Source organism: Ornithodoros turicata, chromosome 5 (assembly GCF_037126465.1).
Source record: "Ornithodoros turicata isolate Travis chromosome 5, ASM3712646v1, whole genome shotgun sequence".
In the NCBI taxonomy this organism is placed as follows: domain Eukaryota; kingdom Metazoa; phylum Arthropoda; class Arachnida; order Ixodida; family Argasidae; genus Ornithodoros; species Ornithodoros turicata.
The window spans coordinates 56932871-57211062 of record NC_088205.1 but is presented as its reverse complement, the minus strand read 5'-3'; the positions used below and the strand labels follow the sequence as shown (position 1 = coordinate 57211062).

At 46.9% G+C, this 278192-nt stretch overlaps 2 protein-coding genes and 4 long non-coding RNA genes across 7 annotated transcripts; 4 read left to right on the top strand and 2 right to left on the bottom strand.

Annotated features, from left to right (window-relative positions):
• Positions 1 to 6799: 6799 nt before the first annotated feature.
• Positions 6800 to 7868, top strand: LOC135396068 (uncharacterized). The gene is made up of 3 exons (XR_010423282.1): positions 6800 to 7601; positions 7662 to 7733; positions 7794 to 7868. It is a non-coding gene; the product is annotated as an uncharacterized LOC135396068 (long non-coding RNA).
• A 501-nt stretch (positions 7869 to 8369) lies between these two features.
• Positions 8370 to 9759, bottom strand: LOC135396067 (uncharacterized). The gene is made up of 3 exons (XR_010423281.1): positions 9552 to 9759; positions 9287 to 9425; positions 8370 to 8478 (listed from the first exon to the last, which is right to left on the bottom strand). It is a non-coding gene; the product is annotated as an uncharacterized LOC135396067 (long non-coding RNA).
• A 60901-nt stretch (positions 9760 to 70660) lies between these two features.
• On the top strand, positions 70661 to 81769 carry LOC135396066 (uncharacterized). The gene is made up of 4 exons (XR_010423280.1): positions 70661 to 70702; positions 76266 to 76369; positions 78195 to 78285; positions 81717 to 81769. It is a non-coding gene; the product is annotated as an uncharacterized LOC135396066 (long non-coding RNA).
• Positions 81770 to 81846: 77 nt separating this feature from the next.
• Positions 81847 to 88756, top strand: LOC135396065 (uncharacterized). Its single transcript, XR_010423279.1, has 3 exons — positions 81847 to 81875; positions 85589 to 85736; positions 88623 to 88756. It is a non-coding gene; the product is annotated as an uncharacterized LOC135396065 (long non-coding RNA).
• Positions 88757 to 134903: 46147 nt separating this feature from the next.
• LOC135396064 (sister chromatid cohesion protein PDS5 homolog B-A-like) lies at positions 134904 to 266033 on the bottom strand. Of its 2 annotated transcripts, none has more exons than XM_064627108.1 (31): positions 265981 to 266033; positions 265708 to 265786; positions 254194 to 254400; positions 243665 to 243751; positions 239902 to 239999; positions 239149 to 239272; positions 236475 to 236546; positions 209607 to 209747; positions 205900 to 206015; positions 202286 to 202380; positions 202066 to 202211; positions 200836 to 200978; positions 199925 to 200038; positions 198899 to 198931; positions 185895 to 185998; positions 182058 to 182191; positions 174063 to 174287; positions 173528 to 173685; positions 162195 to 162318; positions 160692 to 160844; positions 160138 to 160209; positions 154142 to 154269; positions 150463 to 150586; positions 150118 to 150322; positions 146097 to 146211; positions 145430 to 145562; positions 144341 to 144460; positions 142731 to 142790; positions 141298 to 141400; positions 138957 to 139185; positions 134904 to 135234 (listed from the first exon to the last, which is right to left on the bottom strand). In XM_064627108.1, exons 1-31 carry the CDS (start codon positions 266019 to 266021, stop codon positions 135105 to 135107), a joined length of 3813 nt encoding a protein of 1270 aa, XP_064483178.1. In that variant the 5' UTR covers positions 266022 to 266033; the 3' UTR covers positions 134904 to 135104. The 2 variants fall into 2 exon arrangements, with proteins under 2 accessions (XP_064483178.1, XP_064483179.1); XM_064627109.1 differs by having other exon boundaries at positions 150463 to 150589; positions 202066 to 202208.
• Positions 266034 to 267172: 1139 nt separating this feature from the next.
• LOC135395879 (putative nuclease HARBI1) lies at positions 267173 to 269887 on the top strand. The gene is made up of 5 exons (XM_064626966.1): positions 267173 to 267481; positions 268191 to 268460; positions 268544 to 268656; positions 268750 to 268885; positions 269496 to 269887. The coding sequence occupies exons 1-5, from the start codon at positions 267295 to 267297 to the stop codon at positions 269885 to 269887; spliced, it is 1098 nt and encodes a 365-aa protein (XP_064483036.1). The 5' UTR covers positions 267173 to 267294.
• Positions 269888 to 278192: the final 8305 nt, after the last annotated feature.

The following is a 278192-nucleotide window of genomic DNA, read 5'->3' as shown; positions in this document are numbered from 1 at the left end:
AGTTATCTTGCCTTATTTCCGTTTTGCCATATCTTGGCCTCCCACTGCAAGCCTTGGACGGCTCCTTTTCCCTAGTCAAACAATGGACAACTGCATTGACGAAAATATTTGTTCCATGTCGCGAACGACCCGCCGCAATCAGTTATCTTGCCTTATTTCCGTTTTGCCATATCTTGGCCTCCCACTGCAAGCCTTGGACGGCTCCTTTTCCCTAGTCAAACAATGGACAACTGCATTGACGAAAATATTTGTTCCATGTCGCGAACGACCCGCCGCAATCAGTTATCTTGCCTTATTTCCGTTTTGACCATATCTTGGCCTCCCACTGCAAGCCTTGGACGGCTCCTTTTCCCTAGTCAAACAATGGACAACTGCATTGACGAAAATATTTGTTCCATGTCGCGAACGACCCGCCGCAATCAGTTATCTTGCCTTATTTCCGTTTTGCCATATCTTGGCCTCCCACTGCAAGCCTTGGACGGCTCCTTTTCCCTAGTCAAACAATGGACAACTGCATTGACGAAAATATTTGTTCCATGTCGCGAACGACCCGCCGCAATCAGTTATCTTGCCTTATTTCCGTTTTGCCATATCTTGGCCTCCCACTGCAAGCCTTGGACGGCTCCTTTTCCCTAGTCAAACAATGGACAACTGCATTGACGAAAATATTTGTTCCATGTCGCGAACGACCCGCCGCAATCAGTTATCTTGCCTTATTTCCGTTTTGTCATATCTTGGCCTCCCACTGCAAGCCTTGGACGGCTCCTTTTCCCTAGTCAAACAATGGACAACTGCATTGACGAAAATATTTGTTCCATGTCGCGAACGACCCGCCGCAATCAGTTATCTTGCCTTATTTCCGTTTTGCCATATCTTGGCCTCCCACTGCAAGCCTTGGACGGCTCCTTTTCCCTAGTCAAACAATGGACAACTGCATTGACGAAAATATTTGTTCCATGTCGCGAACGACCCGCCGCAATCAGTTATCTTGCCTTATTTCCGTTTTGCCATATCTTGGCCTCCCACTGCAAGCCTTGGACGGCTCCTTTTCCCTAGTCAAACAACCCCAAGAACACACTGTCATCCCAAGGCTATCCTAAGGTTGTCAGATGGGGACAGGAATGGCATCCCTAGGATGTCAAAATCTGATCCTCAGAATGTCATAATACTGCCCCTTTGGCATATGAGATGACGTCTCCGAGGCTGTCCCTCGCCCATCCTCAGTGATCAATTTAGGACAGTTTAAGTACACATGAAGAACAATGCTTTCCGACAATTCTCTGCTTTGATTTGTTTTATTTTGCGTTTTCTGGCACGCACTTCCGCCAAGTGCTTACACAAGTTGCACCAAATTGCAATGACACCAAAGTTATGGAAGCGTTTTTGTTGTTCCTGTGGGAAACAGAACCTTGTGAAGGACACTAAGTCGGAGAAATCCTCGCAAGGGTGGGACAAGCTTGCCCACTCAGAAACCCACTCCGAAAGGTACTTGAATTCTCTTTAGAAAAAAAATCTTCCCGGAAACAACACCGCAAGCGATGTTGCCCCGACGACCGTTTTACGGGCCGCGCATTCCAAGACACGGCCCACCCGGGGGCGGACCGCGTTATCAAGGCGCCCTTCTCGAAATATGAATTCTCGAATATGAAATATGAAACTTGAATTCTCTTCCGAAGCCGAAACAGATACGATTTGTTGCTTATAACCGCGTCCCTCCGTAAATACGGGAGTCCTACTAGCCTGCTACGCAAAACGAAGGGTGAGCTCTCCATGTTTCTTTCGATTACGCAAAGAAAAAATACTCAAAGCGAGGAATCGATTGAAGTATTAGGTTTGCCTCATTCCATAGTCTATGTTTCTTACTCACGTTGGTTTGAGACATTCAGGCAGGAACCTTGAACGTCAAAAGTAGTGTGACAGAATCGCGAGTTTCTGTTCTTTCCACGAGATATCGTTCATGTATCATAGACATATCTCTGGGGGAATGTTCGAGAATCATCTCGCCATTCGGCGACATCCGTTCGTCCTGTTCTGGAGGAATGCTTTCCGAATGGGACCATACTGCTGCAACAATTTCTCTTTCTTTAATGTTTATTTATTTATTTATTTATTTATTTATTTATTTATTTCGTGGTACGTTAAAGGCTATTGGGCACTACATAACGGACTGAATGTTGACTTGATTCAGGATCCCGTCGACCCCAGCGTCCTTCTAAAGCCTCCTGATTGGACTGTATTTTTTTAAGAAACCGTTTAGGTCATCCAGGAGAAACTTCGCCAATGTGGTCGCATCGCCGCACTGCACATTACTGCTTCTGTGCACGTCGTCCTCATGAGGTGAAGCAACCAGGCTGTCCAGCTATATCTCTGAACCACTTCTTAGCGATTCTTCTGAAAATAAGGTGTGGGAATAAAATCGCTCAGCTCGTCGCAGTTTTGTGCTCGTCTTCGACGAGATTCCTTGAGCTCTCAGGCTTCACGCCTTCCAGTCTCTGTTTCTCAGCATCATGAATTTCCTGTGAGCCCGCTTCAGACACAAGGGAGGCTGCTTCACTCTTTGGACTCTCGGGAAAGTCCGCCTTGACACTTCTGGAGGTTCTCCCACTGACGGAGAAATGTTCGGACACCGAGAACATGGTGTATCACCGTCACGCCTTGTCGAGTCCGACGTAAACCACTCGGAGGGGTTCATTCCGAGAATCGCGGGACACCCTCCCTAAAGTCGGCTACACCTGCATATCCCATAGGTGCAATGTATTGCACCAAGTTTTTCTCTTGCATCTCAATAAACCCAGTGTTACCAGAAAATGTCCATGTCTGGACTAACGAATGAGACCCCCTACGACATTTTGATAGCATAATGTCGCCTCTAGAACCACAGAATTTTTTGCACGACCAACTCAGCCTAATTCGCGTTTCTTCTACGGAGTAACGGCTGGCCGTACGTCTTTGCTTGCAAATATCTACGAAATGCTAAGCTCCCCAAGAAATGTCCACCATGGGACGTGAAGGTGAAAGATTCTACTTCAAACTGAGACGAAGGACGCCACCCAAAGTAGAGTCAATTTTTTGCCCAGGGCGTATAAAGTTCTCGGTCAATACGAGGCTTCTGTCTTCACATGAAAGTAATTGCTACAGTTTGAAGCCGTTCTGAGCGTTTATGTTCATAACAGTGTTGTAATCGCTGAATGTAGATTGTGGAGCATGCAGATGCGCTCGCATTTTTTGCGGGATATCACATATGGATTGCAAGTGCTGGCAGCTCGTGAAGAACGGAATGCTTTAGAATACTTTTGCGTCTTTATAAGGTATATTTGTTCACGGTGATCATATCGAAGCATATTTACAGTACACAGAATAACAACTTGACAACGAAGAAGACAAGGTAAGAAGGTAACGTAATATGCAGAGCATCCCGGGTGGATGAGAGTGCACGTGTCATGAACTGCTTTAGGCTGTTGTAAGCCTTAACGTTACTTTTGATGGCAGGTTCTTGTCAGATTTCTTGATAGGCTCTTCTCACGTTACATGCTAACTCGCTGTAATCCTGGCAGTTGCGCCTGGATGTTCCTGGCAAGGCAACACCGAAAGCAGTCTCCAGTTTACGGCCTTTCTGTCCATTTCTTCACGTACTTAGGAGTGTTCGCTCTGTGCACATGATCCACCGACTTCCTTCTTTACTTCAGCGGTGTGGCGTTAATGGCTTCAGATGTTATATACTCAATGATTTCTTCGACCACGTCGGGCTGGTGCACAAATGGCTCACCCTGTGAGCTTCCTTCAAATGTGGGCGACATATTGCTGCTTGCTGTGATTCAGCCACCTTTGCTGTGAAGTAGTTGAAGCAGCATCTGCACTGCTAGGCCATTTCTGCCTTCGGTTTGATAAGCTGGAACCACATTCTTTATGGCAGCTACGCCGATCTCCGAAGTAAAGACAAAGTTCTTTATCCGAAACACTTCTTTTGTGTGTATGAGGCGGTAGTCAGCGCAATACGCACGGTCAGCACTGTACAACGAAGAGGCCATTGAGGTAGGCGTGATGCCAGGACGACACAGTACAGTAATGCAGATGTCTTCACATACTCTGTATAAGGGCACTCCGTGCACTTCTGCAGTCGAGGATGATGCGAAACTTTGCGCAAGGTGTCTTCCGAGAGTTAATCCCACTAGGACCTTCCCATGATCGCAGCATGTCGAACCGAAGAACATATTGGACAGCGACGCCAGTAGGGCTGTAGGAACTCCACCTCCTCTACAAGTCTTTTAGTAAACGACAGCGGTGCTTTGCCTTGCAAATATGGACACACCGAAGCAGCCCTAAATACTTCACGCAATTAGATCACGCTCGTTAGGACAGTTAATCAGGTGGTGATGTAAGCTTAATCAATTAAGTTACTCAGAAAGTGGTAACACCTTCTTGAGACACAGGACGTATCTCTTTTTGAAGTACAGCCCTTCTATGTTTGTTTGCTTCTTCCTTTATTTGTTCTGATTATTTGCAGGCACGGTTGCGCCAAACTGAATGTCCTTCTCCAGCACTCACATGCTTTTGTTGAATACAACTGCAGCGTGAGAAAAGCTGCTTGGGGACGGGGTCCTGGTATCCAGTGCTGACTTTGTCATGCTTATTATGTGGAGCATGTTCCAAACAATGCAGCTCCACGTATGGTCTTCAAATTGCAACAGGACTATTTGGAGGTTGAAACAGTTGTGATTTTGTCATTTTGGCCCTCGTGCCCCAGTCTGTGAAACGCAAACAAAAAAGTCTAACACGATATGCTTTTGTAATGAAGATCACTGATGATGAGTAAAGAGAATATACGAGTTCAAGTTTATTCAATACTTTATATCATTCATTATATTATTCAACATTTTATGTCAAGCTTATACAACATCAAGTTTATTCAAGTTCAAGATTTATTTCTTGCACTTATGCGTTTCAGGATACAATGAACGTGCAGGGAGGTCGCAAAAGGCTACATTTATTGTTTTGTGACCTTGCTACAATGGCAATATATATTTTAGGAATGACAATGGTCAGGTACGCTCTCTAAATTTGTAGCACTCAATTTTAGGTTGGAATGAGCAATGAATAGCAACTTCCCCACTGATATTTTCTCATATATGCTAAATTTTAAATTTAATGTGATCGAATATGTGATAATATAATAATAATATATAAGAATATAATATGTGATAAATGAATGTGATCAACAGTAGATGTAAACAACATGAGTAGCCAGAGAAGTGCATTCTCAATAAATAATTGTCTTCTTATAGCGTATATGTGCATGCCTATTAACTGAAACAATTATCACAGTTCCCTGACAAGTTTTAATTTCTGAGAGTGTACTGTAGAAGCTGCTTAGATCTACAACAGTTCATACAAGGTATTATATACTGTGAATGCCTTTAAAAATCCCATGTGACACATATCCCTTTACTTTCTGGAGATGCTGTGGTAGTCAAAGTTTGCGGGCATTACGCAGGTTCTGCACCCATTTCTTGAGTATGTCGAGGCAGCTGTGAAGTAACCTGCATTGATGATGATTATTCCAACTTTTATGGTGCATCGACAACAAAGGAAATAATACATCAGAACACTGGTTTGGGTGCAACCAGTTAAAAATGAATATGTTGTTTAATAAATGCATTGGACAAATGTTAAAACAACAGTTTAAAACATGGTTTACAATCCCTGTATCTTCTAATAATTAAAAAGATTAAAAACTATTCTAAAAAGAATATGGGGAACTCTTCTAAAAAGAATTATAATCTCTAATTATTATATTGCTGGGTTAAGGAGCCTAAAGTGTAAGGTGTGTTTCTGATGTGAACATGTAAGAAAATATGCAAAACTGAGAGAGGCTAACCACAGTGCGTGCACTGAGGTTGTTCCTTCCTGTAAAGTAGAAACCAGTGGATGAGGAACGTGATACTTAACCTGTACACCCAGCCGTATCACACTGGGCAGCCCTCATGACGAAACCTGTATTGAGAGACCACTTTTGCCTTAAAACTCCTACAAATAGCACGACACGCTACAAATTATTACTATCGTAACAAGCTGACGATACAGCTCAGACACAAAGGCGTTATTCAAGTCGCGCCACACCACCGTTACGTAGGATTCTTTGTCACAAATCAAACCAAGCCACAAAACAATACCAATACATGGTAAAAATGTGACAATCGTGGTCTTATTATGACGTAATACCGAACTTGTGCGCGAAGGTAATTCAAAGAAATGAATGTGGCACTTGCTTCCGCAGAGAACACCGTGTACCATGCTAGCAATGCATGCAAAAAAGCGCTCGAGTGTTCGCACATATATTGACGACAACACTACCTGTGTAGTGTAACATGTTCTTTCAAGCATATTATGCACTCAAACTGTATTTGCCGCCGGGTAAAATGCAAGTGTGCTCGATTGAACGTCGGAAGAGCGATCAAGCAACCTGCATCCAGTGCTCCTTTTTGGCAAAGAAACACTTCATAATGGTCAAATAAATGTACAGAATGGACGCCTATTTATTCCTTGATGAAGAGTGACTCACCTGTATAAGTTTAGGCCCTGTAACCTTGCCAGTACGGTTGGTACGACCGTAATTGCAAGAAGTTGCCATGATCGCTGCGGCGGCTGTTGTGGACACCGTAAGATGGCGGCCGGTTTCTTCACGCTCGCGCTCCCTATCCGCGATCCAGCCTTTTACAATGGAGATCGGTTGGGACAAAGAAGAAGAAGTAGGGCGAATCGGTTTAAATCTCGTGAATGCACGTAGTCAGGTAAGCACATTTCTGTTCGCACATCCTGTTCTTTGCGATTTGAGCGTGGTGCACCGTATGCCTGGTTTTGTTCAACTTATGTGACACCCGTAAATCGTGGCTCGCGTTTGCTGTGAAGCGTCTCCCTAGTTCTGTGTGTACGCTGGCTCGTAGGGTGATCAAGGCGCTCTTGTTGTAATGTATCGTTGCGGAAGGTACCCTTGTGCTTTGAACACTCTGATGGGCTAGTTGACCACCGTAGAGGTGTACATGAAGCGAGCAGAATACCGGGCTGTCATGCATGCATGATGTATGTACACGGCGGCGAACTATGCAAAACTCGGATGTCACATTTTGGGACGTTACAAGAACACACCAGGGCGGTCGCCTCGAATCGATTTGCTCTCCGAAACCACGAAAGTATGCCACGTCCATTCGTGCTCGCGTCAGTTCACTACGAATATAGAGATAGTGTCACACATGAAGCAGCACATACGAGAGGGTCATGATCAGATGACCTTATGAACGCTGCCAGAAGTAGTTCCGTGCCGTCTCCGCGTTTTGTGTGCACCTTCTCGTTCTTCCTTTGAAAAAATAAAACAGTGACTCTAATTTCCTTTCTCTTTGAAGTGTTTTGATGCCAGAGGTTACTGATGGGTGCACATGGTTCCTTCGTATGTTCTTCCTTCGAAAAAATAAACGGTGAGTATAATTTCATGTCAATTGCTCGGCTCCCTGTAACAGTTTCCTTTCTCTTTGCAGTATTTTGATGCCAGAGCTGACTGATGGGTGCACATGGTTCCTTCGTATGTTCTTCCTTTGAAAAAATAAACTGTAAGTATAACTGCATGTCAATTGCCCTGCTCCCTGTAACAGTTTCCTTTCTCTTTGCAGTATTTTTATGCCAGAGCTGACTGATGGGTGCACATGGTGCCTTCGTATGTTCTTCCTTTGAAAAAATAAACGGTGAGTATAATCGCATGTCAATTTCCCGGTTCCCTGTAACAGTTTCCTTTCTCTTTGCAGTATTTTGATGCCAGAGCTGACTGATGGGTGCACATGGTTCCTTCGTATGTTCTTCCTTTGAAAAAATAAACGGTGAGTATAATTGCATGTCAATTGCCCGGCTCCCTGTAGCAGTTCCCTTTCTCTTTGCAGGGTTTTGATGCCAGAGGTGACTGGCGCATTTTCATCACTATATACATGGAAAATAAATCCCAATGTGACAAACATCACAATGTGCTGCGCATGGTCATTGCTTAAATTGCTCTCATTGCTCCGACTATATGTAGAAAAAAAAAAAGAGGGGCTCCAGGGACGGTCACAGCACGATAAGGGTATACGGCATATGCCAGTTAAAACTACTGGCCACTGCAGTTTTTTTAACGACCACAGCACAGTAATTCTACACGGCGTATCCCTGTTAAAATTACTGGCCAATGCAGTATTTTTTCACGGGCACAACTTATACGGGGCCACCGTAAAAAAAAACGGCCAATGTTTGACAGCCAACTTTCCTTGCATTTGCCCGTTTTTTTTTTACGGTGAAATTTTTTACAGTGCAGTGGAGATTTATTGTAGACCAGGCTGCTTGGTGGGGCGGATAGTGGGAGCGAATGATTGGAAGGGTGAAGGCCGTACTGCGGAAGGTACTTTGCCGGTCGTCCCTCAATTTAGAAGAGCTCGTCACGTGCCTGGTAGAGGCTGAGGCCTGAAATGATACCTGAAATGATAGGTCTGTCTGGGTGATTTTCCTTATGAACTTTGATCAGAAGGTAAATTGTCTTTTGTAAAATGTGTCAATTTAATTGTCTCCAATACATCCCGAAGCGCCGAAAAAGAACCGCTAAACAAACCAATTGTTGTCAACTCGTGTCTGATCCCCTATCAAGACACAAGCGAGCCTAACAGCGAAGCATTGACACCCGCGCATTTCCTCGTCGGGCGTAGTTTAGGCATGCACTCTGCCTAAGACTATAGACTGCCGTAGACTATAGTACATCGGCAACGCTTAATGGATAAATTTTGGAATAAATGGACCGAGAAAAAGCTGCTCGAACTACGTTCTGCCCATCGTTTCCCACACAAGCCTGGAAACTCAGTGAAACCGGGGGACGTTGTTATGCCACATGACAATGTACGCCCTAGGCTTTTTTGGAAGCTCGGTCGGGTAGAAAAGACATTCGTTGGGCGAGACGGCAACATTCGAGCCTGCGAGATTAAGCTCAGCAATGGAACTAGACTATATACGTCGACCAGTGCAGTTGCTCTACCCGATGGAAATGAGCCAATAGTCATCCGGGGGGGGGGGGGGGGAGGATGTTGTGAATGGTGGACTCGTATCGGAGTTTTGTTACGAAACGAAGAGAGGAACGAGGACGACGCTCATGCGGGCCGGTAGATGCACGCGAACTTGGGCGGACTGGAACATTATTTGTTTGTCTGTTGGGTAGTTGACACGTATTAAACGGTATTCGTAGTTTTTTTATGTGCGCTTGCTTGGCCTCTTCGTTACTAACCTTCGTAACGCAGCCGACTGCCACAGTAGCCACTTCACTCTCTTCATTCCACGTGTCGACACAACTGTAGACATTTCGTCTTCCTTCGTAGCAACCTTTACATCTCCCACCGGAAGTCGTTGGCAAGACTGGTTCTGGTCTACCGACAATATTAAAATGGCGCTCCGTCAAAAAAAAAAAAAAAAAAAGGGAAGCGTAAAATTGAAGTAAAGTAAAAGTACACGGAAACCAAAGATTTCCAAAGACCATGGCGCGACATACAAACCAGAGGCAACCAGAACACCCTGCTGCTTGAGGAAGACGAATCTCCGAACCCAAGTGGACAGACATGCTCCGTCCGACCACCTGATGATGCTGGCATTGGCCTGCCGACTTCGATTTCCCATCTTGCAGTAGTCGTCACGCCACCGTACCGTATTTTCAAGCTTGAGCGTAGCTTCTTCGTCCGGTACCTCGTTCTCTTCAACATCATCCTCGTCTCCCATCATTGCTACGTTGTCTTCGTCGCTACCTTTGTTCTTTGCCGGAGCATCCTCATAAAAGCAGATGTCGTTCAAGTCCTCGCTGAAGAGATCTTCGAGCTTGGTATCACTTCCACGCCCGAATACAATCCGCGATTCGTGGAAGATGCCTTGTTCTCGTCCCCTGAACCTAATACAGCTGATCCTGTGCTATCAAACCTGTTACGTTTCTGTGGACTGTATCCTGCAACATAGTAGATAGAATCTGAACTCCCTCTAGCGTTGAGTCCCCCACCGCCGACCTTACTTCGCTGCCAGAGCCATAGTCGAATTCTCTGTCAGATGGCTCGTCACTTTGATCTCAGACTCCCTCTTCGGACTCTCTTCTCAATGCGACTCGCTTTAAGCATCTGACTTGTCTTCATTTAACCTACGCACCTCAGTTTGCAATCCCGAGTCGCACGTGGACAGATGGAGAGAGGACAACAGGAAGGACTGGAGGGACAGGTGTGCGTGTGTGTTTCTTCGTTTCGCACGTCTCTCTTAGCCTTCTCTCTCCTCTCATTTCCCTTTTTCTTCTTTGTGCATTTCTGTTTTGTTTATCCCTTATATGTAGAATAACAAGCCCACACTCCATTTGACTGCCCCCCCCCCCCCTCCCCAGAGTGATGAGTTACATGAGTTGGAGAATTCGTATAATCCCCAGATAAGAATAGGCATTTTCTTATGTAGAGAATAGTTCAACATGTTTTTCGAAGAGACAAACGAAGTTAGATGGGTTACCAGAGGGAGGCCGATACACAGCATCAACACGAAAACTGTGTGTCATTGCAGCAGCAGAATTTCAATATCATCATTTAGCACGCACACATAATTCACTTTGGTAAATGTGATGCCTGACTTAAAACACAAGGCCCCTCCCCCCTCTTTAAGTAAGCCGGTAACTTACGCGGACATATCAATTAAAGGACCACTAAAGTGCAAAAATTCTCTCCGCGATATGAAAGATTCCGTCGTCATGACAATAATGCAAAAGGAACGAGATTCACCCGTTGCGTCGTTTGTAATTAAAACGTGAATCGAGGTGCCAATTTGGAGGTTCCTCTTTCCTTCCTCCGAATCGGCGCAAAATGTCAAGGGTACGTGACACCCAGCGCATCCAATTGTCGAAGGAAAGATATGCGGGAAGTGCCCCTTCCCGCATTCTTTGTCTAATCAACTCTGTACGTTCCGACTTGGCTGTGACGCGCAGGGATGCCCCTCGCCGGGGCGCATATCATACGCATATTCTGTAGTACCGCAAGCTTTCGCTAATACCGCCATACAAGGTAAGAATCAGCGCATCAATGTGATCAAAGACACAAATCATAGCCCAACCCTCGAAAAACAAAACTTTACGAAACGGAGGAGTCACAGCCACAACTGCGAGCGGAGCAGTATGGATCAGATTATAATCAGATTGCAGATGCGTGCGCAACGGATGCTAGAGCAGTGCTGGGAGGTTTATAATAGTGCCGTTATGTGATTAGAAAGCCCATCTCTTACATCGTGCGTTCCACAATGCTATTAAAGACAAAAAATACGGTTTTTAGTGAGACAATTCTTGAAAAAAAAATCCATCACACCTCACAAACAGCGCGCATCGCGAAATAGCGCGCGCTTGTTATTCTTCCTGCGTTGCATTGCGAGTGTTTTCGAAATACTGAGCATTGAGTACAGAATATACCTACTTCCAGTATCCCATGGCTCCAGACTTATGCGTAACGCGTTACTAGTAACTGCGTTACTTGGGTCAATTGCTTATTTGAGTAATATTTTGAGTAATCCGTTACTTTACTGCCAAAACAATTTTTCGAGTAATCAACTACTTTCTGAGTAATCAATTAATTAGTAATTGATTCCTTTTCGAGCAGTGATTAACTTATCTTTCAGATGGTCTGCCCCAAGTCAAGCCCCTCGTGCCGTCAGCCTTTGTTGGATCATTCTACTATAGCAAGCGGAGGTCATTGTAATAACTTCTGGAATTTCAGGCTCTCTCCTTAACCTCTTCCTACACCAGTGTGGTGGTACCTGAAGCCTTCGAGGTTTAGTGTGTCATGGGGAAGTTCCACACAATGCTCTTCCACAAACGGGTCAACGTCTGCCCGGGCGATAAATACTACAGGTTTTCCCGTCCATTTTAGTCCAAGTGCCATTTGAATTAGTCCAGGTGCCATCTGAGATAATCCGAGCGCCATTCAATTTAATCCGGGCGCCATCTGAAAAAATCCAGATGCCATGTAATTTAATCCGGGTGCCATCTGAAGTAATCCGTGGTGTTTTTAAGCACTATAACCTTGTACTCACACGAGGGACATCCCCGCAGAATATTCTACAGATATGTAGTGGAAGGAAAAGTAAAAAGCTGCTGACAGGACTAAAGGTACTGTAAAGCAGCACCGATCAAATGTCATTTAGGGTGGCTATTCGATAGTCCAAGCCACCAGGACAAAAACTGTGCAAGTTTCATTCCAATCGACGGTGCAGTTAATTAGAAAATTACAATTAAAGATTACGGGCAACACTGTACTAGGTATTCGAAATGAATCCGTACTTCTGACACATACGGCGACAACCACATTGCATGCGTATAACACTGGGCCCGACATAACAATCCACCACAATCCACCAAAAAATCCGCCCCTGCGATCCACACAACGATCCACATCTGAGGATAAACGGATAAGCGAACTGAAATGAAATGCTGAGCCGTTGAAAAAAATGTGTCAGACGTTCAAGAAGCCAGACAGCGTCGGGACTTGTTTGTTCACAGAGAGTTTGTTCGTTCGAAAGAGGCCGCGAACAAAAGGAGCGCGCAGGCGCACCAGAGAAGTAGGGAGAGCCCCCATCGAACAGCGGCCAGCACTGGGTTACTTCGCAAAAACAGGGGTTAACAGGTTAAACTGTTAACAGGGGTTTCAGAATGCATAGGTAAACAGGAAAACTAATAATATGGTTACTAAAATAACGAATTTCCAATGTCACAGTGTGTAATACCAATTTTCAGTGTCGCCCGCTGTACAGGGAGTTGTTTGACACCAGGCGTCGCACCGCTCCACTACGCCGCATCTTTCCTGGCAAATTAAAAATATTTATAGCGCGTTGTCGGTCGTATGGTTCCGCATATGGTATTTAGAAGCAACAAAGTCTCTAGTCGCATCACCGGCATATCATGCTTGTCTACTGCATTACAGTACCTTTAAATTCTGCTGCGTCTTATGTTGAGCATTCGCACGGCGCCGAGATATCGACTGTTAAAGCAGAGGCATAGCAGACGACACCATTGGTCATGTCGTCTGCTACAGAATATCTTCTGAGTGAGCTGCAGGATATTCCACACGGTTAAAAGAGCGCGAAAAGGCATGGCTCACATAGCAAACGACACCACTGGTGCTGTCGTCTGCTACAGAACGTCTTCTCACTGAGCTGCAAGATATTCCACGCGGTTAGAAGAGCACAAAATGCATGACTCACATAGCAGACGACACCGTTGGTCCTGTCGCCTTCTACGGAATATCTTGTGACTAAGCTGCGGGACGTGCGGGAGTGTGTGGAGGCGGGGTAGTTGGTGTACATTCATCGTGACTAAGCAGCACAAGGACGCAGACAAAGAAGGAAGACAGGACGACTGCTAACTCTCAACTTGCAGTTTTTACTAAACAAAACATGTTTATATACACAAGAGATGGGGGTGGAGGGGGGAGCCTGCTCCTAGCAACGTGACACCATCGGATTACACTGCAACGTGTTCCCGAGATAACTTATCTCCGCGGGGGAGAGGCTCAGTGACGGAGCGCTTACGCATTGACCACCGTCGTGTTTTGTAATGAAAAATGCCTCTACTATTTCCCTCGTTAGCTGCTCATTGTGTACTGATAGTACATCTATTCGCGTGAGGTCTGGTTTGCACCCACAGTCACGACAGTGCAAAACGAGGTGCCCGGATGGTGTTCTCTTAATGGATGCACCATGTTCTCGATGTTCTCGTTAAGACATCTTCCGGTTTGCCCTATATAAACGCGTCCGCACTGCAGTGGGATCCAGTAGACCACTCGTTGTTGGCATTCTACATGTGTACCTTGTATGTATACACCTTCTTTTGTGTATATAAACATGCTTTGTTTAGTAGAAACTGCCAGTTGAGAGTTAGCAGTCGTCCTGTCTTCCTTCTTTGTCCGCGTCCTTGTGCTGCTTAGTCACGAGGGATGTGCGGGATGTCTTTCCGTGCCCTTCAAACCGCACGGAATATTCTACGGCAGAGTCACAAGATATTCCTTCGCAGACGACAGGAACACTGGTGTCGTGTGCTATGAGCATCATGCCTTTTCGCGTTCTGCTAACCGCGCGGAATATCCTGCAGTTCAGTCAGAAGATATTCTGTAGCAGACGACAGCACCAGTGGTGTCGTCTGCAATGTGAGTGGTGGCTTTTCGCCCTCTTCTAACTGCGCGGAATATCCTGCAGTTCAGTCAGAAGATATTCTGTAGCAGACGACAGCACCAGTGGTGTCGTCTGCTATGCGTGTGGTGGCTTTTCGTGTTCTTCTAACCGCGTGGAATATCCTGCAGTTCAGTCAGAAGATATCCTGTAGCAGACGACAGCACCAGTTGTGTCGTCTGCTATGTGAGCCATGCCTTTTCGCGCTATTCTAACTGTGCGAAATATCCAGCAGTTCAGTCAGACCCCCCCCCCCCCCCAGGCACGCTAGGCGGTGCGGGCATGAGACTGTGCCGCCGGTTAGGTCAGAACGTCCTCAGTAAAGAGGGGTCCCCTTCTGGAAGCAACTGCGAAAAACCTCTCCCATATAGACGATTTCCAAATTTCGCCCCGGACCAGCGCCATCTATGGGCACGTAGCGGAAATTAGCCGCCGGCCGCCATTGTTGATGAGCGTCGCGACGCGCCAATATGGTCTTGCGCTGTATTTCCTTCGTGGCTCTTCTCACATTTCGCTTTTCTCGGTTAGTCATCACGCCCGTAAACTGTTGTGTGCCACTGTGCACGCAGCATGGCCGACTTGACAAGTCTGGACAAAAGGTAAGAGTGTTTTTTCCCTACAACCACGCTCTTTTTAATGCACTCATCCGTTATGCTTGGACTATGGAACTTGTTGCTGTTGAACTGTGACTGAACCGATTATTGTAATTTCCATTGTGCGTGCAGGTGACCTACCACCGATCTCCTAGAGATCCCGGGCTCCACAAGAAGTGGATCATTGCCATCAGGAGCGACGAAGGGACATTTTTTACCGTTTCCAATGCCACGAAGGTGTGCTCTCATCACTTCCTTGAAACGGACTTACTTGCGAACGTGGCAAACGGCTACCGGCACCTGCACCAATGTGCTGTGCCGTCTATTTTCCCATTCTGCAAAACGAAGGCACCAAGAAAGCCACCTTGTAAAAGGGAACCACCACCAGCTACACACCGGAAGCGAAGACGGCAGAATATTATAGACGAGGAAAACCTTGTTGAAGAAAATGCAGCACAGCGTGTTCAGGTATCTGAGCGGCAGTGTAATGAGGAATGTGACGTGCCAAGTGGTGGAGAACAAGTTGATCCGCATTGCAACGGTGATGATGACATGCCAACCGATGAAAACGTCACAGCAACACCGGATAGTAGTTGTGCATGTGGTGAAGTTATTCCTCAACTGAGACAAGGGCTTGCTGCAAGTAGGGCATCAGAAATGGCAACTAAAGTGGAACTTGAACGACTTCAAGAGCAGCTGAAAAGCCAAACCAAAACATCAACCTGCTTCGCTCTGAGCTTGCCATAGCACAGGCTGAAAACCAAGAGCTCGAACAGGTGACATACTTCGGAATTGCCAAGTTTAAGGACGACGACGACGACATTCAGTTCTAGGCTGTAGTTTAGTAACGATATGGTGAGCTATAGTATGGTGAGCTAGAACGCCATGCTAGATGGCTAGCTCACCATAGCTATAGTAACGATCCCACAGCGCACGGATGGGTGTAGATTTAGCATGAGTACGGTAAGGTCATTGTTGCCAGACGACACTTGTGAATAGGGACGTCCAGTGCATGTTACGAAATAATATCGGCTTTATGTCATTGTTGCCAGACGACACGCGTGAATACGGACCATACGGACATTAAAAGCAGGCTACGAAATGAATATCTGCTTTTGAAAGGCAGAACAGGGTTATTAGAAGAGTTAAAGCTCCTAGGGCCAACTGTAATGTAAAACAGAAAACTGCGTGCCAAGCAAGAACTTTGCTATGAGAAATAGGCGTATTTTGAGCGGAGATGTCTGGAATACAGCATTTAGTTTTGAAATGTTCACAAAAATACTGGAAATCGTTAGCAGAGGCACAAATGAATAAGAGGAAAAGTGATGTTTTACATGGGGAGTCTTAACGACATAGGGCACATTCTGTACGTTATTCTACGTTGAATGTTCACGCGTCACAAATGCCACGTCAAATTACACATACGTATACGTATATGTGTATATATATGAAATACATTAGGACTACAATATCCGTTAGTAGTAATGTAACAACCCAAGATTTACACAGAAAATCCACGGCAAGTATTGCACATTTTACTTTAAATTATTTTAAAATTACTTTAAATTTTTTTAAAAAATTTAAATTTTTAAAATTTGTAAATTTGGCAAAATCTGATTCAGTGCAATACTTGTCGTGGATTTTCAATGTAAAACTCGGGTTGTAGAAAATAAAAAACTAGATAGAAAGGAAGCAGACAGTGGGAAATGATTTATTTGAAAATCAACGACGCCATCTTGAAGAAATCACGCCGGTGCGGGCGACTGGAGCACGACGGTTGCAGAGGCAGGTGGCACGCTAGTTCCAAGGCATCGCACCAGATGGCGCCAGCATCGTAGCTCTATACGAGAAACACAGAGAACAAGAAAGTACTAGCGACACGTAAAAATGGCAACACTGCTCGACAAGTCTAACCATGCAAGAGCGCGGGGAAAAGGCCTAACCGCTACTGCTAAACAGCACGGAGAAAACACTACACATCGGGGGGAAAGGCTTAAGGCAATCGACAAGGCCTAACCACAGCGTCACAACACTACGCGGCTAACACATGGCGGGAACCACTAGCCACACGATGGTAAACGTGCGTCAACAGGCTTGGACACCGCTAAACAAGTCTAAACATTCGCGTACGGCGAGAAAAGGCTTAACACGAGCACGGTAAAACAACGCGCAAACATCGGCAAATCACTCACCTTTTTCCCCGCTGCGTCCGCTCTCGTCGACAGCCAGGGATCAAGTGACAACGGAGCGACCGGCCGCACGTCTTCTCCCTACGAGAGCCAGAGCTGGACTGTCTGAGGCGGCGCGCCGCGGCGCGGCAGCTACGCATGCGCTCCTAGCGCCCTCTGCTCCACCCGACCGCGCATGCGCGCGCGCGCGCTCCTAGCTTCCTCTGCGCCGCCCGCGGCTGTTTTCGGTTTCGGCTCTCTGCTGCCCGCGCTCTTAGCGGCGACGGGTGGCTTCAGAGTTTCGGTGTCACTCTCGTTTCTTTGCGCGCGCGTTTATCTGTATAAAGGCAGCGCGCACCGCGCTCGCGTCATCATTCTGTCCGATACGTGGAAAACGCCATGTGTGGTTTATTCTCCTGCGTTTCTCGTCGTCGCAAGGAAAAGACAAAACACGAAGAACTTCGCGAATTTATACGCGGCATCGTGGAGGAAGCCTTTCAAGTCCACCGCCTGGAATGGTTGCAAGCGCGTCAAGAAATGTGTCAGGACAAGATGAAGACGCTCGACCGCATCTTAGCGGCGGACAGACTGGCGAAAAAGAAGTCCAACTTTAGCCTGGATAATCTGTATTGGGAACGCAGTTCCGATGTAGAGGACGACGACGACGATGTGTAAATAAAAGCGATGCATTTCTCTTCGAGTCTCAGTCTCTTCTTTCTCTTCGTGAAACGTGTACGCACGCAACATGTCCTCCCCCCCCCCCCCCGAACCTTTTCGTTTCCATCATCCTTTTCGCTGTATCTTAAGCGGCCCCTCCATGTGCGGCAAATCTACTTTCGTTGCTAACGTGCTGAGGAACCTGAACGACGTGGTGGACAAGCCTCTGTCACAAATATTCTACATGCAGAAATATGCTTCGCCGAGCATGCAGGACGAATTCGGGGACTCCGTAAAATTTACCAAGGAGCTACCGCGAGAGTGGGACACGTCGCGCGCTACGCTGATCGTCGGCGACGATCACATGACCGACACCGGTTCCTTGAAGGAGGTGACCGATCTTTTCATTCGGGGTTCTCACCACGCCAACGCGTCGATCTTCTTACTCATTCAAAACATCTTTTTCGACAGTAGCCATTTTAGAACAATATCCTACAACGCCAGTTACGTCGTCCTGTGGCGCACTGTGCGCAGCGTGCACCAGATGGAACATTTCGGCCAACAGCTATTTGGCAGAAAAAGATTGGAGTATTTTCTGGCCGCATATAAACAAGCGATGTCGTCGCCCCACGCATATTTACTCGTGGATCTTCACAACTATACGCACGAGGATCACAGGTTGCGTAGCAATATCTTTCCGGGAGAACGTCAATATATCTACGCTCCGAAATGAATCTCCGCCCTCACCTCACTTTACTCAAAGTACTCTCCACTCTACCCCCTCCACGCCGCCGCGACGTCTTGAGACGTTCGTCCTCGTCCGACATGAAGCACCTCTCCGAAATTTGCCTCAATGTATTGAACGGAAAGGTGGCTCTAGCTCCAGATACGTTAGCGCGTTTGAAGAAGCGCAAACACTTTTTACGACGGCTCGCCTACAAAAAGATTCACAAGAATCCGCAATGTTTGAAGCGCTATCTGTCTCAGCAGCGAGGACAGGGCGTTCTTTCGTCGGTGGTTCCTCTCCTGCTTTCCGTCGTGTTGAACCTTTTCGCCAATGGCCAAGAGAATTAAAGTGACCACCTCCTCCTCCATCGGAAACATTCTTTCCTCGAAGGAGAGTGACGACGTCAAAGTGAAACTCATACTGCAAGCACTGTATCGCATACTCAAGCAGTACGGATTTGACCCCTACGACAATAAAAACAAGGCGTCCGACGCTACAAATGACTTTGACTATTCGCTCCTCTCTCCAGAGGTGGACGAAGAGGAAGCGGAAAGGGTCATCTCGGAATTAAAGAAGGTTCTTTCCTGGAATCGCGAGGGTTGTGTCTCCGTGTCGGGCAAGCCCATCAGACACTCCTCCGTTTACGAACTCGTCAATTAAGACGAGAAAGAAACCTTCCTGGTTCCCCAAAGTCTCGAAACTATTGTGCCTGATTTCTCTGCCCAAATCTCGCGAGCCTCAACAGCAGCAGCAGGCCTCCATTGCGTGGACGACTTATGGAGGGATATGAGAAACCAGAGGGTAGTTTGGGGGGTGTGGAACGCTATAGAAAAGCGCATCACTTGAGCAAAAAGAAGGCTCTCGCCATTCTCAGAAAGCTGGATGCCTACACACTACACCATCCGGTCAGAAGAAAGTTTAATAGGAGACGCATCATCGCACTCAAGATCAACGACGTGTGGCAAATGGACCTCGCCGATTTTTCAAAATACAAGAGATTCAACGGTGGCTACCGCTACATTCTCGTGGCAATCGATTCCCTCTCCCGCTTTCTGCGCACCCTCCCACTAAAGACGAAGCGCCCCGCCGAAATGAAAAGGGCCATGATAAGACTTTTTCGGGGAGGTAACGTACCTACACACATCTTTTGCGACAGAGGCGGGGAATTCTACAAGAAGACCGTCACGAAAGAAGGTACACATGTATTCGACCTTCTCTCCAGTAATCAAAGCATCGCTAGCAGAACGCGTCATACGCACTTTACGCGACAGAATATTCCGTTATTTTAGAGTAACGGGAAAATACCACTTCGTTTCTGCGCTTCCCAAGATCGTGCGCGACTACAACAACACCAAACACAGGACTTTGGGCATCAGCCCGTCCGAAGTCACGCCCGAAAATGAATTGGAGCTGTTCAATAAGATAAATGGGAAGCCCGTCGTACCCTCCGTGAAAAAGAAGCTCAAACTGGGGGATAAAGTGAGGGTCCTACTACACAGAAAAGGTTTTCATAAGAGCTCGGAAGGGAGTTGGTCGCCTCAGATTTTCACCGTCTCCCGCCTGAGAGACACCTCTCCTCCCGTCGTACACCTGGAAGATTACCGGGGTAAGGAAGTGGACGGATCTTTCTACCCGGAGGAGGTACTCGTCGTAACCCGAGACGCCAATCAGCCTTGGCCAGTAACGAAAGTGCTGAGAAAGAAGCAAGTGAACGGTCAGAGCTTCTCCTTGGTTCGCTGGTTCGGTTACGACAAAGAACACGACAGTTGGGTTCCGAGCAGCGACGTGGTCAAGATTGGAAAATGACGTCAGACATCTACGTCCACCTGCTCTCGAACGCCAGCATGGATAAGTTTCCCTCGAATAAACTCAATGCCTTCACGGTAGCTTTCGATAGTCCGCTTCAGCTCTCGAACCGCTATAAAGTCGGTCTGATGGATCTCAGCATAAGTAACGATTTTTTAAATATCGGGTACGAAAGGCAAGATGCGAAAATCGAGGTTTCTTTCGAGGACACGGTGGAAGCCGGCAGAACTTTTCGTGTCACCTCGGATCTCGAGAGGGATGTGGGAAAAGCCCTTTCGGAATTTAACGTTTCTTTCGCGTACAATAAATCGCGATACGACTTCGTCTTACCCGTCCACGTGAAAGCCGTGGAATTGGACCCTCGGCTCGCACAGGCGCTCGACGCCTCGCTAGCGTCCCGCGAAACAGGTCGTGCGGTGAAACCTCCCAAATTGAGCGAACGCGAAGCCACCTCCATCTTATTGGAGCACGCCGCACCCGTCGCTTTCGGCGACGTCACTCTGAATTCGGAAACCACGTCCCTACGGAACACACTCAACAAGTATTTCCAGACGCACAAGCTGGACGCCTCGCTAGAATTCACGGATAACATACACTCTCTGAAAACGCCGAAAGGGTTGTACGTACCGGACCCCTTTGTCAAGCTGCTACATCTCACACCCGTCGAGGGACACGGAGAAACGCTACGCGTCTCTCTCCCCGTAGCGCGCCAATTTTCTTTCACGATCAAGACGAAAATTCCTCGATCTTTGCAAGTACATCTGACTCCCGGCTATTATGCGACGCCGCAAGCACTTCTGGATGCGATTAACCAGCGCGTAGGCGTACGCGCTGCTTCGACGGAACCGAACAGAAATGTAAAATTCGGCTTTCCGCGCCCCCTGGCCGCGCTCCGTCATGACGTCAACGAAAGCAAAAATACAGACGCAACGGTCACCGCATTGTCTTACGAGTGACGTGATGATATTCGAGCCCCCTTCCATTCAATACGGCGTGGAAGATACTTCGTACCAACTCTTTTATCTTGTCAACGGAGTAAATAATTCCGTAATCGAATTTTCTATTCAAAATTTGCAAAGGGCACACTTGGATCTCTATGGCAGTTTCGTGTCTTTGACCGTGCGCATTGTTCGCGACGACGGGGAAGAAATGGACGAGAAAGATGTCGTTTTCCCAATAAACGACCTGTTGAGCGGCATGTTTAAGACGGTCACCGTTTATGCGAACAACAAGCTCGTCAGTTCCAACGAGTTGTACGCCTACAGGAGTATTTTGGACGTCGTGCTTCATTCCACGCCCATGGCTCAAGAAACAGTGCACGCGGCTGGACTTTATGTCGAGGACGACGAACATTTAAAGAACGATTACGACGTCTCGTCTCGCGGTCCGAAACAACGTTACGAAGCGATGAAGGATGGAAAATACTTTAACCTCGTCGGACAGATCAATGCCGACCTGTTTCAACAGCCGCGCCTGGTAGCACCTGCCGTCGAGATTCGCGTCGTTTTCCTCTTAAACAACGACGAATTTAAACTCATATCGGTCCCTAATGACAAGAAAACGTACAATTACGAGGTGGACATTAAAGAAATGACGTTACACTTGAAAAAGGTGACGCTGGCACCTTCCCTATTTTTGGAATACGAGCGGCGGCTTCAGACCACGCCAGCCATCTACGTGTTACGCGGATTGGAAACCAAGGTGCGGAGCTTGAGTGCCGGGAGCTTGGACGCTCACTTTGAAAACGTTTACCCCGAAAGGGTACCTTCCAAATTATGCGTCGCCCTGCTCGCCACGTCCGACTTTCTCGGCGACATCCAATCGAACCCCTACAAATTCCGCCATTACGACCTGTCTCATTCGATGCTCTCCGTGGACGGCCAGCAAGTGCGAGCCGAGTACGACTTTCAGAACGACCTCGTCAAAATTCCCTACTTTAACTTCTTGCAAGAACTGGGAGAGAAACATTTCAAGTATAGCTACGGGCGATTTAAAACGAACGGGTTCCTTTTGTACTTCAACTTGGACGTGGACAAGTGTTCTTCTCCTTCGCATTTGAACGAGTGGCGAAAAGGAAACGTTCGCCTGCAATTACGCTTCGCTAAAGCCCTTCCACACGCGGTCACCGTCCTCTTGATTTCCGAGTGTCCCAAGCTCATGTGCGTCGACAAGGACCGTACGGTCACCTTCCCATAAGAAAAGATGTCCGAGAGCGACATCTTGGAACTCGTGTCCCTGAACCCCCTCGCTTCCTCCATGCTAAGAGGCATTTGCGCTTCCGACGAAGCCTTCGTTTTACGCAAGCCCGGCTATTTAATCATCAATACGGAAGAGCGAAGAAGGCGCGGGCAGCACTGGGAGCTCTATCTGAAAAACTACGACGGGTCTGCCGTGTTTTTCGACAGCTACGGACTTCCCCCCGTCGAAGCAAACCTTCGAAGGACTTTACCTGTAGTGGACAAGTATAACGACAAGTGTATTCAATCACCCTTTTCGCCTTACTGCGGGCTTTTTTGTATCTACGTAGCCACGCGCATGTGGAAACGCTACAACTTGAAAAATTGTGTATCCATGTTTTCCTGTAACCTCGAAGAGAATGACGAAACAATAAAACGTCTCCTCGTGAGCGAACTCGTTTCGTAAAAATAGACTATTTATTTTTTCACGACATACACAAGACCCTTGCGAGACGATCTTCCAACGTGCTGACCCGACGCTCGTCGTCGCCGGTCTGCACCGTGACGTCGAGGGATGTGTGGAGAAGCCAGTAGCGACGGACGATAGGTCGGTTGAAACCCGCGTTGATGAGACACGGGTCGACTGTCTCTCCTCGTCTATACTTTTCCAACAGCTCGAGCTTGTAATCTACGAATCGCTTCATTTTCTTTGCAATCTTCCCACTGACGGTGAACAGACGTAAGGGTATCGTCTTGACAATCGAGCGAAAGTCTCCCTCGCAGCTATCGCCATGAATATAATCGCGTAATCGCAGCAAGTCCCGATACATTCGCGTTTGCACAAAGGTTGCAAACCTCTGCTCGGGCGTCATCATAACTGAGACGGAATGAGAGTAGACAACCTTTTTTATTTCTCGTTACACATGAATTAGGCTCCAGCTTTGGTTTTGTAGCCGGGAAGGCAGCCCAAATACGGACGAAGGCTCGAGTCTAACCAATGGCTGGTGTTTCTCGACCAGAGTCCACCGCAACGACAGGTGGTCAACTGATCGCCGATCCGCAAAAAGAAGGTCTTCGGAGGAGGCTTGAAGGTTAGGACCAGGGGTAGATCTCCCGTCAGTAGCCATTCGTAATCTGCAACGAAAAGAGCGTGAGAAACGCGTGTTTTCTTTTTAAATCTAAAACACACACGTACAATCTTCTTCAGTCACAGAGTGACACTGATGGTCCATCTTCTCCATCTTCCTTCAATAGTCGAAGTCCTTCGCAACGTACGTCCGGTACCGTCCGACAGCCGAGAAACGGGCGAATCAATCGGTCTGTCCAATGCTTTTGCTCTGAAAAAATGTGAACGATTATAGAACGTATAAAAAAAAATAACGAGGAAGCGTACCTTTGGACCACAATCCACCGCAATTGGTGCAGAAGAAGCGGGCGCTACCAATCTCCCGAAATATGTGAGGCGGAAAAAAACCGACTTCACGCGCAGCAAAAGTGTTGTACACTGGAAACGAAATTCTTCAAACATTTCGACGATGATGACGTCATGGGTATTACTTACGAGGATCTACCAAGCTGATCATGATGGCACGAGAATGACGATCGAACGTTCGCTTCGACATTTATAGTAAAGCTTTGCCTCTCAATCTCCATGACGTCATTGAACGTGTTTGGACATGTTAAGACGTGTTTGAACATGTTTGGACGTGTTCAGACACGGGCGGCGAACCGTCGAAGTCGCCCCTGGACACACTCGTTCCTCTCACCCTCTCTATGACGTCATTGAACGTGTCTGAACATGTCTGAACATGTTTGGACGTGTTTGAACATGTTGTGACGTGTGTAGACACGAACCCCGCAATACGAAAAACGTCACGCAGTACAAATTAGACTGGTGGCTAGTGTGTCGCGCCCAGTGTAGAAGGATCCTGGGTTCGAATCCCACACTGGGTCTTCTCGTCGTCATATACAAGTCGGCCCAGAGTGTTAGCTAGAAATTAGTGTAATGTTTTATTCAACGTCGATGGTATCATTGTCATATGCGATATCGCAAAAAGGCGCGAAAGACGGAAGGCGGGGTGGTCAAAGTACAGACGACACCGTCGCAATGCGAGGACTAGGAGGAGAGCGGTGTAGCGACTATAAAAGGTGCGCTGGTTCTACGACGATTGATCGAAAGCCCACAAGGGGCATCCATCCACGACGCGAGGCGTTTCGGGGAGCAAAATGTAAGTTGACCGTCTCTGCTGTGAGAGTGTATTCTATGTATGACATTGTTTTTCAGGAACCAATAGCCGCTGTCTCCGCATGACACTGAACACACACAGGGACTCATCCCATCCTCTCTCATCATCAATCTCAAGCGTTCCTCAACTGAAGGGAAAAGTGAGCATTGTTTCGTGAGGGGGAATCTCGTACTGATTTTGTTTGACCGCAGTGCCGCGCTGTCTCGTATGTCAGTACGACGCCATCGATGCCATGCTCGTGGCCGTAGAAAGAGAGCACGAAGCTAGAATAGAGAATCTTGGTAACAGCCCAGTCGTCCTTTCAGATGACGACGACAGAGTCAGTAGTCCTCCTTTCGTAATACCTGAAACGGACGACGACGACGACAACGACGAAGCCCTAGATGGGCACGACAATGCAGACGAATTGCTCATGTGGGAAGGGGATCAGTCCTATGCAGATTTCATTCCTCTGTCAGGTAGGGCTAGAGATGAATCACCAGGTGCAAGTCCAGAATTTCAAAACGAAGCTGAGCCTGTCCAGGGTCGTAGAATCATTGAATGGCGAGAACACGTCGTAGAGAATCATCCCTCCGTCACGGAGAGACGATTCCTTCCTTTTTTTGTCACAGACGAGGCATTCGACGGAACGGCTACTAGGTACACGCTTCTCTGCTCCCCGCACGACGACAACGTCGACGATTTGCGACTCTATCTACCAAGCATAGCTCCAGTAATCGCGCGCGTCCTCGAAGCTTATCCCATGCCTTTCAAATTTTGTCTGTGCTCGAAAGCGCTCATGGTTAAGGACGGAACCGATGGGTTGACTTCTCATCTCCTTCACGTGAACCTTCACATGAGAGTGGTTCATAACCACCAAGAAATCTAAGGCGCGATAAATGCTGCTATCGCAGAATCCTCGCAACGCGTTGAAAACTATGCGAGAGAAGGGTCTGGTTTCACCTCGAACGACGTCCAATGTGTCGACTTAAAACTAACGCGCTTAAAACCGAAGCGGATTGGGTGCACGATCGAGCTTCCCGAGCTGCTAAAAAGAAAACGAAAGACTCTCACAAACGTCAAACTTCCACCGAATCACGAAAACGAATGTTTCAAGTATAGCATAGCTGGCACTCTTGCATCAGTTAAAGAGGAATGCAAACCGTTATGTCAGATATCACAAATATATGAATCCGCGGAACCCGGAGACGCGCGTGACGTACTGGCCCCCCTGCTTCCCTGTCACTTACGAAGACATTACCCTGTGGGAGAGAAAAAACAAAATCTCCGTGTACATCTACGTGTTCGACGAGCAGACGAGTTCGATATCTACCGGACGGGTTCCCTGTACGCTCTATAAGGATAAAGTCTATCTGCTCGAGGTTAGGGAGCATTTCTATGGCATTAAAAAATTTAGCACTTTCATGGGACGTGGTGACTATTTTTATTGTGAGAAGTGTACGAGCGGCTATGGGACAAGACAGGCGTTGGAGCAGCACGAACGTCTGTGTCGAGACGTAGACGAAGTGATCCTCGAAATGCCAAAAGCGGGGGAGAGTGTCTCCTTCAACAAGATACAGTACACGCATCCCTACCCCTATTTCGCGGTGTTAGACACGGAGAGCGTCTTGGAAAAGGATGCACTTGTTAAGGACGCCGTGAGTGTGCACAGGATGAGTTCGTACAGCATCGTTGTAGTGCAGAGTTGTGACGGGAAAATAATGGGCGTAGATGGCTATTTGGGACCCAACGCGGCAGAAAAATGCTTGTTCACGCTCAAGGGATTTAGCGAACAAATCCATAGGCTGAACCGTCTTCCCTCACCGTTGGTCATGAGTGTGGAAGACCACTTTTGGCACGCGAGCGCTACGTGCCTGTCGAATTTTGTGGAATCGAATTTAACCGACACACACGGAAAGTGTCGCATCACGACCACACCCACTTCGTAGAGTCCGGTTCTTCGAATTTTGTCGCGACGCTGTGTGATACGTGTAATCTTACGTGTCGTAATACCAAAGAACTCGTCGTGTGCGTGCACAACCTGCAATACGATTTGAGCTCCCTTCTCCGATACATGCACGTTCTAAATATGGGTGAACCGTGGATCTTAGCTTCGAGTTCGGAAAAGATAAGAGGGTTCAATATTGGAGATCTCAATTTCCGCGATACCACGCAGTTTTTCAACCTGTCCTTGTCGAACCTGGTGGAAACTCTGCTCGCCAGCGGGGGCGAGAGCGCGTTTCATTGTACCCGTCAAATGTTTGGTGACCGTTTCCGACGCCTCCTCAAGAAGGGAATTTACTCGTACTAGAGCCCTGCACCATCCGCGGATGGAAGCGGATATCCGCGGATATCCGCAAGATACTTGCGGATTCGGATGAAAATTCCGCACCTTCTGCGGCGTGCGAATCGGATGCGGATGGCGCGAGGTCGGATGCGGATCGGATGCGGATACGAAGGCAGCGGATCGGTAGCGGATCGGATGCGGATATACCGCGTGCTGTAATTTATTTGTATTGCGCTGCGACAGCGAACGAATGCTCGGGTTCACCTCTGACCATGCACGGCCAAGACGGGAGAGAAGGCATTCTGGCGTCTCGAACCGCGCTAGCACCGACGAGGTAGTGTTCCACGCGTTACAGAAGGCTCTCCGTAACGCGTTTGTTGAAATGTTTACCTTTGCTGGTCGTCGTGAGTCCTTCCGTGACAGCATGGAGGCATCCGAAATTATACCAACATATGCTTCCGGCGGTCTTTACGCGTCCTTCGAAACGTGCGGATTTTGTGGATCGGATGCGGATGGTGCGCTTTGGTCAGCGGATCGGATGCGGATGTAAACTGTTGTGTGTGCTGCGGATGCGGATCGGATGTGGTAACGGTTGCGCGGATGCGGGTCGGATGCGGATGCCAAAAATGTCATCCGCGCAGGGCTCTAACCCGTACACCTTCGTCGACAGTTTCGAAGCGTACAATTTGCCCGCACTACCGCCAAAGGAAGCTTTCAAAAGTGACCTGAACGACCAAGAGATCACGGACGAGGACTATCAGTACGCCCTAGAGATTTTCGAATTGTTCGAATGCAAGGACCTGGGCGATTACACGCGTCTCTACGTTACGCTCGACACTTGTCAGCTCTGCGACGTCGTGCTGCATTTCAGGAGAATTGCGCAAGAAACGGATAGGATAGATATCTTACGCACCGTGTCCCTTGCCAGTTACGCGTGGAGCAGCGCTCTGAAGTTCACTAAAGTCAAGCTCGAGCTCATAAGTGATCAGGAGATGTACGAAACGATCAAGAAAGGAATCAGGGGAGGCATTTGTAACAGCTTCCATAGATACTGTCGGGCTAATCACGAGGAGTGCGACGATTACGATCCACAGCAAGAAAAGACTTTTATCCAGTACCTCGACGTGAATAGTTTGTACCCGTACGCGATGACTTTCCATCTCCCGACAGGTGGTTTTGAGTGGGTCGATCCTTCGAGGTGGAGCGAGATCGATTTTCTCAACATTCCTCACGATTCGGAAGTGGGTTACGTCTACGTGGTAGACTTGACATACCCCGAAGAACTGCACGCACTCACCAGGGATTTTCCCCTGGCACCCGAACACAGGTGTGTGAACGAGAACGAACTCTCCCCCTACCAGCGACACTTGAAAGACGCGTTGGCGCTGAACGCCCCTCCCGCAAAGAAACTCTTGCTGACGTGCTACGATAAAGAACGCTACATCGTTCATTATGCATTGCTCGCACTGTATGTGAGGTTGGGCATGAAAATAAAGCGTGTTCACAGCATTCTTTCGTTCAGCCAAGACAATTTTTTGCGAGCCTTCGTGCACAGAAACGTCACGTTGAGGAATGCCGCCACCACGAAATTCGAACGACTTTTGTACAAAACCATGTCCAACAGTACGTTCGGTAAGTCGATACAAAATGTGAGACGCATGAAAAGGTACGCTATAGCCTACGACAAAGAAAGCGCGCTCCGAAAAGCTAGCTCCGTCAGCAGTCAGCATTTTCACATTCTGAGTGACAAGTGCATCTTATACGAGATGCAGAATAGGAGGGTCAAATGCACGCACCCCCTTTACGTGGGCTTTGCCATTCTAGAGATATCCAAAGTCCGAATGTACAGCTTCATCTACGAGTCTCTCTTTTCTCGCTTGACGTGTCCCGTGCAATTGATCTATAGCGATACGGACAGCATAATTTTTTCTCTCACGTGTGAAAGCCTGGAACAACAGCTCATGAAGATTGAGAATGAGTTAGATCTGTCTTCCTATCCACCGGACCACCCGCTTTTCAACGACGAGCACGCGAACCAGATGGGGTACTTCAAAGACAAGACGGGAGGTGGTGTTATTCAGGAAGTCGTAGCCATCCGAGCGAAAATGTACAGCATTCTCTTGGCTGGGTCACACAAACAGATCGCGAGAGCGAAGGGAGTTAAGAAAGACGTGGTGAGGAAACATTTATTGCACGAAGTGTACCGAGATTCTCTGTTCAATGAAAAGACAGTCTCTCAGAAGCAGTGCACCATCCAGAGTATAAAGCAAACAATGTACACCATTTCGAGACTCAAGAAGAGCTTGGTCCCCTACGACGACAAGCGCTATCTCGTGGATGCCGTACACTCCTTCCCTTATGGAAGCTGCGAATACGGTAAGCTTTCCTAGTGTTTTGACGCGTATAGGATTACGATAGTGCTGTCTCTTTGTGCAGCATCGGAAAACCCGGAAGAGAGCCCGAGAGCGTCGTCGTCAGGGATCGAGTAACCCCGGAACAAAGAGCTGCACGCGCATGTAATCGAGAATAAAAGTTGTAGTCGAGATATGCTTCTCTCTCTCTCTCTCTCGCAGACAGGAGAAGCAGGGGTCATCGTGGCAGTGCGGTAGCGGAATGGGTGTACGAAAAGAATGACCATACCGTCATCGTACTGATACAGTGACCTGCGCAATGACGACGCTGCGATGAAGATTCCCCTTTTCTGACACGTCTGATCATCTCGTTCTGTTCGTTAGATCAGACAAGTCAGGGAGGGGGCAGGCATCAATCGTCCAACTCCTTTCTTTGTATTCAATAAACATGTTTCAGTGAAAGAAAAGACAGAGTCTCGTCAACGTTATTCGGACTGTTTAATGCGTTGCATGTCAATAACTAAGCGGTATTTTAATAAATCAATGACAAAGTTGGTGATGTAGACTGCTTGCAAATGTCGCTGCTTCCGTAGAGCGTGCTTAATATGAGCGATGGCACGAGCGAGAAGGTCCACGATGTCTGCAGCGATGTAGTTGAATTCTGCGTTGGACAAGCTCACAAATTCGCTCATTAGTCCCAGGGGTCCGTCCGGAACCGTTATGCAGACGTTCTTGTAACGGGCGTAAATTCGACGCACCATCTCCTGCAGCGGCCCCGGCGAGATCTCTCCTATATTGCCAAAGCCTACCATGTCTATCACGTAGCGAAAAGCAGTGATGACGAGCTCGTTGCGGAGACTTTCGCTGTTGAAACATTCTTTCTCCACTTCTTCCCAAGAAACGTGGGTGCGGGAACAATTTTGTAAAGAGTGGTAGCTGAACATATTCACGTAGTGATGACGCGAGCGCGGTGCGCGCTGCCTTTATACAGATAAACGCGCGCGCAAAGAAACGAGAGTGACACCGAAACTCTGAAGCCACCCGTCGCCGCTAGGAGCGCGCGCAGCAGAGAGCCGAAACCGAAAACAGCCGCGGGCGGCGCAGAGGAAGCTAGGAGCGCGCGCGCGCGCATGCGCGGTCGGGTGGAGCAGAGGGCGCTAGGAGCGCGCGCGCGCATGCGTAGCTGCCGCGCCGCGCCGCCTCAGACGGTCCAGCTCTGGCTCTCGTAGGGAGAAGACGTGCGGCCGGTCGCTCCGTCGTCACTTGATCCCTGGCTGTCGACGAGAGCGGACGCTCCGTCGCAGCGGTGTAAAAGGTGAGTGATTTGCCGATGTTTGCGCGTTGTTTTACCGTGCTCGTGTTAAGCCTTTTGTCGCCGTACGCGAATGTTTAGACTTGTTTAGCGGTGTCCAAGCCTGTTGACGCACGTTTATCATTGTGTGGCTAGTGGTTCCCGCCATGTGTTAGCCGCGTAGTGTTGTGACGCTGTGGTTAGGCCTTGTCGATTGCCTTAAGCCTTTCCCCCGATGTGTAGTGTTTTCTCCGTGCTGTTTAGCAGTAGCGGTTAGGCCTTTTCCCCGCGCTCTGGCATGGTTAGACTTGTCGAGCAGTGTTGCCATTTTTACGTGTCGCTAGTACTTTCTTGTTCTCTGTGTTTCTCGTATAGAGCTACGATGCTGGCGCCATCTGGTGTGATGCCTTGGAACTAGCGTGCCACCTGCCTCTGCAACCGTCGTGCTCCAGTCGCCCGCACCGGCGTGATTTCTTCAAGATGGCGTCGTTGATTTTCAAATAAATCATTTCCCACTGTCTGCTTCCTTTCTATCTAGTTTTTTATTTTCTACAACCCGAGTTTTAGATTGAAAATCCACGACAAGTATTGCACTGAGTCAAATTTTGCCAAATTAAAAAAATTTTTTAATTTAAATTTTTTAAAAAAATTTAAAGTAATTTTAAAATAATTTAAAGTGCAATACTTGCCGTGGATTTTCTGTGTAAATATTGGGTTGTTACATTACTACTTCCGTTGTGACTAGGTCAGCTGAATATGTATTCCATGTGCGGAGAGAGCCCATATATATACTTAGCATCCGTCATGACTGAGGTTAGGTTAGGTCTGGCGAATACGTATTCTATGTGTCGAGAGGGACCATATATACTGTGCATCCGTCGTGACTGATGTTAGGTTAGGTCTGGCAAATACGTATTCCATGTGTCGAGAGGGCCAATGTAGACTGTGCTTCCGTCGTGATTGAGGTTAGGTTAGGTCTTGCGAATATATATTCCATGTTTCGAGAGGGCCCATATATACTGTGCATACGTCGTGACTGAGGTTAGGTTAGGTCTGGCGCACACGTATTGCATGTGTCGGAAGGGCCCATGTAGACTGTGTGTCGGTCGTGACTGAGGTTAGGTTAGGTCTGGCGAATACGTACCATTCCATGTGTCGAGAAGGCTCATATATACTGTACATCCGTCGTGACTGAGGTTAGGTTATGTCTGGCGAATACGTATTCCATGTGTCGAGAGGGCCCGTGTAGACTGTGCTTCCGTCGTGACTGAGGTTAGGTTAGGTCTGGTGGACACATATTCCATGTGTCGAGAGGGCCCATATATACTGTGCATCCATCATGACTGAGGTTAGGTTAGATCTGGCGAATACGTATTCCATGTGTCTGGTTTCGTAATAGGTAGGTACTATGGCATAGCAGAAAGTACCATCAGATATAATTTATTGCAGTTAGGCTTTCGGGACATATAATACAAGGGGTTCAAAATTCTCACAAGTGCATATGTACAAGCTTTACAAGTTTCATGGGGTCTACATAGTGGTTTCTAAGTATGGCAGCAGTGTGTCAAAAAATAGTCCAACATTTCCTTCATGGTGGACCACTCGCTTTGGCTGAACTTCACCCGTTCAATCAGAATAAAATCCTGGCCGTAAACGACAAAGTCTCCCCAGCCTAGCCCTGATATGGCCATCTGTCCTATCAGCTGGGCATAGTACTGATGGTCTCGTTCTCACTTTGGGCGTTTTCATCCACCTCACAACAGAAATTGAGCCCTGGAAGGTTGCACGCTTGCTGATCGCGTAGCGAATACGGACATTTGATCTCTACCACGCCATACGAATCCTCCACTGGATCAAACACGATCCGGTCAGGAGAAGCACCAAGCCAAGGACAGGAGGGGTTGACTAGAAGCCCGCAGCTGCTGATGATCGCATCGTGGCCCATGTTGTGTAGAACCTCCTTGTACCTCTGTGCCGCAAGAGGTTCGTCGGATATTCCGTACCTGGGCACACAGCGAAATCTTGTCAGAAAATCTCAGTTCCATTATTATACTATTTCCGTTTGAAGTGTGCCGATACTACCTATGACACACAAAAGGTAGTGTGCAATTCCTGATTCCCAGGTTAAAAGGTTAAGAGAATAAATTCGTACTTGATTGCAGACACTTTCGAAAGGTCCCTTTGCCTTGTCAAGTTCTCCGGTCCCTTCAGAGACCACTCTTTCCGAATGAGAACAGTGCCAAACTGTGAAGATGTTGAACGATGCCTCCGCTCTTCGTGCCACGTGGGGCTTTCAGATTGTTGGCGCGTGTTTCTCTCGATAGCTTCTGCTGTCACACGTGTGGTGCATAGTTTCTGTAAAAAAAAAAAAAAAAGAAACTAAATGAAGTAAATTTTCCTATGCCTAGGCATGGTTATTGCAAAATGGCTAGCACAATACATATCAAAGTACATGCAAACAACGTTTCCTGCGTTTCCAACGTACATGCGTGACGTTTCCTCTAATCTCTCACGGGGTCAGCACGTTGAATATATAACCAATAACGCCACGCGCACTCTAGGGTACATTCGCCGCAACTTCAGACTCGCACCGCTCAACGTAAAACTAATACTCTACCGAACGCTAATTCTTCCTAAATTAGAGTATGCCGCTTCGGTGTGAGATCCAGGGCAACAATCACTCATTCACCAACTGGAAATGGTTCAGAACCGTGCTGCACGGTTATTCTCGGAAATTATAGTCGTACAGCCAGTGTCACTGCGATGAAATCAGCCCTTAACCTATCTTCCTTGACTGTTCGCCGCCAGTTTGCTCGACTCTGTCTGTTCCATAAGATATATTACTACAACGAAACGCTAAAACTCCATTTAATTGCACATCCATTATACGTCTCATCAAGGCTTGATCATCGCCAGAAAGTTAGTGTCCCATCCTGCACTACTAAAACGTGTTTTGACCCATTTTTACCTAAAACCTCACTGGAATGGAATCATCTCCCCGGTCATCTTACCTCCATCACTGACGGTAGACAGTTCAGAAAACTGATTCACGACCACTTGAATGCAGCGTAAGATTATTTAAGCTTTACATGTACTAATCTGATTGTCCACCAGTGATAGTATCTATGCTTGTGTTTTTGGTTCGTTGTGTTGTTGTTGTTTTTTTTATTATTATTTTTTTTGTATTCCACATTGTTTCTGCTTTGTTTCAAGCCCTCCCCTCTTTAATGCTGTAGCCCTGAGGGTAAATAAATAAATAAATAAATAAACGTTGTGATATGTTTAAAGGCCAAGTAAATAACAAAGAAATCCCTCGCAGCATCAGGTAGTTGTTGCAGCTGTTGCCATCTGAAGATATAGTGATAAACCTTTGACCCGCACAATATTCTTTGCCTCGAGCTCCAGTGGAGGATCCCATGTCGCTCCGGCCTGAAAGAAGGTGACTAGTGGAACTGGTCTTGCGGTGGCCCGGCGAGCTGGTTTGATTCCAGACACTTGAGCTAAAAACCATGGGTCAGAGTCGACTGCTGATAACTCATAACTGATGAGATTGAGGCTGGGCCAAATCTTGATCTCTTGTACTGCGCCTGAAGTGTTAGGAGAAGGCCCCTAGCAAATTCATTCGCAGAGTTCATCATCATCCACAGTCAGAGTCATCCACAAGAGTTCACTTTGCACTTGCTTGTTCATGTTCATCCCTTGGATGTGCACGACATTCCTTTGGTCTTGTCACTTTCGGCAGCACTTTACCGTCTTCTCTCACCTTCCCCCAGTCCACGGACTAAATAGAGCCACCTTTAATCTTATTACCATGGGGCACCCTCCACCGCTGTGGTAGATCAGTGCAGGACAGCTGATCAGGTGGCTCCGAATACCGTTTTGACTGGAGAAGCAACACAGTCCTCAGGACTCCTACATCGTGGTTGCAGGCGAGCTTTCCTGCAGGGCATTCGCAGATTCCGTCAACAACTCCAACCGCCTTGTCCAGCGCAAACATGATAGGATAGGCTCCTGCATTCTTCATCTTGCTCCTGAAGCACCCAGCCTTGATGAAGACAAGTCCACTATGTCGAGGAAGTTAGACGTTAACACAATATCATGTATGTACACTCCATCGCCCGAGCAGCCTCTCGAAAAAGTACACGGCGACCACCGCGCTTAGTCTTCCACATTTTCGCAAACAAGACATCGCAGGGGAAGGAACATGCTTGGTGTGTGGGGTGAAAGACTGACTGAGAAAAAGTGATCTCACCTTTTTTTGCATTTTTCTGTCCTCAGTGTTTTCAGGTCAACGTAGGCTTCAACGAAGAACTTCGGTCGTAGGTTCGCTCCTTGCCCGACCTACTCATGTAACAGTCCCGAATGAACTGTCGTGACAACGGGAGTATCCCGTAAGGTCCTTTTGCCATCCTATTATAGGAAAAACTACGGAACGCTGTGGACATTGCGCCAGCGTCATTCCCACTGAAGCAACGCCTTCCCGAGCTCTCATCAACAATGGCGGCAATCGAACAGGGTTGCTAGACTGATCCGACTTTGCACAGGGTTGGCGACCACATTTTGCAACGCGTCTATTATCGGATCCGGGCACGGAACGTGGGTCATTCTTACCGACAGCAAGGCATCATTAGATATGTTGTCGTCATCTCGCCCCAGCATTGTAAGCGATTTGCACACCATGACACTTGAAAAATTCAATGAACTCTTAGCCACTGGTTATAACATCACGTTTCAATGGGTCCCTGGCCACGTAGGCGTGTATGGAAATACCCGAGCAGACGCTGTAGCGAGACGCGCTGGGTCTGATGACACTTTGGCCCTTTGGCCGCTTTGGCTGACACTTTGGCCGCTTACAGCCTCCACATGCCGTCTACACATTCGCCGTCGGTGTGCCACATGATGCTCAGTAGTTCCGGGCCGAAACTACGACTTACATCCCATTCGTACGGTCTATCGGCCCATTGATGGAGTTCGTCATCACTTGCCACCAGTGATTTCCCCAGGGGGGTGCTTGGGGGGTGCCGAGCTTTCAAGGGGGGGGGGTATGCTTGGTGAAGGTTTCACTTGCGGAATTTTTCTTAGACACGGAAATAATCGTGGCACAATGCTGACATATCTGGACAGCTTTCCCGTTTTATTTGTACATGTTAATACGTTAGGAGACAGTACATTAGAATACAGATTCATTATGAACGGCATTTCAACATTAAGATGCATAATCACACGACCGACAAAGAAAAAGGCTTGCGCCTTGTCTCATGAATACCTAGCAACCAACGGTGAAAACCTTAGACAAAAAAAGCAGAATACCTCGCTTGATTAAGTTGGGCCCAAATGGTTCTTGATGATCCACACTGAGTTTGCGTGCCCGCACGCATTTTTGCTCGTATATGCGCGCAATATATGCATTGAACAGTCCCTTTCAAATGATTTTGAACAAATGCATGGTACGATCATCTGCATGTCTGTGGTCTTACAGCCCTAGTTTGACAGTACAGGATGTAATTCGCTGCGCCGGACTCACTACCAGAACGTGTTGGTGGCCAGCTGGCTGGGGTCACCTGAGAAATTTGAGGGGGGTGTTGCAAAAAAGCAGGAAGGGTGTACACCCCCCTGGGGGGAGTGTAGGGAAATCCCTGGTCGTAAAGAACCCAAGCAAATCGTGGCCAATGGCCAGAGGTTGGCAGGGGCCTGGCAGGCCTTTGGCCAACAGGTTCTTTGGCCAACAAAGTAAAATTTGAGGTTTGAGGGGAAAAAAAAAGTTTGGCACACCAAAGTTTGGGAAATGGTTGGATGCCATCTATGCTACAAACACGTTGGCCAGATTTCTGCCAATGTATTAATGCAATGTGAAGTTTTCAAAGGTGGTTTCAAAGGTTTCACGCATCGTGATGAATGCACTTGCTGTGGTTGGCAAACAATGTCGACATTGAGTGAAAAATATAAAATTAAATAAAATTCAGAAATACAGAGCAATGTCCAACACTGGGCAATGGCCATTGATTGGCAAGCAAATGTGTGGCAGCAGGTTGCTTAGCCAACAAAGCAACTTTTTCGATATATCAACCTTTTGCTAGTCAACGATTCGCAAAAGCTTGGCAACCATGTATGGTACGCATACCTTGGCCAAACTCATACCAATCCCTAAAATATATCCATTGGAGATAAAGCACCTCGTCAGCAGTTACTAAGATTCACTTGAAAGCAGGTGTTTCCAACGTTCGCATGTTGCTTTCTGTGCAAAGTATTTACGTGTAACACTTTTCAAGCAACCGAGTAAACGATCTGGTTTTACAGCTCCTCTCAGGTAATCACATTAGAGACGATAGTCTGAATTACAAACACAGTATTTCACATGAAAGCATGTCAGGAAAGTTGTTCGCTATAGTAGACTCTTTGCTGATGCACAGGTTAATTGCAAAGACGCATCCTCGTCACCGTTACAACCGTTTTACGCCCCAGTATACACTTGCTGAACGTGCCCCCCCCCCCACACACACACTTTGTATTTCAGTACATGTTTCATCCAGCTCGCTAATTGTGGCCATGTAGGATGCTGAGTTACCTATGCGAGGCAGGTTGGGTATACATCACTCACGCTGGCCACACAGCTAACGACGGGTGCCACTGGCGCGTAAATGCTTGTAGTCAGCTATTCACCTGGCTTTCCACGTCAAGAAATGTAAATTGCGCAAAAATATCAATAAAAAAGAAACCCGTATTTTGCATGTGCATCCAAACCTGGGGAAGATGCCTAGCCATTTTTTCTGGGGAAGATATTTGGGCAGTTGTTGGTCAACCAAATACTTGCCAAATGTTTGGCCCCTTTGGCAAAAGGAACAAATCTCATTATCAAACTCCCTGGCCTAGCTTAGGCCATTTATAGCAACTTTGGCTAGCCAAACTCAGCCCAACATTAACCCACATCTGGTATGCTCCTTGGGCAGACCTGTGTTTGGGCACACATTGGCCAACCAAACCTTTGGCCAAGGAACCAATCCCACACTGGTCCCATACTCTTTGGCCAAACTTGGAAAGTGTTTGGCCAGTTTGGTTAGCCATCCTTTTGCCAATGTTGGGCCATATTTGGCATGTTGCTTGGGAAGAACCCCTTCTCCACCGTCTACGACTCAATGTTGCCCGTACACCCTTACCTCTCTTTAAAATGGGTCGGCTAAATTCACCAAACTGCAATGTCTGTGGAGCGGAAGCTGATATCCCACACCAGCTCCTACATTGTCAACAGCATTTCCAACATAGGGACACCCTCCGTTGTTTTTCGTTGGCTTTTCTCCTTGGCCCCGTCTTGCACACCAACTAATGGGCTGTCACTACCGCTCTCCTTGGTTTTCTCCGAGTCTCAGGACCCGTGAACTGCATGTAACATTGTACAGTCGACCCCCGTTTATCCGGACTTCATTTATCCGGATCCCGCGGTATCCGGACAAAAGGCACGGGAACGGATTTTCCACCATGTAGTTTGTTCTCGTTTATCCGGACTTCAGCTTCCGGACTCGGACAAGAATTCCAGGGAACGAAAGTCGAAAATTCTTGTAATCCAGCTTCAGTTATCCGGACTACTGTGAGTAAGAGGAGAGGCTGACCTGAGGCGCACCTGCCTCGAGACGAGGGGCTGACCTGAGGAGAGGCATGACGGAGACCCCGCTTCGTCACCCTTTTCGCTGTTTTGGGGTTATTACCGTCACACGTCAGGGACCTACATTGCTCCGTAGGGGAGACAACCGTGCACGATGACCCCCTTTTCTATTTGTGCGCGTTGGGTCACGTTGACCAGTCGAGTCATTTGGAAATATCTCGAGCAACTGTCCGGTTCTAAAGGGGAAAACTCCAACCCGAGGGCCCGTTGAGCTGCGATCCCTGATGCAGAGACTCACTGCGACTGCCGTAGATGATGCTGCGGTTTCTGACTACGTTGACGTTGATAAGGATGATGACACGTGTGCAGCTATGACTGATGACGGTGTGATTGCTGCTGTTGCCTCCGATCATGTACAGCAAGACGGTGCCGATGACGCCAGTGAGAAACAAGGCTCGGACATTGACACTTTGAGACCGCACTGACATTCTTCGAGCAGCGCAACAGCGTGGCTCAACTCTATGCAATTAGCAAACGTTTGCAGGAATCGAGTGCCTACACTACCATGTAACAGCTGTCCTTGACGAGATTCCTGTGTTTTAATTAAACTTTGCTCTGTAGGACGTTTCTATTCGGTCGTTTCATTTATCCGGACGCCCCGGTATCCGGACGATTTCGCCCGGAACGGCACCGTCCGGATAAACGGGGGTCGACTGTTCTAGTGTTTATTTTCTTCTTTCTTTCTTTCCTTTTCCTTCTCTTCCCCCTTTTTCTTTTTCCTTCCTTCCTTTTCTTTTTCGTTTCTCCACGTTTTTTTTTTTTCTGAATAGCAAGCCGGCTCTTTGCCAATTATTATGTTTTTATACATGTATTGGTAAGGTGCAAGCGAACGATTATGTGTACAAGAGATAAACTGATGTTCTGAGGCTGGAACAACATAGAGGGGACAGATACACACAAAGCCTCAAATTGCCTAAGAAATCAACGATGAACGATGAAAGTCACTGAAAAGGTTAGCCAGCTGTAGGGATCGAACCCACATCTTCTGGATTGCCGGTCCAGGGCTCCAGGGTAGAGCCCTGGACCGGCAATCCAGAAGATGTGGGTTCGATCCCTACAGCTGGCTAACCTTTTCAGTGACTTTCATCTTTCATCGATTATGTGTAGTCAACGTTTGTCAAGCGAAAGAAATATCCGCGTTTATAAAATTCATGCTTTGTATTCCGTGTCTGTATCGCCTCACGTAGAGAAAAAGCTTCCTATGCAACACTACATTGTAGGCATCTATCTATGCATTGCATAATTGTTCCGAAGCTGCTGCGCCGGTGTGTCGTTGCACCACTTTCGCGGTAAAGCCAACCATCGTTGGCGTTCCAATTCAAAATTGGCCATAGTACAGTGAATGCCGTTGTATGGGACACATGCAGAACAATCCTGATGAAATAAAAAGCAAGCGTGATAAGTATCCGTTGCATCACCTTCTCCTTCTGCCGGCAGCAGACGCCGTCGGTCGTCAGAATCTGTGCCGGGAGGACAAGATATCCGGCTGCCTCCGACTGCCGCTCCGGAGATCAGAAAGTGGTGACGTAGCGAAGAGCGCAGGTCACGTGGCACCAGCGAGCGGTGCCGTTCCATGCCGCCTGAGCGTCAGCCGGCAGAAAACTGGCTCGACTCGTGGGAATACAGGGTTAGCATCGTGTCCAGTGACATCTGGCGAAGGACTGACGGTGGCACTTGCCTTTCTTTCTTTCTTCTTGTCTTTTTTTTTAAGTTGAGTCCCGGAATGCCGGGGGTGATCGAGGGCAGTGAGAGAGACCACGGGGGAAACCCGGGGGGGGGGGGGGGTTGTGGATATACTGGATATGTAGTGCATGTAGCGCACACTAAAATGCACTTCTCGCGAACACACAGTCCATCGTTATGCAGTTGCGTGCGGTCGGCACATTCATATCAACCACAATGCCCAAATCGAACGTCTCCTTCATCAAGTAGATAACCAACCCATTGTTGCCGTCCTCGACATTGATGTTAGTCTCCGGACACAATGAGCGGCACGACAGGCACAGTGCGCCTTACCTCGGGAAACTTTAGTTGCGTTTTAGGGGTTCACTGCAGGAGATTCCAAGTGAGGAAGAGTTTGATGTCGTCTTGTAAAACCTTTGGCGAGAAAGAGGAAACATTTGGCGACCTGGCCCGTGGGCCGGGCCGGGCTTTGCGTTTTTTATGCGGGACTGGCCCGGGCCGGGTACGGGCTTGACAACGCCGGCCATGGTCGTGCATGTACGCGAACATACTTCACGAGACTGGACAGCTGAATTTTCATGTCACTTTTTCTTCCATTCGGTATGGGATATCATGGTATTCTCATGTGAGAACTATCACATTTCTATGTGTGATCATGCTTATTTCGTGTAACGGGTCTGGATTTCACACGTGATCTAACATACACTTGGGCATAGATTGAGAAGATACCTGTCAAAGAGAACTCGTCATGAGTTAAGTTACCGTGTGAAAAATGTAACTAAGTTAATAACCAAGTTCTTCAGCCTGGAATGTAGCTCGCAGTTACTGACTTACCTAAAAAATGAACGACTTACTTCCAAGTTACTTCGGACACAAAATAGCATTACGCAGGTGCAGCGCGCGTGAGCAGTTGAGTTAGACATTGAGTTGCCTACGGAGGAGTTTGAGTTTGAGTATATATATATAAAAAAAAACACAGAAGATATTGAATTTGTCACCTGACGAATTCTGCTACTCCCACAAAGGAAATGAAATGAATGAAGAAAACTACGGAGGAGTGCAACAGGTTTAGATCGTTTTCGTGTATGTCCAACAATAGACCTCTCCCTGTTTGTAAACAAATGACGTTATAGTGTTCGACATTCGACAGCGCCACAAATTTGGTAGAGTTGAACTATGCTCGAAGACAGAGGTGAACAAGACGTCCGAAAGCCACAGTCTTGAGGGGCTACGATGGTCCCTGAAAGGGACGCGACCTTCTGTCCTGCTTTTCTTTCAATGGGGGGCAGCGAACAAGTGCCCGTTCGTGGAACCCAGCCCTCTGCTTCCGATTTGTTTCGGTTTCAGTCTGTCTACCTACGTCATGATGACGTGTCTCTGCATCTTACGCTTTGAGGCTACCTCATAACAAGCGACAAGCGGCGGAGACACGCTACAAGCGACAAAATCGACGTGTGCGCCCCCTGTCCAGCGGCAAAAAAGCTCTGTCGCCGCTTCAAAATTTTGCATCTACTGGAAGTAGATATTTGTCGCGTGTCGCCAGAAACTGTTGCCCGTCGTTTGCTGAAATCCGTCAGATCTGACGGCAGATGGAAAGGGCGTGGGTGAGGGGGGGAGGAGGACCGCGAAGAGGAGCTATTTACGCGGGAGGACTGAAATCGAAAGTAGATCGTTGTGAAACATGTTTGCTGCGCCGCCAGAGAGCCAGCCTGCAGGCGAATCTTTGGACGAAAGGGAGTTTTTGATCAACCTCGTCGAACGTAGGGAGCCTCTATGGAACAAGGCCCATCGTGAGCATAAAAACAGGAACATTAACCGTGCACTGTGGGCCGAAATAGCGGAGGCCATGCAGGCAGAAGGTGAGTGAAGATGATCTGCGAGTTACTTACAACTGTATGTATTGCTGGTGCACGAAACGGTACAACTTGAGCACTGCTTGTATATCCACGTACGACCTTTTTACCTTCATTGTATCTTCTTTGATTTCTTGATTTCTTTGCACGTGAAACAAAGAAAGTAAATGCCGCCAGATGTGGAAAGCACTTGTCGACCAATTCCGATGATGCCTTAAAGAGGCGAACAGACAGAAAAGTGGTGCTGGTGAGGCTGATATCGCATCATCATTGGCAGCGATCAAGTGGAAATACTTTCAACTGATGATGTTTGTGAAGCCCAGCGTTGAGCACAATGTGTAGGTAGCACCCAGCTTTGCTGCACATTGTAGCTAGACACAGGGTTTTTTCATTAAAACCTTGTTGCAAATTGATGAGACATTGAAATTTCTCGAGGCCACAGTTAACGAATTCAGATGAAAGTTTTGTGAGATTCAAACGGATGAGATTTTGCAGGTTCAATAACAACGGTTTGAAAATCCCTGTCTGTACCTCACGTTACATTCCAGATGTGACATGATCCCAGATGTTTTGGTTCATTGGCATGAATTTCATGTGGTGGACTTCCTGTAGGGGACACTGCAACATGGCCCAAAGGAAAACAGTGCCACAGTCTGCACCTGCAGTTTCTGTTGCCAGTGCTCAGGTTGCTGAGCAAGAAGACCCGGGCGACCTCAGCGCAGTATCTGTCACTGACACTGCAAACGACGAGACCAACCACGTCGCCAGTGAACCAAGTACCTCACGGGGCACGACGAGTACACTCTTAACTCCGTACCCTTTAGTAAAGGGTAAAAAATCGCAATATTTTACCCTCTATTTCAGAAGCTACCAGGTACCCTCTGAGCGACCCCTTTTATAAAAGTTACAAGGAAACCCACTAATTAGAGGTTACGGCCTTCAATCCAGCACCTGCCCGTAAAGGTTACGCCAACGTGCGGCTTTTTATACAGGATGTTCATTTTTATTCGCAACAGAGTAGCGCTCATTTGGCAGGTGGGGTATGTGAATTTTTGCTAATTAGTCGATCCGTAGTTACAAACACATGCGTCAGGAAATGTCGGAAATGTTTGTAACTACGGATGGGTTAATTTGCGAAAATCAACATAACCCATCTGTCAAATGAGCGCTGGTGTGACGCGAATAAAAACAAACACCCTGTGCGTGGGATATCGACAGACATTTACTGAACACACCAAGGTACCAAAATGAACCAGCAGAAAAGGAGATCTTGAACATATGTATATTACAAAAACAGAAGTCTGTCGAGAGGTGACACATTGTGCACAAGTGCGATTCTGATGTGAGGAGAAACCATGGTCGCTTTACCATGTATGTGGAAAAAAGAACTATGAGAAGCAATGCATAAAAGTGCGAGGAAGCTAGCGAGTCAAAACAACTGACCTATGTTTGCTAAGCTGAACACACCCAACGAAATGGAGAATTGCAGCAGAAAAAAATTTATTCCACATTCGTGTTGCAGAGGCGTGCGCAAATGGCAATACAGTATTACATAAAACGCACACAACCTTGAGGAATATGAGTGTACAGTAACGCAGGAGACACCACATTACTGCGTTATCAGCGTTGGAGGCGCTCTGGGACGAGTTTGTGAGGTATTGCATTGCGCTGGTGACGGTATGTGAACCTGCATGTGGGATCCTGGGAACAAAAGTTTGGGCAATGAGAGTAACATTTACGGAACCATTCAAATCCGTACAAAGCACAAGGTACAAATCAGCATAAATGCGGGAAGGCGTTCACTCCGCGATTGAGTCTTAGAATATCGTAAGAATACAACAAGTAGGAAGCTGCGAATTATATATCTCGATGCATATATCCGCAGCTCGCAAAATGCACGCCGGTGTATTGACTTGGCGACCAAGTAAGAGCAGAAAAGTAGCAAGCGTAAGTGGCGTTCATATGCAGGGCCGCAAAACGCTTGCCATAATCACAACAAACATGCGCTAAGAGCTCTTGCTATCAAAATAACGCACGTACCTAGCACAAAATGTACACTTACCCAGTGTATGAAGTGTGTGAATTAGGGCTGCGGTGGTGACGTTCGTTTTCGGTTATATATTCTTTGCAATCTTCGCACTCACTACACTTTCCCCTGAGAACACCGAAAATATCCTTGTTTGCTAGCGACATCTAGCTTTTCCGTTGTTCCTGACGATACTATGATAAACGCGAGGAAAACCACTGATTAAAACAGATTACACTTGTTAACGGACGGACGACGAGCGTTAAGCGTCTCAAGGAAACCGCTCTCTGTGTGGATAAACCTAGACCAGGCTCGGCCCTCGGCTACGCAGCGAAATCGGAAATCTTGGTGGTTGCGGCATTGACAATGGTTTTCCACCCTTTAGAAAGAAACATACTATCAGTATTCCAGACTGCGAACTTATAATCTGTGTTCATACAGCATTGATAACATGTAGTCGACGTATAGATGACGCTGAAACAGATAAAAAATAACAGCGTTGATTCGCAACTGTCGTCTCGAATGGGAGGCTGAAACGCGGCATTATGCTGAAAAACAGAAGGAAAACAAACGATAAGAAACTAACAAAGAAATTATCGTTGGAGATTTCGCTTAGAAGCTACAGTGTCGGAGTAGAGAGTACATTTATAAGTTACAACAAGCTGTTTTTGTTTTTTCCGAGATGTAACTTCTATTCGTGTTGTAAAGACATGACCTTGGCCGCTTTTAACCTCTAAATATACGTTACAGTGGTGTAACCTATAAGAAATCTCGAAATCTACGTCTATATAGAAGTTACATGTTTCTAAAAGTTACAATAGAAGGTACGGGTTTAAGAGTGTACCAACCCAAGGAAACAGAAATGGGGATTGTTTGACGAAACTGTGAAGATTTTGAGTACCAGCCTAGCAGATACTGAGAGTCGCCTGGCAGAACTTGTGGCTTGGAAACCAAGTCCGATGGCTGAACACATAGCGCAACGGCTTGAAAATGTGCCTAGCTGTAAAAGGAGCGTGTGTGAAATTAGGCTAATGCAGAAGCTACAGACCTACACGGAGGGCAAAGACTGTGATATTGTGGTGTATGACAATGGTAACTCCACTCTGACATAAAGTTATGCCAAGCGTTCATGAAGTCAAGTGTTTTAAGCCCAAGCAAACGAAGTAATGAGGCAACTGCTGAACCTTTCTATATTGCTTATATTTGCTGTCATCATAAGCAAGTGCTATTATAAATGTGCATATTTGAGAGCTCTTTTATACATACATACAGTGTGCTGCACTTAACAGTGCCCCCAATTTCTTTTTTTCAAAGTTTTCCAAGTTCAATTTAGATAGACAAATTAATGAGGTATAATTTGTTTAGTAGGTGCTGCTTGTGACTGCACCTCATTAATTGGGTTAATTTTCTTAACTGAGGTGGAAATAATTTTTAACGAGGAAGGGCAGTGCAGGACACCGTATGTATACACAGACAAATCAATCGCAGAAACTATCGTGTGAACAACACTGTTAACATAAATGGTAATACATTCAAAGGGGAATGCGAGATACAAGAGAAGTACGTACAGTAAACAGGGTGCCTACCAACCTGAAAAAAGGGAATTGTCAGGGGAATTTCAAAATGCCCTGGCAAATGTCAAAAGTCAGGGAAAGTTATAAAGCTGTTGGGGTAGCCTCGTCTTGTTTATGCATGCTAGAAGTTATGTGGGTCAGAGATCCCACTGCCAGGGAACCTGGCCTGCGTCGGTGCAGAAGTACTGTGTCAGCCGAAACCTAACTTCAGCTGCATCACGACAAAAGTTCCTTGCAAAGGATGTATGAACTGCTGTCAGTGCACCTGGTGGGTTGTACTGGCTGTCCACCCTCCACTGGCCTTCACTTGTGTTACCTGCTTCGTCAGTTGTATCCGCAAAACCTGTAGATTAGGAAGAAGGGACTGTCCGTAATATGTCGGTTGACCCATAGCAACATATGTAGGGCCTGGCTATTTTGAGTTACATTTTTTGCCAAAATGGGATGTATTCGGGTGATATTTGTTGTAACTTGTTGAACAGTAACGTCAGAGATTTCTCCTCCTCCGTCGTTTTTGCTGTTTTATTTTGATGTGTTCCTTGACTTCCGTTACACATGATGGCACACAAGCAACTTTACAGAGTAGGTTTTCGAATTGGTTTTCAGGTCAATTCTGATTAAACCCGGATTTTGCGAATTTCGTTTGAGGGGTAAATATTGGGCGCATTAGTGTAAAACCCAAAAAAGTCAGGCCCTGAACATATGTCACATTAATGCAACGCTTATTTCCCTTCGCCCCTGAGTGAAGCTGGTATTACCTGAAGGACAGTAAGAAGCAGCATCAGCTGGGTCCTCCTCAGTTAAAAGATAATTATGCAGCACGACAGCAACTTGTACTATGCTGCTGACGTTATCAGGGAGCAAGCAAATGGGTCGCCTAAATACTCTCCAACGAGCAGCCAGAATTCCGAATGCATTTTCAATGCATCGCCTGTGCAGAAAATGTTATGAAGTCAAAAAATGTCATCTGTAGATATCGTATGCATGGGACTAACCTTGCCCTGCTTAAACGGCAATTAAATATTCTTCGGGTCCTGTTGAGACCTGCTCCGGGGTATGGTCTCATAAAGTCAGGTCTTAACTGAAATGCCTCGTCGCCGACTAGCACGCAGGACGCCGTGACATCAGTTCCAGGCAACGTCACTGGTGGGGGAATGTCGAGCTGCCCATTCTCGAGTGAGAGACTAATGGGACAGTTCTTGAACACTCCCCCATCAGCATGAGAGCCATAGTCTCCAATGGAGACTGCAATGAATTTGTACGTGGCGTCACATATGGCCATCAGGTTGATTAAAAAGTCGTGCTGCGAAAAGTAAGAAATGCTTAGAAAACAGAGTTACAAGACATACGAAGAAAGGGACAGACAGAAATATTACCATTTCATTCACCTTGTTATAGAACATTGATCCACTAAGTGGTGGCGCCTGGATATTTACATGTTTGCCATCAACGGCTCCAATGCAGTTGGGGAATTGCCACCTAGTTGCAAAATCCCGTGCAGAGTTTTCCCACAATTGCCGTGTAGGTTACTACAAGAGCAGGCATAAGCAATTCCGTCAAAATGTGCAGCATGAATTAAGAGGGATCAGCATGATGCCTCTTGCAATCTGTGTTAGCTGAATCTGGGTAAACTGCATACAGGCATGTACACTGGCTGCGGAGTCTCCCACAGAGCATTGCAAGTCTCCAGGATGATGCGCCTCGCAGTCTCGAAACCAACGCGGAACAAAAAGGCCATCGACTTTACGCTGTCCCAGTAGCCGGGTACCTGCGCCATGGCCAGAGTTACAGATGTGCATAAATATACGCCGAATATCCGCAAGGAGCTCATGCCAGTCGACATACCTCAGTGTAATGGCGAGCCTTTGCTCTGGTGAAATTGCCTTCCGTCCCCACGGACATTTTGTCAGCTTCTCCCTCACGAGTCCTAACAGGTGGTTGAACATCTCAGGGGACATCCTCAGGAAGGTGTAGTGCAGCTCGGAACCGCTGGACTGCATTCTTCTCACCTTAATCATTGAATATGTTCGTAAGTTCGTGAATTTGATTGAAAACAGCAGCTAACCATCGTGTCATAGGCTCCTTCGGTCTCTCCGTTCCGCCACTCTTCTCGAACCCACCATCGCCGCGCAGACGGCTCGCTAGTCTTCCGCCACAAAAGCAGGTATATGAGCAACCGAAGAATCAGTTGCTTTCTTCTCAAAAGCATTATCTGCCGGTCGCGGAACCGTTTCACGGACAACGCGCGCGCTTTCGCCATTTCGGAGCAGCCGTCAAGAGAACCGCGCAAACTGCAGCGCCACCATCTGCGAGAAATCGGTGAAACCTAAAATTATACACATGAGCATATATGAGTATGGGAGCCGTAATTCGTTCCCGTTTACTTTTGTGATGTTCATAAACAAAAACTACTCGACTTTTGTATGTTTTATACTTGAGAATATATATTTGTATTCCGAAAACATCTTTCACGCACGTCCCTGTCGCCTCTCAAATGAGTCGGGGAATAGCAGACCCAGCTAGGGAGCCTCCATGCGCGTCCCCTTTTCAGGGAGGCGACAACTCCGTCGTCTGCTACGAGCGCCGGCATCTTGACTCCCACATCACATTGGGCGTCAGCGGCGGGGTTGCATTTGTCTCGATTTTTCGCGACAGGAAGAGGGTAAAAGCGGAATGAAGGATACTGGCGTAGCGAAACTGTCATATATGCTAGTAGAGCTGGTCATGGGTTGTAAAATATGTTGTTAATGCTTTGTAACGTTTGTCTAAACTCATCACTGCACCTGCACATGCAGTCGTGTCTCGACCAACGATTTACAATAGTAAACATGGGAATGTGTATAGACAACAGAAATATGTTAATTGCAAGCAGATTTTATTACAACATCTCATTCAATAAAATAGAACAGAAATAGAAAAAAATGGAAATTAGGTCGCAGTGGTGCCGTTTTGCTTGAAGACGACGTTGTTTTACCAACATGTGCTCCTGTCGCAAGTGCACCCTCAATCGCAGTTGTACAAATTTGTACACGATTACATGGTATAGTTCTTTGTGTTGGTCGCAAGCCGGATTATTGTCCACGTTATTATGAATAATAGTCGACACAGTCTTGAAAGGTGAGTGCATCGTATAAATGCGTTTCGAAGCAGATATCGCACTGAATGCCTCTTCACATTGCATTGTACGAAGAAATGTGCTACGCTGCACGGTACCCGAAATATACCGAAGACTCATTGAATCACGTACGTGTTCACGAAGCTCCATGAGCTTGTTGTGGCTTTCCGGAGACTTAACGTAATTTAATTTAATTCAACGTAAATGACCACTGAGCAATACCGGAATACACGGTGCACACTCTACGCTGCAAATGTGCTTGCTTACATCGCACACGTACGAGCTCCTTGTTGGTTCCCGTTCTGCTCTCTTTACCTGCGCGAGCCAAACATCTTTCCGCTTTTTTGATGCTGGGAAGCGATACAAACGCGCACCTTTCCGAGAGTGGTTGGCACACATGGGCACACAACACCCTGGCATTTTGCTGCACGACGTATCATGCGAGCAACGCGCATTGTAGACCTCCACGCACGCTGGTCTTTGTCCACCAACCGAATGTATTTGCTCAATCAAATAGGAACTGCTCAAACAAGAGCAAACGCTGGTTCGCGACCTAGCTCTTTAGCCGACAGATTAACGACCTCATACCAACAATACGGAGACGAACTGAGCCCTAGCAGTGGTTCTCAAAGAAATAGAGAAAAGAAAGAAGGAGCACTCTCATGCGTAAATTACAATGCAAAAGAACTGTGACCCGAACGTGGTACACGCAGAAAAAATGGGACGGAACACTGGTACCCGAGGAAATGACTCGTGGAACGACCGATTTCAGCAGTAGTAGAGGAAGTTCTGACATGCTTGTTGCACGCTGGATTTAAAATTCCGGAGGGATGTGCTGCGATATTTGTTCCCAAAACATACAATGACGCTAAGGTACAAAAGAAATGCAATCACTTGCGTGTACATGTGCCGGATGACCGCTCGAACGCGCAAAATGCACAGCAGGCAATGGTCAGCGCGTAGCAAGTTGGGAGTCAAAATGCGCGCTCCGCACGAGGGCGAGGAGGAAAGGCGGCATTGGCACGGTTAAAGGGTGTCTCCTCCCTGAAAAGCGGAGAAGCCGCAGCAACCCATGGAGGCTCCCTAGACCCAGCATCCGCGACAGCGGCAAAATCTGTAGCGTGTCGCTTGTCGCTTGTTATGGGGTCCCGCCTTTACTCCCCGTGGGCGCACAATGGTTCAGCTTCACTTCAATGGCAGCGGTTCTTACTTCCCGAATAAAATACTGTCATTGACTGAATATCACGTTTTATGGCAAAAAATGCCATGAAGGAACTGAAGAGAAAGCAAGGAAATATGTGGACGTGAGTGAAAAGCGAATTAAAAGTAACTTGGAACTTAACTTAAGTTACTTTGACAAAGTTACCTGAAAAAGAAACGAGTTCCTCTGAAAGTTACCACGGCGCAAAAGTACTGAGTTAAGTTACAAGTTACCAAAAAGAGGAACTTAGTTACAGTAACGAGTTGCTTGTAACGAGTTACCTCGAACTCTGCATTTGGGACGATTGGTGTGGCGGGCGCACTGAGAGTCCGGCACGAGGTTCAGTTAGGTTAGATGTTAGGACATATTTCGTTCCCCTGAGAGTTCGAGAAAGGGGAACCAACACCGGTGCATGCTCAATAGAGCGGAGATGAGTCTCTCTACGCTCTGTAAGCGCGCGGGGTCACCGCGCATGACGCAGGAGTGACGTTTCAAGGACGCCTTTGATTGGCTGTACGAAACATGTGCTCGCTCCTAAAAGGTAAACAATGCAGCGCTTAGCCGAAGCTGAACTGTAAAACAGCGAATACGGCTCTGATATCGACATCAAAAGCGTTTTTTTTTTTTTTTTCTGTGATGATTTTGGCTGTATGAACAAAGGTGAAAAGAAAGTTGAACGTAGGAAACGCGCTTAAGCGTGAATTCCTGTACGACTGTACGACTGTACTGGACGACTGTATTAGTTCGAATGCTCGTGTTTCATTCAGAGATCGTTCATACAACGTGAGGGTTACGCTGTCAATCTATGAACGGATCCAGTGTGCTTTGTGTGAATGTCCCAACGGAAATGAGAAATGTAGTCATACAGCACGCTACATTGCCGTTTGCTGCCATCAAGTACGTGTCAAAAGCTAACGTACCGCAACAGTAGAAACGTCGACCCAACAGTACCATACCACTAGAAATGAGGAGTGTATTTAAGTGTGTTTTTAAAAAGGCCAAATTTAATAATCGAACTCGAATACTTTTTCTGTACTTCTACGCATTTTCCATGTTACAATGAAAGCACTACTCTGTGCGTCACCCGGATGTCAAGCGAAATATTCCCTTTTGTCGCAGCAATGCATCATGTGTGTACAAATGCTTCAATGACCGAAACAAGCGGGACACCCATGTCCCTCTTGGGAAGGGGTAGCATACTGTGTCTCGGGTTTGGGCAGTTTGGGGGCACGCAGGAAGCGATGTGAGGTCCTGAATGGTATGCGGGGAAACTATCCAAACCCTATCAGACAGGACTGATGTCCGGCCCCGAAATGTGACTTCAAAGTATATAGAAAGTAACTCGTTACATTTAAAAGTCCTGAAGATGGTGCCTCGGTACTGCGGCGTCAAAGTAACGACTACAAACAACTCTGGTAGCTGTATCTTGCCAGTCGCGACGGTCGAGTGCCTTCTCCCACCGCCGACGTTCCCGTTTGTCTTTTGGAACAGGGAAGACAGATACTTCATCTAATTGTCCATAGCACGTATTTATCACAACACGAAATCAACAACACGTATTTACCATTTTGTCGCTTAAAAACGACGTAAAACACGACAAACGCGACAAACTGAAGCGTGAAAGCGACAGATCCGTCTTGTTTACCTTTTTCGCTGCTCGCACGTGGTGCAATGGGCTTCTCCACCAATAGGAGCTCGCCACATCACCGCGCGCGTCACTCCACTCTCTCCCCCTCCTCTTCTGCGCAGAAACTCACTTACAAAGCGTCTTGAACCGCAAGGTACGTACATATCACCCACGTGCAGCTGCGGGCTGCCTTCTCAAGCAAGGCAGCGGCAGCAAGCAAGCACCAAGCAGAGAGCAGCTTGCCGGCAGAGAAACACAGCCGCTCCGTTCGAGTGTACGTCCTCACTCTGCACCAGTTAGCCGCGTCCTTTTCCTCGCTGCGCTGTGGTCGTTAGTAAATCTAAATACGCGTCCTGGCCGACATTCAAGCGAAGAAGAGGAACATACTCCTCAACTAAAAGAAATGGAGCAGCAGGCCCCACATTCGGGCGTCACCACGCTCAAAAACGCGGCTATACTTCTACTCTACTCTACTCTCGGCCTCCGGGCCTCGAGAACACATAGAGCAGAGGCGGGCTGGGACCGGGCCTTGGCATGGAAGCAGTCGGGTACGGGCTGTAAATCTATAGAAGACGTCGGACCGGGAGCGGGCCGTAGCGCCTGAGCCGGGCACGGCCCTGAAAATTAGGCCCGTGCAGTGATCTACTCCCGCTACTCGCTTTGTTTTGATTGGCTGACGGCATTCGTTCGAACGCTCATTCGGCTACGGCTTGGCTACCAGCAGTGACCTGTGTCGCTAGTCCAGCGCCATCTGTACGCGAAAAAATCCGGGAGTCGGAGATTTACTTCACTCAAGACATCGCCGTGTCCCTGGAACAAGAAAAAAAACCTACACCTCTCTGCGCCAGAGAGGAGGAAACCAGAGTGACAGCGCGCGCGGGTGCGTAAGGGGAAAGCGACGCGAGAAGGCGGCAGCTGCGTCCGGGGCAGGAGAAGCAAATAGAAGCGCATATTAGGGGTGCATTCTTTACGATCCCCCCCTTTTTGTCTAGAAAGTGACATTCCTCTGCCCCATTTGACCTCGGCAGAACCATTCACGAAGACGTCGCCATTGGCCTGACATTGATAGCCAAGCAGGCCATGTGTACGATGAACTACACACTTGCGCGAAGGATTTAGCTACGGCACAAATTGTTATAAGGACAGAGGAGGCTGACGCAGACAGTATTCTACCAGATAATTGTTTATACTATTTGCGCGTGGCCAGCAGCTCACTAACTCATCTTCCTCCAGTCCCCGTTATCATGCCCATTTAAAATACAGAGGGTCACTCGAAGTTGAAAGCCAGATCCTCTGAGGGCAGGCGCAACGGTCGCTCTCGACGGAAACCGGAAGGAATGGCGTTCGGAGTTTCGCACGGACTAGCCCTATGCAAGTTATTGGCAGCTCTGTGTGCCAACCCTTTACAAAGATCGAAATGTGATAAATATGGCTGCGGACTATATGCCTTAGTCATCTGTGGCTTGCTTCTGTTATTATGGATGGTTCTCTCTAAGGACAAATGTCCATGGACCCATCTGTTCACATAAATATGCACGAACGTATCACAGAATTGCTCACATATACAATAATCGACATCGCTATAGTTTCGTTAGGCATCGACTTAAGACATCGAGAAGGCTTTTATTATGGATCCTATTTCCTTATACCAGAGCTTTTATCTGAAAGCCAAGTTGTGTTATTCCGTGTCTTACTTTATCTATGTGGAACGCGATAGCTCGTGGCATTGCATCTTTCTATCGCAGTAGGCCTTAATTTAAGGTTTATTTGCTCGAGGTACACGGGGCGTAAAACAACATATGTGAGATAAAGGCGAATCAGCTCCAGCTTTCCACATTATTATGTGCATGCCTAATGGGCCAACGGCATATATTGAGTTGACGGGTGCGGTGTCATATGTACCAGTGGTTTGAAGCGGTGGAGCAGGGAAGTGTCATTGCGTGCCAGGGTGAGCATACATATAGCCTTCGTATTACTGTTCAAATGCGTGGTAACTGTAGAATAATATTGGATGAAAATGTTAACAACAGCCGGAGTAGCAAAATGTTGTGTAAGCCATGAAAAATAAGTCAGCCGAAAGCAAACGGCCAAAAATGGATAATTAAATATAGGAGCTTTAAAATAATACTTAAAGACAAACTGCCAACCGGTAATTTGCTTGGAATAAACTGAGAAATTATGAACCGTACGGGGCATCAAATAAATCGTTTGCTAACTCCCCTTTGGATTGGTTTTGTATGTACTCTCCAAAGCGTGGAACCTCATCGGGGTGGTGTTCTGGAGCGTCCATTTGCTCCAGCTCACAAAATCTTCTTCACAAATGTGTTCCCTAAGCAGGATCTTTTCATCGTTGTTTTACAGCTATACGTAGGGTGATTGTTGTGTAGCTGAGCCCGAAGCCATATGTGAAGTTATGCAGTGAGTGTATTCCCCAAATCGACAAAGCGTATCTCCTTATAGTATCTCCTGAATACCTGTATGTGACTGGTGTGATGAGTGGGACATGAAACTGAACTCTGCAAGTGCTTTCTGAGAATGGCAAACAAAAAGTTTTCCAGTATTGATACGTACACCATTACCAAAAAAAATACGCGTATTTCGGGGCCACATTTGCATCTCGCCTGCGGTGGTCACGATCTATTTCCGTTATATTTTCCTCAGCCCTACGTAGTCTTCGGAATATAAAACGCAAGGTAAAGTACACCTCTTCTAACAGAAAACCTTTGGCTTATAATGCAAGTATTGTTTAGGATCCAGCCACTAAACGTATATGTTGGAGAATGTCCAAAGATTAAGCCTGTAAGTCGATAGCCGTGTTTACATGAATGCGACACAAGCGTATCGAATCGAGTCGAAACCGGAGAGAAGACGATACGCCACCGTTTACATGAATGCGCATCGAGCCCAGACCGGAGGTGGCACCACGCCGTGTCATATCGGAAAGTTAGAGGCACACTTCCGCAAATACTGCCGTTTCCGGTGTCCCGTTACCTTCGCACCGAACGCTGAAACGTCGAAAACGTAGCATCTACGTCCCATTTTCAAGCGTACTTCAGAATGAATTCTGCTCTACGGCTGCAAGCCCTGCTGCTTCTGTTAGTGTAGACTAACCTATACATATCCAAAACTGAGCGTGGCTGCGAACTCCCTAATATAATCATTTTGTGATCCCGACTAGGAGTAGCAGACGCCGCCGCTTCCCACGATCCGCTCTTGTTGCCTTGATGCGCATCGTCTGTTTACATGCACAGTCTGAATGCGCATCCACCGTCTCGATCCACCTCTGTTTAGCGAATTGAATACGATACGCTCTCCTAGCGAATTGACGCGTTTACATGGGTGGATTCGATTCGACAACTGGATACGATACGCTAGTGTCGTATTCATGTAAACGCGGCTAATGTACAAAGCCTAAGCCAAAGTACAAAGCCTGTTCAGCCACAGACGGTATCTTTATTGATAACAAGCATAGAAGACTTCAACATCAATGAACCTATACAATATTGACAATCTCACATTATGCAGCACCTCTGATAGGTTAATCCTTATGCATTGGACGACTAGAGGTCATACATCGTTAAATTTTAAGGAAGTGTGAAACGTTGAACACGTGAAACTATTAAACGTGTGAAACGATCTTCAACTTGTCGTTATCTTGTCGTCAACGATCTTGTCGTTATCCCATAACGTGCGTTAAACGCATCACTCCGGCAAGTGCTTCGCCACGTGCTCCTTCTCCAGCCTACCGAAGCGGCTTTGGAGCGCTCGAACTTGTCAAACTCGGTCGAACTCGGTCGCGCCATTTTTTTTTTCAAATTTTTTTGCGTCAAAACAACTGAAAATTTAAATTCCGTACTGGGTTTCTGTAGTACCGATGAACAAGTTTGAAGACTTCCAAAAAGTAACTGCCATGCATGGTGAATAATGTTTCGGGGGCACATGTGTTAGGTTCAGGGATGGGCATAAATACATTTTTTGAGTATTTAAATATAAATAAAAAATACTTTGTTGAAAGGGGTATTTAAGTACTCTCCATAAATAGTTTTCAACATGAGTATTTAGATACAAAATATAAATACAGTATTTAAATACCGTAGCTACAACCATAAATACTGTGAGGAAGATGTCATCTGGAATTACAGAAATGACGATGATCATAAGAACAAACCATCAAGGAACAATAGCATTTATTTGTTAGATTATCATGGCGATTTTAATATTAGAAATTTCTCGAAGACTGCTTCTTTTAGGCATTTTCTGTTCGGCCGTGCATTCAGATTCGCAAAGGAGAACAGCTTCTCCACAGGTGCCGATGAACACATGCTTGTATTAAATTTGACTCAGATGCATCGTAGAACAATGTAATCGGGTAGTCGCGACCGTTGTCCGCAACAACAGTGAAAAACTCGTCATCTAAAATGGTTTGTCGCATGCGCATGCTAGCGCAAACCCGGCATAATTGCCCCCCAAACTCTCCCTTCTTCCCGAAAGGTCAAATGCAGGGCAACTTTAAGATATGAGTCAGTATATTCTGTATTTAAGAGTATTTATAAAGTATTTGAAAGAATAAATACCCGGAAATTGGTATTTAAGTATAATTATGAATACATTTTTCAAGTCTGTATTTAAATGCAAAATATAAATACATGTATTTATATTTTAAATAGTACTTTAATTACTGCCCATCCCTGGTTAGGTTTCGTATTTTGTCACGCTTCTTCGTTTGATCTTGATGGTTGCTATAACCCCATCTGCTTGTGGCAGCAAAATAATTGGTCGGCAGCAACAAATAAGTAGGTAAAAAATAAGAGGTCGCCCTACTGATGCAACAAGGAGTAAAGCGATGGCAACCGTGGAACTGCTAGGAAAATGCGTTATTTTTAAATTGCGCGCAATGGTTTGCAGTTATGGGTCAAATGCAGGAGCAGAACTGCAATGAGTTATGATGTAATGCTAGAGAGGACAACTTGCTGTGGTGTTTGGCGTGAAGAAAATATTTTTTGGTAACTATTAGTACCTTAAATAGCACACATAACCATCTCGCAATGTAGTCGCCTGATGTGAAAGTGAAGGAACAGCGAGGCCGCAGTTGGTAACTGCGTTTACACGGATCGGTAAGTCGACTGAAAGCCCCACCGGACTAATCGTCAAGGTCGAATGATGAGGGTTTACATGACAGTCGACTGAGACTCCCAAAGTTGCAGACCACTCGACGGAAGCTTAGGGGAAGCTTCTGGATGTGTTTCAGTCGACAGCTGTCGTCTGAACTACCTCAGCCTAGCGACTTGTTTTCGTTGTGTTGACTTCTCTTTTAAGTCGATATACGACGTTTTACATGCAGAGAAGAAAAATCGACTTCTCTCGTCCAGTCGACTTTAGCCGCCTCCATGTAAACGCGCCTAATGAGTTAGAAGGTCGCAAACACGGCAACCGTCCACCTTCCGCCTACATATCATTTTTGGGGGTCATAAGCTAGCTTCCTGCGCGGGACACGTGGATGTCATGCGACTACTGAATTTTTTGGTTTTACAGCAGTCAGGAGGACCTGTGCTCGTACCACTCTAATACTATTGCATAAAAATAACTGCTGATATGCTCTACAGAATCGGAACCCTTCAGCGTGCCAAGTTCACAATCAACAAAGTCGATTGTCGTGCCATTGCCGGTAGCAGGCAGCTAGACTGAATGATGATTAAATCACACTATTTTTTTTTTCGCCGTAGATATCGAGAGCCATTGATTCTGAAACAATTATCTAATGATCACGTGAAACCTGATGACGACAGGCCTCTCTGGATTTACCGCAACGCGCTGACAATGGCCACCAACATGGAAAGTTCGAGAACGGCCATTTGTTCATGTTGGCAGGCCCACGCCAGGATGAAGCAAGACGTTGCCTCTCCTGCCTTGGCAGCCTCGCTCGCAAGATATAATAAAACGTAGCACTCGAATGCCCGCAGCTTCCTCCTGAGAACCTCATCTAGCAAACACGCCCTGCGCTATTCTCGTTTCCAGCGAAATCGACGCCACGCAGCGGGAGAAAGTTGAACTACCGATCCAGGTTCGCGAGCTCGCGCTGCCCTTTGTATCGTATTACCTCTCGGAGTCAGGCAGCAGAGGAGTCAGTTTAGTAACGGGCAAAATGACTCTTTTTAGTGAATCGATTAATTTGATTCAGTTTGTTTTAGTGATTCGTTCAAAAGATTCGTTCAGTGATTCAGTGAGGTCACGGCACCACGTGACGCGATGGCGTCATCAAGTCATGTGACCGGTGACCTCACATTTATTATAAAGAAAGAGTCAAGAGAAGAGAGGCGCGCTTCCGGTAGTCATCGCGTTATATCTCTGCTAGTTATAACATACTCGCAATCAGCACGGCGCTCAAAAGAAATGAAGAAACACGAAATAAAAAAGCAGACCTGCAGAGAACAGTTTAGTTTTGCGTTCCCACGTGCACATTGAGCTTTCATCGACTCAGCTACACTTGCTTTCACGCCCTTGTCATATATACCAGTATTGTATCACACAGTAACCAGGAATCTGGACGAGCCACATATGATGCCTAGTAATTCCGAAAATCGACGTATGCCTACTACCGTTCTCAGCCTGCAGGACCTCCCTGCCTTCCAAACATAGGCACGAAAATTCAGTCCGCCCACCGGCACAAACGCGTCCTTGAGAGCCCGGCAGCTCACAGAAGATAGCACACGTCGATGAACATACCCCAACCTCGAACTTCAGCCTGGGACTAGCCAGCTCGAAGCCCTTCACAACGAGCACGGCAACGGTTGCGTCCACTTCTGAACGGACGCGCCAGGGCCCCTACCTAATTAAGACCGCTCAATGAGATAGTTAATTAACTCGCTAGGTCCCGAACGGATCCATCCCCAGTGAAAGATCAGCCAAGGAACACCAAACATCAGCAAACCAATTCAAGCCCCGTCCCCACTCACACGATCAGGAGAAGCCAGACCACTCCGTGGATCACGCCAGAAAGCACGAACGAACAGTGCCAGAACAGCCCGAAGAGAACGAATCCCGTCATGAATCAGCAACACAGACATAGAATTATCCCCCAGCGATCGGCGCGAAGCGTACGGATCGGAAAACTATTCAGTGAGCCCCACGAGCACAGCGCACAACCGAATCACCAAACCGACTTCCATCGCAAATGGATCGCTAAATGAATCGGTGAGCAGCACAAGCACAACCATACAATGATTCACCCTCGAACTCGAACTGTCCAAAGCGAACGGACTGCTACGTGAATCAGTGATCTAAGACACACAGCAAACGAGTCACTTCGACTCGAGGAGAGCAGTAGATCCATACGACTCAAACCACTCAAACTGAACCAAAAGGCGCAGACCGATTCAATTGATTCGTTCGTTTGATCCAATCTCGCTTGCGCGCTTCCGTGCCGTGCCCTCACCATGTCACCATAGAGTACCATATGACCACACCGTGTGCGCGTGCGCACGTCACTAGGGATGAGAGCTCTAATTGCAGTTCGCATTCAGAGACAAGCCACCTTAGCCACCTTCTCGCAGTTATGGCGCCGTACGACACAACAGTAATTTGCCTCAGGCTTACGCTTTCGTTTTTTGCGTTCCATTTCGGAAAAACGGCGAGCCGTTCGACACGTCCTTCCAGTTGCTATCAGTTGTGCATACGAGCCGGGAGCGGCCGCGTGTCGTAGTATTCCGACGGTAGGGGTCAGAGTGGCGCTGCAGTCGCTCTCCTCAAACTCTAGCGCAAACTAGTCACTACCGGTACAGTGACTAGAAGGAGAAGTGTGCCGGGTGCCATATACATGCCATGCGATAGGGAAGCGCAAACCGCAATGACAAGTTCTGGCGTCGCAGAGGGCGCTGCAACCACTAGGCGAGTCGGGTCGCGGGAAGCAGACGCTTACATGTCAACTCAACGTGTGTCGTTTCGAGCATTTGTTTGTTCAATTTGTGTCTCTTTGGGCGCTTTTGTGTGTCAGTTAGCGAAGTCTGGGTATCCAGTCTTATCCAGCGTAACGTAAAGCGCGCGGAGAAAGGACTGACAATTGGCTGCGTTGTGTGTGAACAGTAATTCGAGGAAGGGCATATCATGAGGATTCTTCGGCACATCATTGGCGACGAAAACGTTGAAATTCCGAGGGACAGGTAGCTGCTAACGGACGATGCCGTTCCAGCCCTGTTTCCGGACGCGCCGAAGTATTTCACAAAGAACGTGCGCCCATCAAAATAAACCTGGATTCTGGTGCGCGGGTGCACAACTTCAACCCGTTATGCATCAACAGTGATGGGAACGATTTTGCAATCTCTGTCAACGCACGGCGCATGAAAGAATGGTCAATGACATGACGCATGAGAAAAAAATGAAATGGAATTCCGTGTTCAAAATTCCCTTTTTGCTGCACACAGACATAGTCTGGACTGGTTACAAAACGGAAAAATTGCCGTATGAAAGCTGTGTGCAGTGTGCTTGATACAGAATTTGATAAGGGCTGGTTAGAAAGTGGCTAAGAATTCCTGTTTAGAAAATGGTATACAGTGCGCATAATAAACCCTGTACGCACCTTTATTCAGGTTTCTGTCTGCTAGATTGGGAGCGAATAGGCTGGATAGGTCATGGTTATAAGAGCTGTATATAAACTAGAAGATCATTTTCATAAGCCGCACAGATCCAAAAAAGTGAGTTCACCAGCTGCTTCGACGTCCACTATACCCTGGCCATGGACTGGCCAAGCTCATTTCAGTGCTGGAAGCAGCAATTACGTTATATTTTTCCACTCAGAAGCTCTACGCCCCCAGTATCTTTGACTGTGTGCAAGTCATGGTGCGCACAAAAACACGGACTAGAAGAAGAAGACACAAGACAGCGCTGGTGTTGTCTTCTTCTAGTCCGTGTTTTTGTGCGCTTTCTACCATGTCGTATGCTTACCAATTAGCCCAACGTTGTTTGTTATTTATGCAAGTCCTTGACCAATCTAAGGCTTGAACAAATTGGCTTTGACGTGCACTGCAATGAACTGATTAGACGTGTTTCATATCTTTTTAGTCACACGACTGCATTCTCTTACAAAGTCTCTTTTTTTCTTTCTCTCTCAAATTTTCTTGAATAAGGAGAATGTGTCAAACAGAGAGCGACGGAAGCATTTGAAAATACACTTGAACGGAAATCAACGAGATGCTTCCGTTCAATCGTACATGTATACAGCAGCTCGCTTGTCTCCTCACTTATGTTCAACGAAAATACGCTATTTTTGCTTGAAAATATGCCATTTGAAAATATTCACTGTGACGTCTCGGTAAAATATAAATGTGTTCAGTACTGTACGATCATGACTCTATTTTTTATTTATTTCTTTCTATGTTTAAACATTGCGCGTGCTCGTGTTCTCGTAGTTATCGCTGCATAATTAGGAGGACATGAATCAAGTACCAACAAGGTTCCTTTTCAAGTTAACGTGAAATTCTCGAGTTTAGTGCCGAACTCCGCAACTTCCCTCGTAGGAGCCCTTCGGGAGGTAACTCGCCTACTGCGACCAGCGCCACATGGACCTTTCATCGCAGTTTTGTGCGTTAATTTCCCGGCGCCCGGCACACTTTTCCTTCTAGCCACTGTACTACCGGAGCAGCCGTTCGGTGTCGGCGATTGGACTGATCGTGTCACCTGGTTTCTCCTTCCAAGAACTGGCCGTCCATGTAGGGTCACCTCCATGCAAAACCGGTTTCCTGGTTTGCGAGCTGTCTCGACTGCGTTGTTCTCCACTAGATGAGGGAGAGTTGGCGCCCCATTGCCAGGCGACGCAGCCGCGCCTGACTCAAAATGGCGGCGAGATGGCGTGGCTCAGTGTCGATACTCTGCTCCCTATTTAGTGACTCTAGCACGGACAACTCCAATCGGGGAGCGGTCGGAGGGCCCTTGCTGGCGACCGACCGGCGGGCGGGCGGGAGGGACGGCGTCTGCTGGTCGCGCAGAGTTTGTGAGCGGCTTGTGTAACGTTATTATTGGTTAGCGCCGGACGTGTTTTTGCAGCCAGGAGCCTAACGCCGTGTTCCACGCAACATGGTCGCGTCAGAACTCACACAGGTAAGCGGAAGTCGGCTTATTTACCGAGGACTATTCACTTAGTACTGTATATTGCGCTACGAACGCGAAGCACACGACCTCGGAGACAACCGCCCGCGCTGCGCTCCCATTCGTGTAACCTGGCTTACGTCACGTTACGCTGGCTGGCTGGCGGCGTCGCTACGTTACTATCGCTGGGACTTCCTTAGCTTCAGAAGGAGTGCGAACCTTTAAAACTCTATTATTTAATAGGTAAGCTGTTTTCGGAAGAGAAATTTGGCTAAGTGGACTGTGAAGTGCCGAGCATTACCGGATCCGTCTCAAACATACGTTTCCGGATGCAACAGTCCCTTTAAGACGGGATACCAGCCGCGCCGTTTCGCCGACTCTCGACATGAGATGGCGCCGGGGTCTAGACAGCCACCAGATGGCGCTAGAGGCGCCGAGTGCCCACGAGTGCCGTAACCAGCACCGTTGTTCTGGAAGCGCCGCGGGGGCATGTAATTCCAACAACATGCGTGACCTTGTTGCATTTGTTCGGATCGACACGTATGTACGGCTAATCTCCTAAGAAAAGGGGGGTTCCTGAAGGGAATGCAGCTTTGTGCGACAAACGCGTCCATTTATGTGTCTGTGGAATGTGGATGCTTCATTTGTTCGCACTCTGTTCGACTTGTGTACGGTCTTGCTGCTTTTGACTTACACTGCGTTCCTCACTAAAATCTCCCGGCTGGATGACTCGAAAACGGTTCATGTTGGCGAAATAATTTCTTTTGGGTCGGTAATACTGTTGCACCGGCTACAAGGTATGCCATGTAACGTTCATTTGCATACTCTCACCAATGAAATAAAAATTAACATATGAATTTCGCATACTATGTCGTCGAGTGTTGACCCCGTGAAAGAACACATTCAGCAACTTCATTTTAGCGACAACCCCGAAACCGGCAAGTATGGCTAGCACGGCTAGCGCGTGGTTTCGCCAATTTGATCGGATGCCGTTCGGTCGAACGTTATTTGATTGAAGACGTTTGATCGAACGACACTTGGTCGAATCGAAAGACACTTGATCGACGCCTTCGTTCGAAAAGAGTTTGGTGAAAATATCTAAAGGTTAATCCCACCTTCTATAGAGTACCTTATTTCGATAATTTAGCAGCAGCAAAAACAAAAGGTGCGTCGATAGAAAATCATCTGTAGTGTTTTCCACGTAACTTTCACTTGAACTTATGAAGCAAGCGTTTAAAAATTAAATAAATTGTCGTGCCTCCTCGGTGCGTGGAGGGCGCTCGCGTCATTTCTCATCGGCTATACAAGCCTGGATGAATTAGGAACCAGTCATTACATTAAAGCGGGTACATCATTCACGAACACATGTATTTCAATGGGCACTAAAATGCAAAAACAACTTGTTATCAAATGAAAGTCAGTGTTTGGATTAGTACACTGCATGCAAAATTAGTTCTCACAGAGCTACTGTTTAGAAGAAAAACGCAATAAAAATCTAGCCTCCTCTGGCGGCAACAAATGGGATCCTCAAAAAGCGAAGATTGACGGAATCCAATGGGACAGCATGAGAGGCACGCGCATACCTGTCCTGTGCGTGTTGATTTGAAACGGGTCCGATCGTAGTTTTCCGTACATGCGCGGCATGATGCGTATTGTTGACGCCAAGGTCTGCGTCACCTCTGGGACTTCTTGTCATCAACAGGCCTCTCCTCCCTGCTTTGATTACCGGACCCCTTATCATAATCATCATCATCTCTCATCACGTACAAGTGGCACTGGGGCAGCGCCCAGCCTGCTGGCCGGCATCAGCCCCATCTCATCATCGTATCTCTATTTGTGTGTGTGTGTGTGTGCGTATTGTTGCATTTTTCAGTACTGGTTTACTCAATCGTAGACCACAACAGTTATCACAAATGTTCCAATGACACCAATTATCTTCACGTCCTTCGGACAGCGACACACGTGCACTTCGCAACTCGCACTACGTTTCTCGCAGTGCCCGCCCATTTGGTCGAACGCTGTTTGGTCAAAACCCTTTGATCGAAAGCCGGTTGATCGACGCCGTTTATTTGAAAGACGTTTGTTCGAAGGAAGTCCAAAGCTACATGCACTGTGTCGTCAGCACCTCTTTTTCTGTAACTTTTCACTCGAGCAGGCAATCAATGTCCTCTGCTTTTTTTAATTTATTTATTATGACTATTACATTTCTTTTTGCAGCCGAAGAGGGGAGGCCACTGGTTATTTGCAGACGTTTGTCATTTACGAACCACGAACGCGTATTGAAGAAAGTTTCCCCAGGTTGGGAGCGGCAGATAGTCTGAGCTTCTTCTGTGCATCATTCTCTTTGCTGGCGACATATTTGAAGGGAACGATAAGAAATGGGACAACCATATGTGCGCCAAAGACACTCGAAGTTTGCCGACGCTAAGAAGAAAATTCCGCCATGGTACATAGAAGGATAGTAAATTAAGAGCCTTATAAAATCAAGTTCAACCCTGTTTAGAGTATGCGTCTGCAGCCTGGGATCACTACACAAGTACACATGCACACTATCCACACACTGCTCCTCCGTTACCTCGCTGCAACCGACCTACTGGTCGCCCTGTGAACCGGACTGTGCCCGCCTGGGTACTCTCTCTCTGATTCTTTTTTTTATTTTTTTTCTTGATTTTTTATTTTTTGGGAATAGCAAGCCGACACCCTGTCTGGCTGACCTTTCCCTCGTTCCTCTTCTTTGTTATCATTAAACATATCCACCCCCCCCCCCCCCCGAGAAAAAAAAGATCTCTAGCCCTGTTTATCTTGTCTAGGTTTCTAATGACTTCTTCGGTTACATGTCTATTGCGAGAACTAAATTCACGCGTAGATTCACTTGCACACTAGCGAAAAGTAAATAAACTAAAACTGTTCTCTCTCCTATACAATGGTCAGTTGATTACAAACTATAACACATTGTTAAAATTTGTCCACATTGGACAGGAATACTCGGCCACATAAAGCGACCCTGCAGTGAATTCGAAAGATTGCCCCATGCTACAAGGTGATAAGCCGCATCTGCATGCGCTGTCCCTACGGGCATACAACTGGAGAGGTAGGGGTGATTCTAAGGTTGCTGGCAGTGGTTTGCCCTTCTCTGATCCACCAAAAATTGATGTTTTTTTGGGGACACGTGGAACAATGTCTGTAAGCAGTACGAACAACGTACTGAGTGGGCGGGTACATGAAACGGACGTCCAAAGTTGCCAGTTCCGCTGAACCGTGGTTAAGCAATTCGTCTCTGAGAGCTTTGTCGTCGAACAACCTGTTACATTCTTGATACGAGTAGAAAGAAGTTGTAATGACGAACATTATGATACCACATTCACTATGTATCGATAACACAGAGACGAGCACTGAGGCGTCTAAAAAGCAGAATTTTTAGGAAATTATCTGTCACAGCTGCGACCGTAGAAAGTACGCGACCAACTAATGACAACCTATATATTCTGTGACAGAAATATTTTCCCCCTGCGCGTCATGGCCCCAGAGATACAACTTCCAAAAATTGATGAAAATACCACTGCGCAAAATTGCAGTAATAAAAGTAATTTTCAATTTATTTTTGTCTTGGAATGCTTTCCATAAGCTAGGCTTCAACATATATTGCGTATAAAAAAAATCCGAGAGGTCGTCCGGACCAACCTGCCTGATCTCACGTGGAATCACCCAGTTGAGACTGGAGTATTGCCCTCTCCGAACTGTATAGAGAGCAGTCGTTGAGGACGTGTTGGATGCTTGCCACTATGCCGCGGTTGGAACTCGACCCGGTTGAAGCATAACCGAGGCTATGTCTGAACTGCGGGGTGAAAGCCACATTGAGGTGAAATCGACGCAGAAGGGAGGAGGGAGCTCGGGGAAAACGGTCTGGGAGGGAAAACGGCATAGTTGTGTCTACTGCATACAACAAGGACCTATCTGTAATGTCCCGGCGACATTGTTGTGCCGCCATTGGTTGTACCATCGCCCACAAGAATTCTCTCCTGTCACCACGGGTCAACGTATTCGGTACCACCGCCTGACGTTGTCTGGCAGCAGCAGCCACTCTGCCAGCCTCTATATTTCCGCTTAGTCTACAGTGCCCTGTGATCCACTGAAAACTGGTGGAGTGACCTTGGTGGCACAGACCCTTAATGTCTCTGAGGACGTCTGTGACAACAGGAGCTAATGTACCTCGCACACCCAAGTTCTCTATGCACTGCAAGGCTGCCCTGGAGTCTGTGTATACTACTCACATTCGCGAAACCTCGCGCAGAGCATACCGCAGAAACGACACGATGCCGTAAAGCTCTGTGGACATAGAGGAAATGCAGTGTGCCAGGCGATATCCGTGAGACACCTGGACCGATGGAATAACAAAGGCGGCCGATAAACTTACAGGTGTACAGAACACGTCGGTGTAGATGGCAGTATGCTCAGCGTATAGGCTTAGCATCGTGTCCAGAGACATCTGGCGAAGGACAGACGGTGGCACATGCCTTTCTCTCTTTCTTTCTTTTTTTTTATGTTGAGTCCCCGAATGCCGGGGGAGATCGAGGGCAGTGAGAGAGACCACTGGGGAAACGAAGACGCTGTTGGATTTACTACGAACAAGGGAAACTTAGGCTTTGCTTCCGCAGCGCTAAAGGTCGCTACCATTTGTATTGCCCTTCCATAACTGAGCAAAGAAGTAAGAGGCAAGCAAGCTGGTGTAATAAACTTGTATGTAACATTTCCTTGAGTGTGAGGAGAGACGGCACAGAGACAAGACGACAAGACTTCCCCCAACAACACGGTATATCCACTGGATGTAGGATTAATGTCCTAACGTCCGTGATCGGATTCGTCTGTCTGATGGATATCCCTCTGAAAGCCAGCGTGGATGAAAAAATAAAGCGCTGAAATGATATCTTCAGGATATCCAGAAACGGACATACGCGGTGATCTATGCACCAACAACACATGGCAGTCCTAAGGATATCCGCTGTATGTCTGAAGCTGGACGTTGGAATATACTGGGGATAAGTCATAATAATAATAATTAAGAATAATTCTTGTAGCGTCCTACTCTGCGTTAGGCCTCATATCCTCCAAATGCCCATTTCCACCGATGTCCCAAATCAACCAAAAGCTCGTTTCATCCGAAAAAATGTTCGGAGGTTCTGGGCTTTCGGTTGATCTGGGCCCGCGGGTGGCAGTGACCCATATCCCCCAAATGCTCTTTTCATCCGAACGCCCAGAACCACCGAAAGCGGGATACTTCAAAGGACACGCTTCCCCCGTTTGTCAGGGAGAGGAAGAAGGGTGAGCGGTTCTTGGGTGTGCGGGAATCCAATGTATACTTTCTGCAACTGACTCACTTAGCTCACTGCAACTTAATTGCAACTCACTGAAGTGGGTTAGGCCTCATATCCTCCAAATGCCCATTTTCACCGACGTCCCCAAATCAACCAAAAGCTCGTTTCCTCCGAAAAAATATTCGGAGGTTCTGGGCTTTCGGTTGATCTGGGCACGCGGGTAGCAGTGACCCATATCCCCAAATGCTCTTTTCATCCGAGCGCCCAGAACCACCGAAAGCGGGATACTTCAAAGGACACGCTTGCGGTTCCCGACTACGCGGGAATCCACTGTACAGCTCGAAGCAGAGTTAACTGGAACGCCACTTCGCCACAACCACAAGCTAAAGTCGGGAAGAGAGCAACCCCAGCGGCTCTTACGAGAAATAAAGGCGAATAGTGTTTTGACTGTCCCACTGTTGCTGTGGGGGTATCCGCTTTGCCATGAGCTGTTGGCTCGGCATTGCCCTTAGCTATGGTTATCATCGCGGTGTTTGTTTGTGTTTGCGGCGATTATGTGAAAGCGTATGCCGGCTGATATCGCACGGATGCGATTCGTTTATCTCACTGATACACGCGAAGGACCCCCTCGCGACGCCCTCGCAGCACAATGGCGAGTTTTTTTTTTTTTTGATTCCGTGTTAGCGCCGCGAAGCAACTGCAACTGTGGCTATGAGCGGAGTACAGACGTGGACAGATGGAGAGAGGACAGCAGGAAAGAGTGGGGGACAGGGGGGTTAGTGTGCGTCCTGGGCCGACTTACAATGGCGAATTCGGGTGGTCATTTCGTGGCAACTTTTTTTTTTTTTTTTTTTTGTTAGATCCCGAGCAGTCAAGCAATCTTGCATGTTCGTATGGCACTTTCCGAGCGCCTGTAATTTGCCACCTAGCACTTTTTTCGTCCGGTCCCGAAACGATCGGGCAGCGGGTTGCCCAACTATATCCGGTGTCGTCAAATCAGCTCTGCAACGGTGGCGAGTGCCCTGATTGGCCCGCACGTCGAAGTTCACGTGATTTAGAAAGACGACGGAACCCGAAGACGGGCGACCACGATGTCCCTAGCGTGATCCAAGTGTACGAACTCTGCCCTGACTCAAAAGGGATGAGGCGATCCTGATATCCCTGGCACTCGTCTTCCGGTGGCAACTGTCACGTGACCAAGCTCCGGAGCCGACCTAGCAATCTCCGAGCGGTAGGCCGTGTTGCCATAAAACGACCACCCGAATTCGCCACAAGTAGGACAGTGGAAACATTATTTCCTTTTATTTCTCCTAAGCGCCGCTGGGGTGTCTCTCTTCCCGATTCGGCGGTCGAATGGCGTACCAATTAACTCTGCTTAGAGCTGTACTTCCTGCAACTTACCTGAGAGGGTCCCGTGGGCAGAGGTGGGCACCCTCGCGAGGGCTTGTGAGGGTGAGGGCTCCCTCACCCTCACCTCACCCTCACTTCACGGAATTTGAGGTGAGGTGAGGAGCATCTTTTGGAGCAATGGTTGAGGTGAGGTGAGGTGAGGAAAAATCTTCCTAGAAGATGCTGAGGTGAGGTGAGGTGAGGAAATTTTTTCTCCAGAAAGGCTGAGGTGAGGTGGGATGAGATACATTTTCTGAAAAATTTTTGAGGTGAGGTGAGGTGAGGGAAATTTTGTTAAAATTTTCTGAGGTGAGGATTCCTTTTTCATGTGAGGTGAGGACTTTTTTTCGTGTGTCGAGAGAAAAAAAGGGAAAAATTGTCCGAAAATTTTTAGGTGATATGAGGCAAGTTGGCAAAAGGTAGTTGTTAGGGCTGTCTTCTTTACTTTATTTGTTTTTTCAGTGACTGTTGTAAACCGAACGACGCGAGTCGTTGCACTTCACTATCAATAATCGCTGCTTATTGGCTGGTCCTGAGTCCTGACGATAGGTCTCTGGCTGCACATCCCACAAAAAGTAGGGGCAATATGGGCACGACATTGGGTGCACTGATGACGTGACACTCATACGATTATGATTCACAAAGCTGCGATTCCATTCGACCACCACTGTAGCGCTCAACCTATCGGATGCCATGCGAAGGCGGTGAACGAGACAATTAGCAATGCACCTGCCATCCCGCCAGCTGATGGTGAGCGGCCATGATATAATGCGTAGGACATGATCCGTAAATAATTTTAGCTATCATCGCCATTCATCAGGTACTCACCGCAGTCGTGGCGCTTTCTGGCCTCTGTTGCGCCTGCGCCACAAACACCTACAGTCACAACCTACCGCTGAAGCAGAGAGTCGGGACCTGATGCTTTAGTCTCGATACTTGCTTTACCCTGCGTACTTTCGTCATTTAAAAAAGTGAGAAGCGTCGACCTTGAGCAGGGAGGGGCACCCTCCTAACTGCAAGTGAGGTGAGGGCGCCTTGAACTCCCTCATCTCACGGAATTTGAGGTGAGGTGAGGGAAATTTTTTTATGCAAGGCTGAGGTGAGGTGAGGAAATTTTTCTGATAATGTTTTGAGGTGAGGTGAGGCGAGGAAAATTTTCTGAATTTTTTTTAGGTGAGGTGAGGTGAGGGAACTTCTCCGCAAAAGTAGTTGAGGTGAGGTGAGGTGAGGACAAAGCTCCGTCCAGGAAAATCGAGGTGAGGGCAAAGACCGTGAGGAGTTCTGCCCGTGGGTCCCTGGCTGCTGCTCATCCGGTGCTCGAAATGTTCTACAGCGTGATGTATGCTGCCCGTTGACTTACACAGCTTCCTTTGTTCCCCCCTACTTACTAATAATTCCTCTCAGAGATGTAACATAGATGACTGATATAAAAATGAGAGCTGATGCACGAAATCTATATTAATGAAGCTTGAGCTTGGGTGGATAGAGACGACACGTCACACGTTGTGTACAAATGAGATCGCGTTCAAGAAGTGATATGAACGGAGAGATATTCCGAATATGAATTTTATTGGTATGCATGTTGCTGACGGGAGAAGCACTACCTTCGGAAGGTCATGGAGGTCCGCGTCATGAGTCACGGAAAAAGAGCATGGTGGGAGTGCTATGTTCTGTGGCTAGAACATATAGCGGGGCGGTGGAAAACACACAAACACAAGCGCCTTCTGAGGAGATTGACATTTCAGACGATACGTTGCTCTCATGCATTCATACTGTTTGCAAGCTTTTTCTATTTGTTGTTTCAGCCGGTTAATAGCGTGTTTTCTGAACGTCTGAACTGTATTAACAGAAAGCCTAAAAGAAAGGTAAAGGAGGAGGTCCTTTCTTTTAAAATCAAATCAAATCAAATCAGGAGGTCCTTTTTGCAACCTTTTTCGAGACCTGTGCTATGGGCGCTTTCCAGTATGATGACCTATACGCAGTGCATGGACCCCAGTTACTCGTATGGAAAATATCTCTCTGTTCAGATCGGATCACTTCTTGAACGCGATCGACATCAATAATACCTTTCCTTGGCAAACTTCACTTCTGAGTCAGTTGCAGGATTCGATTCTTGCATACCCAAGAACCGCTCACCCTTCCTCCACTGCCTGGCAAGCAGAGGAATCGTGTGCTTTCAAGTATCCCGCTTTCGGTGGTCCTGGGCGCTCGGATGAAAAGAGCATTTGGGGGATATGGGGTCACCTCCACCCGCGTGCCCAGATCAACCGAAAGCCCAGAAGCTCCGAATATTTCTTCGGAGGAAATGAGCTTTTGGTTGATTTGGGACGTCGGTGGAAATGGGCGTGTGGAGGATAGGAGCTGCTACTTGCGCAGCCAGTGGTGGAGAGGGGGGGGGGGGGGGGGTATACATTTATTAGAAGGAACGGAGGAGAGCTAAATTGTTGTACCTGCACATAACTTTAACTCCATTCTCGTATCTCACATCTAACGTTTTCGCGTGTAATGGGGTAGTGTACTGCACTCCAGTGGTGATTCACCCCAGGTAATAGTCACGATTTATTTGTAGTTGTTTGCAAACGCATCCTTTTCCCGCGTCTTCTCGTTGATTAAACTGCCACTGTTTTCTGTTGTGTTTCAGATGAACAGTACGTGGCCCACAATTCAAATCATCTTTCTATCCGTAAGTACACATTATTTCGTTTCAGGTGTACGGCGCTTCTTGACTTCCGCAAAAATACTGAATGAGAACTTATTGACCTATTTATTTACGAAACTTATTAAATGCGACAGCATTTCTCTAACGCACTCTTGAGGCCTGGGTGTGGCCGCGTCGCGTTACGCTGGTTGGAGACGGAAAGGGGAACCCTCACTCTCCCCTGGTCGTGCCGTCTCGACTGAGAAGAAACGTGTCGGTGGACGTCCTGGCTCCGTAGGGAAATTTAGCAGATCGGAAGGTCTCTACTGGCGAATTCGGATGGTCATTTCATGGCAACACGGCTTAGCGCTTAGATGGAAATTCGTTCGCCAAAGAAAATTAACGTTAGCGGTGTGCCAACGAGAATGCCAGCAAACGGCGCGCAGCAAACCGGGTACCATTACTCTCCGGCCAGATGTTGGCGGAAGACGTGGGGGCTTCGCCTGCACGCCGATGTGCAGGCGAAGAGCTGCAGCGTCGGGACGCACAATGTGCCATTGTCATTGTAGCCGGTGACTTCTCGGGGGAAGTGTCGTAGTGAAGCTGACCATCACAGTGCCATTGAAATCATTACGAGAGAGACTATAAAAAAGTTCGGAGAGAGAAAGAAATGGGGGAGAGCAAAGGACTTGTAGTAAGGCGATACCTCATCCCGACGTCGAAATCTAGGAGGCGTCGTGATCGGTATGGTGGATGCGGCCACGGCCTTTCAACACGTGGACGCCAGTGCGATTCGCCATCTCGGTATCCAAGTCAAGTCGTACTATCTACCGCTGGGCTCCGTGTGCCATGCCGTGTGCGATGTGTATCTGATTTGTCAACTATCATGATATATATATATAGGCTATATATAGGCGACTGCAGGGGGTGGGGGCATGGGGTATCGAGCTTCCCCTGCTACCCCCTGGAAATCGATCTATCTGGCAACCAAAACCTAATTTTTTCGTCCGAGAAGTGCTTAGATATGCATTAAACGAATTTCATAGATCAGCGCTGCTTCCGCGGCCGCAGAAGCTCCAGCGGCGTGACGTCACTCCCTAAGCGGAGGAGTGAGAGTGTGGCGCTCAGAGGAGGAAAGGCGCCCCGTAACTCGGTAGCTGTGTTTACATGCACGGATATGTCGACTGAAGGCTCTAGTTGACTGATCGTTAATGTCGACTGGTGACAGTTTACATGGCTGCCGACTAAGGCGCAACAGAGCTCTACATGGTTCAGTAGACTGATCCTTGACTGAAGCGCCACCCTCATCTTTGAATTGTAACCTTCAAATTTAGATCCGTTACACACAATTTTGTTTCCATTGCGTGAGTTCATTTACTTCTAATACTTTTGCAGCATTTCGGCACGTCATTCTTTTCGTAATGAAATTGCTGTCACTTGTATTCCTTTGAATGTACTGCGTGGAAATCTGCGCCGCCAGCTATTCTTCTTCATCCTGCATCTTTGGCCGTCATCCGGCAGTGACGTATGGGAAGTGGCTGGATAAGTTGACGGACGCGCTTTTTAGATGTCGGAGCTCAGTCGACATTTGTCGTCTGAACTACTCAAGCCGAGCGACTTATCTTTGCTGTGTCGACTCTCTTTTAACTCCATATACCGGGTGGTTCAGTTAAATACCCGGGTTGAATAATTCGCGAACGGGTGCATCGACTAATCGACGAACTTTCTTTGTTCCAAGTATCTGTCCGATACTACCTACAAGCTGCGCACCGTGTGAATGAGTGGGAGGCGCTCATTATTTAAATAAAAATTCGAATGAGTTTCGTAAAATAAACGTGACTTCTAAAGCAGGACGCTGTCAGAATTAGAATGGGTACTACCCCTTTTGAGACCTTCAGTGAACAATTTTTAGACAAAAATCTGCCATCGAAGCAGGTCATTTGTTGCAGTAATTAATTGGTTTCGGTTTACATATTTTTGTCGCGGCTGGTCGCAGTGAAGCGCAAAAAGGACACCCTTCCACTCCCTTATCCACCAATGAAATACGTCCTTTTGTGCTTCACCGCGACCAGCCGCGACAAAGTATGTAAACCGAATGAAAATAAAAAAATTAAAAATGCCTTCTGTACATGATGAAGCCTGGTGTAGATATTAAAGCTTGAAACACATGAAAGCTGGCTTCAGTGCCATTGCTTTGAGTATTCTACGTGCTTTTCATGCTTGGCTACAACGCGTTCTTCGTAATCTGTGCAGCCTCGTCTTCCTGTCATGATGGGAAGCCACCGCTAAGGACACAAACCGGCTCCCAGTCGAAAGTAGTCCGATGCAGTATATTGTGCAAAAACGCGCGCTTCGGGGGCGTTGCAAAACAGTGAGGAGCATTACATCTCTGCTTACATGTGTCGACGAAGAAAGTTTTGTGTGGGCGGGGGTTAGACGGGAGTATATGGCTTCCGGATAAATCATAGCAAAGCACAGAGGTGGACAAATGCCCTCATGATTTTTGCCCTCACCTCATTTTTATAAGTCAGGTTTCTCCTCATCTCAGGCTTCCTTTAAGAATTTTCTTCACCTCGCCAAACTCGATCTTTTCCTTAAAAAAATTGTCATCTCACCTCAGTCATTTTTGCCGAAAATTTTCCTCATCTCGCCCCGCATCAATCTCGTTCCGTAAGGTTTCCTCAGCTCATCTAACCTCAATACCTTTCTGCAAAATTTCCTGACCTGAATCCCTTTTCTAAAAAATTTCCTCATCTCAGCCTTTTTCCTGCCAAGTTTCTCCTCACCTCAATCTTTCTTACCGAAAATTTTCCTCACCTCGCCTCACCTCCATTCTTGTTCTATAAGTTTTCCTCTGCTCACCTTACCTCAATCCCTTTTCCGAAAAATTGCTCACCTCAACCTTCACCCTGTAAGTTTCTCCTCGCCTTACCTCAATCTTTTTCTGTCAGTTCCTCAGCTCACCGCAGCTCAATCCCTTTTCCAAAAAAATTCTTCATCTATAGGGATCGGCCAACCGAATCCGCGGATCCTCGAATCCTAGGCAGGGATTCGAGATCCAGGAATCCGAATCCCAGTGCCCAAAACGCCGAATCGAATCTTTTTGAATCCACCAACAACATTTGTTGTTTGTTTTTAAAATTGGCGCCTCCAGTGTCCGCCAAAACCACAGCATCAAGCTCCGTCATTACAAGTTTACAAGTAACGTGGTTTTGCTTTTCATTCTTTCTTAGTTTTATGGAAAGAATTCAGACCCGAGAGTTTATGTATTTCCTGTAGTCGATGAACAATATGTTTTCACGGGTATGTTTTCTAAAAAGTGAACAATTATTTAGTTTGTTTTTCATTAAATACAGATACCAAATTCTGCTTCAAAACACTTTTCAGTGGAAGTGTTTTCCCCCCTGGCTTTTTAGACTCTTTTTTTTTAAAAAAAAAGGATTCGTAAGATTCGTGAATTCGCAGAACATTCCTTGAATTCGGATTCGGGAAATTTTGGGTTCGTCCGATCTCTGATCGTCTCACCTGAAGCTCTGATTGAAAACCTACTCACTTCAACCCGTTTGCTGGAAATTTGTCCTCACCATACCTGAATCTTTCTTTCTGGAAATTTCCGTAATCTCACCTCAATGCCTGTGAGGTGAGGGTGTGGACGTGCTCACCCTTATCTGCTATGGCGGGCAGACCACCTTCTGGTGACGCATACGTTACAGGCCATACCTTCCTTGTGTGATGCTGAACAACACCCTTATACGCTACTAAGATCCAGGAGCTGTTCAACAAAAAATCTCCTACCGGCCTCGACAGATCCTCACTGCGAGCGCTCGCCGAATCTTTATTGTCTCTTAATTTAATGTGAGCACGCCTTGACGGCTGTGCCGGCCAAGCACGGCCGGAGTCTCCTGCTCACGCTTTTCCGCCTTGTGTATACTGGGTGTCCGGTGAGAAAGTGTCATTAAATTTCTAAAAATAGGTTTCACTCCAGAAAATTATGAAACTACTTGGAATACACACACACAGACTTTTGCCACAGATTCAGGCCGTTTGCATTCGCGTCACATTTGCTCCGTGTGAGGTGCGCTTCCTGATATTTACGTTTGCGGAACATTTCGTTCCATCCAAATACCCTCCCTCCTATGCGAACAAGGGCATAATCACGCCTTCCACTCTTATCAACGTGCATGCCATCAGTCCCTGGCCACTGATAATGTCGGTTACCGCGGTAATGCCCACGATCGGGTGTGGCTGTTTCCACTTTCTCTCGATAAAGGCAGAGCAAGCATTTACGCAAACGCAAATTTCATGGAGCACGCCTTGCCAAGTGACGGTTTTGCGGCTGTCGAATTTTTGTAGAAATCTTCTGAAATAAAACTGTGATTTCGGTTGGAATAGTGTGCTATGGCCATTGGCTTCCGAATTCATCAAGAAAAACGTTACCTCTGCTTGGCTAATTTTAGAGTTCAATTAGCAAAATTAGCGTAATTAATGCGTGACGCGAATGCAAACGGCCTGAACCTGTGGCAAAAGTCTGTGTGTGTGTATTCCAAGTAGTTTCATAATTTTCTGAAGTTAAACCTATTTTTAGAAATTTAATGACACTTTCTCACCGGACACCCTCTATAAAAGTCGCTCGCTTTGAACCAAAAAAAACTCTGAATGCAGAAACTTTCAAAAATAATTATTTATTGACACATAAATAGCAGTCGTGTTTACTTACCTTTCTTTTGTTTCTTTTTTTTTTGTGCGCGAACTGAATCTACTAGCAGAATTGATATTGTGCATTACGAAAGCGCCTGTTCGGAGGAGCTATGATGCGGAACGTGAGCGCCGCGGCACGCCCAGAAAAGATTCGAGGAATTATGGACCACGCTTTCTCAACGATGCCCCAGCGGAGTTCGCTCTCCTTACTTCCCCTCTGTAAATCTAAATAAGCCTCTCTATCTTGGCATAAAAGAGCCTTACACCTCCGTGGTTCCGTGACACCAGGTGGCACAGGCTGGCTCCTCGGCCCCTTGACTCTTTTATCTCAATGGCATAACCTGCCTACTGATGAGCGGGTGGGCATGTTCCATGGACACAGCACAGAACAGGTCGCGTCCCATCGGGCATTTTTTTCTGCTCCCGTTCCAACAACCCGAGCCAGAAGTGCTCCTAGTGCACAGAGCCTGTGGCGCCCAAGAGATTGCCTAGTGAATTCATGTGCTGAGTGCCCTAGAGAGGATCCTGCGTGGAATGTGAACCTCCGGAGCGCCCCGCTCTCATTCGTGGATCGAAAACGTCACCCGGAATCGCAATATGTGATTCGCTGTTTAATCTCCGTTGTGCGATATTGTGAGTACCTACATGCTCCATCATTCATCTTCCCCCTCTCTCTCACAAAACTGCTTGGTCCCTGGCCACATCCAACCCACCAACGCTCTGCCCTCAAAGCTCTCTTCACCTTTCTGTATACCATAGGAGTTCGATCCTTATTGTGAAGGGGCTCATTATTTAATTCCCCACATCACCACCATCAATGAGGTAGAGTATTGCCCCTGGCGATGAAACTCCTCATTCATCATCTTGCAATAAAGTTGTTGTTGTTATCTGCCCTTCTGATTTATTGCAGTGGCCACCTTACGGTACAGTAGTTACAAAGGCAGGAGGGAAGCTCAGCATGGGTGGACCTATTGGGAATATCCTAGACGAGCTCTCCATCCATATGAATTTCGAGTAAGTGTTCATGAGACCTATACCGGGTGTTTCACGAAAGCCCTCGAGTTGAATAGCTCAGAAACGACTGACGCAACTGAATAACTTTCTGTGTTTTAAACATCCTTTAGACATCGGTCAAGCACTGGGCAGTGAGCGGCTCACTTGCATAATCCCCAAGGCTTATCGTTTAAAGTTTACTTCAGACGCTTTCGACAACTGCGCGTTACAGATCGGGGCCTTCAGCGGAATATATTAAAAAAAAAAAAAAAACTCTCACGGAGAATTCCGCGGGTCGTTCTAGAGTAGAAAGAGTTATACTGGATCAAGCGTGTATGTTACTCAGAGGCGCCTTGCTCGCCAAGTCATCACAACGCCGCTTCGTAACGCCATTCGTCGTCGTCACCACCGACTCTTATTGTTTCATTTCCCTCACACCACATGTGCATAGCTGCGGAACGTTCGCGTTCTTAGCGCAGCACACGCTATTGAAAACTCGAAATGCACTAAAGTGTCATACGTGGCGTACCGCTTCCCGTAGGCCCACGAAGTTTTGAAGATTGGTTCAAAATGATCCCGTCTCTCGCATATTTGACTGCCATTGATATCCTTCGCTGATTGGCAACGCCATGTGGTTTATGTAACATTCACAGAATCATTGGCGTCCCGAGCTTCACAACCACGGAATAGTCGCAAACGATACAGAACTTATTGATCTTTCAACAGTTCAATGTGCGACATTATTTGATCAACACCGCCTATCTCAGAGTCGCGTTGCTCCATGCGCTTGAAACTTTACTCATAGGTGGGTCTGCATGACCACTTCATTGCACGTGAGAATTGTACGGATTGGTGTTTGCATTGAAGAGAGAAAAAAAATCGGTTACTTCTGCCTGGGACTCACTGCAGGGATATATAAAAACCGTGACCGCTTCGACGCTGAACTTGATGGAGTATATCAGTCACGACTGGGGCGAGCGATCCATGTATTCCCATGTTGGCTATACATTGAAGAGCAGCCTTTGCATTTGAGTAAACGACGGAGGTCCGTGGATCGTCACACTATGTCATATGCAGAAACAACAGGATAGCATATAACTCAGCCGACGTTGATGATGTGTGGTGTGAGAGACGGTATCCATGCGACACATCATCCGTTGGGATAACAAACGCAGACGATGAACATTCATGACTGGTGGATCCGTCAGTGAAAACTGCAGTGTGCATCATATCCGCTGCTAGCTGTTAGAGAACTGATGTAGGCACTTGGTTTCTTTTGACGTTAAGACCAGGAATTGAGAGTGAGATCGATGGTAGTGGATGGTGCCTTTGATAATACCTCCGAGCTTAATCATGCCTGAGGAAAGTGCTGCTGAACGCATAAGAGAGCGCAGCGAACGGAAGGCTTTGGTACTGGACGAAACTACTATGGCCCCTACGGTCCCCCAAACCGGGCTGAGCGCGTTCGAGAGAATTGAGCAGGACAATCTGCTGCATAATCTGTTTTCACTGCTTCACCAATTTCGTCCCAGCATCCTCAAACACGGTGCGCCACTGCAGCTGTCGACAACCTCGTCTGCGAGATGATCTTCAGCTGTTTCAGAACTGTCAACTAGTAAATGCAACGTACCAGTCAAAGTGTCCAGCGAACGACAACAAACAATTTACGACAACGTTAATGAATAAGCGCCTTCAACGTCTGAACTCCAAGAACTTAACTGAAATTTATTTATTTCTATCCCGATTTTCTTAGCACGGAAATCCGTCTGTTTCGATGTGTTGTGATCTTCATGTTTTGGTTTTCTGGTATATTTTGACTCATGCACTTTGTATTGCATCTGTCCAGGTACGAAGGACGTCTACCTCACGACGGCCATGTCGGCATGCGCTTACCAAATGGGTCGTGGACGGGATGTGTCGGCTTCCTTCACCGTGGGGTACTTGCTAAGTTCCTCAAATGTCATTTTTTGAATTCATGTCAAACGTACTTGTTGTCTTCTCGTTTATCTACAAACAGGACTTTGATTTATTATGGCAAAAGGCGAAAGATCAGTACGCGGATTTGAAGGGACACCAGAGCATCAACCAATCTTCCAGGGTGGATTGATGTGAGGAGATGCGATAAACCAACTCGACCCGTTTCTGCCGGGTTCATGTAACAGCGGCCTTTGTCCGACTCACATGCCCTTTTTTTTTCTTTTTCTATCGCATCACATCACATGTTATGGCGAAAGAAAAACGCGCTCATGGATATGCGTATGTGCGAAGTGTGGGCAACGCGTCACAATGACGGTGATCGTAATATGAGAAAGAAAAAAATGGGGATGTGAGTCGGACAAAGGTCGCGGTTGCATGAACCCGGCGGAAACGGGTCGAGTTGACTTATCGCACCTCCTTACATCAATCCTCCGTAGAAGATTGATTGACACGGCTGATGGGAGAGGATTTGCTGCGACAAATCCGTTTCTGTCGCGTTCATGGAACCGCGGAGTCGGACTGGCTACCCCAGGACGCCTACACACGGTAAATACAAACAGAAGAACGGGTTAAACTAGTAGAGTGCAAGATGTAGTTCAGAAGTTTCGAACGAGTGAGTGTAAAATGTCATACAAGAAGTGGAAACACTGGGGGAGCACACACAGCCAACACCTCCTAGATAGCAGAAGGCCTGCGCGCTACATCACGCACGGTGGCCTGCGTGAGCTTTGTGAGCTGCTTCGAGCTTTTCTCGTCTTCGCTCTTTCATTGACGTCATAGCAGCATCAACAGTTCTAACAGCAGGCCTCCCTGTGCGACGTAGTGCGCAGGCCTTTTACTTTTGTTTATTCCGTGTTAGCGCCGCGAAGCAACTGTGGTTATGAGCGGCGTACAGATGTGGACAGATGGAGAGAGGACAGCGGGAAGGAGTGGGGTTTAATATGCACCCTGCGCCGACTTCAGGGGGAACTGCTTCGGCATTCGTCTGGAAAGCTTTTCGGAAAACCCAGGGAAAACCTCAGACAGCACAGCCGGCATTAGGATTCGAACCCACCACCTCTCAGTCTCCAGCACGACCTTGGCTACCACCAACGAGTGGGACGCCTTAACCCGCTCGGCCATGCCGCTGGTCAGGCCTAGGAGGTGTTGACACAGCACACAATGACGGTATTGCATTGCGTTTTGCATCACCCTTCTGTATCATGACTAGCCATGATAACAGACAGCCCCCGCTTGACGTACGAAGTGTGGCAACAGTTGAATACAAACGGATAACACAATACGAGCTAAAACTAACGAATTCCTGTGCTTCCCCGTTGTGGTTGCTGTAAGTTGAGAATACTTGTACTTCCGTGTTGAAACGGCAGGTGGGGTTTTGGTAATATACCAAAGGCAATGAAGTCTGATTTTGGTTTCGTGAAGCTTGAGCCGACTGGTTGCGTTCTCTGCTCGCGCGGCTCGCGGAGGCCGATAGAACATTCTGGCGACTTATTCACGATTGCGCAAGCCCAACCTTGGTGCTCTGAAACACTTCGAGCAGTCAAAGGTGCTGTCAATTCAAGTACAACTCTGGCACATCATGGCGCCGATAGGTGAAGCGTAAGCTTCCCGCTTCGCCGCGTCTCGTCTTCATTCTCTCTTTCGCAAAGCCATCTGGACAGAGCATGCTCTACTGGCAACATTGTGTCAAGAGCAGTCGAGGGGGGGGGGGGGCTCTCCTCAAGCTTTTTCTTTCTCCGTGGTGTGGATTTTGTCATTTTGTGAGACCCTGAAATAGCTCCGCGTTTCTAATATTTTTTTTAAAAGCATGATTCATGAGTATGAGCACTGTCATCGACAAGATTCAAAGTGCAGGCTACCTGGTGAAACATGACGAAAAGTAACCCCGAGACAGAGGAAACACACAGACAACCACAACAAATTCACGAAACCAAAAGTAGATCTAATCGATCTCCATAGAAAAGTCGATACTCAAAAATAATTTTCGTAATTTTTAAGGACACTTGGGCGACGAAGGAAAAAAAATATACAGTCCAGTCTGGTAGTAGGGAGAACAGAATACGTCCAGAGAATGAAGCACTCTTCTGAATAAAACTTTAATATTCACAAGCTTTCCTGCAGAACCTGAAGTTCATCATGTGAAAACAATTTTTTAAGGAATACAACTTACGCCTGCACATTACAAGTGAAAAAGAAACTGAGCTCTGTTTCCACATTTATTTGTTCTTCCATTTGAAATGTGTCATCGCATGAGTGCAGATAAGCAGTCATAGGTGCAGAACAATGCTACTTTACTTAGAAAGGTAGAAAGTCCGGCGAACCGGTGGGGAAATGCGAAAAGGAGGGCTCTTGACGAGAGCCACCAGAATTATGAAGAGACAGTGATCTTCTTCTGGGCACCGTCCTCATCATTGGCATGGTATTGAAAGGGTCAGGGATCACGTGTTTTAGGGTATACATAGGTATAGTATAGGTAAACAGCACCATCGCTAGGAAAACCCTATCCGATCCTATCTGCCCAGTTGTTGACCTAATGCCCATGAACCCTTAAAGTGCCACTGCGGACTAAATCTCGTGCCTTCAGAACCCTACCAAAGTTATGTTACTGAAATCTTCTTGTCTCACTTTACATTCCTGCAAAATATTTTGGCTGTACGTGATGCTAAAGCTAGAGAATTTTTATTTTTATTTTTGAGAACTGTGACGTCATGTTATGCCGCGACGCAGCGCCCGGCTCTCATCTGGCAACGTGGTTGCCCTTCGAGTCTTCCGGGGGGGATGACTTTTTGCACTCCGGTAGCGGAGCCCCACGTGACATACCATCCGACCGCTCCGACCTTGGAGGAAACACAAGAGGGAGAAGACATCTCTCCCATTTTCCCCTCTTTCGATCAGCCTCACATGACTTCTCCACCACGTGACCCTCCCCGAACGCTGGCGTCGTTGCTAGGTGACAAGTGCCCTCTCCAGAACATGATCTCATTGCAATTTGTGGGCTTATGATTACGTCACTCGCTCGTTGCGTCATCGAAACTTGGTGAGGCTCAGCAGATCTTAAAAAATATACAGAAATGCGCAGCATTCGTAAACAGGATTGAAATTAACGTGATTGATTGACGTGATTGATTGATTGATTAACGTGATTAACGTGAAGGATTGAAATTTCGCGTATAGAACCCTTGAGGCACCTTCTTTTCATGAACGCTTTTTTCTGAGTCCGGAGTGGCACTTTAAACACGTCACCCTTAACCCTTTAAATAGCATGCCAAGACGAGGACGGCGCAAGGAAGAAGAACAGTCTCTGTTTGAAGTATCGGCGCGGCTCTCGTCTTGATGAGACTCTTCCCACAACAATTCTCCTATACTATTGTGTCACTTTTAACTGCCGTAGGAAGTGGACATGGTTTTCTTGCCCATCATCCAGTCGTACGAACGTAGTACTGTGGGCAAATTTGGTCCTCCCATGCTCTACGTCCCTTTTGGAATCCTTTCGGCTTCTGGGGAGAGCGAGTCCAATGTCTTTGGATACATCCTGACGTTTGACTGGAAGGTGAGAGTCGCTCCTTCTCCACAAGACATATTCCTGAGCAAAGGGAACATAGAAAGAGGTAACAGTTCCTTGAGTTTGAGGAACACACAAGACGATGAGGTCAACACAAGACTCAAACCAGCACTGAAGCTTCAATGCAGAAGGTACAGTCAGAAGAAGTGAAAAACAGGGTGAGAGCCGGAGGAAGAGGAGAGCGGCATATCGGTCTCTCCGGCAAAGCTAGCAGCCGATGTAGTCAAAGGTAGGCAGAGATTTATAGAAACCGACTCGTTTTCCCCCAACTATTTTTTTTTACACTTCTTTCGTTTTGTTCATGTTGTGTGAGTGCCTCAGGACAGCCTCGGTTAACTGTGTTGGTTGTATTGCGAATACGTGGCAACTGAACGTAACTGAACTTAGCGTAATAAATTTCCTCCCTAATCTGGGCTCACCACCGGTGATGGCGTAACACGACACCGGTGTTACGCGTATGGGAGACAGATCAGCTAACAGTCAGAAAAGAAGAAACAAGAACCGTGGCTCGTACTGCCTGAAGGTGCAAATTAAACATAAAAAATAATAATGCTGAAAGTAGTAAAGTGAAATAAAAGTCCTGAAAGATAGCTGTAAATAAATCCCGTATAAAAAATAAAAATGAAAAGTTCAGTAGGACGAACTATAGGGGGTATAGGAAGGGAGTTGCCTCAGGACAGAAGCCGCCGATATTTCGAACAGAGACTGTTCTTCTTCTGGCCCAGAAGAAGAACAGTCTCTGTTCGAAATATCGGCGGCTTCTGTCCTGAGGCAACTCCCTTCCTACATTCTACCGGTTCGCTGGATTTCTACCCATCTATATAGGGGGTATAGGAAGTCAACGAGACCGGGGAAAATTAGCAGTCTCCCTGCTGATGCAACGAGTAGTAGTGCGAAAGCAATTGTGGAACTGCTACGAAAATGCGGGGATAATTTTAAATTGCGTGTAACAACAACAACTGTTTTGTTTGATGAATATGGGACAAATGTAGAGGCACAACTGCAACGAGTTATGATGTGATGCTAGAGAGGATAACGCGCTGTGGGGCTTGGCGTAAAGAAATACCTTTTTGGCGCACCATGAGTATCTCAAGTAGCACACATAACCACCTCACACCGTAGTTGCGCGATGTGTAAGTACCCGCGAGCCCGTACTTTATCCCTCAATGAGTTTGAAGGTCGCACAACACGGCAACCGTCCACCTTCTGCCTGCATATGCTTTTAGGGGGCCATAAACGAGCTTCTTGCGTGGGACCCGTGGACGGCATGCGACTACTGAACTATTCCCTCCTTATACAGCGGCCAGGATGACCTGTGCTCGTACCAGAGTTATATAATTGCATACTATTGCTGATATGCTTTACAGAATCGGTATGTTTCAGCATGTCAAGTTCGCAATTAACCTCGGTGGTGGTGGTGAAGATGAAAAACGGCTCTCCGTGGTTGGCCACGCTGAAAGCGGGGAGCGTCACGACTAAGACGCAGAAAACTACACTACACTATAGGCGTGATATAAGCCACGTTTCCTTTAGGAAGGCGACCAGAGCACCTTGTCGATTGTCGTGCCGTTGCGTGTGGCAAGTAGCTGAGCGAATGATGCACACCAGAATTTTTTGCCGCGTATTTCGAGAGTCATTTATTTTTGTGATCTGAAGCATTCACATGAAACCTGTTGGGATGGCGACAGGCCCACGCCACGATGAAGCATGACGTCGTTCACCGGCCTTGGCAGTCTGACTAGCAAGATGTAATATAACGTAGCATTCCACTGCCCGCAGCTCGTGATAACCTCACCTAGCAAACACGCACGGTGCGATGCTTCAATAGGCACTCCTAGCAGTGTTAGCGTGCTCTCCCCGGGTATCCGCACGGGCGACTTTATCTGGCGAGCTGTCGGCAAAGCAGAGCGAAGAGGAAAGCACGCGCCAACGAGATATCGCGGAAGAAATGCCAAGAGCATCCGAACGACGTCTGAAGTGACGGTGGAGAAGTTGGTCAAAACACGACGGAGGACGGCGCTGAACGAGCGCAGCTAGCAGACGCAGTGCCTCTTCGGAGAAATTCTGTGGAGCGCACACAGAATCTCTCGGCCATAGGTCGCCGAATTCATTCATGATGGCCTTTACCGACCTCATTCACTATCACGTCATGGGGAATGATGTGAGGTTGAATGAAGGGCTATGAGGTTTGGTGAGGGCTATGAGGTGAGGTGAGGTGAAGTTGAATGAAGGGCTATGAGGTGATGTGATGTTGAAGTTGAACGAAGGGCTATGATGTGATGTGATGTTGAAGTTGAATGAAGGGCTATGATATGGGTGATGTTGAGGTTGAATGAAGGGCTGTGATGTGATGTGTTGGTCATGAGGTTGAAGTTAGTGTGGTGGGCTTTGAAGGTAAAGTGAGTGTGCTACTTCCTGCGAATTTTGGGTTGAGTCATCCCCTTTGCTTTCGAAATGGGCACACTCAGACATATATCTCCGCGAGCTGAGAATGTAGCCCGTGCATTGATTGTGGGGTCTCCGATAATGTGGCGCATAATCGGATACGTGGAAGCTAAGTAACGTGTTTTCTTTCCGCGAGTATTTAATGTGGTTTTTAAATAAACACGCTCTCCTTCTCTATGTACGTCGTCAGCGACACTTCATTTCGAAACATGATCAGTGTGCAACGGGGAGTGTAATGGAAGCGCGCGTAATATATTTTTGTTCAGAGACATAATGCAACCGCGCGTGCCGATGGCCGACGACTAAAGGTTTGTGTTTGTGGGTGGGGTTGTCTAGCGACTTTTAACTTGTCTCTAAGGGTTAACATAGTTATGCTAAACCACTATGTGGGCTACTTCTTATAATGCGCATTTTTCGCCTGAGAACTGAAAGAAAATGTACGAGAGTTGCCGCGGTCCCCAGTCACTTCTGAGAGTCGTCTGCTGACGCCGGTGCACTAGCGCGCGCAAAAGCAGACGATTTTTGTATCCTATCACAGACTTTTAGCATTTATTCACTTATTTAGACACTATTTTTAGCATTTTTAATTTTTATATTTAGTTTGCCCCTTCAACCACAAATAGCTTTCAACTTCGCTTAGCTCAGACAACTTTGTACAACAGCCACGGTTCTCGTTTCTGACTACCAGCTGGTCTGTCTCCCATAAGTGTAACACCGGTGCCGTGTTACACCACCACCGTTGGGGAGGCCAAAGGTGGGAGGAAACTTATAACGTTACGTTCAGGTACGTTCAGTTGCCACGTACTCGCAGCACAACCAGCAGAATTATCCGAGGCTGCCCTGAGACATACACAAAACACGAACAAAGAGAAAGCAACGCGAAAAAATAGTTCGAGGAAAAAAGAGACGGTTTCTGTAACTCTCTGACTGCCTTTTGGCTGCTTCGGTTGGTAACCTTGCCGGAGACAACGATATCCCGGATTCCCCCCTCACCATGTTCGCTTCTTCTCACTGTACATTATAAATTAAAGCTTCAGTGCTTGTTTGAGTCTTGCGTTGTCCTCATCGTCCTATGTGTGCCTTAAAATCAAGGAATGTTACCTCTACGGTACACCAGCTCGCTTGCACCATTCTTTGTTCATCAAAGCCGACATTACCATGCAGTTTTGCAAAGAATCTGCGTATACTAAGAATTGCTTGCGGCGGTAATGACGGTGGACGCCTTCGCAAGATTTGCCCGTGTTGTACATTCACAGGTGTGGGCTTTGACGCTCAGTGCGATTCCGATCTTGGCCCTTCTCTTGGCACTGTCTGAGACGGTTTCTTCACACCTGGTATGGCAAAGGTTTCGGCGTTCGATGCATCTCTTCTGCTGGGAACTTTTCCGCAGTTTGCTCTATGAAAGTAAGTTCCTGCTTATGTACGCACTCATCCGCGTGTAATGATGGCTGGTTATAGGGCATTGTCTTTGACACACGTAGAGCTGGACGCCGAATCAACAGCAACAATTTGTGAGGGTGGGACAATAGGTACCCTTGAATGATTTAGTGATTGAAATTGAATATTCTGGGAAACAACCTATCATTTTTCTATGTAGTCCCCCCGCTTTTCAACGCAGGTGCGCCAACCTTTATTCCAGCAGAAAATAATTTTGGACGGGCGTGCAGCCAACTATTCTTTGTTGGATGCGAGGTCAGGCCGAATATGGTGGACGTGGAAGGCAATCAAACCGGAGATCGCAAATTGATTCATCGTCATGTTGGAGAACCTCCTTTCTGAGTAGTACACGTCGTTTTGCTCTTATAGTAGGCATCAGATGCATGACTAGCAGATCACAATATGTCTTGGCGTTCATTGTATGCACGCTTTGCTTGGCGTATAATGCTCAACAATAGTATATTCCTAATGATCTCGAAAAAGCGTCTGGAGGACTTTCCCCGGTGTCGCCTGACTTGGAAACTTGTTCGGTTTCCATGACGAGCGGTGATGCCCTTATGTCATTGTTCTTTTCGTTTCTGGTTGAAAGTAATACACATAGCTTTCATTAATGGTGACTGAGCGACTCAAAAATTCCTACCCCTCCACCGGATTGCGTCTCAGAAGCGCCATACAATACTTAAAAACGGCGCTCTTTCAATTCATATGTAACGCTCACTGGGAGCCCATCTTGCGGGCATCGTTACATACTGCAGCTTCTCCAGTAGGATTAGGGTTTCGGGTTTTCCAATTTATCAGAAAGAGTCCGAAAAACCGATAAATTTTAATGCAGGGGCCGAGTCGCGGGCTGCATTGATCCCAGACCACACATCGAGGGCCACACACAAAATTAGCTGGTAATTACCATAATATGTCCTAATATACCGTGCAATAAAGATATACACAAACAACACGAGCAGTGGAAACGAAGGTATACGCAGAATTCATTACTGAAACACGTGACACACAAAGAGAAATACATAAGCTTCCTTTCCAAATCGGGCACTAAAAATATAAAAAAACGATTCGTGAAAAATACGTAGTTCTTCACAAACGATTACGGCAATGTATCAGGAGCCCTGAAATTATATCCTATATTTGCACACTATGTTGTTGCATTTGCTCACAGTTTCCACTTGAAAAAAAAAAAAAAACAGAGAGAAACAGCTAGCTGACATCATTGACAATGAATGACTTCGTGTTTGCTTGCTTTAATATGTCACCTAAAAATTAAAACACAATGGTGTTTGTACACAACTGTCTCGTCTCTATCTTTTTTTTTTTTTTTTTTTAGTGTGTGAGAATTATATTAGATTAGAAGTAGGGGGGGAAAGAATTAAGATGAGCCTATTTTAACCCTCACATTACCAAACACTGAACGTAAGGGTACCGACATCACTGTTCCACAGGATTGATCCTCACCTCACATATCGAATACTTGTCAAGGACGCCCGGACCACTGGAATCCTTACTCCACCGATTTCGGCTGAACGTCCCCCACGGCCTCACGTTTCTATACACCGTATCGGGATAGTTCCGTCACCAGACTGCATCCAATGCGGAGTGCCAGAGGACAATGGACACATACTGCTCAGCTGCGAGCGATTCGTAGCAAGTTGTGAAGTTCTCCGGAATGCCTTGGTCGGACACGACAACGGCCCTCTTGACCTCAAGGAGGTACTCGGTGATTGGCCAGCAGCACACCGACATGTTTCGCACTCTGTGGTCTCCTTCCTTATAGGACTTTTGTGAAGCAAACCTCCTTTTAGACTCCTTGGTAGCCAGACCTCGCTACCATAAGCGTACTGGAGTAGCTGGCCCAGTGTAGAGTTTTGGGCCAACATCTCCATATTTTTCTTTTTTTTTTCACCAACCAACCAACCAACCGTGCAAACACTCACTTTGCCAAAGTGCAAAGTTGCTGGCATCGCCTGAAGATTGTAGCATCGTAACGCCGCTCATTGCACGAGCACGGACGGAGTTAGATGCTGCGATCTTCAGGCGATGCCACCAATGCGTCCCTGTTGCTGCGTCCGTAACATGTTAAGATTCATGAGCCACATGAAGGGCTCATATGAGTATATGTTCTGCCTAACATCGACAGGGGCAGCACTACGCCTTGCAAGGGTAAAAACAATGCCTGGAAATCTGGCTTTATTCCGAATTCCTCATTAAACTTTTTGATAGACTAGCTTCCTTTTGTTTGCTGGTCAAGGGCCTTCGAGCCACAGAATAAGTCATCGGGGGCCACCTGCGGCCCGTGCGTTTGAGACCCCTGTTTTAAAGGAACTGGGATCCATCCGAAAGGCTGCGCTTTTAGGGGTTAGGGACGTGTGGCAACCCATGGAAAAATGTAAGAGAGAATTGATATGTGTCCATGTCTTCCTGAACGAGGCCTTGAGTGACGCCGTGTCAGCATAGTGTTGTGGTGGTATAGCTGACTGGCAATCGACTCGTCAACTGGCGTCTTGTGGCGTGTGCATCTGGCAACTGTGTGTGCGTGGGAGGTTCTGTCTATAGTATATTTTGAAAGGATTGTTCCAAGCAAGCTTTTTTTGTGACAGTATTGCGGTTGAATGTTGTGACAGGTCCTGCGAATTCGAGTTTCGTTTTCTGCTGATGACATGTGATCACCTACGCCATTCACCCGTTGGCTCCTTTCGCGCCTTCATACATGCCTGTGCATTCAAATTGTGCTCTCTCCACTCTTCCGTGCTCGCGGCCTAGATACTTATGTGGATGTTTTTAAATATACAGATAATAATCATGTGCCAATAAAAGCCTGTTTTAGTTACAGTGTCGGGTGCTATGCAGGTTCGCCGATGCAGCACAGAGACGTATCGAGTCGCATCGTGTTCCTTTCATGGCTGTTGGCCTGCCTCGTAATAGCAAATTCCTTCGCGGGTCACCTTAAGTCCAGCATGGCCATCAAGACTGCCCCAGAGAAGATTGACAGCGTCCACGACGTCGTGTCCAGGACTCATCTTCGGCCTATTATTTGGAAAGGGTCCTTCTATGAATCATTGATATCGGTAATGAAGCCTGCTACATACTTTGTAGAGAGGTAGGAAATGAGATGAAAAGGTAGAGCCTCAGGACGAGAGACTGTTCCTCTTCTGGGCACCGTCCACATCATTCACATTGTATTTAAAGGGTAATATTTCAAGTTTAAGACATGTGATGAAAGTATAGACAGTGGAGTGCAGCTGTAGCTTCCACAGTTTCGCCACGAAAACCACCCCCCCCCCTTGACCACGTGATCATCCGTAACGAATCACGAGAAAGTAGCCGGAAAACGGCGCCAAAAAGCGCGCGCTCGCTGATCGAACTGCGCATGTGCGCTGCGTGCCCTCTCCACACCCTCTCACTCGAATTCTCTCCCCCCCCCCCCCCTGTTCCGCGCTTCGCCAGGCCATCTGCTAATATTATTGAGAAGCATAAAATGAAAATCCAGAAGACGAAGGAATTCACATGTACAAATTTATTGACACGGTAAACATATAAACAAGAAACAACATTTGAATGCAAGTAAATCTACACGATTATTACAGAATACTGCAGAATAAATAGTGCCGAGCAATAGAAAGCGTGACTATCATATTATACAATTCTTAAGGGAACCTATTCGGTTTGGAGAAAGTAGATAGTATTATTATACACATATATAGCACGTGATGAGTCGCAGAAGCCATCCGTTTCATCCCAGCACAACTGTCGAATTTTCTGGTGACAGGGGCCACATGCTCGCGGATCGCAGGGCCACGAACAGCTCTCGGTGTCTGAATGAAAAAAAAAAAAAAAAAGGAACCTGTTAATGATATGGTAAACCCGAGCACAGGCAACGTTAATTGACTGAATACGCTCTGTAAGACATGCTATCGTTACGCGCCTAATGCCGACTAATGACAAAATTCGAGGTGCCCTGCATACACGATGCACGGTGTTTTCCTTTTCATGCACACCAGTGTATTAAACATCAGACACATTCAAATAGCGGAACAAAACGCAACAAGTAACGCCACGCAGAATCATCAACCAGATCATGACTGATAACCGGCAGAAAGTGATGTAATACGGGACAAGGCGTACATGCACACAGTTAGGCGACAGTATTAAACGTCTGATCACTGACATGCATCATGCATTTGTCTGCTTACCTTTCATTCAGGCGTTCGTCCATGGCTCGAACATCTTCGAAATCCACGAAACGAAATCATGGTCTGCTCACATACGTAGACGCCAGCTACACAACGGTCAGACGGGTCGGCGCCCCGGAGAAACGAACGCGGGCGAATCCACCGGTTAAATGAGCCTCAGCCAATCATGATCGAGAAAGGTCACGTGGGGGAACGGAGCCAATGGAAAGTAAATAGCCGGAATTTGGCGGGAAATGCCAGCGGCGACACTATTTTCGCGGCGGCGAAACCCGCTTACTGTGCCTCCTCTGGTATAGACGTCAATTTGCAGAACAGCACAAAAGGTTTTGATGCATGCAATTTTTTTCCAAGAAAAAAAAAACTTACTCAAACGCAGCTCCTTCACTCTCGACTCGCCCCGCGAACATGTCGCCACGCTGCGCAGACAAACGTTGCGTGTAACATGGCGGTACCATTACTCGCCCCGCTGGGCGTAACGAGGAGGAGAAGGACGACCGATGACGTCAGCGCGGTCAGTCGAGGTCAGCGCCTGCCTTGTTCTTTTCACGTGTGAGGGTTATCTCATTTTGTAGTCAGTAAACCTGTTCCCTCAGGGGTATAAGGGATTGCAAGGGTGATCATGGGCATGGAGGATTTAATTTTCCCGCCGGAGTTTCCCTGTGTGCAATGCTTCTTCAGAGCCCTGAACAGCTGACTAGCAGATGACATTTCTCTGAACCAATCAGCGAGCGCGGACGGTGTGTCGTCTGCGCAAGGTCACAGGCTGGTACTCCTCTCCTCCACCGTTGCGCACGGTCGCTTTCTGCGGCGTACTTTAAATTCAATTTCCTAATTTAAATTCCACTTCTCATTCCGCATTTTTCTAGCCTACTTCACAGTTTTACAGAAAGAAAACGGGGTGTTAAAAATGTCTTCTGTGCTACTTTAAATGGTTCGTTGGTATTATAGGTCAAGAGTGTGCGCGGAGGGGAGAGTTCTGCGCCCTTGGAACGCTTTGTTGAGGTGCTGAAGTCGGTTAGGTGAACGAAGGCATCGTTATACCAAAGCCGGTGGAGAGATAATAAGGCTAGCGGCTATCTGGGAAGGTTTTCGAAGCAACGTATTTTTATTTTTAAAGACGTGTAGTTACAGTCGTGTTATGCAACAGAAAAAGAAAAGAGTGGACATGCGAAGAATAACAGCGTTGATAAAAGATCTTTTTCTATTTATCTATATACCATCAATACCGTTGTGCGTTACAGAGGGGAGTTGTAAGTACAGTGCACATAAAACATGTACGCGGCGTTAGAAACACAAAACAAACAGATGATTTAAACATGAAAGTGGTCACACGAGCACTTCTCGAACTCTTTGATATCAGTGATCGATGTGATGGACCCAGGAAGGCAGTTCTAACACGAATCATGATATGACACGATTAAGAGTGGATGATTTCCGTGCTTTTTGCCTAAGATCAATGGGGGACGAAATATATGCATAGGTATATACAGCGCGAAAAAACACGGGACAAGAGAGAAGCACAGGGCACAAGCGCTGTCAAGAAATATATGTTGGCTGTGAGATTAGAGACTCCCTAAGGTAACCATTGTGGCAAAATTTTGTGAAATATCCACAGACGGGTAAGTTTTTGACGGATGTAAAGTTCAGGAACGTTATGGCTGTGTTTAAAGGGGCATTAAAATGCAAAAACAAGTTCACTTCAAATGATGTTACACGCTATGTTAATTTCGTACTTGTTTATCACAATTCAAAACTTTGATTTCGTTACGTAGCTACAGTCGAAATTATACCGGACTCTTTCTTTCTTTGGCTCTAAGCAGTGAACGACGCTTCAGCTCGTGCGTCGACGTTTTTAGCCCATGCTGCGCGTGCATGCGCGTGCCACGCCATGAAGTAGTCCCTGTGAAAAACATAGCGCGCGTTGCGATGCGGACTGGCGTCGCTGTCCGTGGATGTGAAGATAAATGTTGTCAGTGGAACATTCGCGAGAACTGTTGTGGGCTACAATTCAGTGTATCGCTATTGAAAAATGCAGTAGTGTGCATATACGGAGCACTACGATCGGGCCCGTTCCAAATCTACACGACCACGATAGCTATGCGCGCGCTTCTCCTGCTGTCTCATTGGATGCCTCTAATCTTTGCCTCCCGGGGATCCCATTCGTTGCCGCCATAGACGGCGCTGTTTTCATTGCGTTTATCTTCTAAACACTGTGCGAACTAATTTTGCTTGCATTATACCAATTGAAACACGAACTTTCATTTGAGAGCAAGTTGTTTTTTGCATTTTAGTGCCCCTTTAAGGGATGTGACACTGGCAGTGCGGCTATAATTCCGAAGTACAAAATGAGCGCCTCCGCACTTTGTATAGATCCGGTCAAGTTTGAAGGATAATTTTGGACGGAATTCTATACAAAAGCTGCATATTCCAACTTGGCTATAGCACTAGCCATTTGTACAATAAAGTTTCAACTCTAACCGGGGTAAAGTTCCGGCGGATAACGCCTAGAGTATAGAATGGGACGTTAGTAACATATCAAACACGTGTTCACCATGTCAGATTAGGTGAGATGAAAGCTGGATTGTATTTATAGCTTGATACGGGTTCAAGTGGGACGTTTTTAATTGAGTACGTTACATGCATTTCGTTCGGACGTGAGGCAGTAACAAAAAACTTAGGTAAATAGAGTGAGATGGGCCATAATGTTGGAGCTATGAGTTTACGGTTAGTCAATGGTAGAAATCGTACAACAGAGAGTTGGTGTGGTAATGTGGACCGAAATAATTCTTAAACTGGTAGGAATGTTCAAGAGTGTAACTGTCAAAGCAACGCAGTCATGATGCTGCAGCGACCTTATACTACGTAGTGCTTCCCTCTGTGCAACATGCAGCGGCTTTATCTTAGGGCCATATGTCAATTTATTGCAATAGTCAATATGGCAATCTTCTGTGCCATAAGAAATATGGCTTTGAGTGAATGACACATAGATCGTTCTAAGAGCATGCAAGGAAAGGGAAATCTTATCTTGGCTCTCACATCTCATGTTTCGCGTGTAATGAGGTAGTGTACTGCTCTCCAGCGGTGAATCACCCCAGACCGTAGTCATGATCTATTTGTTGTTGTTATCTTGGCTATTGCATAAGGGCCAGAATAGCTTTTTATAAATGTGCTCGTTCCACTGGAAGAGCTCATCGAGTAGTATCCCTACCATTTTAACTGAAGAACGTTTATTAATGAGGTCAGGACCAAGAACGACAACCTCAATGTCTGCACTTTTAGGCGTCTGTGGTGGTCTAAATATTACATAAGACGACTTAGACTTAGATGGGCTCACTGTCCATTTATTTAAGTCAAGCACTACAGTAGTCGCATTTCATACAGACAATATTACAAATTAGAAGAATAATTGAAGTGTCATCGGCATTAAAATAGTCGGCATATCATGAAAAGTGGTTTATGTAAACGGAAAACCAAATAAAGCGCAAGAATTGGCCCTTGCGGAGGAAGCACTACCTAGATAAGAGGAGGCTTCGGCAACTTGCACAAACTGTCTTCAATTCTGTAAATATTTAACCAACAAGTTCAGAGTTTTACCTCGAATCCCGTCGCGTTTCAGTTTCTTGCATAATATTTATTTATTTGAAAGATACTGCCGGCCCACAGTTGAGGACCAAGGCAAACATCATCAAACTCATACCAGACAAATTTAACAAGTAAAAGGCCTTCAAAAGAAACATGGTCGAACGACACCTAGTCAACTGAATTGATCAAGAAGAGCACTGGAGAAGGTCACCGAAATTGGAATACATGTCAGACTTTGAGGCAACTTGTTCCACTCTCACACGCTATGAGGAAAAAAAGAAAAAATAATGCGTCTTTTCTGCAACAAAACTCACAAATCACCTTAGCGTGTTTCTGCCTTGTGTTACGACTCTTATTGTCAGCGAATTTAAGACCCATTTTCCCATACATGATATGCAGCAGCTGCTATGACCGATCCACAACGAGGGCTGCCGTTCCGCAGGGCCACCGTACAGTGGATCCAGAGTTTCAACGACTTCGCGCGCTCAAAAGACGAGCCTAGAGAAAGGCGCGACGCTCAGGCCTACTTGAGGATATACTGGATGCTCGCAGAACACATGCAGTCGCAAGACGACAGACACCTTATCTGATTAGATCGCAGGCGGTGGCGGAACTTCTGCAACACCCTAACACCGTTCACACCTACCACTTTTATATGGAAAGTCGTCCGAGGGCTCCAATCCCAGCGAGCACATAGAGCTCCGTTCAAGATATTGGCCATGAACCGCGGTGCATCGGAAATCGAGGTGGCTGACGAGTTCTGCCAGTACATAATGCGGCCTTCTGAAGGGTCTCTTCAGCTGCATCATGAGACCATCATTGCTGAACTACAACGAGCTCATGAAGACGCGACACATTCTATTAGTTTCGTGCTCAATCGGGAATTCAACATGGTGGAATTACAACCCACCCTTCGCCGCTCGCAAAATCGCGCTTCGGTAGCACCCGACTCCATTTCCTACACCATACTAAGGAACCTGAGCCAGGAAGGCCATCCGATACTTGTTGTCTCTCTTCAATAACTCATGGTGCTCTGGGAAGGTTCCCGAATCGTGGACGGAGGTGATTGTCATTCCGCTGCTGAAACCAGGGAAATCTCCAAAGGATAAGACATCCTTCAGACCAGTCAGCCTAACCAGTTGCATATGCAAAGTCATGGAACGCATGATTCTTTATCGTCTCACGTGGTGGCTCGAGTTGCACTGCAGCCTGCCAGAATCCGTGGCAGGATTCCGGCGCTCCCGCTGTACAATGGGCTGCCTTATAGACCTTACCACCTACATCGACCCCGAGCGTACACTCCGACGCATAACAGTTGGTGTAGTGAGATACTTGTCAGAAAGAGGTACGGATGTCTTGCCAGAGAAGACCGCGTCGTTCTACCTTCCACGCGCAAGCGCATGACGAGATTCCCTTTACACCTTGGAGACTCTGTCCTGAACACAGTAAAGCAACATCTGTTACTGGGCTTGACTCTGGACGCTGGTTTGACTTGGTCACCGGAGATAAAAAGGATCGCCACAAGGGCCGATGCTTACCGCACCATTCTGCGCTCCTTGTGTGGCATGAGATGGGGTAGTTCCTGTAAGTCTTTCCTGGGGCTTCACAGATCCCTGGTGAGGCAGACGGTACTCTATTCTCTTTCCGTTCCCCATGGGCTCTCGGCCGCATCGGAACTCAAGCTACAGAGAACACTCCCCAGAAGCCTGCGTACAGTACTGGGCCTACCTCGAGCAGATTCAGTCTGTTGCACATTGGTGGAAGGAAATGAACCACCTGTACAAGCCCTGAGGGTGCAAGAGACACTGCGCCATTACCTGCGCCTGCTGACTCGTCATGAAAAACATCCACTAGTCCGGAAGCTTAGTGACAGGTGCCACTCACAAGTTACCCACAAACTTTCAACCGCCTGCACCCCCAACGGTTGCACCATGGATATTACGGAACACAGCTGTTTCCCTGACTGTGCCTGAATGTCCAAGTAAACAAATCGTCAATGTGGATGTCATCAAACAGCGAGTCCTGGAGATGATGGCAGAGCTCCAGAGTGGCCACTGTCATGACTGCACGGACGGGTCATGTACATCGGATTTTTCTTCGTCCGCCCTTGTGGTACCTGAGAGAGGCGTTGAAAGGCGTTATCGCCTATCACACATGTCATCGCCTGCTGCTGCGGAGATTCACGCCATTACCCAAGCTCTTCGATACATTAGACAGCAAATTGCAATCGTTGGTTCTTGTACTGCGACAGCAAAGTCGCTCTATCCACGCTACGCAGCCGCGACTCATCGTGCGCTTCGATGGTGTATGACCTCCTTCTTGTTCGTGACGCTGTTGTCCAGGACGGTCACGAGGTTAGGTTCCAGTGGGTACCTAGCCACTGCGGTATCCCTGGTAATGAACAGGCTGACTGTCTCGCTACAGAGGCACATCGCCGATGACGTGCTATTCCATTCACAGCGCATGACGCACGCCGAATACTACACGGCGTCACGTACGATGTTTCTCGTTGACTGTGGTTTGCAGACTCTACCCGTAACCTGAACGTTCTACGACAGATAAACCCCGACTTAAAGGTGAGCTCCGGAGATATCTTGACTTCTTTAAACTGTAACAACATTCTGGAAGCCCATATCGAACTGTGTCTGACACCACCCTTCCTTTCCACAAAACAGCCCCATATATTAAATAATCGTAAATTAACCATTTCGAAACAGACATGGGGGCCGCCATTTTTATGACGGCAGCTGTTCACGCGGTTATACTGCTGACGTAAGTGATATCAGTCTTCAAGACATCCCTCCCTCTCTACGAAGCATACGGGAATGTAGACAGGCGATGGTGGCAGGGAGCGTCTGCTCGATCGACGTAGGCTTCTTGATTGCATTGGTTTTTATTTGTGGGATGATATGCCAATGCCAAAACACGGTGCTGATACTACTTGTGCAGTTAGGATTCGTGCAATTATGCTGTCGCGTTCGGGACAGCGGCAAACTGGCTAAGAACACGATGAACGTCACGTATCGTCAACCGAACTCTGCTACGCCTACATACGAAATTTTTATTCGCATTTGAGGTATCTTATGATAAAGTAAGTCAATTCATTGCTTAATTGAAGACTTCACTCTCTTATCGTTACGGGTCACCACTGCTGCATCACTTGCTGCTTGCGTGCACTTGCGCATATCTTTCTCTCGAATGCCTGGCGTCTGACGTTACAGGAACAGTAATCACACTTCATGGCATTATAATCGGGTGAACGAGTTGTGTTTGGCAACGCCATGTTATCGTATAAACACTGTAGGTACGTACGTAAGAATTAGGAGTGAATGACAACTTTAATGCAGATTCGCGATGAACGTATTTGCCGAAATTTTACACTGTCGTGAGAGCAAGCACCAGCCACAACAACAAGCAAGATACTTACATGAAGGCATACGTGGCATATGAGAGTTCAAGAGTTAAGTAAAACGAAAGAAATGAAAAGAAAAAAAATACACTGCACAGTACAAGGACACCGTGGCCGTGCAAGTGTAATTATCAGGGATATCTTCGCACCTTATTTTGGCTGGTTTACTAGTCCAATGCAGCCATGCGCCAACACATTAATCAACCACTTAAAAAAATGGTGATGAGTTCATTTTTTTAGTGGTTGATTAATGTGTTGGCGCACGGCTGCATTGGTCTAGTAAACCAGCCAACATAAGCTGCGAAGATATCCCTGATAATTACACTTGCACGGTATCCTTATCCTTATACTGCGCACTGTATTTTTTTCCTTTCTTGATGATGATGGGTTGCTTTCATACGTCATCTACACCATTTTTACATCTGGATCTGCATGCTGGTTTCGGGAGCTTCGTTACTTCTTGTATCAATGCACATCTCCACACGTTCCACAGATACTGGAATTTTATACGTAACATTGAATAGACCATACTTTTATTGAATACACAGAGATCATAAAACTACCTGACTGCCTCGCATAATCCCTCGAAACAGGTAAACAAGTACACTGCAAGATGGACTACATACAGGTGCAGTTGAGGTGTTCTGTGGTGAGTCTTACGTGCAAAATGAGGTCATTTCCCACAAACTAGAGAAAGGGGTTGCAATACCATCACCCCACATGAACATAAAGAGTTCTTTGTACCAATGTGTGTTTTACAACAAAGGTGGGAACAGCGTGTAGAAAATGGGCACCTTGAATAGCGAAACTCAAGCAGCTCTGGTGTCACAGCCCTTAGGTCTATCAGTGGAATTCGCTGTAGCTCTGAGGTCTTTGACATCTGCGGTTTAGTCGGGCATCTGTTCGAGGGCCTTTATCTCGCGAAGTATGAAACATAAAAAAAAGTCTGATCAGTATTATGGAGTGCAATGCATGATGCACCCATGATGTAACAAACCACATCTATGAAAGCGTCTCAACCCCTTTAATTTTTCCCTGACACTTCATGTCGTTCAAATGGCTAAGGAACCTGGGGTTCAAACACGTCTAGTGTCATCTACTAGTTTATTTAATGTTTTTTTTTTTTGGCATTATAATTCACTGGCTTGCACTGTGGCATTGAGGAATGTTCAGTCACCCTCCCAGGTGTAGATCGATCGCTGAGTGACCCCTGGTTTGCCAACTCGGAACGATGCGCAGCTACCCAGAGCTGACGAGCCGCAAACACGGCGAAACACATGTCCTCTGGTGCTGTCGCATCGTTCCATGAGTATCTGTTTCACTGCGTGCAACCATAGAGGCCATCTTAATATGTAATTTTGAATAACAAACACGTCTAGTGTCATCTACTTGTTTATTTAATGGCTTTTTTTTCTGCATTATAATTCACTGGCTTGCACTGTGGCATTAAGGAATGTTCAGTCACCCTCCCAGGTGTAGATCGCTCGCTGAGTGACCCCTGGTTTGCCAATTCGGAACGATGCGCAGCTACCCAGAGCTGACGAGCCGCAAACACGGCGAAACACGTGTCCTCTGGTGCTGTCGCATCGTTCCATGAGTATCTGTTTCACTGCGTGCAACCATAGAGGCCATCTTAATATGTAATTTTGAATAACAAACACGTCTAGTGTCATCTACTTGTTTATTTAATACGGCCTCGGTGGCTCAGTTGGTAGCGTGTTCGCCTTCTGATCCCGAGATCGCGGGTTCGAACCCGGCCGAGGACGCCAGCAACTTGGTGGCAGGGTACAAGTTGCTTAGACACGACGTCTTCCGCGAGGGACGTTAAATACGGGGTGCCGTGTGACGAGCTTTCATCGCACGTTAAAGAACCCTCAGGTGGGCAAAAGCAATCCACAGATCGACCGCTGTGGCGTCGCTCATGATCTCAGTTGTCTCGCGACGTAAAACACCCAATTATTATTAAATATTAATTGTTTATTTAATGGCTTTTTTTCTGCATTATAATTCACTGGCTTGCACTGTGGCATCGAGGAATGTTCAGTCACCCTCACAGGTGTAGATCGCTCGCTGAGTGACCCCTGGTTTGCCAATTCGGAACGATGCGCAGCTACCCAGAGCTGACGAGCCGCAAACACGGCGAAACACGTGTCCTCTGGTGCTGTCGCATCGTTCCATGAGTATATATATATATATATATATATATATATATATATTTAATATATTCGCATTTAACTGGGACACCCTGTATACAGGGTGTTTGCTCTAACGTGTCCAGAAATTTTATTTAAATCGATTGATAAAAGAGAAACGAGCGCTACTTTGCAGCTACTTGACTAAAAAACAGGTGCTACTAGAGAAGCCGTACCTGTTTCTTACTCAAGTAGCAGAAAAGTACCACTTGCTTTTCTGTTATCGCTCGCTTTAAGTATAATTTCTGGACACGTTAGAGCAACAACAACAACATATATATTATGATGATGAAGTGGGGAGGTTTTCCACTCTAGGAGTGGAACGCTACCCCATAGCTAGGGGTCTAATATGAGTGGTGACAGATGACGATGAGAGATGACGGGAATGATCGAAGTGGCGATGACGATGCTGGACGTGATCGTGGTGGTGGGAGTGTCCGAGGGCGCTGCTGGGGTCATAGTGAGTCCTTTAGGCCTGTCGCCTCAAAGAAGTCAACCACGTGACGTAAGGCCGCCCTGGAGTCGGCCGCGGTGTCCCAAGGGCCGAGGATGGTCGACAAGTTGAAGGGGCGGCAGCCAAGGGTGGCAAGCTGCAACTGCAGTGTACGCCTCTCGTTGACATAGGTCCTGCAGCGGAGGAGTATGTGCTCAACGTTGGCAAGTACGCCACACTCGTTGCACATAGGGCTAGCCTCACAGCCTAGCTGGTATCGATAGGACGGAGTGAAGGCCACATTCAGACGTAGCCTGTGGATGAGTGACTTCAGAGGACGAGGAAGCTTTGCAGGCAGCCGTTATGACAGCGTTGGGTCTACATTCCCCAAAGAGGACATAGTTGGAATGTCGTGTTGCCACTGTAGGGTAGACCAGGAATCGGACAAATGCCTGAGGAGGGATCTTCTGTCTCCTCTCGAGAGTATAATGGGCATAGAAGGTCGTTGTTGGTGTGCAGCGGCAGCGGCAGCGTCGGCCTCGTGGTTCCCAGTTATTCCGCAATGCCCTGGGACCCACTGAAAGGCAACGTAGTGGGAGCGATCTTGTAGGGACTTCAGGGCGCACAGGATGTCTATCACCACTGAGGCAAGGGAACCGCGGATGCCCATGTTTTTAATGCACAGGAGAGCTGCTTTGGAGTCTGTGTAAATTACCCAGTGCCGGGGTTCACAGTCTTCCGCATATGTCAAAAATAACAATATAGCATAAAGTTCAGCGGATGTCGATGAGGTACGGTGAGATAGACGACACCCACGTGTAACAGACTGTGATGGAATGGCAAAGGCTGAAGATGAACAAACACCCTGTATAGTTATTGGATTGCTTGCATTCCGGTGGCTCGAGGCATTTTCGTTACGTTCGATACTTTGGTTAGCTAGAAGATATTCAGATAGAAGAAGGGATCAAGACATGCAGCCGTTCTTTGTGTTTCAAACCTCCAAGGCTGGCTGAGATAACGAAAACATGATTCGTTATAGCGTACCTTCAGGACAATGAGCGGCTCAAATATCAGTGTAAAAGTGGTGGTACCATCCTGCGATATCGGCCACATGCATAGAAGTATTCTTGTAAGATAAGTTGAAGCTTATATAGTATCATATTATTCAAACGTGCCCATGCACCAGCATCGCATATCGTGGAAAGCTTTACAAGAAAGTCGATATACATCATCAGGAGAACGTGCTTATTTTATCTTTTTACTGCCTAGTGTGATGCTTTTTAGGGTTTAAGTGTCTGCCTATTCCGGGCTTTTTAACGCCTAAAACATCCGGGACTTAGTCATCACAAAGACAAGTTCTGCATGATCTTTAAACATTGTGGTCGTATTTCACTTCACAGTCTCTTTAAGCAGTGTGTAACACCGTTTTTTGGATTGCGACCCCCTTTGACATTCCACATGGTAGTGCGTGGGAAACAGAAAACCTCTGTGAAAAGTCTATCTCATTGGTCACTTCCAGAAATCACAAATGCCTGTGCTTCAGGAGGTGTGGAAAATGGTATTGAAGAAAAACGGAGCGGTGCTTGGACGCCACATGTATGACGATGGAAATATCGCGGAGGTACTGGAAAGGAAAGCGGTCATCATGGTGGAACAGATGTCATTGCAGTACCGAATTGCGGGCTACTGTCGACGCTATCATGTGCAGAGTTTCCACTTTGCAAGGAAAAGCATCGAAGAGAACCCTTTCGCATTCCTTTTCTCCAAGAAATTTCCTCCTCGAATGTACGAAGCAATGTGTACCAGGTACGTCCTCCACAGTATCCTCTTTGGCCAGAATGCGAGCCAACAACAGACATCGTTACACGAGCAATGACTAACTGGGAATGATAGCGTCTCGTTTGTTGCATTCTCGTAGCCACTTTACTGTGTTAGCTCTCTTGGTTCCTGTACACTGTAAGAAGTTTTGCTTGCCATTTTACCAGAACGCTGCAGGGGAAAAAAAAAACAAGGCACGTTCAGCTGCAACCTGCGAAGGAAGAACCTGCGATCACTTACTTTCCAGTAGATCTATCCTCATAAAATGATCTCCGTAAAGCTACGATGTGTCGATTTTGACCGAATGGTGCCAATGGACTACTCGATGAAACGCGAACATTGAGTAAAGTTGCCGTTCTCGGCGCCCTGCAAGAAACAACCGCTGTGGTAACTTACCTCTTTAACGCAAATTTAGACATTTGGCTGTTGCAGGGCTATCCCTGCAACAGCCAAATGTCTAAATTTGCGTAGCCCTAAATTTGCATAGCCCTATAGGGCTATGCAGTGCGCAACGACGCCTTAGCACTGTCTGCGGCGTGCTCGATTGACATTGCTGCATCTTGGGGGTATCTGTTCCAAAGTTCACGGGTGGTCTCTCGCCTCTTACAAAAATTACTGGTCTAAGATATCTATGTGCTACAACAGCTTGACAGCAAATGTTATCGTGGGGATTGTGCAAAATCAGTTGCTCCCGCCAGACACAATTCAAGTCCTTATTAATACCTGTTACTTTTTGATACGTGTTCAAGATATGTATGTTTGTGATGCTTATACGATACCAATTGTTTTATTCTTCAGATTCCTGTGGCTACGTGAGAGCGGACTTATGGCGAAATGGATGTCGGACAGCTTGGGAGACTGGCAACGGTGCATTCGTCCCGATGAGCCTCCAAGCGCTGACGATCTTACTTTGGAAGATTCAAAAGCGGCATTCGTGCTCTGGGCACTCGTTTTGGGAATGGCGCTATTCGCGTTCCTTGGTGAGCAGCTGCTGCATAAAAAAGCTGGAAGAACTCCGCGGTTGGTGGAAAGGCTCAGACGCAAAGAATCGCAGAATACCGTGCACAAAGCTAAAAGGGAAGGTATATAACAAAGCATAACATATCAGAATACAAAGAAAGATGAAGCTGAATTTAGATAGCTGAAGTTTGTTTGTGTGTTTGTCGATAGTTGAAGTCTATCGTGTAGTGTAGGTACGCACGATAGGTATTGTAGGTAAGGCATTTACTCTAGGTAAGGTTCGTACGCTCGAGAAGTCGGCTACTAAATGTGAAATTAAATCACTATCTGTCACCAAAATTCTGTTTTATTTATATCCATCATTATCAACCTATCCGCATATTCTTCTATCGATGGCTATTATCAATCACTGTCACGCATATCTGAAAGTATACTGTATACATGAATACATACGTGTATGTCTGTGTATAAGAAGAGTGGAGGGATAGACTGGAAGGGGGCCGCGTTGACTGCAATAACTTTCACAAAACCTCCGAACGTTTCGACTAAACGGGCTAATCATCCAGCAGTTACCTTAAGTCCAATGGAGGATGGTCTAGTCATTTCAGGGCAGCAAGGAGAGGAGATGATTCGTGGGTGATGCGAAAAGGTAAGGTTAGGTAGATCCTGGCACGAAGACGCGACTCCGTACCACGCAACCCCGTCAGTTTGCAAACCATCACACACTATGCCGAACATCGTTTGGGCGTCGCACCTCCTGAGGCATGTCTCAGCTTTGGCTTGGTGGTACGATGCCGTGAGGTATTGTGCAGCGTTAAAAAACGGATAAAGACACGAAAGAAGACCGCGACGAGGGCTAACTTCCAACAAATTATTAAAGAAGAACACAATTCTCTAATAATAGTACAGCACGACTGGCGGCAAGTTCGTGTACTATCGTCTGAGATACGACATTTCTTTATCTAACACCGAAGTGGAGGGCGCACTTGTGCACATGCAGGGTGTCGAACCGAAGCGTTTTTCGTTCCAGTTCTATCATAAACGGTCCGGTACCGGTTCTGCTCCGGAGCAAAAAAATAACGGTTCATAACGGTTTTAACCGGTTCCGTTGGTGGACATATTCATTCCCAGAAAAAAAAAAAATCAATGCTGCAAATTGTAAACCTGTTTATATGCATACATGGTATTTAATATTAATAGGCAGCTGTGAAATTGGTAGCTCCCGGCTCCTGTAGGTGACTGTCTGTTCAAATAGGCATTCTCCTTTCTTGAAGCGCATGATACAGACGGACTTGTTTGTTGTGATGTCATACGTCCCTGTTGGAAATTCCTACTTGACTCCATATGGTATTATGACACCAGGTCCTACATGATGAAGGAACCTACATACAAATAGGATCCTGTTTAATTGTGGGTCCTACATGCAAATGCGATCCTACATATAAACAGGATCCTATTTGGTTGTGGGACCTACATGCAAATGCGATCCTACATATAAACAGGATCCTATTTGATTGTGGGACCTACGTTGGGTCCTACATGCAAATAGGTTCCTACATACACGCTAAAATGGCGGAATACCAAGTCTCTCGTGGTGATCCCGTATAACTTGTGCCCCCTATTGTGCTGTGTGTATTAGGAAATAACAAATCATGCAGCTTCTTTCTTTTTTTATTGATATCGCTCATCATCCCTCTTGCATGGCTGTTGAACAATCACACTCTTGCCTGATGTACAGCGTCTTCAACACCTTTACAGATAATGCTAGATGATAGCTCTAAGATATATATTTCTTGGAGGCATATGAAACAATAAAGCGAATTAGGAAGCTAGATTTAACAAGGGATATACATTATGTGTCACATAAAATGTGTCAAAACCCGTGCACAGGTTAACCAGACTTCCCACATATGCTGTTACTTGAGGTCCAAAGACAATTGTTTTGATTGTTAGCAGCAAGATCAATTAACTATGACAACTGGGGCTACAGCAAGGGTGTCAGTAAGATATTACCTGAATAGGGTGTAAACAATGCACGTTGAGTTATAATATCCGCGATTATTTACATTCTGTGCATATTTCTCCCACACTCGGGGAAAATATGCATGACTCAAGCTGAGTTGTTATGAATTAATAACCAAAAAAGGAAGATCTGTATCTTTAGAGCACCGGTACCCTGTAGCAGGGCCGCTGAAGCATCACACATGACATCTTCAACCTGATGTTAAGTGGTGATACAGGTTAACCAACAGGGTAAGAGCACGAGATTACAGATGGAGGATAAGGCAATAGGTAACAATAAGGTAATAATCGCACTGAGCGGATAAAGTTATAGGAACCCACACGCTAGGAAGAATACCAAGCAAAAGGTGCACGAAACATGGCTTTATATGAACACAACTAACCTTCAATTCACGAAATCCAACAGCTTTCGGTCTTCCAAGGTAAACACACAGAAACAGGTCCAGATACCACTAGTAAGGCATGAAATACAGTCACAGCACTGCGGGGCACCAAAACCACCGAAACTACGAACCCCGAACGAGAGCTCTCTGGACACACGTCCGAACGCTTCTAAGATTTCCCTTCCAAATGAGCTGGAGGCATTCCTAGCTCCAAGGGCGCGCCGCCTGTAACGGCTCTCCTCGTCTCCTCCATGCTCTCCTCGCGCTACATCCAGAAAGCAGAAAGTCGCGCGTACGGGCGACCAGCGCCATTAGAAAGAGGACGTTTTCCCCGTCAAAATAAGTCTTCAATCACATTTCTACGCCAACAAACAACCGATATCGAAAAAAATGTCCCCAGCCCCATGTATAACGAGCCGCTGTTGCCATGTTGTCCTCACTCGAGAATGGAGAGAGATAGAAAGATCCCGCACGTTTCTAGCCGTTCGGTGTTCTGGAGTGCACGAATCCGTTAATATGTGATTCAGATCTCCCGCAGGGTTCAAACCTAAAAACAGGGACGAAGGTTGCAGAAGGAGAGTCAGCCTAAGGAATTTCGGGAATAACGCCATAACCTGTAGTAAATAGATGGGGGTGCGAATTGAAAAGTTGTAGAGCAAAGAACGGAGAACATGCATCCAAAATTTCCAGTAAATTGAACGTTAGATAAGCGAGATACGGCACTAAAGGAACGGCACCCACGGAAGCGTCTCCGAGCGGCGTCAGCCAGACTTGCTGGCGCCAGCGCCATAACCCTCCAACTCCAAAGCCCATATCTGGGGAACGGAAAGTCGCGCGCTTACGGGATTAAAGCGGTTAGTAAGAGCACGTTGAGAGCTTCAAAACTATGTCAAACACGACTCTGTAGGTGCAATGGAAACGTTTTTAGGAAAAAAAAAACGGCCGGCAGTCCCATGTATTGGGAGGAGTGTAAACACGGAAACCGGTAGCTCGAGAAGACTTTGACAGCTGTAGTATATTTTGCCACGTTCACCGAGTTGAGGCGAGTACACTCCAGAAAGATGAAAACTGTCCGACGCGGGCTTCCTTCCGAAAAAGGGTCCCAAAGTTTAGAAAAACAGAGTTACGAAGGCGTCTCTGCCCACAACCCCCGAACCGCTAAAGACCGACCCATGGTTCCATTTGACCGATCGTAGAGCGACTCAAGTCCTACTAGGACGGAAATTCTGGCGTCGACCTCACTAGCAGGGCGGATGTTACGGAGCTCCGAATGTATCGGAAGTGCAGAGGGAGGCCTGGAATTTCCAAGTATCTCGACTACTGTTAGGATTTCCTGCCAGCCGTGAGGGTGCACGTGAAGGGGAAGGATTGGGGAATCCGTCACAACAAACCGCGTCCTGATAGAACAGGTTTAGTCCTAGATATTAGACCGAGAACCCCATCGACACCGCAATGTTGCTCGATGGGGTTCACAAGCCACCTCGACCGGTTGCGCACGGCTGTCGAAGTCTGTGCTTAAATAGCACTCAAAGGAATGCACGCATCATTGTATGCTTGATGTTTCGTCTACTAGTAATGGACATACTCTATGCATGTTCCATGAATGAATGCAACCAGTCCATTTAGTTGTTTTCAACCTAAAAAAATATATCATGGCAAACATGATTGAATATGACTAGTTCGTTCTGGGCCCCAGTTTTGAGGGATATATATATATATATATATATATATATATATATATGCAATCAAATAACGTTTGTTGCTGTGTTAATATATCACTTCCATATCTCAAAATAATTCCTCACGTCCTCCCCACATGAAACCAAACAGGTCACGTAAGATCTCTCATAGATCCTTTTTGATGCCTTGTAGGATCCTACAAGTCTCCTCGTAGCCGGATATAGGCAATGTAGTGTCCTACAACTCTCCTATATTGCCGCATATGGGACAAGTAGGACACCACAACTCTCCTATATAGCCTAATATGAGACATGTAGGATCCCACAACTTTCCCACATGATACAAAATAGGATATAAAGGATCCTACATACATTTGTATAGGATAAATAGGATCGCATACAACCTATTTGGCTTTTTTTCAACAGGGGTAAAGTACTTTCTTGCTGGATTGGTGCGATCGCGTCCCATCTGAATGCCTGTTGCTGCTTCCTCGCCAGCAAGCACTACCGCACGAGTACGACGCAAATCGAGGAACACCTTCACTCACAAACGCGCTCGACGGCTCCATTTTCTTTTCTTCGTGTCCTGTCCACAAAAGAGGCGCCATTTCGCACGCGCTTGCCTCGCGGATACGTACATGTATTCAACTTCGCTGCTCTCAAACAAGGGACACGTTGCGAGAGATTACCGAGAGAGAAGCCGTTTCGCAGCCCCCTTGGGTCGCACATTGGTAGAGAGTCACAACCGGTCACATGTACATCTAAGTCTATGTGCGCGAACGATAAAACGTTACAAAGGGAGCCTAAGGGTCATAGTCTACCGACATACATTGCACCGTAACCGTAACCCCCGTAAAGTATCCATGACATGACTTCAGAACACACGACGACAGTTTCATTTGCCTTCTCGTTGTCCAAACCGGCGAAGTTTTTGCTTGGACCGAAAACCGTTAAATAGATTTTTCGGTTTCCCTCCTGAGCGAAAAAAACGTATACGGTTTCGATGCCGTTCCGGTTCCCACCAAAATAGCGGTTTTTTCGGTTTTGGGTTCCGGTTTTCGATTCGCTCCGACATGTGTCCTAACCGCGATATCACTTCTGCCTCAATTATTTCACGTGCCACCCTATCATTGCTTGTTCCTATGCAGACACACTGAAGTAACAATGGTTCACGAGCGCACTCGTTACAGTTGTACTGGTACTCGTAATGTCGTGCAGCAGTTTCCCCTATCGTGTTGAGGGCACGTCGGACAAACTGGTCGTTGCATCATCGACAGACAACGCGAGCATTGGGAAAACTTAAAAAAAAATCATAAGCGAGAGGGGGGCGACTCGCCATTCACTGTAACGAGTGTTCCCAAGCAGCACAATGTACTGAAAATCGAGTGCAATAGGGGTGGACGGTATGTGTCTTATTGTCAATGTTTCACGAGTCTGTTCGAGGCCTTCCACCTACCCGTCCACCCCTATTGCACTTGACTTTCAGTACATTGCGCTGCTTGGGTTGTTGTGAACCATTGTTACATCAATTTGCCAGCATAGGGACAAGCAAAGATAGGGTGGCACGTGAAATAATTGAGGCATATGTGATATCGCGGTTAGGACCCATGTGCATGAGCAAGCGCTCCATTTCTTTGTTAGATAAAGAATTGTCGTACCTCAGTCGATAGTACACGAGCTTGCCACCAGTCGTTCTGTACTATTATTAGAGAATTGTGTTCTTCTCTAATATATTTGTTGGACGATAACGCTCGTCTCTGTCTCATTTCATGTCCAGTTTTCAATTGTCATTTTGTTCGGATTTTAATGTGATAGCATTATCGCACTAGCTCCTCAAAAATTCCTGTCTCTCTGCGCCGTACACTCAGCTCGGACGATAGATGGCGCCACGGGAAACGTGGGTGCATACAGGTTTATGGCCGCTTCAAGAAAAAAAAAACTATGGTGAACTGTGGAAACTATGGTGAAAAACCTAAGTAGTCGCATTATGATCGCAGGGCATCCACGTGTCTCGCGCTAGAGCCCCGCGCTGGGAGCGCTTGATCGCGGAAATGGCACCCGGTGACGTAAGATTGTTTACATGGATGCGCTGACGCTTGCTGCGCGCCTTCCGGAACGATTTTTGTGGGGCTCCGAGATGCTCTTCTGCTTCGAGTCACGTGCTGGCTAACATTCCCTACAACATTCAAGAACAAGAAGTGAAATGCCGAACCTTGCACCGCGCCGAACCAAACAGCATCGGTGGATAGCCTATCGCGGCATCACGAGCCGCGAGCTCTCGCGCAGCTGAACCGCTGAACTTCGTTTTCATTATCTTTCGCTTTCTGATGCATGATGTTTGCAACGTAACATTATGAATACAAACGCATCATGACAGCTTTCAATCCCTATAATGAAACTCTCCATTCCTCATCTTAAAAATAAAGTTGTTGTTTCGATGCGTTTCGTTGTGTGTCTCAAGAGTAGTGCTGCCCACACATCTAAGTGCCAGTTCTCACTTGGCGGCGCCCGACGCGACGTCGTGAACGGACGGCGGAATTAGACGCGTTTCTGGAGTCAGGAGGGGAGAGACGTCGAGCCAAAAAACTGCCATGCCGATCTTCTTTTACGACGTCGGCGAGAGCTGCCGAGAACGACAGCTGGCGACCAATTAGGTGACACAGAAAGGTCACGCCTCCTGATTTCTCGTCTGCTTTGGACGACGAAATACCACTGTGGTGGGAACATGAAAATCGTGCGCGCTGACGGGGCGGTGGAAATGCCACTCTACTTCCGCCGCCCGCTCACGACGCCGCGTCGGGCGTCGCCAAGTGAGAACTGGCCCGGGGTGCGCGTGTCGTGCGAGGGTGCGCGTGTCGGCTGTGCTAAAAGGCGCGAGTTTTAAAAGACGGCCGCTGCCTATGATTGTGCGCAAGCCTATACCCTGAAACAGAAGAGCGTCGGACCTGGACCTGAGTTGACCAACGACAAAACACAGGTGCGTCTCTCTATATTCAAGCCAAATTTCCCTGCGGGGGACTGTGTAGGCCAAGCCCCATCGCCACTGACCCAGTTTCGAAAGCTCCAAGAGTCCAGACTAATCCCCCCTCAATGTCGAAAGAGGTGAAAACCGGCGAGAGTATGGCGAAGAAAGGAAGGGGAGCGGAAACAAAAACGGACCCAGACAAAGAGGACCCTGACGTGCAGTGCGATAAGTGCCACAGATGGCTGTTTCTCCTAGAGACGGATTTCCAAACCATCGAAGAGGCACAGGATAACAGCTATCAATGCAGGTTCTGCGACCAGATCGAACAGGGAATTGGCGAACTAAGAAAGGACTTTTTAGCAGGGTGTCGAACCGAAACGTTTTTCGTTCCGGTTTTCGTTCCGGTTACATCATAAACGATCCGGTACCGGTTCTGCTCCGGAGCAAAAGAATAACGGTTCATACCGGTTTTTAACCGGTTCCGCTTCTGCTGGGAATACTCATCCCCACAAAAAAAATATCAATGTTGCAAAATGTAAACCCGTTTATTCAGCATACATGGTATTTAATATTAATAGACAGCCGTGAAATTGGTAGCTCCTGGTTCCTGTAGGTTACTGCCTGTTCAAATGGGCTTTCTCATTTCTTGAAGCGCATGGTACAAACTGACTTGTTTGTCGTGATGTCATACATAAAGTACTTTCTTGCTGGGTTGGAGCGATTGCGTCCCATCCGAATGTCTGTTGCTACTGTCTAGCCAGCAAGCACCACCGCACGAGTACGACGCAAATCGAGGAACACCTTCACTCACAAACGCCTCGACGGCTCCGTTTTATTTTCTTGGTGTCCTGTCCACAAAAGAGTTGCCACTTTGCACGGGCTTGCCATCGCGTATACGTAAATGTATTCAACTTAGCTGCTCTCAAACAAGGGACGCGTTGCGCGACATTACCGATAAAGAAGCTGTTATGCAGCCCCCTTGTTGTTTAGTTGAGGAGAGTTTGGGGGGATCAAATTAAAACGAACACTACGGCACACTGCTAGAGAGTCACATGTACCTCGAAGTCTGTGTGCGTGCGCGAACAATAAACCATTACAAAGGGAGCCTAAGGGTCATACTATACCGACATACATTCCATCGCAACCGTAACCCTCGTATAGTATCCATGACATGACTTCAGAGCACATGACGTCTCATTCGCCTATCCGTAGTCCAAACCGGCGAAGTTTTTTCTTGGACCGAAAACCGTTAAATTATTTTTCGGTTTCCCTCCTGAGCGAAAAAAATGTATACGGTTTCGATTCCGTTCCGGTTCGCACCAAAATAGCGGTTTTTTTCGGTTCCGGTTTTCGGTTCGCTCCGACACCCTGCTTTTTAGAGAACCAAGAAACGACACGAGCGGAACAGAATCGCATCAACGAAGGGCTTACCTCGACACTTATGAAAGCTATAAAGGACCTCCAGGAAGAATGCGAACAACTACGCACACAACTCACAGAAGTGACTAGCCAGTCAGAAGACATCAAAAGAGAACTGAGTCAACTAAAGGAGCGTGTGAATGACATCCCGCCAACACCAAGCAAGTACTCAACAGCCCCAAAAAATGACCGGCTAGAAGAGACAACCCATGGGGACGACACACGCGGTCCCCCAGAGCAAATGACCCGACCAGCGACAGTGGGACAGGTCCCAAGTCCAGACCAGAGGAGTAGTGGAACGGAAGGTGACCACAGCCAAAGATCCGTCCTAATAATCGGTGACTCGAATGTGCGACGAATGTCCAGAAGTATTGGTGAACACATTCAACAAGGAGAAAACATAATGGTGATTGCCCTCCCGGGAAAGGGCATCAAAGATATACGAGAAACGATGAACCGGGAAAACATCCAGGACCGCGGTGAGAAAACGTCAGTGATCATTCATGCCGGATTGAATGACGTCCTGAACATGTGCGATTGGAACTTCATCGAACATGAAATCAATGCCATTGCTGCCACCTACCCAAACGCAGCCCTCCAAATCTGCACACTACCAGAGATAGGACACCTGGGAATGGAGGTACTAAGAGACATCCAGGCCTACAACGAGAACCTCGAAATCCTATGCGGATCCACCGGGCTAGAGTTTGTAGACCTACGAGCAGACCCTCATGAGTTCATCAACCCTTTCTGGCAGGTACATTACTCCCCATTGGTGAGCAAGGTTATTGCCGCAAGACTGGTAAAGAGGGCGAGAGCTTTTTTAAGGAAGGGAAAGCGGACACCACCCCCAAGAAGAACGCGATACGAGGGCGGAAGGAGTGGATACCGACAAAGAAGAGCGATGTGGCCCCGACGCGGCTACTCTCAAGAGCCGATGGAACGATCACAACGAATGAGAACGTACAGGGGAAATTACTGGACGAACGTCCCGAACGACATAACCCCCCGACAGAATGGGAGAGGACAGCAACAGTCCTACCCACACTGGAACCAGGCACACACCGTACACCACACCCGTACACAAGAGTACCCGTACCACCACCGCCCCTATCTCTGCAACCAAGACCCCAATCCAAAGGAGCAACATATAATGCCACCAGACGTGGCCCTGACCCAGCGAGACCGTTTCCGCCACCCACCGGCACAAGAAGCCCAACGACCGGGTATACCGCCGCACCTCTGGCAAGATATAGAACAGTGGCCACCAATCGACCCGGCAAGCGGACGCCTAGACCAGCCAACCACATCCAACCAAACATGGGGATGGAACGATCAGACATACTTGGAAGCCCAATCACACCATCCAAATGCAGAGTCGCACAGTTGGACAAACAACGTAGGTGCCCCATAATTTCCCCACCCGGCCCAACAAACAACTGTCTAGAGCTACTCGGGGACCGCGCATTGCACAGAGCAAACAAGAACGGTAGAAGGAGATACCGCTACAGAAGGAACAAACAAGGAAGCCACAAGGAAATAAACCTGGTCGCCCTTAACATCCAGGGAGGCTCAAGATTGAAATGGGAGGAGCTGCAGGCAAATGCGATCCAACAAGACACGCTTGTATGCGCACTGACAGAGACCCACTTACGAAACCAAGAGACCCCGCTCCTAAGTGCAGCCTGGGGCTGGATAGGACGAAATAGAAATACAGGAGACAAGAAAGGAGGAGGCGTTGGCTTTATGTACAGACGACAACTTGTGAAACCAGTAAAGACAAAGAGCTGTAGAGAACACATGTGGGCGTCTTTCCAGACGAACGATGGCGCAGCTTTCACACTTGGAGTGGCGTATATGGCAACAGGGCCCGGGAACGCTGCGTGGAACGAGCCGCTGTACAACTGCCTTCAACAAGACCTAGCTGATTTCGAACACAGTCAACCGGGAGATCGCGTCATTCTAATGGGCGACTTCAACTGCCACCTCTTTGAACTAGATGGACATGAATCAGCATCCCAACTCAGAACTTTGGCGGAAGGGAATGATTTACCAATCCTAAACCTCGATCCAGAATGCAGTGGCCAAGCAACGTGGTCAAGGGGAACCCAATCGTCCACCATCGACTACGTTCTAGTAAATAAAGCCTGCCGGACGGCCCCTAATATGGTCCAGCTGACAATACAGGAAGACGGCACTTTTAACTGTGGCAGCGACCACAATCAACTACAGCTCTCAATGTCCAAGAGAACTCCACCAGACAACCTACCACCCGGACGGAACCTATATGGGGTACCCAAAAAACAAAGATGGAAGACGATGGACGAAGCAGCACTGGAAAAATTCGCGGACGCGCTCGAAGATCAAATAGCAGAATTGACAGATGTGAAATACGAAAACGTCATAAACCAAATCGAAATAACCGCGTCCCGCACAGTGGGGAAAACCTCGTGCAAAAGGGCTGTCAGGAAAAGGAGGAACCAACCCTGGTTTGATGGAGAGATCAAATCGGCCATCAGACTGCGACAAGAACTTAACAGAGTCCGAAGACATACAGCCAAAACAAAGGTTGGATACCTGGAGGCAGACCGAGCATACAAGGAACAAAAGACGAGAGTGAAGGCCTTGGTATCCGAGAAAATTGAAAAGTTCCAGAAACAAGTCTCAACAAAAATAACTGAAAGCGGGAGAAGAGTGGGAGCAGCGCTGTGGAGGTACATAGCTAACATCGAACCACAAGAACAAGAGGACAGAATTATGTCACTACGAGACGAAGCTAACAACATCCTCACATCACGTAGTCAAATTGAAGAACACATGACGAATTACTACATCACCCTACAGAATAACCTCCTAGGAAGGCGAGCATCACCAGGTCCCGCCTCCGACACGCGAAACCGACAACATCCGGCCCCCTTACCTGAAATCACAGCAAGAGAACTGGAGATGAGCATAAAGCGTCTAGCCGCAGGGAAAGCAACAGGGCCGGACGACATCCCTAATGAGTTCTTGAGGTCCCTCAAAGACAAGGCGCGGGAGGCGATCAAGACATGCTTCAATCACGTCATCTGCACTGGAGAAATCCCACCCCCTTGGAAGGAGGCCGACATAACCCTAATATACAAAGGGAACAATAAGCCCAAGCAAGAGCTCAATTCGTACAGACCAATTGCAATCCAGAGCAATATATATAAGCTATTCGCATCAATTATCACTTCGAGACTACAGAAAGAATGCGACGTATATCTCTCTGAATCACAGAACGGTTTCCGCACCAATCGAAGAGCATCAGATAACATCTTCATCCTAACTCAACTGATTGAAGCCTACCAAGTACAGGAGAAGGACCTATATCTAGCGTTCCTGGACTTGGAAAAAGCCTATGATGCAGTACCACATAACCTACTAGGAGAGCGAATGCAGGCAGCCGAAATACCTGAAGGTCTGATCACCCTCATACAGAACCTATACAGAGAGATATTCAGTCAATACAATTTGGGCACTTTTCGCTCAAACAGGATCGAGCAGGTTGTAGGCCTACGGCAGGGCTGCCCTCTCTCTCCGACCCTCTTCAACATCTTCATAAATGATCTCCTAAAAGAACTTGAAGATACCAAGAAAGGAGTCAGCTTCCAAACCCAGAAGACCAATGGAGAAATCGAAACGACCAATCCATCTTGCTTAGCCTTCGCAGATGACATAGTACTAATATCGGATGACCCTGCCCACATCCAGGACCTCCTAAACATCTGCTCACGTACAGCTGACAGGGATGGCATGCGGTTCAGTCGCGAGAAATCCAACATAATGAAGTTCGGCGACATCTCAGCCATGCCAGTTTTCTATCTGCAAGAAACAGAAATACAGCCCACATCCTTATATACCTACCTCGGAATACGGATACAAAACGCGAAAGACTACCTACACCAACATGAAGAGCAGCTCCTCCGGAAGATGAACCGGAAAAAAGGACACACATGGCACATAGCGAGACACTCGTTCAACCCGTATGACATAGGCAGACTTCATTGGAAGACCACTGCCGTTCCTGTTGCAACGTACGCCAACGACGTAATTTGCCTCCGCAAGACCACGGTCGACCAACTGGAGCGCCAACAAAGGGAAGTGGGTAGATGGCTCCTCCAAGGATCTTTCGCCACACCCAACCCAGCTGTTGAAGGGGAACTAGGCTGGTCCACGTTCTCGTATCGCGAAGCCCGCTCAAAAACGCGGTTTCTTGGAAGACTAATACATGGACCAGACCTGGCGTACACCACCCGCCTCTTTCGCTACCTCCGCTTCAGTGGCGTCCGCACTAACTGGATAAAAAAATGAACCAACTAGACAAGATTTACAGCATCAATACGAAACGGCACACAACAAAGACCGGACGGGAGTGGGATAACATCATCAGGAAGGAGATGAGACTGATAGAGGAGGAGAGATGGCACACATCCACAGCTAAAAAGAAGAGCATGAACCTCTACAGTTACAACAAGTGCACACCAGCACCAGAAAGATTCTACCGAGGGGACAGGGCCAGCGGCCTCCTCTTTCAGGCTCGAACTGGTTCCCTCCTGACAAGGAAGAGACGAAGCGAGCTCTTTGACACAGACAACGCCCACTGTCTCCTATGCGATACTGGTCAGGACGAAGACATACGACACATAGTCTTGGTTTGCCCGGCGCTACAGGAGACGAGAGACCGCCTACCAGAGGCCCTTGAAACAGCACTGGGTTTTACTCCCGAGTGTGCAGTGGAAACAATCACCGCCACAAAAAGACATCTCATCGCGTGGGAGAAGGCAACGGCCAAGACCAATGAACGGACCAGAACACACGACCAGACCAACACTAACCCCGAAGACGACCAAACAAACGCGAACCAACACACCATCTCAGTCAATTCACAGCGGCAGAGGGAAATTGCGACGACAGGCAACGCCCCAAGCGACCAGAACGAAAAGGAATCCCACAACGCGCCGATAACGCTCACCCAGCCCAGGAGCGACAAACGACCAGAGCCAATGACATCTATCGACGGAGCCTCGAAACACAACGCACAACGACGCCTAGAAGACGGAGGATGTTTACCGGCTAGGTGGAATCCTGTGGAACAGTGACCACGTGACTCCATTTTTATGTTGTTTGTGTTGTCCTTTGCCTGTGGCTCGCGTGCGAAGCCCGCCCTGATTCCAAAGGGTTTAGGCAACCTGAACCTGAACCTGAACCTAATACCCAAAATGCACTCACGCAGGATCCACATCGCGCGCAATCGTGATTAGGCAGCGATTGCGATAGTCCTCAGGTGCGGACAAAGCGAGTCTCGGCGACAGAGATCAACAACGCAGACACTTGTGCGCGTTCGCGAACATGATTACTTCAAGGATGGTTGGCACAGGCGCAGTGGCTTCCTTTCACTTGGGGTGCTAGACTCGTCAAAGCAGAACTAAGTTCAAAAGATGACGTCGCGCGGGGAGGAGTTTTGAACTTCGGAAGTTCAAGAACAATGTTTCCCTTTCCCGGCAACTGAAGTTGGGTCTACGTCAGTGTCGATCAAGATCAGTGTGTGCGCGACCCGCCCACTGGCTCGAGCGTGATAGAACGAAGAATGAGAAAGCGCACCGCTTCTGTCCGCTCCGGTGAAGAGTGAAATGCACAGCAATACATCCTTGAAGGACTTAAGGTCAAACCGTAGATTGTCAAATATATTTGGGCTGCGCGAACATTAAAATATTTCAGATCTCGAGGCGCATAACTGTGAATCAATATTTCTTCCAAACTGAATACATACAGAAACAGCATGGCTTGAGGCCTGATCCTATGGCATCACAAAACACCAGCGCTACTCGTAATGGTAAAAAGGAAACGGAAAACTGTTGTACGATTCATGGACATTGCCGTCCGTGCAGTCCTCCGTCAAGTTATGCAAACAAACAAAAAAAATGCAGAAGAGGTCGAAAAGACGAAGCTACCCGGTGACACGGCTTTTCTTGTAACCTCCTCACAATTGCTCCAGATAGCTTCGTCGTTTCAACCTTGCTGCCGCTATCAGCAGAAGCATGGAAGAGGGAACTGAAGGGGAGACTCATCTTTTCTTTCCACAGTATTCTACATTAAGTGACGGAGTAATTAACGCCGTCGAGCTTTTGCGCAAAGAAAATTCTCCCCAGCAATTTTTATTGGTGAAGGGTAATGTGTTTTGTGTTGAAATTTGTTGAGAAAAACGAAATGCCCTTTCTGTTACGGACAAGGAAAAACACAAAGAAAGACAAAAAACAAACGACATTAAAAAAGTTGCGCTGACTTGGCACATTTCAGAGATCTATTCAGAATATTTCTCGCGACTGAAAATCGAAAAGTGCGCGCAAGTCACACCAAAAGTTAGTCGATGACAAGCGCCAGTGACACACCGAAGTAGAATTTTAAGCCTCTGTTTCGTGCCACATTACATGACACACCCGCTGTATCGTCATGTGTGCTATACGTGTATTTGGGATCAGTGAACACAACAACGCTTCGGTTGAAAACTATTTGTTTCCTATTTCCTTTCTCCCTTCTCTGGTCTCCCTTCAAATCCGCGTATTGATCTTTCGCCTTTTGGGGCCAGATCTTTCGCGGTGGAGGGAGGCGAAAGGGAGCCGGTCCTTCATATATGGAGAAGGGCCCCTTGATAACGCGGTCCGCCCCTGGGTGGGCCGTGTCTTTGACTGGTACGGCCGATAAAAAGGTCGACGGGGCAGTACCGCTCGCGGTGCTGTTCCGGGAAAGAATTTTATTTTTTCTCTATGTATCTGCTGGCTTCTTTTTCAGAATGACCCTGTGTAAATTTGAGCACATATAAACAGACTAGTGCCCGCACTGCGACGACACAACCACTTCATCGTAAATGGGACGGAAAAGTCGCGTGTCCGAAAAAACCTGGGTCCGTGCACTTGCAAGCGCTCATTTCGAGGTGCTGCTCCTCTGCATAGAAGGGCACCGACGCTTTCCAACGCCTTGCACATGCAGTGTTCATGTCTCTGTTGTGTGCATTTTATATTTAGGATGCATCTGTTAATCAGAAGGAAAGCTGTTGTCCTCCTCCGGGTCTCAATGGAAAATCCCATTTTTGTGCAACAAGGAAACCACGTTAAAACAGGGACATCACGGAACCTGCGGCCAGGGGAAGTACAATGTCATACGTGAAGAACACAACAATCTTGTGCGCAGTGATATCATTATCCATGACGAGAAGCGCATCTTGCGTGGATCCTACAATCTCAGAACAGAACTTCACCGCAAAGCACGTCATCCATAAACCATAGAGCGAATTATAGGATTACCCCTTCTGATTCAAAGAGCGAGTGAGCGTATAGCAATTTGGATATGCGATAACTGCTACAAAAATGCCAGTGTCCCCTCTCTCTTCAAATGGGAAGCGATAAGCATATCGTTCGTGTCTGCGCGCACAACGTGCTATGCAGTGAAGTTCTGTTCTGAGAGTGTAGGCTCTGCGCAGATGGTCACACAGCGAACGAACAGCGTTCTTCCACAGTCGGTAAAACTGGCAAAAACCATCGTTTGGCATTTCAAACGATACTCATGATAAGTGTGGACTCAGAGGCGCAGTAGTAAGGCACGGCAATAAAGGCGGCCGCAACTCTTTCTAACAAACTTCGAAGTTCGCCACTATCTTTCCTTGAACTTTTCTCGGTAGAAAAAAAACGTTGCGCAACGTCATTTTGACGTCACGGAACTTCTGCCAAAAGCTGCATTTTCCCTTTCCTTGTACTTTGGTTTGATTGACAACACGGGCCGTCACGTGGGCCAGAGAAACTGTCCAACGGCTGTCTTTCCTCATATCTCCCGAATTGTTTACATTGGTGAAATCTGCAAAGGCACCATCCTCCCGGGCAGCCAAAACGTCATTTTGACGTCATGAAAATATTTCAAATTGCGCGCGTCTCGGTAGCCTTGACCTGAGGTTTGATTGACAGTCAGGAGCGCTCACGTGGGTCACGGAAAGCATCCAATGGTTGCGCTCCCTCCCATTTCTTGAACTTTCTTCGTGTTTCAAGAAACGACGAGTCTAGCACCCCGTTCTTCTCTCTACTCGCACTGCCGGTTCCGGACTGGCAAGATGGCGGTGATGGCAGCGGCCCGAACGAAGAAGACAACATGGACAAACGCTGATCCTGATTGTATGGTATGGGTACTTGGAGGAAGCATTTGGTTATGTAAAGCACACAAAGTCCCGTGGCTATATCGCTTACAACCTTGCTCTGCTTGTTTTTCCTCGCATTCAAGATCCCTATATCTACGACATACGAGGAATAGCATTCAGGCACGAGCACGACAGGATACAGTCTCCTCGAAGGGGCCGCTACGGTATCTTCGTGACCGGGACACCACGGTATAATACCGCAAGTGGACATAGACACATTGTGGGGATTAAATTTTCACACGCCTTTTTAGGTATTTGATCCTCGACAGTTTCAAACACTCTGACTGTATCGGTATGTTTTCGAAAATGGCGGCTAGAAGCTAATCTCAGCGGGAACGACAAGAAATTACGTGATTTCCAGAGCATATATCGTGATGTTTAACTTTTCCACTTAAATTGATATACTGTGTTCAATCTCAGTGTGTCACTGCCACTAGTGACTTATTTAGTGACTCTAACTGCCACTATGTGCGAAACTGATATCTTGCAAAGACACCTTGATCTTTCGCACACAAACTGATTCACTCACTACAAGCAGCGTGGAACGTGGTGTATAACGAAATCCAAGCGTAACCAAGTAACTCAAAATGCTTTTGCACATGCCAAAACGGGAGAATCGTCGTAACATTTTCTTCGTGTACCCATTGAGGCGCTACCTCTACCATACATTCAAAACGAAATCATTACTGCCAACTGCTGGGTGCAACCAGACTTGTACGTATCTTCAGTACGTACTCAAAATACTGTATTTTAAGTACTTTTCCCGGTATTTTGGTACTCTACTCAATACTTTTTGCGACAAGTATTTAAAATACTTTTTTTTTCAGTATTTGCTATTCAGTACTGAAAATACTGGCTTGTCAATAGCCCGACACCTCTGTCAGAAAACGGTTCCTACTCATATTGCAAGGTGAATCCCGACGAATGTACAAGAGTATCCCCGCATTTATTCCCTGGGTAAAAAAAGCAATGAACACGTGGCAGAAGGTGAAAGACTAGAGCTGACAGGCAGGAGGGATTACGAAGTTTTTGGGTCAGAACAATTCACCAAAGTTTACTTGAGTTCACGAAAGTTCACCAAACAGTGCTTGACACCAAGACCTTGCAAATAAAAGATATGCTTAAGTATGGCAGACCAAGTTTATTCCTTTCATTTGTATGGCCACGTTTTGAACACGCGTTTCACTTACTGCTAATACTAAAGTACCTTAAAGGGTATCTTGAATGCTTCTTCGAGTATGCAGTACCCTATTCAAATTACTTTGTTGTTTGTTACTTTTTACGTGGAGTATTTCGTATCTTATTTTTAATACTTCTGTGCAGTATTTTGTACATATCCGCTTTTTTATGACCACGACTAGCCCATAACGCACAGCTCTATGTACACGTGTTAGACGCTGTCGTATTCGAGACGTAGTCGTAGACTTATTCGCTGCGAGATCGACCTATAGAGGACACCACTGTCGCCATTCTAGTGTGGATAACACGTGGGCCGATGTTCGGATTTGATGGTTCTTTTTCGTAATTCTTGTGTATATTCACCGGAAGATCACTTGTGCCGCGATGGTACGACACTATTCGGTTCCCCCTACGGCACTGAACGCGGAATAAACGTGTAAAAGCAGACGACGCGTCCACACCGCGATAGTTCTCTGTTCTCCGCAGCGCGCCGACACCGTTCGATCTCGGAGCGAATAGGAGTGACTCAGAAGCGACTGCCCGGTACAACGACAGCACGTTTAATCTTCCAACCCAGCACGCACTCTGTCGCTCGCGCTACCAAAACCCACACTAGTCTTTATCGTCATCATCCTTACACGACACCTCCCCCGTTTTGGTGTTGACACAATAAGTCTATAACATAGTTTAGCATAGAATTACAACTGTTTGTAACCGTAGCGCTCAGGCTCTTTTACAGTTCGTCCGTAACGCGTGCGTACAACGTTGTCGCTTCCTTTAGTCCCATTCGGACTCGAAGGCATTGTCTTTGTTGCCGCCGCCCCCTCCTGAAGATGTTTCGTCGTTCTTCTGGAAAGTCCGGAAGGCGTCTGAACCATGTATGACCTTGGTGTAGGCCCTTGACTGTAAACTCTGCCATGTGCTGCGGCGCCAGCAAAGATCCGCACAGCTGCGTTGTTCTGTAGGCGAGGTCGGACCGTCGCCGTGCGTCGTTGATTGTAGGCCGTCGCGCGGCTGCGTTGTTCCTGTTCGTATAGTTTTCGATACCTTTGTAGATGCGGCCAACAAGGAGCCAGCGTCGTAGGCATGACCGGTACGTTGCAACGGAGTTGTCGGCCCATCAGCAGTTCTGCGGGAGAATATCCGCATGTTCCTGGTGTTGTTCGGTGAGCCAGTAATGCTTCATGGATATCCGGTGATTTGGCTATGAAAGATTTCGCGCCTGTACGGCCCGTTCTGCCTGCCCGTTGCTTTTGGGGTAGTATGGGCTTGACGTAACGTGTGTAGAGCCACACGTCGCAAGAAACCGCTTGAATTCTGCCGACGTAAACTGTGGGCCGTTGTCTGATCGTACGACTTCCGGCATGCCATAGCGAGCGAACATTGGTCCGCATACACGCAATGATGTCCGCAGCTGTTGTCGTCTTGAGGTGGGAGATTTAAAAAAAACTTTGAAAAAATCTACGACTACGATATAGTTTTGTCGATTTGCATAGAAAAGGTCCATGCCCACTACCGTCCACGGCCGCTCCGGGAGGGGTGTCTGCATCAGGGGCTCTGTACCTGGTCTTCTGTGCATCTTGCAAGTGGGACACCGCTTGATGAAGTCTTGTAGATGTTCACTGATGCCTGGCCACCACGCAGCTTCTCTAGCTCTCGCGCGGCATCTTGTGACGCCTTGATGCCCCGTATGTAGACTCGCGATCACCTCGTGTCTCATGGCTGCCGGAATGACAAGTCGTCCTCCTCTTAGTAGGAGACCGTCGACCACGGCTAGTTCGTCCGCGACGCTGGCGAACTTCCGACACTCTGGAGAGAGAACTGCATCTGGAGGCCACTGCGTCGTGCAGTACTCGGCGATGAGCTTTAGTCTTGTCCTGTGCCGAAACTTTCCTGATACGTTCTAGCATGTTGGCTGAAACAGGTAGGAGGTCGACTGTGAGAGCCTCGTACTCTTCAATTGCACTTGCAAGGTATGCATCCGTGTCCTGGGCATGGTCAGTGAGTACGACTACGCGGCCTGTAAAGCAATTAATTACAAGTAATTGTATTACTGTAATTAATTGCTTCCTTAGTAATTAATTACTTCCGGAATCACATTAGGTTTTATGTAATTGTAGCTGTAATTAAATTACTTTTACAAGTAACGCGTAAAGCATTTTGAATTACTTTCGGAATTAGTACTTTGAACGCTGTTTGGGAAGGCCCAATGTTTAAGGTTTGGGTCAGTTCCACACCGTTTCTTTACGAGACCGGGAAAAAACATAGCGCGAAACCGACAACCACGGGAGGAACATGAGACACACACGAGCGCTGACTCCAACTCAACTTTACTGCACAGAAGGGTGCGCAGCAACAGGAAAGAAAGAGCAAAAAAAAAAGGAAAAACAGGTAGATAAGAACAACCAGAACAACTTAAAAAATTACTAGACAACCTAGTTCTTCTCCTGTTCAAGTAACCGCCTCTCACCCGAGGCAAGCGAGATAGATGTATCGCTGATACAGAGAAAACCTTTTTTTCCGATAAAGAAGGCCTCCAAAATTTCACGGCAAATTTATCTCTGCTCCTGCCCAGAACCCTAATTGATTTAAAATCGGGGGTACATTTGCATTTTTTACAGTGAGTGGGTAGGTGCAATTTGTCCGTACTTTTTAACGACCTTTCGTGCTCCCTAGCTCTGTCATTGATGCATCTGCCTGTCTGTCCGATGTACACTCTACCACAGGAGAGAGGAATTTCGTACACGACACTTACGCGACATTCCACGTAAGGCGACGTATGTTTTTTACCACAGCTCTTCACATCAACTGCAGGACCGTTGACTTTCCGGCAAAGGGCTCCCAGTTTCCAAGGGGCCGAGAACACCAAAGGAACACCGAACTTGTTGGCCACTTCCTTCATGTTTTGGGTTACCTTATGTATATAGGGTACAACTACAGGTCTGAAGGAATTTCGTTCCAAAGCCAGTCTACCCCCTGGTGTTCTACCCTTGAACTTCTGCAACAAGGCCTCCGCGACAGCCAAAAGAACCCGGCCAGGAAAACCCGCAAAACGCAACCTTCCCAGCTGATCATTAAAGCTGTCCAGCATAAGATGGGGTCAGGGCCTGCTTAGCGCTGACTCCAAGCATAACGATGCTATAGCCCTCTTCACAGTCTTAGAGTGCGCAGAATCATATGGCAAGATGTCCTTTTTAGCCTTTGGCCTGTAGCGCCAGCACACTGTTTCGCGCTCCCACACGATTTGAATGTTCAGAAACTGCAGGTTTTGACGTTCGGGCAACTCATAGGTAAAGGAAAGTCCCATTCCCATAGCTCCACAATGGGATTGTGGGCTGTTGCCTTCTGTGCAGTAAGTTCATTTGGAGTCAGCGCTCGTGTGTGTCTCATGTTCCTCCCGTGGTTGTCGGTTTCGCGCTGTTTTTTCCCGGTCTAGCAATGAATTACCAACTAGCCCAACAAATAATTTTGTTGAACTACGTTTCTGTACCTTTTTCTTTTTTTTTTTTCACAGTGATTACCCAAAGACTCGATTCAGATCGGTACATTTTTCGTTTCGGTACAGATTTTTTACATTCGAATATGGAAGGAGAACAACTCTTGCACCTTGGGAAAAGGGATACGAATTGTGGGTATCGACCCGCACTTCAGTCGTTCGTTAGAGTGCTTGAAAGATCTTCCTTGTGTTCTCGAGGTGTTCATGAAGTACAATGTTGGGCTGCCCAGCAGTGCACCAGTGGAGGGTTCGGTTGGTGGTCTTGTTATGACAAGGAGACGTGGCAGCCTTACAGAAAATAACTTTGAGAATACCTTACTCTTGAAAGCCAATGGACGTTACAAGCTGCACTCAGGATCTGCACTTTGTTCACATACCTGAACAAAGAAAGCATTCTGACTGTGATGTTCGGTGTTTCTTTAAAGGGACAGTCGCATTCTCCGAGGTCAATTTCGAAACTAATGCGAATTCTAATTCCTTGCCGAGCACTGAAATGGGCCTGAAAATACCATTTCGATCCGCGGCGTACTTTTCGCGCAATCCGATGAAAAGGAAACCGGAATCCTTGCGCCCTCGCTCTCTAAAAGTGGGAGCAAACGTCACCCGGATAAAGCCAATCAGCGCGCGCCCTGGGTAAATGCGAGCTGCGCGCCTGTTTGGCGATCGCGAAGCGAAGGCGAAGGTAGCAAACATGGAGTCTGAAAACGAGAGTGATGTTTCTCTGTCTGGGGGAGATTCTGACGAACATGTAAGCGGTAGCGGCGACGAGTTAATGCTGGATGATGACCTATACTCTACGGACCCAATGCCTCTGGAACCCGCCGACCATGCACGAGATGTGGCTGCGGCTAACCCGCGGGATGACATTTTCAGGTGACGTATCTCTTTGCATGGTTGCCGTCGGATGTGCGAAACAGTTTAGAATGTTGAAATTGTTGTCGGCAGGTGTCTGTGTGGAGTCTGCGACCCACAGGAGCCCGACGAGCGCCTGTGTTGCCATTCTGTTGCCAGGGTGGTAGAAATGTGCAACAGTGCCGCCGTGCAGTGCATAACACAACACCCATTACTCAGGGACATCTGCCTCCGTAGGGAGCTTCTAGTGGTGTACGCGCCTCAATTCTGCCGCTACGATCAACATTTTAGGCGACTCAATCCCCAGGACCACAGGTAAGCCTGCTGCAGTGCTCTTCCGTTTGCTGTGATTACGACCGTAATGATTTTTTCGGTTTAAATGACCTCCCATCAAGATTCGGAAGGGTAAACTCGGGTGCTAGTCGGGTGTTGTTGGTTACGCAAATTGTCGAACCTAAAGTGGACAGGGGTTGTATACAAAAGGGGCGGCTATTCTCAGCAGCTTTTTGGCCTACACAAGTTTGTCCCCATAAATCATAAGCGTGGCCGACAGCCGTGGAACGACCCAGAATCCTGGTCCAACAATTCCATTAGGAAAAGTGAAGCAACACAGTCGCCTCAGCTAGTCTCGATATGCTCTCAATTATGCCAGTTAGCCATGTCCTGATTGGCAACACAAGACTCTGATTGACAGATATCCAGTGAGAATTCTGAAGGATAGTCTTACAAGTCTGAAAACAGAAGCATTTGAGGTGACAAAAAAGGGGGGGGAGCATGTTACTGAAGAATGTAAGAGTAATATATTTTCGGAGAAATTGGATTTTGCCCGAATTGGAGGGAAGCTGGTTCGGGAGGGAGTTAGCTGTTGGAATCGGGTTCATCCTGAAAGAGGCGGACCATTTTTCTGTTGTACTATGTTGCACACCTGCCAACCTTCCACATTCAAAATGCGGGAGACCCCGGAACTAAGAAAGGAATGCACAGGCTTTGAACTCCAAGGTTGGGATAGTGTCTGTTCTTCTGTTCTGGCCATTGTCTTCCCAACACTGTGGGAGATTTGGCAGGTATGCAAATGCCCACAAGATATAATGCTAAACAAAAAGAAATGTCATGTGGATTTGTCTTTTCCAGCTGCCTGAGGTTCACGGCATACTCGTCATTCACGAGATGGGTCTGGGGATACCTTCGTCCAAGGAACAGACGACAGGTTCCTGGATGCGTTGTCCGAGCCATCAGGAGGGAGTTCCCATCTACGTCCTATCAAGGCTATCAGCGTTAGGACCATCGAAGCAAGGGTGTCTTGACAAGAGAGACAAGCTGGTGCATACTGATGGCTGGAACTGGAGACATGTAGTGGCAAGACAAAAATTTTGCTGACATAGGCACACTTTGTGTAAATGAGCCCTTGGTCATCCCCCTTGCCTCCCATCAGAGGTTTAGGAGGATGCTATTGGTGTCTGGTGTACGGATAAACCTATCCGTACACCACACACCTGTAGTATCCTCCAAAACCTCTGATGGGAGGCAAGGACCAACGATGGGACCAAGGGCTCATTTACACAAAATGTGCCTATGTCAGCAAAATTTTTGTCTTGCAGCAATTTTCGTCTTTTCGTAATTGCAGTGTGGGGGATGTTTTGTCTTGTCACTCTGTATCTCCAGTTGCAGTCAACAGACTGTCTACCCGTCTGTACAGCAAAAACTACTACACGTGGCAATATTAGCTCTGGCATCAAATCCAGACTGTACTGCACTAATGCGGTGTAGTGACGGGAATAAAGAATGACCCTATAATTGTACCGATTTATTGTACAGTGGACTATGATGGAGTGGGAATAACGAAATAGCATAGGTTTATTTGCCTCCCATTATGTATGGGAGGCAAATAAACCTAAGCTATTTTATTATGTTGTGCTGTGGTTCTACATTAATGTGGTGTGAAGTCTGGGCGGTTACAGGTACGCTGCCACAGGGATGTTAGGAGGGTTCATGTTGGCAGATCCATATCTGGTGTACTAATACGCTATGCATGTCTGTGTCCATTGTTTTCCTCTTCCTGGAATCAGGGGATGACAACCCCCTTGTGAGATGCGCCGTGAAGTGGGTCCCCAGTACTTGCTTCAGCCATGACCTCCACATCTGAAATATGGCCTTGAGTGTTAACACTCAAAAGAATATGTTGAGGGCCTAGCAGGTACAATAACAAATATAAAAATGACTATGCAAATAAATCTTCCCCTTTGCCGTCCCTATTTCACTGGCACAGTTATTTTCCTGTCGACATTACGTTATAAACGCTGGCAGCCGCATCACACAAGATTCCTTTCACAGAACTCTACAATTTTCAGGGCTCGTACATATCCATTATTTTGTGGGACGTGCAAAAAGAATTGCAATATTTTCGTGGCTTGACAAAACATACCAAATCCACTTGATTCCATTGACGTGCTTGCAGCCGCCTGAAATAGAGCCAGAAATTAGCAACAAGGCTGCAGTAGAATACTGATGCAAGTGTCTCGGACGTAGCCAAACACAGATTGCAATGCTTTCACATCCCTGAATGCTACCATCAGGCTTACACTATGAACTGTAGAAACATCCACTAGCTGCAATAAGATTAGAATAATGCTGTCATGTGGGAGTGTTACGTTACTCCTGCATAATACTGGCAACAATTAGCACAGCAACAACACACCAATCTTTTTTCTCTAGAGTACGCGTACTATTGCGTCAGGATGCTGCAATAATTGCAATAATTTGTGTACATTAGTAGCCGGTATGACTGTGACGTTACAATCGGCGGCGAGGCCAGGTGTTCGCGATTATGTTTACTGTGACAACTTATAATTTTCATCGCAGCGTATAGCTGTGACCACGCAAAATTGTCACTTACCTCCGTTACTGGTTCCTGCCCTTGTTCCTGATCGAATGTGGTAGGGGTGGTAGGCACGGCGCCAATCTTCAGGCGCTTCTGTTTCTGCCGTAGCCCAAGCCGAACTTGCAATATCTTCTTCATCAAAATAGGCGTCGTCGGCGAAATGACAGGAACAGACCCGTGAAACATTCAATCCTTGGGCCACACCACAGTAGTGGCTGGCAATCGCTGCCTCCCACTTTCGTTTCGTTTCGCCATTGCGAGGTCGGTGAAATGTAAGCTCGGGATTCGCGTTATAAGTCTTTCTGCACCCGAGCACGTAGCACCGGTTTCCTGGCTGTGACATCGCACGTCAACGGCGTGAAATCCTAGGCCACACGCTATGGTTCAAAGTACTTCAAAGCAAACGCGACAAGACAACAAGAAAAAGGGGCAGCCGCACGCTCAGACACACATAGAATCTGCGGCGGGAAGGAGCGCCTCCTGATGGTTGGTTTATCCGGGTGACGTCATCCAGTGTCGGCGCCTTGCGGGGATTGCCGTGCGCGTCGGAAGCGCGAACATTTAAAAATCGTTTCTGAGTCAACCAAGTGGATTTGTGCGGAGAAAATGTGCCGGCGTACATTATGAACGACAGGGAACATGACCATAATAGTTCCGGAACACGCTTCCGGATGCGACTATCCCTTTAAAGGGACTGTCGCATCCGGAACCGTGGTTACGAATCCCATACCAATGTGTTCGGTACACTACCACGAGCTATTTGCCAAATGTTCTCCTTCCAAAACTGACCGGGTGATGAGGAATCGAATTTAAAAGATCCGGTTTCGTTTTGATCCTCGAAAGCGCCAGCGCCAACAACATCGCGTGACGCAAGGTGGAATCTGGCTAATCCGCTGTGTAGGACCAAGGGCCCGAAACTCGCCAGTTCCTTTGCGGGATAAAGTGAGGCGCTTCATGCGTTTCACGTCATCGGACGTCAGAAAACGTCACAAATTGAACGTCATGGAGACATCCGGTGGCTAGTGATTACTGATTCGTTCCCATGAGGATGAATTCGTTTTCTGAGCGATGATTGGCTGTTTTCAAACTTGTTCGCGAGCGCTCGAACAGGCGACAGCGGCGGCTGTGCCGGTTGGAACCGGCGTCCACGGAGTCGCCGGCGTCCGTTTCGGACGGCTTGCGTTGTGTAGCGGTTGTGTTGGACTATGAGTTGTGATTTTTCCTGTTTAAAAACGCAAGCTGGATCATGTGAGCGTCCTCGAACAGTCACAGCTGCCAGGGAAGATGCCTGCGCAACATTTGTGCCCTGCTTCTTGGTGTAGAAACTATTCGAGCGTCCGAACGCCTCGTACCCGACACCTGGTCAACGACTGCCAAGAGGTAAGTCATTTGTCGTTGCTTGTTGCCTCACAACACCGCATTCACTTCGTGTATTGTGAATAAGTTGCTTAACAGTTACCGGAATACGCGGTGACCGAGACAGACAGCGTAGCTTTGCAGATACGATGGTAGACTCTATTTCTTTTCGTGAAACAATATTATCTAAATGTTATGATTAAATACCCGTTCACGTCGTACTGTATAAAGGTATGACGCTACTGTAAGTCTGATTCTTGGTGATTTCGCTCGACAAGTTTCGTCAGACGCGTTGACTTAGTAGCTGTTCTGTACGTAGCGCCAAAGCCAAGATTGTCAGGCTAATCGATCTGAATATATAATGGTGAAGTAGCGCAATAAAAGGTATTTTTCGTACTAAGGTCGCTCATCACTCCCCATGACTGCGAGCTTCTCACAACCCTACCACCGTTCTTATTTTTCCCGTTCAATAGCACCGTTATTCTTTCTATTTACATTGCAACTTTCGCATGCATAACCGTATATCTGATACCAATTGTTTTCATCTTGCAGCCACTGAGCTCCAGTTCCCAGTAGCAGTCCTTGCCAGAGGCAGTCCGACATTATCAGGCTTCTTCAAGCAAATTCTGGAGCAATGTTAATGTCATCCTGTGTACATCTTGCTTGCATAACCGTATGTCGCACAATAAAATACTTAATGTGACAAAAACAACCAAGGCTTCATCGTATTCCTGTAACTCCCACTGCATTCCAACAAACGCGAACCAAAAAAACAGTGCATGGAAGAAAAAAAAGGAACAACAAAAGACGGGAAGCAGAGCAGAGAGGAGGAAAGTAGTGAGAGAGAAACGGATGACACGTCATTTACGTCATAATCAAAAAAGAAAAAAATAGGGTGGCTAGTCCTCAGTCATTGGTCCAGCTCCGGAGGTCACGTGAGTTTTCAGCTACAATAGATTTATACTACAGCTTCGCGCCCCTGGTAGGACGCTGTCGTCTGCCGTCAAGTCTGGGGCTGCTTTGTTTTTTTCCGGCACGTCGCCCGTATTCACATGTGACACTTTCTAGTGACGCGTATACTATCTCTACGCCTGAATCCTTCGCGTGAGATGTCGTTTGGAAACCGACGCAGCGTTCCTGACTCCAGAAAAACGTCCTTGGAAAACCTCCATGTTTGATTTCGCACGCCTACAGCTACAGCCATACCCCAGACGAAGCGAAAGTTGGAAGCAGCTACATCACTAGCGCACTAGCGTGTATCCAGATGAAGCAAGGAGTGTTCATGCTGTCCGTGTATGCTCCTCGCATTTCACCGATAATGTGTACCTGGATGAGAACATCATGCAAGTGCAACTTGGATTGACACAAAAAAGGAACGAATTGAAACTTGACGCCGTTCCGACAGTGTTCCACGAACAAAGCGAGCCAGTAACTTCGACAGTAAGTCACAATATCTATGTAGTTTCCCAATCAGATCTGTCACTCTTGCGCGTGAGTAACTTAGCAGCAAAAGACGAAATCGGTACAACGTAAGGTATCCCCTAACCTATGTTTAATAGCTAGATAAATAAAATACAGTAAACAAGTAAAAGAACATGATGTCATTTATATAAACGTGATTGGCTTTTCTCGTTGTCGGACGCGTTATCATGAAACTTTCCCTGTTACTGAACCTGTGACTTTTGTGGAATGTGGTAGACATGATTGGTTTTCATCTGTATTACAGCTGCAGGCAGCTCGACAGTGTCAAGCACAAGTGGTACGTATATTACTTAAATACATATAATGTGTTTACAATTTTTGGGCACAGAACAATTCGCAAACTATGAACCCCGATCACTAAAAGGAAGAACTGATGCAGTTTGTGTGCTGGTGTTAGAAACAGGCACTATATACAAGCAGTACCTCTGTCCGTAACATAAGCGCCATAAACCACTTCCCAGTTTCCTTTTATCTCACTGTTTGTGAACTGTTTGTGTGCTGTAGGGCGGCGGTATTTGCGGTTGTCGTAGCCAACTTGAGGTGCACTTTTGACGTTCTGTGTTATAGAAGGACCAGGTGCTGCTGATCCAAGTCCCATCCATCCATGAAACGGCATCAAACTATGTACGTGTGTGCACGGCAATTTTGCTGAGGGACCTGGTTTTTATACTAATGCCTTTACGACGCCTCTGACAAATTAGGATCTTCCAGAACAGTGCTTTCTTCATCCAAGTTCAAGAAGTAAAGAGAATGACTTCATGGCTTTACTGACATCTCACAGCTACATGCCAAGACAAAATAACTTGAAAGAAGGAAAAGAAAAAAAAAGGTTCTTTTCAGGTCCACCCAAATCTTTGTGCAGAGGCTGACAACAACAATGTTATTGTGAGATGATGAATGATGTTGATGCAGTGTTGAGATTAGGGCCTTGTTTCCTTTTTTGCAATGCTATACATTACTGCTGGTTAAATGTAAAATGGTGCACCTACCTCCAGAAATTAAAGGGGCTACCAGAAATGTAGTGTCAATTCAACAGAAAAGCTGCATGTTCTACGAGGCACCGTCCTATAAGCATTGGCCAAATTTACTGTCCTGTGAGCTTTGATAGGATATGCCGTAGATAGTAAGAGGCCTTTTACTGTAAAAGGGAGGTGCATTATTCGAGTAGTGGGGTCTGAGGCATGAGGGTCATTTCAGGATGTACTATAACTCTTCCAAAATTTTACACTTGGTTGTGCCCAGAGATCGATCCAGGTCCTCCCAAATACCCCGAGTTTTTTTCCTGTGTACCACTGTTATAATGAAACCGCCCAATTTACTGTCCAACCGTTTTATTGCAATTGAAGTACTTACGAAACTTTTTTTTTGTGAGTCCCCGCTTCAGATCCCAAGGGACATTGCCAGTGTGGTGCACGCTGATAACTGTCTGTGCATAGCAAATAATACATATCTGTGCGTGAAGAGTTGGATGTGGACTTGTGCAATGGCTCTTGAATGGACAACACTCAGTCAACACAAAGATTTATTCACATTTGCGTAACGTACTGCCCGTCATTATAATAATTATAATACATAGACAAGAGGTAATGCTCTGTCAAGGATCTTTGAAGTTACAGTCTTGAAAGCTGTTTTCAAAACAGTGGTACTAAAAAAATTGGAGGCAGGTATCAAAATTTGTTTTGCTGTATCAAGGCAGAACAATCTTCCGTGGGAATGACAAATTGTGGACCTTCCCAGACAGATGTATCACTTACTATGATAATGAGGTGTAACTGTACCATTAGTGAGTTATGAAACGTTACCTGAAATTATTGGACGTGTTATATCCCTCACAGGCTATAATACTGCCAACGACAAGAAGCATTACACTACCATTAAAAGTATAACTGTCACTTATGGTCAGGTAGTTTATTGCTCCTGCCTTTGCACTTCTCGGGATTACTGTGGTAACACAGATTCTGTTTCACACTTCTCAATTGGAAACTACTCAAGTCTATTATGGTGTAGGTGTGAACAGGAAATGAGGCACACTAAAGATGATAGTCCTCATAGGACCGGGATGGAAAAACGTTTGCGAATCATGCGGACGACACAACCAGGTATCTGTCGTCTGTTTCTCGGTCCAAGGAATCTCCGAACTCAGCTTGTAAACACACAATAAGCCGTGAACCTGACGTAGCTGTAAAAAGAAAGGACACTTTCTAAACACGTAGCACAGTTAATTTCCTGACAGTCATTCTAATTCTAACCAGGCCCTTCAGTTGCACAGTTGGTTAGAGCCTTCGTAACTTTCATGGGGCATTCGTCGTGTGTGCAAACAACGACGACCTACGAAAATAAGATTGCTCAACGTGCCTATCGTGTCTATCATGCGCACAGTAGGCGAAGACTGTGATCGTCGCTTCAATACTGCGGTGGATACACCACCAGAAGTTCTGGCCTATAAGACAGAGAGCTGGGAACAAAGTGTAATGCGTGCTTACACTGTACTTTGCCGTCATTGCACAACTCTGCCACTTCACCAGCACCGCAGCATATAGGTACTCATCCGGTTCCTGGGGAGCACAGACGCTGCACAAACACTTGAATTGTTTCCTGCGTCGTAGTATGAATGTCACGGGATTAAGTATTGAGCACTCCGATCATGAACGAACCTAAAGCAGTGGTCCTGAGGCTCGTTCTGTTGCGCTAACGCAGCTGCGCCACGTACATCACCAGCGACTTGCAGAAGAAGCGGATCCGTCGAATATGGGCCGTCATCAAATATGTATATTCGTCACGGGAGCTATTACTAAAGGAATTTGAACAGCACGATTCGCCACTTCCGCGTTCCGAGTCCGCCGTCTCCGTATGTGCCTTCGCCAGGCTCCCACAGCTCCCCATAGAGCCCATAGTTTGAGATAATTCAGGCAACACTGGACATGCAACCAATGAAAATGAACTATGATGCCTACCTTTCGGCCAATCAGGAGTCTCTCAGTCTGGCTCGCCTTTCGGGCCGGTACTGGCCAGTACTGGCTACCATCGGCTTTTACTTTTACTGGTTTTCATGCCCGACGCTTGTTATTCCGTATTCCAGAACTAGGCAAATTTTTGACAAAATACACATTTATTTGAAACATCGTCCTGATTCAACAGTCTGACACAAATATTCACCGTGCCTACAGAGTCCAAATCGTTGCGTTCGTTGACCAAGTTCGAACTCGAAAAACACACACACTCTACTCCCAGAAGTGAGCGACGCTCACACGAGTGCATGCGATTTCACGGTGAGCATCTCCTTTCGTTGGTTGCAGTGCGAAGGTTTCAACGAAGCGGGCAATGCTTGTCGCACGGGCACCGAATCCTGTCTCCGTTGTGACTGCATTTGAAAATGCGACGGCGCTCACAAGTGTTCCTCAGGCGTCAGCTCACCACTGCATTCCAGTTCTGAACTCGAGAGACTGTTCGTACGTAGGATACTTGTGTCGGGGAAACATCAGAACACGCGCTGGGTCACTTTGACACACGAACAAATCTGGGACTTCTCTTCGAACAATGCCATCATACCGTGGTGTCAACTGACATTGTCGAGACGCCGCTGCCACTTCTCTCCCTTCTCTTCTCGTAACTGCCCGCCAGACAGGCAGCCCGCGAAAGAATGCTCTTTTGAACCTTTGCCAACCAATAGCGGAGCGCGCAATGTCCTTCGGCCAATGGGTATCACTATCAACTATGATGCCTGACGGAGCAATACCACGTGTTTATGACGTGCAAACATTTTTTTAGAGCCGCGAAGTGGGGGAGCTGTGGGGGCCTGCCTTCGCCTTCGTCTCCCTGACCTTGCTCATGCAAGCTGCAAGCAGCGGGGACTCCTCTGGCTCGCCGCGTTCTTATTGGTCAGATTCCTTGTGACGTTGCTAAAGATTCTCAGCAGGGAGTTCCGCTTGACGACCACATCCGTCGTCTGCTGTAGCGCCGCTTACACACGAATTATGCAAAAAGTATTGTGCCGATTGGAATGGGACTTTCGGAGTCATGGTCAGGGAAGGGCGGGGAATCTCATTTCACTGTGGTTTCAGAATCGATCTGTGGTCGATGCGACTGTCCCTTTAACATGGCAAGAGACTTGTCCTTGTGTTAGACTGCTCTAACTTGTTTTTCTACCACAAGCACAACTACCACCATCTTTCAGAACATGTGCAACAAATGTGTACATCAAATCTTGCGGTGTGCACGTCGTTTGCATGTTGCAGTCAACTTTGTGAATGTAATTCAGTGTAAATTACTTTTTAAGTAATTGTAATCGTAATTGAATTACAATAGAAAATAAGTAATTGCAACTGTAATTTAATTACTGTTGTGAACATGTAATTGTAATCTTAATTCAATTACTTTGGAAAAGTAATTTTTACAGGTCTGACTACTACTACTCACCAATTCTGACAGAAAACGTAGACAGGCTATCAATCTCTTAAAAGTTGATGAAATTATCTACCTGGGGCCCGATGCTGAACTGAATATATACCGTTCGCTATCTTTATTTTGGGGGGCTCCGAATGTCACGTGGGGCACGTGGAAAAGCTGAGCATCGAGCCCCAGGTGTTAACCTTAATACCTTCACAGTCAGCGACGCTAGAAAAGCAGCGTTATTCGCAGCAAGCATTTATTGCAGCCGTACAAAACGTGAAGAAGTCGTATAGTCAATAAACAAATAATAGCCAGAAGCACAGGCCGACATTACTACAGAATAAAGCTGGCAGGACAGAATCGCTGATCAACCCAAATCGAAAAAGCAAAATACAAAGATGCGACAGACAACAAGACGTAAACGATATGGTCGCTTAATTCACGTGTGTCCTCCTGACTCCGAAGAGGAAACTGTGACGACAGACGTTCGTGATGCAGAAGACTGTTCCGAGACTTCGGTCTCACTATTCATGTTGTAAAAGGCATCCTGATCATGATCCGATGGCGGCCTGGGTAAAGATTTGAAAACGCGTAACTCATATCGTCTCCAAGGTGAACATAATGGGATATAAATGTTCTGAGGGTAGAGTGCATAAACAGACAACACAACAATGTGCCTGAGAGGTGGCGCTGACCTTGGTCAACGACACTTTCGTGTAACAAACCGTATTTTTTGTGGACCTCTGAATTACAGTGCAACCTCGCTACGTCGGGCACCCGCGGTGCAACAAAAACGTGTTCTAATTAGGAAAGTGTCCAAGCTAAAGTTGAGCGCGTAAAAGTATTCAAAAACACGTCATGTCACCACAAAATGCAAAATGCTCAATGCAAAATGCACACGAATTCACCTCAGACAGTCACGCAAAACGGAAGCATGTTTATACTAAAAACGCTGAGATCTTGATATTTGGCCCACGCAATTTCAACTCATAAATTGTACCTAATATTTGTGGAGGTGATAAATATGCATATCCCCCAAGAACACGGCTTATTACCCTTCAACGACTATCAAGGACTTCAGTTTCACCCCCATCATGCTGCAGCAGGCTCTTTGTGTGTTCCTCCTGCCTGTCCGAAACATTCTTTAACTCCTTTCTTTTTCAGAATCGTCAATTGCACAAGCTTTCTCTTCCGCATTGTGGCAGCTTTCGTGCAGTGCACTGTTCAAAGGCTCCAAGTAAACGGAACGCAAGCGTTAATGCCCTAACAGCGTAACGACCTAGATTGACAAGGGAGTACACTAATCCCCTTCGAAAGAATCAGCAGATTATCTCATGGACGGAAAAGGCAATGGCAACAGAAGGATTGGAAGTCTTGGGAAGTCTTCCACACAAAGCAAGGCCGTGATTGAGAAAACCAGGGCCACACAATTGTGGGCTGACTCACCTTGCGTGTAACTCTACTCAAACCTGGGCCGCATTTAGGGGTGTGCTTCCGGAGGGCCCACATATTGTTCGATTTAGCATGCGGAAACCTATTCCCATCTCCGAGATAATGTGGGGGAGGGTGCCCGACGTGGCTTACTCGCTACCCATGTATCCTCAATAGGAGCCCGCCGGTGCAACGACAGCTTGTCCGAAATGGGGAGTTGTCCGAGGTGTCCAAATTAGGACGATTTACTTTACTGTATATGACGAATTCAATCGACAGAGCAGATTTAGCCCCACGACACGGCAGGCATGGGTCAAGTGCCTGCCCCCGCGGTGTCGGATGGGTTTGGGTCCCCAATGGAATGTTGTCGGTCCTCCGCAGGAGCAAGGCGCATCTCGCACAGTGAGCGGCGCTTCAAACCCAGTCTCTTTTCTTAGAATGACTACATGGTGTACATAGCGACGCAGCTACGCCAGGGTTTCTCAGCTCTACGGCCAACTTCCCATAATAGTGCTGGTTTGTTAGCGTCGCACTATTTTTGGCGCTGCCGATTATAGTGCCTTAAAACAGAACTTCATTGCATAGGACGCTCTAGACAACCATCGTCCTGAATGACATTCTAGAGGAGATGGTGTCCCTCTTCGTGAGTCCTTATACCGACGGCGGTCGAATGTTGGGATGTGCTGGGGATCTTCTCAACCCGTGGCCTCACTCCAGGACCGCGCCGATACAACTGATTGACTGGTGCCTTAGCGCGCGGAGGTATCGTGGCGCGTTCTGGGGCGCACTCCTCGCCACTTCTTAGCTTCGCAACTACGGGTTTGCTCCGCCCTCGCCAACACTATGTCACAGGCCGTACAATGACCATGGTTCAAGGGAGAAAAGCCCATAGATTTGCAGTGCCTCGATCACCGTCGCCAACTGTCGTGCTGCACGAGGGCGCGCGGAGAGTAAAGCATAGTGTTCTACGTTTATCGCTCATGGCTGCTTGTGTTTTATTTGCGGTGTCTAAAGCTGCACTTTTTCTGCGAGGGAGGTGCCCTTAGCAGTTGGCCCAGGAAGCACATTCCCCCAAAGCGTTAGTTGTGACGTTGCCCGTCTCTGTGAGGCCGACAACGGCGAGCTCTTTCATTAGCACCACCACCACCACCCAAACCTTCACGAAAATATTGCAAGGAAGATCTAATGTACGTACGTTCAGGTTGATACTAAAGTCTTGCCATTTGTCAGGATATGGCACGGTACAGAGCTTACTTGGGTGGTGTACAAGCTTAGTACTAACACAGAGCTAACCGTGATTAATTCGGAATTATTTTTCAATGTTCTCTCTCTTTTTTTTTTTTTTCATTTTCCCCACATGGTAGCGAAGGCATCCTTATGATGCGGTATTTGCGCACTGGGTCGTCATCAGTGATACCTTAATTATTCAAAAGCACACATATATTTATTTCGAACGCGAACATCGAACTCATTTTCGCTTTCGTCTTCAGTCCTCTCTCCCAACGCTGACGATCATAGGCGATCATAGGCGCACGCGAGGGTAGAGAACGGCTTTTTAGCGCTTTAGGTGACCCGCGCGCGAGTTCGAATCCGGGTGCAAGCTGTGCTGTCTGGGCGTTTTCCCTCGGTTTTCCTCAGAAGGTTTAAGACAAATGCCAGCAGAGTTCGCCGTGAAGTCGGCCCAGTGCACGATCCCCCTGTGATAGCCGTGACGTTGCCCGCTTGAGCGCGGCCAACTAGGGCAAGCAGTTCTACCATCTCCGCCACCTTTAGCGCGCGCTCCACGAAGCGTACCACGTGGCCTGCCTGTTGCTCTGGCGATGGGTGGAGAGGAGTGCCTCTTCACTCCCTCAATAGCATAACACCCTCTCCCTGCCGGGGAGTAATATTACTCTCCAGTAGGGAGAAAGGTGTTATGCTACTTCCTTGAGGGAGTGAGGAGACACCCTTTTGAGCCTAATTGTACACTCCAAAAGGGTGTTATATATATGGTAAAAAAGGAGTTAAAGTACACCCTTTTTTTAAGAGTGTAATGCGTCACACTTGTCAAAACTAGAAAGTCATTTTAGGATACTTCCGCGTGAGAGCAACAATATTTAGGAGAATACAGTGTGAAATACGTGGATTGCAGTAGCGTAAGTTCCATAGGTCTCTGGAGACATGATATTTCGTCTGCAGTGGCACTTTAAAGGGACGGTCGCATCCCTTCCAGTCGATTTAGAAACTATGGTGTCATTTTATTCCTCGTTGACCAATGACCACGATATTGAAAATCTCAAGCGAAATAGTGGCGTAGTTTGACTGCTATTCGATGGAATACACCGCAAGAGCAGCGCCGAATGTCGAGTAGGCCAGAATTCTTCCCTGGAGAAAGGCAAAAACGTAACCCCCTACGCCACCAATCAGAGCACAGCTTTGAGAAAACGAATGCCGCGGACTTGTGGACGGCGTTTTCTTCCTCGGAGCACCGCCCTCTCACTCGTCCTATTAGGCAGTGACGTCACACTGATGACGTTGCCGCCGGATCCTCTGCAGCTGCAGCAACAGCGCTGATCTCTAGATTCGTGCACGTATTTAATATGTAAACATTTTTCGGACGAAGAAAAAAGGTCAAATAGATTGTCGACGGATGCCGAATATAGCGGTGTCTCATTGATATATGGGTTTCCGGATACGACCATCCATTCAAAGCTGATAGCACCCTGCACGGGCGGTTTCATGCGAGTAATAATTTTATGTTGATGATGATCAGGGTATTTCATCGCCACAGGAGGCTACTCTACCCCATTCCTGATGGGTAAGTGATGCAAGGTGTCATCAAACACGGGAACACATACGAGAAACAAAATAAATAACTCACGCATGCTGTTGCCCTTCAGGCGAAGAAACCGTCTGGCTATCGGTTTCTAAAACGTTCTGCCCATTCATAGTTACTGTGTCGTCCTCGGAATGACGCCTTGACCTCTCGCGAAATTCTCGGCTAGAGACCAGGCTGGGATCAATGGCGTCTTCAGCTTCGTAGTCTGAATAAACGCTCTGCTCATGGAATGACCTTCGGAGCTCCTCGCTTTCTGCGGGGCTACGTGGCTCTGGAAAGGAGTGAGGTTTGGCGATGTCAATGGAAGAGTAGTAAAAGGGCATACATGATACAGCTCAGAAGGACGAACAAACACGCACACGGAAGTCTTAGTTCTCTACACAGAGAACTTCCCAGCATAAAGGCAAACGCTGGCGCACGTTCCTACGAAGTCGTCCAAGGAACACCCAAGCGATATTCCTTCATATCGGCAGGCAAACATTTCGGTAGTGATGACATTGTCACAACATTTATGATGTCTCTGGCATTTGCTTTTTTCGTGCACGACATTCGTACGCTTGTGGTCTCAACGGCTTGTAGTGTAGAATTCGAGTAGGTGAACAATGGCCATACTCGAAGACAAAGTTCGACTGTGTGAACGACTTTATTTTGATGGTGATGACCGAAGTCCTACGGTGTACAATAAGTTTGGTAGTGCTGTAAGGGCAGAGAGTTGGAGGACTGGATCTGACCATGAACCAAGCAATTTTGACATGGTGAGAGGGCGGGAGTCTAGCTTATTTAGGGATATAAGTGTGGTCCTGAAAGGTTGGTAGTGCGGTTAATGGAGAAGGATGCGCTCTAGATACTTCCAGATCACCGCAGTGACGGCATCTTGGAGAGCCAACTTGTTGCAACTGGTAGCGCGACTAAGCTGTAAAAGCCACATTGAGCCGCATCAGCCGAAATAATGCAGCGACACCCTTTACGAGAGGTATTTCGTAGTCATTTCGAACTCCTTGAGAAACATGATACAGGTGTCGCCAACGCGGTCGCCGGTGTAGTTAATAGGGAGTTTCCGGAAATCGTAAGCGCCCTCCGATTCCTACTCCGTATCGCTGTCAGTCAATCAGATAGCAGCAACGTGATGTCAGCCACTCCAAAGGAATCAGACGATTGGATCGATCGTCATGTATTGGGAATCGTTATCGTGACACTTCTACATTTTCCTTGGCACTGAAGCTCCTGAAGCTCCCTAGCACCCCACATAGAACCGTCGCGGTTGCGTTTTCGTTCGTAACTTCGACAGCCAAGACTGCGAGCGTATTCCGCTGCTGGAGCACCTCTCTCAGTGACGGCATTGTGCTCCCGATGTTTGTGACCGGGTCGAACGGGGTTGACAAAAATACCGCCAAGGCTTCTGCTTTCCTTTCGTAAAGGATCTATAAAACAGTAGAGCTGTATACTCAGAAAATTTATCCATTCGATAGCCTCAGCTCACAGTACCTTACGTCATAGCTTTCGTCCCAGTTGCGCTCATAGTTTCTTAGAAAATTAAAATTGAAAATTACGGGCAGCACTGCGGCTCTGTCGAGATCTCCACCAACTGCGCATTGCTCGTCATGTATGGCGGCAAAACTGCATTGCATGCGCATAGGGCCTAACACAAAAGAAGTCGGCTACGTGTCGGCTACGTAGTCATCATGAGGAGCAAGCCGGTCGGGAACACAGATCACTGTTGCTTGACAAATTGGGGATTATTTCCCTCGGGACGTCGCCCCTAGCCTTTTTACTTGCAAATTAATAATTGTTTAGCGTTCCCTGTCGCATGTGTAACTTGTTGTGCTGGGTTTACAAGCAACAAGCTGTTAAAATACGCCGCCAACATAACCTGTCTGTCTGCTGCCTTTACGATACCTTTAAGTTACGAAACTACATTAGCGTTCTTCTGGCATTATGTTATAATGTCTGTATGTTGGCCAGTCCGACGGCCTGCTCTTTCTGCTCCGTGACGTAGTGTCCTCGGGTGGCTTATTGCTGCAGAATGACTGACGTGTTCTGTTATCCTTCTGAACCTGGCCATCGTGAACGCCGCAACTGCATGCGATAGCGCCTCTTGTGACCTTCGTCTTGAGGCCTTCAAGAAAGAGACTCCAACTTGTCAATGAAATCAGTCCGGTTGTTGGCGAGAAGGGTATAGTCTGTCGTGCGAAATATACACAGGAAAATGATCACTACCCCTGGTGTCGATATCTGTAGCGTACGAGAAGTGCCGAGCTATGTCTGCGGAGCACCACGAAAGGCCCAGTACATCGAGATGTATCGTGAATCTCAATCACGTGAACGTAGTGCCTCAAATGGCACCAAGTGTAAAATTAAAGTACGAAAAGTTATGGGAGCCCACCATGACTATGATCGAGGCCCTCTGCGGCTGGAGACTTTTCATCAGATGCTGTAGACGTCAGTCTTCTTTTGATGCCGAAAGCACTCATGTCCACTCCCTTGCGCTGCAAAGATATTACATCAATCTCTCAAAAAGTACGTAGCCTTGCACCTCACATTGGTTGGATATGCACACGAGTCTATGCCTCGTTTCGAATAACAACTATGGGAAACGGGAGAAACAAAGGGAACAGCCACTCCGATCATTCTACCAAGGGCGTACTTAAGCAAGGAGCCACAGTACATAAAAAGGCAAAGCAGCTCGGCCCTTATGCGAAATATGTTCTTGTTATGGATTGGCGCGGTGGTTTCGTGTTGGAATGTATGGAACATTCTTGTAGTGTGCTATCGGGACACGACAGAGAAACACCGATTTTACAAGAGATAAACTGTTGTTCTGAGGCTGGAACAACATAGAGGGGATGGTAGAGCCCTGGACCGGCAATCCAGAAGATGTGGGTTCGATCCCTACAGCTGGCTAACCTTTTCAGTGACTTTCATCTTTCACCGATTTTACGTTCGTTCGGATTTGTCAGTAGAAAAGCAAGTCGTGGTTCGATCAGCAGCAGTTCTCAAATAGAAGTTCTCAACGACACGTGTCAGAAGGACGTACCCACGATATAAAAATTGCTACAAGAGCAATAAATTATCTATCAGTGAGGCTACCCTGTGGATCCCGCCCTTGGAATACCAAAGATTATGTAATGTTACGTAGGAGACGCAATTATGAACGAGTGCATACTAAAATGTTATTGCCTAAAGCAGCTCGCATGGTGTTGAACGTTAACGACACATGGTATTCCCTCCAAGCCATGGAAAACGTGTGTCACCTGTATATAGAGATTGTTTTTGATTGTAACACCCGCATAATGGTTATTTGAAGTGTGGAACCTAAATAGTTAATAGAGTAATAAACTTTTTTGATTCAAGGTTCTGAGAATGTTACGTAAAGCAACGTGAATCTGAAAATAACCGGGGATTACTTAATTAACGGGGGAGGGGGGACTCGCGGTACAATTATTTGGTTGCTGGGGTCATATCCGGTCGATGTACTCAGATGTTACAAAAATCTTCCCGTCAATGTAGTAAGTGTGTACCAAGTGTACCGAAGCTCATTGTACGTGTAAATGAATTCCCCTTAGCGCATGTAACAACTATACATATGGGTGTTTCATGTATTTCAAGGATCAAGCGAGAAATGGCAACTCATAGCATCTGGCATTTTGTGTTGTGAATGCTGGTGCGAATATGAAAGCTGGACACAGTAATGCTGAAGCCCGGCGAGGACAGCCCGCGATCGTAAGTTCACTAAGTAAGTAATAGCTCACGCATGTTTCTTTCGTCTTCTAGTCTAACCCAACTCAATCGTACCCTGCGTTCTACATGGACACAAACCTTTGGGGGTGTGAAGAGCAGTTGCCTTGTCAAGTACATATTTTCGTTCCAGTGTCTCATCTGTAATGAGCACGTGTCGTCAATCAATTCCTGTTCTTCTATTTTGGATTCACGCAATGACAACAGAGAAGGCCCGCAGGACCACACATGCGAGCGCAACATGCCTGTCAACAGTTCATGAAACGCTACACCGATAAGTAGATAGGACAGAACCTGCAAAACTAAACTTGGAGGGTCATATAAAAAAGTTGTGAAGAGATTAAACGTTTCCGGAGCAATGCGTGTCACTATGAAGCATTCATTCGAATTAACCGTCAAATTCAAACACCAGGCAAATTAACTTTATCGTTAAATGAGATATTAACGGTCAAATTCAAAACATGAGGCCAATAAACTTCGTCTTTAAATGAGATATTTTCTACAGGGTTGCAGGGTTGGCTACCACGAATACGCTCTGAAAGTAGGTCAGCCTTTCGCGCAGTCCTTCAGCTTTTCCCTTCCCCCTCGTGCATTTAGAACGGTCTCATTGGATCGCTCTCATACAAAGTACCACAACAACTGCACGTGAGGTCCACGTGAAGTGGCTCAGTGGTTAGCGTGCTGGCCATGTCACGTCGAGACTGGGAGGTACCCGGGTTCGAATCCCGGTGCCGGTTGTGCTGTCTCTGGTTTTTCTTGAATCTTCCTCGCACGCTTTCAGACATATGTCGGCACAGTACCCTTAGAAGTCGGCCTAGGACGCACATTCCCCCAGGGCGTCAGTCGTGACGTTGCCCACCTATGTGAGGCTGACAACGGCGAGCCCTTTCACCAGGGGCACCACCACGTTGCTTCGTCTTTTTCACCATAGCGTCGTGGCACGTCTGTGAATACCCCCTTATTGCTGCTTTCTCAGTGGATAGACGCTTTGTCACCCGTGCTTTCTCCAACCTTTTCTTTCTCTCATGAGCAGAGACGTACTGAATACTCCCGAAGGTGCACCCTGCAACCGGACATTTTTCCACGCGATTTTTGCGTGCTTTTTTCTTCTAGAAAGGCCAATAAGGTGACATTTAACATGGCTCGTGAACCTGTTTCATTCGTCAAGCTGTCCGTCAGAAGCTACCACGCAATATATTTTCGCTCTGCGGTGCATTATAACTGCGCAACCAAATTTACAAAAACAGTCGGAGAAAGCAGCCGCGGACGGTCGACAGGACCCTCGCGTGACGTAGGGAGGTCCCTGCGCCTTTCCACTTTGTTTCTTTTTTCTGAGGTCACGCGCTGTGCCGCTCTACGTCACGTGTCCGGGGACCACGTTACGTCATGACGTTCCTTCGTTCTCCGATACGCTCTCTTCACGAGTGGAGGATTTTTGTAAAGGTGCGCGGAACAGAGGCCTCGCGCGTGCTCTGTAGGTCACCTGCGTGCTCGTCGTTCTTGCGCAGGAGCTCATTTTATTTGTTGAAGACGACGACGACGCAGCGAAAAAAAAGGAGATCACCTGAGTGCTTCTTTAAATCCGCTAGGGAAGCACGTCATTACCTCCTTCACATGTTGGACATATAATCATTGATCTGAAAATAGGTATGGACGCATTTCATTTTTCCATGAATGACGCATGGACTCACCTGCTTAACGGGAATGAACAGCTTTGCAGGAAGTGCTACTTTCTGCGTCGTGGCACGAGTCGTTTCAGCCCCTTTGGAGATGACCACACCCACTGCCACATCGCAGACGGCGTAAAGCTTCTGCATATATCGATGAACGTAAAACGCGACTAGAGACATTTCCCAAGGAGGTAAAACGCTCAACTGATACATGGAAGGCGAATACGTCAACTGGTGGCATGGGGCACATTTTCTCTGTTGAGCCCACTCATAGAGACAGTAGAAAGTCAAACATAATCACGCATCAACTTGTGTACGTAAGGATGCTGGTGAATTGAGGGGAAAGAGGGTTGTCGACAGTCTGGGTCCTGTATCACTCCTCCCCCCCGATATTTCTATGTCGTCCTGGTCACGTATTCACAAACTTCACGCACCCAGAACATGCAACATATGTGCGGGTCAGGGTTCTTCATCCTGGGGAGGGGGGATCCCTTAGGTGGGAAAGGGTGACGCCCTCCTCTGCTGCTTTTTGGGCTTGTTCTTTTGTTTTTTTTTTTTTTTGCCCTTCAGGTAGGTCTTTTGGGGAAAGTGTGCTTTAAGCTTTTTGATGTTATTAGGGGTCTGTGCGTGTAGCGGGGGGGGGGGGGGGATCCCTGGCGTGAGTGCCGTCCGTACCCGCGGTACCACCCACGACATTTCGTTCTACTGCAACTGCTGTCCGCAGACAAGGTTGCTGTAAACCTCCAAGCGTCCAAGTCAGTAACAAGTCGTGAGACTGTACCGACATTGACCACTGCCATTGCACGTCATATTTTTCCGCGCCCTCTTTTCTCATTTCTGACATTTTCCCCGAAGCTAAGCCCTATGGTAAGCTAACTAACATTGCCGTTGCAACACAATCACAAATTATGATTCCTGTTTTTTTTTCTTGTTTTTTTTTTCTCCGTTCCAGAAACTTGGGGTGTTTCTAAGCCAAGGCAATGTAGTTGCGTGCGCAGTTGACGCATAGAATTAGATTCAGATCCAGTACAGTGAAAACCACAACGTCAAACATTCAATCCTGGCAAATAAACAAATCCTGGCGGCGCCCATGAGCGCAAGGGCATTTACCAAATTAGCCATTTCGTTGGTCGGATCCTGAGCGTCTTGTGTCTGCTTGATGGTCTCCAAGAGATCCACGTAGAAGTGTGGTTCATACCAGTAGCTGTGCTTCATCAACGGCTCCAGGAGGAAGTAAAAGCACCTATGAACATCACAGAAAACTTCTCACAATGCACCATGCATCCGAGATGCCCAAAATGCTTCGATACCGAGAGCTCCCACTGAATTTCTGGAGTTCAATGGACATCGTTAATAATTTACAGAGGTGGGATATCAGAAACATACCTCACCGAGCCGTAAACTATGAATTATAAACCAGTCTATCAATCCCTCACGGTCAAGAAATATCCGTGCGACAAACCGGCCATATGAAACATTCCGGTGAAAATTTCTTGATGGGCGCTCCCAAACATCACGTGATTACGCATTATGCCAAGTGTGCTGCGCAAATGCGTGAGAAGTATATTTTTGATCATGTCTATAAGAACAGTAAGGCGTGTTCTAGGTCCCAGCGGTCGCATACCCGTCGGTCCCGCTGTCATTTAACTCCTGGAAGAAGGTAGCTGTGGCGTGGACCGTAGATGTGCACTGAATGACGGTCACGCCACGCTTTGTGTTATGTTTCTCATTTGGCGGTGCAGGTACAGGCTGACATTGTTCCAGGAAAATCGCTAACCTTTTGATATAGGCCAGAGCTGCAAGGCACGTGTGATCCACGAGCTCATCAAAGTGGGCGAGGAGATGAACTGCATAAGGAATCATGTAGTCTGGCTGTCTCATGAAGCGGCTGGCTGCGTTCAAGAGGTACGTCTTCAGACTGACATTGCTGGCACATCAGTCAGTGTATTATTTAGGTCAGATAAGCACGCATTACAGGAAATCAGTCCAGTCTGACAAATGATGTATTAAAAAACGAGAACTCTGTACAACAAGTTCGTGGTTAATCAATGGCTAATCACTCACAATGATGTCATTCAGCCATCTGACTGTTGGAATGCGCACGCCTTTACTGTAATTCAACATACAGACAAAGTGTTCTAAATATCCCTTCTTCCTCAGACCGGCCTCGGTGGCTCAGTCAGTAGAGCGTTCGCATACTGATCCCCAGGTAATATAGCGGGTTCGAACCCGGCCGAGGACGACAGCAACCTGGTGGTAGGGTACAAGTTGCTTAGACATGCCGTCCTCCGTGAGAGAGTGTGTACCGTGTGCTGACCTCTCGGCGCACGTTAAAGGATCCTCAAGTAGGCGAAATTAATCCACAGACCGACCACAGTGGCACCCCTCATGATCACAGTTGTCTCGCGAAGTAAAGCCACGAATTATTATTATTATTCCCCAATCGCCTTCTTTTATTTCTTATTCGTTTTATGTATTTTGTTGAGCGGGCCTGCTTAAAAAAAAGGGGGGGCAGGAATTTCTATGCACATCATGAGGGTAGTATAAAACGAAGTCCTGCTTTTAGAGTTTGCACCAGAGAGGAGAAACAACGTAGCATTGTGCACAAAGGCATTCGATGAGAAACACAAGGTTTGCGGGATGGAAATGCAGCGGCGCCCAACCAGTTGTCGAGTTTGTACCGGGTTGCCGCGCACCGGCACGGCACAGCAACTGTGAAAATTTTGTGAAACTAGATATCTACGAGGGGTGTTACGTCAAACCGGGACTTTCTGTCTTCTGAGTGTACAAAATGGCTCCCGCTACTTCTCTTTCGTCATTTTCAGACGCGACAGGCCTCCGCGTTCACCACGTGGTGGTCCAAAGTTTGTGCAAAACAGAAGAGACGTGCCGGACAAGATGGCCGACAACGAGGTGAGCGCGCACATCGAACAGCGAATTGTCATGAAGTTTCTCGTGAATGAAGGCGTAAAGTCATCTGAAATTCACAGAAGACTTCAGGCTCAGTATGGCCATGATATACTTAGCCGCAGCAAAGCGTGTAAGTGGTGCGATTCCCATCTCTTCAGGCCACTGAAGGCGTTCCTTGGGGGCCGCCACTTCAGCTGCGACGACGAGGTCAAGAATGCGGTCCGATCATGGCTGCTACGCGCCGGTAAGGATTTCTACGCTGCTGGCATCAAAGCCCTCGTGGAACGCTGGGACAAGTGCATTACTGCAGCTGGAGATTACGTTGAAAAATAAAACTAATTTCTCTCTTGTAAGTTCATTTTACTTTTGCGTAAAATGAGGAGTCCCGGTTTGACTTGAACACCCTCGTACGTATACACAACGTTAGTGAAACCGCGTCCTCCACAGTGCACGCAGAAGGGGCATTCGAAACGAAGTGAAACAATATGGTGTACACGTGGACAGTATTTGTGTCAGTATGTACCACACATAACGTCGCCCGCGCTCCGTCACTGCTGTTCAAAATGGACCAGCGAGCCACACCCTTATGTTCTGCCTGCAACGTTAAGGGAGACATTCGACACCTTCTTCTCGACTGCCGCCGTTCCAAGTCGTACCGTTACAATCTCAAGTCTCGCCTGACCAGCCTCGGATACTCCATCTCTCTCGCAACACTACTTGGCACATGGAGGAGTGGTGTAACCGCGGCCCTTCTCCACTACCTGCGTGATACCGGTCTCCTCAGCAGCCTGTGACATCGTGTGTGGGACGGCGTAAGACCTCTGACCTCTGACCCCACATCGCCTTACTCTTAACTACCCCAGGAATACGCACTAAGGAATTGTTTAATAAGGAATGGCAAGCCGTAATTTCTGGCTGACTTTTCCTGTCACAATAGACAGATCCCCCTCCCCCTCACTCGTAATATTGGCGCACAGGAAAAACATCTTACGAAAATTATCATTAAGATAAGTTTTTAAAGGTGGTGTCCGGACAAAACACGCAGTTGAACTGAAGATGCGACTGGAATAGTGAGTGCCTCAAGTACATGTAAGCGGAATATTTCGTTTTGAAAAAGTCGGAAACTAGACAATGAATTTAATCGGATTTTGCAGCCGGCTGGGCGCTCCCGGCTGAATTCAGGCAACAGTGCGCGGACTGACGTCACTGGGGTCGTTAACGAAGGCAGGCTGCAGAAGGCAGGCACGAAATGTGGTCTTCCGACTCGCAATCTGCTGCTGAACAGTCGCCAGAAACATCTGCGTTCATGCTTTCGGTGGTATCGGATCGCAGCCAGCATGGCGACACCGTGAGCTGAGCGATTGGGAATCTCCCCGGCAATGCCAATTACGTCCCCGGAAGAGGCGAAGCAGGGAAGGCTCGTTTCAACCGGGAGCTGTCAGTTGGTTCCGAATTTGATGTTTTTCATTTTTTATGAAAAAAGAATGCCCCGATAATCTCCGCCACACGGTGATGGAAGCAATGCTTACCTCCCCCGCATTGCTACCGCCTTCGGCCGGGATTGAACCCGCGATCTTGAGCTCAGCAAGTCAACACGTTACCGACTGAAAGAGTTTATTTACTAAAGAATTTCTTTTACTAGCTTTCACGAGCTTTCGCGTAGCGTCTACGGTTCGTCAGATCATTATCATTAAAAGAACAGTCTCTGTTCGAAATGTCGGCAGCTCTCGTCTCCTAATGCTCTTCACTTAACACTATTAATTTATATATTGTTATGGTGTTGATTGTGATGACGTCGTTTGAAATTTTAAAATGAAATAAATCGATTCTTTTCGTCAGTTTTGTCGTGCTATACGTGTGCAATACATGACATGTATGCGTACTGTCACAGTATTAACGAAAGAGAAGAATACATAATAAATTCATCATAAATCAGGATATGCAGGCCATGTTATCCTGTTTGTACTCGACATAAGATGCTCGGCACGTAATAGTCATTGTCTTGCCTGTAAAGTAGGAATATACACGCTAACTAAGCGATCAAGACATCTATTTATTTCGAGACCGGGGATTGCGCACCCAGGAATATCGACGTCCTCCCTTTTTGCGCGCCAACTCAGAAAACAACGATAATGGACGCTAAGTTCAGTTCGACATCGCGCGGCTGGACGTTTAATCAATTGTGAATGATGCCAGCAGTTACTCGAGCTCATCGCACTTGGTGTATTTGGATTGTTGGCGAACCAAAGGTGTGGTAACCCGGTGAAGATGCGACACGTTTTAGCTTGTTTCGTCGGTGTCCCGGTCTAAGCCCACGGGATTAGATGCTCCCCAATAGATCAGTATGTTAAACCACATGACCCTGCGGGTCTCATGAAGGTAGCACCTCATACACAAAGCGTGCAAACGTCAACGGGCGCAGGTATTTTCCTTGAGCAGCACTTCGAAATTTCCACTAAAAGCCCCTCAGTTCCCGCACCTAGACCTTAAAAAGGTGGGCATCGATAAACCCCAGCACCATTTCATTTCATTTAATTAGCCTAACAGGGCATTACATGGGGGGGGGGGGTTAGTGGGATATAAAATACTACAGTTTAAGTGTAACAATCGAATAAGGAGACAGTTTAGTCTAACTACAGTACAACAAAACAAATACAATACTAGCAATACAGCAATGCACGTGTTGGTACTTCCATTATATTACATTTTTTACATTTATGCACGTTTAAAAGGCACTGTTCAAAAAGAAGGGAATACAAACACTACGTCACAGTCACAAAACAATTAGTTACACAGCAAAATTAGGTTCTATGAAATGCAACCTCCAGGTGGCTATGAAATATGTTTAGGTCGCGTATCAAACGTGTAATTAATTGACTGCTATTTACCATTATCTTCCTCTTTCCTTTGGAGCTGATCCTGGCGCACACGTACACAACGCGTGAGTGCCCTGTGAGCCCATCGGCGTAAGGTGGCATCACGTTCATGTGCACTGTGAGCAAACAAGGCGAGAAACTGCACCGGCAATCGACCGGCCTCCACGTATCGGGACAGTTTCTTCAAAACGCCTAAGCGAACTTCTAGGCACCCACACTGCGAACATGAACAAAATAGTCCCACACGTTAAAGCAAATGCTCATCACGCCTCAGCAGTAGTACAGTACGGCAGTACATTTCGTGCTACCTTCTAAAGAATACGGGTGTGACCTGCTTCAAACAAACTGCTTACTCACCCGTGGTACCATTGCTAGTCTCTGGAACTGTTGGGGTGTGAGCGCGTGACTGTAATTGATGCAACAGCACAGCCTTAGCACGCCAGTTGCAGCCACGTATTGAAGCCACGATGCCTCCGAATTGCTACTGCGAGAAATATTGCTTTAGTGACTCGAATAGCCTCACTGCCTAGACCAGTGGCTCTCAACCTTTTTTGCTCGATGCATCCATTTTGTTGTTCATCAAAGCGTTATTCCCCCTCATATGAGGTCCTAACTCCTAAGTAATACACGTATAAAAAATGTGGTATTTTGTCGCTTCTTCCGAGTGCCTCAAAAGTATTGTTTGTCGCTAGACACCTTACCGCTATAGATTGTCCTTCCAGTACCAAGCGCATCAAGGAGCCATGGCACTGTCGAGGCGTTCCTGGCGAGGGAGATGTCCTGCGCAGTGTGCGCAAGGGTCGATTGGAGGGGACGTTTTCTCGACGGAATAACATCGAGAGCTCGACGGTTTTCCTCTGGGCTCCGAAAACGATAGGAAACGAAAACGATCTCTTTCGCCGACGTCTGGAGTGAGCAAATGATTGAGGCAGACGGCGGAAGTGATGCGTCTGTCTTGACGGATCGGTGTCTGCCTAAACTTTGCATGAAAGTAGCATACGACCAAGTTGGTGTACGGACGAAGTGGGAAACACAACTGAGGCCACAGGAGCATTTTCTTGTGGAACGAACCAAAGAAAGTCGTCACAGTTACAAAACATCTAGATTCACGCGACGGTTGCTTCCCTCTGTCCTTGAAAGTCCTACAGTCCCACAAAATGGGAGGACTGTTTCGTCCTTCTTTTTCGTGTTCGGCGGTTTCTGTTACCAACAACAACTATTAAATTATGAATGATGATGTTATGGGGTGTTTCCCCACTTACGCTGTAGGACACTACTCCAGAACATGTGGGTTGATATGATTTGATGAGTGAAGATGGCACGCCCACGAAGTTATGAAGGTATCAGGGCAACGGCTTAGAGTTCGTCCAGTAAGCCGGTAGCTGTGAGAAAAGCCATCAACGATCGCAGATCCCGGCGCTGATCAGCAGGATCGCCCCAAGGTCCGAGAATCTTAGATGTTCTGAATGGTCTCCTGTCGATGGTTTCGAGTTGATGCATAAGGTAGAGTATCGTCCCTTGCGATGAAACTCCCCATTCATCGTCTCACAATAAAGTTGTTGTTGTTATGCATAAGTGTTTGTGGTTCATTTGTGAAGCGTTTGCAGGCCATGAAGATGTGCTCAATGGTGGCCGGGACAGCGCAGGTTGTGCACAGCATTGAGTTGCTGAAGCCCAACCTGTAGCGGAACAAAGTGGTAAAGGCGACGTTCAGCCGCACTCGATGCACAAGGGCCGTGAAGTGACGGGGAAGCCTGTTTAGTACTGAAAGACTGTGTGGGGTCATCCGCGTGGAGCAATGACCATTGTATGATTCCTTGACGTGACTGTTGAGCGGCCAGCGTCGACACCAGTGCTGAAAGATAGGATCGCCTATCGCTTTTTGTGAGTATGTTGGAAGCAACTTTAGGGATGTGATCAGATGCTGCAGTCTCCGAATCCGCTTCTTCGTTGCCTCGTATTCCAATGTAGATCCACTGCAGAGCAAATCGGTGCCCCTTTGCTTCCAGTGTCTCGCGTACCTTTAGAATCTCCACAGCTACTGCTGCCAAAGATCCTCGAATACCCATGCTCGCTACGCACTGCAGTACCGCTTTGGAGTCAGTGTATACCACCCGGGAACGAGGTTGTAATTCCAGTAGCATCATCAGGAATAACAGAATGGCATAGCTCCACAGAAGTGGACGAGGGGCGGTGCGATAATCCAGAACCTCGTGAGATGGACTCCGCTGGTAAAGGTCGCAGAGGATCAGTCGCTGGTGGAAGAGTCATCTGTGAACACCGCGACATGGTTGCTATATCTTGTGCCTATCATTGCCAGCGTGGTTTGTCTGAGGACGTGAAGTAGGGTTTCATTTTTCTTCCTGGTGAGGCCAGAAATATGTGCTGAAATGAATGGCTTTGGAAGTGTCCACGGGGGAACAGCAGGGGCTGGGGATGCCACTGTGAACGAAGGAATGTTTGGCAATGTGTCCCGGATACACTGGAAGGCTTTGCTGTGTTGCCGCTTATGTACCTGCCAAACAGTTTCTCTACAGCGAGTGATATCAATTGGAGACTGATACCAAATTATAAGCATGCAGTATTGTTTCATGTTCTAAACGTGAAACCATAGCGGCCCCTCTCCTATGTTCTGGCTCGTGACAAAGAACGCCGCTAGTGAGTCCGAGGGCGAAGCATCGCCGCGCAAGGAACCGTCGAGAAATCGCCCTTTGCGGGTGGGCTTGGCGGTTTTCCGTTGGGCTGACGTCACGACCGTCTAAGCTCGGCTTTTTTCTGTCGAGAAAACGTAGTACGCAGGTCCCGCTTTACATCGTGCCATCCCCCTAGAACCCTGCACGGGCCGACTTTTCCTGGCCCGACCCGACCCGGGCGCATCGTGAAACGGCCCGACCCAGCCTGGCACGACGGTCCAGTGAATAGAGCCCGGCCCGGCCCGGCCACTCGGCGCGTAGATCCCGGCAAAGTATTTCCAGACGTGACGTACCTGTTTCTGGAGCTTATCACAAAAATTTATAAGTACATTTATAAGAAGAGAAGACACGGCCGCAAACATACAATAACTGTCGGTTTGACATCACGACAGCACACGACCAAATGAAATCCAGGACGCACGCGAGCAAGCGCGTTACCGTGACACTACCAAGTTTTTGTAGATGTAGAGGATGTCATCGACAAACTCCTCCCAATCTTTACCCCTCTCACCAAGCTTTGCGAGCGTGTTTGTGAAATACGTAAAGTGGCTTTGATAATGTTATAGAGGGTCGAATCATACGCATAATGCAGTGTCCCTTTTGTTTTTGCAAATACTATGCACAGAAATGATGCAAGCACGTGATGATATAAATAGTCATCCATCGCGCGGAATTAGCTGCGTGACCCGGTCCAGCCTGACTCTTGGAAACATGTTTGTCGGCCGGGTCCCGGCCCGTCGTGCTGGCGTCTTTTGTCAGCCCAGGCCCGCCCCGGCCCACGGTGTTGGCGTGTTGGCCCGCGGTGTTGGCGGTCCCGGCCCGGCCCGGAGCACACAGCCAATAACAAGCCCGGCCTAGCCCGCGGGCCGGGTCGGGGGCCCGAGCCTGTGCAGGGCTCTAATTCGCCCCTTGACAATCCTAAATCCCCCCTCCAGGGAGGGAATTCCCCACCGGTTGAGAACGATCTGGCCTAGAAGGTACTTCAGAGCCAAGCCAACCAACGTTCAGGATAGTGTCGTTCTGGTCCTGTCATTTGATTGTTGAGAATAGGAGATGTACACTTTATCCGTAATACTACTTTACATCTACGCAATGTATTACCAAGACGTACGTGATCCTCAGCAAATCAGGACATACAGCGATATAATTCTGAACGCTGATTGGCCATGCGGTGAACTTCTGCACAACGTCACTGCCACCACAACACCTGTTTTTAAGAGTGCAAACACGCTATCTCTTTCTTCCCTTTTATAGTGTGCTCGTTTCTGCTGTATTCACAGGATGCGACCGGACATTTGTTTTTCTTGTGTTTTTTTTTGTCTTTTGTTTTTCATGCGGTTTACCTTGCTGTAAGGTTGCCATTTTCTGCACCATCCACTATACAGAAGAGGATAGAAAAGCCTTTCTGCGCAAGATGAATATCTGTCCACCTGCCGAGAATGAACCGCACGAGCGCTTTCAGACATTCGACCTAAAACGAGATAAGGACACTGAGTTATATGACACTGCTTGTCATTTAAAAAAATAATCTAGGAATATTCAAACCAATCTGTTCGCGTTATACTTGCGATAATCGAATATTTCAGTATGCAGCGCAGTACATATTGGGCATACTTTTCATCAGTGCTAGCCACGTCTGCTTATGTTACACGCCTGTGGACTTACCATACACTGTTAAACAGAATTTCACTGGTTGTCCAGTGAAGTTCTGTTTTAACGTAATAATAGGGTGTTTACGTGGCGAGACAACTGAGATCATGAGCGGCGCCACAGCGGTCGGTCTGTGGATTGCTTTTGCCCACCTGAAGGTTCTTTCACGTGCAATGAAAGCTCACAACACGGCACCCCGTATTTAACGTCCCTCGCAGAAGACGGCGTGTCTAAGCAACTTGTACCCTGCCTCCAAGTTGCTGGCGTCCTCGGCCGGGTTCGAACCCGCGATCTCGGGATCAGAAAGCGAACACGCTACCGACTGGACCACCGAGGCCGGTTCTGTTTTAACAGTGGACTAGATCCACGTGAGGTAATGCGCGGTGAAAGTACCGTACAAGCCGGAATATAGTCCAACATTGTTTTTCATGAAATGCACCAGAAAAAAATCCTCGTCTTAAGTACTTGTTACTGGCTCAAAAATAACACGAGACTCGCAACAATGAGTGCCAGACCCCGCCATCTCGATTTTCTTCCTTGGCAGAGGGTTGTCTAGAGGTACAGTGTATTGCTTCAAAGATGAAAGCGTGTCGGGCGAGCGCAATACATTCTGATCAGGTCCTGGTCACACGTCATTGCAAACGTCATCGCACACGTGACCATAAAAATGGCTCGGCCCATGATCGGCGGCCAAACGGTTTGTGAACAAAGCGGTAGTTGTTTACATGCGTCGTTTTTTTAACTTCTTTCGACCTCGATATATCCGATGTCCGATGCAGATATGCAAATGAAACATCGTACTGCTGACCACTCCCGAAGATGTGCTGACGACACTGGCGCTCCGATGTGATGCGCTCAGGTGTAGTACTCATACCTCGGAAGAACATGCTACCATGTCCCGTAAGAAGCACCGTTTAATTCACACTAGCAAGATTCGTTCATCTCCGGGTTTTTGTTGGCGGGAATACGTCACATCCGTGCTAAAGCAAAATAATAACGAAGTCCATGACCTCAAAATGACGTTTGTTGTGATCAGGACAAGATGACGATTTTGTCATAAGTGACCGCTTCAGGGTAGTTACAAAATGGCGAGAGTAGAACACCTGTTGCATGCTGCCGGAGAAAGGAATTCAAGATAGCGCCGGCGATCAAGCTTGGGCTCCTTGGGCTAGGTACCCAGACCTGCCCGCCTTCTGTATGTCAGGGATCGAATCGGAAACCACCGTTTCCTTGTGGACACTGGCGCACAAGTCAGCGTTATACCGCAAAACCTTCCGACAAGAAAGTTCGTCCGGGTCTCACGCTAGCACTGCAAGCTGCGAACAGGTCCACCATAAGCACATACGGTCTACGTTCCCCCACTCTCGATATCGGCTTACGCAGGACGTTAAGATGGCTCTTCGCGGTTGCTGACGTGGGGCACCCGATTCTTGGGGCAGATTTCTTACATTTCCACAATCTCGACGTCAGCATAAGGCAGCGCCGCCTGCGGGACAATATCACGAACCTCGTTACCGTTGCTTCCGTCTCTAAAGCACAGTCTGCTGGTAATTGCACATTTATACCAACTTCACGCTACGAGAAGATCTTGGCGTCATTCCCGGAACTCGTGAAGCCATGCAACCTTTCCGCACCAGTGAAACATAATGTCACGCACCGCGTCGAGACAGCAGGTCCACCAGTCACGGCACGCTTCCGACGTCTTTCCGGCGAACGCCTGGCCATAGCTCGTCGTGAATTTGAGCACATGCCGGCCCTGGGAACTATACGACCGTCCGCCAGTAATTGGGCTTCGCCACTACATATCGTTCCCAAGAAGGAGGCCAATGACTGGAGGCCATGTGGTGACTACAGAGCCCTGAATGCGAGCACAATCCCCGATCGATATCCTCTACCACACATTCATGATTTTTCTGAGCTATTAGCGGGAGCTACTACGTTTTCCAAGGTGGACTTAGTTAAAGCCTACCATCAGATCCCGATGGAGGCTGAGCATAACCCGAAGACTGCCATCACAACTCCCTTTGGATTGTTTGAGTACGTCCGAATGCCATTTGGCCTGCGGAACTCTGCTCAAACTTTCCAGCGTTTCATCAACGAAGTAACCAGCGGACTGAACTTTGTGGTAGCCTACACTGACGACCTCCTTGTCTTCAGCTCATCCCCCGAGCAGCACGAACACCATTTACGTCAACTCTTCAGTCGACTCCAAGAAAATGGCCTTGTTGTCAATGCACAAAAGTGCACATTCGGAGTGTCGGAACTCGATTTTCTCGGCCATCACATCTCCGCCGCAGGTATCCGCCCTCTGGACCACAAGGTCAAAGCCGTCGCAGACTTTCCCAGATCCACTACTGTTCGGCAGCTCCGCCGTTTCCTCGGCCTTATCAATTTCCACCGCCGTTTTATCGCCAATTGCGCAGACATCCTTCGGCCTCTCACCGACTTTCTCAGAGCAAAAGTAAAGCCATCGGCAGCCATTCCCTGGTCGGAGACTGCGGACGCTGCTTTTGCAACTGTCAAGCAGGCGCTCGCGGATGCCGCTCTGCTCGTTCATCCGCAACACGATGCGCCCACCCGGCTCATGGTCGACGCTTCAGGATCCGCTGTCGGCGCTGTGCTACAGCAGTGTACATCCGACATATGGCACCCAGTGGCGTACTTCTCCCAACGGCTTAACAATGCCCAGACCAGATACAGCGTTTTCGGCCGGGATTTTTCGGCCGGGCCGTTTTCTCGCAATATATGCAGTAGTCCACCACTTCCGTCACTTCCTCGAGGGCCGGACCTTTCACATTTTAACGGACCACAAGCCCCTTGCATTTGTGTTCCGGAACAACCGAAATGACTATCTGCCACGAGAAACTCGGCACCTCGCCTACATTTCGGAGTTCACAACCGATATCCGACATGTCCATGGTGTCGATAACAGCGCCGCGAATGCTTTATCTAGAATCGATAACATCACCGCGCCTTGCCCGATAAGCCTTGAGGACATCGCCGCAGCCTAACTGGATGATTTCGAGGTCCGCGAGCTCCAAGCTGCCCCTCAGACATCGCTTACTCTTCGTCTTGTCCCCATACCGTCGACGACGATGTCTGTGCTTTGTGACACAACCACAGGCACAAACCGTCCATTTATTCCTGTCGCACTCCGCAGGAAGATCTTCGACGCTGCCCATAATCTGGCCCACCCTGGTGTCCGCGCTTCTCAGAAGCTTCTCACGGCACTATACGTTTGGCCAGGCATCCATAAAGACGTACAGCGATGGGTGAGAACTTGCGTCTCCTGCCAGCGCTCGAAAGTTGGGCGGCACACGAAAATCCAGCTGCACACCTTCCTTCCGCCGCGAGCCCGATTCGACCACGTCCATGTCGATATAGTCGGCCCACTACCCACATCCCACGGTTACAAGTACATCCTGACTTGTGTGGATCGGTATACAAGGTGGCCCGAGGCTGTTCCCTTAGCAGATATCTCAGCCCAAACCGTCTCCGAAGCCTTCGTGACCATATGGGTAGCACGGTTCGGCTGTCCATCCACTGTCATAACGGACCGGGGTCCACAGTTCCGTTGTGCCCTCTTCTCAGCCCTCACCAGCCTCCTCGAAGCGCACCATATCCAGACAACCGCCTACCACCCAGCGGCAAATGGATTGGTTGAGCTCCTGCACCGCCAGTTGAAAGTAGCCCTCACTGCGCAACCCTCCCGATTACGCTGGGCCCAACATCTTCCTTTTGCGTTGCTCGGCATGCGCGTCGCTGTCAAGCAGGACCTCCGGTGCGCACCAGCCGAGCTCGTCTATGGTTCCCCTCTACGCCTTCCTGGAGACTTCCTCACCCCAAGCGCCGATCAACCGCACCCGTCCCCCAGTGACTACGTTCGGGACCTAAAGGAGTTATTCCGTCACGTCACTCCCGTCCCACCTCGCATGCCCACACGTCGCACAGTCTTCGTTAGCCAGGACCTAAGCACGGCGACGCACGTTTTCGTCAGAAACGACCGTGCGAAGCCCTCGCTGACGCCGTCTTACTCCGGTCCCTATCCCGTCCTATCCCGGACACACAAGACTGTGCGTATCGAGATCAACGGCAAGTCTGACACCGTCGCCCTCGATCGAGTCAAGCCCGCCTACATAGCATCCTGCCTCCCGTCGTCCACTTCCCTTACCCTCGACAGCTCCTCTCCACATCAGGGCACACCAACCAAACGTGTCACTCGGGCTTTAGATACGTCGACCGTTCCTTTTAAGTACGGTCTGGGGGGGGAGCCCTGTAGCGCCCTTGGTGGCAAGGCTAGAAAGGAAGGACGAAGAATAAATGAGCGCGCACCAGTTGATTCCTGGCAGCCGCTCAGCACGGACTCTTGTTCTGTCCCGCTAGTTCTACACTTGTCGCCTGCGCTGTGCTGGTTTGTTGTACTTTTTGCTCAGTTGTTATCGCAGCATGGCCACGCTCGAGACTACACAGTAGCTTTGCGTAACCGCACTGTCGCATTTGCAGGGCACCTAACATGGACTTGCCTTGACATGAGTACGGACCGTATATGCTGACTCAAACTATATACGGTGGGTCACCATACTCAAACTATACGGCCTATTTCACACTAACCTTTTTGTCGTCCGTTTGCTCCAAAAATAGAACCTAAGGGCAATCATGCCCCGTAGGTTCCATTGGCTCGTTCTGGCTCCGTGAAAAACACGGCCGAGAAAAACGTTAGTGTCAAACCGGCCTACCACAGAGTCAGATCAGGAGCGTTTGTGAGCACAGCATCGGCAGCGTATAGATCGGTGGTATCAGCTTTAGTTCAACGTGACGAGAATATTCCGCATGAATTGTTGAATTCACTTGTTACTGGGCTTTGAATGTGATAAGCATGTTATTAACCACTTCATAGCTGGCTTTCCGTCGAATTCTGCAGTTTCTAACGTTTCCCAAGTACGGGCTACGGGGGTAGAAGCAAGTTCGGGTAAGCAAAATCATCGAGGAAGTTCGGATGGGATGTGCTGGACACGTCGCTTTCTGTCAGGGACGTTAAACGTGGTCTGCTGTGTGTTGAGATTTCGGCGCATGTTAAACAAGCCGCAGTTGGGCACAATTAATCCACAGACAGACCACTGTGGCATCGCTCTTGATCACAATGTTCCACAACTAAAAGCTATGAATTTTTTCAAGTCTAAAAAAATCGGATGACGGGCGCGAGGCGCTGGGTCACTGCCGGTTTTGTAAGAGTATAGACATTCATGGCATTCAGGCGTAGACATTCAGGCATTCATACAGTAACGCGATGAGAATAAACGAGGAAACAGGTGTGCATATGCAGAGCTACAACTCAGCAGATCCTCAGAATTAAGTAAGGCCTTTTACATCGATCGCGCGCAAAGTACGGACTGTCGCCGAGATGCGGCTGACTGAGGAGTCGCTCGTCAGGTCCTTCAACACGACCAACACACTGGTACGCTTGTCAACGAGACGATGAAATGTAATGAAGCACTTGCAAATATTTGAAGCCGTCTCCCGTGGTTTACTTTCACGTGCCTAGTACATTCATAGGTGTGACACTTCGCGCTATGTGGAATCTTCCAAGTCTCATTGGATTGGCAAACTTCGATAAAAGGCAGTGGCTACATGCCGCACATATCACAAATCTGGGTTTTGTAAAAAGCCATGACGTGGGGGGGGGGCGCACCTTAATTTTGGCCTTTTCGGAAAGCAGTTGGTATTCGCACCAAGCTTCTGCTGTTTGCGTTGCATTGGCGTCCTGTGGAAAAATGAAAGACCAACGTTTAACCACAGAATTCATTGTGTCTTTTTCGTCTAAGTCGTAAGTGCACAAATACTTGAAATTTCGCGTTTGTATATGATAGTACATTTCAAATTAAAGCGCTTGTAAGGAGGAGGACGATAAGGCGGGAATCAGCTCATGCTTTCTGTTAGTATGATGTACAGCGCGAGCTCACAAGCAGCATCGTTCAAGTTATGGCGCCATATTCCCGCCATAGCCCGCCATATTCAAGTTGTGGTTTGCTTACCGCTTGCAAATGTGGAGAACCTTTAACGACCTAACACACTGAGCAAAGACTTTTGATCGCATCGTCCACTGAGTTCTACAAGAGGAGTTCACTAGCTACTTACACGAAAAGTAAGGGAGCGCACAAGGAAATCAAACGAAAGGAATTTGCGACGAGCGACACCATTCAAACGACAACCAACCCGTAGCAATAGAAACCAAATATGTCATACCCTGTCGTCCAGCACCAGAGTATTCACGGCAACCACAAAGATATCCGCGAAAGTGTCTTCAAAGTAGGAAGCCTTCCAACGTGCGACGTGGCCTATAGTTAAAATAGCTTCCCGGCAGTGCTCGGACTCGAAGGTCAGCATTGCTTGCAGATCCTGCAAATACAGATGCGTAGACATAGCTGAGTTCTACCACATATCAATTAACAGATGACGGCGTACCAGACGATTGCGTTCTGGGAAGGTCCCTGTCACGTTTCATTGCAAACGTCAACATGCGCGTGACCATAAAAAACGCCAATATCGGTGGCGAATAGTTTTGAAGTAACGGCGTTGCTGTTTCTGCGCATCGTTTCGTATCGGCTTGAAACTTCAGTATAGTTAGCTTTATCGAACACCCTTGAGATGAAACACGTAGATTTTGCACGTATGGACCCGAGTCGCTGCGGACTCCTAATGACGCGATAACGATGTCGGGGCTAAGACTTACTCTGTTGATGCGATGCACTCAGACTTCGGAGGAATAAGTTACCACTTCGAGGAAGAAGCAGCGTAGGATTTATACCAGTTGAAATGCTCCTGGCAGGGAAAGGTCGGCAAGCGCCAAACAGAATACATACAAGGGCACAAGCGCAAGTGACCGCTTGAGGGTGGCTACATAAACAGCGGCTGTAGGGCATTGCTTCGTGAAAAAGCAATAGGAATTTCTGGTTTACGCTGGAGATGCTGCTTTAGATTTTAGCCATTGGAATGGAAAAAACAGCATTCCATCGTGTCAAAGTCGATCTCGAGAGTGTACACGTTGCGTTCCACAAGAGGTAGGTATAACGTTAATACTAAAATCCCATGTAGCAGGCCACTCCCCCCACTTTAGAATGCTCCTACACTATTAAAACAGAACTTCACCACATAGCAAGCTCCTAGCCAACCATCATTCCGAGTGATATCATTATGTGTCCTTATTTGCCGAAAATGGAAGCAGGCGGCTATCTGGGACACATTATGCATGTCCCAGATAGGCTCCTCCCCCCGTTTTGAACGAATCATGACACATAATGATATCATTCGGAATGGTGGTTGTCTGGGAGCGTGCTATGTGGTGAAGTTCTATCTTAACACTGTAATAGAGAGCGACGCACAAAAGTAAATGTTGAAGCGCTCGATACACACATGCGCTCATTCTGCAGGAAGATTTTGCATGTAAAGCGCAGCGGACCATTGTAGCTATAAGTAAATTGTATAAGTAGCGTTGTACTGAAATGAATGAGGACGATAAGGCGGGAATCAGCTCATGCCTTCTTTTAGTATGATGTAGAAATTCTGAGCAAGCAGTGCACAGTTTGCCCTCGTACGAAAAAACTGACTGAATCACAGAAAATAAGTGAATTACAATTTCTTTGCTTGGAGCTGTCTCTTCTTTTATTTTGCTTTACCGTTATCCGTACAGGAAGCAGTGGCCTGTTCGTACCGAAATCCCTGGGATAGTAAACAAAAAAACCAACTTACCTCAACTACTTTGCGAAAGAACCTTTCTGTGTTGACAGCCATGCGACTTAGACATAAGACGGCTAGCTTCCTCTCCTTGAGTGTCCCGGTCAGCACCCTTTCTTCGAGCAGCTCCTCGAGGTTTCTATTCGACGCGGTGATACAAAGTTGTTTTTCTTACAAATGGTTACTAGGAAAATGTCCTGAGATCAACTTTACAAGCGCTCGGGGCGGTCTGCAGAAGACCACGACAGAGCAGACAACAAGTCTGCCTACGTGTCTATACGTAGACATGTCAGCAGATTTATCGTAGACGGCACTATCTACGACAAGTCTTTCTGTCGACTGCTTTGTCTTTCGCAATACAAACATAGCTGCATACAGCGACTGCAAAAGTAACAGCGGAATCAACTGTCAACAGGTCGTCGTTTCGAAAGCTCGTCCCACCGGTCATGCATGTATATAGCTGTTGTTGTTTTGAAACACACACACACACACATTGGATGATGATGAGTGTGGTATCGCGATATGTTATCGCGAAGGAAAGAAGAGGCAGACAAAGCAGTGCCCAACCGAAGAATGCTCTTATTCCTACTATACAGGCGTTTTTAAACAGGTTTCTCATGGTTAGTAACATTCACGTGGTTATCTGCCAAAACTAGACACAACATCTCCCCTCCCTTCGATGAACATGCTTCACAAAAAGTTTAAAATCTGTATGAGCAATAACTGAATAAATGTAACAGTACATACTACTATGTCATTAGTCATTAGTACATCACATAGTCATTCGTCCAGGCTGGTCTGCGCCGCTCACGCGCACTGGTCCTTCTCTCCTGAACGTCGTGTAAGTCATTGGCTGGTACTGTCGCCGCTTCCTCACTGCTAGAAAGTGTTGGCGCAGCCGTTGTTGGCATCGCTGGACTCTGCGTACCCTCTTCGGGAAGAGTCGTGGTGCTGCTCGCCAGTTCTTGATGCTCTGGACAGTGAGAAGATTGCTCACTCAATCGGTGCGAGTCTTGAAGGTGCCAGAAATGCAGCTCTGTCCAATCGGGCTCTTCCCCAGGATTTGATTCGTGTGGAACATTGACCAACCTCGGAGCGTTCCACGTACGTCCATCCATCCTCTAACAGGAACGTACCAGTCCCTTTTTTCTTGAGAATTTTCAGTGGCTTAGTGTACGACAGCGCACCTTTCCCTTGTGGGATGGGGTGTCCCACCCTTACATAGTCCCCTTCTCGGAACGTAGGAATTTTTGCTCTTCTACGTGTATCTGTATAAATTTCCGAATACACTTGCTTGTGGTACACGTGACTTCTTAAGTCTTCATCACCAAATGTTGATCCTGACCGAAGTTTCTTGGTCGATAGTCCCACGATGTCCACCCTTGTCCTAGGTTGTCGACCATGCAACAGCATTACAGGCGAAGTGCCAGTTGTCGAGTGTGGAGTACACCGGTATGTGGCTAAGTAGTCCTGGACTGCACTCTTGAGCGATCTTCTTTCGAGAAGCGCGATTTGTACGAAATCTTTCAATACTCTGTGAAACCTCTCGACGAAATCGTTCGCCTGCGGGTAGTACACCGACGACACACTGTGCTTGATACCCCTATCTGCCAAGAAAGTCTCAAATTCGTTGGATTTAAACTGAGGTTCATTGTCACTCACTAACGTTGAGGGATAGCCTTCCCTGCTGAACACTGTGAGCAGAAACTCCATAATTGTTCTTGAAGTCACCGTATCTGAAAAGCCAATTTCAGGCCACTTATAGTGATAATTCTTTGTCGGCCATCCCGTAGTTACGAACTCCATAACATCTTGAAGGGTGCGATCCTGTTTGGCACTTCTCTGTACTTCCTCTTTTGACACACAGGCAGATATTGCTGCTATCACCTCCTCTTCAATGGGTGGGTCCTGCATAGCTGACGCTGGAAATCTAGAAAGGGCATCTGCTACAACATTCTCGGATCCGCGCTGATACTGGACTTCAAAGTTATAGTAAAGAAGTCTCGCTGTCCACCTCGATATCCTCAGCGGTCGACGACCTGATCCTCTAGATGAGAGCAAAGTCACGAGGGCTTGATGATCAGTTCGCAACGAAAAGCGTCGCCCCCATAAATAGACGTGCCACTGTTCACATGCGAATGGGCAGATCAGGGCCTCTTTTTCTCCCACCGAATATCTACGTTCGGCCTGAGACAACGTCCGGGACGCAAAGGCTACGGTCTGCAAACCATCTTCACGTTCTTGTTGCAAAACTGCTCCTAAGCCCTAATCCGATGCGTCTGTAGTAACGACCACGGGCAAGTCCGGGTCAAACATCTTGACAGCTGTGCATGACGCTACAAGGTGTTTGATTTCTTCAAAACTCTGTTGTGCTCTCTCATCCCAGATGAATTCATTTTCCTGACGTAGCATTTTCCGGAGGGGCTCCACAATGTCCGCAAAATGTGGAATAAATTTGGCATAATACCCACAAAGTCCTAAAAACGACCGGAGCGCTGCAACATCCTTAGGCACTGGTGCTTGCTTGATCACGTCCACATTTGATGACAACGGTTTCACACCATCAGCGGATATTGTGTGTCCCAAAAACGATAACTCATCGACCTCAAAAGCACACTTGTCATTCAGCTTCAGTCCTGCTGTCGAGATTCTTTCGAGGACGCATCGCAAGTTCTTCAGATGCTCTCCTCGGGTTTTTCCAAAAACAATTATATCGTCTATATAGCACAACACCCCTTTACATCCGTGGAGGATTGACATCATCATTCGTTGGAACGTTGCTGGAGCCGAAGCAAGGCCAAAACACACCCGCTTATAGCGGAACAATCCCTCGTGCGTTATAAACGTTGTCAATTCACGACTGTCCGGCGTTAATTCAAGCTGATGATAGGCCGATGCTAAGTCCAATTTAGAAAAACATGTTGCTCCAACCAACCGATGTAGCAGTTCTTCCATATGTGGCAAAGGAAACTCATCCACAACAATAGCTTTGTTTGGTTCCCTGAGATTCACATAGAGACTTAACGAGCCGTTCTTCTTTCGTACCACTACGTACTACGCAGAAACGTAGTGGTAAACGTACTACGTAAAGAAAGAAGAGGCAGACAAAGCAGTGCCCAACCGAAGAATGCTCTTATCCCTACGATACAGGCGTTATTAAACAGGTTTCTCATGGTTAGTAACATTCACGTAGTTATTTGCCAAAACTAGACACAACAATGAGGTGGGCCATTCACCGCCAAAAGTGTTGAAGGTATAGAAACTACGAAATCGTACGGCTACATTGCCTTCATTTTCCTTTAAAGGGACAGTCGCATCCGGAAGCGTGTTCCGGAACTGTTATGGTCATGTTCCCTGTCGTTCATAATGTACGCCGGCAAATTTTCTCCGCACAAATCCACTTGGTTGACCCAGAAACGATTTTTAAATGTTCGCGCTTCCGGCGCGAACGGCAATCCCCGCAAGGCGCCGACACTGGATGACGTCACCCGGATAAACCAACCATCAGGAGGCGCTCCTTCCCGCCGGAGTTCTGTGTGTGTCTGAGCGTGCGTCTGACCCTTTTTCTTGTCTTGTCGCGTTTGCTTTGAAGTACTTTGAACCACAGCGTGTGCCCAAGGATTTCACGCCGTTGACGTGCGATTTCACAGCCAGGAAACCGGTGCTTGCACGTATTATATGCTTTGCAAATATTGCAATTCTTTTTGCACGTCCCACAACATAATTTTTATGTACGAGCCCTGAAAATTGTCGAATCCTGTGAAAGGAATCTTGTGTGATGTGGCTGCCAGCGTTTATAACGTAATGTCGACAGGAAAATAACCGTGCCAGTGAAACAGGGACCGCAAAGGGGAAGATTTATTTGCATAGTCATTTTTATGTTTGTTATTGTACCCGCTAGACCCTCAACGTATTCTTTTCAGTGTTAACACTCAAGGTCATATTTCAGATGCGGAGGTCATGGCTGAAGCAAGTGCTGGGGACCCACTTCACGGCGCCTCACAAGCGGGTTGTTATCCCCTGATTCCAGGAAGAGGAAAACAAAGGACACACACTTGCATAGCGTATTAGTACCCCAGACAAGGATCTGCCAACATGAACCCTCCTAACATCCCTGTGGCAGCATACCTGTAACCATCCAGACTTCACACCACATTAATTTAGAATCACAGCACAACATAATAAAATAGCTTAGGTTTATTTGCCTGCCATACATAATGGGAGGCAAATAAACGTAAGCTATTTTGTTATTCCCACACCGTCATACTCCACTGTACAATAAATTGATACATTTATAGGGTCATTCTTTATTCCCGTCAGTACAACGCACTGACAATCTGCACAGAGTTCGAAATATTCACACGTCGGCACTAACTTAGTGCAGTGCGGTCTGGATTTGATGCCAGAGCTAATACCGCCACGTGTAGTAGTTTTTGCTGTACAGACGGGTAGACAGTCTGTTGACTGCAACCGGAGATACAAAGTGACAAGACAAAACATCCCCCACACTGCAATGACGAAAAGACGAAAATTGCTGCAAGACGAAAATTTTGCTGACATAGGCACACTTCGTGCAAGTGAGCCCTTGGTCATCCCCCTTGCCTCCCATCAGAGGTTTTCGAGAACACCACACACCTACAGTATTCTCGAAAGCCTCTGATGGGAGGCAAGGGGGATGACCAAGGGCTCACTTGCACAAAGTATGCCTATGTCAGCAAAATTTTCATCTTGCCACTACATGTCTCCAGTTCCAGCCATCAGTATGCACCAGCTTGTCTCTCTTGTCAAGACACCCTTGTTTCGATGGTCCTAACGCTGATAGCCTTGATAAGTCGTAGACTGGAACTCCCGCCTGATTGCTTGGACAACGCATACAGGCCATCTTGTGAATGACGAGTATGCCGTGAACCTCAGGCAGATGGAAAAGACAACTCCACATGACATTTCTTTTTGTTTAGCATCATATCTTGTGGGCATTTGCACACCTGCCAAATCTCCCGCACTGTTGGGAAGACAATGGCCAGAACAGACACTATCCCAACCTTGGAGTTCAAAGTCTGTGCATTCCTTCCTTAGTTCCAGGGTCTCCTGCATTTTGAATGTGGAAGGTTGGCAGATGTGCAACATAGTACAACAAAAAAATGTTCGCCTCTTTCAGGATGAGCCCAATTCCAACTGCAAACTCCCTCCCAAACCAGCTTCCCTCCAATTTCGGCAAAATCCAATTTCTCCCAAAATAAGTTACTCTTACATGCTTCAGTAACATGCTTCCCCCCTTCATTGGCACCTCAAATGCTTCTGTTTTCAGACTTGTAAGACCTTCCTTCAGAGTTTAAAATTCCCACTGGATATCTGCCAATCAATCAGGGATTTGTGTTGACAATCAGGCCATGGCTAACTGGCATAATTGAGAGCATGTCGAGACTAGCTGAGGCGGCTGTGTTGCTTCACTTTTCCTAATGGAATTGTTGGAACAGGAGTCTCTGGATTGTTCTACGGCTGTCGTCCACGCTTATGATTTATAGGGGACAAACTTGTGTAGGCCAAAAAGCTGCTGAGAATAGTCGCCCTTTTGTATACAGCCCTTGTCCACTTTAGGTGCGACAATTTGCATAACCAACAACACCCGAGTTTACCCTTCCGAATCTTGATGGGGAGGGGGTAATTTAAACCGAAAAGTTCATTACGGTCGTAATCATATAGCAAACGGGAGAGCACTGCAGCAGGCTTACCTGTGGCCCTGGGGATTGAGTCGCCTAAAATGTTGATCATAGCGGCAGAATTGAGGCTAGAAGCTCTCTACGGAGGCAGATGTCCCTGAGTAATGGGTGTTGTGCAATGCACTGCACGGCGGCACCGTTGCACATTTCTACCACCCTGGCAACAGAATGGCAACACAGGCTCTCGTCGGGCTCCTGTGGATCACGGACTCCACACAGAAACCTGCCAATTTCAATATTCTAAACTGTTTTGCACATCCGACGGCAACCATGCAAAGAGATACGTACGTCACCTAAAAATGTCATCCCGCGGGTTAGCCGCAGCCACATCTCGTGGATGGTCGGCAAGCTCCAGTGGCATTGGGTCCGTAGAGTATGGGTCATCATCCAGCATTAACTCGTCGCCGCTACCGCTAACATGTTCGTCAGGATCTCCCCCAGACAGAGAAACACCACTCTCGTTTTGCGACTCCATGTTTGCTCCCTTCGCTTCGCGATCGCCAAACAGGCGCGCGGCTCGCATTTGCCCAGAGCGCGCGCTGATTGGCCTTATCCGGGTGACGTTTCCTCCCACTTTTAGAGAGCGAGGGCGCAAGGATTCCCGTTTCTTTTTCATCGGATTGCGCGAAAAGTACGCCGCGGATCGAAATGGTATTTTCGAGCCCACTTCAATGGTCGGCAAGGAATTAGAATTCGCATTAGTTTCGAAATTGACCTCGGAGAATGCGACTGTCCCTTTAACTGCTGTGGTCGTCTGTACAAGCTACCATTCAGCCCATTCTGGCCACCTGCCAAAGGTACACGAGGGAGCGGCACACCCTTATGAATCAACTGCAAGCCATCGACATCACACAGTTCCCTATATGTGTTCAAGGCTCTTGGACCTTGGTGCAATCCCGCATACCAGAGCTGGTTTTTCAACCGCTCTTTGCTTTTTTTAAGAGCCACAGGGTTAATACTACGAACTCTAAGCCTTTGACCTTTTACATGCGCGCGGGCGTCATGATAACTCAGCAAGTCATGTGAACCCCCATGAACTACGCAGCATCGCGCAGCCTAAGCGAGGAAACACCCTCGCGTCAATGACATAATCATTCATCAGCGCTGTTTTTTGCATCCCTGCTGGGCATCCGTAAGTTATCAGCCTGACCAAAAGAAGGTGGCCGAGGTAAATGAACTAATGTTACTTTTTAATGTAGTCCCCGCCAACGATGCTTTGACACTCCTGAAAAAAAGGGAAAAGAGAACTCTGAAGTTTGTCCTAAAAAAACGGTTGCGGCGTCAGCCACAGGAGTGTATGGCCGACATCACCGCAGCCGCATGGTATGTAGGCGTATCGACCTGATAGGATAGGAACCCCTTCCAGAACATTCTACGTCTTTTGCCCCTGATAGCGTCCCGTAAGCGATAAATATGGTATCTCTACCTAATAATTAGTTAGTAGTACCTAATAATCAGTACCTCCGCGACCGTCGCCGGCTTGTCCTGGTGAATGCCCGCCGGACCTATGGCCTTCCAAGACAAACATTCAATGACTGTTCGCGCCTTCACCTACTCCATTTTACCTCAACTGCGGAGATCAAAACGTGCCGGCGTCCGCTACAGTTTAGAAAATGATCTTTCTTTATTTGTTTGGAGCTTTTACAAACACTAGAAAGCTACTCTGGGCAACTCTGCGTTGCGTACGGTGGCTTCCACTGATCTCTATAGTATAGGCTGGATCGCGTATAGGGTGATCCACAGCGTGGTCACCGGCCGCCACATTGGTGGGCCCAACGCATTCTGTCGTCTGCATTTAGTTCAAGCGGGGCTGGCCGTATTTTTTAAAATTTACTTTAAACTAAAGGGCGTGTCATGCTAGTTTGTTGCAGCTTTGAGTACACTTCACACGGACCGGGACCGAGAAAGAGGGACAATTTTTCACAGGTAAGCTATTTATTTTGAGGAAATATCTGTTTATTCGTATCGCATGCATCTGACAACTCGCACTTATTTGCATTCCTACTTCGCTGGTGTCATTGCGTACTAAGAAAGTATGTGTGGCTGCTCCTACAAATCTCAAGACCATGTATTTTCTATAAACAATGCGCTTGTGCTTGCAGGTTTCCCTCAAAGTCGCTCAGCTGTGCAGAAGAAGCGGATGCAGAACCTGCGCCAGTATGCCAATTTGTTCCACTGCCATTTGAATTTGTGAGGTACGGTGGAAGTAAATAAACTGCTGTGTTAACCTCGTATGTGCAGTCGCCCCTACAGCGTGTGATAAGTCATGCATGTGCATGCTCTTCGCGCAGAGCGCTTCGAATTTCTGTAATGATATACGCTGACAGCTGAACAACTGCAAAGCACTCGTGACAATAACGTTAGAGAGTTTTAGCAAACCGTCGATAACGTGGCTTTCGTCGAACCGTATCAACCGGAGCCAATAAGATTCTGAGCCACACGCGACTGTGATTGGTTCCGGTATACACGATAACCTTACCAACGGTCTGCTAAAACTGCTTGTTATTTTAAGATGAGGAATGGGGAGTTTCATCGCCAGGGTTTATACTCCACCCCATTGCTGGTGGTGATGTGGTGAATAAAATAATGAGCCCCCTCAGAATAAGGATCGAGGTCTTATTGCAAAACACACAGAGAGACACTCCTAGAACATAATACGATAATGGAAAAAGTCAAACGTGAACCGTAGAATACCAAACCACATAATAACGAACGAGAACCGCGGAACACCACACGAAAACCGAACAACAAACGAAAACAACCAAAAAATATAAAAACGGAAGTACCTTACAATAACAAACAGTGTGAAACCTTTCTGAGCAAAAATAATTAATTTTATAGGATGACATTCACCTTCATGCGTATGCGCCTTGTGCACGACAGTTGACCTCCTATTCCGAATAGAGGCAGCGGAGAAGAAAAAGAAGGCAATTGCCATGAAAAACTACAGGAACACGGCTGAAGCACGTTTGGAATACATCAGCACACCGATTCCTAAGAAAGATGCGTGCTAATCAGAAATGAGGAGCGTTTAAAGCGCAATGAATACTCCAAATCAAATCGCTTCCCATTGTTTCCTATGGGAGCAGCCGGCGCCAGTGGGCCCTCCAACATGGCGGCCGGTTGCGGCACCTCTCTGCCAGGCGCCCCTCTCCTACGCGCTATCCAGCCTTTACATCGAAATGCAACAACTCAGGGAAAAGAGGCGCTGACGCCAGGAATCGAACCTGGGTCTTCTGATTCCTGGCGTCAGCGCCTCTTTTCCCTGAGTTGTTGCATTTCGATGATTCCGGGCGTATGAGGCTTACATGTTTGTGTCGTCCCTAAGTGTGGTCTGCCTCGACCAAATCTCGTTGTCAGCCTTTACATATTCGCGACTCCAGCGAACTATAGGTGGCGCACGCCGAACCTGGACTCCAGAGCCGTTTATAGGGAGAGTTTGGCCATTAGGAGGAGCCTAACTTGAAGCGCGTCATGCGACGTCAGGGCTACGCCACCTCCCTTGCCGTGCTCTATTGTTGTCCCGTTGTCAGCCGGTCGCCGACGCCATATTGATGCAGGTCGTTGTTGAGGATGCAAGGCGGCCAGACACGTGCGTACATTGTCCTTCGAAAGCCCTTCGTCCTTGAACTCTTTCAGTTTGGCAACAAAGCCCCCCCTTATCACAGGCGGCTGTGGGTCATAAGCCGGTTATTCCTGTAGATTGCATTCATTGCGACAACAAAGCTGACGGACAGCATCAATATGGCGCGCACCAGATGGCTGATAAGCGGATTCTGCTTGGATTCAGGCTTTTTGGGCGGTGCAACGACGACTCTGACGTCGAAATAGGCTCCACCCACGAGGCGGCAAAAGATCAAAGAATGGCCAAACTCTCCCTATAAATGACTCTGCTGGACTCGAGGGTTGCCACTTCCACCACTAGGTGGCTACGGCTTCGCTGGAGTCGCGAATAGAGATCAGTGCAAAAGCAGCACAATGTACTGCAGGTCGGGTGCAATAGGGGTGGACGGGTAGGTGGAAGGCCTTGAACAAACCCGTGAAACGAAAGAACACTGATAAGGCACATACCGTCCACCCATGTTGCACTCGACTTTCAGTACATTGTGCTGCTTGGGTGGTGGCTTCAGTCAGTTGTTTTCGTTTGTTATGTACTGAGGAGATGACGTTGGTTCGCGATAAGCTTGGGCTGCCTGGCGTGCGGACGCAGACACACGTGCCTTACGATGGCAAGAGACGCGTACAAGACCTTTCGAAACAAAATTTAAAGAGTTCGCCAGAGCTGAAATTTTTCTCACGCACGTACAGAGCCGCAAGCGGAAAACCGATTGCCATGTTCCGCGCAAACGTCTCGAGGCGCTTGTCCAATCGCCTCTGTGTGAGATGAATTCCAGAATGGCCACTGTAAACGCGGACCATGGAGGGTGCTAGAAAAAATCTGCAGGCGATCACGGAAGGCGCTGCGATTTTCAGCGGTAGCTGTTAGTAACCTTTGCTGACGCTGACGAAACGTCTGGCATTGCCGCTGAATGTCGCAACGATTGCCGTGACGGTCTGCAGATTTCTTTGTAAAATGTTTGTTATATGTTTGCAGAAAGGTTATTGGTTGCTGGAAGGGAACTCCGGGACATTGAAGAGACGTACACAGGACAACAGCGACTCTTCGTACGTCTTTTCTATGTATCGGAGTTCCTTTCGATCATGAACAATCAGCTAGCCTGCATCTCATCTCTCCTTCAAAGTTATGGAAGCCGATCTCTCCTCCACCGTGCATGAGGGCATGATCGATGTGCCAGATCTGCATAAACGGCACTCGCGGAGAGATCAGTCGTTCACTCAGCAAGTCGGCATGGGCGGGTGACTTAGCCTTGGCACGTTGCGAGTGCCGGAACTTTGCCGGAGTGCAGAGAACGTAGACACGTCTAGCACTCGCAAAACGTGGTAGGTGCTCTTTAATACCTAACTCCCACTATAGGCGCGCATGGGACGTCGGCAGAGAGCACATTTTTCCTTTTCCTTTCTACGGAGAGGTCGCCGCTGTGTCTCGTGGTTGACGAGACTATTATTCCCTCAGACTGGGAGACAGACTTCACGTCAGAGGGCCACGTCACTTCGAGTGGTGGAGATAATTTGAATAGGTGCCGCTCAGCTGGCAAGATGAACCGTTTTCCGGCTCAGGTAAGCCTCCGTCGGCGTGGGTCATGCGCTCTTGAGGCGCGCTTTTTCGGTTTCGACTCATTTGCATGCCACAATTCGAGGATGGATACTTTAGCGCACGGCGTGATTCAGGATGTTTTAAACGTGGAATGGTGTTCAACGAGGAGAGTCAATCTGCCATGTCGCATTCGCCCGAAATTCCATAATTAAAAATTTAATTAATGAATTCAGGTAATTAGTCATCTGGTAGTTAACATACTCTCTTCCAGAGAATGTCCACCTGGCCGTAGAACTCAACTGCAAAAACAACATCTATGCTGCTCTCATAGCTTTTTTATTAAAAATTCTCGTAAGTCTTACGTGACGCACCTTGTATGAGGGTTGCTCTGCTCGTGCACGCATCGGATGAACCGGACCGTTCTGGCCATACAATCAGCGAGCACTACTCGGTTAATAAAGTTTAACACTTACTTGAGAAATTGCTTGTCAGCGTTTTCATGCAGCTCGGAAGCGATCTGTGTGAAAGCACACAGTGCGTGCTCCACCAATGTTGTCGTGCTCAGCATCGCAAATAATTCATCTATGACGTCCCGTCTCAAGAACGACGCAGAGAATGTCGAGGATAATACCTGTAATCCGAACCAGATACTATAAGTAAAATAATGAACTATACGTTTTAGATAAAATAGGTAAATGAGAGTGATGCCCGTAATGCGCAGAGAGAGGCGGCAAAACTCTTGGATATTCACTATTTCTCATCGACAACCTCTCCTATCTGGTCATTGATGCATGGCCACCAATGTTGATGGTTGATAGGATCTGAGATTCATCCAGACCTCCACCCCATGATGATACATAAAGCTGCTACAACGTAACTCTTATGACCTCTGCTCCAAATTCTTTGCAACCCCCGTACTCGCAAGTCTGGAAAAACCACTGACCAGGAGAAAAAGCCCTCTCATTGTAGGCTCGGCAACGCCCATATCTATCGACAAAAGCAACAAACCTTCAGGAGCGGTGGTGGGTCTCCAGAAGCGCCGTATCCCACAAAGTGTATGTTGTCTTCGACGACCTCTTCCTGAGGCTCTTGTCGTAGCAGACCCAGAAGACACCTTGCGTCTCGGCTCCCGATCATATTGCATGTGGCTGATATGCACAGGTCGTGGAATATGGAGACGGATGTGTCTTTCTCGGCGAACCTCTGCAGCGGCAGTTGGCTCACTAACGATTCCTGCGACAGTTTAGTCATGTGTGTCAAACGACCATTATTCCAACGCATGCGCATTTCGGTAAAACAGTGGAAAACGCCACTAACCACTTCGTAGCACTTTTGGATCATGCATTCAACGCTGCAATGGGAACCTCTTTTGGTATTCGTACATCTACGAATTGATTCCCGACTTTTATTATACATTCTATAATCTCACAGGCAACGGATTCAGAACACTAACGCCAAATTGTGAGACTTCACAGACTCCCAGGGAGCATTCGACGCCCGTTAAGGAAGAGCGCCTGTAATTAAAGTGAAACGGCAAATTAACCTGGCGTGCAGGAAAGAACACTGTCGACGGCCATGATGGCAGGCTGAACATCCTGAAACATCACATCTGCAAAGAGTGGCCGAAAGCGCAGCTATACAGGGTGTCCCAGAAAACGTGTCATTATATATAACGTGTCATTATAATATCCCTGTCAATTATCATTAATTTGGGTAAATTAGACACGCTCTTCACATTGGTGAGGTAAGAAAGTTACCTTTACTTGGCAAATTTCCGACTTCAGTACGCAAAAATTTACATAATTAAACTTGCGTTACACGACATTCACATCTGGAGTTGGCAGAAACCTAGTAAGAACAAATGCCGTTGACCGCATGATTCTAGGTGGTGTAGTTTTTTTATTATAATTCAATGGCACGTTTTCTGGGACACTCTGTATACCAAAGAAAACTTGTGCAGCAAGAAAAATCACAGTTGGTACCCGCTCAAGAGTTTTGCACCCGCTACCACAAATACGTTTCGGAATACCGCTACACGCTAGCCCGCTCAACAGTAGTGCAATACTCAGGAACATTACAATTTTAAAAAGGAACGCATTAGCGCTCATAGTCTGTAGCAGTAGCTACATATGAGTAACGCAAATACTTTTTCGTGCCATTCCTGCCAAGCCATTTTCCTGCTACTCTACTGCTTGAAGCAGAGTTATCTTCAATGCAGCGTCAGCCTGCAGAGCGGGAGAAGACACACCCTGCTGGCTCTTAGGAGAATTAAAGGTAAGGAAAGTTTGGGCTATTCCACTCCTGTTACAGGGGTCTCCGCCGTTAGTCAGTCACTCCGAATGAAGTTACCCAAGCTTATCGCGAACCACCGTCAAATGCCTGAAGCTACCATATGCCCCAGAGCTGCCTATAGCGTTGCACGATGCTTTCCAGTGTTTAAAGGTTTTAAAAAATAACGGAAACAGAGAAGGTAATAAAAGTGCGAATAAAACGATTTAAGACGACGTTGAGCTGTGTGGCGTGCCTTTTATCATTCCGGTGAAACGTTTAAACGGCATAAACCGATCGTGAAACATTCTGGCTAGTTCTGGCTACGGCGGCTGCAGTTGAGATTGGACTTCGATTGGATTTGTGGCTCGCTACAAGCTGCTTTGAGTCAACCGGTGAGCTAGAATGCCTGGTGTGTTTACCTGCCTATCAAATGCACGGAAGCGCTTGGTCGTGGAAATGGCACCCGGTGACATAAGATAGTTTACATGAATGCGCTGACGCTCGCTGCGCGCCTTGCGGAAGTATTTTTGTGCGGCTCCGAGGTACTCCTCTCTTTCGAGTCACATGCCCTTCCCGTGAAAGTCAGAGGTTCGCACCGCGCCGGCTAAGAAACCGAACAGTGCCGATGGATAGCTTATCAAGGCATCACGAGCTCAGTTCAAGAACGACGTGCTCAGTTCAACCGGGCTGAGTTCAAGATCGTTGCTTGCTGCATGAGGTTCTCTCTCTCTTCCTTGTATTTGATAATTTGTTGCTTTACGTCGTGAAACAACTATGATCATAAGCGACGCGACAATGGCCGGTCTGTGGCGCTCAAAGCTCGGCACACGGCACACCGTATTTAACGTCCGTGATGGCGTGTCTAAGCAAACATACTTGTTAACAAATGGGCGGGTTGGTGTTATCCAATTTATCGTTTTCAAAAGTTTTCGTCCTGCGAAAATCATCACCGCTTCAGTACAAGTGTCTAAGGAACTTGTACCCTGTCACCAAGTTGATAGCGTCCTCGACCGAACCCACAACCTGTCGCCAAGCATTTTGGTGCATTTAGGGGGTGGAGGGGGTCTCGATAGGTCACGGATTGTAAAGTGCTGGTAGATATGGTCAGACGTAGTAGGCTATCCCTTGCAACATAGCCGTGCTTGTTTCCTCGCGTTCGAAATCGGTTATCATATAAGGACGGCGTCCAGGCACAATTATGACAGGATTGCGTCTCGAAGGTAAGGGAGGGGCCGCTACGCGATCTTACAGGATGACCATGACAGCACGGTTTCAATATCAGAAATCAGCAGAAACAAATCGTTGGAGGTTACACTTTCTCACACCATTTCAACACAATTTTCGGGAAACGTTTCTGTGGCTCACAGGTTAAAGCACAGGTCGGATTCGTGCATAATTCGTGGACCTGACTTGGGGTTAGGAAGTTAACGATGAAAGATGGGCTGAAAAGGTTAGCCAGCTGTAGGACTCGAACCCACATCTTCTGGATTCTCTCTCAGTTCTCTCTTGTTCAACAATTGCCGCTTGCGTCGATCCCTGTCGTATGAATGTGTGTATGAGTGTGCAAAAATCTAAGTGTGAAAGGAGGATGAGTGAGAGAGAGTGAGTGGTTTGTCCCTTCAGATGACGCACCCTGGAAGTCGCTGAGAAGGCGTGTTAGCTTAGCTCAATTGGTAGAGCCCTGAACCGATAATCCAGAAGATGTGGGTTCGAGTCTTACAGCTGGCTAACCTTTTCAGTGACTTCCATCTTTCATCGTTAATTTCTTAGGCAACTTGAGGCCTTGTATGTGATTGTCCCTTCTATGTTGTTCCAGCCTCAGAACATCAGTTCTCTCTTGTTGGGGTTAGGGTTTTGTGATGCGTATTCTTTCACATCGTATCGGGCTGGGATCATGAGAAGGGAAGTGCGCTAAGTGTGCGGCTAAACAGCGAAGTTTTCGACGGTTGAGTCAGGCCTCGTGACTTCGGACACTGGCCGGCTGATAGGCGTATAGGATCGCGCAGTGCTTTACTACTGGTACCGTACTTTACTGATGACTGCCTAGTCAAATACGGCTATACCACCGTAATGTATTTGATGCAAATTACTTCAAAGAATGCGGCGACAACATGGATGCAACGTCGCCACTTGTTATCTCTTCACGATAAGCCACCCGACGTTTTCTTGTCTTTCCATTCCCCTGTTCTGTACCCTTTAGCTGACGTACTGATCGCGACACGGTTGTCTGAAATCGCCTGTCAGTAGTTCTGCACACCGTATTTCAGTCCTTGCCATCCAACATTTTGTTCCAATAATGTATTTAAAGGTGCATCATATGCTGCACGTGTTTCTTACTCTAAATTAATGATCTTGTAACACCTCAAGGTTTGAGATGGCATAAATCACGGGGTGCTGATTTCAGACAACCGTGTCGCAAGCAGTACTCGTACAAGTGGCAAGAACGATAATGCGCTTGCTGTTCAGAGTCACATTATAAGTGCTGCTTATCGCTCGCTATTAAAAAAAAGAGTTTATGTAAGAACTGAAAGTAATGAGTTTCGTAAACCCACTACTCGGTGTAGCCCATGTATCCTTTATGTGTACAACTACCTTGTTGAATGCCAGTATTAAATAACAAGCAATGAAAGCCTCCCGACTACTTCGCCGTATGAGACGCCCCTCGGCTCGCCCATCCTGCAAGAGCTTTTCCTCCGGCGTTTAACATATGACGCGTTTACCATACGCGTTGTCCTCACGGCCGCTGGAGAGATGCCGCTGGGTGACTTTGCGCGGCTAGCTGACCGCATCGTCGACTTGCGCTCCGACAACATTGGAAGTGCTTCGCACTCTGTACATGCTGTCGCAAGAAGCGATTCTGCCCCTTTTCCAAACTTCGTGCCGGCCCTGTACCGGCTCGCAGCTCTGCGCGCTGTTACGCTCCTCAAGTCGATGCTTTGTCTGCCACAGTCAACATCCTGAAGACTAGCGTGGACCGGCTCACGCAGCTCGTGACGGGCCTGGCAACGCTGGTTGCTGCTTCTACTACCGTGCGGCTTCATCGCTCCCCTTCATCCTTCTATCGGAACGAGTCTCCCCGTCGCTACCTCTCGCAGAGACGATACCGTTCTCCATCTCCAGCACAACCTTCGCCATATTGCTGGTAATCATGCCACTTTTGGTGCCCAGGCTCGTAACTGCCGCCAGCCCTATAGGTGACCAGGAAAGGTCAACTCCGGCGGCTATTGAAGGCGGCAGGGACACACAGCAACCACCTTTTTTACATTCACGACACCCTCAACCATCTTCGCTTTCTCATCGACACTGGCGCCGAGGTCAGCATCGTACCGCCTCATCCTTCCGATCGTCACCGCATTTATGAGCATACGCTGCAGGCCGTCAACTCATCACCCATCAAGTGTTTCGACGAGCGGTCCCTCACGTTAAACTTGGGCCTCCGCCGCAGCTTCCAATGGGTTTTCTCATCGCGGACGTTGCCGGCGCCATCATCGGTACGGATTGTCTCCGCTGTTTTGTTCTGATGGTGGACGTGAAGAGGCACAAGCTCCTCGACAACAGCAGCGCGGTCTGTCCGTCCTTGGAATACGCGCAAAGCCCCGTCTTCACACGACTCACGGCCCTAGCACAGTTCCGTGCCATTCTGGATGAGTTCCCAGATGCCCGTCCGTCTGCCGCCTACGGACCTCGCGATACGACGACGCATCACATTCTGACGAAAGGTCCATGCGAAACCCAGTTGGCTCCCTCCTGAGCACCTTGCTATCGCCAATAGTTCGACCATCCAGCAGCCCTTGCCCTTTTCTCCGCTACGCCTTGCGACACTACATTTAAGAACACCACACCACTTTTCTCTCCTTACTGATCACGCACATCCACAAAAGATTATAGAACCAACGACTGGGATCCCTTCAATGGCAAAGGAACGTTTGCAGCGATGGCATTCTGGCATTCTGTGCATTCTGGCCCCTCACCCCTATACCATAGCGTACAAGACGTCGGAGGCAAATGCGAACGCAGATTTCCTGTCGACACTGCCACAACCAACAAAAGGTTGCAAACAGGGCGTGGTTGACGCGACGTAAGTGCTTTTCTGCGACTATTTTGAAAACATTACCAGTTTTCTTTCTTTGGGGGTGGAGTGGGGACTTTATAGCCTTAGTAGTATAGTTACCTGGAGACAGGGGAGTTAGTATGAGTTCTGGACCGACCTTAGGGTATATGTTGCCCGTTCGGAAAGTCTGCCGAAAAATATGGGAAAAACCTCTGACAGCACAGCCGGTGGCAGGATCCTTGGGAAATATTGCACACAAATTTGGCCGGGCCGGTTATAAATTGCATGACGTCAGTCGTGATGGGTGCACATTCGAAGCAGCCCCCTCCTCCGCCCTCAGATTCCAGTGACATCGAAATTGACATGCCGGACTAGTAACTACGCACAGCGTGCTTTTGAGGGTGGTGGAAAATACAGAGCGACGACGAGGAGGACAAGGAGCGTCGAGCTCGCGCGCGGGCGAAGAAAATATATCTGAGGCCGAAGAAGAAGAAAATTGTTTTTCTCGACGTCAACAAAATTAGGCAGCTGGAAGCCGAGGTGGACGGCTCCGCCCACAACCAACCTTACGGCAATCGGGGTGTATGGGTTCAAGTCCAACCGCTGGTGACTTTTTTTTAACTGTCATTAATCAAAGCGAAGTCATTTTATTTCGCCAGAAGATCACCAGTATCTAAAAATAATGACTATTGATATGTTTATATGGCGCTAGTAACAAAAAAAAAAAAACATTCTCCTGTACCTCTGTAGAATTTGAACCCATGCCAGGCAGTACGACAGGAACGAAATCGCTTGACGCCCTCGAGTGTCACGTGGCAATGCTCCTCACGTTGATTGGTTAGACCACCACCAACTCTCCGAAGTTTTCGCTCTGCGACCGATTCCCAGCAACTCGAAAAGGTCATGGTTGGTGATGTCGGCCGACTGCCACCAACTCCAAAGTTGATCCGAGTTGGTGCTGAAAGTTGGCCCGTGTGAACGCCCGCTAAGACTGCCGGAATACATCGGGACAGAGTGCTGTGGCAACGTGTGTGTGCTTGGTGTGTGTGCAGGTAGTAAACCTCTGTTTGTCACATTGCCCCTGAGTCATGTCTCTCTTGGGGTGTAGTTCCTCTCTACTTTCGGGCAACTGGCGAAGGGTTTGGAAACCTCGAGTAGGAGGTTTCTCCGACAGCGTGTAACATCTGCACCATCCCTCAACGAACGGGTTAGTAGAGCGGTTCATTTAAACCAGGGGAAAATAACATAAGGAAAAGTGCACCGGGTGCAAATATTGATGCTATGGTGTCTAGGCTTCTTCTGTCCTGCAGAAACACAAAGCACGCCACTACTAGGGAGGCTCCTGCCAACCTTCTGTTGCAACGAAACCTTCGTATACAAGGCTGGCCATCTTCTCTAGCTGACGCGGTGGCGAGAAAGCATCGGCAACTGACGAGTGGAGGGGTTGACATGAAAGACAATTCACGGAAGGAGAGCAGGTTCATTCACAGAACTACTAAGGGGCAACCAGCCACTGTCCCCGCACGAACAGGGCCCGGCCGTTGCAAGGTAGAAGTCGCGACTGGAAAGCTATGGCACCGACATCAGGACCAACTGAGGCCATCAGCTTCAGAAGATTTTGCATTCGCGCCAACACAAAAGTTAAAAGTCAGCGGCACGGGAAATTCTCCCAAGACCGGCGAGGTTTGCCGGTAGAAGCTTCACCGTCAACTAAGCATCTACCGAGGGCGGGAGGTCCTTCTACTACATCAGACATAGTGCGGGACGTCACTATCTAGAGCCCGTCAGGCGACCTCCTGAAAGACTGAGATGAGGTTGGAGTTAAGGCGGAGATTTGGGCAAGTTTGGGCAAGTTCTACGTAGTTATGAGGTTGGAGGTTTGGGGGATTATTTTGTGGGTAATGATCATTCCTATCAATGGTAACGGCATGTGGAGCAAATAAAGGGGAGGCATGTGTGAGGTTTTGGAAGAAACAGAAGCTCATGCCGTGACGTGGGCTGAAAGACACGCGCAAAAAGGACTTCGTGCGATACTACGGAGGTCGCGAACAGGAGCAGTTTCCGTGATCTCGGAATAACGGCTAGAACATAACAAGCTCCATTGTAGATATTTGCCCTAGAAATCGTGTTTGCTGTACTCGCGCTGTGTGCCAACCATTGCCGCCGAATGATACAACTATCGCGTCTTATTTCAGTACGTACCTGACGAAATGCAGTCCACTGCAGGAAAGCTTGTATCCATTAAAGGAAAGCTTCAGTGTTTTATATTTTTGTTGTTACTTTTACAAAGCGGTATGTAAGCTTTCTGCACCAATTAACATATATACAAATTGATGCAAAATGGCTTTCCTTGTCATTTTCAGCACATGAAAAGAAGAAAACTACATATGTCACTCTGAGTCTGTTTTTAGAGTGAAGGCTTGCAAATGGTGGTCATGCAATGCCTCAAAGCGCTACATGCAGCTTGCTCTCTCTCTCTCTCGCGTGCGCGCGCGTGCGTGCGTGTGTGTGTGTGTGTGTTTGTGTGTTTGTTTTTCTTCTTCTCCCGCTGGCGCTTCCAGACGCATATTTCAACACAGATCCTTGCAAGAATACCTCGCGGAAACTCAGATAAGTGCCATTAACAAGGTGTATCGGCACATTACTCATCATAATACTGATACTCATGTAAGAAAACTTACAAGATGAACGAGTTCACTGCTTTTCTCTGGGTTGAGCGCCGAAGCCAGCTTGTCACACAGGGTTGTGTTCTCAGAGAGTTCGTTGAACACTGAAACCAGTGCTCTAGTGGCGATTTCCTTTCTTGTATGGCACTCTGTATAGAAGGCGAATGGTAGGAAAAAACGGTTGTGTCGTGAGCAAAATAGCGCTAACAAATACTGCACTCCAGGAAATTCGATACGGAAATGAAGGTTCCTCTTGAGGTGTACCCTATGTGGAAATGTCAAGTTGTTCGACAAAGTTCGACGAATACGCACTATATGAACCATAACCTTGGCATGTGCTAGTGGATTCATCTTTTCCGTTATATATTTCTAGGCAAAGTTTATTTAACTAAAATACCAACTTATATAATTGGGAAATTTTGCCACTGACATTGTGAAATGTTGCCTCGCTGTTTGCACCACGGGCTTGAGGGTGGAGGACTATTTGGCGCTCCGCCCACTTCGTCGGTTCTAATTCGTGCATTCAACTCGTCAGCACATCGTTTATAATGTTTAAACTCATTCCTCAGTCTAACTTCACCCAAGCGTCCTTCAAAATGATTCGTGCCACACAAAGTGACACTATATACCACATCAACAAGAAGTCTGTCTTGTGCTGCCCGCCAGAGCGATTGAAGCCATTATATTGTTCAACGTCTCTGGCTCGCTACAACTGGTGATAGCATTAGGGTTAATCGTTTTTGCTACAATTTCCACGCGCTGTAGTTTCGGTACATTTGCTACGCTACGGTTTCTATTCGCCTCGAGAACCGACAGAGCCTCCCCCTCGCGATAACACCAATAGTGAGGATAGACCCGACGTTTACATGTGGTTACGCTGCGGTACCGAACAGAACCACACCATGCTTTCCGTATCATAATTACAACAGGAACAAGTACGTCGTGCGTCCAAACTCCATGCACTCGGAACGCTTCGCACGTTCCCTTATCCTCACTATTTGGGCGATCGACGCGACACCTACAGCTTGTTCTCGAGGCCAATAGTGTTTTTCCCCCCAAAGGCAAAGCCGACACCGTTACCTTGCCTACCTTCGTCGTCCCCGCTCCTTGTGACACCAATACTGATTTTCGGGATTGAATTCGCCAATTCGAAGCCCCCGCCACTATGAACTAATAACTCGGAGTGGTCTTGCATGTAAGGTGAGTCCGCCTACAATCGTGTGGCTACATGCTGCATGTGCCACAGGATAGGACTCAAGAAACTTCCGACCACCTGGGGTTCATTAACTGCGAATTATTGAACAGAGGCCTAACGCACTGAGCATCTTCCAACATGTTTTCGCGACAAAGCATTTCGTGCAAGCGTGCGATGGAGGACCCACCTGCTCGACCCACAAAGCATCATTCGCTGCTAGGTGCACTCCACCAGCTCGTGGTTTGCCATCATTTGGTTTTCGAGCCTGAACGTACGTACCACCCTGGTGAACTCCATGACACGTATGCTTACGACGTCGACTTTTTTGCGAAGGCTTACCCCGATATCTTCAAAGAAATTGGCGATTTTGTTATCGGACTTCCTGCTACGGAAAAAAGATATATAGGCCGTCGGAAACCGCGCATTGCCTCCATTCGCCGGCAGTTATGTGGCCGTGGTACGTGCCGGAAGCTTCACTTGCCGTGTCGGTAACCGTACACAGTACTGAAGAAGTTCCCTGATATCGAATTCCGCATTCAAGACAAACGCGACAATCGTAAATAATTCTTGGTACACCACAATCCCCTCAAGTCCTTGCACTCCCTCCCCTGTCGCGAACCAAAAATCCGAAGATGGTGAGTACAGTCACTCTTTTGACGCAATTATTCCTGGGGCATTGACAAGTGCGAATGCACTTCACACGATGAAGTTTGTAAACGCGTCTCGATATTTTCCACTTTCCTTTCCCCTGTGCATACATGTCCTGCAAGTGTGGTGATCTAGACCAGTATTTCCCAAACTTTTGGCGGTGACGGACCCCCGGAAGCGATGAGAACCTATCCACGGACCCCCCCCCCCACACACACACACCGTCACAGCCAGTGCATAACCAGCAACCTCGTCAGCTGCTGCGTGCTTTCGATACAGCTTCAGAAACGATTCCGGACTGGTTTATTCTTCTTGTTTGTATGTGTATGACGCGGACAAACGTGCATTGCAGGACTTTTCTATAGCATATTAGAAGCTAGCCGTTGAAGCATGCTTGCCCACATACGTGAGGCCGACAACGGCAAGCCCTTTCACCATCACCACCACCACCACTTGGAAGTTCTGGGTGTTTGGAAATCAGGCAGCATGTACGAGCGCGTGTTTGTGGGGACGAATATGGTCACTGAAATGTGAGAGACGGTCGCGGACCCCCACGAACACTCTCGCGAACCCCCAGGGGTCCGCGGACCACACTTTGGGAAACACTGATCTAGACCACGGATTCCTATAGGCAAATGCCTCCTATTTGTCCGTGTGGTTCTAATAGTGCATTTTCGATACAGGAGTACGAACTGGATGCTGGGGAACCTCCTGTATCGATGTGATAGTGCCTATAAATGCGTATTCCGGCGAAAATGGCTATTTTGGCGTAGATGCCTAAGACTCCGATTAAACATCGATAAATCCTATAACTGCCCTAAAGCTGTGGCGAAACACCGCTGACATGGGTCGGGCGAAATTGACATGGGTCATGTCACACGTCGTTTTGAAGCCATCGATCGCTTGAAAGAAGCAAGTATCTCAGAGGTACAGTGCTGGACAAAACTTTACGGAACATGCTTCGGCGCATTCCTTCCTCAGAGTGACACGCTAGCAGCGAATGGGACCGTACGAGCTTACAGACATGTGCCTAGGTAACCCAGTCACCTGTTTGTAAGTCAGTACGATACCATTCGCTGCTTGCGTGTCACTCTCGTGCCGGAGCGTGTTCCGTAAACTTTTGTCCAGCACTGTACTGTAATGTAAACTCAGAATTGAAAACCGACTACTCGGTACAGAGCTTACTCGTTCTTTCTCTCCCTTCCATCATTGTGTTGTTCCGTTGATCGTTATTAAAAAATATGGGCACGTTTCGTAACGGTTTTGTCGCAATCTAGAACACGCAAGCGCTATTGCCTGCTTTCATCTAGAAGAGTCCCCGAAGTTTTTTTTAATTTGTTCTCTTCTTTCCGTTTTTTACAACGAATTTGACACACGGCGTGACGTGCGAAGGTAGGTACAAGTCCGGTACAATCCCTACAGTTTGGCAACCTTAGGAAGCTGCCCTCCTCGCCGGCAGTCAGGGCCATAGCCCATAGGCACACCAGCGAAAGTGACGTCGCGCCCAGTGTGAAGAGACTTGATCCCCGATATTTGCTACTACTGAGAGTCCTCTGGTAATGCTGTAAACGAAATCTAAACTGCGAAGCTTAAAAAGTTCGAGGACTAAGGAATTTAAGCGTTACACTAAAGCGTCCAGTTTATCGAAAAGCTGTTGAGTTGGAAAAGGAAAACATGTCAACATTACACTCTGAGACTTTATGAGGAACCACAATTATGTTCCAAGCACATCGTGTCTGTTGACCTAATCCGATATTTATTGTTGAAAACGTTCAACATGATTGCGCTGGTGAAAATTTTCGAAGCAGGAAAGGGGTATATGTTTATTCGAAAAAACGAAGGAAAGGTCAGTCAGACACAAGGTTATGGTAACAAGGTAGACTTGCTATTCCATTGAGAAAAAAAAAAGAGGAGAAAAAGATAGGAAAATTTCATTCATGTGGTTCACTTATTCAGAGACATCAGTTCAGAAGTTCTGTCTCGTTGAAGTCTCTACAAAACGGACTCACCAGCCAGACCTATGAGGATAGTGCTTAACTCTTCTTTCTCTTCAATACTAGCGTCAGTTGCTCCTCCAATCATGCGCAACTCTGCTCGCAACAGGTCGAGTACTCTAGCAAGAAAAAGCGTAGTGACAGTCGATGAACTGGAGATTGATGAAGCTTCTGTATATCGTTCCAGAATGAGAAGAAGGAGTCTTAGTTGTGCCAGTTCAGGTGATTTGAAAATTATAATAGCACAAGCTATTTGAATATATATATACTGTTATGAACTTGAACAACAAGCAACACATGGACGACTAATATGTTATCCTCCTATTGCGCTCAACAAGGTTCTCTTTGTTCGTCCACCCAACAGCCCTCCAAAATACAGATAACGGAAGACACATATGAAAGGAAAATGATTTAGCAGATGACGATCCAAGTTTGGACGCAAGCTGTGAGGAGCAAGGAGAGTCTGCTATAGGCAATATAACGAACTTGACGGTCATCCTCAATGTTGCTATCGTAGTTTCCAACTTCAGTTCAGTTCAAATGGGAACGTAGGTGTGTGGCACACCAAGCTCAGATAATTTCACTGATAACCAATGGTGTGGTTCACATTGTGGGCCATGACCGTGCTTTTTTTGGTCAGGAACCCCAACGCTACAACAGACGGATCAGTCCTCATGCTCCTCCCCCCAGACGCCAGTTTCAGGCGAATGGTGGTCACAAGGCTCCCGGCAGCAACAGCAAGGACGCCCCGTTCCTCAATCGGTGTGCTAGGACTGCAGACAACCTGGTCACTTCCGCAAGGTATGCGCTCTGCGGTCACAGAATCCTCGTCCGCAGTCTCATCCTGGAAACGGCTCACCGACACACCGGCTCTGCCGACGTCTCAAGCAGCCCAACCGGAGACGTCGGCTGCCACACAGACAAGCGATTGTTGAGTGCGTGATTACGCCTCTAGTCATAACTCCTTTACTTCTCTTGGCAACGCGAAGGTCACACGCGCTACCGTCTAGGCACCTTTCACTTGCACCGTCCGGCACTCGTCTCCGAATACAGAATCGACCATGGCAGTCCGGATTCTGGGTAAGAACTACACCATCATTCTGGGAGACCATCATTCTGGGAGACCAAGATTCTCGGAGACGAAGCTAAAAGGTCGTTCTTGTGATCAGCGTACCAGAGAAATAATAGAGGCATTCGAATAAGAAAAAAACAGCAGCAGTGCGTAAATCATGCTTCTGACACTTTGTTTGATAACGAAGTAAAACTCTTAAAAATGTGGGACAAGGCGAAAGATGATGAGTGCGTGGATGACGTATTAGCCTTGTGAGTGTGATATTTAAAGACAGTATTATGCTGCCAATAAATTATTTTGTCTCATCTGTCCCGTTCCCAGTCCTAGTTCATCATGCAAGAACCACACAGCCCTCCTTGACACAGAAGCAACTCTTTCCCTGATAGGAGATGCTGTCTACGAAGCATGCCGGTCCTGTCACGTGACTACGGAACCTTGGGACACCGCTTTACGCATGGCGTCCAACACGACTGTCGCAGCTCAAACGTCAGTGAATCTCTGGCTATGCTACAACGGACGACGTCGCCGACAACGTTTTGTCCATCTACCCGGCCTTGCTGTACCTGTCATCCTGTGTAGAGACTTCATCATATAGCACATGCTCGTCATCGACCTCAACTCTGGAGTGTACCAATACAAGAACAGCTCTGGAATATACTCCATCTCCATGGCTCCTGAGCCTGACACAACACCCAAGGTCGCCATCACTCGCCTGTACAACGTGGACCCTCTGCTCTACTGGAGAACTTCCCAGGTCCCGAAACACATCGCTCTCTCACCTCGAGGACGCCCTTCATTCCCTTCGAGAGCATGTTTACAGAAAAACCCGGTAAGACGCCAGTGCTTCAGCACACGATTGATACTGGTAACGCCACCACATGGTGGTGTAATCGTAGACCGCATACGTTTAATTTTGTAACTTTCAAAACGAGGTTACTCCTAAATTTCGTCACTTCTATACACGGTACCTTCAACGCAGTGTAACTTGCACAGTGCTGCTTTTAAATAGAAGTAAAAATGCATATGCATTTCTACACTTAATATAGTGGTTACACCTGTTGCTTCTAAACAGTGTAGCCTGTAAAACTACGAGGGTGTTCAAGTCAAACCGGGACTTTCTGTCTCCTGAGTGTACAAATGGCTCGCGCTATTTCTTTTTCGTCATTTTCACACGCGACTGGCTTCCGCGTTCACCACGTGGTGGTCCAAAGTTTGTGGAAAACAGAAGACACGTGCTGGACAAGATGGCCAACAACGAGGAGAGGGCGCACATCGAACAGCGAATTGTCATGAAGTTTCTCGTGAACGAAGGCGTACATTCATCTGATATTCACAAAACACTTCAGGCTCAGTATTGCCACGATACACTTAGCCGCAGCAAAGCGTTTGAGTGGTGCAAACGGTTCCGAGAAGACCGTACATCAGTGCAGAACGATCCCGGCCGGAGCGGCTCAGAGCCCAGTGTCAGAGTTCATGGAAACATCCAACTTGTGGAGCGCCTGATCCTCAAGGACCGACGGATAACATGTCTCGAACTGGCTCGAAAGACGGACGTTTCTGTGGGAACGTTGAACACTATCATTCATGAACACCTCCAGTTTCGGAAAGTTAGTGCCCGTTGGGTCCCGAGGCAGCTCTCGGCCTGTTTGACCGGCAGAAAAGACTGGAAATCTCCCAAGAGCTAAGGTACCGTTTCGACACCGAAGGACAGCCGTTCCTTGATCGGATCATCACGTGCGATGAAACGTGGGTGCACCATTTCACTCCTGAGTTTAAACGCGCATCAAAACATTGGAAGCATCCGGGCTCGCCAGCTCCCAAGAAGTTCCGTACCCCGTCTGCGGGTAAGATCATCGCCACGGTTTTCTGGGACAAGGCTGGCGTTGTTCATGTTGATTTTCTCCCCAGTGGTACCACCATCAATAGTGCATATTACTGCCAGGTTCTCAGGGATGTGCATAAGGCGCTGAAGCAAAAGCGACCGGGCCTCATCACCAAAGGAGTCCTCCTCCTACAGGACAATGCACGCGCGGATACCGCGCATGTCACGACACGCACCTTACAGGAACTTGGCCGGGAGTTGCTGCCACATCCCCCTTACAGTCCAGACCTCGCCCCCAGCGATTTCCATCTCTTCGGGTCACTGAAGGCGTTCCTTGGGGGCCGCCACTTCAGCTGCGACGACGAGGTCAAGAATGCGGTCCGATCATGGCTGCCACGCTCCGGTAAGGATTTCTACGCTGCTGGCATCCAAGCCCTCGTGAAACGCTAGGACAAGTGCATTAGTGCAGCTGGAGACTACGTTGAAAACTAATTTCTCGCCTGTAAGTTCATTTTACTTTTGCGAAAAATGAAAAGCCCCGGTTTGACTTGAACACCCCTCGTACAATAGTTATAAAAATATTTGCACGTCAACATCGGAAGGGCCACTGGGATTGATGGTGGAGTTTTTTAGTTCTGCTAACGAAGAATTGAAATACACTAGACCAGATGTAATTGTAATCATTGCAATGGGCATTGCATTAATCAAGAAAGCAATGAGATCAAATAATCATATATCCCACGATTCATTACGAATTTGTTGAAATTACACCTATCCATTGACATGGAGAGTACATAAAAAATCTTATCACGTGATATGTTCCACTAGCGCGACTACACAATTATTTTCTTCTACCAATTCTTTCAGTGATGTCGAATGAGCAGAAGTTCAATATTGTTGTACAAGGTCTGATGTATCATCACTTATTGAAATTCAACGAGTATATCAACTGCGCTGGACCACCGGACGATTTTCATCTAATACTCTCTTGTACGTCATTCAAGAATCTTCATACAAAGAAAGGAAACATCAATAGGAGATTGTGCAAGTTCGTCGCAACTATGCGCAAGTTACCGAAGCGATATAAATACGGCGACAACGTATCGAATGCATTAATCAACGCTGGATTCAAGCGACCCATAATAAGACATAACTATATGATGCATTCTCAATTCATCAATCAAGACAGCAAACGAAAACTTCAGAGTTTGAATAGGACAACTGTAATTTATCGAAATAAACAAGTGTATAACTGAAATGATAAATGTAATCTTTGTCATCACTATAATGAATTCTATGCATCGCAACGAAAACAGATTGTATTTAGCATGGTTAGATTAAGAACAATGATTGCTAAGGAAACTAATATCCCACACTATGTACAAGGATCCTCACTCGGAATCAGCGCTGTCAATCAAATAGGTTTACCCGACTACACTCTGTGCAACTTCAACATCCGAAGGATGGAATTGCGGGGGAAGAATCGCTCATTGAAATTTAGAGGCATGGTACATCAATTTTTGTTTACAAAAGAGGATCACTAATCTTTTGCGAAAGCTTATCATATTTTGTGAATTCAATTGCACAGTGTGATTATTTCTCAAACAGCTGAACTACCTCTCTTATTCATGAGCAACGACAAATGTATGATTGAAAGTACGTCTATAACCTCCTTTGACAATATATGTTGAAATGGATCTATTATCAAATGCTGCAATGCAAATGGAGGGTTTTACAAGCATGATGCGCACGCGGATTTCTAATCACATAATCCTCGTAACACACGGCACACAAACGCATATGAGATAAATTCTAAGTGGCAATCAGATTTTGGGAGAAGCGAATCACACAACTGTCCACGTCGTCGAAGACGTTTCGGCAACACGCTGGGCGACGTTTTCCCGACGCCGTACCCGAAACCGAACGAGATTCTGCGCCCGACGCGTTAAGCGGTACCGCACGCGAGCGTGTTGCTTTTTTCCGGAAACGGGTTCGTCGACGAGGATGACGCTTTCTTCGAGTTTTAAGTAAATTTCATTCAGAAGATACGAAGGCAGAAAAAATAGGCGATGTCAAGTTGCCGGTGGTGAGAAAATCAAAGAGTGATATTTATGATATTTATATATATAGTGACAATTATGTTCCTACCGTTTAATATCACTCTTTAAATTTCATTCGAAAAATATTCGTAATAATTAATCTGTATGGCATAGAGAATCCACATTGCATTGTAGTGTATATAGGAAATATCAATCTCTTCGATTGAAATTCTCTGTCATCGCGAAAGAGTGCTTGTCATAGTGAGCGAGCTAGACCTTGCGTATTGTGAAATTAGACATTCTACAACTCAGACCGTAAATTGCAACTCCCATTCAAATTTTAATTAAACACCTGCTGATGTGTGGTAGTCTCCACTTCTCCTGGAAGTGAATCGATACATTTTTGCATTTAAGCCACAATCAAATATCTTGTATAGGATGTGCGACTATATGCACAACTTTTTAATCTATATATTTAAAAAGAATGAAGAGACAGTGTACAGTGTATAAGAAACAGTGTACAGTTTTCACTTTGAAAATTTGAAGATTACAATTAATCATTTCAGTTATACATTTATTTATTTAGATATATTACAATTGTCCTATTCCAAGCTCTGAAGTTTTCGTTTGCTGCCTTGATTGATGAATTGAGAATGCATCATATAGAGATGTGTTATTATGGGTCGCTTGAATCCAGCGTTGATTAATGTATGCGATACGTTGTCGCCGTATTTGTATCGCTTCGGTAACTTCCACCTCGTTGCGACGAACTTGTACAATCTCTTACTGACGTTTCCTTTCTTTCTATGAAGATTCTTGAATGGTGTACAAGAGAGTATTAGATGAAAATCGTCCGGTGGTCCAGCGCCGTTGATATACTCGTTGAATTTCAATAAGTGATGATACATCAGACCTTGTACAACAATATTGAACTTCTGCTCATTCGACATCACTGAAAGAATTGGTAGAAGAAAATAATTGTGTAGTCGCGCTAGTGGAACATATCACGTGATAAGACTTTTTATGTACTTTCCATGTGAATGGTTAGGTGTAATTTCAACAAATCCGTAATGAATCGTGCGATATAAACTGCATGTATATGATAATTTGATCTCATGGCTTTCTTGATTAATGCAATGCCCACTGCAATGATTACAATTACATCTGGTCTAGTGTATTTCAATTCTTCGTTGGCAAACCTCAAAAACTTCACATCAATCCCAGAGGCGTGCAAATATTTTTATAACTATTGTAGATTTGGCATACAAATTCTTGCACCTTCAATTCTGTAGTTTGTACCATATCTCGGAATACAACCATGTCTAGGACGTATTGAAATGCAGTGATAATGGAATCGTTTCGCGGCTCTTCTTTTTCGAAGCAGTTTTTTATCACATCTTCCCATGACTTATAGTAACGAGTACAAAATCTGTCCATCTCTTCAATGTCGAGCGATTGTCTGTTCTGTTTTCAAGTGTGTCTCTACACTTAATTAAAAGCACATCTATGCTCATGGGAATTACGTATGCATGATGTATTAGTCGTGTCTGTTGATTTTCCACTTTTAAATATTTCTCGTTTGCTTAGAAAATGACATAATTAAATAATTATTGTCATTTATTTGTTTCAGTTGTTCATTCCATTGACATTAATAAAAATAATCTCTCACTTGAGAACGCCTCATATTTCTGAGTTGCATTTCAGATATGATGTTTCTGTGTGATTCATCTACGTAGAACTTTCTGTTGCAATATATTAGGAAAATTTGAAGTACACTAAATTGAATTTGCAATGTTTCTCGTTTTGATTGAGTATTGTTCCGCTGATGTTATCATAATATTTCTCGTTTGCGTAGAAAATGCTTGTCTAAAATCGATATGCTCTGATATTGATGTCTGTTCTTATTTTTTTCTTGGCTATTGATTGTTTTGATAGAATTCCTGTTGTGTTCCTCACAATCTAATAATGCCAACATGTATTTGCGATAACTGTACAATAAAATATATCGCCTTTGTATTAGCATATCTGGCCTTGAGAGCGTCCTGTTTGCTGAAAGAAGGAATAGTGATAGTGATATATTGATGTCTGTTCTTAGTTTTTTCTTGGCTATTGATTGTTTTGACAGAATTCTTGTTGTGTTCCTCACAATCGAATAATGCCAACATCTATTTCCGATAATTGTACAATAAAATATATCTCCTTTGTACTAGCATATCTGGCCTTGAGAACATCCTGTTTGCTGAAAGAAGGAAGAGTGATATATCCCGGCCCCTTGGAGTGATAAAGCATTCGCAGTTGCTTCGCTTTGGTCGTATAGATAGAGAGATAATGTCTCCCGGTTTTGAGGAAAAGTGTGAGAAACCAAAACCGAGAGCCTCTCTCATTGTACCATTCCTATTTTCTGTACGTTGGATGCCTCCATCAATGTAAGGTTTGTAGCGTTCGTTAGAATGAAAATTGTATAGTGTTCGATTAGTCACGAGGATGATTTTATGATGGTTCAAATGCTAGATTATTTTCCTCTGTTGTTGTTTACATGTTGGAGAATTCGCCGCTTAGAGTGTTCCTCTGTTCTTCAGCGTTAAGTCTGTGCTAGTCACAGTATTAAATTTGTAATGTGTCTCGTTTTGATAGATTGTTTCGCTATTATTTTCCTGCATGTATCCGTTGTTTGCGTGTTGAATTATGCGTAGGTTTGGCTCTCTATTAGTGGTAGCTGTTGATCGCGTTGTTTCTCATTACTTCCTTATGTCTGTGCTATTCACTTAATAAGAAATTTATTAATTAAAAGTTGTGTCATGTTGGAACAAAACATATACAACTTAGATTCCATGTTGTGCTCGAAATTCCTTACAGCGCTTAATAAGAAACATGATAATGAGGAAATTATTAGTGTTGCAATAATAGTGATCGCGACTCAGACTTTTTATAAGACAATTTTGTTTGTAATTGTATTGATTAAGATTGTTTTCTTTAACTAAACGTAGTGCACTAGATTTTCTTTCCTCTTGTGTTTGTGTCGTCCCTCTATGTGTCCCAGGGTCTTCCCTGTTGATTATGTTGTTTCTCATTATTTCCTTACATCTGTGCTATTTACTTAATAAGAAATTGATTAATTAAAAGTTGTGTCATGTTGGAACAAAACATATGCAACTTCGACTCCATGTTGTGCTTGAAATGTTCATAACTGTCACAAAACAGACGTACGCCTTCAGTCTTCAACAAATCACGGCAGATAAGGATATCATTCGAGATGGTTGTTCGCTAGGAGCATGCTATGTGCTGAAGTTAATTTTTAACATACCTATTTTCTGTGTTGGATTCATAAAACAAAGTAAGGTTTGTAGTGTCTGTTAGAATGAAAATTATATAGCGTTTGATTAGATTAAGTCACGAGGATGATTTTTTGATAGTTAAAATGATAGATTATTTTCCTCTGTTGTTTATGTGTTAAGAGGGGATATCACCGAGGAGCCATCTCCGATTCACGATTTTGTCGCATGTAGATGGCGCCACACAAACATCCGGGTCTCATCAAGGTGAAAGCTCTAATGAATACCCCTGTTACGAGTTTCTCCTCCGCGGGATTGTGTAGTTCCATAAACACGTGTGACCTCCTTGACTATTGAGGTGCAGGGATCTCCCGTCATGTGTGGGTTGCCAAGGTCAACTGAGCTAAAGGAAAAAAGACAGGTCCGACCAAGGCGAATTCTTCTTCATTGTCTCTTTGTGGACAGCATCTCCTGACTTCTGGGGTTGATGTTATCTTAGCTTTCCTAAGCTTTCCATGTTTGAGTTCTTCGACACTAGCACGCAAAGTCGAAGTGTTACGTTTCGTTCGCCGCGCTTATTTCTTTAAAATTATATTGACCTGCTGATGTTTCTTTGGCTGGGAGTTGCAAAACATTTCGCAGATAGAAGCTCGGCTTTCGTAAAGCCAAGTGCTGTGTATTCACAGAAAAAGTGTGGTGCATTGATTGATTGATTGATTACATTACCATATAGAATTTCTCCAATCTGCAAAACACACACGCAAGCGAACCTATGCTTGATTAACGATGAAAGAAGAAAGTTAATGAAAAGGTTAGCCAGCTGTAGGACTCGAACCCACATCTTAGTTCTTTCATGTCTATGCTTGATGTTTACGAGTCTCATACCATTTTTTATTTCTCCTTTATTGGAAACGGGCACAATCGGGCAGGGGGACACAAATAGGCGACAAAACACTTTTGTTTAGAACTTCTACTACAATGTCATACCTTCGTCCTATTCGATGTCTGACTTATGGGTGACGGAATAAATGGTCCTAGAATATCAACCCACAGAAGAAAAAGAAAAGGCCATGGCAGTAAAAGAGTCGCAGTCGGTAAAAATGTGAGCGATATCGTTGGGTGAGCTCTTGTCCGATGAGCGATTGTCGGCGCCCTGGTGAACTTCATTCCGATAGAAATTAATTCGCAGGGGCACTACATGCGAAACGAATTGTAAATAGCTGTATACGAAACGAATATGCGAAATTTTTCTTCTTCTTCTTTTTTTGTTTGGTTTTTCAGCTGAAGAGGGGAGACCACTGGTTATTTTCATATCTTTGTCATTCACGAACAGCACAGATCAGATAAAGGTTTTTCAGTTGTCTTCTCATACTTCAATTGTAGATTAACCGTATCATCAGCAGAAGCGGAGTTGTAAGGGCAATGAAACAATTGAATAAGTGTGTGTACAGCTTTTATTATCAATAAAACATCGACACAGAAAAGTCTGACCAACAGATGAAAAAAACTAGCTTCCAGCGAACGATCGCTAGCGAACTAGTGCAGCGAGTCATATCGATTTTATGTTAAACTCGAATCAAATGTAGATTTCATTAATCAATTAACACACGAAAGAAGAAGAAGAAAATAAACAAGAACCTACGTCTCCCAATTTCAACAAATCGGAAGATCGAATGGTACCACTCGGTCGGCTTTGATGTGCTTCATCGGCGATCTGCAACTACGCCCCTGCATTTTTGTCCGCGCAGTACTCTCGGGCAGACTTGTGTGTAACTCGTTACTAGTAATTGCGTTAGTTGTAATCAATCACATTTGGAGTCGAGTAATTGGTAACGATAATCAATTAGCTTTTGCGTAGAAGTAACGGTAACGGTAATCAATTACTTTTGTCGAGTAACGGGCACAATACTGCTTGAGGGGCCATTTTTTGTCGACCATTTTTTCCTACACCCGTACGCATGGTATCCACCACATGCGAAATCATTATTCAGCATGAAACGGACGCAATCTTTAAATTTCCTTATCAACTTAGATTATCTTGCTACAATTTACCTAGACGTTTCGTGTCCTCCGTTGCTTTCCATGCTGGAGCAGCGCTCACATTATTTTATGCACTCTAGTCTAACGTGTGCAGCTTCGACATTATTGAAATGTTTCTCCCTGGTTTTCTTTTAAATAATCAATCAATCAATTATTGAAATGTGTTCGGTTTGGAAGAAACATCGATGCGATTAGGAATTCGAACGTTGAATTGCATGTTTGATTCGGAATTCAAACAGAATATACGACTACTCGCTTCGGTTGACCTTTCCTTTTTTCCCTTTTTCTTTAATTCATCTTCATATCCCCCCCACCCACCGTGTTTATTCACACTGTAGCAAAAGTGAACAAGCCCACGCGCATCAATATTGGATGTCCCTCAGGGGAAATTTTTTTGTGCACATTTCTTCCAGCTGATAATTTTTTCGGTGGCATTTTGATTATTTGGGGGGTGGGGGCATTTTTCCCTAAAACCCTGCACAGGAGCAACTAATAACAAAAGCAGTGCCGATTTTCATACTCAGTGCAGTCAAAAACTTGTATGCTTTCAAAGACAGCACCATATAAAAGTAGGATACATGGTCCTTTCACCGAAAAATTGGCGGCCACTGTGCACAGAAAACAAACAAGGGTGATCGACACAGCTGCAGACTTGCCTGCCGGAAAACTTGCATTGCCATACCGATCAGGTCGGAAAAACCCTGGGCAGGGAACAGACTGGGAGATTGCGACACACATACTATCTCCAACAATCCCAAACAGCAGACGCTTTTGTCATTCCCTTACCTAATCTCCCAAAAAGAGCTGTTTCAAAGACTTCATCAGAGGGAATGGAACCTTTCAGGAAAGGGAATCTAGGATAGGGTGTTGGATTTACGCTGCTGTGTGGCGGAGGAATTCTTTGTACCCCTTTAGCCCGCGATATGGCGCCACAGGGAGGCGCAAAATGCAGCGCGTTACCAACCTTCGCATTTTATCATATATCGAGAGAACAGATAATCGGATGTGGATAATCCTCGTGTTAAAATGCTCTAGAAAGATTTTTGCTTTGCCGCTCCAGGAAAATTTCCGCATAGATCTCTCAGTTTTTTTATCAGAGCGTGTCAAAGCTTGAGTATCCAATTTTGGTAATTTTTTGTACTTCAATAACGCGTTTAGAAAAATGTATTGAGAAAAGCAATATTTTTTCCTGAAGCGACAAAGCGCATTTCCGAATGCTATCCAACAAGACCAGTCTCGTGAAAATCGGTTCATTATTTTCCGAAAGAGACTACAAAGTTTGTCCCATAGAAAATACATGGGGCCGCCGGAGGTGGTATCCCCTCTTAAAGAACGTGCCGCTTAGAGTGTTCCTCTGTTCTTCAGCCTTAAGCCTGTGCTAGTCATAGTTGGAAGTTATTAAATTTGTAATGTTTCCCGTTTTGATAGATTGTTTCGCTATTATTTTCCTGCATGTATCTGCTGTTTGTGTGATGGATGATGCGCAGGTTATGGCTCTCTATTAGTGCTAGCTGTTGATTGTGTTGTTTCTCATTATTGCCTTACGTCTGTGCTATTCACTTAGTAACATATGATTAATTAAAAGTTGTCATGTTGGAACAAAACATGTGCAACTTAGACTCCATGTTGTGCTCGAAATGCTTCTTTGATTAAAAGTCACGTCCGTTTCTCGTTGTGATAGAGCAATGTTCCGCTATTATTTTCCGTACATGTTGGAGGATACATTGGAAATTACCTACATGTATCAGAACTTGTAAATGAAAATAAAACTCCACTATTGTAATGATGGCGCTCACTTATAAGAATAGTAGACTTTTTATAATAATACTTGCAATTTTGATTGTAATCGTATTGATTAAGAATATCTTCTTTGATTAAATGTCCTATTCCAATTTAATTCTGATTTATCGAAAACTTGTGTGTATGATTACCATTAATAAAAAATATTGTGTTTGATTCTTTCTGTGTGTTACCCTTCAATGCTATTGCATCATACCTGTAATAAGTAAGTATATTCTTTATTATGTGTATTGTATTCTATTGTGTTTCGTGTGTTTCAGATCGTGAAGGTTTTTTGGTTGGGTTTTCCTCCTTCACGTACAGTCACAACATAATTCCCAGCACTATTGGCTTTAATAAATATATTTTCACTTGTACTTTTGTGTATGGCTATCCTTTGGATGTCTATACTTGCATGTAAACCGCCCCACCACACACCTGTTGTAGCAGAAAACAATTTGCGAGTGAAGGCGGCCCAGGCGGAACAATGCACAACAATAAGCGCACGCGCTGCCCTCTGCCCACCGGTAAGCGCTCGGACAACCCTCCGCCCACACGTCGCACGCCACGCGCGGGAGAAAATTCGCGAAAAAATTCGCGAAAAAAGTCGACCAAAACGCGACGGCGGCGCTGCGCTGGCGGGGCATGCCGGCGTTTCTCATAGACCGTATACTACTGGCGGCGCGTGAGCTGCGAAGAACAAACAAAGAAACAAGGCACTGAGCCTCCAATACGTCACGTGAGAATGTGAGCACAAACGGGGAACCCAAGCATCCGCGTCGATTATTCAGCTACGTACGCTAGAATACGGCAACAATGCCGAAGAAGATCAAAAACGCTCTATTCATTCAGAGCACGACCGCACTGAATCCAAGCGTACAACACATTCTTCAGCGCTGAAATAGAACCTGCGCTGCCGCAATTTTTCGGTTTCGCTTTCGACGGTGCACCACGCACAACTGGTAACCATAATGATCCACGGCGAACATTCTCACCTAAAGCTATTTTTGAGCAGCTTGCTGAAGGCCCTGAAAAGGAGAAGAGAAATGTTCAATGAAAATCGTATCGAGAGGGTACTATGCGCTCTTCAGATGGTCACATCTACTATAACCCTGAACATCTTGTAACCTTGATTAACAGAGGTAACGTCCGCGTTTCGCTCTTAAAAACAGGTGTTACGCGTTACTGTTTCACAGTCTCCAATGGTTTTATGACGTTTTGCCAATATCACCTCTTCTAAGAAAAATGTCTGCACAGCTCCCTGCGAGATCCGCCCAGGACGCACGATCGCCCTTCCCTGCGACAGTCGTGACGTAGTCCGGCTGAGCGTAGACGACAAAGAAAAGCAGTTCAATTCACCACCACCGTTAATATGGACGACTAGAAATATAGACGATTTTTGTGGAAGTTTTTGCGTTATTGCCAGGAGTCAGCTGAACCGGAACGAACGAATCACACTGCTCTCTACTTTTTATTCAAGTGTGCTCGTTCGAGAGTTGATTGGAGTCAAGTGCTCAAGTCAGGCATAATTCTTTGAGAGACGTCCGGAAGTAATATTTTCCTCTAAGCTAAGGTTACGCTCAGAATATTGCATCTAGGCGTGAAAGAACTACAAATTTCTCACCCTTACTAAGACACCATGTTTATACTGTACGCGATGTGCTATTTATCCCTGTGGTCTTTGTGTACCGGGACCGCCCCTAAAGCACGTCATTGTCTAAATGATCTTCACTTCATCAAAAATGGTTCCTAAGTGTACCTCGTACTAAATGTATTCCGCGGCGACTAATCAGCCGGCGAGAACATTACTCCTAACGCCTCAAGGCATTTATAAACACAGATCTAATTCCGGCATTGATGACTTTTAGAAGTGAACACCTTCGACACAAATGTGCCTAGGTGAGTCAAACTACACAGTGAACCCTAAACGCTGATAAGAGTTTTGTGCCTACAACCGAAGCCGTTTATAGTTTCGGTGGATATCTTTTAAACGCTGTTTAGTAAAAAAACGATGCGCTCACCACTGTGCTTGCTTATCCAGGGCCCGGTGCAAATTGAGCAAGCATTGCATGCGATACGACGATTCCATGGTCACTCGCAATAGCTTTCTCCTGAGCAACTTTTCGACGTGGGCCCTGCATAGAACATTCAAAGGTGAACAACACGCGTATAAACAGCGCTGCTGGCTGCCTGCGAAATTCGTGTGTGTTTATAGCTTCGGGGTACGAACTATAGAAAATCGTGCGTCACGGATAACGCAGAAATTATTGAAGAATCTCTCGTAATAAACCACCTGATGAGAACAAAATGTTGGACAGAAAGATTAAATGCGTTAGTAAAACGGAAAATCGAGAGCTGCCTTCTTCCGTGGATGCGTCTAAAAAAAGAAACTAGAAGACTTTTTGAATGACGCTTCATTTTTCGGACGTTTCATGATTTCGATTTATCGGGAATTTTAACCCTCCCTTCTTAATCGAATCACAACACTCGATGTTGTTCAATATTGCGGCTCAAACAAAACAAACACGACGCAGGAAACACGGGAGCGTCTGAGTTCTGCCACCTTTACTGCTGACGCGTTCAAACCACCCATAGCTTCTCAATATTTGAAGGACATACCTATGGAATAGACATTTCCTTGAATCTGTTACCTGAGGAAGGTAACAATTGGACGGAGACACGAAGAAGTTGGCACGGAGACTCACAAATCAGCAACTGCTTGCCCGCCTAGCCTCGTCCTATAGCTTTGCTTTTGTGTTTCAGCAATGAGCAAATTTTATTGTTGAAACACAGAAGTAAAGGTATAGTCGAGACTAGGTGGCCAGGAGGCTCTATCTACAAAAAGAAGATTCACCAAGGACTCAAGGAAATATTATCTGTTCCACGAAACCACCACCTCGTTTGCCTCCTATTGTTGTGTTCATCGACATACCTATCTTCAGCATCGCCCTGGAGGTACAGCTTGAGTACTGGTCTGGCAACCCAACAGCATCTCGACTCCGTGGTCGAGACTCCCAGAGCGTTCCTCCGGTAAAGTGACGCCAACGCCGATGCAGCTTCGCGGCGTACTTCAGGCTGACATCGAGCAAAAATAAGTTTACTTCATTAAAGGGGCACTAACGTACAAACATTCCTCCTCGCGCAATGAAAGATGTCGTTACCTTTACAGCAGTACAGGAGAAAATTTTCACTTTAATGCCCCTTTAACGAAAAGAGTGTACTGAAACATAAATAAATAAACGAGGAAAGTGCATGACTATAACCCAGTAAACCATAGACGCATAGGGGATATCCAGCTGATATCCCAAACTGAATGTTAGGAAAGCCCGTGGATCATTGCAGAGAGCCTGTAGACGTCCCTATACGTCCTGGCGACTATGGCTTGTCCCACTTTTTCTACATCCCATGAACGAATAATAATATAGTAGTAATAATAATAATAATATCAGTCTAGCAAAGCACATCGGCACATCGGCGGGTAATGAGTCATCTTGAATCAACCGGCTGATGCAAAAATCTCAACTACGGAAGCGTTGCGTCTCCGCAACTAGCTATGTTGAACTGCTGCAGCACTTCACCTTACCAGCTTCCGAGTTTCAAGTATGAATTTTGAGATAGCGATAGTATAGGGTACAGGCAAGCTAGTACTTCATCATGAAAAAAGAAAAGAGAGAGAGACGAGAGGCACTGGCGAAAAGGACAAACAAAATACGAGGATAAAGATACGAGGATCAGTGTGGTTGTGGTTGTCCTTTTCTTCCATGCCTGTCGGTTTTCCTCCATGTTGAGACAGCATTTTCAGAATAGAGGATTGTCAATAAAAAAAGAATAGATATGCGTTAATAAAGCAATGTTCGCAAAGTGTACGCGCATATATTGCAATCGACTACAGTAACTGCGATCTGGGTGAACCACCTGATAAATTCTATGTTCCTGGTTGTTCAAGCTTAGAACAACGGCTAAGGGTCAGATCTTGTCAATAATCATATTCACCGAAAGAAACTAAAAAAATCAGTTCCAAATAAAAAACTGAAAAAGTACGCCGAACTTTCTACGGCCACCGAAAATCAAAAACCGAAAAATCTGAACTTTAAAAATACTGCTGAAATGTCCGAAATATGTGTATAGGCTATACATTCGTAAGACCTGTGCTTAACCCAACCTCGTTGTCGAAGACTCTGTTTGCTACGATCTTCAAGAGGTCGTTGTCGATGTCCATGCCCTTCTTCAGAGCTTCCGCGATGCCCTTCACGATAGCGAGCCTCACCTGCATATTTGGATCCCATTGTCTTCGTTTCAGGACCCCTGCTTTGGAAACGGAAATGTGTCACAGAGGCTTCCGTGTGTTGCTGACGGCACATTCGGACTACGGAATTACCCACCTATGCTTGCAGGTAATCTTTCAGGACAGCGCAACAACAGTTGACAGGTATGCGTAGCGCATTCGAGACGAACGGTCTCTGAAATGTCGTCAAACCTGCATTGCAAGCAAATTACTCTCCTGATGAAGTCTACACACGGACAACAACGTTTTTCAGGAAGAAAAGATGTGCAGAAACGTCCTATTATGAAAACAAATAATGTTGCATACTGTTTCAAAGCTGCCGCGCCGAATCCAGGATACACAATGTGTGTATGTGTGAATACTCATGACGCGTCTTAAACTAAGATCCACTTATTCCCAGCAAAGCGTCGAATATAAAGCACCCTGTGGTCCGAGATGATTGTTCACCTATCCAGAGATTCGAGAGATGGAAGAAATGATGTGTTTCCAATTCCCGGGTCTACAAAGGGTTTCTGACCTACTACAATGTATTAAAGGGACCATGAAAGGATATTTGATAAGCCTACGATCATTTTCAATTTGTTCCTCTGTACTAAAATTGAAAATCGTTCAAATAGCGAAACTATTCGTTGTTAACCACGGCCGTGAAGTGGGGCTGCTACGACACGCCTGCGAGGCGAACTGGCCGTGACATTGTAGCATCTGCGCCGCAGCCACATCGTCATTGCCTGGACATCCAGCCGTATCTTCACCATCATGTTCCGTGGCACGCCCTCCCGACCGTGCACCGAGGTTTCATTATACGTGCACGTACTTTTATCTGGCATTACAGATCGTTCCACTGTAGAGTACGGTTGTCGGGGTCCCTTGTTCTACAGCATCATACACAGATGATGATGCCGATTCGCGAACGGTCTTTCGCGGCAAGTTGCAAAATTTGCAAGCAAACTTGCAAGCTTCGCCAAGAAATAAGTTTTATATAATTCGACCTGGAGCTAAGACCGAATCTAATCGTTGACACAGAATCCTACCAGAAGTGTAATTTAGCCGTTGATTGTCAGCACCGGAGCACGTTTTCCTCTCCAAGCTTCTTCTTCGTCAGAAAATGTCTCTGTCGGTGGCCTTTTGGGAGCTGCTGCGTACGGAACGATTCCTAGACTACCTAGACGCTGTGTGCGTCGCATAATCTCTTCCTCCATCGCTGACCATTTGCGTTTCGCCATATTTCGACTGATTTCGACTGCGGTTATACGACGTCCTTGATGTCCAAACCGAAACCATGCACAAGAGATAAACTGATGTTCTGAGGCTGGAACAACATAGAAGGGACAGATACCCATGCGCCATGCGCCCACGCCCACGCCACGGGCCCACGTGGTCCCGTGGGGTGTGTGCTCCCGGTCGTCCATAATTGGCTGAGAGGACTGGACGTTGAAGGCGTAAGCCCGTTTCGAACGTGGGGTGATGTAGGGGGAAGGTGCGGTCAGCCTGCTCTGAAGTGGCGGCTCGGTGCACACACGTATCGAACGGGTGTATCCGGCGGTCACGCCCTGCTATTTTTGCGTAGTAGCTGCGCCCCTGGTGCACTGAATATGGTTAAAAGTCAATGTGTGTACAATAGTGAGGGATCGTGACAACTGTTTCCGGAAGAGCACACAGAATTCGAGAAAATAATTTCATAATCCTCTCAATAGGAGTGTCAAAGTGGAAAAAGCTGTATGTATATATGTGTGTGCGTGAGAGAGAGAGAGAGATGGTGAAGCCTCACTGAGGCAGAGGTATAAGGGGGGATGTAAAGGGGAAGTAAGAGGGTAAATGTAAATAAATGTAAATTATATGAACATGAAGTAGTTGAAGGTGATTAAGAGTAAGAGGTAAGAGTAATTAAAAGTTATTAGAGGTACTTAAAGGTAATTGAAGTAAAAAAGTTGAGTTTAAAGGTAATCAATGTAAGATATATATAATTCAAAGAAAGATTAAAAGAAATTAAACATTACCGCAGGTAACCGCAAGTTTCCTGAGGTAATTAAATGTAATTACCGTCCACTAAATGGAAAGCGAGAGTAATTAAAGCAAGTAAACGTAATTAAAGGGAATCAAATGAAATTCAAAATTACCTCACGTATCATGCGGTTAACTTCCGTAATTAAAGGGTAATTGAAAGTAATTGACGTTAATTAAATGGAATTACATATAGTAATTAAAAGTGTCGAACCCGAAGTATAGCACGGAGGTGGACAACCGGAAGTCAGGTTAAACCGGTAGCGGGCAACAGGAAGTCAAGTTGGACCAGAAGTGGATACCGAAAGTCAAGTATGGACGAGAACTGGACAACCGGAAGTCAGGTTAGATCGGAAGTGAACAACCGGAAGTCGGGTTTAGACCGAAAGTGGATACCCTGAAGACATGTATATACCGGAAAAGGCGCTTAATGCTGACGCATTCCTCTTGCATTTACCGCTAAATCGCCACTGAATTTTTTAAGCATCGACTCATAATATGAAACTGATTGGTGAATCATAGGAAAAAATAGCCGGAGCTCTTTGGCTGCACGTATAGCATATGTCTGTAACTCAAACATCGCCATGCCAGTACTGGACAGCTGTTTCGGCCTTCTTGGACCTCATCAGCAGTACGCAGGCAGGCAACGTTTGAGTGGATGGCGTCAGAAGGTCACGTAACACGTGATTCCTCCCGTCAGGGTGAGATAACTCACTCACTGAACGAACTCACTGAACTGAACTGAACTCACTCCTTCTGACGCCATCCACTCAAACGTTGCCTGCCTGCGTACTGCTGATGAGGTCCAAGAAGGCCGAAACAGCTGTCCAGTACTGGCATGGCGATGTTTGAGTTACAGACATATGCTATACGTGCAGCCAAAGAGCTCCGGCTATTTTTTCCTATTATGCTTCACTGGCTTTGCACTGGGCTTTCAGTGAGTGAGTTATCTCACCCTGACGGGAGGAATCACGTGTTACGTGACCTTCTGACGCCATCTACTCAAACGTGGCCTGCCTGCGTACTGCTGATGAGGTCCAAGAAGGCCGAAACAGCTGTCCAGTACTGGCATGGCGATGTTTGAGTTACAGACATATGCTATACGTGCAGCCAAAGAGCTCCGGCTATTTTTTCCTATTATGCTTCACTGGCTTTGCACTGGGCTTTCAGTGAGTGAGTTATCTCACCCTGACGGGAGGAATCACGTGCTACGTGACCTTCTGACGCCATCCACTCAAACGTTGCCTGCCTGCGTACTGCTGATGAGGTCCAAGAAGGCCGAGACAGCTGTCCAGTACTGGCATGGCGATGTTTGAGTTACAGACATATGATTGGTGAATCAGTTTCTTTACCAATTCACACACCTGCTTTCAGAAACTGATTGGACAGACGGTGCAAACAATGTAACGAGACTAACGTCATTTTTACTCAGAACCGTTTCGGGAGAATAAGAAGGTAGAGACAAAAAGAAAATTCCACGTAGAGATTTGTGCATGTGAACAAAATCTATGAGAGTTCAACTTATCGGAAAGAAACACACAGATGCTGGGCTAAACGCGTCTTTTGTGAATGATCACAAAGTCTCCAGAGAGCTAGGTTTTCACCCCACATATAGTACACTGCATGAGGCTATACAGTGGCTCCAAATGCGTGACGAAGAAAAGGAAGAAAGAGGAAGCAATTAGAATTTTATGTTCCCGTTCGCCTCACCTCATCAGGTAGGTGCTAACTAGAGATCCTGTCCAGTACGAAGTGGCCATGCTACCCTCGGACAACATCTTGCCGAGACATCGCGTAGCTGCTCGCCTCTTCCCGTCGTCTTCACACTGCAGACGACAGGCAAACTCGTCTGTATACAGGTACAAGTCAACAAGCAGTCGTGATGTAGCTCTACCACGAGTAACGCTGTCAGATACTGGGGTTTAGTTATGGTTGATGTGCACATGCCGCATGTGGTACAGGAGGGGACGTTATACAGCACAGAAATGCAGAATGTGGTACGTCATCGGAAAGTACGCGCAGCGGATGGCATAATGGATACTTAACACACAGTGTGGGACACTCTCATGAACAGCAAGCAAACTTCGGCGCTGATGGCTTAGAAATAGCCATAAGTTTCGTTTGTATAACCATATATTGTAGGGAACCAGTCATCACCAGCCGTAACTCCGGGTTAGGGCTCGGTTCACACTATTGCGTTCCAATGCGTGCGAATGCGTGCGTCGGCCGCGCTCCTGGTAGAAGAAGAAACCCACGCATTGGAACGCAGAACCGGCCTTAAAGGAGCAATGAGGTGACATTTAACATCGCTCGAAATCCTGCCTCGTCTGTCAAGCTGTCCACCAGGAGTCACCATGGAAAATATTTTCGTTCTGCGGTGCGTTATAGACCAGAATTTTAGCTACGAACCAGCGCGAACCGGACGCTCCCCGTACTCTCGACACAGCGCGCCACCTGCGAGCGCGTTCGGCGCGGGGACTGCGTGCGAAGCTGTCGGAATGCAAGTTCACTGTAGGCGCGGTGTTGGTTTGTGGCATTTTCGAACGGCCTGGATTATTCTGAATCAACAACATATGCTTTTCTGGATGACACTGTTCTGTGGCTGGATTTACGAAGAATAATCGCAAGCAAAATGCACGGGATTTGTAATACGAATGAAGGCGAAAGGGCTATTGCATTGCATGTACACCAGCTGCACAGAGTCCTCACAGCGCTTGAGAGGCGTCTGGAATTCGAACCGCTGTCATGTTGATGCACATTGTTTTACGTAGTCACCCAAAAGTAAATTGTGGTGTATAATAACGCGATCATTTTGTCGCATCCGGAAAACCGTTATTTTAAGCCCGAAGATTGTTTCATTACACATTTCAAAATGCAAAATTTTTGCAAAATTTTTTGCAAAAATTTGCAAAATTCTTCATTGCAAAATGTGTACACAGCAGCCAATGCCTTCACTAATTAAGCTTACTGTAATAGTTGATGTTTAAAGTTCAAGCAAATTTTAACTGACGATCCACAGCTAACTTCCCGGCGTTCATCGCAAACTACGGAATTCCTAGTGGTGCACAGCATAAACAAGTTTGAGTAAGCAACCCGGAAAATGAAATTATGAAAATCTTGTTCATGCAACGTAACAGAGCTAGCAGGCTTTTTAAATTCCATATTGCGGATTAGTGATAAGAAACTTTTTTTCCTTTACCGCTGAGCGTTTTTGTCAGTGTAACCTTTTATGCCAGTCGGTCTGCGGGCTGTTTTCCAGCGAAGAGCGTCATAAAAAATCGAAGTATGGGGCATTATGAGCTAACGACCTGTTGTACCATGAACTATTAACGACAATCGGAAATAATGATGCAGTTCATATTACTGTTTGAGTGTGGGGTCCTTGCTTCACACGTGTACTTATTTAATTCTGTAAAGTTCATTGAATACTACCCGCAATGTTATAGTCTTTCGCGCCACACTGCAAAAACTTTGCGTTGAGACTACACCACATGTACATAGAAGAAACATACATATAGAGAACATAACTATGTTCGATGTATGGTTCAACAAGCTAGGAAATGCATGTAGCGCCTGCGCTATCGCTGAAGTTTACTAGATGCCACACCCTTTGCCGACTTCAGTTTTTGCTCTGTTTTATTTCTAAGTCTTATGAAACGCAACTCATATGCATAAAAATATACACTTATGCTTGTGTAAGGGCGATGGGGCGCCCGAACAACGATTCATTTCACGAACGCACAGCTTCGCGAATGGACTGAACCGAAGCGCCCGCAGTCCCCGCATAAAATACTCGCACGATGGCGCCACGGTCGCTACAAAATGGGCGCGCAGTGGAGACGGCGAAAATTCTGGTCTATAGCTGCGCAATCGAATTTACAAAAGAACAGTCGGAGAAAGCAGCCGCGGACGGCCGACAGGATTCTCGCGTGACGTGGAGAAGGCTCCGTGCCTTGTTCCTTTGTTTTTTCTTCCCAACTCACGCGCCGCTTATACGTGCTTGAGCTGTGCCGCTGTACATCACTGGTCACGTGAGAGGAGTAGCGTACGTCACGACGTCCTATCATTCTGCAATGCGCTTTTTTCACAAGGAGAAGGATTTTTCAAATGTATGCGGAACAGAGACCTCGCGCTCGCTCTTGTAGGTCACCTACGCTCGTCGTTCTTTCGCAGGAACTCATTTTATTTGTTGGAGAACACTTCGCACCGAAAAACGGAAATAATTTTGGGGGTCACCTCAGTGCTCCTTTAAGATCATCAAAAAGGCAGATGTGTGCCTTATCGGTCAGCTGTGCGACGAGCGATGCTGGTTTCAATATTGTGCTTTCGGTTCCAAGAAAACTCTCCATCGTTGGAACTGTGACGCAAAGAGAAACAGGAAGACGTTGAAGGATGTCGGACGAAGGGAAAGAAAAAGACGATGATATTAACACAAAAAGGCGGGAGCCGGGGACAGCGAGGACAGAGCGGTCGGGACACGAGCAGAAGAGAACAAGCAAGCTTCAGATCTTGGTGGCAGACGACAGGCTTGCGAGGTTTTGGAATTTACAGCTCGTCAAGACGAATCGTGTGACACCACACTTCAGTTGCGGCGACAAACGGTACCTGTGCTACGGTCAGTGATAGTTGGGCGACTGACGACATTGCACAACATACTCCTTCCCCCCGCACCATTGGAGGTGACGCGTGCATTACCACAAGAAACATTTATCTGCTATCTCAACCATCTCAACACTCACTGCCATCAAAACACCCAACAACACCATCTCCTTCATAGCGATATACCTTGAATAGTTTTAAAATTATGAGGGTTTTAAAGGTACCGCAAACCAACAAGCAAGCAGCTTATGTTTCGTGCCGTATAGGAGTTAGTTGCTTAAAAATACCTCGCAACATAGCGCACACGTGATAAAATCGGTCGGGATGACGCCTGGTGTGAGAAACCCTCACTTTGGCGGGCAACACTGACACTTATATATCCAGCGTTTATTTTTTGTGATTTTGGTTTCCACACGTCGCTGCGTTAGACTCGGTGTCGTGCGCACACTATGTGGTTTGCCGTCATGCGTAGTCTTGACGGACCATGCGTAGGTATACTTCGGCACACTAACTCCTGCGAGACTCCGAATACCAGTAAACGAAAGCACCACAAAACACGTGAAACAGAATGTCTAGAATTTCGTACTCGATTCGGAATGAATACGTAATTACTTAGTCGCGTCGCTTTTCACGCGTCTAGATATTCGCACAGCCCCTTGGGCTCGTCCGGCGAGCTCCGTTGGTATAGCGAATCTGCATTGCCACGAAGCTTCCGTTGCTCCCAAGCCTCACTCCCAACCAATCCAATAGGAAATAATATGATCTCGAGGACGATTTTTTCCACAGCAACAATGGAATATGTAAAAACGAACGCTTACCAGAACCACGTCTTGCAGAGATGATATAGCCTCACCCGTCAGTGACGGCCGCACACAGTAAACAGCGCTCAAGATGGCGAAGACGCGTTCGTGGTCTTTACAATCAGGTGAAATTTGGTCTCTGACATCATGATGGAGCAGCTGAAACAGGTATATAACGTAACTACGAGATGCTAGTAGTGGGTCGCAATCCCGCTTGCCCTACACAATGCTCACAGCGAAAGGGGCACTTATCAATGCAGGGGACACACATAAGCTCGCACATGCAAATTAGACGGCGATTAGACATCTGCTGTCTTCGTGAGGTTTAATTTACTTGTCTTGTGAGTGACAGTGTCATCACCTCCGCAAACCCATAATCATCAACATCGTGGCAGCAATGCACAAAACCAACGAGCAACACGCAAGCCCTGGGTTCATCGGGCATTGTCGGCGAGTAACCACCTTCCATCAGCGACCAGCGGGGCCACGCCGTCTTCCCATTTATGCTAGACATTGCGCAGTCGATAATACCAAGGCAATCGTTCCATTTTACAGCGACAGCTGTTAAGGGCTCAATTTCGCGAAGATCCTGTCCTGTACGTCGCATCGCCGAAGACCCAGCGAGAAGAAACGAGATATTTTACAGCGACAGCTTTTATATCGTTTCTCGTTGATCACTTGCAACCTCAATGTCTCCGACGCGATAATAATCGGAGCCACAGCCATCCCAAAGCACATCGACTCTGACGAAGGAGGTCTACCGACACGCGTGTGGCTTCACTTCGAAGGGGACGTCACGGGCACATAAACAACTCTATCGCTATCGTTGATTTCATGCCACTGTAATTTGCATCAAGTGGCCAGTTTCGTGTTTGTTTGGTTTCTGCTTTGTTTTTTACGATTTGCTACTTTCTTGTTATCCGGCCAGTTAGTTTTGGGGGGCATTGCCCGAAGACCAGTTTTGAATTTCATCAGAATCGTTGAATTGTTAACATACTGTATGTGGTGACTCTTCCCCGGGTTTGTCTTTTGTGCAGCTGTAACTTTTCGGAGGTCAGCTTTGTTACATGTTAGGACAACGAGCGTTTTCTTTCACGGGGCTAGTGTTTCCTTTTATTCGTAAGTACTCGGTCCTTCTTAAGCGTAAACCGTATGGCCCGGAGCGCGTCCGAATTTTTTCCGAACCGAATTCGGTACCGAGGAGTACAGAATTTCGTGCCGCATTCGGCCCGATCTGGCCAAGCCAGATTTCTCTTCCTAAATGGGAAGTGACGCCACCGAAAAAGTAGCAAGCATGCAATGGCTATTCAGAAGGAAGCAGAACCATAGCAACAATGACGTAGCAATCGCGTCGACTGTTGCCGTGTGCGCGACTTCTACCCCTACGAATACAGGGGTTATCTCATTGAGTTGGAAAGTTGAAATATGGTGAGCTAGAATGACTAGTGTGCTTCCGGCCTATCCAATGCATGGGAGCACATGGTCGCGGCCGTGGCACCCGACCACGTGCGATTGTTTACATGGATGCGCTGAAGCTCGCTGCGCGCTTTGCGGAAGGATTTTTGTGAGGATCCGAGGTACTCTTCTGTTTCGTATCACATGCCCTTTCCGTGAAATGCAGAGGTTCGCACCGCGCCGGCCGAGAAACGGAACAGTGTCGATGGATGGTTTATCAAGGGCATCACGAGCTCAGTGCAAGGTCGTTGCTTGTTGAGGTTATCTCTCACTCTCTTGCAATTGATAATTTGTTGCTTACAACAATTATCATAAGCGATGCAACAGTGGTCTGTCTGTGCATATCGCCGTATTCTCGCTCAGACTTGAGGGATCTTTGCGCTTCGGGGAACCCTTCCAGTAGCATTGGCAATGCGTTGGGCGTTCGCTCGCTGCGCGTGCATAATCTATAAGCAACTTGTACAACTTGTACCCCGCCGAAAGGCTGATAGCAGTAGTATAGAAAAGAGTCCTATAGCCAAGAGTTTTCTCTAATCCAATTCCAATCCAATTCTAATCCAATTCCAATCCAATTCTAAGCCATAATCCAGCTATAATCCAACACAATCCAGTTCTAAGCCAACACAAGCCAAATCCAAAGCCATCCGATTGGCCGCCATTAGCTCCGCCCACTTCACTTTGATTGGCCCCTGCTAAGCCTACTGATCTTTGATTGGCTGACCGTAGCTCCGCTCCTTTATGCTAATTAATTGGCTTGGCTCCACCCAGTTCGTGCTGAATGGCCCGTGCTAAGCCTACTGATCATTGATTGGTTGACTGTAGCTCCGCCCCTTTTTAGCTAATTACTTGGCTCTTCACGCTGATTGGTGCATGCGTATCGCTGAGCACGCCCCCGTTATGCTAATTAACTGGCTCCGCTGATTGGTCCATTGTAGGCCTACTGATCACTCTCCCACACTTTCTAAGCCCTCTGACTGGCCGCCGCCACCGACTGGCCCGCTGAACATAGCCTTCGTTAGCGCCCTCCAGACGGCAGCGGCTTTATCTCAGATGTTCAAACTTACCTTGTGGTGTGCGCCCACTTCATGCTGATTGGTCTGATTCAGACGTCTAAGCCAAAGCCTACTGATCACCCTCCCAATGTAAGCCTGCCGATTGGCCCGTTCTAAGCCCACTGACACCGGGTGGTGCAACCCTTTACTGGCTCCACCCACTTCACGCTGATTGGCCCATTCTAAGCCTACCGATGGCTGGCCCTGATTGGTCCACGCTAAGCCTACTGAACGGTGATTGGCTTACCTGAATTTGTCGCTCCTAAGCCAGGCAGCAGCTTCAGACAAGACACACGACAATTGTTGATTTCAACCTTTATTTGGTACAACAGCCTCCCAGTCCAGCTGCATCAGAGAGATCATTGGTCCATAATTCTATGTGGACATCTCTCACGCTCACTCAGCTCCCTCGGTAGATTCCAACTGTTATTGGTTCATCTGACTGCACGTGGCCGCTCAGCCAGCTCCTTATTGGTTCTACTTGGTCACAGCTCCCTCATAGGCTCCAACCCCGATTGGTCCATCTAACAGCAAGTGGTCACTGCTATTGATCCATTGAACTGCAAGCCACTCATTGGTCACTCACATTCATCTCTAGACGAGATAAATTTAACTGTGGGAGATTGTAACTTTTACCATAGGATAACTTTAGCGGGGGTTGGTAGGCTCCAACTGCTATTGGCCCGTGCTAACCGCACGCCTCCACCCTGATGCTCATCATGGTTCACAACGCGCATGCTCTGACGGTGCCGAAGAAGGTTCCCTACACATTTAATAGAAATTATGCTATTGGTCCAGCTGCGTCATAGGGCACGGCTTGGTTCTGCTGTGGCTGGCCCTGATGCTACTTACTTCGTGGCGCAACTCTTTAATGGCTCCACCCACTTCGCATTGATTGGTTCATTTTAAGCCTACTAACTTCTAAGCCAGTCCACGCTAAGCCTACTGATCACTCCACCAGCGCTCTGACTGGCCGCTACCAATTGGCGCTCGTTCTAAGTCCACTGACACCAGATGGCACAACTCTTCACCAGCTCTGCCTACTTCATGCTGATTGGTCCATTCTAAGCCTACTGATTGTCCCTTCACACCAAAGCCTACCGATGTCTGGCCCTGATTGGTCCACGTTAAGCCTACTGAACAGTGATTGGCTAGCCTGTCGCTCCTAAACCACAATGCAGCAGCTTCAGACAAGACACACGACAATTGTTGATTTCACCCTTTATTTGGTACAACAGCCTGTGGGTTGGTTCAGCTGCATCAGAGACATCCTGGTCATCTCTTGCGCTCATTGGTCACTCAGCTCCCTCGATAGACACCATATGGCTCATCTAACTGCAAGTGCTCATTGGCCCATCTGACTACAAGCTTCTCATTGGTCACTTATGTCTGGAGCTCCCTAACAGGCTCCAACTGCTATCGACCCATGCCTCCATCCGCGACCGCTCAATGGTTCACAATGAAACTTTTTCACATGCTCTGCCCTACACAGACAAGAGATGGCGCCGCTTGTCTTTGCAAAGATGGACAGCTGCCATTGCATTGGTGACTCATTTCTATCCAACTGGGTCATAGTTCTAGAGAGCCAGCGTTCTGAACAGCTTACATGCCGCCGCCTGTTCACATAGACGCAGTTGGAAATGGGGAAAAAAATTTTTTTCAGGGTACACATCTCAAAACACGCTCTACACAAGTAAAGTTGGCTTCCCCCGGTTGCATGCCTGCGTTAGGTGAAGCCCGTCCCATCTGGCTGCTCACTGGTTCACAATGAAACTTTTTCACATGCTCTGCCCTACACATACAAGAGATGGCGTCGCTTGTCTTTGCAAAGATGGACAACTGCCATTGCATTGGTGACTCATTTCTATCCAACTGGTTCAAGAGAGCCAGCGTTCTGAACAGCTTACATGCCGCCGCCTACCGCTATTCACGTAGCCACAGTTGGAAATGGGGAAATTTTTTTGTCAGGGTACACATCTCAAAACACACCCTACACGGGTAAAGTTGGCTTCCCCCAGTCGCATGCGTGCGTTAGGTCAAGCCCATACCCCGAGAACAAGCTTAGGATCGTTTAGGATGTGTGTGTGCTTTGCAGTTCAACCTAAAAATTGTTTCAATCAAGCAGAGTGGCAAATGATGCAATGGAGCGCGTTCATTCTTGAGAACGAATTTTGTGACAGAACATAAACAAAACAAAACATTTCAATGTGCAAAAAAGTCATCGTGACGCTAATCAGGAAAGCGAGCACGCGTTCGAAATAAGCAGGAAGAAGCACATGATCGAGAAAACAACGATAGTTCATGCTGTGCAGAGAAGCTGGTTTGAGGGAAAAACAACTTGTATGATCAATAAACCCTATAGAGCTTGGGCCTGTTTTTATTTTAGACAGCGCGCATTCAACACACGAAATTAAATAAATTGAGCAGAATGACAATAGCATAGTGGCGCTATGTGGTGAAGCTCAAGATGCACTGACACTCCAACGCTTATTAAACAATGCTATGCACGCGCGTACTGAAGCAAAAAAAAAAGAAGACTCAACCCAAGCTGAGTATGAAGAAACACAATTGCTCCCCTCCGAACATTCTGTTCAAACATAGCCGGCGTACACGTCACAGCTCGCACTCCTGGAAGCACTCTTAGAAATATAAGTCCAAGGCATAACGTCGCACAATGAACGAGTTCATCTCGGAAAAAATGCGCGCTCACCTTCGCAGACGGGTCACGAGCACCATGCCGCAATATCTGAAACATGTGGCGCGTGGACAGCTCACGCGACTTTAGCCAGCCCATGCTGTTTTAGACTTCAACATAAGAAATCAACTAAATCCAGCACAAAGCACAGTGATGCCATGTCGTGACTGACGCTTATTAAACAATGCTATGCAGTGAAGCTTCGCACGTACTCAATGTTAAAAACGGACACTCAACCCAAACTGAGTATGAAGAAACACAATTTCAGATTGCCTTCACAGAACATCCCGTGCCTCCGCGTTCCTTCTCTATACTGGAAGCAGCAATATTAAGATCGTCGCACTATGAACAAGTTCATCAAGAAAATAGGCTCACCTCATCACATCCTATAGCGCACGAAGATTCTTGTCGCGCGACGCGCTACAGCAGGGTAGGGAAACACGGGCGCGTGGACAGCTCACACGATTTCAGCCTTCCCGCGCACACCTCACAACATGCGATGACATACCAAAATGTCGCGCGCACCTTCCAGGCACCCGTTACCGTGCCAGCCGCACGGAAAACTTGATAGCCGAAACATAGGCGCGTAACACACACCTCCGGTTGGGACCATCTCTTTTATATCAGTGCTCGCTCGTTTCCGCAAGGTTGCAAGTACGAGAAATTGGGTCACCTTGAAGATGTGTTGGAGCCATCTGTTTTATATCAAAACGCGCTTCATGGCCAAACTCTGCGGCGGACCCTAGCGTAAAAAAATGTTGCGTCAGGGTGATGTAAATAGACCTTCTCCGAGAAACTGGGTCACCTCGTAAATCATGTTTTCCGAGGCCGCGCGTATTAAAACCAGTGATCACACCACGCTATGCGACCACCTGCTCATTGCCGAAACAAGCACCAAGAACAAAGGGTTCGCTTATGCAGTTTCCAAGAAGTTCCAAATGTCCTTCGCAGCTAACGGGCGCACGCTCGGGCGCGATTGTGTAAACAAAATCGCGCCACCCTCCAAGGGCGCATTTGAGTTCTGTCCGACAGTCGGCTGTGGGTCAAGCGCACAACGAGGAAGATGAGGAATGTTCTCATTTTCAGTTCATTCGGTGTGCGTAGAAACTGAGAAGTCATGTCACCTAAGCCAGTATCATCGTCTAAGCGAGTATAGTTTGTGGAGAGGTTACGACGCTTTCTTAAAGCAATTTTATATCATATCCCAAACGCTCTGCGCGATCAAACAGCATTATGGACAGAAGAAAACCGTTTCATGCATCACGGTGCGTGCGCGTTTCAGTTCTGGCTATTAGTAAAAGAAGTAGTTTTGGGTTCCCAGGCGGGTTCTGCATGGTTTTTCCAGCGCATCAGGCGACAACGTAAACTGTTCTGCAAGATCAAACAAGTCCCGGTCCCACGCGCGTGCCCTATCATAACTTGTTTCAGCGTGCTCAAACAAGTTCTGGCTTTTGTGGTCGTATGATGGCGCAGATTTGTGAGAAACACTGAAGAGATTCAAGAGGATGATCCTCCGACATGAGAAAAGTGATGAGCATCGACTTGACAACCGCAAAAGTGCGAAGGCCCAGTGTGTCGTGTGAGATGGATCAGTTCGTATGCAAACGCATGCTGGCAGATTTACAACGTCTAAACAACTTTTTAAATGGACACGGAGAAGAGAGCGATTTTAGCGACATTTTGAGAGCTATTCCCGTGCGGAGTACTCATAAAATAAGACAGTTTGTGAGATACAAGTTGGAACTGTTGGAGCGATATAGAAACGGAGAACCCATCAGCGAGACAATCATAAATGCCGGGTTTTCCATGCCCGTGGTGCGTGACTACTGGAAAAAGAACCACACGAGCTGGGACATTACCGTCGTCGAGGGAAAGGAACGTGTTGTCTCCACGTTAGAAGACGTCCTCGCTAAAGTGTTGTGGATACAGTGCTTACTACAAACAATTTTTTCATAATCTTTATTGTTTGTGACATAAAGTTCGCACGAAATAAATGCGGGAATGAAGCAACCACTATATTGTTATGATGTAAATCCAAATCCAACTCGCGAACGCGAACTACGCGGCGTATTGCCCACATTGAGGAGATATGTAGTGACAGCGCGAAATCTTCATTGTTTACGTAGATTGAGATCATCCATAGATTTTTTATGCAAATAAACGTTTATTTGCCTGACCTGTTTCACTCAATCCTTGGGAATATAAGAAAGGAACGTGTTGTCTCCACGTTAGAAGACGTCCTCACTAAAGTGTTGTGAATACAGTGTTTACCACAAACAATTTTTTTCATAATCTCTATTGTTTGTGACATAAAGTTCGCACGAAATAAATGCGGGAATGAAGCAACCACTATATTTTTATGATATAAACCAAATCCAACTCGCGAACGCGAACAACGTAAACTGTTCTGCGCGATCAAACAAGTCCCGCTCCCACGCGCGTGCCATATCATAACTTGTTTCAGCGTGCTCAAGCAAGTTCTGGCTTTTGTGGTCGTATGATGGTGCAGATTTGTAAGAAACACTGAAGAAATTCAAGAGCACACACTATGGAAATCGACAGCCGAATTAGAGAAGGTATTGCGATTTTATCCTCGCTGTCTAATCAAAAGCACTATTTTCAGCAGGGCGAACGGTCCTCGATGTTTTGACGGCGTTTTTCGGTTGGATTCCGGAAGATACAGTACCGCGGGGTCTCTATGAAGCTTTAATCGGGAAACGATTCACCACCATCGACAGGGTAGACGAGGCTGTGGACGAGATCCTACGAGTATACTACGAAATTGAGCTAGAAAAAGGAGATGCGAACCTATTCATGATATCACGCGATCTCGGCGAAGTCCTAAAGAGATACGGCTACAGCAGAGACATCGCGGGCATAGATATTCCTCAAGCTCTCCATCTGCTGCACGTCTTAGCTTACTTCTGGAATGAATGCTGTCGTATCATGTACGAACCGGATGGCTGCCCCCTCAAGATCGAGTGAAACTGATGTGTAATCCTCACGTAAAATAAAGCTCTTTCGTCCGCGCAAAAGATTTTTGAATGCATGAACAGACGGTTTCGAACGTCCAGCCTACCTCATTTGACGCATTTTTTGAAATTGCCACGCGGGCGTTTGACATCGCGTATCTTTATAACCGCACATGGAGTAACCCTAAAACAAAGTATGGGGAATAAGGTACTTTCGAAGCCTGATGTGCGAAAATACTCTCCCTCTATATCTGTAAATAGGCAACACGCTGTGCAGTTCGAGCTCCCACCGCACACCATTCGGGATAGCACATCTACACAGTGTTTAATAGAAGAAGGGTTAAATCGATTTCTTGCCCCCGCCCTCTCTTCACAGAACTGACGAAAATCACATTTTCTGTAGGACGCGTGGTCCTTGATGTTGTAACAACCTTCTTCTAATGGATACCTGAACAGGAAGTGCCGGAAGGAATATATGAAGCTTTCATCAACAAAAGATTCAGCGCAGATGACAGGGTAGACAGCGCCGTGGACAAGATCTTACGCATGTACTACGTAATCGAGCGAAAGCAAGGAGTCTCATTTCTATTCAAAATATCACGTAATCTCGATGAAGTCCTAAGGAGGTCGAGCTACGAAGACATTGTACCTGTAGATATTCTTCAAGCTCTCCTTCTGCTACGCATGCTGGTCTATCGGTGGAATCAATGTTGTTGTACGATTTACCAAGTGAGCGGTCGGTTTATATTCCCAAGGATTGAGTGAAACAGCTCATGCAAATAAACGTTTATTTGCATAAAAAATCTGTGGATGATCTCAATCTACGTAAACAATGAAGATTTCGCGCTGTCACTACATATCTCCTCAATGTGGGCAATACGCCGCGTAGTTCGCGTTCGCGAGTTGGATTTGGATTTACATCATAACAATATAGTGGTTGCTTCATTCCCGCATTTATTTCGTGCGAACTTTATGTCACAAACAATAAAGATTATGAAAAAATTGTTTGTAGTAAGCACTGTATCCACAACACTTTAGCGAGGACGTCTTCTAACGTGGAGACAACACGTTCCTTTCCCTCGACGACGGTAATGTCCCAGCTCGTGTGGTTCTTTTTCCAGTAGTCACGCACCACGGGCATGGAAAACCCGGCATTTATGATTGTCTCGCTGATGGGTTCTCCGTTTCTATATCGCTCCAACAGTTCCAACTTGTATCTCACAAACTGTCTTATTTTATGAGTACTCCGCACGGGAATAGCTCTCAAAATGTCGCTAAAATCGCTCTCTTCTCCGTGTCCATTTAAAAAGTTGTTTAGACGTTGTAAATCTGCCAGCATGCGTTTGCATACGAACTGATCCATCTCACACGACACACTGGGCCTTCGCACTTTTGCGGTTGTCAAGTCGATGCTCATCACTTTTCTCATGTCGGAGGATCATCCTCTTGAATCTCTTCAGTGTTTCTCACAAATCTGCGCCATCATACGACCACAAAAGCCAGAACTTGTTTGAGCACGCTGAAACAAGTTATGATAGGGCACGCGCGTGGGACCGGGACTTGTTTGATCTTGCAGAACAGTTTACGTTGTCGCCTGATGCGCTGGAAAAACCATGCAGAACCCGCCTGGGAACCCAAAACTACTTCTTTTACTAATAGCCAGAACTGAAACGCGCACGCACCGTGATGCATGAAACGGTTTTCTTCTGTCCATAATGCTGTTTGATCGCGCAGAGCGTTTGGGATATGATATAAAATTGCTTTAAGAAAGCGTCGTAACCTCTCCACAAACTATACTCGCTTAGACGATGATACTGGCTTAGGTGACATGACTTCTCAGTTTCTACGCACACCGAATGAACTGAAAATGAGAACTTTCCTCATCTTCCTCGTTGTGCGCTTGACCCACAGCCGACTGTCGGACGGAACTCAAATGCGCCCTTGGAGGGTGGCGCGATTTTGTTTACACAATCGCGCCCGAGCGCGCGCCCGTTAGCTGCGAAGGACATTTGGAACTTCTTGGAAACTGCATAAGCGAACCCTTTGTTCTTGGTGCTTGTTTCGGCAATGAGCAGGTGGTCGCATAGCGTGGTGTGATCACTGGTTTTAATACGCGCGGCCTCGGAAAACATGATTTACGAGGTGACCCAGTTTCTCGGAGAAGGTCTATTTACATCACCTTGATGCAACATTTTTTTACGCTAGGGTCCGCCGCAGAGTTTGGCCATGAAGCGCGTTTTGATATAAAACAGATAGCTCCAACACATCTTCAAGGTGACCCAATTTCTCGTACTTGCAACCTTGCGGAAACGAGCGAGCACTGATATAAAAGAGATGGTCCCAACCGGAGGTGTGTGTTACGCGCCTATGTTTCGGCTATCAAGTTTTCCGTGCGGCTGGCACGGTAACGGGTGCCTGGAAGGTGCGCGCGACATTTTGGTATGTCATCGCATGTTGTGAGGTGTGCGCGGGAAGGCTGAAATCGTGTGAGCTGTCCACGCGCCCGTGTTTCCCTACCCTGCTGTAGCGCGTCGCGCGACAAGAATCTTCGTGCGCTATACGGATGTGATGAGGTGAGTCTATTTTCTTGATGAACTTGTTCTTAGTGCGACGATCTTAATATTGCTGCTTCCAGTATAGAGAAGGAACACGGAGGCACGGGATGTTCTGTGAAGGCAATCTGAAATTGTGTTTCTTCATACTCAGTTTGGGTTGAGTGTCCGTTTTTAACATTGAGTACGTGCGAAGCTTCACTGCATAGCATTGTTTAATAAGCGTCAGTCACGACATGGCATCACTGTGCTTTGTGCTGGATTTAGTTGATTTCTTATGTTGAAGTCTAAAACAGCATGGGCTGGCTAAAGTCGCGTGAGCTGTCCACGCGCCACATGTTTCACATATTGCGGCATGGTGCTCGTGACCCGTCTGCGAAGGTGAGCGCGCATTTTTTCCGAGATGAACTCGTTCATTGTGCGACGTTGTGCCTTGGACTTATATTTCTAAGAGTGCTTCCAGGAGTGCGGGCTGTGTCGTGTACGCCGGCTATGTTTGAACAGAATGTTCGGAGGGGAGCAATTGTGTTTCTTCATACTCAGCTTGCGTTGAGTTTTTTTTTTTTTTTTTTTTTGCTTCAGTACGCGCGTGCATAGCATTGTTTAATAAGCGTAGGAGTGTCAGTGCATCTTGAGCTTCGCCACATAGCGCCACTATGCTATTGTCATTCTGCTCAATTTATATAATTTCGTGTGTTGAATGCGCGCTGTCTAAAATAAAAACAGGCCCAAGCTCTATAGGGTTTATTGATCATACAAGCTGTTTTTCCCTCAAACCAGCTTCTCTGCACAGCATCAACTATCGTTGTTTTCTCGATCATGTGCTTCTTCCTGCTTATTTCGAACGCGTGCTCGCTTTCCTGATTAGCGTCACGATGACTTTTTTGCACATTGAAATGTTTTGTTTTGTTTATGTTCTGTCACAAAATTCGTTCTCAAGAATGAACGCGCTCCATTGCATCATTTGCCATTCTGCTTGATTGAAACAATTTTTAGGTTGAACTGCAAAGCACACACACATCCTAAACGATCCTAAGCTTGTTCTCGGGGTATGGGCTTGACCTAACGCACGCATGCAACCGAGGGAAGCCAACTTTACCCGTGTAGGGTGTGTTTTGAGATGTGTACCCTGACAAAAAAATTTCCCCATTTCCAACTGTGGCTACGTGAATAGCGGTAGGCGGCGGCATGTAAGCTGTTCAGAACGCTGGCTCTCTTGAACCAGTTGGATAGAAATGAGTCACCAATGCAATGGCAGCTGTCCATCGTTGCAAAGACAAGCGACGCCATCTCTTCTATGTGTAGGGCAGAGCATGTGAAAAAGTTTCATTGTGAACCAGTGAGCAGCCAGATGGGACGGGCTTCACCTAACGCAGGCATGCAACCGGGGGAAGCCAACTTTACTTGTGTAGAGCGTGTTTCGAGATGTGTACCCTGAAAAGAATTTTTTTCCCCATTTCCAACTGCGTCTATGTGAACAGGCGGCGGCATGTAAGCTGTTCAGAACGCTGGCTCTCTAGAACTATGACCCAGTTGGATAGAAATGAGTCACCAATGCAATGGCAGCTGTCCATCTTTGCAAAGACAAGCGACGCCATCTCTTGTATGTGTAGGGCAGAGCATGTGAAAAAGTTTCATTGTGAACCAGTGAGCAGCCAGATGGGACGGGCTTCACCTAACGCAGGCATGCAACCGGGGGAAGCCAACTTTACTTGTGTAGAGCGTGTTTCGAGATGTGTACCCTGAAAAGAATTTTTTTCCCCATTTCCAACTGCGTCTATGTGAACAGGCGGCGGCATGTAAGCTGTTCAGAACGCTGGCTCTCTAGAACTATGACCCAGTTGGATAGAAATGAGTCACCAATGCAATGGCAGCTGTCCATCTTTGCAAAGACAAGCGGCGCCATCTCTTGTCTGTGTAGGGCAGAGCATGTGAAAAAGTTTCATTGTGAACCATTGAGCGGCCGCGGATGGAGGCATGGGTCGATAGCAGTTGGAGCCTGTTAGGGAGCTCTAGACATAAGTGACCAATGAGAAGCTTGTAGTCAGATGGGCCAATGAGCACTTGCAGTTAGATGAGCCATATGGTGTCTATCGAGGGAGCTGAGTGACCAATGAGCGCAAGAGATGACCAGGATGTCTCTGATGCAGCTGAACCAACCCACAGGCTGTTGTACCAAATAAAGGGTGAAATCAACAATTGTCGTGTGTCTTGTCTGAAGCTGCTGCATTGTGGTTTAGGAGCGACAGGCTAGCCAATCACTGTTCAGTAGGCTTAACGTGGACCAATCAGGGCCAGACATCGGTAGGCTTTGGTGTGAAGGGACAATCAGTAGGCTTAGAATGGACCAATCAGCATGAAGTAGGCAGAGCTGGTGAAGAGTTGTGCCATCTGGTGTCAGTGGACTTAGAACGAGCGCCAATTGGTAGCGGCCAGTCAGAGCGCTGGTGGAGTGATCAGTAGGCTTAGCGTGGACTGGCTTAGAAGTTAGTAGGCTTAAAATGGACCAATCAATGCGAAGTGGGTGGAGCCATTAAAGAATTGCGCCACGAAGTAAGTAGCATCAGGGCCAGCCACAGCAGAACCAAGCCGTGCCCTATGACGCAGCTGGACCAATAGCATAATTTCTATTAAATGTGTAGGGAACCTTCTTCGGCACCGTCAGAGCATGCGCGTTGTGAACCATGATGAGCATCAGGGTGGAGGCGTGCGGTTAGCACGGGCCAATAGCAGTTGGAGCCTACCAACCCCCGCTAAAGTTATCCTATGGTAAAAGTTACAATCTCCCACAGTTAAATTTATCTCGTCTAGAGATGAATGTGAGTGACCAATGAGTGGCTTGCAGTTCAATGGATCAATAGCAGTGACCACTTGCTGTTAGATGGACCAATCGGGGTTGGAGCCTATGAGGGAGCTGTGACCAACTAGAACCAATAAGGAGCTGGCTGAGCGGCCACGTGCAGTCAGATGAACCAATAACAGTTGGAATCTACCGAGGGAGCTGAGTGAGCGTGAGAGATGTCCACATAGAATTATGGACCAATGATCTCTCTGATGCAGCTGGACTGGGAGGCTGTTGTACCAAATAAAGGTTGAAATCAACAATTGTCGTGTGTCTTGTCTGAAGCTGCTGCCTGGCTTAGGAGCGACAAATTCAGGTAAGCCAATCACCGTTCAGTAGGCTTAGCGTGGACCAATCAGGGCCAGCCATCGGTAGGCTTAGAATGGGCCAATCAGTGTGAAGTGGGTGGAGCCAGTAAAGGGTTGCACCACCCGGTGTCAGTGGGCTTAGAACGGGCCAATCGGCAGGCTTACATTGGGAGGGTGATCAGTAGGCTTTGGCTTAGACGTCTGAATCAGACCAATCAGCATGAAGTGGGCGCACACCACAAGGTAAGTTTGAACATCTGAGATAAAGCCGCTGCCGTCTGGCGGGCGCTAACGAAGGCTATGTTCAGCGGGCCAGTCGGTGGCGGCGGCCAATCAGAGGGCTTAGAAAGTGTGGGAGAGTGACCAGTAGGCCTACAATGGACCAATCAGCGGAGCCAGTTAATTAGCATAACGGGGGCGTGCTCAGCGATACGCATGCACCAATCAGCGTGAAGAGCCAAGTAATTAGCTAAAAAGGGGCGGAGCTACAGTCAACCAATCAATGATCAGTAGGCTTAGCACGGGCCATTCAGCACGACTGGGTGGAGCCAAGCCAATTAATTAGCATAAAGGAGCGGAGCTACGGTCAGCCAATCAAAGATCAGTAGGCTTAGCAGGGGCCAATCAAAGTGAAGTGGGCAGAGCTAATGGCGGCCAATCAGATGGCTTTGGATTTGGCTTGTGTTGGCTTAGAACTGGATTGTGTTGGATTATAGCTGGATTATGGCTTAGAATTGGATTGGAATTGGATTAGAGAAAACTCTTGGCTATAGGACTCCTTTCTATACTACTGATAGCCTCCTCAGCCGGAATCGAATCCACAACCTGACGCCAAACAATTGAGGGTTTTAGTAATGGGGCCTCCATAAATCACTGATTGTAAAGTATGAGTAGACTTGGTTAGACGATGTGCAATGGCTATTCCTTGCAATTTAACTGTGCTTGTTTTCTCGCATTCGAAATCGGCTATCGCATAAAGACCACGTCCAGGCACAAGTATGCCAGGATTGAGTATCGAAGGCAAGGGAAGGGCCACTACAGGACCACACAGTATGACCCGTAGGCAGCACGGTTTCAATAGAGAAATCAGCAGCAACAAATCGTTGGACGTTATATTTTCTAATTTCACACAATTTTCAGAAACCGTTTCTCTCAGTGATTCACAGGTTAGAGCACAGCGTCGGACTCGTGCGCAGTGCAAAAATTATCGAACCTGCGAAGAGAGTTTGTGATGCGTATTCTTTGGCGTTTTATTAGGCCGGTAAGTAGGGAAGCGCACCAAGTGTGCGGATAAACAGTTTTCGACAGTTTAATCATGGGTCGGATAAACCCTCGTCGCTTCGGACACTGACCGGGTGACGAACGTAGGACCGCGCAGTGCTTTACAGGCGATTGCCTAATCAAATACCGCGATCATATGTACTACATTGCATTGTATTTGATGCATGCGATATAAATTACATCTAAGCATGCGACATTATCTTCACTTGTTATCCCTTAACGATAAGCCACCTGACGTCTCGTTGCTTTTCTATTCATCCTGTTCTGAACCCCTTAGCTGGTATACGTACAGTGCTGGACAAAAGTTTACGGAACGCGCGAGCGGCGTATTTTCTCTGGACAGAGACACCCTAGCGGCGAGCGGAAGTGGGTGAGTCCACCCGTTCAGAGGGATGGAAGAGTGCGCTTATGGCGACCCACCGTGGTAGTAGTGGTAACTTTGCTTTTGAGTGTAACGAACGCCAAAATTGTTTCGCTTTCGGTCTACTGCACCGAGCGCGAGTGGCTATCGCATGAACGAAGTCTCCCCGCTATCGGAGAGATAACAGGGCGCTAAGATGAATTGAGGTGACAACGGGCTCGCAGTGCCTAGCTTTTTTCTTTTTTTATTAGAAAAAAGAGAAGGAAAGAGCGTACACCCTTGAACACACACAAAAAAAAAGAGGCAGGGGGAGACGATACTGTCTCCATGCTTTGTCGGCCCCCTTTCGCAGCAATAACTGGGGCCATACGCACTGGAAGGGAAGCGTATAGCCGACGGACAAGGTCCACGTCTTCACGTAGCAAGGACCACTCTGCTTCTATAAATTCCCAGAGTGCGTCCTTGCTCCTTGTAGGCGTCCGTCTCTTGCTCATCCTATTCTTCAGGCTGCCCCAGACGTTTTCGATGATGTTTAAGTCCGGGCTCTGCGCAGGCCATGTCATCTGCATTACGCTGAGGCGTAAAAAAGAAAAAAGCTAGGCACTGCAGCCCGTTGTCACCTCAATTCATCTTAGCGCCCTGTTATCTCTCCGATAGCGGAGGGACTTCCACTCGCGCTCGGTGCAGCAGACCGAAAACGAAGCCATTTTGGCGTTCGTTACACTCAAAAGCAAAGTTACCACTACTACCACGGTGGGTCGCCACAAGCGCACTCTTTCATCCCTCTGAAGGCGTGGACTCGCCTTCTTCCGCTCGCCGCTAGGGTGTCTCTGCCCAGAGAAAATACGTTCCGTAAACTTTTGTCCAGCACTGTACAAGTGGAAAGAACTTCAGCGATAATGTGCCTACTGTTCACAGTCACATCATAACTACTGCTTGTTGCTCGCTATTTTCAAGAAATGAGACTCTATGTAAGAACCGAAGGAAGTGTGTTTGGGGAACCCACTTATTGTTTTACCCGTACAGCCCCGTTGGAACCCGTACAGCCTGTATGTGTACATCTCGCGCTTTTTTTTTCGTACACACCATCAAATAAGACCAATAAAATTTCTTTATATATAACTGGTTTGTTGAATGCCAGTATTCAATAGCAAGCAATGGACGAGCGTCGCTAAAGTTGGAAGTAAGAACGACAAGATAAAAACTGCAATAAAATAAACATTACAGCGTCCTTGTTTTCCGAATATTCACCAGCTGAACGCGCGAAAGTGCGGGTAGTCAGACAACAATACTGGTGGTCGAATTTCTGGACTAATTTATGGAGCAGCTTCATTTGCAGCGGACACACAAAACTTTGCCTTAAGAACGAAGATGAAAATAGCAGCGGCGCTCGGCATGTATCATGATACCTGAAAACAGGGAGACGATGTCTTCCTAGGAATGAGAACGATTAGTCAGATTACGGAGGGGGGGGGGGGGTAACCCTGAATGCTGTATCAAAATAGGACGGCATACACTGTCTGCGTAGCATAAAAGGTGGTGGATACTTCCGAGCGCCTTCTTGTCTGGCGACACATGCTGCTCGAGCGGGGCGGTGGGAGGGGGGGGGGGGTCTGGACAGACTTCATAGGCAACTGTGCTGGCATTTGTCTTAAAGTCTACGAGCAAAGCCCAGCCTCAGACAGCACGGCTTCCTCCGAGATTCGAACCCGGGTTGCCTCCCAGTCTCGGCATGCCACTGTCAGCATAAAAGGGCAGCTCACATTGTAACACATAGTGACCCCCAGCACCAGGAGGGCCGCCGCAGATTTGTTGGCGGAGTGGCCCGGACTTGACCCCGTTTGGGATTGCTAGTTCTGCTGCAGCTATCTTCCAAAATTTGGGCGGCAGAACAGCTGGACTGGAAAGAATGGTATGCTTTCAAGTCCAGCTGATTCATTCTGATTATATATCAACTGTGAAATAGATAGCTTGTTGCAGCGCGAAAAGCCGGGAAAGGGAGAGAGCAGTGACATAGTGTATAAACCCTGTTCTGAAATCGTACCATTGCCTCTACGACGAAGGTATAAAAGAGACAGAGTGTTCCTACAGGATGTGACTTTCTGTCTAAACAGAATCTCACCTTCCACTACGTCTAGTACGATGTTCGCGACAAATACATAGTACACCCCGACTTTTGCTTGTCAAACGACGCGATTACATGCTATGAGGTAAATAAGGAGATGTTCTTCAGCTTGGATAATTTGATGTCAAGAATTGGCTTAGGTATCTGACTGATTTTCCCAATACTCTGCAACTATTAGTACATGACGCTGTTTTCGGAAATGGCGTCTTAAACAAAATTTCAGCGTGAGTATGGAAGAATTTGTGTGACTTTCAGAGCGTGTATCACGATGGTCAGTCTGTCGCGCCCAAAAACTTTGGGCGCACCAGTGTATCATGTTGGGTTGTACAACAATGGCGTGTAACAAAATCCTGCAGCCAAAATTTTAGCAGCCTTCCACCATATCTCAAAACGGAAGATAAGCTGAGTGACTTTTCTTTGGATGTTTCAAGAGGGCCAGGGCATATACAGACATGCAGCAAGCAGCAAACGAGTATGTACTCTGCTGTGAATGCAAACTACCTCAAGTATACCTTTATGACTATCAAAGGCACTTCCAAATACATGTATCTATACATAACGTATCTGTGTTATGTACTCAAGGAGACTGGAATGGAATGCCTTTGTGCTATCTCACAAAACATGTGAGAGCTTCAGACAGAATTGTACATAACAAAAATACTCTACTCAAGTTACTTTCCCTTAAGTGCTTTTGGGAGTAACTTGGTATCTTGTAAACACTTTTAAAAGGCAGTATTTAGTATCTTGACTTGAATACTTTTTTAGTATCTTGTACAAGCTTGGCTCCATGATATATTGCAGCAGTGAAAGTTCACTCCATTCCTCCCTTTTATTTATTTCTTGCTTTTTTTTTCTTTGAGTTATATATGGCTAGGCGAACATTCCCTCGAAGAAAGTGTGTAACTACAAGGTCACTAATTATCTAAAATTCATTAATTATCCTCTTTAATTAGGGGATTTCGCGCAGAAGCGATGTAGCAGAACGAGATGTATTCCTTATCCCCCGAAGAAAACTATCTCATGATTATCCCAAGAAGGAATCGAAAGCATTGAAACACTGCCTTTACCACAACATTCCAAAACGTGAACTCGTCCGTCCGTCGTAATCACTGATCTCTATGTATAAAGGCTGGATCGCGCATGGGAGAGGGGCTCGTGAGGGAGAGGCACGCATTCGGGCCGCCATGTTGGTGGGCCCTAAGACGCTGTGTGTGCCCATAGGAAACAATGGGAGGCAACAGAGATTGTGAGTATTTATTGCGCTGCAAGCGTTGATCGTTGTTTGTCGTCACACAATTTTGTAAGGTGCCAGTACACTGATGTATCTTAACAGTGTTTCACAGGTGTTTGCCGTTCGATTCTTAATTATGTTATGTTTTGTATTCCGTAACTTAGTCTGTCACTGCAGTGGAGCGCTGGGGATCGTGCTAGAGCACGTTTCACAGCCAATATTTCAATAAGAAACGATGTGAGGTTTGCAACAACCATGTATATAATCTCCCGTGCTGCGTTCTGGACAAAAATTGTTCCAGAAAGAATGGTCCGGGAAAAGATATACTCGCATGGCAGAAAGAGATCGTCCCGTAGAATCGTAGCCGTTGTTTTAGATAGGTGTATGCGTTTAGTACGATTTATATCAAGCATCGCCGCAGTAAGAGTCTTTTAGTGAACGACAGCGGTGTCTTCGAGGTAATGCCTCGCAAATATGGACACACCGAAGCAGCCCAAATAATTACTTCACGCACTTAAATCACGCTCGTTAGGACAGTTAATCAGGTAGTGATGTAAGCTTATTCAAGTTACTTAGAAAGTGGTAATACTTCCTTTAATGACTTATCTCCTTTTGAAGGACAGCTCTTCGATTTTTGTTTGTTTTTTCCTTCATTTGTTCTGATTATTTGCAGGCGCTCTTGTGCCAAATTGAATGTCCTTCTCGCGTACTCACATGCTTTTGCTGAATATAGAACTGCAGAGTAAGCAAAGCTGCGTAGGAACGAGGGCCAGCCATCCACTGCTGACTTCGTCATGTTTGTGGAGTACGTTCCAAAAATTGCAGCTGCACATCTGAAACTCCATTCATTATCATCGTCATCTAAAAGGGAGCGTCGTAGCACAGCCGTGAGACCACACACGGTTTCTGAAGATCTTCTATGATACTTTCCGCAGTTAGCACAGTTTTCTTCAGCGTTGAAGTCTCTCATAGGAACCACCTTTCATTAACTGTGACTCCCATCTTACATTTTGATGTGCGAGGGCTCTCTTGCACTGCACACGTATGGTCTGCAAACTGCAACAGGACGATTTGGAGCTTGAAACAATTGTGATTTCGAGATTTTGGCCCTGGTGCACCCTGTCTGTGAAATGATATCAACTGAATCATGTCAAACGTAAACAAAAAAGTGTAACACGATATGCTTTTGTAAAGAAGATAAGTGATGTTATGCTCGATGAATAAAGAGAATATACATTTTTCAGGTTCAACATTTATTTCTTGCACTTATGCGTTTCAAGATACAATGAATGTGCAGGGAGGTCACAAAAGACTACGTTTATTGTTTTGTGACCTCCCTGCAATGACAATATATTTTTCAGGAATGACAATGTACAGGTACACTATCTAAATTTGTAGCACTCAATTTTAGGTTGGAATGAGCAATGAATAGCAACTGCCCTCCTTTTATTTTCTCATATATGCCGAATTTTAAATTCAATGTGATCAAATATGTGATATAATAATATACATAAGAATAATATAATAATAAGAATATAATATGTGATAAATGAATGTGATCAACAGTAGATGTAAACAACATCAGTCCAGAGAAGTGCGTTCTCAAGAAATAATTTTCTTCTTATAGCATATATGCGCATGCCTATTAACTGAAACAATGACCACAGTTCCCTGACAAGTTTTAATTTCTGAGAGAGTACTGTAGAGGTGGGTTAGATCTACAACAGTTAATACAAGGTATTATATACTATGAATACCTTTAAAAATCGCATGTGACACATATGCTTTTGCTTTTTGGAGGTGCTCTGGTAACCAAAGTTTGTGGGCACTCCGCAGGTTCTGCACCCATTTCTTGAGTATGTCGAGGCAGCTGTGAAAGTACCTGTATTGATGATGATTATTATTCCAATTTTTATGGTGCATCGACAACAAAGGTCATAATACATCAGAACATTGGTTAGGATGCAACTAGTTAAACATAAATATGTCGTTTAATAAGATCATTGGACAAATGTTTCAAACATCAGTTTAAAACAGGGTTTACGATCCCGAAAAAATTTTAAAGTTTAAAAACTCTTCCACAAAGAATTATAGCTTCATCACAAAGCAATAATGCTGGGTGAGGGAGCCTAAGGTGTAAGGTGTGTTTCATGATGTGAACATGTAAATAAAATGTGCAAAATTTAGAGAGGCTAACCACAGTGCGTGGACTGAGGTGGTTCCTTGGAAACCACTGGATGAGGAATATGATACTTATCTGTAAACCCGATCGCATCACACTGTACAGACGATCCTCTGGGTAGCCCCTATCAGGAAACCTGTATCGAGAGCGCGAGCTCCTCAACAACCAGACCCGTAGCCTGCGCGTCTGCCTGGGTGTTCCCAAAACGTCAGAGACATACCTGGTCCTAGCAGAGGGCAAAGAGTCTCCAGCACACATTCTGCGCGACCTGGAAACCCTTAGCGCCTACTCACGATACCTTACTCGGTATGCCGCCCACCACTTGCGGGAAATCGACCATGGCTGCCTTGCCTCGGCATTCGGTGCCGCTGTCCAGCGACTGAAGGTGTCGGTCCCATCAACGGCGTCTACTTCGCCTTACACCCCACCAATGTGGTCCATGGTCACACCCACTGTGTACACACATATCCCTGGCATCACGAGCAAAAACGACCATCCCCCGCCTGTCCTGGGCTACCTCGTGCTGGAGCACTTGGACGCCCTACACAGCCATCGACATCAAATATATACCGACGACTCGGTCTCCGCGGGCGTCTCCACAGCAGCACTGTTCCTCCCTTCCGAAAACATCGAACAAGCCTTCAAGCTTCCCTACGAAACGTCGTCCACCGAAGCGGTGCTTGTAGCCATTCACGAAGCACTGAAGCTTGTATCCCCTCGACCACCTGGAAGCTGGACAGTCCTCACAGACAGCAAGTCGGCGCTCGAGGCACTGTCTTCGCCTCGCTCGCAAGTTGTTTCTGACATCCGCTCACTGATCCTGACTGTGCACAACCTCCCCGTCACCTCCGGCCACTCCATGTGGTTTCAGTGGGTGCCAAGCCACATTGGCTTGCCGGGAAACACGCGTGCCGACGCAGCAGCGAGGCGCGCTCATGGCGCAGCTGAGTGCAACACTGTCATCCCGTTATCACCCTCCATCTGCCGCATACACATCCGCCAGCGCTTTTCCTTCGACACCTGCCTTTTCATGGAAAACACTGTCGCAGCCAACACCTTCCTCCACCACATTGACCCGAAGATGGCCTTCACTGTGTCGCTACAGCTGTCTCGAAAGGAAGAGTCAGCTCTCCATCGCCTTCGCCTGAATGTTGCTCGTACTCCATCGTTCCTGTTCAAGATCAAGCAGCGTCCCTCTTCGGCGTGCCCCTCCTGCTCCACCTGACGCCGATACCCATTATTTACTCTTGACCTGTCCAAGATATGCCACTCCTCGGACTGCACTCACGCACCGCCTATCTGCCCTGGGGCACAAAGACCTCTCTTTGGCCACCCTACTGGGCCCTGTAGGGCAGAAGCAATGGGCTGTTACCAGAGCAGTATTATGCTTCCTGGGGTGCTAGACTCGTCAAAGTAGAACTAAGTTCAAAAGATGACGTCGCGCGGGGAGGAGTTTTGAACTTCCGAAGTTCAAGAAAAATGTTTCCCTTTCTCGGCAACTGAAGTTGGGTCTACGTCCGTGCCGATCAAGATCAGTGTGTGCGCGACCCGCCCACTGGCTCGAGCGTGATAGAATGAAGAATGAGAAAGCGCACCGCTTCTGTCCGCTCCGGTGAAGAGTGAAATGCAGAGCAATACATCCTTGAAACCGTAGATTGTCAAATATATTTGGGCTGCGCGAACATTATTTTATTTCAGATCTCGAGGCGCATAACTGTGTTCCAAATCGAATGCGGAACTATATGTTCAATTTTGAATCGAATCAGCATTTCTTCCAAACTGAATACATACAGAAACAGCATAGCTCGAGGCCTGATCATATGGCATCACAAAACACCCGCGCTACTTGTAAGGGTAAAAAGGAAACGGAAAAGTGTTGTACGATTCACGGACATTGCCGGCCGTGCAGTCCTCCGTCAAGTTATGCAAACAAACAAAACAAAAAAAGCATAAAAGGTCGAAAAGACGAAGCTACCCGGTGACGCGGCTTTTCTTGTAACCTCTTCACAATTGCTCCAGATAGCTGCGTCGTTTCAACCTTGCTGCCGCTATCAGCAGAAGCATGGAAGAGGGAACTGAAGGGGAAACTCATCTTTTCTTTCCACAGTATTCTACATTAAGTGACGGAGTAATTAACGCCGTCGAGCTTTTGCGCAAAGAAAATTCTCCCCAGCTATTTTTATTGCTGAAGGGTAATGTGTTTTGTGTTGAAATTGGTTGAGAAAACGAAATGCCCTTCCTGTTACGGACAAGGAAAAACACAAAGAAAGACAAAAAACAAAGACATTAAAAAAGCTGCGCTGACTTGGCACATTTCAGAGATCTATTCAGAATATTTCTCGCGACTGAAAATCGAAAAGTGCGCGCAAGTCACACCAAAAGTTAGTCGATGACAAGCGCCAGTGACACCCCGAAGTAGAATTTTAAGCCTCTGTTTCGTGCCACATTACATGACACACTCGCTGTATCGTCATGTGTGCTATAAGTGTATTTGGGATCAGTGAACACAGCAACACTTCGGTTGAAAACTATTTGTTTCCTATTTCCTTTCTCTATGTATCTACTGCCTTCTTTTTCAGAATGACCCTGTGTAAATTTGAGCACATATAAACAGACTAGTGCCCGCACTGCGACGACACAACCACTTCATCGTAAATGGGACGGAAAAGTCGCGTGTCCGAAAAACCCTGGGCCCGTGCACTTGCAAGCGCTCGTTTCGAGGTGCTGCTCCGCTGCATAGAAGAGCACCGACGCTTTCCAACGCCCTGCACATGCAGTGTTCATGTCTCTGTTGTGTGCATTTTATATTTATGATGCATCTGTTAATCAGAAGGAAAGCTGTTGCCCTCCTCCGCGTCTCAATGGAAAATCCCATTTTTGTGCAACAAGGAAACCACGTTAAAACAAGGACATCACGGAACCTGCGGCCAAGGGAAGTACAATGTCATACGTGAAGAACACAACAATCTTGTGCGAAGGGATATCATTATCCATGACGAGAAGCGCATCTTGCGTGGATCCTACAATCTCAGAACAGAACTTCACCGCATAGCACGTCATCCATAAACCATAGAGACGAATTATAGGATTACCCCTTCTGATTCAAAGAGCGAGGGAGCGTATAGCGATTTGGATATGCGATAATTGCTATAAAAATGCCAGTGTCAAATCGGATGGTTCAACTTCAAATCGGAAGCGATAAGCATATCGTTCGTGTCTGTAGTCGGCGCACAACGTGCTATGCAGTGAAGTTCTGTTCTGATAGTGTAGGCTCTGCGCAGATGGTCACACAGCGAACGAACAGCGTTCTTCGACAGTCGGTAAAACTGGCAAAAACCATCGTTTGGCATTTCAAACGATACTCATGATAAGTGTGGTCTCAGAGGCGCAGTAGTAAATCACGGCAATAAAAGCGGCCGCAACTCTTTCTAACAAACTTCGAAGTTCGCCACTATCTTTCCTTGAACTTTTCTCGGTAGAAAAAAATGTTGCGCTACGTCATTTTGACGTCACGGAACTTCTGCCAAAAGCTGCATTTTCCCTTTCCTTGTACTTTGGTTTGATTGACAACACGGGCCGTCACGTGGGCCAGAGAAACTGTCCAACGGCTGTATTTCCTCATATCTCCCGAATTGTTTACATTGGTGAAATCTGCAAAGGCACCATCCTCCCGGGCAGCCAAAACGTCATTTTGACGTCATGAAAATATTTCGAAGTGCGCGCGTCTCGGTAGCCTTGACCTGAGGTTTGATTGACAGTCAGGAGCGCTCACGTGGGCCACGGAAAGCATCCAATGGTTGCGCTCCCTCCCATTTCTTGAACTTTCTTCGTGTTTCAAGAAACGACGAGTCTAGCACCCCTGGGTGACTCTGGGCTCCTAGACTGCCTCTGAGCGATCGTGCACTCATGCCCCCCTGCTGCCAATGTGCCGCTTGCGCCTTTTTTTTTCTGTTTTCCCCCTTTTTTTTACAAGGAATAGCAAGTCGACTTCTGTCTGGCTGACCTTTCCTTTTTGCCTGTCTTTTTTTTTCGTTTTTTCGTAATAAACATATCCCCGCCCCCCCCCCCCCCCCCCCGTGTATTGAGAGGCCACTTTTGCCTTAAAAACTGCTACAAATAACACGACACGCTACAAATTATTATTATCGCAACAAGCTGACAACATCTCAGACACTAAGGCGGTATCCAAGTCTCACCACATCACCGTTACGTAGGATTCTTTGTCACAAATCAAACCAAGGCACAAAATCTTGGTCTCATTACGACGTAATACCGAACTTCTGCGCGAAGGTAGTTCAACGAAATGACACTGCACGTGCTTCCGTAGAGAACACCCGTGTACCATGCTAGCAATGCATGCAGAAAAGCGCTCGAGTGCTCTCACACATATAGGTGACAACACTACCCGTGTAGTGTAACATGTTCTCTCTAGCATATTATGCACTCAAACTGTATTTGCCGCCTGGTAAAATGCAAGTGTGTTTGATTGAACCTCGGAAGAGCGATCAAACAACTTGCAACCAGTGCTGGTTTTGGGCAAAAAAACACTTCATAATTGTCAAATAAATGTACAGAATGGACGCCTATTTATTCCTCGATAAAGAATGACTCACCTGTAGAAATTTCGGCCCTGTATCCTTGCCGGTACGGTTGGTACCACCGTAATTGCAAGAAGTTGCCATGATCGCTGCGGCGACTGTTTTGGGTACAGTAAGATGGCGGCCGGTTGCCGCACGCTCGCGCTCCCTATCCGCGATCCAGCCTTTTACAATCGAGATCAGTGGTCGTAATCATATCTCCGAAGCGTGACGTATCAGCACGCCAGGGGCGTAGCCACGGGGGAGCTAGGGGGGGGGGGGGGGCTCGAGCCCCCCCCTACCTGCCACGACCCGACCCACGCAAATCGTGCAAATCCGAGTAGAAAATAATATATGGGGCGGGGGGGGGGGGGACCAGTGTGACGATCGCGAAAGTTCTTGCAGTTCATGGCGGCTATCTAAGCAGCACTCGTGAATGGTTTTCAAATTATGAGTTTTTCAAAGTGCTTACAACCTCGTGACACCACCTCACTGGACATGACAGCCTATATATGTAATCGTATTGTGAACATCCAAATAAACTATTTTCGTTCTTTTTTTTCAACCGCATTTTGCGTTGTGGACAAGTATATGTGTGTTGTCGAACCCGGGATCAGTGGAGGTGGGGGGGGGGGGGGTTCGTATCGAGCCCCCCCTACCTCGGAGGTCTGGCTACGCCACTGCCAGCACGCCCACATTTTTTTCTTTCTTCCCCTGCATCTGCCAGATTGCTTCAATTTCGGCCATCGCGGGAAATCCCTGACGCTCCCAGGTGCTCTTTGCGCATGGGGTCGCATGACGGTGAGGGCGAAAGAAGCGGCAGCGGGTCGGGCCCTTGGTAGCCACCTATCGGCAGGCCCGCCGTCACGACCCGGTTTCAGTCGCCGTTCAGCACACCATTCATTCTAGCTCACCATAGTTGAAAGGCAATGTGCCTCAAGGTCAAACGTCTTCGGCCGAAGTTCGGCTTGCAGTTCGGTAGCATGCAGTGATGCACGGAAAAAGTTCGGTCTCGATTTCGGTTCGGGTAGTTTTCAGGTAGCTTTTCGTTCCATGCGATTCAGCCTTTAGTCAAGGGAGCAGTATATAGCAGGAGCGGAACGGAACGGTAATGAGCTTACAGATCCTGTGTGTTTAGTTCCGTGTGGATTGTATTACAAGGAAAGATCCTACGAAGCCTCTAACGTGAATGAGTACCGTATTCGTCACTCCGCAAAGAGGAGTTGTAAGAGCCATGTGAATTTATCACTTACCCGTGATACCGCAGGTTCTAGTTCAGAAGGCAAGGTCTGCAGAAAGCGTTCTGCTAAAAGATACGAATGCACCTGCAAGAGTAAAACATGAAACGACGTCGATGCATGACATATCATAAGTGGAGTAGTACATAATATACAGGGTGTCTTTTGATATTCTGTATGGTTTTTCTACAACAAATCTATGAGAGCAGCACAGATGTCGCTTTTGCAGTTGAGTTATACGGTCAGGCGGGCATCATCTCGAAGAAGGTATGTCACTACTAGATGACTGGTTATACCAAAATTCATTAATTAACTCTTTAATTAGGGGGCTTTCGGGCAAAAGTGAGATAGCAGAATCTGAGACAATCCTCATTGAAAGCATTCAGCAGCAGGCTTTTTAGGCTTGGCAGCCTTCCTTTCGCCTTTCTAAAATTTCTAGAGACTTCTAAACTCCAACACATTCGTGTCCCACTCAATACGCGGCCCACCCACAGGCTGGTCAACACTATAACGTTCTACTTGTAGGCAAGCCCCTCTCACTGATTAGCTGCTATTAACCACACCCCTCTCCTCATAGCTAGCCTTTGCACCAATAATGTTCAGCTTCTGTTCTCCTTACACGATTTGGAGTGCATATACACGCAATTTCCCCCGTAGCTTACACAGTTTCCGCGCAACGATGTCTGTTGCCCACGACGCAGCGTCTCCATCCTGCTACTTTCCCCATCCAGCAACGGAAAGCTCTCGCGCACAGGCGTTAAGTTTCCTTCTTGCATTACATGACCCTGACATAATTTCGCGACATACACACGAGTTTTTCCGCGAAGTGCACGCAGCCCCCTTGCCCACACCTGCTGCAGCGCCCCATCATGCTACTTTACTCAACGAACCAGATGAAGCTCTCGTGTGCTCACGGGCCTTTCTTCTGTGCATGACATTGTCCTTACCCGAATGGACCTTTTTCACATACGCGTCGTATCCTAGCGGCTATCCAGCGAACCACGCTCGGAGCGCGTCAAAACAAATCCACGTGGGTAGCACAAAGGACCAAAACCGGTCCGGAGTGGGACCGACGAGCTCGCGCCATTCGTGCGGTCTCCCCACTGATCCCCACTTCTGTCGTCCCCATACTGCGCCATCTAATGAAGACGGAGATAACCCTCTATGGCGTCTCAAGGTCATGCGCATAAGCCGTTGTGAAAAAAAGCGCCATTCGCGGCATACACGCATTTTTCGCCATAACCGTGCCTACTTTCCCCATCCATCGAGTCAAAGCTCCTGAGCGCTCGCACTCTGGTGAATGGAGAAATCAGGATATGGATGCTGCGGCGCGAGCCAGAAGGCAACATTGCGCTGAAATTGCATAAGTTATGGCGTAAATAGCGTGCGTGCCGCGAATTTCTGAAAGGCGCATCCCCAAATATTGCAGTAAGCTATCCCAGTAACTAGCCCAGCTTTCTGCGCTTGTTCTGAAAGGCCTATGTTTTGCCCGAATTAAATGCCACGCGAGCGCGCCAGAGCTTCCTCTTGCTGAATGGGGAAAGCAGCATGATCACTGATGGTAGCAGATGTGAGCGTCTGTATCCCAGACCCCAGTTCACGCTGAATATACCGCGAAAATTCAAGACTGTCGGATGTTGATGTTGGCGAAAGAAATACTTTTCGAAACCATCGTTATCTTGCGTGCGTTTTCCCACAATATTCATTAACAAGACAGCAAGGAAACGTAAGTACATAAAAACAGTGCACGAAGAAGTGTTATATAATACCGCATGGTATTGGCTACGCCAACCGCTAGCACTATTTCCTGTTTCTATGTACTAGGAAGATGACATTACATGCATGTAATTTACAGGATGGCTTGTGCAAGCGGAATAGGAGAAACCCCGATAGTTTGCGATAGATAAATTGCGATCTACACCATAAGACGGCTCTGCAGGGCATTGTGAGCAAGCATGCCTTTTTTTCAGCAGGTTTTTCGAAAAACATTATCCTGTAACGTTATCCAATGAACTGCTCCTGAGGTTCAGCTTGTGGGCTCATGGCCACCTTAGAAACAAGCAAATAAAGAGCAAAAATGCTAGCCGTTAAAATGCAGATGACTTCATGTAACTAGTTACAAAAGTTAACTGAACTACCAGTGCAAAAATATAAATGAACTAGTAGCTAAACGAAAATCTAAAGACAGAAGCGCCATAATACGCTCTAGGCCGACCATGGATCCATGTATGGTATCCTGTCTTCCAACCTCGGGCACGAGCCGAAGCCTGAGAAAATACAAGCGATTGGCAAGTGCTTGTCATTATGGCGATAAAGGCGCACTGTCTGGCTCATCCAATGACACGACCGTAATCTTTTTTACGAGTTTAGTAGAAAACGAGAAGCCATATCAAACCCTCTCTCGCAGCTGTTCCTTATCTTGCGGCTCCCCCGCCACCAATGCAAGCGGATGAACACGAATCTGAGCGCAGAATAGTTGAGCAAAAGAGCGCATCCCTGCACTGCTCCGAACAAGAAACTTGTAAACCGAAACCAGTTATTTACTCGAAAAAATCGAGATTTGACTCGACATCATACACACTATAGAAATGTCCCATATCACAGGCCGGCACCAGCATCATGCTGGTATTTTCTTGAATAGGACGGACTGTTGCTGTACGGTGCAATCCACTAGCGAAACGCATATCACCTTTTGGCAGCTGATTAACTGTGAAACAACAGCATGCAGCACCTCCTCAGACACAGCAGGAATACCGGTGAGCTCCAGTGCCAGTCCCAGAATGTGTCCAGTGAGATCCGCAACATTGTTACTACTAAAAGACGGGAAGAGAAAGGGATAAATAAGGTAATAGTCGCACCTCTTTCTTAACCCTACTACCGTGAGATTCGCATGATTAGATCGCGGATGGCTAGTAAAACGCGAAGAGTAACTACCTATATGGTATCCACCCAGAGTCGCCTCAACTCCACGCCCAGTGGAGATTCGGGGACATGGAGGGCCATGCCCCCATCACCCCCTATTACCAGGCGCGGATCTAGGGGGGGGGGGCAGGGGTCCGGACCCTCCCCCTCAATTCCTGTCTTGAACATAGGGTTCAATGGACCAATCCCAGCTTGCACCTGGCACTTGTCCATAGGGGACCCCCCCCCCCCTCGGAAAAATCCTAGATCCGCCCCTGCCTACCACAAAGAAAAAGACAGCGTTTTGCGAGACACATTTTAGTCTATTCGATTCACAAATTTTCCTTGAAGCTCAAGACATTGCAGTCACCACTCCCGTGCGTATGGGTATTCTTAGAATTGCTTGGAACTGCGTTCGCAACAAGGTTACTGTGAATATTTTGACTTTGCAGCGAATATGACAAAATGAAAGAACGTGTGAAATGAGAATATGAAAGAACGTGTCTCTATACATCAGACGCACACTATGCTCTTGACTTACTTGAGGACGCCGAATAGTTCTCTTCCGAGGTCTCCGAAGAGAATAGGGTCGATACCAACACTACTCAGAGTGACAAACACTCGCTTCTCGCATATAACCTACGAGAAAAGAACCGATGTTATAGCCATGCGTAAAATAGCAGTCTCAACTACAGGAGGACAACACCTGCTTCTAAAATAGCCGCCAGTTTGGTATTTTTGTCACTAAGGTCACTCCTCACTTTCGCAAGGCATGGGGGTACTTTAGATGGACAATTTGAACCGCTCTTGCACAGGCACAGCTGTCCACACCATCAACCACACTTCTTTTCGCCTCACTTAAATAGAATCTGGACCCGTCAACTGGTTTTAGGAATCATAGTTACGTTCTACCGCAAATTCGCGCGGATATCATGCGCAACATTTCATCCAGTGGCGCGTCTTATACCCCCAATAGGGTTTCTATACATGCTTTATAGTTTATAGTCAATTTATAGTTGAAAAAAAGATTCTCTGTTGACACGATCGCATGCTGAAATGATCGCTTAGCGCCCTGCGTGAGCGTCCCGTTGCAAATGTGGCAAGGCTTATTCATGTTCACGGAGTTTGTTTTTATCCGATACGAATGTATTATTAAAAAATCTATGGGAGCAGCACCTATTTTGCAGGCGAGCACTAACAGATGGCTACGATTACCTAAAATTCATGAAATGACTTTTTTAAGTTTGAGGCTTTCTGGTAAATGCAAGATGGTAGAAATGGTTGCTGTCATAGTGTAAAAGGTAGTTTGTCCCCCACTGAATCCTGAAAGGAGAGGAAACGTGAGTTTTAATCGTCGCTCATTAAAGTAGTTGAGAGACCATATGCTATACAGTGTGGCCCCGTTTCATATGCTGTGGTTTATCCTACTTCCTTATTTGAACGGTTTTCCTGTTGGGCTTTAAAGGAAGCCACCGTCGACGTGGTACCGACCAGCGCTGAGAGACATCGGCATGCAAACTGGAAGTTACGTTTTATCCCTCCCATGCCTGGAGAATGAAGTTCTTCGTTCCCTGTTCACAAACGTCTGGGTCATCACGGAAACGGGAAGCCACGCCTTTTGTCTTCGAAATTTCTTCAAAAGCTTGGAAATGGTTTGACAACTCATTTAAAGTAGCACAGAAGTCATTTTTAACACCCTGTTTTCTTCCTATAAAACTGTTACGTAGGCCAGTAAGACGCGCCATGCGAAGTAATTCACACCACAGAGTCATAATTATCGCAGATATTGAATTTAAAATACGCCGCAAAAAAACGACCGTGCGCAACGGTGGTGAAGAGCAGTACCAGCCTGTGATCTGCCTGGAACCTCGCGCTGACGCTATAAGGGGAATGCTCGCTGATTGGTATAAATAAATGTTGTTTGCTACTCCGCTGTCGTCTGCTACGCGGCTGCTCGGGGTTCTGAAAAAGCCTTTCTCCTGGCTCGGTAATGATTCGGCCGCTCCCTCTATCCCCAATTCTCCGGGAGAACTGGCAAAACTGGTTTACGCGCCAAAGGGACAAGGCGTGGATCCCCACTGACCAGCGAACCAGAACGAGCTCTCCTTATAACGTCATCGGTGACGTGGCATCATACTTCCTAATCCTCGTCATACCTGGAGTGGCGAGTTAAGGGTGAACGCGCGGAGCCATGTTTATGTGAGTTTTTTTCTGGGAAACAAATTGCACACATCAAAACCTTTTGCGCTATTCGGTAAAATGACACGCACACTTTCATCAGATATCTTAATCTGATTTTTTTTTGGATGGCCCTCTGTACTCCTTTAAAGGGACTATTGCATCCGGAAACGTGTGTGTGAAACCGATACGGTAATGTTCGTCACCGCTTCACGGTCAACTTGGCCAAGTTTCTCTTCCGAAAGCAGCGTATAAATTAAATACGCGAGTTTTAAAGATTCGCACTCACTCTGCAACTAAGCAAGCACCGCAGTTGTCTCGCGACGTAAAGCCCCAGATTATTACTTTAAGCAAGCACCAGCGATCGTAACACCATTATGACGTCGGCCAGGCACACGAATGGAAGCGCAGCACAGGTGACTGTCTCCGAGGTCGTCTGCTTCGCGTTCGCACCGCAATATACTAAAAGTGAAAAGACCTTGGCGAATACGATTACTTTCGCTTACCAGTATGAGTTCTGACGCGACCATGTTGCTTTTTTTTTCGTGTTAGCGCCGCAAAGCAACTGTGGCTATGAGCGGCGTACAGGTGTGGACAGATGGAGCGAGGACAGCACGAAGGAGTAGGGGACAGGGGGTTAGTATGCGTCCTGGGTCGAATTCAGGGGAACTGTGCCGACATTCGTCTGGAGTGTGCCGGAAAACCCAGGGAAAACCCCAGACAACACAGTCGGTGCGGGGATTCGAACCCGCGTCACCTCCCAGTCTCGGCGTGGACAACCATGTTGCGTGGAACACGATGTTACGCTCCTGGCTGTACGAACACGTTCGACGCTAACCAGAAACAACATTCCACACGCCGACCACACACTCTCCGCGACCGACAGGCAGCAGACGCCGTCCCTGGCGCCTGCCGGTCGGTTGCCAAGTGCTTTCCAGCCGCTCCCTGATTGGGCTTGTCGTACCAAAGGGGGCTCACTGATTGGACTTGTCCGTGTGGCGTTTCCAGAGGGGGAATTCCGGAATACCCTCAACGCCCGTCGTCCGTTCTTGCGATGTGTCACATCAAACTGTATGTGAACAACTCCATCTATCGCCTAGCTTCCGGCGCCTGACTTTTCAAACAGTCTGCCCTGCGATCTCGTTATCGACGCTGCTTCCCCGGGTCACTCCTACAACCCTCACTTCCACGCCTTCGCAACTCCAGAGGGAGAACAGCCGAAGAAGACGAAGTAATTTTGGATAACGCGCACACATGAACTGCGTTATTCATTCTGATGAATATGAATAAAACAGCATAAACGCAAGCTAGTTGGTAGGCAAAATCCATGATCAAATAAGGCTGAGCAACGGGCAACACGAATTACACGAAAATACATAACGAAGCTCAAACCAGCAAAGCACACTTACTTTTTTACTTTTACAATTTCTCCTGTGTTTTTTCTTACAAACAAACAATCGTTTACTTCACACAGAACCATAATTATATACAGACACTACCCACAAACATCCGTGGGAATTTGCGGAGATGGTTCTCTGGTTTTTGATTGTGGCTCTGTGTGAAGTAAAAGTGTTTTGTTGGTTTGAGCTTCGTTGTGTATTTTCGTCTAATTCGTGTTGCCCATTTAGGCTTGTATGATGATGGCTTTTGCCTGCCAGCTTGTCTGCGCTTATGCTGTTTTCTTCATCTGCTTTGGCGGAAGTGCCAGAATGAATAGCGCAGGTCGTGTGTGCGCGTTCAGATGAATAAATTAGTTCCGGTAGTAACGCTACGGGAGCAAGTAGGTTCGTTACATATCCATCACCATAATATCGCCATGCAAATCAGCCAAAACCCAAACACAGCTGGAACGAGCGACGAAAGGAAAAACCCCGATCTAGCGAAGACAGTCTGCCTAAACTCGTTACACAGACAACCTGATGGCCCAGATAAGTCGCTTTCAGAAAAACAGTTGGTTATTCTACCGGTCCGCGGTTTTCGCCTCGCGTGTCATTTGCTTGCCAGCTATTATGACCTTGAGAAAAGATATTAACTTTACTGCCAGGAGTAACATCCGCCTCACAGGTATTCAAAATTGTGAAGTTGGCTCATTTTTTTACAAGTCCCACTCAACACGTGGATCTTACCTCTAGCATTTCACGATAGCATGCGTAGCCTTCACTGTCATGGTGCAGCAACTTTCCCAACGCCTGGATGACAAACTTGACAGCACGCTGCATTTGAAGAAGTTTTTTAGTAGGCGACATTGTTTGCAAGCAGTATTGCATCTCTGTCCCACCTTCGTTATGTGAAATGAAATCCTCATAGGTGGTAGAGCGCTCTATTTGTGCGAGACACGGAGTACAGAAACATAGGGTATATATGAAAGCTCTGTATGATGCCTTTGTCTATCGACAACTGCGTCTTTTGTCATTGTATATACGGCACTACAGTCATAGATAAAGCATTCTGAACTATGCGATACTTCATTCCAATTGTAACGGAAAACGAAACAGAAAAAAAGTGTGATGCTAAGACCTGTGGGAAAAAAGGGGGCAGGGGCATTTGGCATCATGGCCAAACATAGCGCGTGCGATCGATATGGGATCAAATTTAGCAAAAAGGTCGCTGGAACAATTCTGATCGAAACCAAAGTATGAAACATAGTAACCGCTGAAAAAAACTTGCAGGTGACCCCTTTCGTCTTATCTTTAGAGCGACTCCTTGGAGCAAGTTACTCGTGTGCAGACTCTGTTTTCGCTCTACCATCACAGTGCAATTACTCTACACCATTATTATGTCGCATGTTACACGCGTCATTGCCTTCACGTTAAAGACAACGGAAGCGACATTTGTCAACTGCAAGAAAGGATCCGAAAGGTGTAAATCTTACGTAGAATTATAGTGCAACGAGTATTTTGTGGGTACGGTGTACGGATGGGCATATTTTTGACAATTACGAGCCGGCTGGGCCGCCCACCTAACACGATCGCCCATGGAGCGCGCGCTGCCGCAAAGCATTACGGGAAAATCTGAGGAGCGCGTGACGTCAAATATCCCTCGAGCTCCATGTGCGGCTGCCAGGTGAACGGGATAAACACGGCGATTTCCGAACAACGCCTCAAAATGTTCGATTCGGAGATCTTGTGGAAGCCTGAAGAGAGAGACACTTTGATGAACAGTACAACATGGATAGAAATACATCACTTATGAAGCACCAATGATTTCAAGAAGGAGCTAAGTACATGTTACATTTTCGTGTGAAATCGTTTGCGTCCCGGGTGCACGTGATATCGCACGGTGAATGCGGTGAATGTAGGAATCTGTTAGTGCGCACAGGTGGAGCAAAAATTTTACATGATTGAATGTGACGCAGGGTTTGACGGCCTGGTGTGGAACAGTACAGTGCACGATGGGATGTAGTAGGTGAGTAGACAAGCATGTGAAAGAATGACATGCAGGCAACCTTTCTGCGAGCGTCGAGTTAGAGAGATGAAGTTCTTGTTTTAGTTTAGTTATGCTGCAGTAAGGCGAGTATTCCTAGCGATGAAGCGAGCAGCTTTGTTTTGTTCAGACTCAAGTTTATCAATTAGGTACTGTTGCTGCGGGTTCCAGATCATGCTGGCATACCCCAGCTGCGGACGGGCAAGAGTGGAATACGCGAGCTTTTTTATATCTGGCGGTGCTAGGCGGAGGTGGCGGCGTAGGTACCCTAGGGTCCTGTTGGACTTGGTACTTAGTTTTTCAATGTGTTCCTTCCAAGACAGGTTAGCGCGAAGGATAACATCCAGATACTGAAACGAGGAAACCTTCTCTAATGGTGTTGAATTTATCTCATAGGCAATAGATACAGGTGACTTTAACGTTGTGAAGGACATGTACTTTGTTTTTTCAGTTTTAATTTCCACCTGCCAGTTGAAGCACCACGTATGTAACTTATTTAGGTCTTCCTGAAGCAGAGCACAGTCCTCTGAGTGTCGGATCGTACGGTACATGACGCAGTCGTCAGCATATAACCTGACGTGTGAAAGAATGGACTGGTGCAAATCATTTATGTAAATTAAAAAGCGGGCGGGACCAAGGACGGACCCTTGCGACACACCGGACTTTACAGAGGCTGGAAGGGAGGTTACAGTGTTAACAATGACTGAGTGGGTCCGGTTACTCAAACATGCACGTATCCATTCACAGATCGTCGGGTTGATATTAAGAGACGTTATTTTGGACATAAGACGGACATGTGGCACCCTATCAAAGGCCTTCCTGAAGTCTATAAAGATTGCGTCTGACTGACCGAAAGAGTCGACACTATTGTGAAGATCGGTGATAAGTTCAAAGAGTTGGAGCTCACAGGAATGACTTTTCCGGAAACCGTGTTGATTTTCAAACAGAACGTTGTTGCTTTCCAAGTACGACATGATATGCGAGGTAACAATGTGTTCAAGTATTTTGCAAGGGATGGAGGTTAAGGAGATCGGGCGATAATTGTGGACACTCCCCAGGTCACCCCCTTTGTGAATGGGTACGACATTTGCGTGCAGCCAGTCCCTTGGCAGGACTCCTTGGTCAAGAAAGTCTTGATAAAGATGGCTTAGATGGTATTTATTGGTTAGTTTTAGAACCTTAGTATCAATTCCGTGGGAGCCTGGAGAGCAAGAGTTCGGTAGCTTATCTATGTAGGAGGATACACCGATTGGGTCCACAATTAACTGGAGGCATGCCCGGACGTGAATTTTGTGAGCGTGGGTATTAGGGAGAGGGAATTGCTCATCAGTGAATACGCTTGAGAAGTATGAGTTAAATAATCACGCTGTAACTTTGGAGTTGTATGGTTGCCCTTCAGGACTAGGGATGGCAGGAGGGTTTTTGGTGTCCCCTTGGTTTATTATGTTCCAAGCCTTTCGTGGATTGGTTTGAATCATGTTGCGCAACTTGTCACTATAGAATGTGCGCTTACGCTTCTGAACAGTGGATTTGTACAATCTAGCGCAGTCGTAGTACAACCTCCAAGTGTCAGGAGAGCTTGCATTCGTAGCCTTCCGGAAGAGTCTTTTCTTCCGGTTAGAGAGGCACTTAAGCTCGCGGTGAAACCAAGGACAAGTATTCGGATAGAAGGTATAAATTTCTCTTTCTCACGTCATGAAGAGCCCTGCGAATACGGACCCGGTTTTGTTCTACGGAGCACTCTGTTCGTTTTGCCTCGAAGTCATCCAGGAAATCCAATGAGAGATGGGTTCGTACTAGGGATGTGCCAACCTAATCCGCGAATCCTCGAATCCTACGCATGGATTCGAGATTCGGGAATCCGAATCCCATTGCCCAAAACTGCGAATCGAATCTTTCGAACCCACCAACCACGTCTGTTTGTTTCCTTTTAAAATCGGCGCCTCCAAGCCTGCTGGGCCGGCGGCCCCCGGGGCGCGACAAAACCACAACATAAAGCTCCGATATTACAAGTTTAAAAGCAACATGGTTTTGCTTTGATTGTTTCTTAGTTTCATGGAGGGTATTCAGACTCCTGAGTTTATATGTATAGTTCGTGTAGTCGATGAACAACATGTTAAATAAGTTACACTTAGGAAGATATATATGCCCAGACAGCACAAGATGTTGCAAATGTGTTACATCAATACTATACCTCTACGTTGAAGTGTTGCAGTCATGTTTCATGTCCACATTCGTCGTTGTAGCAATATACTTGCTTCAATGTTCATGATATGTCTCAAAGATTGCGTAAAGCTAACATTGTGATGTTACTGAAGCAATGTTGAATATGTTATCTGGCATTTGTATCTCAGGTAATCTGGCATTTACATTGTTGATACAATGTTTTGCAAGCAATGTCAATGCTATGTTGCAATTGCATTTCTTCCAAAACGCTTAATCACCAACGTAAATTCAACGTTTGTGCAATATCTGTTTCAATGTTTTTGCCGTATTTCAAAATATGCGTAGAGCTAACAGTGTGATTGTGTTTCCGAAGCAATGTGCGTGTGAAGAAATATCGCAGTTACATTGATGATGTGGTGTTTGGCATTCAATTCTAATGCAATGTTGCAGCATTGCTCACAAAACAGTGCATCATCCACCAAATCTTAGCGTTGCAACACTATCATTATATCAATGTGCCTGCTGTATTTCGAGAGCTAACAGTGTGATTCTCTTGCGTGAGCAATGCTGAGCACGGTACATTGAGGAAACGCCGCAGCTTAGAAATGTTACCTCTAGGCAACGTCTGAAAGATTGCAGCAACATCGATATTGCTGCAATGTTGTTCGTTTTGCACGCATCATTTCCGAGACGCTTGCTCCGCGTACTCCAGTAATACAAAGTTTGCACGATCTTGTTCAATCTGTAATTCCCACCAATAAACAATGAATGGAATCTTCGGAACTTCCCGTGACGTTTGCCCGTCATTTATCAGTTTGTTTTTGGCGACGTGTTCAAATGCTGCGGCAACGTTTCATGCACAAATGGGAACTTACCACAGTGCCTCTACAGGTTTTCCCGTCCATTTTAGTCCAAGTGCCATCTGAAATAATCCGAGCGTCATCTGAAAAAATCCAGATGCCATTTAATTTAATCCGGGTGCCATCTGAATTAATCCATGGTGTTTTTAAGCACTATAACAGTGTATTCACACGAAGGACATCCCCGCAGAATATTCTACAGACATGTAGTGGAAGGAAAAGTAAAAAGCTGCTGACAGGACTTAAAGGGGCAGTAAACAGGTACAAAATGTGCACACTTGTTTGTGTTATATTATTGAAACTTATGCAGTAAAAACTCCTTGCAATTACTAACGCTCAAAAACAAAAGGCGCTTGCATAGCGATGAAATATTCACTGCACTCTCGCATTTTAGCTCCGCCCCGCGCTCTAGTTTTACGTCATTTTGACGTAGCGGTTTCCTCACCAATTACGATCGAGTGTTCCACGTATGATTTTATTTCAAATGCGGAATTGGACTAGATGAACGTGAATCCTCTTCTATTCACAATCTAAACAGTTACAGCTTCAAACTGAAAAAGAAATGCGTTTAATTTAGGTATCATACGCGCACTACGTTTTCTGGGCAGTAGCACGCAGCACACCACGAGCGCGAATGAATATCCGGGACTACAGTTCCGGAATCTTAGGTAGGTGCCACTGATCTCTATGTATAAAGGCTGGATCGCGCATGGGAGAGGCGTGCATTCGGGCCGCCATGTTGGAGGGCCCACTGGTGCCGGCTGCTCCCATAGGACACAATAGGAAGCGATTTCATTTGGAGTATTTATTGCGGTTTAAACTGGCATGACATGCCCTTTAGTTTAAAGGAAATTTTAAAAAATACGGGCAGCCCCGCTTGAACTAAATGCAGACAACAGAATGCGTTGGGCCCACCAATATGGTGGCCGGCCTTACACACTATGGAGTACCCTATGCGCGACCCAGCCTATACTATAGATACTATGATGGAACATCTTCGTCATCTTCGAATGGTTCCGACAACTGGGCTGCCGTATGGTTTGAGCCACGCAGCATCGCGTCACCAGCTCGCGTGGTACAGTGGATAGCGTGCTGGCCATGTCACGTAGTGACTGGGAGGAACCCGAGTTTGAATCGCGTCATGTGATAGATGCCCAACTGTTTACGTTTGCGCCAGCCGGAGATGTTGGAGATGTCATGACGTTGAATTTCGGAACCACGGAGCGCAAAACGTCGTTTCACGCAAACAAACTGAGAGCTCCGACTCACAGCTGATAACGAAGTATGTTTATTGGCTGGTAATTTGAAACGTCATGTGCGCAGCTCGGCCCCCCGATTGGACGGCAAAACGCTACGTAGCCATGTGACGTATACGTGGTGGAGAGAGGCTCGCCCCTGACTCATCCTTGAAAGCAGTTATGTGGGTCAATGAGCTGGCACGAGCCGAACGAAATGTATATTTGGGCATTATGATCTGCGTTCTTTCATGGGGTATCATTATTTCAGAAATGTTTGGTGGCCTGTTTACGGTCCCTTTAAATTCTGCTGCGTCTTATGTTGAGCATTCGCACAGCGCCGAGATATCGAGTGTTAAAGCAGAAGCGTAGCAGACGACACCATTGGTCATGTCGTCTGCTACAGAATATCTTCGGAGTGAGCTGCAGGATATTCCACACGGTTTGAATAGCGCGAAAAGGCATGGCTCACAACAGCAGATGACACCACTGGTGCTGTCGTCTGCTACAGAACGTCTTCTCACTGATGGCGATTTCGGGTGATGCATTTGGGGCACTTTTTTCTGCCCCGAACCCGAGCGGTAAATTCGGGTGGTGCGGCCAGAGCAAGAGCCGCGTGTTCGGATGATGCACTACGGAGCAGTTCGCTCGCCCCAAGAGCACTTTTTTGGCTCTTGCTGCGAGAGGCCGAGCCAAAACCGCTCTCAACTCTCTTCTTCTGCTCTCGACGGCGAGCATGCGCATATATGTGCCTGGCGAGTGTCGTCTGCCACGTATTGCTCTTGCGGCTATCATATGGCCAGTCATCTGTTTCTTTGTTGCGTTCACCATTGACGGCACGGATCTTTACGAAAGTAGTAGCGATGAAAGTTCAATTGACACCGATAATGCGAATTATAAAGATTAACCTGCTTCCCGCAAGCTATGCTTGTGATCAGGTGAAAGTGCTCGACGATGCCAACGACATGCTGGAAGTTCACGAACACAACTAACGCACAATGCGTTGCGAGCGCAGCGACCCTCGCAGAAGAGCGGTAGAGCGTCCGACAAATTCGGGTGATGACTGCCCCAGAGCGACTCCCGTGTAAAGCATGCACTGGACCTGGGCGCTCTCGCTCGGATTACCAGGTGCATCACCGGAAATCGCCATGAGCTGCAAGATATTCCACGCGGTTAGAAGAGCACAAAATCCATGACTCACATTGCAGATGACAACATCGGTCCTGTCGTCTGCTACGGAATATCTTGTGACTAAGCTGCGGGATGTCTTTCCGTGCTCTTCAAAACGCAGAGAATGTCCTACGGCAGAGTCACAAGACATTCCTTCGCAGACGACAGGAACACTGGTGCCGTCTGCTATGAATATCATGCTTTTTCGCGTTCGGCTAACCGCGCGGAGTATCCTGCAGTTCAGTCAGAAGATATCCTGTAGCAGACGACAGCACCAGTTGTGTCGTCTGCTATGTGAGTCATGCCTTTTCGCGCTCTTCTAACTGCGCGGAATATCCAACTGTTCAGTTAGAAGATATTGTGTAGCAATCGACAGCACCAGTGCCGTCGTTTGCTATATTCCGCTCCAACTCCCAATATCTCAGAGTCGTGCGAATGTTCCAGATAAGACACGGCACACCTTCAGTTCCGTCAGCAGTTCCTTTTTTACTTTTTCTTCCACTAAAATACTCTACAAAGATGTCCCCGTGTGAACACACGGTTATAGTGCTTAAAAACACCATGTATTAATTCACATGGCACCCGGATTAAATTGAATAGCATCTGGATTTTTTTAGATGGCGCACGGATTAAATTGAATGGCGCTTGGATTATTTCAGATGGCACCTGGACTAATTCAGATGGCACTTGGACTAAATGGACGGGAAAACCTGTAGTTCAATGTTGGTGCAGCATTTTGTGACGATGCAGATTATGTTGCTCAGGCAATGTTTCACGTGCTGCGGTGAGGTAACATTACAATTAGTGTGACCATTATGGGGAGAATTATTTCAGACTGTGAGAGGCATATTCTGGGGCAACACTGCGGACGCACTATGGGAGATGATTATGGACAACAGGATCAAGACGAGGACAACATAATCTCAAAGAAAATTTATCTGACCGAGAACCTGAAATTAATTACAATCCATTCTTACGCACATGTGAGTGAGCGCTGACGCTCGATATGGCATTCCTCCATAGCATCAGTGCGACCACAGCCCATTGAGCCATCGCGTGGCACAGTGGTTAAAATGATCGCCTTCCGTGCAAAGACTGCGAGGTAACACGGGTTCGAATCCTGACTGTACTGTCTGTGGTTTTCCCAGAGCTTCCCGGTAGGCTTTCCAGACGAATGTCTGCACCACTCCCCTGAAGTCTGCCCAGTAGCAGGACGATTACTAAATGTGTACGCATACTGTGTTCACTTGCACATATATCACCAAGACTGTAGTGCTCCTCCGGTGTTGCTTTTGTAACGTTGCTACACTGTAAAGTAACTGGTCATTGGCAGTGTTGCATCAACATTGCAATATCAAATTTTTTGCAGTGTTGTTTCGGTAATATTGTTGCAAAATAACGAAGCCGGTCTTTAGCAATGTCACATTTTTGCAATGCTGTTTCAATAACATCGTTGTAGCATAACGAAAGCGGTCATTAGCAACATAGGGATGTCATTATCAATCAAACATGTCAATGTCATTAGCAACATCGCAATGTTTTTCTTTCTTTTTTTTTTTTATTCTGTGTTAGCCCCGCGAAGACATAGCAATGTCACTGCAACAATTTGTGCTGACTAGGTGGGTATGTCTTCTCCCGAAATTTGCTTTTTTATTAAACAAAGATATCAAGTTCTGCTTCAAAACAGTTTTCAGTAGAAGATTTTTTTTCCCTGGCTTTTTAAACTCTTTTTAAAGAAAGGATTCGAACGATTCCAGATTCGTAAGATTCGTGGATTCGCAGAACCTTCCTTGGATTCGGATTCGGATTAGAGAAATTCTGGATTCCCATCTCTAGTTCATACCTATGTTTCTTCTCCTTTGTTTTTTCCCGCAGCGGGAATCAGACGTACACCGAAACGGCAAGTTGAGGTAAAGATTTGTGCCTTCTGTTACCATGAAAATACAGAAGGGGCCGCTCCTTCTTTCAGCCTGATGTACTTCGTTGACAAGCTAAGGCTAATGAGCACCTCCGGATATGTTTTGAACCATTCGTCAACAATACGCCTGCGCACTACTTGTCTTGTTTCACCTGTCTCCAAGTAGGCATAGACGGATTCGCGGCCACAATAAGTTTCCCGTCTTTCGGAAACACTTGAAATATGACACTAATAAGAAAAGTCAGACATCGGCGGAATTTGAACTACGCATCTCTCGATTGCCAGTCGAGCGCCAATGGCTAATACGGCCACGGAAACAACCACAGACAAGTAGAGCGTGTTTGTTCTGAAACATACCCTGGCCGAACGAAAGGTAAGACAGCCAGCAATGTAAGCAGCAAGACTCTTACCCCTAGAGAGAATGAGGTCACCTTCCTTCGGAAGGATTTTGGGGGACAGCCTCGGTATAGTGTTGTTTTTGTAATAAACGTCAGTCGATGTTTGACGCAGTGTTTGTGCTGTCTACCCGTGTGTCGTTCGTCCAAGGAAGACCCTGTCCTCGCGTTGCCGAAAGGAAGTCGGCAACATGCTGTAGCACAGCCAGGAAACATTTCACAAGCATGTACATTTTTTCTCGTTGCGAAAATCAACGTCCGATCGCAAAACAACCGCGAAATGAAAGTCAGGAACTCCAACAGGAGAGACAACGTGCGTCACTTCCCTGGTCTGCTACGGCGGCGCGACGACGCTCACCAGGGGCTCAGAGTGCTCCGCGGCCGAACTTCATATCACGCTTATGGCGGCATTTCAACTAATATACGTAAATCTAAGACGAATTCCGCGTTGTTTTGGTGCACATCGCAATATAAGGTGAACAGCTTATTTTCGCTTCTGTCGTGAAGTATTTAAGCGGTAACCGCATATGACGAATTCTTGACGGAAAACCGGCCACCGTCACCGTTTTTCCGGTGAGCCAACGCGAGCAATGAGAACTTCACCGTTTTCGCGACGACAGCGGTGGTCAGTAAAATTTCGGCGAAGAGCGGAAGCGGCCGCTCGACGGCAGCCGAAAGGACCGCTCCACGCGCTATCGTTCCACGAGCGGACGTGGCGGGCATTTCGGATGCCCGTATGACCATCCTGGGAACTGGGAAGCATGCTGCCACCCTCCTGCTGCTGTCTGAGGGCGCCTTTGTAGCGCTCGCTTCGCGAATATGTTTTGACCGCAAGAACTTCTGTGTGCCACTATAACTTTCCTATGTGTAGTAAAATATTTATCAGTTAATTTGAAGTCCAAATTTAACACGGACTAACGAAACGCTCGCTAGGGCGCCACCGTCCACCGCAGTGGAAGTCTGTGCATGCGGTTCGTCCCGCCGATTTTCCGTCGAGTTGTCGTGCTGGTGGGAAAGTTAGCCATTTTTCTGTCGAGAAATCGTCGTATGCGGTTACCGCTTTATTGTCATTGCTCGTTTTTATCGTCAGTTGGGTAGGTTGGTCTCTTTCACCGTGTCCACGTGCTCACACTTCTGTGAAAACAGAAGTACCAGACAAAAAGCTTGCACAGGATTCGTCTGCACGTCTTCGCTCACCGTCATCCAGTAGTGCCCCCTCTAAGCACGCAAATACGCTTCAGGCCCAATAAGTACGATAGCAGCCCGCCCACAGCTCTGTTGTAGGGAATTTGCATTGAAAACGGGAAGACCCTGCTTCAAGGACCGCATACAGACATAAAGACATTTTCGAGTGTTTCACGTTTTTTCACGCGACGCCAGAAATATTTCAAGTTCACTCGCTGTGAGCATGCACTCCGCCATACAAACAGAGCACTACCAATTGCCACAGACAGTTTCGTACAACATGCGTCAGCCACTAAAACTTACTCTGAGGGGCCGGACACCCAATGTAACGCAAATTCGCCGGTCAGCCAGGGCTAAGACCAAGCAGGTGGCATGCATACAGTGAATGCGCCATCCACTCGTTCTTTCCACAAACTCCTTGCCTGCCAGATGGCGCACGACCGGTATGACCCACGCTGGTAACACATTGGGAGGACATTCTTGCATTTCCTGAAGTGCCGTTAACCAAATCTGCAACATTCGATGAACTCCTGTTAGTGTTGGCACGTTACGCGCGGTCGCGGCACATTTCTTTTTTTTTTTTTTTTTACTGTTTCCGTTTCTATCTAACAAAATATGGCGGTGGCCCCGGAAAAAAAGCTACAACAAAGTAGCTTGAGGGCATCCGGGGGCCGCACTGACACTAGGCAGCACTATGCAGAAATACAGCACACAAGTATGCAGTACACGGTAAAGATAAATAATGCACAAGATTCAAACACACATTAGCCTATGCTACATATTCTCATAAACGTAAACTTTCTGTAGTAAGTACACATATGGCACAGGAGAATTTAAAGGGTACAATGCACTGGCAGAATACGCATAAACAGGTTCGCGCAGTATATTGCTTCTGGTACGGAGAAGTCTAATATGCAGCGCGATACCAAAATTACAGCTAATCTTAGTGATCGACACGAATAAAGCCCGCCTTACCCTCGTGCAACGCGTGGTCGTTAGAAGTGGATGCTGCCATCGTTTGCGACAGCGATTCCCCGCTTTACTCGGCACATAGAACGGCATAAAGTGATGTGACCGTGGAAAGATCGCAACTGGCAAGCAACTACTGTCAACTCGTAGCAACATCTTGTGCTTGTTATCCATATTAATGGTTTTGAGCTTTTCTTTTTTTTGTTCGGAATCTAAGGCCCGTTTATACTACTGCGCAACGCCGACGAGCGAACGAGCGCAACGAAGGTGGCAGCCGTAAGCTACTCGCTGAGTGTTTATACTGGGATCATAGCGAGGACCAGCGCATTCTCGCAGCCGTGGGCACGCTTCGAGCTGGTGTAGAGCACGCTCTACTCTTGACATTGCGCTATTGTCAGCACTCGCCGACACACGTTACAACGCAAATCCCTTGCGGGGCTCGCCATGCACGAACGTTGCTATGGTGGCGCAGCAGCCCAAGGAAAGGCACGACCTACCATATTCTACGCGGCTTACAAATGGCATTGAACAACACCCCCATGTAGCTGACCTCAGAGATATTTGGCTAGTAAAATGCGTCGAACCTCCGTTCACACGCAAGCCCATGACGAAAATTGAATGATGACAGTTGAAGAAAAAAGGCACCAGCAGTGGGATTCGAACCCACACCCTCTGACTGGCAGTCAGAGAGGCAACTAATTACACCATGCTAGCTACCCTCTCTTAACGTACCTTAATTGCACATTGTTTAATTGGCTCATCCACTACAATATGTCCCATAACAAGGTTTGTTGTTCGGTACCAAGAAAGTTGAGCCTGTAAGTTGTCAACGATTTCCGGGCGTGGTCACTGATTCGGATCTTCGATAGGCTCACCATATTGAGCATCGTGAAACCAAGGCGCAGTGCTAGATTTCTGTCATTTATGATCTTTCTGATCTGATGGATTGGGCTGCGATCAGCGCTTCCTTCTTGCAGTTCATAGTGTTTTGGGCGGGTCACGGTAGTTTACAGTTTTCCAGCCATCCACAGTATCGCCACACCTTCAGTGAATACACTTCGGAGCCAATTTCACTCATAGCCTCCGTCGCTGCCTTGGGATCCCAACAATGACTGAGACACGCCAGGTTCTCGCGGAAGACGGAGAACTTCCAGTGATTGAGGTACTACGTGAAATAGAGACTGCTCGGCACTACACCCGCCCGCGTGCACACATTCCTGGTCCTCAGAGAAATTCGATACCGTCCCAGAAGTAACTATTATCGAGTGGCGCACATATCTCTAGTGGCTTGTAACCCATGAAGTAATATCACTGCAAGCACCGTTGTCCGTGCCTGTCCCCCCAGTTTCGTCCGGTCTCCCAGGTTTTCAGCGAGAAGATACCAATTTTCCCTGACGCCTTTCGAGACCATTTCTAAACTCTGCAACAAGAGAAATTTCATAAAATGTAGTGGGCATGGACCTCTTCTATGCAAATCGACGGAATTACATCGTAGTCGTGGACCATTTTCCAAGTTTTTTTAGATCTCACATCTTAAGATGACAAAGGCGTCGAACATAACTGCACACCTGCAGGCAACGTTTGCCTTACTACGACATGCCGGAAGTCGTCCCATCCGACAACGGGCTGCAGTTTCCCTCGGTCAACTTCAGATAATTTCTAGCGACGTGCGACATGTCACCTCTAGTCTGTTCTGGCCGCAAAACAACGGGCTGGCAGAACGGGTCATACAGACAGACATGAGGCCCTGCTGGCTCATCGAACAACGCCAGGGATTCTCACGCACAACTCTTTATGAGCCGACAACTGCACTGCAAATTACTTGTAATGCCCACTACGCTCGCTCCTTCGTTGTTGCACCTACCAAGATATCGAAGACGATACAAACTGGAGCAGAGCATAAGTGCGGCAGCATACAGCCATCGAAGCAGGGATACGGAACGACCTCGGCTGTAGAACAACACACCAGTGCGGTTCTCCGCTGGTGCTGCATCACATGGCAGAATTTACAGCCAAGGTGATATACGGTCCATACTTCTCCTGGGCATACCAGAAGGACGAAGAACCATCTCCAAACGACGATGCATGCCATACAAGCTCTAATGGGACTATCCAAACGCGGGACAAAGTAATGCGAACTGTAACAGCCCGAGCGGCTACAAACAGTACTAATGTTATGATTTCATTTGGTTTGATGTAAAGACAGCGTGTTGTGTGAGCACGCGAAAACGCACGTGTTAACATCAAAAAGGGGAAGGTAGACTCTTAAGGTAGACGACGACGAAGGCGCTCCGAGGGGCTTTGGTAGCGCGAAGCATCCTGGGCGTTTCTGGAACACTGAACGAGTTATCCTTCGGAAGAGTCGCTGCTTCTGAGCTCCTCCGACACCGCTCGACCATGATAGTATGTACACTGTTAGAAAAATTTACCTTTTGAGGTATAAATCGCTCGTGCAATAACTCCCTTTTAGGGTATAGATGTATACCTTCCGAAAAGGTATAAATAGTTTATACCCTAGTGGAGATCAAGAATTTATACGCCTTGGGTACACAAGCTATACCACTGCAAAGGGATGTTCTAATTCAGTTTGCGACAAATTTTTAGAGGAGGGAACTAGAAAAATCACCTTTGTAGGGAAGAAAAGCAGACAAAAAAAGAGAAAAAAAAGACACCCATACACATACACACTATACATACGCGCAAACGCACATAGGTGTGAAGTAGAAAGCAAAGCTCGTGCACATTACTCCCCAAGTAAAGAATTAAAAAACGAAAGAAAAGTTTCGTATTGCCAACTGTAGGATGGGACAAGCGCAAGGGGCAAGACGGCTCTCAGAGTTTGGGAGTGTGTAATCTTCAAGTATCGCAAGATAGACATCTACAGGGCAGCATCGGAACAGGTCCCATCGTAGCCTTCCGTATATGTGCGGCATGATGCGCACTGCTGCATTTTTTTAATACAAATTCACTGAATTGTAGCCCACAACAGTTCTCGCGAATGTTCCACTGGCAACATTTATACGTATACACGTCCTTCGGACAGCGACGCCAGTCCGCTTCGCAACGCGCACTATGCTTTTCAGCGGGACTGCTCCATGGCGTGGCTGGCGTGGCACTCGCGTGCACGCGCAGCATGAACTAAAAACACTGACGCACGAGCTGAAGCGTCGTTCACTGCTTTGCACAGAAGCAAGAAAGAGACCGGTATAATTTTGATTGTAGCTTCGTAACGGAATCAAAGTTTTGAATTATGATAACAAGTACGGAATTAACATAGCATGTAACGTAATTTGAAGTGAACTTGTTTTTGCATTTTAATGCCCCTTTAAAGCAGGCCAGGGCTAGTTCTCCTGCGGGTTCCGACCCAATGTGGAGTCGTAAGCAGTATGTGCGTTAAATAGGCGCCCCTCTTTTGGAGCACTCAAATCGGGAGTACAAGACACCCGGAGCGGCCACTAAACAGCGAAAAGCAACTTTGGTGCGCTACACTACTCGCTCGCTGATGCCGCTTCCTGTTGTCTGCTCATGCAGTGCACAGACGGCTTACTTTGAACCTATACCAACGTTGGAAGAGGCGGCAGCGGTTGTGAATACTTTTCCTTGTAACAGCGAATGAAATGTAAAAGATGGGAATTTGTAACAGGCACCATAGGAGCTATTTACTGTGAAGTTGACTGCATTAAAGCACTTCATTTTCCGCGAATAACGCGAATAACCGCCGATATCCGTGTGGAAGTTGTTCACTTATAAAAATATTAGTTTCCCGAAATGGGAATATTGGGTAACATAGTACTCCCCTTACTTCTACCGCCTCCCATACAATATCCATCAAAGAGGCTCATCCATCCTGGGATGAAACTTTAAAATATTTCCCACAGCAGCTAGTTCCTGCTTTCCACCATCATTTGTGTAGATGACATTTTTGAGGACACCATCTCTGCGCGCAGTTCGTATGACCCGGAATGAACCACTCCAAAAGAACCGTTGACCAGGACCCTTCTTCGTTACTAGGACCAGATTTTGCACGTTAATGTCTGGTGTGCCAGGATCGTGTCTGCGATTAAATTATCTCTTCATCGCTTCTTTGTGGGTACGTTATTCCTCTTGTGTCTTTATGTCTTCTCGCAGTCCAATCTCGTCTGCTATATCCAGTTCAATATCTGCTGGCAAATAACAGCTCGCTCCACGTGCCGCAGAATATGGACTGCACCCAAGACCCGCCGTGAATAATCGGTTGTGACGATTCACTGCAGCTTCCAGACAGCTGTTTCCACCAGCCTCTGAACTCTGGGTACATGGAGATATATTGCTTCAGACCTCGAATCGCCCGTTCCGCAAGTCCATAACTAGATGGATGGTATGGTGACGACGTCCTGAGGGTAATGCCTCTTTGCGGAGCCCATGATCGGAGGCCGCTATTTGCAAACGCAGTCCCGTTATCTGACACCACACATTTTGTATTGCGAAACATGTCTCGTTCCAGCAAAGCTATAACGCTGTTGGTATCTTCCTTTCCCAGATTTTGTGCGACCATCCTGGTGCACTCGTCCTCTAGCTTTGCCCTCAGACTTTTTTCTCAGCTCCGCGAAGTATCGATGTACAGTCTAAAATGGAGTCGATGAATGGCGGGTTATTGTCACGCGATCAGTTGTGGGTGTAAGTTTGGCTTTGTTCATTTGACATTTGGGACAAGACTTCACGTACTTTGTTGTTGGCTTTTTCATGTTATTGCAGCAGAACCTTTGCCGTAGTCTCTGATACGTCTTCCAGAACCCGTCGTGGCCCCCAGACTCCGGGCTGCCTTGGTACAGGTGCAGTACGTCTGGCACCAAGGTGTCAGGAACCAGCAACCTGTCTCCAACGTGCTGAAAGCATTCCGTCCCTTCCCATAACTTAAAATAATTGAACTTGGGAACTGGACTGGAACATCGGCAGGCGCGAAAGTGCATTGGAATCGGTAAAGTCAGGACCTGGCCTGTGTGTGACGTCAAACTGAAATAATTGTAACTCGGCAATCCATCGAGCAATCCTACCCTTTGGCTCAGAATGGCGCTGAGGATGCTGAGATTATAATGTCGTCAATGTAGACATTGCAGAACTTTCACAGGTGCGGATCCAAGACAGAGTTCATCATCTTCTGAAACCACGGTGAGGAGCTTTTCCAGACGAATCTTTCCGGCCGAATCCAGCCGAGTTTTTCCAGCAGAGATCGAAGTGTGTTGTAAACGCTGTATACTTCTTGTCCTCCTCTCTCAACGGAACCTGCCTGAACCCGTTTGAGAGACCAATACGTGAAAAAACTGAGCAACCACCGGTGTCATTAATGATGTCATCAATTTTCGGCATCGGGTTGGGATCGGGTAGAGATCCGTCTGCATCTTCATAAACCCATAATCGGTTCTCAGGCGCAGGCTTCAATCTTCCTTAGGAACAATTGTAATTGGTGATGCAAATGGCGACACGGACAGCCGAATAACGCCGGCCTCTAGCATTCCTCTTAGTTCTTCCTTTAACCGATCCTTCTTATCTCGAGACATTTTGTAGGTTTTTTTACGAACGACAGTGGTGTCACTAAGAGTGAATGGCACCTCAAACTTGTATGTTGCCAGGAGGATAGTTACCTACTGGTTGCAGTTCAGGGAAGAGTTTGGGCACATCGTCTTCGCATGTTACTCTGCGTTCGTCACAGTGGACCAGACAAGCTTTTATGGCGGCCCGAGAGCAGAAGCTGGTATGGCACGTCGCCCATGACTAGTGCATCGAGAACGAAGTTTATGTACTGGTACACTACTTCCAGCTGTGTCCAGTCTCTGTAACATCATCGCTATCCGTCATAGCCCTGAACATGTACTACTTTGCCTGGAGAAATCTCTCCATGTTTCAAGACTTTCTTGCTTACAAGATTAACAGAAGCGCCGCTGTCAACAACTGCTTCAATTTCCTTACCATTCACCAGAAGAGGTATGTAAAGCAAACCATTATTAGTCAAGAATACAGTCCTCATTTTTGTGGTAGGGTGGGACTGCGTAACCTTGCTTATTAGTTTTTTTATTCCTTTAGTTCATAGAGCTCTTGTTTGAAACTTTCAACCATGTCGACAGTCACCAACTGGCAAATGCGAGATGGGCAGCTGCGCTGGTTGACGGCATTCCAAGGGTTGTTCCTTTTCGATGAAGCAGGCTCAGCACCTGGTACACTGACACAAAGTTCCTTCAAGCATTGCAGGAGTTCCACTATCGCCTTCGGTGCTTTGACGTGTACCTGTTTTTGAATTTCTCTCGGAAGACCATAAATGGACGATTTACGCAGTGGTAGAAGGCGGCGACAGCTTGGGGTCTGCCACTTGTAGAAGCCTCCATTTGTCATGGAAGTAATCAAGTAGGCTTCCTGAGCGACATTTATAAAAGATTGCTCGGTCCCACCTGTCAACACAATTCTCTCCGAAAGACTCCAGAAAACTTCTCTTTCAGTCATCCCAGGGAAGTCTAAATGTTCCAGCATATCATACCATTTCATACCATTTTTTAGCCATGCCCGTCAGGAAGAAATGAAGGTTATTTATACGATCCTCATCAGTTTTCCAGAAGTTTTTCGCACAGGCGTACTCATAGAAGTCCATCCATGTGTCTGGGAAGGCTGTTTTCCCATCAAACGGCTCAAGTTTTGTCCGTTCGAACCTATGCTTGTCTTCCAGTCTTGAACAACAACAACAACTTTATTATGAGATTATGAATGGGGAGTTTCATTGCCAGGGGCGATACTCTACTCTTCCAGTCTTTATGTCAACAGGCTAGTAAGGAGTTCCTGAGTCCGAGCAAGCTGTTGTAGAACTGCCATCATATTCTCTGTCGCCGCATCGTCAGCGTTGGTTGGCAAAAACAGAATCCAGGCATCCTAGATTTGATCAGGTATTTTTCAAAAATTGCTGCATGCAGTCATGATTGCCCTGACTGTCTCCTTTTCCAGCAGTGCACCTGAATCCAAATGAGTCTTGTCCATGGCGCATTTTAGCAGTTCCGCTGTACCAGCCTCCAGGGGCACATCTTGTCGGCCCTCTTCTTGAGTCCGATATTCCGCGACGATGACCTTCTCGTGGGAGTCCGAAAGGAAAATTCCACCCACATTGCAAATAGTTTGAATCTTTTGGACTGCGTCAAATTGTAACGTTTCCTGGTCTAAAAATCGACAGCCCAGGGGAACCAGGCTTTATTCTTCGTTGTCACCCACGAGACTTTTTTTTTTACTTCCGTGTTAGCGCCGCGAAGAAACTGTGGCTATGAGCGGCGTACAGACGTGGACAGATGGGGAGAGGGCAGCAAGAAGGAGTGGGGAACAGGGGGGTTAGTTTGCGTCCTGGGCCGACTTCAGGAGGAACTGTGCCGACATTCGCCTAGAAAGGCTTCGGAAAACCCAGGAAAAACCTCAGACAGCACAGCCGGTGACAGGAGTCGAGCCCGTGTCAACTCCCAGTCTCGGCGTGGAAAGCGATCATGCTAACCACTATGCCACGGCAGCTGGTCCCCTTACATCTACCTCCTCCCTTACAACAGCACAGTAAACTTCTTTACACTTTTTTGGTGTAAATGGCTTGTCCCATGGCGCAACCTTTTTGGTGTTGCCTTTACACTCGAATGATGGGTGTTTTCTAAAACACCCTTTAGTTAAGTGTATTCGTAATAAAACACTCTTAAAATGGGCGTTTAAAGACAAAAACACCCTTAAAAGTGGTGTATTCTATTGAAAACACCTTTTAGGATGGGATTGTTTTCTGGCAAATATTCCCTCTCAAATAGCTACTGTAATACGAGCTTCCGCGTCAGCATGCCGAGACCAGTGGCCGAGAATAGGCCCGGATTCTCGCTTCGCCCTGAGTGTTAAGCGCACGTGAAGGGGCCCTTCTGTCCATGCTTCGTGAATGGACGAAGGGCCCCTGCGCGTGCACTTAACCCTCAGGGCGGAGCGAGAATCCGGGCCATATAGTTCGACGCTCTTGCTTGGCAAGCACCAACACGGCACACCTCCAGCCGTGGTTCCATCCGGAGCGCAATGCGTCACAGGCACGCCTCGTCAGTTTGGTAACACTGTGGGACCAACTTGAGTGCCGAGGCATGAAGAGACCTGGGTACCCTCAGTAGCCTATATTGGCGTATCGGATGGATCATATACTGAAATACAATTTGTTGGGGCACGTTCGTTAAATGTGGTCGGGCAGGAAACGTTTGTAACGGTGACGGGAATGCGTTTGTGAAACCACGCTTGCAACGAGTCAAAGATATCAGCTAAATTCCTGACATCCTTCCCTGTCAAATACTGTGTTTTTAACTCAGGTTATCGTCTATAATGTGATTACTTGCTGAGCGGAGCTGTGAAACCAGCACAATTTTTCTCTCACGAATTAAAACACCATTATTAACACCATATTCCCAATTCAAATTGGGTGTAAAAAAGGTGTATACTGTATTGGGCATAAACACCTGTTTCAACGCCCCACTTTACACCATGAATGATCGACATTGGATAAAACGTGGCGTATGTCGATATTACACCTTTAGTAATGCTTTTCTTGCACCATTTGCGGAATAGAAAAAGGTGTTTTTAGAAGAATTTTTGAGCGAATAAAGGTGAAAAATGATTTACTGTGAGCTATAAAAATATTACAGTATACTGAAATCGGAGCATCGGGTAACATAGAAAGTCCGTATTTTGCTTCCGAGCCCACACTTGGAAGGTACTCCTGCAGCCGCTCAACAGGAAGTACGTCACGGAAAATCTCAAGCACCCGGGCGCTTGTCGTCTGCTTCCATGCACACATATGAAACGGGAGCGCGAAAAGCGGCTCGGAGTCTCAGACACCCGGGTGCGCGAGTGGCGCTTGTGTCACGTTAAGTGAGTGGAGCCTGAAACACTCCGGCCCGGGGCTCCTCCTTAACACACCCAATTGGTACCCGGAAGTACTGCTTACAGCGCTTGTTCGTCTCCTCAGCACGAACCGCTGCTCCACAACAGCATATACCATCCCTCCGCAAACGGCCTCGTAGAGCGGTTCCATCGACATCTCAAGGCTGCCCTAATAATAATAATAATTAGTGGCTTTACGTCACGAGACAAAAGTGAAAGGCTTGCCCTACTGGCATACGAAAATTCCCCTCACTGGAACGAGTTCCTCCTGCTAGCTGTCGTCGAAGCTGCACATTGAAGGAAGACCTACTGGGATACACGTAATCAGAACTCGTGTACGTCACAACATTGCGCCTGCCCGCGCATTTCTTCGAAACGATTTCACCCACTTCCAGCCCACGCTCACCAGGGCCATCAGCCCGCAAGGTCCACATTTGCGTTCCGCCTCCAGAGTTTTCATTTGCACTGACGCGCTACGGAAAGCATTGCGAACCTCCTGTGCTGGTCCCTACAGTTTACTGGAGCGTACGGACAAGTACTTCGCCATCGACTGCAACGGCTGCCGTGAGACCATCTCCACTGATCGCCTGAAGCCTGCCTTAACCGAAGCCGACACCGTAGTACCGTATCTTCCTCGCACAAACTTCCACCGTCACCCCCACGCAAATTCCACCCACCGACCCAAAAACGTTATCTGGACCGACTCAGTTGTTTCCAGAAGGGCGGGCTGATGGTGAAGATGAGCACTGGGTCGCGAACCGCGCGCTAATAAAACGAGGAAGACACTTCTTCCGAACCCTGATCCCGAGAGGATAGATAGGCAAACGAGCCCAGGCGAGCTCCATCTATAGGGACAAGCACACCACATAACTCATTCCTCAAACTTAACCAAGAAGATCCGAAGTTCGATGGAGAGAAACGCCCTGCGAAGGGGAATTTTATGTTCGCGATCTTCTGTCTGTTGTCCTGCTTCGCATACCTCTGATTGGGCGACTTCGACTTAAAAAATGTTCATCGGCTATATGGATAGCACACAGTGGCACAGGGTCATTTTTATTTCGGAACTGTTCAAGCGACACGGGACATTGTCAGGAGGGCATACATCCCGTTTGGCGAAAGACTGCCAGCCCTGCGGTATTAATGTGCCTATACCCGTTAGGGAAGTAATGAAGAAGGGTCTCTACAGGGAGAAACACATTGAAGAAATCCGTCCGGTGCGAGGGTCGTCTCCCCCTTTCCTTTCCCCCGTTTTCCTTTATGCTTTATCCTGCTACACCCACTCTACCCCTTTCCTGTCCCCTGTTTTTGGTTTTGTTTGTTTGTTTATTCTGCTCTTTTTCCTAGCTCATCTTCTTCTTTTTTTCACCCACAAATGCGTTTTGGAGTAGCCAGTTCTGACTGCGTCGGGACTAACCTCTCCATATTTTTCTTTCTTTTTCCAATCCAATCCAATCCAATCAACTTTGTGGTGCACCGGACTGTTTGGGCACTAAAGCTTTCGGAATGTATAAGGATCTGTGTCGAGCGCATGAATTTAAATGCGAGCTTGCTGCGTGAGAGATGCATACTCTCCAATGTAGAGGTAACTCTAGGGCTGTTGGGGGAATCGACTGTTTTCGCTATACGAGCTCAAGCTTTTATACCACATCAAGTTTACACCAAAATGCAGTGCGCTGACCATCTTTGTTACCCCGTAATCAGCTGGGATGATATCGCTCCTGATTCAAAGAGCGAACCGGTAAGGAAACGTCAAGGGGGAGAGATTCCAAGAGAGGGGAGGGGAGGAGAGAACTATTGCCCTGTAGCACCGCTTTCAACTGCCTGCGCTTTGATCCCAACTGAGACAACCTGCTGAAGCCTAAAATTCCCTAGCCAGCAAGCTTTAAAGAGCAATTTATTCTACATGCGCGCCAGATGACGTCAGGTAATAGTAGCACCGTGAAAACCCACCGTGAGCATGGGATGAAGCTGTTCATCTGACATCCTGGGGCGTACTTGGTGTGGGTAGGGGACGTCCATAGCTCTTGCCCTGCGGGTTGAAATATTTCCGTCAGTTTAGTATCCTAGACAACATGAGCGCGTCATGTGAAGTACAGCGAAGCATGTTGGGTTTTACTAGCATTCAACAACAAACAACGTTGGGCTAGTTGGTAAGCATACGACATGGTAGAAAGCGCACAAAAACACGGACTAGAAGAAGACGACAATACCAGTGCTACTCACAACTCTATTTTTATGTGACCAAAAGACACACTCGCGCACATCGCGACGCCACCTACGGCAGCAACAGCCTCAATCAGGGTCATCCCAAACAGAGATAAGTGGCCTCCATGCCCTGCTATCAAGGAAGAAAATCTCCCTCTCCGATAATGTTACCGATGCCTGACTCACGCACTTAACGCCCATCTTACTGATAGCATAGGCCTCTACTCTCTAGTCAAGGCATTAGATGACACAGCAACAACTACTGTGTCTTGAAAAATCGGGTTGCACCCACATCTACTGCAATGCAGCGCAAGATGACCAGAGGGTGTGCCTCCCAAGGATGAAGCATGCTCTCTGAGCCTTATATTGACGCACCGACCGGTCTGGCCTATATAAAATCGACCACATGAGAGGGGGATGCTGTAGACCACACCTAGCCTACAGGACACAAATGGCTTAACATGATTGACACCACATATAGGCTTCCGTGCACGGGACTTGACAATCGCCGATAACCTGCTCAGCTTAAAGGGAGCTGAAAACAGCACATTAACCCCAAAACGTTCCCCCACCTTCTTTAGGTTATGAGACACAGAATGAACATACGGGACGACAAGGAACTTCTTACGCCTAGACTCTCCCTTCTGGTCAGTAGTAGTTTGAACCTTCGACACCCTCAATAACTTGTGGTGCTTTTGCCGCTTGATGCTTTGGGGGAGGTGCACATCTGTGAGGACAGGGCTCGGCAGGTGATTGATGTGTGTCATCGCTTCGGTGTTGGCCTGAAGTTCACGAGCGAAGTTGCTGTGGAAGGGGTTCTCAGGTTTTTAGATCTTAGGTTGTGTTCTAGTAAGGATCACCTGTGCTGGGGTTTTTCCCCAAGGTCGAAAAAGGCGTTGCTGCCTTTTGAATCAGGGCATTCTAAGATTGTTAAAAGAGGAATTGTTAGGTCTTGTATTGTTGCAGCTCTTAATAAGTCATGCTTGCACAAGGCTGCTGAAGCGTACACTCAGCAGTGTGACTGCATTCTTCAGAACGGGTACCCCGTGTCTTTGCTCCAGAGTGTCTGTGGCAAGTTATTGAGGGTGTCTAAGGGTCAAACTGCTACTAACCAGGGGCGGGTTGCTCACGGCACCCGCGCGTCGTCTTTGGTCTTCGTTGCCATGCCAACGGCGCGGTCACGTGGAGCCATTCGTCTCTTCCGCTAAGAGGCAGCTTGCTCGCCACTCTGCCATGGTCATGGCGTGACTAATTTGTGGTCGCGAGGAGACGCAGCGCGTGAGACGCAAGAATTTGAGTCTTTGGTCGTCAGCGTCGTCACATCGAGGAAACATGGCGGAACTCTACGCCTTTCTTGCTGACGAAGGGGTCAGCGACAGCGAATCTTCGCGACATTTTCGTGAACACCGCGATGCCTTCGACAGCAGTGTGACAGAAGAGGAGTTCATCGGCCATTTTCGGTTATCGAAGGCTGCTGCCCGGGAGGTGTGCGACGCCGTTGCTGATGACTTACGCCGATGTGAGTTTCTTTTGTGTGTTTTAATATAGGACGTGTTTCACCAACGTCGGCTACAATACAACCCGAGAGCAGTGCACGGTTTCATTAACGGGTTTCAAAGACGGCGAGGCTCTTTTGAAACGAATTGACAAGGACGCAAGGTGAATTCCAGTAACTTTAGTCAGTGTTGACGGAAGGGAGTCCAATCGTAACACGGAGTCTTTAAGCAAGTCGTAACAGGTCCTAAACTTCAAGTTATCCTTCAGTTCTGCATCATGAATGCTAGTATTCGCGAAGATTCCAGGAAAATGCCGTCAGCTGATATTACAGTGCGGACCACAGAACGACTAAGTCTGAGTGAACCTAATCTCTGTTTGAATGTGGCTAAACTGACGTTGGTGAAACTGAGCCTGTGCAGTGAAAACCGACAGCACTGCGATAAATGTAAGGGAAATATAACTTCGGAGCATTCATGAGGTTTGGTTGTACGTCAGCTATCGCAATAAAGCGGTAAAAATCTGCACATCATTAGCATTATTTCCCTGATGTTCTGGTTCCAGTTGACAGGAATAAGAAAACAATAAAACAACAGCCTACACTCGCGTAACAGCAGGTTTTGCTTTGATCATTGCGTTGCGATTCCAAGAGGAAGTGCTTGAAAAGCTAATAGATAAGTAATTATGAACAGCCAAGTTTTTGGGATCATTCTGAAATAAGTCTCCACTTATAGCCCAGCAGTGGCGCAGCACAACTCTGTCGGTGGAGCAGAGGGTCCTGATGGCGCTCAGATTTTATGCAACAGGAGCATTCCTGGACAACATCGCCAGTGATGAATTCATCGCCACTACAAAGCGCCCGGTCTCCGAGGCTATCCATGCTGTCAGCCTAGCCATAATAAAAAATTTGGGACAGAGATATCTGAAGTTCCCGGCATCCACAGAAGAGAAGGTGGCCATCAAACGGGACTTCTATGCCATAGCAGGGATACCCGGATGCCTTGGTAAATTTAAATGACAGTCCTTTTACATTGGTGTTCATATGATGTTTCTTAAATAAATGACAGGTGCTGTTCTTATCATGCAGGTGCAATTGACGGTACTGCAATAGCCATCATCGCCCCGAGTCGCAGTGACCCCCGCTTTGTTGATGGGAATTATTATTCCCACAAGGGATACCATGCCCTCAACGTGCTAGGGGTGAGAGTGTGATTCTGATTTAGAGTTGCTATGACAGTGACAACGTGCTGAGCTTTTATTCAAATTTGGCTGCCTAAATTATGTTATTTGCAGATCTGTGATGCCAATCGCAGATTTCTCCACATTGACGCCACGTACCCAGGGAGCTGCCACGACTCCTCAGTGTGGAGCATGTGCGAAGTCCGTCTGCGAGCACCGACGACATTTGCTGAGGGCGAGTGGCTGTTAGGTATGTGGAACATTTGTCTCAACTGCTTCAGTAATGGTCCTCAGAAGTGCACTTATAGTAAGCAGGAAGAAGTGGGGGACAGGGGGGTTAGTATGCATCCTGGGCCGACATCGGGGGGGAACTGTGTCTTCGGGAACTCCCAAGGAAAACTTCAGACATCACAGCCTGTGGTAGGATTCAAACCTCCCAGTCTTCAGCACAACCTCCGTTATTACCAATGAACGGGAGGCCTTAACCTGCTCGGCCATACCGCTGGTTTTACTAGAAGTAGAGGCCAATATGGAAACAGATATGCAGCATGGTTTTGAATTTTTTAGTAGAGTAGCATGCTTTGTGTACACGTCAACATAAAAGTATTTGATGCTGTTGTTGTATACATCATTGCATACAGCAGATGTATTAACTGCAGAATTAGACGACTTCGGAATTGGTATATTCACAGAGTAAATAGGCACACCTTCCATGGGAAGGTGCAGGTCAGGTTTATTTTATAGAAACTACATAAATATTAAATATTTTTCAGAACAGTTTGTCTACTGATGTCATGAGCTCACAAGTTTAACATCCATCAAACAATTTCAGTAACTATAGCTTCCTCTCTTCTGTGCAGGAGATCTGGGGTACCCTCTTGAACCGTGGCTCTTGACTCCTGTTCGTCCTCCTGCAACACAGAAGGACCAGGCATACAACAAAGCCCACTGCAAGACCCGGGTTCGAATTGAACAGTGTTTTGGAGTTCTGAAGATGCGCTTCCGCTGTCTGCATCGCTACAGGACCTTGCACTTTGCACCTGACAGGGCATGCAATATTATCACTGCATGTGCAGTTTTGCATAATATGTGCATTGACTACAATTTGCAAGATCCTGAACACGAAGATGAAGGCGCCGATCCCGATCCTCCTGCTGCTCCCGAGGACGAATGGGATGATGTAGAGAGCAGTGCATCACTGACTGCTCAGGCAGTGCACCGTAGGCAACAAGTTGTTAACAGATATTTTTAAATGTGTATGGCATAAAAGTACAGGGACCACATAATTTCTAATTCGTACATTCTAATTTAAAGGACTTTGTGACATTTTATTTAGGATTGATTTCCACCAAAACCATGGTGCAACCAAGGTGTCTACCAACTTGCAGCCTTCAAATTGCCTGACATTTTCACGTTTTCACTTCCCCTTTCAAGGAAAATCCTGACCAAAACAAAAGGGAACTTATCCCGCTTTTACTATTCTTGCTGCAATGACATCTACATACCAGTATGTATCTGCCAAAGAAAATTTAGGATCGTATTGCAATTTATTGGCACGCTACAGGAGGGTAAGGAATGGGAAATGCATGTGCGTCAATGAGACAGACAATCAAATCAGGCCCGTTTTCTCTGTTTGAGATTTTTCGACTTATCCCCTTATTGCATACAAAGGTTCAATTTCGCTTGGCTTCAACTGATTTTTGCCAATTTTCCTGAGTTTCCCAGTCACATGAAAATTCCCTGACAAGTCCTGCGTTTCCAGGTTGGTAGACACCCTCAAAACACCACAAAAGCGGTTGTCAGAAATTAAGAGTATGCTGAGTTCCTCAGTTTGACCATGTGATTCCATTAAGTGTATTTGTTGTCATTGTGTCTTCTTTTCACAGGTGCTGTAACGTATTGCACTCACTATTCTGTTTACTATTAATTCTTTTTGGTCACTGTGAATGTTATTTCTCTTACTGATTTTGTGTTTTTCACGTTAACAAGAAATGTGCAAAGTTATGTAACTGTGTTATGTTTACAATTTGTATATGTTTTCCATATACTCCAAAACTTCATATTTTGCAAAATATTTTCATTGGCTCTTGTCGTTCCAAATGAAAAATATATTTCACATGAAAACAGTGTCTCTTGCAACATTTCCCACCAGTATTTCACGGGGAGACTTTGAGTATTAAACTGCAATGAAGATGCATAAGTAGTAATACAAAGAATGACCCACCTTAGATATTATTGTTGGCGTTCCTTTCATTTTCAATCTTGTACCTGAAGTACTCTGTCACGGCTTGAGCCATTGGAGTGATGATCTGCACACAAGCGAAAGCAAACAATCTAACAGCCCTTCCCCATGTAATCTTTCTTTGTATATGTATGTGTTTTGGATGATGAGTTTGTGATGACCATGAAGCTTCACAGGTATGGAATTTAAAAAAGTGCATTTACTGTCGTTTGGGTTTATGTGTAAACTTTCACTTTTGATTATTCAATTGAAGTAAATATGTTCACTTAATTGACTCTAACTGATTAACTGATTCTAATTGATTTCACCAGCACTGCACCTGTGCTGCGTCAACTGTATCTGGCCACTTCCTTACCTCCCGGAGCTGCGTTATTTCAGCAGCAATCCGCTCCTGCACCTCCAGAATGCGATTTGCTATTGGTGCGGGGACTCGCCGCCTCCTCCTTCGGCATGGCCCTATTGTACCACGCTGTGTGCCTGATACGTCTGGCACTGCTGCTGCGGTAGCCTCAGTTTCCTGCTGGTGTGCAGCTGCAGAAGTGCTTGCTACTGCAGCATCGGTGTAGTGAAGCACCTGTGACAGTTTGCTCGTTAAGTTATATGGATAGGCAAAGAAGTTACGCAATTCCTCACCGTAGGGCCTGTTGCTGCTGGGACACTGCCATTGTCTCTTTCGGTCTCTGGTTGGTCAGCTTGTTCTGACACTGGCTGTGTAGGTAAACGTAACGAATTCGTTGGAAGGCTAGCTTTATCTAGAGTAACTTTTTCTTACCACTTGTGTAACGTTGCCCGCCATACTTAGTCGTGCAGCTCCTGCTGCGCCCGATACGGTGTCCCAGCCTACAAGGGCCATGACACGGGCGTCGAAACCACGCAAGGACCCTGCGATATCGACGACGCGTGTTGTTGTCTCCTCGCCGGGCTCTGTGCCGGGGTTTACAATAGCGCCGCCGCCGCCACCCGTACCACAAATGCCAATTATGTTGGCGCGCACCGTTTTTCGCACACGGTATCTCCACTGCTTCCATAGTCCCTGCCACCCAACTGCGTCTTTCACCAGTCCCCCTAGAGAGTTTAGGGCTACAGCGATCTCTTCCCACTTTTTCTTCCTATCGTTCTTCGTTTCACCGGGCATGAAACTTCTATTGTTGCATAGCTCCCGATTCTGCTCCATAAACGCGAGCAGCTGCAGCTTCTGCGCTTCAGACATTGACATGTCTGTAAATTGAAGGACGATTCTTTGCTACCTCCGACTCCAACAACCTAGCTGCTTCCAGAAAGGTGAGGATAAATGCTGCAAGTGTTTCCACAGGAAACACTATAGGAATAAAACTTAAAATAGGCAGCGCAATGTATATAAAAAGAGCAAAAGATCCGAGCGCACGTCAGTCGATAGCAGACGACAGTGTTGAATTTGAAAAACGCGCGCCTCCCGAATGACGGTGTCTCTGCTAACAAAGATTATTTCAATTTTACGATGAGGCTTGTAGCTCGTACTCGCTACAAGTTTATGCTAGTCTAGGAAAAAGACAGAGTAATATATCATAAACAGCTCCTTTTATTACGTGACTGTATAAAATGTGCCTTTCCACAAGGTGTCCTGCGGCGTCCGGTGCCGAGAGTAGCGTCTGTTAGTCTCGGTGCGAGGAGAACGAAGACGACCACGCGCAATCACACTTGTTGCTTGCGCTGCATGGTCTTTCGTCTCACGGAAGAGACGGTGAGACGATGACCAAAGACGACACGAAAGACGATGCGGGAGAAACGTGAACAACGCGCCCCAGGAGGGAGAGTCTAGGCGTAAGAAGTTCCTTGTCGTCCCGTATGTTCACCCTGTGTCTCATAACCTAAAGAAGGTGGGGGAACGTTATGGGGTTAATGTGCTGTTTTCAGCTCCCTTTACGCTGAGCAGGTTATCGGCGATTGTCAAGTCCCCTGCACGGAAGCCTATATGTGGTGTCAATCATGTTAAGCCATTTGTGTCCTGTAGGCTAAGCGTGGTCTACAGTATCCCCCTCTCATGTGGTCGATTTTATATAGGCCAGACGGGTCGGTGCGTCAATATAAGGCTCAGAGAGCATGCTTCATCCTTGGGAGGCACACCCTCTGGTCATCTTGCGCTGCATTGTAGTAGATGTAGGTGCAACCCGATTTTTCAAGACACTGTAGTTGTTGCTGTGTCATCTAATGCCTTGACTAGGGAAATAGTACAGGCCTATGCTATCAGTAAGATGGGCGTTAAGTGCGTGAGTCAGGCATCGGTAACATTATCGGAGAGGGAGATTTCCTTCCTTGATAGCAGCGCATGGAGGCCACTTATCTCTGTTTGGGATGACCCTGATTGAGGCTGTTGCTGCCGTAGGTGGCGTCGCGATGTGCGCGAGTGTGTCTTTTGGTCACATAAAAATAGCGTTGTGAGTAGCGCTGGTATTGTCGTGTTCTTCTAGTCCGTGTTTTAGTGCGCATTCTACCATGTCAAGCTCATTCTGCATCAGCAATGTGGAGGAGGTAAACATAGCTTGCAGCACCGCGTGTCGGAGTTTCCGGCGCCCGTGTGGTCGAAATTATCCTCAGTCCTACCTTGAGGCACGTGCAGCAAGTTGCCACACAAATAGGCCGACCTACCTTACATGTAAATCTACTCTCAATTATTATTTATTACATTCTAATAGTAATTATTACATAGCAATAATTAGTAATTACACAACTGTCTCAGTATCATTCTTATACAGGGTGTCCCAACTAAAATGCACCAACTTCAAAAATAGACGGAGCGCACTACGCAAGTGAAACTTATTGAATGTTGTTCAGAGTACTTTTTACTTTGTGCCCAACTAAGTAATTGCGCATAATTAATTTGCTAATTATACATCTTAGGGTCGAGGTGTGCAAAGTAGTACAGCGTCATTTCATTTTATTTTTTCTGCAACAAAAATAAATAAATAAAGCGCGTGAAATACGAAAAGGTACTACGTAACAACCTGCTCGCGCGTCTCGAGAACGCAGCAATCCCGGAGCTCTCAAGCGTACAATAAAAGAAAGAACGAAATCCGTTGCCGGTTGAGCAGCAGCTCTCAGAGGAGTGCCAGCCATGGCTGACGCATCAGGGAACGAACAGGAGTGCCAGTTTTAACCGTGATAAACACGGATTACCATACAACGCTCAGGGGAGGTGTACATCCTCCCTGGTTTTTTGCTATACCCCCCCCCCCCCTGAAATTTCTCAGATTGCCCAATACGCCATGCAAGTAGGTCAGTCTTTCGCGCAGCCCCTCAGCTTTTCCCTTTCCTCTCGTGCACGTAGAACGGTGTCATTGGGCCATACCAGTCGGGGACCAGATGGCGCCACGCTCGCCGTGCCTTATCATGCAGTTCGCCTCCGACTCCGAAATAATCCCCATTGTGCACGATCGAGGTTGCGAGTTTAAGGCGGCACGCTCCCCTGAGCTGTTTGTTGAGAGGTAAAGTGTCGGACTTTGAGACCAAAGGTCTGGAGTTCGATTCGGGCACTCACGTCTTTTCGCTTGTCTCCTATTGCTATATGACTACTTTGTTACTTTTATTTTGTTGCTATATATTTACGCTGTATTTATTGTTTTCACAAGTTACTGGCGTCTGTACTGACAGATTATGGAGTTTTTTAGTTTGTAGAGGAGGTGGTGTTCCTCTACATGAGTCCTGACCGGCGATGATGGAATGTCCCAGCGGGCAGATGTGCGTGGCCTCACGCTAGGACGGTGCCGGTAGAACTGCCGTGCCAGCGCCGTAGCGCGTGGCAGCAGAGGCACGTCTTCGTCATCACACACGGGCCACCACAAGTTCCTCTTCGTATTGTTGTACTTGCGCATACCTGCTATATGCCGACGTACAAATGTGATCGGATAGTATGAATGGTAATATGGGCAATACATACAGAGATGGTATTATAAACGAAGGCTGCCAGCACTGAGTATGAGCGCTAGTCGATTGCCCATTAAAGAAATCAGGTGATGACCACGGAAAAGTTACTTCATATGACAGAATGGCGTAAATGCAGGCTCAGCTGGTGGATAAATCCCATGATAGGCAAGCCTGAGCGATGGGCAAGACACGTAAACAAACACAAACCTTGAGCCTTCGTGTTTGTGTTTGTTTACGTGAGTAGTATATGACTTGTGTTAAACTACAGGGTGGCGAAACTACAGAATCCCTGCCCTGAGCCCTGCGCGTATTTTTCCCTGCGCGGCGCGTGTGCGGAGGGTTGTCCACGTGATTATCAGCGGGGGAGTGCTGCATGCGTGCTTACCCTCTCACATTTTTCAGCCTGGGCAGACTTCTTTGGCCGACTTCACATATTTTGCCGATACAGCAGGTGAGCGGTTTACATGCAGAGACATGCAAAGAAGGGTCATACACAAAAAAGGACAAGCGAAAATATATTTATTAATGACATTCAAGTTGAGATATATTTATTAGAGCCAATAGTGCTGGGAATTGTGCTGCCAATCAGGTGCAGGAGAAAAACCCAGCCGAAAAACCTTCACCAACTGTAACAGGGCGGTGCTCGGGTGGAGGGTTGCTCTGGTGGCCGGAGCGTGACCGGAGGGCTGCGTGCGCGCTTACCATTCACCCTGGGCTGACTTCTTCCACCATTTTCCTACTTGGGCCGAATTCCTTCCCGCGACAGGTGGGCGGAGCGTGACCGGAGGGCTGCGTGCGCTCTTACCATTCACCCTGTGCTGACTTCTTTCACCATTTTCCTACTTGGGCCGACTTCCTTCCCGTGACAGGTGGGCGATGCTCGGGTGGAGGGCTGCTGTGGTGGGCGGAGCGTGACCGGAGGGCTGCGTGCGTGCTTACCCTTCACCCTGGGCTGACTTCTTTCACAATTTTCCTACTTGGGCGTCGCGTGGCCGGAGGGCTGCGTGCGCGTTTACCATTCAGCCCGGGCCGCCGACTTTCGTCATTTTTCAGCCTGGGTCGCCGACTTTCGTCATTTTTCAGCCTTAGTCGACTTGAATCGCAATTTTTCCAGCTACAACAGGTGTGCAGTTTACATGCAAAGGATAGGCATACACAAAAGTACAAGTGAAAATATATTTATTAAAGTCATTAGGAATTATGTTATGACTCTACGTGAATGGGAAAAACTTAGCCAAAAATCTGAAATAGAAGGAACACAATACACGTAACAAAGAATATACTTATTACAGGTATGATACATTAGCATTGAATAGGTATCACAAATCAAACACAATATTTTTATTAACAGTAATCACAAGTTTTCAATGAATCAGAATTGATAGCGCATTTAATCAAAGAAGATATTCTTAATCAATACGATTACAACCAAAATTACAAATTGTATTATAAAACGTCTAATATTCCTATACGTGAGAACCATCAGTGCAATAGCGGGAAGTTTTGATGGTTGTATGCAGTTAAATGTGAACAGCAGAGACTCTGGAGGACTATGGGACACGAACACAAGAGGAAATAAAATCTATACCACTACATCGGTTAATCAAAACAACATAGTAATCTATCATTCAGAAAGTTAAAAAAATCAAACTCATCAGGAAATAGACATATTAAAAATGAACTTCACCACATAGCACGCTCCTAGCTAACAAACAGAACAAAGAACGACACGAACACAAGAGGAAATAAAATATATGCCAATACAAAGAAGATATTGCACTTCACCACATAGCACGCTCCTAGCCAACAAACAGAACAAAGAACGACACGAACACAAGATGAAATAAAATCTATACCAATACAAAGAAGATATTCCACTTCACCGCATAGCACGCTCCTAGCCAACAAACAGAACAAAGAGCGACACGAACACAAGAGGAAATAAAATCTATACCACTACAAAGAAAATATTCCTAATCAAAACAACAGAGTAATCTATCATTCAGAAAATCAGAAGAAAAAATCAAACTCATCAGAAAATAGACATGTTAAAAATGAACTTCACCACATAGCACGCTCCTAGCCAACAAACAGAACACGAACGACAAGAACACAAGAGGAAATAAAATCAATACCACTACAAAGAAGATATTCTTAATCAATACGATTACAATCAAATTACAAGTTATATTATAAAAAGTCTGAGACGTGAGAACCATCATTGCAATAGCGTGAATATCTGTCATAACATTTCGAGCGCAATAGGGAATCTCAGTTTCATATGCCAACATTACTCAACTTTTAATTTCTTATTAAGTGAATAGCATAGACGTAAGGAAATAATGAGAAACAACACAATCAACAGCTACAATTAATAGAGAGCCAAACCTGCGCACCATCCAACACATAGAGGAATAATAGCTAATCAATCTATCAAAGGCGAAATAGCACAGACTTAACGCTGAAGAAGACAGGAACACGCGGCGACACGTAAACAACAACAGAGGAAAATAATCTATCATTGAACCATCATAAAATCAACCAATATACAACTTTCATTCTAACAAACACTACGAACCTTAATGGAGGTATCCAAGACGTAGGAAATATGCACTGTTTTCACTCTTTTCCTGAAAGCCGGGAGACTTTGTCTCTATCTATATGGCCAAAGCACTGCGCATGCTTTATCACTCAAAGGATTGGGGGCTATATTCCTTCGTCCAGCAAACAGAACGCTCTAGAGGTCAGATAAGAGAGAGTTCAAAGGCGATATATTTTATTGTGCAGCGCAAATAGATGTCGATATCACTCGCGGGGGTCACTATCTTTTCGCATCCTTTCCCTGAAACGGAAATCTTTTGTCAAAGTGGTTGACAAGTCGGCTAAGTTTGTAGAGATGCGATATTGTTATTGAAGATGTGGAGAAAGTCCAAATTATTAATTGGTAGCAACGATACTCTATCAAAAACGAGAAACAAATTTAATTACGTCAATTTTTGTAATATCTTGCAACAGAAATTTCTAATGAACCACACAGAAATATCAAATGTGAAATGCAACTCTGAGTTATGAGGCATTCCCATCTTAGAGGTACTTACTTATGTCAATCGAGTGAACAATTGAAACAAATACAAGACAATAATTATTTCGAGCGGTAAGTTCACAACTCATAGAATATCAGTCGAGTGAATACTTGAAACAAAATCAAAACAATAATTCTCATGACAGGTGGAGATTATAGCACTCTAAACAAGATAATAAAATTTTAATCAATAAAATAAACATAGATATGCGTTTAATTAAGTGTAGATGTGCACTTGAAAAATGGAGACAATTGCTCTACATTGAAAAGATGGACAGATTTTGTACTCGATACCATAAGTCATGGGAAGATGTGATAAAAAACTGCTTCGAA

Bases quoted from the DNA above. Each gene is read 5' to 3' on its own strand.
- LOC135396064 (XM_064627108.1), bottom strand. From the start codon at position 266,021: ATGTGCGCGAGTGTGTCTTTTGGTCACATAAAAATAGAGTT. The intron at 236,547-239,148 runs GTGATATGCGTT...TTACTCTTGCAG, and splicing joins AGTTAATCAGCTGCCAAAAG to GTGCATTCGTATCTTTTAGC. The intron at 135,235-138,956 runs GTGAGTTATTTA...ATCTTTACCCAG, and splicing joins CCTGAAGGGCAACAGCATGC to GCCGCCATCGGATCATGATC.
- LOC135395879 (XM_064626966.1), top strand. From the start codon at position 267,295: ATGGCGGAACTCTACGCCTTTCTTGCTGACGAAGGGGTCAGCGACAGC. The intron at 267,482-268,190 runs GTGAGTTTCTTT...CTCCACTTATAG, and splicing joins TGCTGATGACTTACGCCGAT to CCCAGCAGTGGCGCAGCACA. The intron at 268,657-268,749 runs GTGAGAGTGTGA...TGTTATTTGCAG, and splicing joins ATGCCCTCAACGTGCTAGGG to ATCTGTGATGCCAATCGCAG.